This window comes from Sturnira hondurensis, unplaced genomic scaffold, assembly GCF_014824575.4.
Source record: "Sturnira hondurensis isolate 20B ecotype Veracruz unplaced genomic scaffold, ASM1482457v3 Scaffold0013063, whole genome shotgun sequence".
In the NCBI taxonomy this organism is placed as follows: domain Eukaryota; kingdom Metazoa; phylum Chordata; class Mammalia; order Chiroptera; family Phyllostomidae; genus Sturnira; species Sturnira hondurensis.
Window position 1 is genome coordinate 3195689 of NW_028085694.1, and position 252428 is coordinate 3448116.

General features: G+C 40.8%; 3 protein-coding genes, 1 long non-coding RNA gene and 1 pseudogene across 4 annotated transcripts; 4 read left to right on the top strand and 1 right to left on the bottom strand.

Annotated features, from left to right (window-relative positions):
- The first annotated feature begins 17724 nt into the window (after positions 1–17724).
- Positions 17725–160008, top strand: DDAH1 (dimethylarginine dimethylaminohydrolase 1). Its single transcript, XM_037060938.1, has 6 exons — positions 17725–18232; positions 118217–118316; positions 124558–124631; positions 124984–125103; positions 154173–154316; positions 156800–160008. The coding sequence occupies exons 1-6, from the start codon at positions 17930–17932 to the stop codon at positions 156914–156916; spliced, it is 858 nt and encodes a 285-aa protein (XP_036916833.1). The 5' UTR covers positions 17725–17929; the 3' UTR covers positions 156917–160008.
- On the bottom strand, positions 24430–24895 carry LOC118997352 (ubiquitin-40S ribosomal protein S27a-like; annotated as a pseudogene).
- LOC118997353 (uncharacterized) lies at positions 53124–56066 on the top strand. The gene is made up of 2 exons (XR_005068652.1): positions 53124–53984; positions 54194–56066. It is a non-coding gene; the product is annotated as an uncharacterized LOC118997353 (long non-coding RNA).
- A 38636-nt stretch (positions 160009–198644) lies between the features above and the next one.
- BCL10 (BCL10 immune signaling adaptor) lies at positions 198645–209028 on the top strand. Its single transcript, XM_037060939.1, has 3 exons — positions 198645–198993; positions 205516–205804; positions 207597–209028. The coding sequence occupies exons 1-3, from the start codon at positions 198937–198939 to the stop codon at positions 207944–207946; spliced, it is 696 nt and encodes a 231-aa protein (XP_036916834.1). The 5' UTR covers positions 198645–198936; the 3' UTR covers positions 207947–209028.
- A 10199-nt stretch (positions 209029–219227) lies between these two features.
- On the top strand, positions 219228–228683 carry CUNH1orf52 (chromosome unknown C1orf52 homolog). The gene is made up of 3 exons (XM_037060940.1): positions 219228–219533; positions 220165–220363; positions 225128–228683. Exons 1-3 carry the CDS (start codon positions 219258–219260, stop codon positions 225199–225201), a joined length of 549 nt encoding a protein of 182 aa, XP_036916835.1. The 5' UTR covers positions 219228–219257; the 3' UTR covers positions 225202–228683.
- The last annotated feature ends 23745 nt before the right edge of the window (positions 228684–252428 follow it).

Genomic DNA, 252428 nt, shown 5'->3' on the forward strand with positions numbered 1-252428 from the left:
CATAGCTATAGAAATCAGTCCGTGGAAGTCTGCCTTCAGCTAGAACCTCAGATCCACACTTGCTTGCCCCCTAGAGAGCCAGAGAGACAGCAGGGTGCTCTCTACCCCTCTGTGGTTAAATCTCTTTCTCATGTGTCTTTCCAAAACCTGTTCTTTTAAGATGAGAAATTTGCAGAAAAAATTATTAATATTTTCTACCTGAAAGAATTCACTTTCCAAATGAAAGGGGCTAATTTTGGAAGGTTTGGGCTGGGTCAATGAGGCACTAGTGAGACAGATTTTGTATTTAGGCCCATTATCTTTTGTTAATTCAGTTTACCCTGAACAAAGTAGATAAAATAAATGCTTGAACTCCAGCTATTCAGATGTGCTTACATAAATATGGCCTCATAATAATTTGTTTTCAGAATTCATTGGCTTTAATTGTCCTACCACTGCTGTTAAAATGTGTCCGTTGATATATCCAATGTGTTGATATTCATACTCCATAGTATCTTGAGATCTAATGTACAGCATAACGACTGTGCTTAAAAATACTATATTGTGTAATGGAAATTTGCTAAGAGAGAAGACTGCAGATATTCTCACCACAAAAATGAAATAGTACTGTGTTAGGAGATGCATATGTTAACTAGCTTGATTGTGGTAATCATTTCACTATGTACACAGATAGCAAAACATCATGTTTTACTCCTTAAAAATATACAATTGCCATTTCAAAAAAAAAAAAAAACCCCACCAAGATTTGCAATAGATTGAATGCAAAAGGAGATGTAAGAATCCAGCTGTCCTTCACTTTGCAAAAATGCAAAGCAATGCCACTAGATACATGGGTGGGTTTTTTGTGTGTGAGGCTATGGTTAGTTTTTCACAAAAACACAATATTTGTGTTCACCTTAATGAGCATTGTCACAAGCCTGTGTTTGACACATAACCCTGATACTTCTCTCAATATAAATTACACATTGCTCTTAGTGACATGTGGCTGAAAGCAAAATTTAAATCCAACAGAATTTGCTGAACTTCAGTTCTGGTGTCATTTCTTGCAAGGTTTAGAGAGGAAAAGTAATAGAAGTCCTGGAATATTTCTTCCAGCCCAGAACTTTATAGTTATTTTGTAGTCGCCAAATCTGTAAAATTTCTGAATATGCCCTCCTGCAGAAAAGTGTTTTAGTTAAATAATTAATTAAGCTCTTTAAAAAACCAGCAGTTCCCTGTGGGTTGCTTCTATAATTGCCTCTTCACTCATCAACTAAAGGTCTACCTAAGCTAACTGTCTTGTTTCGCAATGTGATGTTTTACTCAGTTAATTCTTGCAATTGTTTACTGAATAGCTCATGTGTCTCTGTTTTGTGTCAGAATCTGCTCAGAACTGTAAGGTCCCAGAAGACTAGACCAGAGTGTACTTAATTTATTTTCCATGGAGCCTACACTGTATCATATAATATTAAATAGGTGATTATTTTTAGTGTGATGATGATAAAGACATGAATCTGTAGCTGGCTGATAGGATGTGAATTTAACATGGGAAAAAAAGCAATGTATTGAAGCTCTGGTTGTTCAATCAGTTGCTAAGTAGAGCTTAGTATTATGTGAAGGCAGTGACAAAAATGTTCAAAATAGCCAACTCCCAATGACTTCTGAGGCACATGTCTATGTCCCCTAAGTCACCCGCCTGCTTCTGCCCTAGGGCCATGCTTCTGCCTCAGAGGAGCTGAAAAGGCATACAGGAGGCCAGATCAGCCAGTTTTCTAAATACCTATAGTTCTGGTAATAAGGGTACCCAAAGAGAAGCTGGCAATGATCACTAAATCATTATTTTGATGGCTTATTGTGGACTTTAAATCTTGATGGTCAATTTGCATTAACAAATCAACATTCACTGACTGCATGGTTTGGAGAACCACGGAGAAATTCCTTTTCCTCCCAAAAGCTCACTATGGTATGCCTGACTGCATCCACAAGAGAAAACGAAATAGTTCATTTTGATGGACTAGCAGGAGTTGGAGGAGGCAGCCTTAAAGATGAAGCAATTTCCTAGAACTGAAGACTTTAACTTTTGTTCTAGTCCCCCCTTCTTTCATTCCTGTCAGCAGGAAAACTGTCACGGTTGATTTCAAACGAATCATCCTGGGCTTTTCCCCCTCTAACGTCACTTACCTGTCACTTTGTGAAAATTGCTCCTGGTCCTCAGTGGTATGCAGTATTAGCTCAGACGTCACACACAATTCGTTGTATACCACAGAAGTTGAAATAAACATATTACATGGAATGTATATGATATTACATGGAATGTATATGATAAATAAATAAACAAAATTTCTCCTAAACTGGCTACGCATCAATAAACTGAGCAGTGTTATAGTTAAGGTTGAAAACACAGCCTTTGGTTACTTGGCTGCCAGTGCTCTTCCAAGAGAAACTAAGAAATGTTTGGCTTAGAGACAACCTTGAAAAAGTACTGAGAAATTCATTTTGCTAAGTCTATGAATATTACTTCTACTTATAAGACCCACATATTCCTTGACCTTTTAAAAATATTTGTAAATAATGTGATAACATTACTTTCTCCTCTAAAACCACCACAGATCCTTTAAGTACTCGTGTCTTCAGGATAGAGGTAGAGCGTGTCTACCCCTGGAGTGCTTGTCTGTGACCAGACACAGTCTAACATGAATCACAATCAGGGTTATGACTCCTACAGTCAGAGCAAACCCAGGAGCTGAGCGATAGGGAAGGACACCTTGCACAGGTGCTGGTACTGAGGCCCCACATTCCTTATCCAGGTGCATAATCCTTTACCTATAATTCAGAAATCCAGAGGGCTCTGGAAAGCAGAGCTTTTAGTAACAAATTTGGTGGCTTAAATTAATGAGAAGTTTGTAACCTTATTCTACTAGTCCCATCTCACTAAATGGGAATATTAATCTATGGGATTATGAGGTGCTGCCCCGGACCCCCATATTACCTTTCTAAAATCCAAAATCTAAGTCTCAAAACGCATATGGCACCAAAGGTTTAGATAGGGGATTGTGAATTGTGCCTTCCCTTTTAATACTGAAGACTTTTACAAAATTCCAGGAAGCAGTAGTGTATTGAACCTCCCATTACCTATATGGGGAAGTTAGTTGTTTTCATAACACCTGATCAAATTATATTATAATACTTATCATAAAATACTAATAGTTTTATTTAAACTAGTATCTTCTGGATTAGATGAATAACTCTCTCAGGGAAAAACTGTCTTTAGAAATAATGTTTATGCTCCTTGAAAAAAATTGGAAAGTATATAAAAGTTAGAAGAAAATAAAAATTATATCTAATCCCACTACTTAAAACTAACCAAAGTTACTATAATATTGTATTGTCTTTTTTCCTATGTATAATTTTATTTTTTAATAGATTTTATTTATTTATTTTTAGAGAAAGGGGAAGGGAGGGAGAAAGAGAGGGAGGGAAACATCAATGTGTGGTTGCCTCTCATGTGTCCCCTACTGGGGACCTGGCCTGCAACCCAGGCATGTGCCTTGACTGGGAATCAAACCTCTGACCCTTTGGTTTGCAGGCCAGAGCTCAGTCCACTGAGCCACACCAGCCAAGGTCCTATGTATAATTTTAAAATGCAACTGGTATCATAAATACTAAAGCACTATTGTCTTTTTCCCCAGTTTTATTGGCATAATTGACATATTGTACTGTATTAAGTTTAAGGTATATAACATAATAACTTTATATATATATATATATACCATGATATATTTAACTATTTTCTTATTGTAGGGCTGCCTACTTGTTCCCAATTAATTAAGTAGAAAAACTGTTTCTTAAGCAGATTATTAACTACAGTGCCAAGCATACTTAGTAAGCATTCACTCAATAAAAAAGAATGGAATTGATTAAAATTATTTTCATCAACTAAGACCCTAGCTCGAATTGGTTTATTATGTTTAATTGGACACTTAGGAGTAATCTGAAAGAATAAACTCCAGAGCAGTACATCTTGGCTGCGGAAGGGAGCAGGTTAAGCCGAGGCTGACAGGGCAATGCAGGAATGGGAGGTGCTGACCAGTGTGTAAGTTAGGAGGGACGTGAAGAACTAAGATGAGTTTCGACTATGTCACAGTGTGACCTGCTGATGGAAGTGTGGAGCTGTCTGCAACGGTTTCATTCTCCTACCCTTCTGAAGAAGTAGCTGTCAAGTCACATGTTCTGTTTTGTCTTTTAATTGTTCACAGTTGTTCCTATGAGAGCAGACATGTGCTCTTTGAATGTAATTGAATGTCTGCTTTAGAACAATGTGACAAAGAAATATTATCTTCTTAGATTCCAGTATGTGTTAAGATGAGTATACTCATTTCTGGAAATTCCCAACTCAGATCTATGTGAACTCTTCCAGGAAATGTGATTTGGCCAATCCAGCAACTCTCCCCCAAGCAGATGAAGCTGGAAACACCACTTCACCCTAAAGGTACTAAGACAAGACTCAGCAAACTGAATGAGCAATATTTAATTGTCTGGCGTTTTGCTGATGCTCACATGCCTCTATCGCCAGAATGCCTGTTTTGCTTTGGGGCCAAACCTACTCTACTTTCAAACTGTGTGAACATTGCCATAATTCTCAAAAAACAATTAGTGGTGCAAACACTGGTCATGGTAACATTAGTATTCAGCTAATTTAATTTAATTAAGCATTTAATTTCCTTCTGGTGTTTTTTTTAATAAAAGAGAAGCGAGAAGAAGGGAAAATAATCTCAGGTTTTTAACTATATTAAGCTTTTTACTTGCTACCTCTTGGACTATAGCAAACCATAAATCTTTTAAAAGCAAAATGCAAATTAAAGTAAAACAAAAATTATGTTTAAACTTTCAAAAGGCAATGAAACTCTAACTCCTTTAGCAAGGTGTATTAGCTTCCCTATATTCCTTAGAATAAATATTATAAAACAATATAAAATTATATAGACTACAGCCCTGGCTGGTGTGGCTCAGTGGACTGAGTGCCAGCCTGTGAACGAAGGTTCACTGGTTCCATTCCCAGTCAGGCCACAGGCCTGGGTTGCCAGCCACATTCTCAGTAAGGGGCGCTCAAGAGGCAAGCACACATTGACATTTCTCTCCATCTCTTTCTCCCTTCTTTCCCCTCTCTAAAAATAAATAAATAAATAAATAAATAAATAAATAAATAAAAGATTTTTTTCAAAGATTTTATGGAATGCAGTATTATAGAGTGATACAAGGTCCTGAGGACTATTCCCCAAAATGTTAACAGCCCATTCTTTATCAATTAACATCCATCAGTCTTTCCTGGAAATGCTCAGCTTCTTCCGCTGATGTCCTCCTTACCAGTCAGTGATAATTTCTGATGAGAATCAGAACAATATTGCAATAAAGCAGATATTACAATATTGTAAAGCTCAACAAATAATAACTAACTCATGAGAGTGGGGATAAAACTGAAAGGATACTCCCTAATTTTAATTAGTCTGTCAGAAAAAGTTCTTGGCCAAAAGCAAGTTGAAGTTGAAACCTCTTCCCTTTTTTGTTGAGATGCATTGTGTGGCCTTTTGTGGGAACTCATAGGTTTTCCATAACAGCAAAATTCTGATTTTTTTATATAGTAGTCTTTCTTTACATGTGAGGATATGTCTTAAAACCTTCAGTGGATGTGTGAAATTGTAGATAATAGTGAACCCTATATACACTCTTTTTTCCTATACATAGCACACCTATGAAAAAGCTCAATTTACAAATTAGGCACAGTAGGAGATTAACAACTGTAATAAAACCACAGCTCACATGGACTCTACCTCCAGCATGCCTGTTGGAGCCCATATTGTAACAATATACTGTAATAAAGTTATATGAATGTGGTCTCTCTCTCTCTTTGATGACTGATCTGATCATCAGGATGACTGCTCAGCAACTAAGGGGTGGGCAGCCTCCACACAGTGTGGCTATGCTGGGCAAAGGGATGACTCACATCGCGGGCAGGACATAGCTGGATTGTGCAAGATTTCACTACACTGTTCAGAGCAGCTCACAATTTAAAACTTATGATATTTTTTAATTTCTGGAATTTCCATTTAATTTTTTTGGATAGTTGTTAACCTCTAGTAACTCAAACTGCAGAAAGTGAAGCCACGGATATGGGCGTTGGGGTACTACTTGGTAATATGTGCGTCATCTTTCCCCCTAAACCAAAGGGATGTGTCTATCACAGCATTCCCCAGGAAAAAATTGTTTTCCAAGACAATCATCTTGGTTTTTTTTCTTTCTATATATATTTTTAAAGTCTTTTTTTAAAGGCCTTTAGTTTTTTCCACTTTCAAGTTGACAGATGGCATAGCTCATCAGTTTTTTCAATTATACTAAATACATTAAAAATAACTTAAGAACTAAGCAGAAAACCGAAGTCCTTATACTACTAGAGTATAAACGTATAAAACATTCCATACCAATAAATTATAGATAATCTGTGCCACATTTTATGTTAATGCATGCACTAATTTGATGAGGTGTTTGAATAAATTCTGGAAAATTTAGGAAGTAGCTATTTATGTGAGCTATATGAACACAAATTACCATTTTCCTCCACCTGTCACATAAAAGTTGAAATATATACAATGGAGATAGTAGTGTGAATCATATATCATTTTTAAAGAGCTAGAAAATCTTGGCATGAGTTAGTCTTGATTTACATTTAAACTACACTTTCATCTGTACTATGTATAATTCGTTATGTATATTTTCTGCAGATAATGTTTCCTTAGGGTGATTTCTGAATCTAGATGATTCTCACATAAGACATCATTAGGTTTGTAGCAGGCACTCTCCGAGTTGTAGAACACCCTGGAAGAGGCCAGAGGGCAGGTTGCTCATTAGTGAACTCCCCATCACTGGGGAAACATGGTTGGTGGAGCCCTTGCGCTGTATCAGGCTCTCAGCTGGGCACTGACCCTCAGTCTCCTCACTTTTAAAATGTAGTTAACCATGTCACCCACTTTCCAGCTGTAGCACGTGGATTTTTTCTTTTATTTCCTCAGACACATTAAGCTCCCTCTCACCATTTGCCTTGGCTCATATGTTCCCATAGTTTGGAATGTTCTCTCCAATTTTAGTTATACCTACTAATACTTTAATCTCAGCTATTTCTGTTATACATGCTCAGGGTACCCTGTTTTTTCCCTCTATAGCACTTAGTTTATAGGTATTTAATTATATGATTGTTTGCTTTATAGCTCTCTTCCCCACTAGGTCTAGCACTAGTCAATAAGTAGTGATAGTTGTGTAAATAAATATGTATGAATGGACCCCGATTTAACTCACAAAAGATTAGCAAAACCTCCGGAAGTGAGAGGCAGATTCTCTGGAAGAGTCCTGTAACTACTCTACTGGAATAACAGCAGAACTGGAAGAGTAAGAGTGTGGCTGGTTGATAATGGGCACTCCTCTCAAGAGGCGTTGGCTGCAGTGTGGCCATTACCAGAGGGAAGAGGGTGGGGGGTGAGGAGAGGGAGAGGAGGGCAGTGGCAGAAGGGGACTAGACTTGGGGTCGTGAGTACACAATACAATATACAGGTGACGTAGTATAGAATGATACCCCTGAAAGGTGTATAATTTTATTAACCAATGTCGCCCCAAGAAATTCAATTTTAATAAAAACAGTGTTCTCTGTTTCCTCTCTCTTTGGGTCTGGACAGGCCTGTGACTGCTTTTGCTGGTACAGAATGACAAGAGTGATGCGGGCTAGTTCCCTGCAGCCCTTAAACTGCCTGGCAGCATCCACATCTCATTTCTGAGACGCCAACCACCATTACAAAGTGAGACTACTCTGAGACTGCCTATGATGAGAAATTCAAGCCACACACAGAGGCCCTGGAGGAAGAGAATTAGGTGGAGAGAGAGAGACCAAGGGACACTGAGGCACAGGAGATGTGAGTGAGGAAGCCATCCTGGGAGCCAATCCTCCAGCTTCAGCTGCCCCAACCGATTTCTTGTGGGTCGGAGATTTCTAGACAAGCCCTTCCCAAATTCCCGGTCCACAAATCATCGGCAAAATAAAATGATTGTTTTAAACCATTAAGTTTCAGGGCAGTTTATTATACAATGATAGATAACTGGAACAAAGAGTGAGAATAGTAAATTCATAATGAAGAGGAGCTGAGGGAAGATAATTCAGAGGAAACAGGTGAAATAGGGAAATGTGTAAAAACCACCTCAGAGGTGAGAGTTCAGGTAATGAGGATAGCGCGGCTGTCTCCCCCAAACCACTAGAAACTTGTAAATTCCCTATTTATTCACTATGCAAGTCCTAACTTACAAGGCTCCTACTAATGGGTTGGCCAAAAAGTTCATTTGGGTTTTCCCATGAGATGGCTCTAGTACTGTTTAGTTAGCTTTAACTTTATTCAAAACAATTTTGTTAGATTGTATTGTGACAGCTGTCATATCAGCATGATTTTTTAAAAAACTTATCGAAATTGGTAAGTTTTTGTGTAGCCATTTTAATATTAAAGATGGAAGAAAATATGCAGCATTTTTCAGCATAATATGCTTTATTATTTCAGGAAAGGTGAAAATACAACTGAAACACAAAGAGTTGTGTGGTGTATGGAGAAGGTGCGGTGACAGATCAAATGTGTTGAAAGTGGTCTGCGAAGTTCTGTGCTGCAGATTTCTCACTGGACGATGCTCCACAGTCAGGCAGACCAGTTGAGGTTGCTGGCGATCAAATGGAGACCTTGAGAACAATCAGCGTTATACCTCATGGGAGATAGCCAACATACTCAAAATATCCAAGTCAATAAAGTTAAAGGGGGAAACAAAACATGTGTCTTTTATTTTATGGAAAAAATTAAACGGACTTTTTGGCCAACCCAATATAATTTTGTAGTGGTGCTGGCTGGATCCTCATATGTCGTTTAATTTCTATTTTACTTTATCCTCTTCACATCCATCTAAGATTGGGATTACTATATTCCCATTTTACACACGAAGGTCTGAGTCTCAGAAAGGTTAAGCAGAGTGTGCACGGTCACACAGCTGGTACAGCCAGGATTCAAACCCCGACCGTGAACTCTCTACAACCCCAGGGCAATTAACAGGCTTTTGGAGCAATAGAATCATAGACTCTTGGAACTGGAAGGGGACTTGGCATAATCCTCTTATTTTGCAAGAACTGAAACCCATTCTTATGAAGGTGGGCTGATGAACGTAGGGGGAAGTGAATGCCACTCATTGCTTTAAGCTATTCTCTAAATATCTGAATTGAGGATTCAGCAATAAAAAGATGTGCTCCTCAGACTAGCAAATCATACAGTACCGTGTGATGGAGGGCAATCAGGGACACGATGATATCACATTCACGCTGGGGGACCTGGGGAAGGCTTCTTGGAAGGAGTGATGCCTTCACTGTGTCTTAAGCGGGATTAGGAGTTACCAAAGCAGGGATGGCTCAACTGCATTCCAGACTACAGAACAGCCTGTGCGGAGGCCCATGTACGAGAATGGGGCAGGGACCAGACTGAGGATGGGGAAGGGAGTCTTGTGGGCCATGGTAACACATTTGGACTTCATTATGAGGGTACTGGGAAGCCACTGGAGGATTTCGCAAGAGAGTGGTGTGGTCGTACTTGCAGTTTAGGAAGGCCATTCTGGATAGGCAGGTTGTTGAAATAATCCAGGAGACCAATAATTATATTCCGGACCAGGTGGTGGCAGACTGGGTGAAGGGTCATGGAAAGATTTGAGTCATTTTAAAGAGAGTAATCTGTCAGAACATGACGACTGATTAAATGGATGCAAAAGAGAAACTGAAATGAAGGATAACACTCAGATTACTGGCTTGAGCAATTCTCTGTGTGAATAGAAGAGAGAATAGAAGGGGGGGGAGGAGCAATTCTGGGAAGAAAAGCGTAACTTCAGCTTTGCGCATGTTGACTTTGAAGTTCCTATGGGGCAGCCAAGCAGGGGTGTCTTCCAGGCTGCTCTGAATCTCGGAAAAGAGCATAGGGCCACAAACGAAGACTTAGGCACTGTTAGGATGGGTGTGGTATTTGAAGTCACAGGCTTAGATTAGTCCACCCGCAGGAGGGAGTACATCATGCTGCGGGAAGGGAAAATGAGAGAAAGCACAGAGAGCAGTACTGCTGATGCAAAGGAGGAAAGCAGGAGGCAGGGTGCCCAGGACATGTGTGTGCTGATGCTCTGTCAAAACAATTGTGGGTTGGTACCACGCGAACAAACCTGGCAATGCCCTGGTATTGCAAAACTCACGTTTCATTGTTTTTCATGAGCAAACAAAACAACTTTATTGCATAAGGAAATGAAGAGGGCTAATCAGAGCCCTGGAGGGATGCATGGACACACACGTGTATGTAATAATTGCAAATGTAAAGAACGTTTTTCTTTTCTTCATTTAGACTACTTAAACATTGAAAGAGCTTTTCCCTTCATCTATTTCCTCCCCCACAGACATACATTTGGGTAAGAAAAAAATCATTAAAAATACTTCTGGAAGGATAATGCTGCAAAAAGCTCTGAGAAACTGAAAAGAGTTATAGAAGTTCAGGGCTACATTAACCTCTGGATATCATCATAATCCTTCACAAACTTGTTGTTCAAACTCAGTACATTTACACAGAACTTCGTACTTCCCAGCATACTTGGATGATCTCGTTAGCCCCTAATGTGGTTGTAACGAAATAGACGGCTCCGGCATCCACGGGCTGTTCCACTGCTGAGAGAAAGTAATAGGCAGCATAAGAGAGGCAGGCAGGAAGTGTTACAGAAATTCAGAAACAAGAACTATTGCTTGTGTAGGAGGGTGTGCAAAGAAGAAAAGGCTGAGCTTTGAAGCGCTAAGAGCACTTACTGAGGGCTTTCAATGTGCACATTACTGAGGCAGACACTTTATGTGTTATGTCATTGGAAGGACTTGGGTGTGTTTTGAGTGATCGGAGTGGGCATTTTTACCGAGAGGGAGGTGGAAACTTTGGTATTCATCATAGTGGCTGGCACTAAACGTACAATAGCTATTAATATTAGGCTAACCACTAATATTAATTGAATACTTCCTGATGCCGGTGTATGCAATGACCTTTGGTATATGCTGCCGCTTTTCAGCCTCAAAACAACTCAGAGAACAAGGTATTGTAAGGCTTACTTACACACAAATCCAAGGGAGTCACCCAAGTAAAGCCCCTGGTAAAATAAAAATGGCATACCTACTAAGAATTTCAAAAACAATGTTTAATAAAGGATATAAGGGGGCCCCCCAAAAAGCTGGAGTTGTCTTTCAAAGAGGAGGCCCCTGTCACACAACCTTCCCCCACTAGGTGAGTGTTCTAGGAACCCACCTGTATCAGTGTACCAGCTGGTGGTGTTCTGAGAGGCTACACTCGGCTTCAGTGCATTTTTTAAAAAGACTCTTTCAGCACGTTTGCCCATTTCATGATGGGTGATTTATGAACACACCTGTCCACACTGCACTGAGTGTTCAGAAGTTTTTAACCAAAGTGGCATCACCCCCCATGCCCTACCCTCCCCATTTGCCCAATCTTGCCCCTGAAAGAATTTTTTGTTGCTGTTCCCCAGATGAAAAGAGTCCTCAAAGGGGAACATTTCACCAATGTGGAAGCAGTGAAACAAAAAACAGCAGAAGCACTAAAAGGCATAAAAATCGACAAGTTCAAAACCTGTTTTGAGCAGTGGGAAAAGTCGTGATAGGTGTATTGCATCAATCGGAGAGCACTTGAAAGATGAAAATTGTAAACGTGTAAGAATACAGATTTTTTAAATAAATAAATTCTGGGCTTTGGGGGTCCTCCCCCATATGTTTTTGGAGGTATAGACAATATAAATATGACCAACAAGGGATGCCGGGGCACCCAGGACCAGCAAAAACGGGGAGCCACTGCCACCCCCGGGTGTAGGCAATTCAAGGAGCATCACCAAACATTCAAGCTGAAGTGCAGTAAATTGGCCATTTCTTTCCAGATCATAGAAGCTAGGAATTCTAACTTCACTGCTTTCATCAACATCTTTACATCAAACACGGATGGGTGTTATGTCAGACCGGTTGATCGCCTCTGCAGCCACTCTGATCAACGTTTGGAACGGCAGCATTTGCAATCCAAGGAAACACTGTGAGGAGCTGGAGAGAGTGGATGGCCCCAGTACAGCCTCCTTGTGCACTAAATATTGCTGAATGCTCTTTCTGAAAACAGAGTTGCCTCTTTTTTTTGCATTTGTTAAAGAATATTCAGCCCTGCAATGGCTCAATGGTTTGAGCTTCAACCTGTGAACCAAAAGGCCACTGGTTTGATTCCCAGTCAGGGCACATGCCTGGTTTGTGGGCCAGGTACCCAGTAGGGGCCATGTGAGAGGCAACTGATGGGTGTTTTTCTCCCTTTCTTTCTCCCTCCCTTCTCTTCTCCCTAAAAATAAATAAATAAATTCTTTAAAAAAAGAATATTCATACTATCTTGTGCTAAAAGTGGGCTTGGAAATATGCGCTACTTATTTCCATCAGGTGGTTCCATCGGGTTGTTAGAACCCAGACCGGAACCACCAGACAGAAGCTGTGATTATAGGAGGATGTAGCTGTTGCTAGAACCACGAAAGAGCAGGAATGCAGTGAGAAGAATTAATATGTTGACCTTTCCCTCCTCTTGCCCTCTAGTTTCCTGTAAGTATCTCCCATTGGCCAAAGCCAACAATAATGGGATCCCAGGTGAGACTGCCCATGAAGGTCTGTCCTCCAGTGTTCAGAGCAAGACAGAAATGGTGGAGCATGAGTCCACCATGAGTCCATGGTGGAGCACAGCAAATTTACACAACTAGAATGAAGGAAGGCCAGGTGTCAAAGTCAGGTACACGAAGCCTTAGTCACTGCGTTTACGTATTCCTCTACCATACACATTGTAGGTACTTGGTAACTGTTTAATGAATGAATTCCCAGATGGGAGTTGAAGAAACCAAGGTTAGGAGGCTACATACCTGGACTTTAGAGATCAGAACACTGGGTACCATGAAAGCAGCCACCTCCTGGTCTGTAACCCAATGCTTGCCCATTCGACCAAACATCACTCACTCCTTGGATGTCAAAGGAATTTTGTACCAATGGGTTTCTGTCACAGTAAAGGTTTATGTGTCAAATTTAATGACTTTCATGTGGGGACGCTTAGGACTTAGTGTCAGATTGCAGACTTATGGTGCTTACTTGATTCAGTATTTCTAGCACTTGGGATGGATAAGTACAGCCTTGAGTCCTTGATCTGTTTCAGGATTCCCACCCTAAACACCCATCACCAATAAAAGTAAATCTTGTATTTACTAGAATGAATAAGAAAGCAATAAGGCACGAATGTCTCTATTGAATCCTGAAATAATTGTTATCTAAAATTGACTTCAAAGGCAGGTACCAGCAATATTATCAATGAATACGAAAAAATATGTATCGGTCAGTATTCAGCCAGGAAAAGAGAACAGCTCTAGTCATTTCAAATAGAAGGAATTTAAACAGGGAATTAATCACAAAGGTTTTGAAATGTGTGGAAGAGCAAAAGACGCAATTGACCAAAAGACCCACACTATCATTCAGAATTACATGCGGTGCCTAGCACAGTACCTTGCATGTAGTAACGGCTCAACAAATATGTATTAAACCTATGATTAAGTATATAGGTGAGATTTGGTCTGTCAGCCTAGGAAGACAAGGGGTTCTGTTGAAAGCATCAAGATGCCTGTATAACTCTGATTATTCAATAAATGTGGATATGTGGTTTGGCCTTTGGTAGAAAGTCCTGTTCAAAGCCTCCTGTTCTGTCAAAGAATGATACTCATCAAGTATCTACTAGGTGCTAGGTACTATCATAAGCACTTCTTAAAGCACTTTGAATTACTGATTTAGCCTTTATAATAACTCTATGATAATGTATTGTTTCCCATTTTACAGATGAAGATGAAACTAAGGCAAAAAGCTTTTAAGTAACATGTCTAAGATCATACAATAATAAAAATAGGAGAGCCAAGCTTCTAGCCACAAAGTCAGGCTCCAGAAGCTATGCTCATTCTCCATACCATGAGTTTCTCCATTGCTCAAGTGATAAAAGCTCAGTGCACCTATCTACCTTTACTTCCCGTTTCCCCATTGCACTCTGGGGGAGAAACCAGCTAGCTATTTCCCTGACCTCTTTCATCCTCCTTCTGGGCCCACGGAGGCTACATTTTCCAGACCTTCCCTGTGGCTATTATAGCTATGTCACTGAGTTCTAGCCAGAGAATGTGAGCAGGGGTGATGTGCATCGAGTGTCTCACACATAGCACTGCCTGTTCTTTCTCATTCTTTCAGCTTGAGGAAAGTGAGCATAGTGAACTTGATGCCAAATTTTGAAGAGCCAGAGCCGCCATTTGGAAGAAGGCTGGATCCCTAAGTGTTGGAGAAAAGTTGGGAACCAATTGGGAACATGTATGTCAGACTTCAAGAGAACAAGAGATACCCTGCTATCAACTTTGTGTCATGTACGTGTTTTGTTATAGCAGCTAGAGTTACCTTAACTGATATATGTATGAATTGACCTGATCTATTGTTCTCTGAGCATGTGTATGGCTTTAGCACCCGCTTTTCATTAGAATTCTTAATTATTAACATCCTAAAAATTATTCAATGCCTAAATAAAGTCCAATTGCCTTTAAGCAGCTTTCTTCCTATCCCATTAGCCACAGTGATACATCTTCCCCCCAACTGTCTGTAGCATTTTGCTGCTTCTCCCTGTTACATACCCTATCATATCTCCAATTTTGGATATCTTGTTTTTCCAGTGAGATTATGAGCTCTTGTTTTTATGCTTTTTGGTCAAGGATCATGTTTATATGCTTTTTGTGTAACTCAGAAGTGCATATTATGCCTTGGGGATTTTCAGTAAGTATTTGTGGGGGAAATGAATTTATAAGTATATTAGACTCAATAAAATCCATTTTCCTAAAAACAGTGCTTCATTGCTCAAGCAGGAAGGCATATAACTTATAATTTACTGCAGTTGGTGTTTTTATTATTCTCTTCACTGATATACACATTCTAACACTTTTTGACAACTGCTTGGAGGAGACAGAAGGCATACTTATCAAATTTCAGATGACACAAACTGAGAGGTAATAAATTATGCACAAGAGGACAGAATCAAAACTAGGCAAGTTGGGATGAACCAGATAACATTTAATAGGGATAAGGACAAATTAAGACTTTTAAAACCAGCAGCCCAATTTAAGATGGTCAACATCAATGTTTAGAGAAAAACTTGCATATTTTAATTGGCTGCAAGGCTGACATGAGCCGAAAGTGGTATACAGAACTCTGTTCATAGTTAGGCTCAGGGCACTGGATGTCAGGCAAAGCATTAAGGCTTGAAACAAGGTTCAGGCATGAATTAAGGTTGCCAGGTAGAGGCCAACTGGTAGAGGCTCCATCCAAGTGGAGGTGGATGGAGCCTCAGTTTGGAGTAGAGGTGTGAACAAAGTTCCGTATTTTAATCTGGGAAAGCTCAGCGCATGGCCAAGTTTCCCCGGTTGCACTGGTTGGAATGCACTGTCTGAGCACACCATTCAGTGATTTCTGACACTAAGGTGGTGCCAGTGGGGAAGCCTGGGTCCCCTTACGTTTTGCCTCAGAAGCAGAACCTAGTAAAAAGGTTTGTTATTTTCCTTTTGGTCCCATTCCCCAGTGTCAGGGTCAGAGCTGTCCTTCACTTAAGACCCTTAATTTTTTGTAGATTTTATTTATTTATTTTCACAGAGAGGGGAAGGGAGGGAGAAAGAGAGGAAGAGAAACATCAGTTTGTGTTGGCCTCTCCCACACCCCCTACTGGGGACCTGGCCCACAACCCAGGCATGTGCCCTGACTGGGAATTGAACCAGCAACCCTTTGGTTCGCAGGCTGACACTCAATCCACTCAGCCACACCAGCTAGAGCAAGACTTAATTGTTGAAGGCAAGAAATATCACATCGTCTGGGTAAATGTAAGTTTTACCCTTGGGAGAAGGGAGAGAAAGCAGATCACATCTCCTCTGGGCTCACTGGGCACAACTGTCCCAACAGCCTCAGATAGATCTGCTTCTAGAAACCCTTATTTCCCAAAATCTAGGATTAGGGTTCTGGTAAGAAGGCAGTGACCTGATCCTTGACACGAGACCACCAAAAAAGCAAATACAGTATTAGCCAATACTGTTAGAAGCCTAGCATCTGGAAGAAAGTTTCTGCTGTGGTCTGTGTGGTGTCAGACCACACAGGAAGAATTGTTTCTTTTCAGGATACCACAATTTAAAGGGATTGTTGGGTGTGTATCAAAAGGAAGATGACCAGAATGTTGAAGGGATTTAGAAACCAAATATCTTCTTACTTTTTGCTGGTTCCGGCTCAAGGCCTGGAAGGTGTCAGGATGGTGGGTGGGAAGAGAGTGTGGGCCAGGATATCCGAATGGTCTTCGGACATGTGAGCGGGCTCTGGTGAAGGAACACCAGCATGTTAGGTAACGTCAGGAGGCAGAATTTGAGCCAGTGGGATATAAGCGCCAAATGAAGTTTTTAACCATATTACTCTTCAAAAGTGGAATACACTTTGAAGCACGTGAGGTTTAAAATGTTTAAGTAAAGATCAATGACTGCCATGGATGTTTTCACTGTAATTCAAGGAGTAGGAAGTTAGATGAGAGGGTTCCCGGGGGTCCCATTCAAATCTAATGTTCTAGGATCCAATTGATCTTTAAATTAGAAATGTTCTACAGAATGTGAAGAAAAGAGGATCGCCTGAGATTATTTTGCAGTTTTAACCTGGTTTTTAAAGTGGATATCCTCCACCCCCGGCAAATAATCAGAACCCATGGGTTATTTAATCTGGGGTATGTACGATGGGGAGAAAGTTTAGTGCCAGGAAGAAGGGAAAGGCCCTCCCCGAGGGGTATGGTAAAAGAAACGTTCAACAGACACCACGGGAATTCCGCAGAGTTGTCCAGGCATGAGAGGAAGGTGGAGGAGGAAGTTAGAAACCCTCTCTCACTCAGTGACAAGGAATTGTGATGCTGCTACACCTCAGACCCCGCACAAGGCGAGCATGTCTACTGTGAGGAGAGCACGTTTAGTCTTTGCCTCCCTTCCTCTGTGGGCCCAGACAAACATGCCAGAGTCACATTGTTTGTGACACCTGATTGTCCTTGAAATACTGTTGAGTATCTATGCTTTTTTTTCTCTTTGTATGTGTTTCTCAAAGACAGGAATTCAATCTTTTCATAATCTCACATCTCACGTGGGGTAAGGGGCCATTTCAAAAGAAAGTCAAGGTAATGTGAACTTGGGTGAGAAGACAGTCTCACCTTAAGAACTGGGGGGTGGAGGGTTCCACGTGCTGGGCAACCTGAGAACAGGGGAGTAGGGAGAGAGGTCAAAGTACGTATCCACAAAAGAATAATTCCATCGTTTGCCGCCTGACCACCAAGAAGCCCTCCAGCTGCCATCTCCAAGTTCGCCTAGGAGCAGTGTAGCGTGCACCTGCGCCGGAATACCGGCAGCGTCAGGTCCGGGTTCCCCGACTGTTCGCCGAACAGGTTCCCGCACCTGCGCCCACCTCTCACACTTTCCGCCCCACAGTGGCCTCCCCCAGCCCCACACCCCGTGCGGTGCTCGCCACTTCCACTCCCCCACGGCTGCAGCAAATCCCCGGAGCGCCGAGTGGGCGCGCGGGTTGCGCGCGGGCCGGCGCCCGGGGCTCTGGGCATGCTCAGTCGCGCGGGCAGGGCTCCGGGCGCGAGCGGGCTGCTTTAGCACCGCGTTCGCCGGCTGCCAAGGGGAGCCGCCGGGCGCTCGCAGGCTCGGCGCGCGCTGCTCGCGGGAGGACCTGCCGCTGCCCCGAGCCGCCGCCTCGCCGCTGCCCGGAGCCATGGCATCTCTGGGCCATCCCGCCGCCTTCGGCCGAGCCACCCACGCCGTGGTTCGGGCGCTGCCCGAGTCCCTCTGCCAGCACGCGCTGAGGAGCGTCAAGGGCGACGAGGTGGATTTCGCCCGCGCGGAGCGGCAGCAACAGCTCTACGTGGGCGTGTTGGGCAGTAAACTGGGGCTGCAGGTGGTGACGCTGCCCGCCGACGAGAGCCTCCCGGACAGCGTGTTCGTGGAGGACGTGGCCGTGGTGTGCGAGGAGACGGCCCTCATCACCCGACCCGGGGCGCCGAGCCGGAGGAAGGAGGTAACTGCCCGCCGGGCGACGCGAGGGGCGCGGTCGGGGTCGTGCGCGGGGCCCTCCCCTGATGTTCGGGACGGAGTTGCCCCGGGAATCGCGGAACTGGCCCCCGGGCTAGTTCAGAACTTCCCAGCCGGGGGTGAGGTGTGTGTATACGCGAGGCAGAGAGAGAGAGAAGCTCCTTGTTCACGCCTCCCTGCTGCTGGCGCAGCATGGGTGCCTTGGAGAGGACCCGATTGAGTGTGGTTGTACAGACTCTGGCAGGTGGGTGGGGTGCGGAATCCATCTTACAAACATTTTTATTTGTAAAGATTACAAAGCAGCAAAGACAGTACAACCCAGAGTGTTTGCCAGGGAAGGGCGCTGCTCCAAGCAGGCGGGTGGAGGCTGGGCGAGGACTCCAGGGAGTCATGCCACCTGGTGACACTGAACCCCCCAAGTCCTGCCTAGAGCTGGGAGTAGGGCGAGTCAGATGAATCAACGGGGTGTCGGTGCCCACAGACGTAAGATGTCTCAAGTTACTTTTCAGTGGTTGAGAGTGAGTCCAAAGATAGGGACTGGCGAGTGAACGAATACGAGGAGAGTGATTTGCTGGTGAGCTGGGGTCAGATGTGAGCATGAAATAGGCTAAGTCCAAAAGCTGTACTAGGCTTTCAGTGTGTGCGCGCGCGTCTGTGTGTATTTAATTAGAAATGGTTGTTTTGCAAATTCCATAGTTTTCATCCTCAATATTTTTAAATTCATAACAATTAGATCTTTTTGTGTTCTCAAGGAATAGTGACTACTTTAAAATATTGCAGCTGTGAACATGGCGGGGATTGCTTTAAACACAAGGTAGGCTTGTGGGAAGAGACAAATAGAGTGAGATTGGATTTTAAAATGCCATATGGGCTGGGATTTCTCTCTTCGCCCTCTGAGAGCTCAGGCTCAAGACTCTGTGTTGCTATTGGCATGAAGTGGCACTGCAGAAAGCTGGTGGTTTCTTTCATATCTGGAGGGTTAGAGGTTCTTTTTCTCCTATTTTGCCTTTATCCAATTCATTTTGCAAATGCCTCATAGAGCATATTCTACACATGCTTCATTGCTTGGTTGGTAGAACCTTACATGTTCTGAGGGAATAAGCACATCCCGTTTATTTCTCAATGAGATAATCAGCATTTTTTTCACTGTACTTTAGCAGAAAATTAGAAGAGTAACAGGTCTGATTCTCCTAGTTCTTTTCTCTTCCTTGCCATGCCCCTCCATCTTTGTCTGTGAGATGACCCACTCTATTTTAAAGTGGTGAGCATACAACTCCATTTGAATACTTTCTAATGTGTCCTAGGCCATATAGCAGAGCTGTGGTTTGTGCTTAAAGGGGTAAAATAGATTTCAAAGCCCTTTCAAAATAGTACTCATTTAATGAGCATAATAGTTCAATTTCCTGTTAACAGACTGTCACATATTTAATCATCCATTTCATTTTATTCCTATAATAAAACCTTCCAAATTTTAGCCTTCCTGATACTAAAGTGGGCAATTCTTTCTCCCCTGTCATATTTTTGAGGCATATATTTTAAATTGAGTTTACTCTTACATCAGCCTGGTGATCCACTGCCAGAGGCCATGTAATATACTGGATAAGAACATCAGACTGTATCTAGTTCTGTGATGTTAGGGAGTATCTCCTGCCTCAGTTTTCTCATCTGTAAAGCGAACATATACCCGCATGATAGAGTTGTTGTAATGACTGTATTAATACACCTGAAATTTATAGGACAGAACCTTTTATGAACATTGGTTATTGTTCATTTAACCATGGGTCATGGACGATTTACTTTCTTGAACAGTAAGAAGTCTAATGTACACCAATGTAACTAACATAACATTCTCCCTTCCCAGGGTGAAGGGGAGTCATCTTCATGACTTAGGTTCCGTCCTAATCTATGTAGTGCTGCCTCCCAGTTCGAGTTTCCTACTGGTGTGAGGTCTTTCTGAAAAACACCTTTGCCATTGCGCATGATCGGGGTCACCAGAGTAGCAGACCTTCCGGCCAAGTCATTTGGGAATGGGTGCTTCTGGAAAGCAGGCCAGGCAGAGTAACCAGCTCTGTTTGAACTCTTTCAGAGCACCAGTTCTTATCCGCAGTGGTGCTAATGCATGCTTGTTGAGTGGCTGAATAAATGAGTGAATGAAATGCTAATTAGCTAATACCAACAAGCTGATAATAATTACTTTAAGGCCCTTGTTGGACTGTTTTTTTAGGTATATTTTTAATTTAACACCTGCCTCCCTAACTGTGAAATTCCACAGCCAAGCATTATTTTCAAATTATCATCACTGCTCCCCTTGCCTACTGTCTCCTCACCCTCCATTCCATTCTCCACACGTGGCCAAGCTGGGTTTTCTAAAACTCAAATCTGATCCTGTCCCACCTATGATTAAAAGTCTTGAGGGGCCTTTAATGACCTTGACAAACCCATTGAGCTTAGTTCTGTTTGCTTTTCCAGCTTCAGCTGTACCTCTGACCCTACCCCAGGTGCCTCAAGCTCACGGTGGTGCTGCTTTTCTGGGTATGCATTTGTCCTTTGCCTGGGATGCTCTTCTACCCTCCTCTCCTCCACTTTACCTAGTTGTACTCATGCTTCAGTTCTTCATTTGCTACTCCTATTAATATTATTAGCAAATCTTTATTGGGTGCTTGCCATTTACCAGACATTCTGCCAGATTTATGACATGAATTTCAATCATGCTCACATCAGCCCTTTAAGCTCAATGTAGCATTATTCCTACTTTAAAGTTAATGAAATTGAGACTTAGGTTAAATAAACTGGCCAAGGTTATAGATTAAAACCAGTGAAACCAAGATTCAAACTCAGGTTCGTAGACTCTAAAGCTGTAGTCCCAATCAGTGTGATATTAGATAGCACTTTCTCAAACATGAGATTCGTTCCCCTTTTAAGAGCACCTGTAACCAACTCTCTGTCCTCCCTTTTATGGTACTTATCACACCACGTGGTAATTGCCTGCTTGCCTTTCTGTATCTCCCACTATTAAGAAAATCGTGAGTGCAGGGGTCATGTCTGCCTTGTTCCGCATTTTATCCGAAAGGCCTTGCACACAATAACCATGCAACAAGTATGTTTTTGAGCAAATACGTCAGTGATTTTAGACCAACCTAGTTTTTCCTCATCGTGACATAGCTGGTGTTTTGTAAGCATTCCCGCACAGTAGAACCCCAAAGCTTTCATTACAAGTATAGATGTTCCTCTTTCTCTCCCTTTCCCTGTCTCTCCCTTTTGTTCTTGTTTTGTTTTAATAAAATTCCTGAGAATTTCCTTTTTAATCAAAGCATCATGTTATGTTTAATGACTTTTCTTCCTTGGAAAAAAGGATTGAGAACAGAACTTAAGAAAGTAATCCTTCTGGAAAAGCTCTGTGTTTGCCTCAATTGGGACTCCAGAGATTAATAGATCAGAGGTCCTGTCTGCAGGAAGCTTAAGTTTTAGTGAAGAAACCGTCTATACAGAAAGTCAGCAAAGGTTAATTGTCTAATAACTTTGTATCTCCAGGCATGTGAATATTTTAATGTGTTTAATACGTTGGAAATAAATACATTAGCCTTGGTAAATCAGTCACATTTTAATTGACTCCAACTTACTTTTTAGAGAGAAAGTCAATTTCTAAATGTCAGCGTCCTATAAACAAATATCTAAATACTGAAGTAAGATAAGTGACAGAGTGTGAGGATTTTTTTAACTAAAAATTAGGGATAGATTATACCTGCCTGAAGTACCAAATTTAAAAGGCACAAGAGGACATGCCTCTGGGAGACGTGCCTCACTCTCCATCCCCCACTCTCGTACCTGACGACTCAGTTCCTTTCTGCAGAGGCAACTACTAATGACATTTGCCTCACTTTCCTTCTAGAAGGTTTTTAGTGCCGAATACGTGACCATCTGACAGAGCTTACGCAGGCAGAATTGGGAAATGCATCCCATGCCCTTTCGCCCTTCTTTCCCAGCTCTTCTGTCCTTTCCCAGGTACCGAGTGTGAGTGTGTCAGATACTCCATCCAGGGGGAAGAACACACAAACTCGTCCTTACAGAATGATAAGGGCTTTAGTTACCCTTTCCCAGAGCATCTGCATCATTAGGGACCTCTTAGGAAGAAAGCAGTGTCTAGCACAAGGTAATACATTTCCAAAGTAGATTAGACATGGGGTGGGGCATAGGGGCATGAATGGGAGGGGTGAGCAATACGTATTTGGATAGAAGGTCCCCTTCTTTGGGGGCACTTAACTATTCAGCCCTATATATTTTGGTCCTGGAGCCTGAGCAAAAATCAACTTCCTAATAATATTTGTATTATTTGTTCTTTGGTCAGGAAAAAAGCATAATTATGCTGATCCTAGAGACAAGGTGAGCATCACAATCATGGCTAATGACTAGTTAACATGTGCCAAGGTGTGTGTGTGTGTGTGTGTGTGTGTGTGAATTCCAAAAGGTGGTACTTATTATTATTAACTCTATTTAAAAGACAACAAAACTGAGACTTAGGTAACAAAGGTTAAGTAACTTGTCCAGAATCACATAGCTAATAAGTGACAGATCTGAGGTCTTCATGAGAATGTGAAGGTCATTTTTGTTTGAGGTACTTATTCCCAGTTGTGGTTAATCATTACAGAACATTAAATCAATATACGAAAGTGGAATAACTAACTGAATCCCATTTCACACATTAACAATATAGGATCTAACTTGGATATTAACTAAGTGAATTATTTTACTTCCATTCTCCAGGTTGTTTCCATTTTAGTTAAAAATAATAATTCAGTCATTTACCTGAAACCCCCAAATTGCCTGGGCACAGTTGTGCATAGTTGTGTCTTACTTACCAGGAGACTGGATGACTGCTTTTTTAAATACACATACTTCCTTAAACTGCTGTGCAACTTCAGGTGAGAAAACTACCATAAACCACAGTTAGAAATTACTTTCTCACCAGGATGCAAAGGGAATCTGCTGGAGGCTCCTCACATGGCAGCAGATTAATGCTTCTTGAAAAATGGTCTCCTCCAGCCGGTGAGAACAACTGCTGCCTTTCGGCTTATTTTTCAGCTCCCCTACATGGCCTTAGCAATACGCATTTGCAAATTGATGTGTCTTGAAAACTGGGATGCATCCAGTAATGTAATCTATTCCCATGCAGTTGATCTTGAAAGCCTTGAAATAAAGAACATGATGAGTAGGGAGTAACTTCTATTAGATACTATTAGCGAAAATGAGCTTTCTGCAGAGATTCCTAGAATCATTAGAGAATCATTACAAGCCTAAGAAGGCAGGGATGGATCTCTTGTAATTCAGATGTGCTGGAAAATTACTTTTGCATGTTTTTTATTTCTTAATGGGCTTGGATTTTTTCAAAATTAATTTTATTATAGTAATGGTAGGTATCCATCTGTTAATAGAAACCACAACACACAAAAATCTACTTAAGATTTTTGAACAAATACATTTACTTTCCACTGTCTTTCATCATAAATTAATTATTCATGGCCTCTTATGAGCCTCAATATAAATTTGGAGATCCATGTTTAAAAAGTGAGTAGTGGTTATTATTTATTTTATGGCATTCATTACTAAAACCTGTAGCCACTTCAGAAAGCCCAGTTTTCTGACTGGAGATCTGGACGTATGTTACAGTTCATTCCCCCAGTGAAGACAATCGTAACTAAAGGTAAAATAACTGGAATCTAATGAGAGAGTGAAAAGCTTCATTTATATCTTCAACAGAACACAGTGTGTTCATTGTTCACCCCAAGTGCTCAATAAATATTTATTTATTGTAACAAAGTCCCTGATGTTTCATCAAAATGGTCCCCTGATCTTTGAGGCTGGCTTTCATTGCTTTCTCTAAACTGGCATTAGGTATTAAATCTGTCAGCATCCTTAGGCTCATTTCATAATCAGGCACTTTTCATTCAAACAGACTGGCAGATTTGTAATCCCAGACAGCAAACTCCATTAAAAAATGCGTGTATGTAATGCCATCCTAAGTTCACTGCGTCATTGTCAAATAATTTAATACTTGAAAATGTACAGTGTCTTCCTGAAGCTGAGTGCTGCAGAGGCAGTAGCATCACATGGGAAGGAATAAATCACCAGACTTTGCTTATTTATTTTTTAACTTTTAATTCATGTGTTTTGTTAACCTGTGCACAATTACTTGTCTTCGAGTTTGTCGAAGCAGTAGGCCAGACAACAGTTGCTACTGTAACGTCTGTCAAAGTGGCTGGCCAGAAAAACCCCAGCGCCACATTCATGTGAAGGGCATTCCCGATGAAGGCAACTCGTTTTGCCATTTTCATTCACTTTGTAGTATTTCGGAACAGCCAGCTTTCCCTTCTTTCTCTTATGCTTGTTCTTCTTCGGAGTGCTATAATATAAGACTTCTTCCTTTTCTTAGCACCATCACAAAGTTTCAACACGAGGTGAAGAATGGACTCCTTTTGAATGTTGTAGTCAGAGTACGTCCATCTTCCAGTTGCTCGCCAGCAAAGATCAGTCTTTGCTGCCCAGGAGTTCTTTCCTTATCCTAGACCTTGGCCTTTACATTTCCTATTGTATCTGAGGGTTCAGCTTCAGGAGTGATGGTCTTCCCCATAAGGGTTTTCATGAAAATATGCATCTTGGTGGCGATTCCACTGCAGATGGTGGATCAGAAAGGAAGGAAAATCACCAGACTTTAAACTCGTGTTTCTAAATGTCTAGATCATCCAGGCAGATATATCCAGAGAAATCAGCGCAGCAGAGTATGAAGAGAGAAGTACAAATTATTACAGGGTTGGTTTGATTTTTCCCAACAAATTCATGCAGGCAAATGTGACTTAGTTATATTAGCAAATTAAAGGAAATAACAACTTTTAAGCACACCCCTTTTTGCAGCTGGATGGCCGGTCATATAGTGGCAAGTTCTCACTCCAGTGAGGGTGAGAACACATCAATATTTTGCTTGATTTGAATATGTATAAATAAATAAATGTTTGCCTTATTTAAAAATTTGCCTTAATTCCTTTGTTCTTATTTTGTTTAAAAATATTACAGTTTTCTAATTTGCGTATGGCAGTAATTATGAGTGCCATGATTGCATTAAAATTACTGTGCTTTTTAAAGGTCAGGGAATAAGAGTTGTATCACTCATACATGTTTGTGCATTCAGCAACCGTCTACTACTTGCCAGACCCTATGTTTGGTGCTGGGGAGATGTAAATGAATTAGAGTTGACTGTTACCCACAGGACCTCACAGTCAGGGCGGTAGACTGGTGGCAGACGCTCACAGAGCAAGAGGACCGGTTTCACGACACAGCTCTGTCTGGTGCTATGGAAACTGCAGTAAGTGTGTCTGACCCATGCCAGGACTTCTCAGAAGAAGCAATTTTTGAGCTAGAAGTAACCAGGGGAAGGCAGAGAGGGGCCTCCTTCAGAGAGAGAGAGCATTATCAGATAGGAGGAGGGGAATAGTACAGTAAGGACTGATCTCATTAATGTTGGGAAGGATGCAGGACTGAAAAAAGCCCTCCTGTGCCCTCTCAGATCTCTGAGATTTTTGGATACCCAGGTCCAAGTTCACCAAGAGAACCTCATCTTTAACTGTATTTCCTGTTTTGGGCCCAGAGAGGTTGGGGGCCTAGCATACCTCATTTCCTAACTGTACTCCCATCTTTTCTCTCCTCGCCTACTCCGTTAGGGTCTGGCACCCCTTCCATGATTCTTCACTAGCACAGTCTGGAACAGTGTAACCAACCCTGAGGTGGACTCCAGGTTCGAGACTCATTTCCTGAGGTTGTGGAATGATGTCATTGGACTGGACAGTAGTATTTCCCCTTTGGTCACAATTTGCCACATTAGGGCATGTCAAGCAAGTCTGGCATCTGTAACTATATATTACAGATGGCATACAGTTGACCTTTAAGCAATGTGGGAGTTAGAGGGCCTGATCCCTGAGTGGCCGAAAATCCATTTATAACTTTGACTCCCCCAAAACTGAGTCATCTCTCAGTGTCTGCAGGGGATTGGGTCAAGATGCCCATGGATGTCAAAATCCACAGATGCTTCAGTCCCTTTTTTAAAATGGCATAGAATAATGCATATAGTCGGCTCTCTGCATCTGCAGATTCCCAACCATGGATAGAAAATACTGATCTGTGGTTGATTGGATTCACAGCTGCAAAACCTGGGGATACAGAGGGCCAACTGTATATTCATTGAAAAAAAATCCACATACGCGTAGAACCATACAGTTCAAAACCATGTTGTTCAAAGGTCAATGGCAGGTAAGGGAAACTATTTTCTGTTTGATATTGAAATGTATTCTATTCACAAATCTTCATCTTGTCAGTAGACATCACTGAATCGCACACTAATAAATCAAGTGCAGCCTAAATTAAGCATGGATCTGTAATTATGGGTTGCATTTTGTACTTGCTACAGAAGGCAGCATGGTAGGGATAAAACACTGTTCTAGGGGTTAAGGAACCATAGTTTGGATGTTTTTTTAGTGATATGATGTAATATTCATTCCAGCTGGGAGAGGCCGTGCTTTCCTTTTGGAAACACAGGGTGTGTTTGGGGTAGACATGGAAGGTGAGAAGGAAAAAAGGAGATGGGAGATGGGGGAAAGTGGAAGAAGAAATTATGATAATTTATGTTCACGATGTGGGATTATGGTTTGGCGAATAAAAAATATTGAATTTTATTCAGCCTAAGACATACTTGTTCTACTTAAGTAACCAGTTGTATAAACTCATGCCTTACTAATGATAATCCGTTGTGAAATGAAGTTGAATTTGCTAGCTCTGTTTCAAAAGCTCTGCCTACTCAACCCATTATAGCACATTTAATAAATAATTTTTCCTATAGAAAACTTTAAGTAAAAGCCATTGAAAGAGCATGAGTCGTAGACCCACAGAATTTCTACCATCACACATCACTTTTGTCAGTGTGTCCTGCTTGATGTTTCTGTGGGCAATTTAAATCAATGGCTCAAAGGAATGAAGAGCAAGTGGGAACAAGGTATGTGCTGTAAGTTGTGTTTTTCTGTTACAACTAAAAGTTTCAACTTACCCAAGGCAGTTCCTGCTTATAAACCCTCCACACATGTGCTGATTTCCATTCCTGGAGCTGAAATTGAGTTCCATTTTCAAAAGTCAAAAACTTTGATTTGGGTCTTCCAAAATGCATAGAGTTATGTTTCTGAGTGAACACAAAAAAGTAAAAGATAACTGTTTCAATGTTGGCTTTCTGTGGTAAGCTGTGCACAAGTTAAAGTTGTGAACACAAGTTTTGATGTAATTCTTTTAAACTTGCAGATAATGCTTGTGGTAAACATAGATAGACATTTTTAGCCTGAAATGATTAGGAAAACCTGGAGTTAATTAAATCATCTTGGTGCAAGTATAAGATAATAATAGAAAAAAGCATCCATTTTACTTGCTTAATCATTATTTTTTTAGTCATAAAGGAACTATCACTTTATGAAGAAAGAACAATATAACTGCAGTTTGATGTTGGGTCATATTTTAGGCCATTTGTGATATAAACATACTTTACAATTCAAGAGGTTTGTGTGAAGAAATTGAAACCTGGTGCTTTCTTTTGGGGTACTCACACCGTTTATCCCTTGCTTTGGTGCTCTTCTGACTTTTGGGATGCCGTCCGAGTCCCCCTCCAGGGCCCTCAACTTCCAGCTCCCCTTTCTCTGAGAAAATGGTGGTAAGGAGAGAGGCCCTAGTCCAAAAGGGGGCTGATCAGAGTTTACCTGCTTGTTTAACTCTGAATAGAGCACAGCTTCAAAACCAGGCTTTTTGTATGATTGAGTGTCCCCGTGTGTTTTCAGATTGCTGCTTTCCACCCACTATAGTGGGGTCACAAAATCAGTTTAGTGGATCAGAACCAGCTTGTTCATTTTTATTGCAATAGAATCAATAGAAAATGTCATGGTTGGCTCGGTACTGTTTTATAAAACTCTTTTCATTTGTATACAAATGTGTTTGTATGAGTACTGATTGGGTATGTAAAATATATTTGTTACTTTGGCTCATGGGTAAGAAAAAAACTGTGAAAATCCTTGCAAACACATTGTGCCACTTGGCTTCTCCATAGAAGTTCTAGAGGGCCCTGCCTGTTTCCCAGCATGCCAGCGTGTTCTGGGAATCGTGCTCGAAATTGCAAATGTTTCTTTTGCATATCAAGTCATGCTTGATTTCTGCTTGCCTAGGTTCACTCCTTACAGTGGTGATATCCTGGCCATTTGAACCCCTGCCCATCCAGCAAAAAAAAAAAAAGAAGAAGAAGAAGAAAAGAAAAAGGAGGAGGAAGATGGTGGTCTTTACCATGTGCTAGAAACTGACTTTAACTCTGCTTCTTTGGTGACATTCTAAACCAATTAAAGGAAGATTACATTGATTAAGACAAGAAAGCATAGTTTCCATCTGAACTTGCATCTTCTTTTTTTTTGAGGGTCAGTGCAAGGGAAGCAGCCCATCCTGAACCCCACACCCCCCTGCTTCAGGGGGTGTTGGGTTCTTACACTTTCCTACCAGCAGCCTGCGGGTCCAAGGTCAGGATTTGGTGGTGGGCACTCTTGGAATGAGGGTGGAAACTCAGAACATTTGTTGTTGTTGTTGTTGTTTAAAGAATCCCAGAATGTGTGAAAACACATAATGTGCTAAAACAATTATAGTGTTTATGTCCTTCTCAGACCACTGCCTTTAGGCCTAGGAAGGGACCTTGAAAAACACTGTTTTTATCATTTCTCTTTACACTTCTGCAATTTACAGAAGAATGCCCGAGGGAAATCTAATTTTCTTCCCCAGGCAACCTATTTCAGCCATATTTGCCGGTGATAGTGCTCATCAAGTATGAGACGTTCAGACTCACAGGTTGTGATTCATTCTCACAGTGTATTTGACTGGTTATAACGAGTGGGTCTGTGGCTGCAGGGAAACACAGCATCAGTTTTCAGTGTGACCCCCTTTTCACAGCTGAGCAGCCAGCACTGAGAATGGAGTGCGCTCCTGCACACATGCGCTTTTGGCCCCTGCAAAAGGGGTGGTTTGACGATTTTGACAAGAGAGTTTAATGACTGGCAAACAAGGTGGGGCTGTGACTGGAGAAAGTGTGAGTTTGTAGGGAAAGGGCTGGGGATTGTGTGTCTTGGAGCCATACTTGCCTGGGGAAAAATGGGTCGTGAGATTGTCATGTCCATGTCTGCATTTTTCTTTGTGAGCACTGAGCTGGATAACCGAACCCTCTGAGTGGTTTGCAAGAAAAATGAGGATTAATACTGTTCTGAACTGGACTTCAGAGAGAAGCTTCTTGGAGGGGGAGGAGTGACAGGGATTTAAGTTAGAATGTTTTCTTGAACTTCAGTGCAGAAAAACATGCAAGATCTAGCTCGCTGGCCTCGGCACGGCGGAGGGCTCCATTGCGATCTGGTACATGCTCCCTGAAGCACTTGCCTGCCCTGAGGTCAGCCTGAGGACTGGGAATTCTGCAGATGTGACAGCTACCATCTTTTGGCCTGTTTTGAAAATACACACACACACACACACACACACAGAATTCATACTCATTCTAAGTAAGGTTTGGATAAATTCGGTTTTCTCAGAATACCTTCCTTGTGAATGATGCCTGGTAGTAATGTGGGTCATCAAAAATGATTAGAGGGGTTCTTGAGTTACATAGTCTTGGTGGGTCGCTAGCCAGGAGAAAACTATTTTACATAAATTCCACTTTTTCATTTCAGTCTGTGGTCACCTCCATGTTGCCCTCCCTTCCTGTTCACCCTTTTCTGGAGCTGTCAGTGGAAGGGAAGGAGAGCAGGCAGTTCCTGGGCCTTCCCTGCCCTCCTCTGCTCACCTGTTCGTGGGTGTTCCTCTAACACCATGAATGTATCCTTCCATTCTGGGTCTGCATTGTGATTGTCAAATTACAACTTTCAACTCAAAAGTGGATCATGAAGTCCACCTAGTGGGTCACTCCAGTTTTTGTTTGTTTGTTTGTTTGTAGATGAACTAGAATCAAACTGAAAAAAATGCAACATCAGAGTTCATTCATTGCCTGTAAGGGTTTTGTGTATGTGTGTGTGTGTGTGTATGTGTATGTGTGTAACCTTTGTCCCTTTTATACACATACATGCACATACCTGTTCCCTTGGGTGTTGTGGATTCCAGTGCAAAGTCTATTTCTTACTGTGCGTCACTGTCATTGAAATCTGCTTATCTAAGAGACCAAGACAAAACTTACATAACTGCTAGCCTTAGCTTTTGTTAACAATCTTTGCCGGTTGCAGCCACGGTTGAATTTTGGTGTGTGTCAGTGTCTGAGACACTTGACTCTCATTGAGCAAACAGGCAGTTTGGTCTCAGACACTCCTTTTGTTACCCAGCAGGATGGTAAAGCCACCTGTCTCAATGCAGCAAAATACAGGAAACGGAGAGGAGGAGAAGAAAAGCGAAGAGTGGAAACACGGTGAAAAATAGGTGGGAAGTCTGGGCTCTCTTCAGTGAATAGACATTTTCAGATTTGAAGGATTCCCTCACATAAATGCAATGGAGTATCACTTAGAAGTGATATGTTCATTTGTAAACCAAATTATGATGTGTTATTACAGCCCAGGATGGTAGCTGTTCAGAGAGCACACCTCTTATTAAAAGGGCCATATTAGAACCCAGAACATTTTCATGTTTTGTTGACCCCAGCCTCATTTCCACTGATTCTGCGTACCTGTGCTCCCCATGATCTGCCCACTTGCATCTGACTCAGCTTGCTCCATTCCCCAAGTCCATGGTCACTTGAGGTGTCACATTATCCCAGGTACTTCAGTCATCACCATCGTCATCACCCCCAGCATGTGCACCTCTCTCACAGAGCCTGGTATCTAGAGACACACGCTCTGAACTGACTCCGGAGGCAGACTGACTCCTGTAGACACTCCCTGAGCTGTGCTTCTCCTTTCCTTGTGCGTACCCTGAGGAGTGGAAGAGGACGGCCGTGAATTCAAATCGTGGTTCCACTGCTTATTAGCTATGTGGTCTTGAGTAAGTTGAGCTTCAGTTCATCATCTGTAAAAAACTGACTTGGTTTTGACTGTCCTATAACTTAGGATGATTAGAAGCATTAAATATGTTAAAGTGCCTAGCAATATCATGCAAAAGTAGCTCTTCCATCCAAGGTCAGCCTTCTTCTTTCTGCTGTTATCTACTTTGTTGTTCTAGAGGGCAGTCATTCAAATCCCCAAGGATTGAGGCTGTGCTCTTTTCTTGCTACTTTCTCTCCCCGGAAACTGGAGATCTCTATCCCTTTGTCTGTGTGGCCTTGCTGCCTGTGGGCTGCCCAGACCTTGAGACTCTGCCCAGCAGTTGGGATTCGTGGCTCTTATATTTTGGACTCCTGTGCTGACTCTACCTGAAACATGCCGGGGGGGTTGGGAAGAACTTTAAAAGCATGTCCTTCAGCCTCAGCGGGCAGCCGGGCCAATTCCCCAGCCCCTGTGCTGCCCTAAAAGCAGATCTAATGTGGGCACCAGCCTTCTTTCCACCTCGCCTTTTTAGGAGTAAGTCATCACACTCCGCTGAATCACCCTCTCTATCATTTCTCTTCATACTTCCACTCTTCTCAGTGAATGAATACTTATAGAACGTTTGCCTTTACACTTATCATTTGATCTTGAACTGGTTGTTCACGGGTGCTTAGGTTTGAATTCACATTTCTAACTTTACCCATTTAATATGTTTTCCATTTTTAAGAACTTTAAAAGTTCTTCTTACATTGCAAGGTGCAATTCCGCCTGGACTTCAGTCTTGGTTCCACTTCTCAGTTACATCACCTTGGGCAATTTATAAGTTTCAGTTTCCAGTAAAATATCTTTCTGCTTACTTCCCAAGGATAGTGGACATCAAAGTGTTCTGAGTACTGTGATGCCCTATGTAAATGTGATTACACCAGTAACATTGTATGACAACTGCTAGATTGTACATAATGGCAGTAGTAACATTATTATTTATGGACTGGAGATGGCCAGCTTATTCTTGATGTTCCTGATTGACTAGATTTGACCAGTGTCCCTCTAGCTATTATTACTAAGCTCTGAAAACCCTTTGAGAGGGACCCTGATCATCATCTCTAAAGGCCAGGTCTTCCACTTATTAGCAAGGTGAACTTGGGCAGATTACCTTTGGGTATAGTTTTGTCATCTGTAAGAAAGGATGACATGACTTTTACTCATCCAACAAGGAATTATTGTTGAGTGCCTGCTATATGTAAAATTAATCAAGTGAACAAAAATGACACCTGCCCTAATGGAAACTACAATGTAATTGTAGAGAGAAACATAAAGTAAATAATCACAAATGTATGTGTACTTAAAAACAGCACTAAGTGCCATGAAGGAAGAAGATGACTTGCCTCAGAAGGTTGTAAAAAATTAATGAGACCTTAACTAGAAAGGTCCTTGAGTATTAGTTCTTAAATAAGACTTCTTATTAAAGAGTGAGCAATAAATTCTTGTTGATCACACATTAAACAACTGGCCTAATGTGGTGTTACCAGAGACCCTCTCTCTGACAGTGAAGAGGTAGGTTAGCCTTGAACAGGACCTGAACTACAAGTCTTAAAACTTCCATTTAAATGCGGTGTAGTTGAGGTTCTTGCTGTGGACTTCAGGATTCCCATCTGTAAACAGGATAATGCTGCTCCTATTCAGCCTCTGTTGTGCTGATGTTTAAATAAAGAAATGAATGTGAAAGCCCACTATAAGGATCATGGTTGTGGGTATTACGCAGTGGCTGCTTGGGATCACTAAGCTCAGCACCCATAGGAATTGGGCCACAGACCACCTGCCATGACAGCTAGAGATGGGTCCCTGGACCCATGGTCTTCTGCAGAAGCCTTCGAACAGACCCTTGACATCCCTCAGCCTGCCTCAGGTGGCTCTCAGGACTCAAACAGCAGAATCTACAGAAGTGGCACAGAGTGTGCTTGGCTTTTTTCCCATGTTAAGGGACTAGCTAGTTTATGGGACTCCTAGAAAAGAGGCCTGTTGCTGTGAGAGACTTGGAAGACTAATTGTATCAGAATGTGCACTGTATAAGTAGAGTTTGGGAGCGAGGTAGGCTCTGCAAACACACGTGACCACCACTTCATTGTGTGCTGTGTGTGCTGCTTTGTTTATCCTACTTCATCTGGCCCATACAATTGCCCCATTTTACAGATGGGGAAACAGATGAGGAGAGGTGACATGACCTGCCTAAAGTCAAAGAGTTACTAAGTAGTGAAGCTGAGATGGGGAGCCATGTCCTTCTGATGCCCAAGCCCAGGCATTCAACCAGCATACTGCAGAGACAGCACAAACCAGCAGGCCAATCACTAGAGAATTCGAGACCATACTGATACAAATACCACAGCCACAAGTTTGATGACGTCAACAGAAAGCTGTCCCATCTATTAGTGAGGGCACCAAGAAGATTGAGAGATTTCTTAACTGAAACCCAATCTTCCTTCTGAACACAGGGTTTCAGTTAAGCAACTGCTCATCCCTGTATCCCTCATCCATGAGGCTAGCCCAGAAATCTCCCCACCCAGGAGAACCATAGAGGGGCTGGCCAGTATCTCCAGCCATGCACTTAGTCTGGACTTGATATTTGGCGGCAGGGTCCCTTGCCAAATAATTAAACAACCCATGGAGAACCTTGACCTTAATTTGTATACACCAGAGGACATGCTGAGTAAGTCTGAACAGGAATCCTGGAAATGGTCCCAGCTCAAGGTGCTCCCTGGCTCTTTGGAGTGGAAGACAAGACTTAATCCTATCCATATATCTACACTTAAGTTTTTCTCAGTCTCCCCAGAGTGTACTCAGGTGAAAATTACATGAAAAATATACACAGATTGTTACTATTCTGAACATAGATGTTACCCTAGCTCTGTGTGTTTCTTAGTTGGTAACATAGACCCCCCAAGTCAAAAAGATAAACTATATACAAGCTACAATATCAGAAATAACACAAGCAAGCTGTACCTTGTCTGATTCCTGTCCACCTGTGTGTTAGTTGAGGGAGTGGGGATGCACAGACTATGCCTAGATGCTGTTCTCCCTGTATCTTAGAGCAGGGAAGGTAGGATGGCATGCCTGGCTTTGGGTCCCAGATCCCTTAGCCTCAGAACCAAGACACTTAACTTTTGTGATGACTTGGCTAAACACTTAGCTTCCTACCCTTCCTCTCTCTTCAGTCTTGCTGTGGGGACCAATGTTACCCATATTTAAAAGAAATCGGTGTAGTACCCATGTTGTTGCTCTTGTTTGTACAGCTCTTATTTTGCTCACATGAATATTCCCTCTCCCATCTGGAAAGGACTAGATTGCTGCCCCATGGGTTCCTGCCTCTGGATGACCTTGACTTCTGGAGCCCGCCACAGCTGCCTGGACTTCCCACCTACCCAGCATGTTGCTCTGCGTGCCTAGGTCTAATTTTGAGGTTCCCTTCAGGACCCCATGCAGTGCGTGAAGCACAATATATAACAGCAATAATAAGATCATTTATCATGTATTTATTGTGCTTCAGCACTTTAAATTTATCATTCTTACCAGTTGTCTTGTTCCTGTTACAAGCTCTTGGAGCACTCTGGCTATTAGCAGAGGAAATTAAAGGACCCCTTGATCATTAGGTCACTGGATAAAAGCCTGATCATTTCTGCTGTTGACCTTGCTCTGATACGACCCTTGTTCATTTCATATGCTGAAGTTGTGCCCAGGTCCCATTAACTGGTTTATATTTTGACCCCCTTTCCTGATATTTTTGCTGAGATCCCTCCACAAAAGACCTCAAGGGTGACCTCTAGTCCTTGTGTGAGAGAATCCCTGCAACTTACTGCCACGCCATCTGGGGCCATGTCATGCCAGCCTTCTCATATATCAGCTTGGGAAATTTATCAGCCTAAACACCAGCCTGCCTTATGCTGGGGTCAACTCATCAGTCTGGTTGTTTTTGCTGGGGCCTTCGATGCTGGTGTCATTCTGACTCTTCTTCCCTCTGCCCACACTTGGAACCATCCCTGGTCACTGGCCTTGCCCTGGGGGACCATTCTGCTGGCTGGAACTCGGACCCAGTACATGCTCATGTTTTTTAATATGTATTAGGTTCCACTTATTAGGAAGTTTGGGATACGGTGACTTGACTACATACCCTTAATTTTCCTTCTCCTTCCCTACCTCCTCTAATAATGAGCTATCAATTAACTGCTACTTTTCTGGCTCAGTTTAATAAATTTGTTCTTGAAATTTCTCAGTAAGTCAACTTTAGTACAGTTAAATAAATTGGCTTTTGCTGATAGAAAGGTCATCTTCCTGTGTTTAATTAGATAAATTAAAAAGTGGTTAACTCAATTGTCAAAATTGTTTGCATAGATTTCCTGTGTTTTGTGTTGTTTTTTGTAGAAGAAAAATCATTCACATTATTGTAATTCCATATAGTTCAAAACCAGAACAAAGGAAGTGATGCAGATCCCTTAGCAGAAAGGTCATCTGAGTCATTAGAGGGGACTTGCACCATGTGGAACTTAGAGCTGCCATTGATGCAGGGCACATTTCTTCAGATTATGACACCACTCACTTATGCAGATGTTTTTCCTGTGAATCTTTGCAGTCAAGGAGCACCATAGAGAGACATTCACTTATAAACAAAGGCCAGTGGTGTGAGAAGGAAATGAGTCCTTCGTAGAACTCTAAAAGAAACCAGACTCTCAGAACCTCTCACTCAATTCCTGCCATTCTTTGTCTTTTAGAACAGACATGATTGAGAGAATTAAAGGGCAAGATTGGCAATAATAAAAAAACATGAATTTTGATAGGTGTTTCAAGGATAACAACTTCAGACTAATAGACCTTGGTATTCTCACAAGAAAGGATGGTGAAGATTCTGGCTGCTGAGCATAATCGTTTGATATTTGCAGCTGAACACACAGCACTGTACGAGGTCTCCATGTCTTCCTCAGGCTGATTATAAGTGATGGACATAGGGGCACAGCCAGCTTGTTTTAATGACTGAATGTGAAGGAAGAAGGTGGTATTGCAGAGGAGAAATCTTCCAGTATTTCCATCGAAAATTAACCTGTTGATGAGGAACCTCGGAAAGCAAAGGCCAGTGTAACTTTTGGTTAACATTTTATGTAATTCAGACTGACTACACCTACAGTTCCTAGTCGTTCCATTTGAATCTTTGGCAAGCTTTGGGACTAGCTTGATCAAGAGTGATCAGATCTATGTCCAGGCTAAGACTAGCAATCATATTCTTGGGTCAGTGATTTTATATTCTAGTCAGTGTTTTTTAGGGTTGTAGCAATTCACAGAGACCGCTCCACATCTCCTGAAAGAAAAAGGAGGAAACATGCAAGGATATACTCAAATTGAAACCGCAAAATCGCTAGGAACATGGAGTGTCTCTTCTTCCTCATGCTCCCTCTCCTCGCTGTGGATCTGCTTCATTCTCTTCTGTTTTCTCGTAACCTCAGCTTCTTTGCGGTCCAGAATATACCTCATATCCCAATAACGTAGTTGCCATATCAAGCTGACTCAGACTTACGGTTCCTTAATTTCAGATTCCCAGATCGGGAGTCTCATGGGCCCATTCTGACTTCTTGAGCCAGACAGCCAAGTCGTGGGTAGCTGGCCAGCCTCAGAAAAAACTGGATTTGTGTCAGGAGCCCAGTATTCAGTCAGCTGTACTTCAGGATCGAGGACCAGAGTAAGTTTGCTTAGAGCAGCGGAGTCTGTGGGTGGAGCAGGTTCCTGCATATGAAGGGACAGGCAGTGGTTGCGTCTCCGGTGTAGCTAGCTTCCTCCTGCTAGGAAGTGAATCTGAACACTGAACCCTTGTGAAAGAAGAAATGCTCTGGGTACCACAGCCTTGTCTTTCTACCCTTTGAGTTTTGAAATTTGATGATGACGACCTTCTTTTTTTCCACTGTTGAAGGTGACCTGCCTGCCCTGTATCCCTTTAGTGAGAAGAACACTTCTCTCCTGCCCCCAGGTAAAAATTAAGACATAAGATAAAAGGCTGCAAGGAGAGTGGAGTCTGAGGAGAAAAAAAGGCAAATGAGAAGCAAGAAGGACAAAGGGGATGAACTGGCTTGGAAATGAGATCCTTAGTTTCCACCCAGAAATTTGGTATATCTCCATGATACTAAGCCATAAATTACATGATTGGGGTTGGTGATAGGAGCTTTGAGGGAAATGAAGGTGGGGAAGGTGGGGCCAAAACAAGTGGGGAAAGAACCTGAAGGAGAGGGTTTGGGATAGTGGGCCTCAGAAGGTGGGAATTCCCCCTTAATGCCTTTGAAGTAACACTGCCGGAGGATAGGACAAAAGGTGGGCTTGAGATGGAGATGAACAACTATGAGCTAATCTGGTTTTCAGCTTTCCCTCTTCCTGAAAGCACCGCTGTAGGCAAGTTCATGAACAATCTCTGGTGCAGTCCAGCTCAGCATGTCTTAACTTCTAACAAGCACCAATTAGAGATGCACCAGAAAACAAAGCATTTGGATATTCCAGACATCCGTACTGGGTGATAATGTTTCGGTTTGTCATTTTAACAAGTGATCAGAGTTGCAGATGACATTTAACTGTTGGGATAAGTTTATCTGGCTTTAAAACATAACATATTTTCATTGAGCAATACCCGTTAGGAAGAAGAGATGAATTGCTTTGTTCTTTTTTGTATCTTTCCTTGCTTCTAACATTACCCATTTCTTCTGATTTGATGTTCATGGTCCGGTCTGCAAAGCAACATATGTCAAGTTCCTAAATATTTGGCCTTGGGCACAGTGCTTATGTTGCACAGATCACCAATCTTTTACCCTTCTTTTCTGACAATTAAAACAGAGTCTGCTTGCTCACCCCCTGAATTCAACCTACTAAGTCTAGCTTAGACTACCCTCCTCCCTGAAGCTTTCACAGACTCCTCGGACTACTGTGTCCCTGTACTTTGGTGAGCACATACCACTCCGTATTGCAGTTATTTGCATGATGGTCTCCCTCGGTAATCTAGGAACTTCTTTCCTGCATCACCTGTGGCTTTTTCACTTCTGAGCCTCCAACACTGAGCACAGTGAGTGGTACACAGTCAGTAATTGATGAATGTGAGTTGAACTGAATGCACAATATCTGTTCAGTATGCTTTGACATTCACAATATTGTCAGGGCCTGTTGTCATAGGTGGCAACTTCGGTGTAGTGGGAAGAACACAGGAGTTGGAGTCAGAACACCTGTATTCCAGCCCTTGGCCTTGTTCCTCATGAATGTGTGTGTCTTTGGTCATAGTCTCCCTTAGCTTTAGTTTTCTCATATGTAAAATAGGGATAATGATTCCTGCTGCTCAGGGCTTTTGTGCAGATGAAATGAAAAAAATGTGAAAATTCTTTGTAATGTAAATGTATATATGGTATCATCAAAAAGCATCCTATTTGGAATTTCAGAAAATAATCCTCCTTAGATGTGTGATCCAAGACAGACCTTAACTCTTGCTGAATCCTACTCCATAGCAAAAATGTCGTAGAGTTGCCTGCTATGCTGTTGGGAGAACAATAAATACAAAATACTAGACCAGAGCCTGGCATATAGTAGGCACTCAGTGAGTGAGAGCTGCCATTGCTGTGATTGCTACCATTAGGATAATGTAGCATTTTCTCGGCTTGCTCCCAGGAAAGCAGTAGGGTGATCTGAAAAGAGTGGCAAATTTTCAGTCCTTATGTAGTTCTGTAACCCTCCATCCCCCCAAAAGGCAGCTGGTTTCTTGTCTCCTTTCTCCACTCTCTAATCTTCACTTTGTGTGCTGTGAGGATGACATGAGTGCACTGACAAGGAGCTGTAAGAATCAGGTGAGCGTTGCTATTTTCTTGAGAATGCACTTAGTTCTCTTATTTTCTGTGTCTGTCAGACAGTGGAGCCTCTACTGAGAATGGTGAGGCTATAAAAATGTCTGCATTACCTGCAAGGCCAATGAGCTACTTTATTTGGAAGTCGAGGGGAAGATGGAAACCTTGCAAATATTTGATGCCATTGAACCTTGTTAATTTGCAAAAGGGTTTTGTACTTGCCCTTTCTTTCTTTTTCTTTAAACCATTCTTAATTTTCCAATCCTGCTTTTTGTTGGCTTCAAATGTGCTCACCAGAGTCCTGCCAGCTTTAGTTGGAAGGAATATATTTCCGAGTTTAGCTGGACATGAGTTATTTTTGGGCTGTGCCCAGACTTTTGACAGAGAAGGTAGTGTAAAGGGAGTTGATGGTGTCTAGACAGTAAAATCAGAAACTGTGTAATTTATGTTGTATTACAGACATCCACTTCCCGGATTGGAAAACGGAAATAGGTTTTTATCTAAGGAAGTTACATTAAAAACAAAAACCCCTGGGTATTTCTGACCTATGAAAAGTTGGAGCTGGTGTAGTTTTACATAACATTCTCCAGCCCCTTCAAAGACAAAGGTTATTGAGAGTATTACTGTGTAGAGCTAGAGATGAGAAATAAACTTCCAAGTTTCAGGTACAATTCATAGAACTATATATAGTGTTCCTTCCTGGCTACTCATCACTGATTAGACCCCTATAAACTCACGATGCAATCTTGGTAATACAGATCACTTTCAGAGGAATATTGGAAAGTTGGAGAGGAGAGAGGCTAATAACCAAAAGAAATGGGGTTAGAGTTGTTTAGAACTGCAGAGAAGATTAAAGATTTGACTCATAAATGCAAGGATATATATACTCAAATTATACTCAAGGATATATATACAGGAATCCATAAATAAATAAATAAATAAACAAAGCCCTGGCCCAGTGGCTCAGCTGCATGGAGCATTGTCTTGTACTCCAAAAAGGTTGTGGGTTCAATCCCCAGTTGGAATAGCAGGCGGCTGATTGATGTTTCTCACATAGATGTTTCTCTCTCTCCCCCTCTCCCCCTCTCCCCCTCTCCCCCTCTCCCCCTCTCCCCCTCTTCCCCTCTCCCCCTTCCTCCCTTTCCCCTCCACCACCCTTCCTCTCTCTAACATCAGTAATGAAAAACATCCTCCCCTTGACCAGTGTGGCTCACTTGGTTGGGCCGGTGTCTTCCACAAAGTGAAAGGTCGCAGGTTGGTTTCCTGGGCAGGGCACATGCCTAGGTTGTGGGTTCCTCCCAGTCCGGGCGAGTACAAGAGGCAACCAGTCAATGTTTCTCTCTCACATTAGTGTTTCTCTCCTTCTCTTCCTTCTTCCCTTCCCCTCTCTCAAAAAATAAATAAATAAAGTTTAAAAAATACATATGCTGGGGTGAAGATTTAAAAAAATTTTTTTAAATCAGACTTTGACTTAAAAAAAATGCTCTCATTAGGAAAGAGTATAATGAACAATTTAATAAGCCTCAATTATACCACAATATTTTGTGGAGGTTTTTTGGTTATAATGCTTATAAACCTCAGAGACGCAATAGTCATTACTCTGGACTATAATAGAAAAACAAAAGTCTTCATAAGCTAGGCAATATTTATGTGGACCTAAAAGTTTTTAAAGCCCATGGTAGCTTTTGTTTTATTTTGACCTGGATAATTATCCAGTGTTCAATTAAAACTTGGTGTTTCTTCCAAAAAAGTATGAATTCCTCTACACAGAGCTATGAGAAATCATATCAAAGGCTGCTATCTGAACTGTTTGCTAGCATATGCACTTAAAATTCTCTGGTTGCCCTGGCTGGTATGGCTCAGTTGATAGGAGCATCTCCCTGTAATTGAAATATTGTGGGTTCTAATCCAGGGGGGATGTAAAATCCCTAGCGTGCGTGTGTCGGGAGGCAACTAATTGATGTTTCTCTCACACAGCTACATTTCTCTCTCTCACTTCCTTCCTCAGTCTTTAAAAAAGCAACGAAAAGAAATGCTCTTCAGTGAGGATAAAATAATAAATAAACAACTATGGAAATAAATAAATAAATGCCATGATCTTATTAGTATTATGAATTAAACTTTGCCTTTCTATTATTGTTAAAAATATCTTTTATTAACATAGAAAAATTAATGATCAAACTTTATTTATTAGCAAGGAATTGTCTTGTTATTCTTATCAGGTCCTAGGTTACTCTACTGAACTTATATGTCAGTTTAATTGTGTTTTTCTTTTTTAACTCTCACCCTAGGCCATTTTTTCATTGCTTTTAGAGAGAGAAGGAGAAACATTAATCAGCTGCTTTTTTGTAAGTGCCATGATCCCAGGCTTTGGGTTTGAGCCCTGAATGGGAATCAAACTCACAACATTTTGGTGTATACAACAAGGCTCCAACCAACTGAGCTACGCTGGCCTGGGCTCAGTTTAATAGTTTTCACTGAATTATACCTGAGTCTTAATAGGCATTTAAATGTTAATTGAACTATATGTTGAGTTCTTTCTAAATCTTACATAGAAAGCACTTTATTTATTTATTTTTTCTTTTAAGAAAGGCCCTAGGGGCTTAGGGGGAGTGTGGGATAGAGAGTGTACCCTCTGGAGAGCCTGGAGAAAGAAGTGGGTGGGGAGAGGTGTGGGCAGAGCGCAGGGAGAGAGAGCTGGAAAGTGCCTTTTAATGTGTAGTAGCTGGCCAATTAAAATTTATTTTAAAAACAAGATAGTTTCAGAAATATTGATATTAGATATTAATATTGGGTATTAGAAAATAGAGAAAAGTATAATGTATAGTGCACGGACTGCTAAACACTCATGTATAATATGCAGAACTCTCTGTGGTGGGCAGGGATTGTGGTGAAAGCCTTTTCCACAGTGCTGTGGCTCTCAGGCAACAAGACTTGGAGATTAGAATTGCATCGGACCCTTGCAAAGCTGAATTCACTTGGTCAACAAGTCACCTCAGTTTGGGATGTTTGCATTGCTGGCTTCCCAGGGTGACAGTCTACATTCTTCTGTTGTTTCTTCTATAGTTTTTTTCTATAGTTTCCGCAGTTTTAGCACCATGCGCAGAACATAGAGGATACAGTGGGGAAATTTTTGATTCATTAGTGAATTGTCTGCATAAAAGAATGCTTTCATAACTGGCATGAGCTGAAATACGAGTATTCCACCACTGCTAATTATGGTAGAATGCAACAATGGGAAACCTGGAAATAATGAACGTCATCATTACTTAATGGCAATACTATCAGCTCCCTTAGTCTTTCCAACAACTCTATGAATTTGATGTTATGATCACAGTTTTCTAGATATGCAAATTGAAGTTCATAAGAGTTAAGTAACTTGACTAAGATCGCAAACTTAGTAAAGACCGAAGTTATTTAGATTCAAACTGGTCTGTCTTGGGTTCAAAACCCATTCTCTTAATTATCGTCCTGTTATAGAACTTTTTACTCACCTTCTCCACTAGTTTCTCATAAGAAGTTATATTCTGGCCTACTCTAGTCTGCTCAACAGAGCTCTCCAGGTATTCATATATTGTATCTCCAAAGCTAAGGGCCCTTTGAAAGTAGATCTTCCCCCATCATCATCTTGATTCTTGTTCTGGTTATTTAATGCTGCATGACAAATTGTCATAAAACTAGTGACTTAAAACAGTGACAGAATTTAATTTGCTCATAAATCTGCAATTTGGGAAGGACTTGGTGGGAATAGATTGTTTCTGCTTTGCTCGCTGTCAACTGGGGTGGCTCCAAGGGGAATTGAATAATTATTTATATTTCTGGTAGTTGATACTAGAAAGACTCAAACAGCTGGAGGCTGGCACAGCTGAGACTCTGCCAGCCCCTCAGTCTCTGTGTGGACCTTCCACTGGTTTACTCCACACTGTCGTATCAGAGTTGCTGGGCTTCCTACACGTGGGTTCAGGACACCCAAGGGACAAAGTCGGAGGAGAGAGAAAGAAAGACAGGTGGACACTGTGTATTGCCTAGTCTCAGAAATCACTCACCATCACAGTTCTTTTTCATTAGAAGCAAGCTACAAAGGCCAACTCATGTTCAAGGGAAAGAAAATTAGTCTTTACATTTTGCTGGAAGAACGTCAAAGAACTTGTGAATTTGCTTTAAAACTACTATGGTACCATTAACCTTGCTTGAGTAGCTTCTCCTCTGTCTCAACTTTGGGTGACAGGGCCAGCTGTTGGCAGAAATATGGAAGAAGTATGTGTTGCCAAAAACATCCATCACTCCACAATGTGGCCTTCGCTTCCTTTCAGGATCTCTTCCCACTAGTATGGCCCTGTGTGGCCATAGAGCTTCACTGCTCTCCCAAGCTCAGAACTTTCCAGCTTGGTTAACCCACACCCCTTCTCATCTCCACCCAGGACACTGAAGCCCAGAGAGATGCTGGGCACCATTACCAATGCAATCGACAGAGCTCCTCCTGCAGCCTCAGCACCACCGGGTGCCTGAGCCTCCTCTGACCAGAGCTCACAGTGCACTATCTCCACAGCACACGATACATTTATTACCTTCTCTTCATTTGTATGAATGATATGCTGTAGCTTTCCAAGAATATTTCTACCAAAATCTTCATGGTCCAGTTTGGCACACTACATTCCTGTGCTTCCTGAAATATTAAATCAACATGATTGGCATTAGTAGAAGTTATTAGCTCTGGTCTGGCAAATACCTGTTCGATGGCAGAGAAAGGAGATGGGCTTGCCCTTCTAGGAAGAATACAGTGGTTGCAGGGACAGAGCAGAAATTTTCTTCTCTAGCTCTCCCAATGATTTCAATATGCTGGAAGATAAAATGCAGCACCTCAGTATTTTCAGAATTCTTGCTGCATATTTCTCTCAAGTTTGTGAAAATTCATTTTTAGAAAATAAAGTTTAAGTACTAAACCATATTAGAGCTTTGAGAAATAATAGGGAATACTGTTTCATGTGCTACTAAAGGAAATTATTTTATTATAATTTTGTTTATATTGTCTAGAATGTCCTCTGCTTTATTTCCCAAATATATTTTCATTGTGTTCTCAAAGCTGAAGACATCTGCAGGATTTGTGGTGTAGGGTCCAGTGACTCTCCACCTGGATTTTAATCATCTTATTAATTGTGAAGTGATCTATAAAGGCACCAGCCAAGTACATTTTCTGATTTTAACATATGGCACTTGGTATAGGCAGTGTAGACATGGCCCTTACTTCCTAATTGTTAATAATTTTATCATACATGAGCAGTGGGGTCTAATGCTACTTAATCTTACTTCCACAAGCAGCTATGTCCAAGCTCTGCTCTCCAGGAGAATGCAGTCACCTACACTAGGGGTCCTGGAGTGTTACCACAATGCCAGGTCAGGAGGTAGAGTGTAGCCACAACTGACTATGACCATCACTAGTGGCTACTTAGTGAGTGATTATTTGCCAGGGACTTGAAATATTTTATCTCATTTAATCTTCTGAGATAGGTGTTAATATCCATATTTTACAGGCAGCAAAACCAAGGCCTTGAGAGATTAAAGGATGTGCCCAAGATAGCCAGCTAGTTCATCATGAAAACTTGATTCTAAGCTAGGCTTTTTGACTCCCCACTCTTTGCTTTTAGCCAAATATTCTATTGTATAACAACCATGACTAATTACTAATTACTAATTCTTTGTCCTTTACCTCCCTCCCACTACTTTACTGTAATGCAAAAAAAGTGCTCCCTCTTTGCAGTGGTTTTGCTGTGAGATAAATTCTCTCTCTTGCACTGCGAGAGCACATGTATAGTAAGAGAACCCAAACAGAAGTCAGAGCTCTCCAAATAAGCCTCGGAGAGCTCAGTGACTTTGTGTGGCCATGTAATGAATGCTTCTATAATTGAACTGAACTCATGGGAAGCATTGGAATTGATAGTTAGCCCTGCATTGAGACTGTGGATGAAGGAGGAAGGACCCAGGCAGGCTGCTTCCCACTGCTTTGTGTTAATTGAACAATTTTATGAGCAAGCCTGTGGGAGACTTGTGCGTCGTTCAGTGAGATGATGAATTATGAGAAACTGAAAGAGAAACTCTAGTAAAAGGAATAACAGTGAACAAGAGATGCCTTTAAAAAATTAAAAGCCTAGAAGACAAAGGGGGCTTCTTCCATCTCTCCAAAAGTTCGCTAAGGAAAGAAAGGCGAGAGCAGAGACTCCCAGACTGGCACCCACGTAGAAGCAGTGTAGACAGGACTCAAAGCCTTGTCAGCTACCTAATGGCAGTGACAAGATGAGTTTGCCCCGCAAGAGTTCTGGTGGCAATTCCCTTTAGACATTGGCTGGTGGTGTCATCCAGCCAGCTCCTATGATAAAAGGCCTACATGAATTCAGTGTGCTGGGCACTAAACCATCGTTGACTGGGGTTGGGGGAGGGGGAGGAAGAAGAATAACCAGACAACTATAAAAGTTTCCTATAGATAATCTTTATTGAGTTGAAGAAGTTCTCCTCTGTTATTACATTACTTAGGTTTTTGAGTGTTTTTATCATAAATGGATGTTGAAGTTTTTTCAACACTTTTCTGCATCTATTGGTAGAAACATGATTTTTCTTCTTTAATCTGTTAATATGATAGATTATATTGATTTATTCTTGGAATATTGAAGCAGCCAACTTGGTTGTGATACATATTTCTTTTTTGTATATTTCTGGATTCTATTTGCTGATCTTTCATTATGGAGTTTTGTGTATATGTTTATGAGAGATATTGGTCTGTAGTGTGTGTGTGTCTGTGCTTTGTCTGGTTTTGTTATTAAAATAATACTAGCTTCATAAAACGAATTGGGAAATGTTCCACCTTTGATTTCCTGGAAGATATTGTATAAATTTGTTGTAAAATCTTTAAACATTTGGCAGAACTCCTCAGTGAAACCAGCTGGGCTGGAACAGTTCTTTTTTGAAGTTTTAAAATTATCAATTAAATTTCCCTAATAGTATACAACTATGGAAATGATTGATTAATCTTGAGTGAGATGTGACAGTTCATGTTTTTCAAGGATTAGTTTGGTTCATCTAAGTGGTGAATTTATGAGTGTGGAGTTCTTTGTAGTAGTCCCTTATTTTTCTATGTCTTCAGAATCTGTAGTAGTATCCCCTATTTCATTTTTTATTTAATCTTTATTGAATTTGTCAGGGTGATCTTGGTTAATAAAATTTTGTAGGTTTCAGATCTACAATTTATAATACGTATATTGTATATAACACTCACCACCCCAAGTCAAGTCTCCTTCCATCGCCACTTATCCCCCCTCTTCTATCTCTCCCCACCCCCTTTCCCTCTGGTAATGTTGATATTGGTAACTTGTATCTTCCCTCTTTTTTTATTTGTCAGTCTTGCTAGATGATTGTCAATTTTATTGAATTTTTCCAAAGAACCAGCTTTGTTTTTAAAGTGAAACATTTTTTTATTATTTATGCTATTGCAGTTGTCCCAATTTTTCCCCTTTTGTCCTTCTCCCCCCAGCCCACCCCCCATTTGAATAGTTAATCCCCACACCAGTTGTTCATGTCCACGGGTCATGCATATTAAGGAAACAGCTTTTTATAACAGCATTTTTCTCTCTTTTTTTGTTTTCAATGTCATTGACTTCTGTTCTTGTTTTATTGTTTTTCTCCTCATGCTTGCTTTGATCACAGAGGGTTTTTGCTACTCTTACTCTGTCGTCTTGAGGTGAAAACATAGATTATTGGTTTGGAACTTTTCCTCTTTTCCAGTCTAAGCCTTTAGTGCTATAATTTTCCTTCTTAGCATTGTTCTGGCTCTGTCCCACAAATTTTGGTATTTTGTTTTTTCATTGTTCCTCGTTTTGATGTATTTCTCAGTTTCCCCTAAGACTTCTTTTTTGACTCACATACTGTGTAGAAATGTGTTGTGTAGTTTCAAATATATGAAGCTTTTTCTGTTATCTTCTTGTTATTAATTTCAGGTTTGATTTCATTGTAGTTAGAGAGCACACCGTGTAATTTCAGTTCTTTTCAATTTGATGAGGTTAGTTTTGTAGCCCAGGATATACTAAGTTAAACATGTCTTGAAAAGAATGTGTATTCTGGTATTGTTGGGTGTCTTATAATGATCAGTTATAATTATATAATCAGTTATATACTGATTATATAACTGATTATATAATCAGTTATAATTATCTGGTTCTGTTGGTTGCTATTGTTAAGTTCTTCTGTATGCTTCCTGATTTTATGTCTAGTTGTTCTACTAATTGTTGAGACAGGGGTGGGGAAGTCTCCAACTATACTTGATAATTTGTCGATTTTTCTTTTCTGTTCTATTATTTTGCATCTCACATATTTTGCATCTCCATGGTTTGGTGGATAGCCATTTAGAATTGTTATGTCTTCCTGGTGGATTGGCCCTTCTAACATTTTATAATGTCTTTCTCTACTGCTGGTAGTTTTCTTTGCTCTGAAATCTACTTTATCTGACATTAATATAGCTACTCCTGTTATCTTTTTGACAAAAGTTTGCATGATGTAACTTTTTCTCATTCTTTTATTTTCTTTCTTTTTTTTAATTTTGATTTTTTATTTATTTAACTTTTGTTCAAGTACAGTTTTCTTTCTTGTATTCCCAGCCCTGCCCCCCAGTGCTCCCCACCCACCTCCCATCTCTGCCCCTCATCTTAGTTATTGTCCATGTGTCCTTCATTCGTATTCATGTGAGTCCATCCCCTTTTACTCTGTGCTTCTCTCCCCTCTCCCCTCTGGACCCTGTTAGCATGTTCTGTATTTCAGTGTCTTTGGTTACATTTTGCTTGCTTGTTTGTTTTGTTGTTTACATTCCTGTTAAAGGTGAGATCATATGGTATTTGTCTTTCACTGCCTGGCTTGTTCTTTTATTTTCAACCTTCCTATAGTATTATGTTTGAGGTGAGTTTTTGTTGACAGATAGTTGTTTAATCCACTTAGGTTTTTAATCCATTTTCTCAATCTCTGACTTTTAATTGGTACATTTAGAGCACTTGCAGTTAATGTAATTATTGATGTTTTAGAGCTAAGTCAGTCATTTTATTTTTTGGTGTTTTTTTTTTAATATCTATGCATTTTTACTGCCTTCCTTTTTATTTATAAGTGTTTCTGAGTAGGCCTGGCTGGTGTAGCTCAGTGGATTGAGCACGGGCCTGTGAAGCAAATAAGTGTTTCTGAGTGTATCTCTTTGTATAGCTTTTTTAGTGATCGCTCTAGGTAGTGTATTACATATACATAACTTACCACAGTCTACTGGTTTTGACATTTTATCAGTTCAAATGAAGTATTGAAACCTATCCCTCCTTTACTTTCCCTCATTTATAATATAATTAATTGTCTTGATCATTTCTTCTACATACATTTGGAATCACATCAGATGGTATAATTTTTTCTTCAAATGTCAAGTATTATTTAGGAAACTCAAGAGGAAAATTCTATTGAATTTACTCATATTTTTTTATTTTCTAATGCCATTTCTGCTTTCCTAATGTTCCAAGATTGCTTTCTTTATTATTTTCTTTCTGTTTAGAGAACTTTTTTTTAACCTCCTTTTTTTTAGGTTAGGCCTGCTGGTGATAAATTTTCTTAGTTTTAATTTATCTGAGAATGTCTTTCTTTTCCTTCATTGCTGAAGGACATTTCATATATATAGGATATTTGATTGACTACTTTTTTTAGTACTTTAAAAATGTGTCAATTGCTTCCAGCCTCCATCGTTTCTAATGAAAAATCCACTTTTATTTGAATTGTGTTTTCTCTACAGATAAGTTGTCATTACTCCCTTACTGCTTCCAAGGTTTTTTTTTTTATCTTTAGTTTTCAGAAGTTTGACTGTGATGTATGTGTCTTGGTGAAAATTTTGTTTTTAGTTCATCCTGGTTGGAATTTGTTCAGCTCTCTGAATCTGTAGGTTTGTGTCCTTTGCCAACTTTGGGAAGCTTTCAGCTGTTATAGCTTCGATAACCTTTTCAGCCTTGGTCTCTTTCACCTCTCCGTCTGGGATGCTGATGACATGAGTGTTGGAATTTTCGGGATAGCCCCACAAATTCATTTGGTTCTTCTTTATATCTTCTATTTCTTTGCTTCAGCTTCCTGGTTTTTTAAATATGTTTCAAGTGTGTGTGTAATTCCTCATTGAAGTGTTTTTTATGATGGCTGCTTTAAAATCTTTGTCGTATAATTCTGACATCTCTGTCATCTCACTGTTAGTATCTGTTGGGCTTTTTATTAAATTCAAATTATGGTTTTCCTTGTTCTTGAGTTGATGCATAATTCTCAAATGAAACCTGAACTTTTAGGTATTGTATTTTGAGATGCTGGACCTCGTTTTAAACCTTCTGTTTTAGCTGGCTTCCTCTGACACTGTCCTGGCAAAAAAAAAAAGATGAAGGCACAGCTTCATTCTGCCAGGTGAGGCTTTTTTGCATCTGGCTTCTTTATGTCAGAATAACCTTTGAAATTCCTTCAGGTCGTTGCCTGTATCAGTAAGGTGTTCATTTTTTATTTCTAAATAAAAACCCATTATATGCATAGTATTCCTAAGTACCCATGAAAAAGCTCGGCAATTTTTTTCATTTATATTTACCTATTATATTGAATCAGCAGATCAATTTTAAGAGAAATTACATCTTACCAACATTGAATCACACAAAGAAGACTCAAATATTTATTTAGGTTGTATTTACAGTGCCCTGCAATGTTTCGCTCTTTTGTAGTTTACTTATTTCATTGATATTTTTGGCACTATTATAAATTTTATTGTTTCTGAGAATTAATTTTTTTCCAGTTGTTTTTTGCTAGCTATAGAAATACAATTGATTAAATAGTATATAGTGCCCTGGCCAGTGTGGCTCAGTTGGTTGGAGTATCATCCCATAAACCGAGGGGTCTTGGATTCTATTCCCAGTTAGGGCATATGCCTAGGTTGCAGGTTCGACAGAACCAGTGGGGCATGTGCTAGAGGCAACCAGTTGATGGGTCTCTCTTACATTGATGTGTCTTTCCCTCTCTCTCTCCCTCCCTTTCCCTCTCTCTAAAATCAATAAGCATTTCCTCAGGTGAGGATTAAAACAAAACTAGAAAAACAAAATTGTGTATGTTGACCTTATATCTGCAACCTTGCTAAACGCACTTTAGTTTTAATATATTTTTAAGATTTTATTTATTTTTAGAGAGAGGAAGGAGAAAGAGAGGGAGAGAAACATCAATGTGTGGTTGCCTCTCATGTGCCCCCTGCTGGGGACCTGGCCCACAACCCAGGCATGTGCCCTAACTGGGAATCAAACAGGTGACACTTTGATTTGCAGGCCAGCACTCAATCCACTGAGCCAATTCTAATATGTTTTTGTTTGTGGACTTTGTAAGATTTTCTATGTACATGATCATGTCGTATGAAAAAAAATATTGATTTTACTTCTTCCTCTCTAAACAATATGCCTTCTCTCCTTTCTTTTTTCCTTCCTTTTATTTTTCCTTCCTTTATTCTCCTCTTCCTCTTCCTCCTCCTTTTTCTTCCTCTCTCTCTCTCTCTCTCTCTCTAACTTACTACTCTCTCTAGGACCTTGAATACAACATTGAAAGAAGTCACGAGAGTGAACATCCTAATGGATTTCCACTCTTAAGGGGAAAGCATTCAGTTTTTCACCATTAAATGTGAAGTTAGTTGTAAGTTTCTCACAAATGCTCTTTGTCAGATTGAGAAAGATTCCTTCTATTCCTAGTTTGTTGAGAGTTTTCATGATTTCACCAATTGGTATTAAATGTTTTCATATGGCTTTTCTACAGCCATTGAACTGTCACCTGGGTTTTTTTATTCTGTTAATATTGTGAACTGACATAATTTTTAAATGTGAAAAATAACTATTTAAATCAGTGATTAACATAAACCATGAAAGTATTCCTATTAACAATTATCACAAGTTAAGAAGACCTATTTGTACCTTTATTTAATATTGTTCTTAAGTTTCTAGCCAGTCCAATAAAATATAGAACACAAGTAAGAGGCCCAGCACAATCAGATGTGTCATTACTTCACTTACTTTGATGTCCTGTACTCACGCCCATCTGGTCCTGCCCAGAAGCACTCCCTCCTCAGGGTTCCTCACAACGTGTTCTGTCTGCCTTGGCCACTTCTCTCTCAGGTGGAGGTATGGCGCACTCCCTCTCATCAAGCTACTCAGGGAGGTCTGCTCAGACCACCTTATTTAAAATTGCAAAACCTTCCCTTTCTATATCCCTCACCCTGCCCTATTTTTCCAGAAAAAAAATCATCTTCTCACATACTATATTCATTTATTGTTTTATTTATTGTTTTTATCCCGCACTAGAATGCAAACCCCACTGGAGCAGGACTTTTTATATGCCTTACTCACACAGGTATTCCCATTGTCTAGTATTATGCCTAGTATAGTAGATGCTCAACAAATATGTATTGAATGAATAGATAATTATTAAAAAGGAAGAGACCAAAATCATGATTATTTACCTTGCTAAACTGTCTAAAAATCCCAAGGCAATCAGGTAGAAAACAATTAACACTCATAGGCAAATCACATGGAAAAATCATTTGTTATTCTCTCATATCATATCAATAATCTATTGGTAAATATTTTGAAATCTTCTGCAAATATCAAATGCCTGGGGAAAACTTTTGTTAAAAAATTATAGGATGCAAAAAAAAATTATAGGATGCACATAAGGAAAATTGTAAGACTTTACGTAAAGACATAAAATAAGAATAAGATAAAAGGGTATGTTTCTGGGTGATTACTAAATATCACTATATGTTGTGAGAATTTCTATTTTTCTAAATTAACTTATATAATTAATCTTTAATGTTTAGGTTATTTAATGGTATATATCTAATATTATTCCAGTCAAATCCCAACAGGATTTTTTTTTGCCTTCACAGATGAGTTAAAGTTTAAAGGTCTAAATTTAAGAATAAGTGGGTAGAAGAGCCAAGAACACTTCTAAAGAAGGGAGGATTCTGTTTGGTTAGAGAATTCCCCTATTATAAGGTATTAAGGAATAATGTTATACAGTGATTCTTAAAGTGATTCTGCTGCAAGAATAGACATAAAAATTAATGAAACAACAGATAGTCTAGGACCAGACTCAAGAGTAAATGAGAATTTAATAAATGTGATTGATAAGAGGCATCACAAATCAGTGGGCTAGGCAACTGATTAATCATTTTTTAAATTGGAGATCATGTGACACATCAAAATAAATTCTAGAAGGTTCAAAATGTTAAATGTCAACCTAAAAAGCAATCCCCAGAGGAAAAGAGAAACAAAGTATTTTTCCGTGCTGTCAGGGTAGGGAATGGAGAGAACAGCGTAAACATAAAACATGGAGAGGTATCACAATGGGAAAAACCAATCACTTTGATATACTTTTCACCCGAATAGCATCCTTTAAATTGATTTTTTATTAATAAAAATATGGTATACACAAATGTTGAATTGTTACATTTTAGCCGTACATTAGCTCTAAATAACTGAAATAGTTACCTGAAGTTTATGTGTGTTTCTTTTCTATAAAATCAAATTTCAGAAACATCTAACTTTATACATGGATTTTGAATTAAGTAAATCAGGAATAATGAAATATTTTATCCTCAGTTTAAAGTTTCCCTAGTATTTCCCTTCATAATTAACACAGCTTTGGCTACAAATAATGTAGTACTATATGGTTGTACTGCATGGTTGTTAGCTGGTTGACGTTTTTATGAAAGAACATGGATGGTTTAAATGATAGTCTTATTAAAGAATGATGTTAAATATGGAAGCATATTTAAAAAGGGAAGGGAAGCATATTTAAATAGAAAGGGAAGGTTTTGCAATTTTTAAAAACTAGCTGATTGTTTTTTCAGTTGAAGAATTCAGTACAAAAAAAGAATTTAGTACAAATTTTATGTGTATTATCTTTTTGCCTAGTTGTCAACTTACCAATAACATCTGTGAAATTCCTTGTAATTTTGTGTATTTATTAGCCTTCTCCAGAAAATTCCAGTGATGTTCTCAGACTGTGTGCTAGGTGTATATTATTGCACTTGTCATTGTTTAAAATTAAGAACAGGAATCTGTACAGATATCAACAAAATACTTGACGCATTTTCCGGAAATCACTGAGGGGAAGTAGATTTTGTAAGCAGGTGTGAAGAAGAAAACTCTTCCCAACCCACCAGCTGAACTCAAATCCGCGCTACTTTCCTCCTACTCCCTTCCTCTGGGTCTGCCAACCTGGGTCCCTTGCCAAGTCTTTGATGTTTTACCTCCTAATTACAACTCTTCTTGGTACCTCAGCCTTTCCCCAAACAATCACTAGGTGGCACGTACAGGGCCTTAAGCAAATGAATACTATGTGTGTGTACAGTCTTTCCCAAAACCAGTTTGTACATGGATTGGTATCACACAGTGTAAATATCAGTGTCATAAAGTGGATACCATGGTTTGGAGTCATCCTCTGTGAGCCAATAAATTTAAGCCAAAGCCAAATGGAGAATTACAAGGTCTGCAGTGTTGTCATGGTTTTTTGGTCTGGGTTTGTAAGAGTCACTGCAAGTTTTGATCAGCTCATGACCCCAGTTGGCTTTCACCACCCCATGCCTTCAAGATACTAAAGTACTAGATTTAAAAGGGAGAAATTTTGTTGGTTTTGTAGTGCCTTCAATACTAATCATTTGAATTCACTAATAGAAGGTGGAGTGGATAAACTATATCATGTAAACTGAAGTTCATTTGTACTTGTTTCTGGAGTGTATCATGTGACATTTTCCTGGGAAGAGTTACATTCTTAATTATGTTTGGTTTACAATAATATTTATTTCAGGGCTTTTTTTTGTTTTTTATTTTTTTTGAGATTTTATTTATTTTTAGAAGGGAAGGAGAGAGGGAGAGAAATATCAATGTATGGTTGCCTCTCATGGGTCCCCTGCTGGGAACTGGCTGGCAACCCAGGAATGTGCCGTGACTGGGAATCAAACCGCAATACTCTGGTTCGCCGGCCGGCGCTCAGGTTTACAATAATATTAAAGTAACCATATTTCCTGAGTACAATTCAATTGTGACATTAAGGGATGTGGTATTCTTTCATCATTCTGGGCAGGGTGGAACCCACTGGGAATAAAAATTGGCCATGAATAATCCACACAAAAATAAAATAAACTTGACTATATTTAGAAGCATCTGTAACAACAGAATTTGTGTTATCTCTGTGTCGTAATGTTGCTTAGACATCTCAGAATTAGAGCCTTGGGAGGGATGCTGAGGAATCTTCTCAGTGACTTAACATAGGTTAGCCGAGTGTCTCCTTTATACCATGTATTGTGTTAGCCCATTGGGAAAGGAAAATGGAAGATGGAGAGGCCATGTCCTCGGGGAGTCCCTGTTTGGTGGTTTTCAATGTAGCTCTCTTGAGCCTTTGCTCATTCACTCACATTCCAGGACTACCAAACAGAGTTGGTCAAGGAGAGGTTGCAAAGGACATGCCACTAAGCTGGGAGTCTAATTCTGCAAAGTCACCTCGCATTTCCTGAGGCTCTCTCAGAACCACCTTTGACTGTACTTGGAGATGAACGAAATATTGAACCATAATGCTGACAACGTTTGACTCACCACAGATAGTACTTACCAGGGATATTAGCACAAATTAAGTGCCTGAAATAGTGGGAAAGTAAATCATCCTCTGAGTGCCCTGCCTCCTCTTGTATTGATTCCAAAAGCAACCTCATGGGTGAGAAATGGAGGGGCACTCTGAGGCCATTCACCTCGCCTAATTTAACTTCCCTGCTCCTTCTATGAGGCTGTAAATGAATTACAAAGGGAAGACTGCTTATGCCTCCACACATCAGCTTTGTCAGGATGGAGGTATTGCTCACCCAGTAACAGATCAAGAGATGCCTGATAGGGTCATATGTATTACTCTACAAGGGAAGATGTAAGGAAGTGTTTTTAAACACTATCCTAGAACTTTGTGTAACAAAAGAAGGCAGGAGGGAGGAATGTTTTCCTGGTTAGTAGACATAGGAGGAGGATTCTAGCTTAAGGAGTAGCCTAGTCCAGTTCAGTCCCTGGAACTTGGTCTCCTCACTTTCATGCAAGGTGAGGCATTTGCCCAGGGCCCTGCTCTGCAGACCCATCCTGCCTATCCTTGGCAGAGTTCAGAAGCTTTCTGTCCCTGCAGCCCTCCCCAGCTTCCCAGCCTTCTAGTCCCTAGCTCTGGACTTCCGCGGTTGCCTTCTTTGCCTGCTTCACCTCTCCATGTTGCTCTCTCTTGCCATGTGGCCACCGATTCTCATCCTTTATCACACATACTCAAGAGGAGAAGCTTTCTCTAGAAAATTGCAGTCCAGCAGCGCCTTGGCCCTCTGGGTCTAAAATGCTCCATCATCCCGAATAAAGTGCTGCTTTCTTCACTGTCCAGGCAAGCAGAAGTAAACAGGCAGGCTCAGATATCTGTTCACTGACCTGGCAACAGTCTTACTCTTCTTGAGTAGCATTTGTCTCCAAGCAAACCTCCCCACATGCGATAAAACCCCTTTTCTGGGCCTTAATTCTAAGAAGCCTGGAAAGACAGATGGATAACTTGAAGGATCTTGGGTGACACAAATGACTCGGGTTCTTAATATGGACAGAGAACTTTGTGACAGTTCACTGGGACTCAGCTGGTTAACACCTGGCTGCCACAGAAGTCTTGAACTTTCTATAACCAGTTAAGACTGGGAAATGGGTTGGTGCCATGAATACAAGAGTTGGACCTCAGGTCATACTTTTCTTGTTCATGTTCAGACCTGAGTGTTGGAGGAGATGTTGGACACCTGAGGACCAGACTCTTTCCCATACCCTCCCTCCCTCCCTCACTGAGGATGTTTGGGGCACAGGGCATTAGGGAACATATCATGTGAAATGGGAAGATGCAAAAAGAAAAAAAATATGCTCAAATATCAGGGGCCCCCATTATGGCCTTTTCTGTCTCTTCCACTTTTTTCTCTTATTTCTGTCATAATATTTACACCATGTTTATTTGTCTGTTTTCCAAGAGCAGTTGACAACAGTCAATGTAAACACACCCAGTTTTAACGGTCATGTAAGAAGACAGATGGCTATTCCAGTCTGTCCGTTTGAGCTGGCCCCGCGCGGACTGGCAAGACACAAGCATTTTGCACATGCCATTTCTGTATACAGATCATACAGCTGTAAAAGCCTTGCTTGAATCCAAGTTACCATGTGAACCAGCTGGAATAAAAAAAACCCTAAACAAAGTTTTATAACTAGGTTGTTTCTTCTGAGTAGACTCCTTGACTGCTAGAAATCTGAAGCTTCACATTAATAAATTTCGAAAAATGGCTCTGGCCAGGTGAATCAGCTGGATGGAGCATCCTGCCATACACCAAAGGTTGTAGGTTCAATGTCCAGTCAGGGCACGCACCTGGGTTGCTGGTTCAATCCCCAGTCAGGGCACAACCAAGAGGCAACCACCTGATGTTTCTCTCTCTCTTCCTCTCTCTATAAAGTCAATAAATGTATCCTCAGGTGAGGATTCCAATTTTTTTTTCAGAAAATGAACAGATTTTCTGATATGCCATAATATGGACTGCTATCTTCTCTAGTTCCTTTTCCATGGTCTCTTCTACTTTTGGGGGGGGGACCCAGAACTATAAGAATAATCAGCTGTGTACAGCCTCGTAGGGTTTGAGTGATAATTGGAGAACTGTATTTTATTTTTTGTGTGAACATATCCAGTATGTACTTATCTTCAGTCAAATATAAAATAGAACCTGGCACTGAATAGCTGTGATCCTGAGGATATTACTTGGCCTCAGCTGTTTATAAGGAACTTGAACTGGAGCATCCAGAAGATAATAAGGAGGTTTAGAAGCTTTATCCCAAGTGGGTGTGCAAAGAAAATTTACATAATGTTGTTTCAACACCTTTAAGATCTCAGGTAATTTGAGAGCCAATATTAAATTAGCCCACCCCTGTGTATCACTTAATTTTCACACTAGCGCTGTGGAGTGGAAAGGGCAGATATTATCACCATTTCACAGATGGGGAAATTGAGACTCAGTTATGTACATGAACAGTAATTTCAATCCATTATTTCTGGGTTCCAAGGAGACAAGGAACGGGGAGAATCTGAAAGGAAAACTTTTTATGAAAATTAAATGTCCTCTGATGATGAAGAAGATGTTGATGATGATGGCAGCTAATATTTCATGAGTTCTCCCTGTGCGCCAGACACTGTTCTAAGTGTTTCATATGTATTAACTAATGTAATTCTCACAACAGTCGTGTGAGGGAGGTACTGAAATTATCCTAACTAGTGATGAAGGCCGTGTAAGCTCTGCTTACACAGTCTCATTCACTGCTGTGTCCCCAGCAGTTAGAATAGCACCTGACATGAAATGGGCACTCTATAAATATTTTTTGGTGAAGAAATCAGTCATAGAGAAACTAAGGTGCAGGATAATTAAGTTACCATCCTTGCCCAAAATCACTCAGCTGATAAAAGGTGAATGCAAGATTTGAACTTACACAGCTTAATCCAGAATTTTTCAAGACCATAAACTATCCTTGTATTAAAACAAAATAAGCCACCAACCAAACTAAGTGTGTGGTTTTATAGAACTCTTAAGCTACCTTGGAAAATCATGATAACTTTTTTTATTTTAGATTTAGGTTCTAGCAAAGAAACAGTTAATTGATGTAAAAATTCCAGACTTGATATATAATCCTTATGTATTGATAGACATCAGGCTTGGAAAACAATTGTTTAACAAAGTATTCTGGCATTTCTCCTGACAAATGTATGCTCTAATTAAGAATGTGATGTTTTATGTTTACATTGGTTGAGGTGCTCATTGCAAACTAGGAAAGTCTAGCTTTAATTTATCCATCACAACATAGATGTCTGAGAGATGGTGTGACCAGCTATAGAAGCTTGAGATGTGGATGGAGAGGAAGGAATGCAAATTCTGGTCACTCAAAATAAAGTACTTAAGAAAAACTGAGTCATCTGAAAGTTGCTAGTTTATAAAGATGAACCAATGAAAATCTAGAAAGAAAAATAAAACAAGAAAGGAAATGATGGATTGACTTTGAAAAGTACAAACCTAAAACATATCACTTCAAAGTGAGATTTTGGTTTCAACATAAAAGAATATTGTGAAATGTAGCACCTAACTTCAGCCAGTAGTTAATGTGACATGACAGCTCACCTGGAAATGAACTGTAAAGGAATGCTTAATTTAAAAATGATAGTGCAGATCTCAGTAGTTGAAACATTGAAGGCTTCTTAGCAAAGCGTAAGTAAATGCTTCAGTAAAAAAGTATGTTCTCTCTGACAAACAGCTAACAGCCTATGACAATAGACTATAGGCCTGTGATCATTTTCATTGTTGTTTATAATTACTTATGCAATTCTTACCTCTTTTCCATATGTTTATATTTCTTGTTTTACATTGGTAAACTGAAAAGGAAAGCCACAGATAGATTCCTCGTTATTTTTTTCTAATTATAAAACTACTAAACACATACTCATTAGAGACTATATGGAAAATACAGAAAAATGTAAAAAAAAAGATTAAATCTCAGAAGAGCTTAGAAATTTTCTTGGAGAGGTATGTTTCTGTTAAGTCCTTTAGGAATTAAAAAACAAACAATTGACTGCTATTTTGTAGTTATATGCCCATGTGGAAAATACTCAATAGGAGGGAGATAATGGTACCCATTTTTACATTTGAGAATATGAAGATGCTGGCTAAGGAAAGAAAAGATGGATTTTTTTAAAAGTCATGTTCACTGAAATCTTTTCTGATGTATATGTGTATTTATGTCTTGACAGATAACATCTTAGTTCATGTTTATGCGGAAAAACGTGTGTATGTCCAGTTGCATAATCTATACTATACCCTATTCTCACTAGTCTTATAGTCCCTTTACGAGCTTAGCCCCAATGTAATTAATAACCTTCAAAAGAAAAGAAAAGGCAAAGCACCAGGCCCAGTTGATTTTGTTGATGAATTCTCTCCAACATTTAAGGAAGAAATGACACCAGTTCTCCATAATCTCTTCCAGAAACTCATTCCTAACTTCCTAATTCATTCTATGAGGTCAGTATTACCCTGAAACTAAAACCAGATAAAGACACTACAAGTAAGGAAAATTAAAGGCCAATATCTCTCATGGGTGTAGATTCAGAGTTTCTTGAAAAAATATTAGCAAATTGAATTCAACAGTGTATAAAAAGAATTATAAACTATGATCAAGTGATATTTATTTCAGGTGTTCAAGACTGATTCATCATTTGAAAGTTACTCAGTGTCATCTACCACATGAACAGGCTAAAGAGGGAAAATCACATGATCACATCAATAGCTACAAATGAAAACATTTGACAAAATCCAACACTAATTGATGATTTTAAGAAAAACAGCTAAGCAAATTAGGAATACAGAGAAACTTTCTCAAACTGATAAAGAACATCTGCAAAATACCAACAGCTAACACTTACTTAATGGTGACAAACTAGATGTTTTGCCTACATTTTAGAGCAAGGCAAAGATGTTCTCTCTCACCACTATAATTCAATGTGTAGTGAAAGTTCTAGCTAGTGCAATAAGGCAAGAAGAGGAAATAAAGATATACACATTGGAAAGGAAAAAATAAAACTGTTCTTTGTTCACAGATGACATGATTGTCTACACAGGAAAATCCCAAAGAAATGATCAAACAAAAGACAAACAAAACAAAATAAAACTAATAAGGAAGTATAGCAAAGTCTCAGAGCACAATGTTAATACACAGAAGTTAATTGCTTGCCCTGACTGGTATGGCTTAGTTGAGCTTAGCATCATCCCACAAGGCTAAAAGATCATTAATTCAGTTCCCAGTAGGGCACATGGATGGGCTTCAGGCACTACTTTCTGGTTGAGGTGGTCCCTTATGTGGTGTATGCAAGAGGCAATTGATCGATGTTTCTCTCTCTCCTTCCTTTCCCTGCTCTATAAAAATAAATAAATAAAATATTTTTTATTGTTAATTGCTTGCCTATATACCAGTAATGAACAATTTGAACTTGAATTTTTCTTAAAAAATACTAGTTGTAATAAAGTCAAAAAAGGAAAATGAAATGAAAGAAGAAAGGAAGACAAACTTTGATATAAACCTAACAAAATATGTACAGGATTTACATGTCAAAAACTAAAAAATTCTTGTGAAAGAAATTTAAAAAGACCTAAATGAGAGATTCTTTCTTTGTGGATTGGAAGAGTCAATATTAAAAGATTAATTATCCTCTACTTAACCTATATATCTGATGCATTCCCAATCAAAATTTCAACAAGCTATTTTGTAGATATCAAAAAACTCATTCTATGGAATATATAGAAAGGCAAGAAACCTAGAATAGCCAACACAATACTGAATAAGAAACAAAAGTTGGAGGACTCACAACTCCTGATTTGAAAACTTACTATAAAGCTACAGTAATATATACACCATGGTTCACAGACCTAAATGTAAAATACAAAACTATATTTTCTTTATTATGCTATTATAGTTGTCCTGATTTTTCTCCTTTGCTCCCCACCACCCAGCACCCTCCACTCCCTTAGGCAATACCCATACCATTGCTAATGCCCGTGGGTCATGTGAATAAGTTCTTTGGCTGCTCCATTTCTTGTACTGTACTTTACATCCCCATGACTATTCTGTAACTACTTATTTGTACTTCTTTTTTATAAAGATTTTATTTATTTATCTTTAGAGGGAAAGGGAAGGAGAGAAGGAGAGAAATATCAATGTATGGTTGCCTCTTGTGAGTCCCCTGCCGGGAACTGGCCTGCAACCCAGGCATGTGCCCTGACTGGGAATTGAACCACAATCGTGTGGTTCGCAGGCCCGTGTTCAATCCACTGAGCTACACCAGCCAGGGCTCCTATTTGTACTTCTTAATCACCTCACCTCCTCACTCATCCCCCCAAACCCCATCCTATCTGGCAACCATCAAAATGCTCTCAATATCCATGATTCTGTCTCTGTTCTTGTTTGTTTTTTAGATTCAGTTGTTGATAGATTTCTATTTCTTGCCATTTGATTGTTCATAGTTTTGATTTTCTTCTTTTTCTGAAATAAGTCCCTTTAACATTTCATATAATAATGGTTTGGTGATGATGAGCTCCTTTGGTTTTCTTTTGTCTGGGAAGCTCTTTATCTGCCCTTCAATTCCAAATGACAGCTTTGCTGGGTAGAGCAATCTTAGCTGTAGGTCCCTACTTTTCATGACTTTAAATATGTCTTGTCAATTTCTTCTAGTCTACAAAGTTTATCTTGAGAAATCAGCTGACAGTCTTATGGGAACTCCCCTGTATGCAACTAACTTTTCCTTTTGCTGCTTTTAAGATGCTCTCTTTATCTTTAACCACTGACATTTTATTTATGATGTGTCTTGGAGTGGGCCTCTTTGCCTCATCTTGCTGGGGACTCTCTGTGCCTCCTGGACTTGCATGTCTATTTCCTTCACCAAATTAGGGAAGCTTTCTTTCATTATTTTTTTTATAGATTTCCAATTTCTTGCTCTTTCTCTTCTCCTTCTGGCACCCTTATGATGCAAATGTTAGATCTCTTGAAGTTGTACCAGAGGCTGCTTGATTTATCCTCATTTTTGGATTCTTTTTCTTCTTGTTGTTCTAATAGGTTGTTTTTTGCTTCCTTATGTTCCAAGTCATTGATGTGATTCTCGGCTTCATTCATTCCAGTGGATGAAGCAAATTTATTTCAATTAGTGTATCCTTCACTTCTGACTGGATCTTTTTTATGCTGTTAAGGCCCTCACTAAGTTCCTTGAGTATCCTTATAGCCAGTATTTTGAACTCTGCATCTAATAGATTGCTTATCTCCTTCTGTTTATTTATTTTTCTGGAGTTTTGATCTGTTCTTTCATTTGGGCCATGTTTCTTTGTCTTCACGTTTTGGCAGCCTCCCTGTGTTTTTTTCTATGTATTAGGTAGAACTGCTTTGACTCCTCACCTTGGTAGAATGGGCTAATATAGTAGGTGTCCTGAAGGGTCCAGTAGCACAGCCTCCCTTATCACCCAAGCTGGGTACTCAAGATGCAAACTTTTTGTGGGCTGAGTACACCCTGCTCTTGTCGTTGAGCCTTGGTTGCAGATGGCAGATCAGCAACCAAGGCCAGTCAGCTGCAAGGATTAACTGTGAGCACTTACCACCAATCTCCACCATCCATGGAGGATCAGCTGTGCAGGGGCAGGGTGGCAGTGCTTCAGTGTGGTCTGTAGCTGTCCACTGAGTGCATTGGCCCTGGGGTGTTTTGAGTGGTGCAGGCCAAGGTCAGCCCCCATCTGTATTTTCGCCAAGGCCACTGTTCCTGAGCTATAAAGCAATCTGAGATGGCTGCTACTTGTGTTGGGCTTGGAGAGTCCCAGGCAAAGCCAAGCTGTGAAATTTGGCTGACTGCTACTATTGCCAGGCCTGAGGCTCACTGAGGCCACATGTTGCTTGTTTGAGAGGATATAGAAAGTTTTGAAGTATGAGCCAAAGACCAGCTATTCCTATGGGAAAGCAACTTGGGTGGGCCTATAATTTGGGTGGGGCAGAGTCTCTGGGGATCTCCAAGGCAAATCAAACAGTGTTAGCCAGGTTGATGGAGTCTAAAATATGGTATCAGCTTGCTGGCTCTGTGGAAGCAGTGTTTAGAAAAGGGACAATGGCCTCTGCTCACCTTAATGCCAGACACTTCAGTCTCTTCCAGTATACCATCAATGCCTTTCAAGCTGCTACCCCAGTGCTGGAGCTCAGACAAATGAGTCTCAGTAGGTGAGTCCTTGTGTGGGTTCTTTAAGAGGAACTGCATGGGACTCTGGAAGTTTCTTTTACTGACTCAATCCTGCTGGTTTTTGCAGCCAGAATTTGTGGGGACTTTCCTTCCTGGCATTGGAACCCTGAGCTAGAGGGCCTGATGTGGGGCTGAGACTCCTCACTCCCAAGATATCCCTCCTGAGTTTTTATCCACTACACATGGGTTAGGGACATGCCCCTTCCTCATTTGCACCCCTCCTACCATTCTAGATGGATGTGGTTTCTTTAATTCCATAGTTGTCAGACGTCCATCCATTTTAATTTCTGACCATTCTCAGCGATGGTTGTTCTATATTTTAGTTATCATTTTGATATGGTTGTGCAAAAAGGTGAGCCATGTCTGCCTATGCTGCCATCTTGACTGAAAGTCTAAAATGTCTTGAAGAGAAACATAGGAGAAAATATAGGTGACCTCAGGGTTGGCAGCAAGTTTTTAGATATAACACTAAATGCATGATCCATGGGGAGAAAGTGATAAATGCACTTTATTAAAATTAAAACTCCTACTCTGTGAAAGAAACTGTTGAGAATGGAAGACAAGCACAGATGGGAGGAAATATTTGCAAAACACATATCTGATAAAGCAAGTTCAAAAATTCAAAGAGTTCTTAAAGCTCAACAATAAGAAAACATCCTAATTAAAAAACTGGCAAGAGGTCAGAACAGACTTTTCACCAGAGAACATGTGTAGTCAGCAAATAAATATACTATGTAAAGATGCTCAATATCATTGTTAACAAATTGCAGTTTAAAGTGAGATAACACTACCCATCTATTAGAATGGTGAAAAAATGATGGTGCAAGTCTCCAGCAAGGATACAGAACAACAGAAACTCTCGTTCGTTGCTAATACGAGTGAAAAATGCACAGCCATTTGGTCACTTCCTTTCAAAGCTAAACATAACAGTCTGGCAGCCATGCCCCAAAGGTATTTACCCAACTGACTTGAAAACTATACCACACAAAGCCCTGCATATGACTATGGCAGCTTTATTCATAATTACTAAACCTGGATGTTGTTCTATGGGTGAATGCACCTTTATGTGGTACATCCACATAATTAATCAGCAATAAGAAAAAATGAACTATAAAGCCCTGAAAAAGACATGGATGAATTTTAAATGCGTATTGGTAAATGAAAGAAGCCAGTCTGAAAAGCCTCCGTACTGTATTATTCCAATTGTATGACTTTCTGGAGAAAGCAAAACCCTAGGGATAGTGGGAGATTGTTGGCTGCCCAGGGTTGAGGGAGAGGAGTGTTGAATACGTGAAGCATGTGGGGTCTCGTGAGACAGTGAGACTATTCTGTGTGATACTGTAATTATAGATACATGACACCATGAATCTGTCAAACTCGTAGAAAATTACAAGACAGAAAGTGAACTTTAATGTATGTAAGTTTTTTTAAAAATCACTTTGGAGGTTGAGAGCCCAGAATTGAAAGCAGAATGTAGTGTAAGAAAAAAATCTAACTACTAACAAACAACCTCTCTGAAGGGGGTAGAGGAGAGAGCCACTGGCATAAGTGACTTTGGAAGTAATTGGAATCTGTAAGATTAAAAGCAAAAGAAAAAGTACATAAGCACTGTAGTTGACAAAATTGTTGTCTTTGGAGATACAGGTTAGCAATTCTGATACTGCAGTACGTATGTACTGGAACTGAAGAAAAGGATGGCAGATGGTGGGAGCTGGTAGAGTTAGAGTTTACAGATAAGAAAAGCTAAATGATTTCTATTGTAATAGATTACAGTCGGAGACATCAGTATGAGTTCATGTTTATACAGATGGTTTCATAGGGAAATATTCATAGATACATGGGTTAATATATGCAAATATATTTCTCTTTCTATCAGCTGACAGGACCCAGACTAACACCACCCCAGCAGCAATGATCACACCTATCCCCAGACCTTGATTTCGAATACCATTCTCCAATAAAGGGAACCAGGATTCCTTGGAGAAATAGCTGATTCTAGGACTTGATCAGGAAACATACAAGATGAACCTAGAGCATTGTCTAGTGCCCGAAAACTTGGAAGCACTTTTAAAAACACACACAACGATAGAGTATGTCAAAGGGACACAGGAGCCAACTGAGAGAGCTCCAATGGCTGCTGATGGAACCATCTGCGCAACAAAGTGAAAAAAGTCCTATTGGGTTATATCCCAGAGTATAAAGTAAATATACTCAAGTCCATACTGGTGTAAATAAGTGACTGAATAAATAAATACGTATGTGAGGAAAGACAAATCTCTCACGCACAGGGATGCCAAGTAATTTATGTAGATACTGTGCCTTCAAAGAGACGGAGCAAAAACTCCCCAGAGCTTGATTGTGATTGGGGTATAGTGACTTCCTCTCAAAGGTACAAAATAGAAAGAGGGAGAAAAGGTGGCCTTACAGAGCAGAAACCTGACAAACCCTGTCATAACCAGGTGATCAAGGTCAGTATTAATAATGATAAGTCATGTTGACAGTATGTGCTCTTGCTATAATGTGATGAAAATGGCACTTTACCTCTGTGGTCTTTGTCCCCCAAATCCACAGACTCAGTCTAATCATGAGAAAAACATCAGGCAAGTCCAAATTGAGGGACATTCTGCAAAATACCTGACCAGCAGTCCTCAAAACTATCAAAGTCATCAAAAACAAGGAAATTCTGAAAAATTGTCACAGTCAAGAGGAGCCTAGAAGACATGATGACTAAGTGCAATCTAGCATAGTGTCCTGGATGGGATCCTGAAACAGATAAAGGACATTAGGTTAAAACTTGGGCAATGTGAGTAAAGTATGCCCTTCAGTTAATAAAACTGCACCAGTTCATTTATAGTGCATTGATGTGTGGTAACAGATGTGCCATGCTAATGTGTGAAGTTAATTGAAAAGGAAATTGGTTACAGGGATATATGGGAAGTATGTACATGGGTAGCTTCATAATTTTTCTGGAAATCTAAAACTGACCTACAAAGAAAGTTTATTTTTTTAAACGTTACCCAGATTTTCCTGTGCTGCTGTCCAAAGGGTCGCTGCATTACACATCTCCAGGAAACATCATTTTTACACAGTTCACTGGGAGTGGTCTCTCCTGTGGTACTTCTCCAACTTTAGTGGCTTTTTCCTAACAATGATGATGTCCACCATGCATCAGTTTACATTTTCCCTGTGTAACTTCTCACAGATTGATTTAGATCCTACTGCACTGGTTTCCTCAGCAGGGGATGGTTGGGCTGGATGTGTGACTGGTGTTTTTCAGTAAGAGGCAGGAAGACCATCACTCGCCCTCTTGTTAAACAGGCATCCTCAGCCCAACCACATACGTGCAGAGGCTGAAGATGGAGCCAAGTCAGGGAGCTCTGACTGGCTTCTCCTGTCCTGGCCTGTGACCTGCACTCCAGACCCCTCCCCACCCCTGACCTCAGTTGTGGGCTGGGACCCACAGGATGGCACAAACTGCAGTACGGGTGCTCCAGACTTCTGAACCAGGAACCAATGCAGCTGGGCTAAGAAAGCCCTGGGAATATGGGAACTAGGGTGAAAATGTCAGCAGCAGCATCTCTGAACACTTTCCCAACATCTGAAGAAATGCTGAGTTCTCCAGCTAACTAGAGTGAGAATCTGAAAGAAAACCTTTTGTTGACTACTATAAAAATTTGGGGATATAACTGAAATGTTAAATGAAATACTAAATCCCCATGAAATGTGAGACCTTCTCCTGGTATTTGGTCCATAAATTGTGTTCCAGTAGATTTGAGACCATCAAGTTCCCCCCATTCCAGACCAAAGCAATGCTCTTTCACTTTTTGTTCCTATAAATTATAAACCCCAGATGTGTCAAGTTATGTAATGAAAACCATACAAAAAGAAATTTGATTTTAAGGAACTTCATAAATTTTTTGTTTTTCTGAGGTTTATTGGCTTTATTTTAATAGGACAGAAGAAAACTTGAACCTTTCATGTTTTTGCTTTTTTCAAGCTGGAGGAAGATCCTGAGTTGTTAGGGCTAAAAGGAAAAATGCTTTTCTCAGGCCAATTTTTTTTTTTCTAACAGAGTAGGTCCAGTTGCTAAGATAAGCCTCTTGCTGAATCAAATGTATGTTTTTGTATTTTGTCTCGGATCTTATCTGTCTGCAGCAGCAGCAAGCTTCATAACAAATGAAGTTCAAAGAGATGAAGCTGCGGTTGTAGTCTCTTACCCTGGTGTTTTCAAAGAGCCCTACACACATGGCCATTCTGCCCGTCCTCATCAAACTCTTTGAAAGCTTATCTGGTGCCACCATTTCCTACAGTGTTTCCGCAAAGCGCCCGTAATTTGTAAGCATTAGTGGTATGTGGTGTGTAAATATACTTGATAGTTACATTACTAAGACATCGTTAAAGGCCATCTTTTAAAGAATCTCAGCATGATGTGAGGTTTTTATTTTTAGTGTTTAAAATCAGAGTTTTCTGCAATTATTTTGCATACATTCCAGCTGACTTCCTCAATTTCCTCTTTCGTTCAGGAGCAATATGGCTTTTATAGTGCAAATCAGTTAAATAGATGCCATTTAGGGGTAGAGATGGTGGTAGAGATGGTTTTATTTCATGCGTGTAGGATAATGCTGCAGGAAGATGCTACAGATTATAGGGAGAGCTATGTATATGAAGGTTGATAAAAAGAAACATTTTTAAGGCTTTAAGATTTCCCCTGGAATGCATGGAATTCAGGCTAACCTTGGTTTTCCTCAAAGGACCCTTCCTGTTTGCTTAAATCCTCAGAAAATATGATTGGGCTTTTCAGTCAGCTAAGTTGTGAGAGTGGTCGGGTGCCCAACCCTGAAGAGGGGGTCTGTCAACCTTTGGGGGGTCTGGAGCAGTGATGCTGGGAATGAGACTGGCATGATGGGAGGGATGGAGACTAAAATTCCTAGAACGCAATCCTACTGAACCCACTTGCCTCTCTGTGAATGGGGCTCTTGACCACAGGCCTGGCTTCCCTCTCCTCCCCTCCCACTTACTCAGCAGAGGACTGACCCAGCCCCGCCAGGAGACAGCTGTCCTTGGCTAGAGCCAGCTCCTGGCTGCACGCTGTGCTCCCCACAGCCTTCCAGCCCAGCCAGCTTGGCTACAGGGGCCTCAGATTTCATCTCCAAGTGCTAACAGAGACCCTTCATTAAAATCAGATTTTTTTTCTGGTAATTTGATAATTTCTCAGTTGGTGGGGTTCACCCACAAAAATTGTCTTCTAGAAAATAAAATGTAATTCAATGTTATCTTGCATGGTGTTACATGTCAGAGTATTATGCGATGAAAGCTGCTGAGAGAACGGAGTTTGGTTAAAAACACCGGTTCAGTTGTCTGATCCACTCCACATCTTACCACACCAATCTAAACTCTTTCTCTTTTAGAAATTAGACCTAAGTTTTTAAGAGCAGTATTATTTGGGAATGTTACACGCTTCATGAGCATGATCACACTAATGAGACACTATCTGTAGAAGGAAACCAAAATCACAGTCATATGCAGACTGTGACAACATGAGTGACTTGCTTAAAGTAAAAAAAAAAAATCAAGAAAGATCTATTGTTTTTTCATACGTCGAGGTAAATTTTATGTAAATATACCCTAACATAAGCAAGCTCAAAACTCAAAAGTATAAATATCAACATAGATAAGTCAGAAAATTATTTTATCTTTTTACTAAGGCTTTTGTGATACAATTTTAGAAGTAGGTAATTCCTGTTGTAGGATTCATGGAGAACTTGATTTATTTAAAACTGCAGCCCACATATCATTTTTTAATTATTGAAATATGCTCAGTGAAATAAGTCAGAGCAAAAAAAAAATACCATATGATTTCACTTATATGTGGAATCTAAAGAACAAAATAAACAAAGAAAATAGAAACAGACTCCTAGACCGATGACTGCCAGAGAGGAGGGGTGTCAGGGGACTGGGTGAAAAAGGAGATAGGATTGAGAAGGACAGCATAGGAGATATATCCAATAATAGTATAATAAATACGTATGATGCCAGGTGGATACTGGAAATACCAGGGGCGATACTTTGTAAAGTGTATGATTGCCTAACCACTGTGCTGTGCACCTGAAACTAATACAAAGTACTGTAATATTGAAGGTTAACTATAATTGAAAGAAATTTTTAAATTAAAAAATGTGTTCTTGAATTAAAAAAAATACATTATACAGTCTGAAGAGTGTTATAATATAACTGAACAGCTGAAAGAAAAATAATAAATGAATGTGTGTATTTATTACACAGATTATGAAATCAAAACTTAGAAGACTCCCATATGCCTCTTGTCAGTCACAGTCCTCCCCACAGAGGGAACTGCTGATCTGAATTTGATGTGAGCCTAGTCCCTAGTTTTTCCTTGTAACTTGATCACCTAGGTATTTTTCCTCCCAAATATGATAGTTTTTAATTTGTTTGTTTTTGACCTTTGCATCAATAGAATCATACTTTATGTTTTCTCTTTGACTTCTTTTGCTTATCATTACTGTGTATTGTATTCCAGAGTATGAATATATATAATTTATTCATCCATTTTACGGCTGATTTACATTTGAGCTGTTTCCAGCTTCTTGCTATTACGAGCAGTCCTGCAGTTAATAGTCTTAAACAACTCTCCCTGGCCACATATGCAAGAAATTCTCTCAGTTTGATACCTAGGATTTGGGTTATAAGGTGTGTGTGTGTGTGTGTGTACACACACATATATATGTACACATATGCATATATATTTTTTCAGCTGTACTAAGTAATGACAAAATGGTTTCCGAAGTGATTGTTTTCATTTATGTTCCCACAAGCAGTGGATGAAAGTGCCCATTGCATCACACCCCCTCCAACATTGGATATTACTTGATTTTGGTGTTTTTCAGTGTAGTGACTATGAAATGGTATCCCACTGTGAGTTTTATTTCTCTGATTACTCGTGAGGTTGGATATCTTTTCACGTATTTACAGACCATTAGTGGTTTCATTCATTAGTCATTCATTCAACAGATACTGTTTGGGTACCTCCCATATGCCAGGGACTGTCCGGGTCTTTTCCACTTTAATCTGTACCTGTTGATTGCCTGTTTTTCTATTGGGTTGTTTTCCTTTTTCAAAAAAGTTCTTTATATGTTCTGGAAACATCTTTTGTTATATGTTTTGCCTTTTTATTCTGTGGTATTGTTTTGATGAACAGTAACGCTTAATTTTAATGTAGTCAGATCCTTTTTCTTATATTATCTTTTAAAAAGCCTTAGAATTCTGTCTTTCAAATTTAAGACCTTACTTCCATTTGAAGTGTATTCATATACATTATATGAAGAAGGGATCCACTTTCTTCCTTTTTTCCCCAAATGGAGAACCAACTTTTCCGGCATCATTACTGGATGCTCTGCCCTTTACCTGCTGATCTACGATGCTCTCTTTGCCATGAGTCACATCCCTATAGGTACGTGTGGGTCTGTTCCTGGGATCTCCCTTCTATTTCATTGTTCTGGTTGATTCTCTATGCCAGTTCCATGGCACCACACTGTATTAATTACTCATCATAAAAAGAAAAGGATAGTCATTGTTTTGGAAGTTAAATGCATAGTGCCTGACACATATTAAGCACACGGTAGATGTCATTTTTTATTACTTTACTACAGAACACATTTTAATATGTTGTTTTAAATAATATCTAGAACTCTGTAGAGAACTAGTGAATAGTCAGTGGAAATAACCACTTCTTTTAGTACTTGATCTGATCAGAGACTTAAGACATATACATGCATAGTCATTGCCTTTGCTTCTCCCGAAGCCTGTTGGACCAGGTGAACGATAGACTTGCAGCTTCTTCACTCATCCTCCATCTGCAGTCTCTTAGAAAGGCTAAATGAGGGAGGCTTGACTTTGGTAGTCTTTATTTTCGGAATTCAGTTTTGAAAGAGAAAATGATGTGAAAAATAAAGAAGCATATCCAGGAAAGACTTTCAGTGATAAGTATCTGGAACATCCAGTATTCTACACTGTGCTTCTGTTCTGTGTTTTACTTTTTATAAACCACCTCAGAGTCTTCATAAGTAAACCCATTTATTTGATGAAGGAGAGGGAAGTGCCACAGTTTAACTATTACTGAAAGCAATGTTCTTTGCTGTGTTGGTCTTGGACTTCCACAAACTACTTGATTCCAGATGTTAAACTGTTTTTTCAGAAGCTTTGTTAAAGTGCCAGAGCATTAGATTTTTTAAGGCATTTCCAAACCCCAGCTGATTATCGCAACACACAGGAATCCAAACTTTCAAAGCTCAGCTTTGGCTCTGAAGTGTATCAGCAGCTGCAAAAAATATGTGCGAAGGCACAGGTTCACAGGCCTGGGATCCAGTGTCCTTACGTGGTAAAACTGTAAGTTTCCTTCACTTTCTGAGTGTCAGAGACTTGGTTCAGTAGTTTAAAGAACTCTGAATTTTCTCAATGCCATCAAAACAAATTGCAGTTTGATGATGGTAATAGTCATGTCACAAGGTGATATGTGGGCTCTAAGTAATATTATAGGTTGTTTTAAAATTCTTTAACTTTATTAATTCTACCCATGTGTACACAGTGATGAATTTATTTTACATTTTACCCCAGCTGTGTATTTCAAAATACATGAACAAAATAACCTTTCCTCAAGTTATTTTGCATTGATACACATTTACCATGTGTATTTTTCTTGAGAGGCTTCATTGTTCCCCAGGGAACCAACTTTGTGCTTCCCAGGGATGGAGAGAGTGTCTTCTCCATCCACCCCACCTCCCTCCAGCGGATGGCAGAGGAATCGTCCGTGGTGCCTTCCACGTAATGGACGTGGGAAGAGGTGGGAGTAGGAGAGAAACAAGGGTAACTTTGAGCTGCATCTTAGCAACTGGTTGATAGTGAAGACGAGGGGAAGACTTTTTAAATAGGGGGATGACTAAGCAAACACAAAGAGGCAGCGATAACTAAGAGACTATAGCCATAGGAAGGCGGTTTCCCTAAGTAGAGGGGGCATTGTGGTTTACTAAGAGGGGAGACAATGGGCAGAAAATCCTAAAAGGTGAAATTCAGTGTTCCAACAGCAGGCTATTTTTGTGTCCATTTGGGTCATTTAACAAACTAGGACATCTAGCATGATATAGTAGACATCACATTCAATAAATTCTTGTTGTCAGATAGAGTTGAGTTATAATGAGAGTTTACAGTAAATGAGAGACTTTCCGGGCCTTAAACCAAAATGTTTTAAAATCAGTTTTTAAAAAGTTCTATTTCCTACCACTAATACTATGCCTGGAATCTGTTACATTAAGGAATTTTTTTTAAAAAAAACCATCCAATGCCTCTTTCTTCCCTAAATTCTCCAAGTACATTCTATATTGGCAGGATAATTTAGAAGGAAGTCCTGATGATATCAGTGCAGAAAATTCCTCCAGGCCTGAGTAAGGTAAAGATTCTGCTTTTGTCCTTCCCTAATTCCTTTTCCAGCTATAGATTGGCCTGTGCAATGCAGAGCAGAAGCCAGCATGGCCAGACTACTTCTAAGGATTCCTCAGCAGCAGTCTCCATGGGGAGCCTCAGGTGGTAGTGAAACACCACAGTTTACCCTCAAACGGCTCAGCAGTGGTCATCATGGCTGCTCTCTGGATGTCTTTCTCACAGTCATTACGTTTCGGGCCCACTAGAATTCATTTCTGCTGCCACGGCATCTGGATTTAGACAAATAGACACTGAGCAGTCATTTTGCGAAGGGCTGGGATCCAGAAATGAAAGACAGACACCGTGACAGCACAGAGGGAGAATCCACACAGCACCAGTCCCCTCATCAGGGTCAACACCGACTTTGTCAGTCAAAGGAGCATCCTGCTTAAAGGCAGGTCCCTTATCCTTCTAATTGGTTCTCCAGCTATTTGAAGTCTTTTCTTTGTCCTACTTGACCCGAATACGTGTAGTTGGTTTTAAAAATCTTCCTCAAAGCTACTTACTGCGATTGTTTCAGATATTTAATTTGTATTTCTTCCTTCTAGTACCTCTAACTGCTTTGCGAAGGTACCAGTGATTATTTTTAAAACCATGCAAAAACAACAACAACAAACCCTCAAGCCTACTTTCTTTAGGCGGTAATTCTCTCTGTTCTAAAAAGCTGTGTGAAAATTTAATTTGAGCAATTCATAACAATTTATTGCTATTTCTTGGACTCCTGCTTCTCTGTCAAACTGTTATTGATCTGCTTTATGGGTGACAGTGGCTGAATAGTTTCATAGGGCCCACACTGGGTTCTGCGATGCTGTGATTATTTGTGGGCTAGACCAAAACTGGCTGGTCTGGGTCCCTGCCAGGCACTCAACTGGAGGACCTCTGGTGAATATAGTTGGATAGAACTGGGTCCTGAGACATTATCTCAGCCCCATGGATGAGCAATACCATCTATAACAGCCCCGCCACCCTTTGATGACTGTGCTAATGCGGTGTCTCCCTGCACTGTTGGTCCATATTCCCCAAGGTTGTTACATCAGAAGTAAGTTTTTTTTTCTCTCACTACTTTATTTGCTTTGGCATTCCATCAGAGAAGCAAAGAATTGATTATTTATTAGATAAAGTTAAGTAAAATTGATAATCAAAATATTCCTGGGACTAGGTCATGCCTATCACTGCAGAATTATCTTTTAAAATGTAATCAAAGTACACATTCTAAACTAAATCACATTCAGTACCTAAACCTAAAAATATTCAATATTAATTTTATTTTTCATTTTTTTCAAAAGGAGACAAACATTAATTTGAAGGATTTTTTAGGTCTATCTTTTTATTCTCTCTGTTGTTATATACATAAGGGAATTTGTATGATTACAATAGGCTTTGAATCTGCCCAGTTAACTTTTAATCTAACATCTCAAGTATGGATAAAGGCTAGTGGAATGAGTCATGTCCTATAGTAAATTTTCATGAAAATTTTAGCATAGGACCCTCAAAATTGGTTTTAGCCCATAAGTAGCATTTTCTGTGCACAGTGTCGAAAGCTCATATACGCATTACAAATAGTGCTGAAATGACATGGAGTACCATCAAAGTGAATGCACACTACTTTGGGAGCACAGACGTGAATAGCTGCTGTGGGAATTCGATAACGCTTCACGCAAGAGGCAGTGTTTAAGCTGGGTCTAGGAGGATGAGTAGGAGTTCCAGACGGAGGAAGGTGGAGGATATTTTGGCAGTGTGTAGAGAGAAGCATAGAGGTGTGACAAAGAATCTCTGTAAGACAGTGGCTAGTTTGATTTGACCAGAACTGAGAGTAACAAGAGACTAATTAGAAGGTTAGACTATGATTGCCATGCTGAGATGGCTAAGCTTTGTTCTGTATGAGGGGGAGGGGGACCCCCCAAAAAAGCAGAATTATCTTCTGAAGGGTGGGGCCCCCTATAGTACAGGCTTCTCCTGCTAGGTGAGTGTTCTGGGAACCTATCTGTATCAGGGTACCAGCTGGTGTTGTTGTGAGAGGCTGTATTTGGCATCATTGAAATTTTTTTGAGGACTCGTTCAATGCATTTGCCCATTTCATGATGGGTGACGTACCACTGCACCTGCCCGCACTGTGCTGAGTGTTCAGCAGTTTTTTACCAAAAAGTGGTGTGACCGCCATGCTCCATCCTCTCTATTCACCCACTCTCCCAAGAGACCTTTTTCATTTCCTGTTTCCTCAGATGAAAAAAAAATCCTCAAAGGGAAATGTTCTGTTGATGTGGAAGAGGTGAAATTAAAAAAATGGCAGAAGCACTAAAAGGCATCACAATCAATGAGTTTTGAGCAGTAGAAAAAGGCATCTCGATAGGTGTATTGCATCAAATGGAGAGTACTTTGAAGGTGACTGATGTTTAAACATGTAAGAATAAATACAGCCCTAGTTGATGTGGTTCACTGGATTAAGTACTGGTCTGCAAACCAAACAGTCACCAGTTCAATTCCCAGTCAGGGCACATGCCTGGGTTGCAGGCCAGTTCCCAGCAGGGGGCCCATAAGAGGCAACCACACATTGATGTTTCTCTCCCTCTTTTTCTCCTTCCCCTCTCTCTAAAAATAAATAAATAAATAAAATATTTTTAAAAGAACAAATATACAATTTTTAATAAATCAGTTCTGGGTTTGGGGTCCCCCCTTGTATTTTAGTTTAAGGGGAAATAATGAAGGTGTTTTGTTAGTCCCACAGTGTGGTCATAAAATGATGTTTGGGGATATCTGTGCTGGATTAGAGTCAGGACAACCACTTAGGGGCTCCTACAGTAATTTATGCTAGAAATGCTGGGAGTCCCAACTAACAGTGACGCAGGGGAGGGAGAGGAAGACATGAAGACAAAGGGTATGTGCAGTTTGGCTATTAGCTCCATGATGGCAGGAACCATCATGGAGTCATACAGCTTTGCTCCAGAAAGCTCTCTACACCTGTTAAGATGCCCCGCTGGACACAGCCCCTTTCTTGCAAAATTCTCATCCTCTTACCTGGTGGGTCCAAATTGTCTGATGTAACAAGTCCATTCATTGATTCTATTGCTGTCAGGTGCATAGAGTTGTCATCAGTGAAGAAGGTAAAATATTAAATATCCTCAGTTATCTATACTTCGTCATACACTTCTGCTTCATTCTGTTTGTTCATCTAGCTTGTACTGAAAGAACAGCTACGTTTTTAGTGGATTATATAGTTTGCCCCATTGCAGAAAATAAGGTACATATTATGAAATACTTTGAGGCATTTTTAAATGAAGTAGATTTATATGTGCAAATATGAAAAGATTTCCAAGAAGTGTTTTTGTTTAAAAAAAAAACTCATTAGTAGATTGAATGTGGGGGGGACAGTGGGTCGGGCAGGGCAGAGGGTATTGATGGGGGAAGGATGGGGACTGCTATAATTGAACAACAATAAAAAAATTAAACTAATTTGTAGAATAATGTGACAATATAATAGAGAAAAACCAAATCAAAATTATGTATCTAAAAAAACATGTTTTTATATAATTATTTAAATGCCCAGAAAACAGTATGAAAGAGAATATTCCAAATTGATGCTATGGTTACCTCTGAGAGAAAAACCAGAAATGGAGAGAGGATCTTTTAATTAATCTTTATTGTTTGAATATTTTACAAAAAAAAAGCTAGAAAAAGAGAGTGGAAGGAGAGGAGGCTGAGGAAGAGGAAAAGGGGGAGAGGAGGAAAGAAGGAGAAGGAATGTCTGTTAAGAGCAAAACAAAGTATGTCTTTGTCCAACACTGAAAAAAAAGAACTTAGTTTCATTGATTATTTTTAATATTGCTGCTGAAGTTGTGATTGGTGAAGTAGTGCAATTGATCTAATCCCCAATGTTAAACTAGAAAATCTATGTTGTAAACTTGGACCTGCTTTTGAATAACTGTGAGCTCAAGCAATTTAAATTCCAAGTGCATCACCTTCCCACAGGAGAAATAATATTTACCCCTAAAAAGGGTGCTGGGAGAGACAACTGGCAAATGTAAGCAAGAGAACTGAACTCTTCTGAGTTTTATGTAAATATAAAATAGGATATTCTGGTATAAACCTCTACATATAAGCATAAACTAAGAGATACTCGGTATCTGTTACATAATATTTAACTATTTTAAATGTATAAATTGTTGTTTAGAGTAATCTCGCATAATGCTTGAGTCAATATTGTAAAAAAACTAACAATCAGTTCTTTCAGTTGCAGATTCCAAAAAGCCCCCTTTCAGATTTAAATTGAATGAGCAACCATTATTTTTGGTGCTTATAAACACAGTGGTGTTGTCCCCTCGAAATCTTCAATTAGTAGCATCTACTCTCTAATTAGGTGAAAATGATAATCTAAGAAGGTCTATCGGTTATTGTAAAAGCAGATATTATAATTCAAGTGTATTTCCAGATGCCGGTGAATTGCTGGAAAGCTGTAAGTTTGACTTTCCGCTCTGATAGAGTTTTAAAAGAGGTCAGGGTACATTTTACCATAGTGTCTAGCAATGTGAGTTTATTCAGACCTTTTGGCAGGCATTCCTGCACATTCAAGCTAAATCAATGAATCATCCATTGTTGGCCAGCTCCACGCTCTGTTGCTAAGAGATTTTTCAAGCATACTGAGGCTTTATTCTACATGGTCTGTGTAAAAGGGCAAAATGCATTAAATTTTAAAATGTCTCCTCTTTCCTAAATTAGTAATTAAAACTTTGCCACATCTTTAATATTGAGGCAATGGGAAAGTTGATGAGCAGCTAGAAGACTTTCCACTTGTGAAAATACAGGGGAAAACTACCTGTTTTTAACTCTTCAAAAATATGTGTGCAGTGGAAATGGAAACATTTAAAAAGTGGACACAGCCCTGCCTGGTGCGGCTGAGTGGATTGAGTGCCAGCCTGAGAACCAAAGGGTTGCTGGTTCAATTCCCAGTCAGTACACATGCCTGGGTTGCAGGCCAGGTCCCCAGCAGGGAGCACATGAGAGACAACCACACACTGATGTTTCTCTCCCTTTCTCTCACCCTTCCTCTATGTCTAAAAATAAATAAATAAAATCATTTAAAAAAAATTATTAAAAATAAAAAGTGGATACAGATACGAAAAACAAAAATTAAACTAGGAAGGATTAAACTCTTAAAGACATATGATGTGTGTTTGTTTTTATATGTTTCAAGTGAACATTTTCTTTCATTTTTATTAAATACATTCTAATTTTTATAATTTCTCTTTCAATCATAAATATATTCTTTGTAATTTAGGATTGTATTTTAAGCTTTGATATGGTTTTTTAAATGTAAAAATAAAAAACCACCATAAAAGAATGGAATGCAATTTTTTCAACTTATATTTGTGAATGTGTAAAGTATATTATGTTCTCTCTCATATATATGTATGAGAGAGAGAGATTGTTCCTGAATATATATACATTATTACTGAATATTTCAAGTTTTAAAATATATGAGTTGTTAAAAAATAAAACAAAATGTGTAATAGTTGTTTTATTTATGTTCCTTTTGGATTCATTGATAATTCTACATTATTGAGAATTTTATAGTTTATTATAAAGGTTAATCTTTTGTTTTGATGAGAGGAAAGGGATAGTTTTAACTAAAAATTTAAAGAAGAAAAAGCAAGTATGATATATCTTAACTAATATATTGGATTGGATTTGGGCGTTTTTCTGGATTTGGGTGTTTTTCATAGTTTACTTAACTGGATTTGGGTGTTTTTCATAGTCTACCAGGATAAAATTCTATTCCATGCATCTCTCATAAAGATGAAGCTTTTGAGACAGAATGCGGTCTTTGAAGTTCAACAGGCCTGCCTGAGTTAAGATCTGGCCATTCCATGTTCTAGATGGTGTAACCTCGAGCAAGTTCCTAACCTTCTTAGGGCCCAGCCTCCACACCTGTGACATAATGAGGCACACGACACCAGGTTGCTGCAGGGTTCGTATGAGGAGGCACGATAGCCCTGGTGTGCAGTGGGTCCCGGATAAATGTCAGTTCTCAGCTTCTCTGGAACTGTTGGAGGCTAATATCAATATGCTCTTAAATGCCTATGTTTAAACCCTTTCTGTTTTAAGTTGGCAACATCAGTGTTTTTGTTTTACTTCTAATGTCAGCAGAAATGCATTTGGGTGAGTGGGACAGATCATTCATCTCCTGTTGGACTTGGGATGAGAGCACATGGAAGAGTCTCACATCTTGGCCTTCTTTCTCAATGAAGTCTTGCCTTTCTCCTTGTGGGCCCAGCTTCTTTTGAGACTTCTAGTCCACATGGCATCTCCAGTTTACTATTTACTGCTATAAAGCAGGACTTCACCTTAATTTCAGCCAAGGAGCAAGTATTCCTCAGCCAACCGTGGAGCAGGGAATGAACCACACCTTAGTACCAGCCCTGTTCTGGCGATCCAGAACATTACTTTTTAAGACGTTAAAGCAAACTTACCAGAAATGAGTGACCCTGTTTATATACTTAAGCTTCCTGAAAACTGTGTTTGTTTAGAGGAAATATTTTTGTGTCTGTACTAACAATTTGATGATGTACTCCCATTATACAACCAAGTACATTATTTTTACAGTACAATTTCTAATGTCAGAGAAACACAAGAGCTTTTCCTCAGGTGTTTGACTATTTCCCTGTGTAATCTTAGATATAGTTTAAACCATGTTTCTTTTAGGTAATCTTTGTTATGCTAGATGGTAGACCAAATGGAACCAAACCCCATTTGGCCTGTCTACCGAATTAAACTGAAGAGACTTGCCAGAATCTCTGTTCATGGAAAAACGTGGAGTGGCAGCTGTATAAAACTGATAGAGAACCTAGTGGCCCCTGTACAAAAAAGAGAGGGGCTCGTGTAGCTTAACCGTGGTATCAGCAAAAGAGCCTGTCTGTCCTTGCCAAAAGAAGATAAAACAGTTGAAAATGACAGTGAGGGTGCAATATCAGGTTCTCCAAGACAAGACTGTAGGGCCAGTCACTCCCTGGAAAAACAAATACAAAATGAAAGAAATAGCAACCTAGGTGCCTGTCAGTAAATGAATGGGTAATAAAACTATGGTACATTTACACAATGGAATTCTATGCAGCAGAAAGAAAGAAGGAGCTCCTACCCTTTGCAACATCACGGATGGAACTGAAAAGCATTATGCTGAGTGAATAAGCCAGGCGGTGAAAGATAAACACCATATGATCTCACGTTTAACAGGAAGCTAAACAACAAAACAAACAAGCAAGCAAAATATAACCAAAGACACTGAAATAGAGAACAGGGGGACAATGACCAGAGGGGAGAAGGGAAGGAATTTCAGGGGAAATTGGGGAGGGGTGGCGTTTAGAGGAAAAAATATAAAGGATACATGGACAACTAAGAAGGGTGGAAATGGGAGGGAGTGGGGAGCATGGGGGGGTGAGATGGGATGGGAGTAATAGCAGAAAACTGTACTTGAAAAATAATTAAATTAATTTTGAAAAAAAGAAATATAGTCTTAATGCCTAAAGAAATGACTCTCCCCACAAATAAAGAAAACGGCCTAAACTGACTTAAATTACAGTGGTGGCATTCAATAAGAGCACTAAATGGCACAACTCTTGTGGCTTCCTATTAGAATTTCCCTTTGCAGCTATAATTTTTGTATGATTCAATTTGAGAGAGAGAGAGAAAGGAAGGGAGAAGGAGAGAGAACTTCCCTCACTTTCTAAATCATGGCTCAGTAGTGTGTTATAAAGCACCAAAAACGGAAAAGCCATTACGTGGAATATAAAATACTTGAGTCTACAGTATCATTGAACTCTTGGAGTCAGTTTCAGCAGACATGCTCTGTATTCCCACAGGAGTCTGGAAAATTAACTTCCATTTTTTTCTGTCTGGAGTTGCAGTTAGTGTTATTATTTGCTCCATGGCTCAATCCGGGTCAGACTGTTCTACAGTACCACAGGTGGATGTTGAAACAGGGAATCTGTTGGAAAGATTGCAGAGCGACTGCTTCCCTGAAGCAGGTTTGGATGGCAGTTTGATGGCAGTCAGCTATGGTAAGGACAAATGAAGCTTAGCAGTACCTTCTAGAATGTGGTCTTGCAGCGTTTGTCACCTGCTGTCCTCCAGGTAGAAGTTTCTTGTGTAACAGGTCTTGATGTCCCAGTGGCTTCCTCTGAGAAGGGGATCCTAGAAATGGAGATCATTGAATTCTTAATACTCGTGAATTGTAATGTTGCTCTGAATTTTTGATTAGCTTTATTTGTGAAATACAATATGCAATTCTTAAAGGAAAATTCCATAAAGCTTTACATTTCTCTGTGGGATTTAAAACATATTAGAAATTTACTGTTAAAACTAGTATAGAATGATTTTTTTATCTTATTAAAAGTAACAGGTGGGATATAGTTATGATTTAAGATACAGAAATTGTTTTTGTATTAACTTAATGTTCTATCATCAGCAATGACATTGTTAAAATGTGACATGTAACTTTTGTCAAGAGTACACTATGTATCCATTTATTAGCAATCACACAAAGGGAACTATGTTTTATGGTTCTACCCATTGAACTATTCTTCTAGTAAACAAGCTGAAAAAATAAACCAAAATTTTCATTTCTTAACAACTGTGTTAAATTGCAGATCAGTGGTCCAAAATAAAATTTGAACTGATTTAAATCATAAATCAACATTAGGAGGGAAATAGATGTTTTTCCAACTGAAGAGAGATACAACCTTTTTCTTTTGTGGATAACTTATTTTTCCCTTTACTAAGTTTAGGATTTGCCTGAACCACAGCCAGCCTTAAGAATCCCTTCTTTCAGAAATGTTCAATGTTCTGTTGACTAAGGAGCAACTTGGGGGTTGAAAAATAGATCAGTACTTCAGTTTCTGACTTTAGGCTATTTTTAAAGAAAAGTGCTGAGAGTTCCAACTGAAAAAATTGCAAGGGCTCCAGGACACTGTGCCTGGAAATAAGATTCCTGAACAGTGGAGCGTGGGGATGTTTAGGCTGCCCTTACAGAACTGAGCCTTTGAGTACATCTTAACTGTGGTGTGTCTCGCACGTTTTGAATGGTTCTTCTCAGATTTTCCTTGGATGTAACTTTCCTATTTCATTTTACTCCTGTTCTGTAATTCTGTTTCATTAACCTTGGAGTTTACGTGTCCAAGGGGAAAATTCCCTTGAACTGGCTATCGTCAGTCTCCAGATCAAACCCTCAGAAGCCCGAAGGGAAGGAGGGTCCCAGCCCACTGCCAACACACACAGACCCCTTATCACCTGCAGCAGGCACTTCTCCATGCGCACGTACACAGCTCTGTTAAGAAAGCAGGTATCTGTTGGTGTTAAACTAATATTTTTGGAGGAAAAACAGGAATTCTAAGATTTTTATTAATTGTTTTCTAGAAACAAAACTTTCGGTCACTGGTAGTTACCAGAAAATCTACAAAGCACTTGGTATTTGTTAATGAAATTATAGATTTCAGAGGAAATGATCAAATTAATCTGAATCTAAAATAGTGTGGGAAATTCATGTATATTGTCTTTTTTAAATAATTTGTCTATAAGAGAATTTGGGAAGTAGTCTCATTTGCTATGGGTGAAAGACTGATAAGGGCCATCAAGGTACATGTAAAAAGGACACACGGACAAAGCCAAATGGGTAGGTTTGAGGGTGGGAGGTGGGGATGGATGGGGCGGGGAGGTGTACTGGGGTGAAAATGGAGACGACTGTACTTGAATAACAATTAAAAAATCAAAATTAAAAAGAAAAAATAATAACTCGCAATGGGTAAACCTGAAAAAAAAAGAAAACTGATTAAGGAAAACATTTCAGAGTTAAACTCTGGAAGAGAGAAATATGAGGTGAACTTTTAAAATACTTGATTTTGAAGGCATTAAAAAAACAACTAAGTGCAGAATAATTTATGAAAATGTTTTCTTTCAAATAAGGTAATAATAATGCCTCTTTGTGAAAATTCATATATAGCCATATCTGATTATACAATTCAATCATAGAAATGTTAAAATAGCTCAAAAATTACTTCTCTTAAAATTCAAAGTAAAATTTTATTTTAGCCTCATCACATCATTATTTCCTTAAGATATGTATCAACCATGCTATTCTGTAAATGCTGTTACCTTTTGTATTTCTGGTTTATTTAATCGTTCCCAGAAAGTGAGTAAATCCGGGTAAAAAGGTGTCAATAATGGAAGATTTCAATTTTAATAAATTTTAAAGTTTTCATAGTGGTCTCCCTTCTCTCTTCGGCATTTCTAGGCTCTTGGAAAAAAGGAAACATTTCTGTCATGATTTTATTGTTAGACTGGGCCAACACAGTATATTGTCGTAGTTACTTTTAAGTACTCAAAGGCAGTTTGTACACAGCACCAAATTTTACCAGTGAAAGAGCGTGTTTGTCTAGTATACCCAGAAGTATTCACTTTTCAGCCCAAATAGTCTAGAAACCCGAGATAATTGCCTGCCACAACACTGAAGAATGTAATCACACATACATTTTTGTTTTTCATTTATGTATCATTATGCTGCACAGATATAAAACAGTTTAGAAGGATATGTAAAATGCAAAGCAGAATCAATCAAAATATAAGTAAAGGAGAAAATAAGAATAATTACCATCAGAAAGAGCTGGGAATGAAATTAATGTAATGCGTGATTTACACACTGCTACAGATGGGTCACAGATTTCGCTCTAAGCTTTCTGTTTGTATTAAGAGGTGAGCCTAGTAGGTGTTTCAGCCTTTGAAGACCCAAAGGTTAAAAAAAAGATGAGTTACTGAGGAGAAGTAAAAGTGTTCTTACTACTAAGCTCGGAGAGGAATTCCCTCTTGGGGACCCCTGTGGGCAGTGTGTGATGATATAAATAGCACCATCTATCACATTCCAGTTGTGGGTGCAACTCCCTGTGAATTATTAGAGTAGGCCAATTTTTTATTGAATTTATTGGGTAACATTGATTAATAAAATTATGTGTTTTGGGTGTACAGTTCTATGACACATCATCTGTATATTGTATTTTGTGTTCACCACCCCAAGTCAAGGCTCCTTCCATCACCATTTATCCCCCCTTTTCCCTCTTCTACTGCCTCCCCACGCCCTTTCCCCTCTGGTAATCACCATACTGTTGCCTATATCTAGGAAGGTTTTTTCTCTTTTTTTCTTTTCTTTTTTTTTTTTTTTTTTTGCTTAATCCCTTCACCCTTTTCACCCAGCCCCCCAAACCCCTCCCCTCTGGCAATTGGGAGTCTGTTCTCTGTATCCACAAGTCTGTTGCTTTTTGTTTGTTAGTTTATTTTGTTTATTAAATTCCACACATAAGTGAAATCATATGGTACTTGTCTTAGTTCAAATGTACTTTTCAGAACTTCTGGATGAGTAGACTGTGTGTTCTTCAGGCAGTCTTCCCTGATTGTTTTCAATAAATAATGACAATGAGCCCAAGATTTTATTATGAAAAAGTGGCCGGGATACAACAGAACAAGGCCAAGATTTCTCCAAAGAGGAAAAAAAATATTTGGGCCTTCTTCAGGCACATAGAAAAAAAGTGTGGGAAGGCTTTCATGACCCCATAGTCTGTTTCTTTAACAGGGCTGACATAGATGCAGTCTCAAAAAATTGTAAGGATCCATATCTGGAATCATCATGACCAAAATAAAATCTCAATAAAACACATATTGAAGATGGGCAATATTTTTTCCTTATGTTGTCTCTAAGACAAGCTGTTTCAGAATGCACTCCTAGGCAACTAAACAATTCCATTTCCCCCAGATTATTACTTATAAGGCAAATTAATGACAAAATGACTTTGGTTTTAGAATATTTGATTTATACTTCCTTATTTTGGTTATTACTTTATTATTAGTAAGTTTGTCTTAACAATCCAGTCCTAGTTAGGGGGTAAAATAAATCAGAATGCTTGGCTTTCTATCTGCAGCAGAAGAATGAGCATCTGTTTCATCGTAAAACAATATAGGATTCTCTCTCTCCTGAATAAAAGGTTGCATCTGGAGTGCAAGAGGCAGGGACCTTTATTTCTTTTTCTCATGTTTCCTTAAAGGAAACCATTTCAGTGAACTGTTCTGGTCCTTTGATCGATGCCAGAAAGTGGCTGATCCCCTTGATCAGCCACATTTTTAGTGGATTGGCAGGTCTTTTGCTTCAAAAGTGGGAAGCAGTTTCCACCATTTTCTTCTTGCTCAGCAGAGCATGTCCTGTGCCTCTGTTTCCTATTTCCTTGCGGAGTGGCTTAGGACAGGTGGGTGGAGTGAAGGAAGGTTCAAATGGGTTTTTACATCAGATTTGCCTTGCTAGAGAAGGCTGTACAGTTCTCACTGGAAAGTACAAGACCTTGCCAGTTATCCCATTTGGTCATTACCAGTGGACCCTGAGTTAAGCTGGTATCTGATCCCTATTTGTCCTGTCTTTTCCTAACTACCCCTAGGGTAGAAGAGAGGAAGTGAGTAGTGATTGACATCCCTAACCAAAGGCGAATAGGGCCACCAGGGCAGGATTGGGTGACCTAACATAGAAGACTGTGTGACAGTATATTGCTTTCTATCCTTTGACTTGAGGCATAAAATCAACTCAAGTTTCTTTTTTCTATGATAAGTAATAAAGATATTTCTGTGTTTTTTGTTAGAAATGTCAAAGTTCCGCAGTCTTTTGCCATTATTGCTGAACTATATTAGCATAACTGTAATACAATTTGGGGGTATTTTACTCATGGTGATCCCCCTGCATGAAATTCCCTCCTTATCTTCCCTGTTTCCATTTCCCTTTTGGGGGCCTAATTCCAACCTCAGCTAGAATATGTGTCCCCTGGGGTCAAGGAGGTCAACAAGATGGCGAACAAGATGTTGGGTGTTTTTGGAAGGCAGCTGTGCTCACCACTATACCACCAATGCTGCATAGATGTTGGGTGTTTTTGAATGGATAGATGAGTAAGGGATGAATGAATGACATCCCAGGGAACACATATTAGGCCTACCTTGTCTGGTAGGCACCATGCCAGGCCCATAGTGATGCAGCTGTCCACACGAGAGCCAAGGTACTGTGCTCACAGGGCTCACAGTCTCTGGTGAAGATCTCATGACAAGAGGATTTCAACAAAGTTGCTAAAGCATTGCGCACAGACCTGACACAGCATCAGCTACTCCGCACACATCCCTTCAGTGGATGAGTAAGTCAGTCACAATGGAAGTGGTACATAGTCAGTTCTCAGTTTTTCATGTGGATTTTCTGGCTTCCCAGACTAAAATTTAATAGATAGTAAGTAAGTGATATTTAATGAACGTTTGTTGTGGGTAAACACCATGATAAGTGCTTTATGTGTACCATTTTATTCATGACAACAACCCTGCCAGGTAAAAACAGCTTTTAACACCCACTTTACAGAAAAGGAAACTGAGCCTCAGTATAAGTAACTTGCCCAAACAATGAATAACTCTTAAGACAAGGATTTAAACCAAGGTGTTCAATTCCAAAGCTTGTGAGTTTAAGCACTTTGCTCTACAGCCTCTAGGAGTTGTCTATTTGGGTTCCTTTTAGTGAATACTGGGTCAGTGGGGCCTTAACAAAGAAACATCAGTCAGAAAAACAAATATTCTACATTGAAAGTAGAAAAGAAATCTTCGTCAGGAGCACAGTGAAAGTAACACTTTCTTCTTTTTGTCATTTAGAGAGTCATTGATTGTCCTAGAATGGTACTCTCTGCTAGGATTTTTTCTGGGTGTTACATCCAGGAAATGATTGTTGTGAAGTTATTTAATAAAAGTGTGTCTGTACAGGAAAAGATGCCTATGGATTTTTATAATGAACTTGTTATGAATTCTTAAGATAAAGTATAATTTTGTACTTTATTAAGGGACTTAGTGATTCTGGACAACACATTTATAAATGGAACAAGGGGTAGGGAGTAGGGGCAGAGAACTGAAGCAAATGTAATGTGTTACTTCCGATTTCATTTCTAAAGGAAAACAGTGAACATGGTTGAAATTATTTGTATATAATTACTTCTCATTCAACCACTCAGATTTTTTATATAATATCATAGTTTATAATATTCACCATCTATTTATGTAACTTGGATTTACAGAGCTTGTGTTCAGGAGACAGTTTTTTTTCCCTAACAATAGTAGTAATAGTAACAGTGCTAAAATTGAGTTTTCTGTGTGTCAGGCATTGGACTAGGGCTTTTACAAACATCATTTCATTTAATCATCACAGAAATCCTGTGAGACCATCACTATTATAATCTCCACTTCAAAAACAAGCACCCCCAAATTTGAAGAAGTTGAGTTCCAACCTAGGTCAAGGGACCAGAGGGGCCAGAGGTTGGAGTGGTAGACTCATATTGCAAGGTCACACCACTCACAAGTGTTTGCTCTTCTACTTAAAATTCAGTCTTATAACAAGGTACAGAGCAAACCTCCATAATCCTTGATAAGGGGGAAGGAAGAAGGATGGTCCTGTGTTTAAGACACATTGCATAACAGTGGCAAGTTAATAGCTGTGCCTTCCTAAAGGGCAGAGGGCTGCTACCCAGGACAAATTATGTACATGACTGTGAAAACATGAGGGAGTGAGGGTCACACTGCACCTGTTAAAGAGGCAGGGGGCAGATGCCCACCCTGGGTGCCCAAACACCCATCTGTCTGGAAACTTTTGCCCTGACTAAAGATGGAAGCCAAAAGAGGGTAAAAGACACTGGAAAACTGGCAAAAATGGTGGACACGAATACATCATAGGAAGGGCTGGATATGAAGTCACACAGGAAATTCTGGGCTGAGCATTTAAATGAGGGTGGGCTTGGATGATTTCTGGCCAAATGGAGGTGTAGGTAGACACACTGTGCCTCCTCACACAACCAAAATTAGGGACAACAAAGATTTAGAAACAAAAAAACAACCAGAACTGACAGAAAATTAAACTATCCATAAGTCTGACAACCATTCATCCAGACCAGTAAGAGGGGCAGAGTCAGCGGCCAGTGGAGAGAGGTCACAGCAGGAAAAAGTAGCACAGGCAGCGGTTGGCAGACCCTGGGATCAGGGAGGCAATGTGCAGACCCACTGAGGCACGCAAGGTGGCTGGCTGACCGAGGACACATATTCACACATAGATAAACCAGGCAAAAACAGGGAGCGAGGCAGACCACGCAACCCAGGGCCCCAGCGCAGGGAAATAAAGCCTCAAAACACCGATTGAAAACACCTGTGGGGGTTGAGGTGCCAGGAGATACTCCAAGCCTCACAGGAGAGTTTGTTGGAGAGACCCACAGGGTCCTAGAACGTATACAAGCCCACCCACCTGGGAACCAGCACCAGAAGGGCCCAATTTGCTTGTGGGAAACTGCAGAAGGGAGTGAAATCCAAGAGAGAGCAGAGTAAGTGCCAGTGTTCCCTCTCTGGCCCCACCCCCACATATAGCATCACAGCCCAGTGACTGGGTTGCCCTGCCCTGGTGAACACCTAAGGCTCCGCCCCTTATATATAACAGGTGCAACCAGACCAAAAAAAATGGCTCAACAGATCAAAAATGGAAGAATGGAAGAACAGATCAAAGCCCCCAAACCAATACTTTTAAGCAACTGAGAGATAGCCAACCTATCAGATGCACAGTTCAAAGCACTGGTGATCAGGTCGCTCACAGAATTGGTTGATTTGTGTCATAAATTAGATGAAAAAATGAAGGCTATGCTAAGTGAAATGAAGGAAAATGCACAGGGAACCAATAGTGACGAGAAGAAAACTGGGTCTCATATTAATGGAGTGGGCTAAAAGGAAGAAAGAAACAACCAAACAGAAAAGAATGAAGAAACAAGAATTCAGAAAAATGAGGAGAGGCTTAGGAACTTCCAGGACATCTTTAAATGTTCCAACATCCAAATTATAGGGGTACCAGAAGGGGAAGAGGAAGAGCAACAAGTGGAAAACTTATTTTAACAAATAATAAAGGAGAACTTCCCTAATCTGCCAAAGGAAATAGACTTCCAGAAAGTCCAGGAAGCTCTGAGAGTCTCAAAGAAGGTGGACCCAAGGAGGAACACACCAAGGCACATCATAATTACATTAGCCAAGGTTAAAATGAAGGAGAGAATCCTAGAAGCAGCAAGAGATAATGGGACAGTCACCTACAAAGGAGTTCCCATCAGACTGTCAGCTGATTTCTCAAAAGAGACCTTACAGGCAAGAAGGGGCTGGAAAGAAGTATTCCAAGTCATGAAAGGCAAGGATCTACATCCAAGATTGCTATATCCAGAAAAGCTTTCATTCAGAATGGAAGGGCAGATAAAATGCTTCTCAGATAAAGTGAAGTTAAAGGAGTTCATCATCACCAAGCACTTATTATATGAAATGTTAAAAGGACTTATCTAAGAAAAAGAAGATAAAAAATATGAACAGTGAAAGGACAGCAAGCTCACAGTTATTAGCAACCACACCTAAAACAAAAGCAAACTAAGCAAACAACTAGAACGGGAACAGAACCACAGAAATGGAGATCATATGGAGGGTTAGCAACAGGGGAGTGGGAGGAGGAGAGAGGGGGAAAAGGTACAGAGAATAAGTAGCATAGATGGCAGGTAGAAAATAGATGGGGGGGCAGCAAGAATAGTATGGGAAATGTAGAAGCTAAAGAACTTATGACACATGGACATGAACTAAAGCGGAGGAATGTGGGTGGGAGGGTGGAGAGGAATGAAAGGGGGAAATGGGACAATTGTAATAGCATAATCAATAAAATATATTTTAAAAAAAATAACTGAGGGTGGGCTTAGAAAGAAAGAGGGGGGGTCTTCCATGAGGTCTTGGAGTGAGAGAGGAGGTCTTCTGGGAGGTCTGACTCAAGAGGATGGCAGCAGAGCTAAAGGGGATACAGGACCTGCCTAGCCACCCAGACTTATGAGAGATGCTTGGAGCTGAACTGTGACCAGGAATGCTGAGTTGCAGACTTCTGCTTTTCTGAAAGATGTATGGTAAAGTCACTCTCTTAAGTGTGCCCCCCTGGAATCCTGCATGACCCCATGTAACATGACACATGTTTTCCTGAACCACTATATGGAGGCTAAGAACAGCGCACCCCAGATCCTGAAGGAGAGAGCTGCTATGAGAGGAAGGTTACTCTGGAACCCACAAGTGCAGATTCCAGAGAGGATGGGGATCAGTTTGTGGGACCAGATAATGGACAGATAAGGATATAGGGGACTTCTGAGTGTGGTTTCAGTTTGTGGCCTGTGGGGAGACAAGGGAGACTCTGGGTCTTGGAGGACAGGAGAGCTTTGAGCCAGAATGCTCTTGCCCCTCCTGAGGTTGGAACCCTATAAATAAAAACCTGTTTCCTTCAGCACGAATTGTTGGATCATATGTAAAGGCACCAGGTGGTCCATCCCTGGTTTCCTCAGTAACAGACTGGCTGATTCCAATGTCCATGAACTCAATTACTCTCTGAGGCAGCATCCATGCAGGGCTATCTAACTGACACTAAACTGCCCTTACGTAAGGCCTTGTGGTCTAACCATATAAGTTTCCTGGTGGCAAAATGATTTAAGAAAGAGACTGGTACATTTTTTTATTTGATATTTTTTTAAATGTGTTTTGAAATGAGATAGCTCCCCTAAAAGCAAATTACTAAAGAACTATTAATGACTAAAGAGTCACTAAGATAAAATTTAGTACCTGTTTTACTAATCCTTTATTCTCTTCTAAGCTGTTCCTGGTTTTCTTCACCAGGCCTAAATGGAATACTTTTTCCTCAGCAGTCTGCATTTGTTATTACTTCAAGTTGAAAGAGCTCCCTGGGTATTGCGAGAGTTCCATGTTTCCAGCTGCCCTGCTCCGTGCCAATGTCTTTGACTCCCTCGGCAAAGGTACTCTGGCCCACCAAGGCCGTCCTACACAGGATCGTAAACAGATACTGCAGAGGGCAAGAGGAAAAGAATCAGTAGCACTTACTAATTGTGCTCCTGGGTCTCTGTTAAGTTTAGTCCAATGGTTAAATTTGATTATTAATCACTTGCTACAGGTCCATCTCCCAAATACATTCCAGAAAAAAAGGCTGCTGTATAGATACAGATGGCCTCCTTAATTAATTCCCAGGCCCCATTAGTGTTGACAGTTAAGTTAGAGCAAAGCATTTTAAGTAACATTGAAATAAATACTAACAGAGTATCACACTTTCTGCCCACTCCCTCTCATGCCAATATCACCAATGTCATCAAGAATCACTATACAATTTATCAAAGCGAGGCACAAAGAAAGATCACATTTTCAGAACTGGCCTTAAAAGTAATTGTTGTGAAGTTGTTTAATAAAAGTGCGTCTGTATTTAATATTGCTTTAACTGTTTGGCTATTGGTAAAAAATTTAAGTACAGCCAGTGACCTGGATATCTGGTACAGATAATTTTCATTTACCTTGTAAAAAACACAAAGCAGCTAAATTGTGATTATTTCAGTGACACCACTGTAAAAAAAATCATACTTCTTTTAGTACCAGATATAATATAGAAGGTATAGCTAGTATAACTGGTGTTTCTGAAAAAAGATTTCCTGCTTTTGAACACTGAAACCATTGATTTGCTATAAATGATAAATTTGGGCTTAACTAAATAATGGTAATAATTGTCATTAATCCAGAAAATATTCAAATCTTTCAATACTTATGTTCCCAATATATTTAGTTTCAAGTAGGGTCTGTTTTGGGAAGACAGAAAGCCTACAAATTTCTTAATTGGAACATTATCTTTTTTTCCCTTTTTTTTAAAAATTTAATTCTTGTTCAAGTATAGTTTTCTGTCTTATATTCCCAATCCTGCCCACCCCCTACCCCATGCTCCCCGCCTCCCTCCCCTTTCCACCCCCCACCCTTAGTTATTGTCCATGTGTCCTTTATACTTGTTCATGTGAGTCCATCCCCTTTTACCCCTGTGATTCTCTCCCCTCTCCCCTCTGGACCCTGTCAGCCTGTTCCATATTTGAGTTATCTTATTATCTTTTGATTATTGGGTCAAATTGACCTAAGCTGGTTTGTTTAGTTAGTAAAATCTTTATAGGTATTCTAGGTCTCTTTTTTCTATTTGATCATAGTAACTTCTCCTGCTAAATAAATATCTCCTGAGAAAGGTTCGTAGTAGATCTAGAATCCTGGGCCAGGGTGGGGCACGTGTTGCAGAGCTGAGAGCCAATCTACTCTGCTGTTTGGTCTGACAATTGATGGGAAATTAAAATGAGGAATTTTTAAAAAGAATCACTCTACAAAGTAATTTCTAGATAAAGAAATAAGTCTATTTATTTGGTCTTCATTATTTTAGTGCAAAAGCCATTTGAGCTGTAAGAAATTATATAATGTTGGCGCAGAACTTGTCAAGGAAGTGATGGAACACTGTTTAAGTGTACAGAAGGGTATCTTCAACTTCTGTCCCCAAAACCTTTAGGAATTTCCTTTTTTCTGTAAATGATTAGGAAACTGGGCCAGTTGTGTGGAAAAATAGTTTTCAGACAGTGTACAAGAGGAAGGGCAGGACTGTCATCCCTGATGGAAGAAAACCAAGTGAAGTGAGATCTGCAGCCATCCCAGTTTACTGTCTGGACGCAGTTTCCAGCCACAGAGGGGGGAGGGCAGCAGAACAGAGCCTGATGGTGTTGCTGAATTGAGAGGACAAGGGTCACAGTTTGGAGAGACCAATATCATAGACTTTTCAGAACAGAGTACTAGAGATGAGGGAACTTCATAGAGAGAACATTTTAGAGACCTATAGAATTGTTCCTTCAGTCTTTGGCTAAGAATTAGTCTGTGCATACATAAGAGGAACTACCTAAGACTGGAGAAAGAACCATGAGAAAATAGGCCAAATAATATCCAGAACTCACACATAGATGGGAAGAGTGTATATTCCCACTGGCCAGAATGGAGCAATCTCAAAGTATACAGGCACCACATAGAGCCTCAGAAGAGTAATACCTATGTAGCAAGGGAAAAATCAATACCAGAATAAAGATTTATTTGAAGGTATTGTAAGAAAACCTAAAAGTAATTCTCAGAAGAATCAAACAGATATGAAAGTATTTAATTCTTTGTCAAAACAAAAGCTGACAACGTTTAAAGGAATACAGTAAAATCTAGTACCCAATAATATAAAAGTTTACAGTGTTCAGAATTTAATAAAAATGAACAGTTATGCAAAGAAGCGGGCAAATATTTTCTTCTCCCCATATTCAGGAGAAAAAAATCAATTTAATAGAAAGAAACTTGTAAATGATAGAGATGATGGAAGTAGTAAGCAAGAACCTAAAAACAGCTATCATAAAATCTCATAAATATGCTTAATGATGTAAAGAAAAATTCAGCAAGATATTAAAGATGTATTTTTAAAGACTCAGATGAAATTTCTAGAATCTGAAATGGAAAACTCACTAGATGGGATTAACAACAGATTAGACACTACAGAAGGAAAGATCTGTGAACTTAAAGATATCATAATAGAAACTTTCTAAAATGAAACAGAGTGAAAAAAAGTCTGAAGAAAGCAGTAGACAGCTGGAGGTGGGGATGGGACATCAAAAATACTTAAAGAAGTCATGTCTGACCATTTCTCAAAGAGGATGAACAATGTAAACCCACAGATAAAATGCTGAATGAATCTCAAGCAGAAGAAACATAAAGAAAGCCTACTAAGACACATTATAATCAAAGTGCTGAAAATCAGTGATGAAGACAAAACATTAAAATCAGAGAGAAAAAAAACCTATCACATATAGAAGAACAAAAATAAGAATGACAGCAGAATTCTCGTTTAAAACAATGCAGGCCACAAAATAATGTAATAATAATCTTTAAAGTATTAAAAAAGAAAAAATGTCAACCTAGAATTATCTATAGCCAGAGAAAATATCTTTCAGATCCACAATTCCTTCTTTGAAACCCCTAAAACCAGAATATGGGTGAAATAAATAAATCTATAAATACATTCATATCAGTTGAAGTCAGATTTTGCTACCAAATAAAAAATAAGACTCTTGGTTTAGAATATTAGTGTTTCAGAATTGTACTAAGAGTTTTTGTGCTAGTCACTTTTCTAGATATTGTACCTGTATTACCTCTAATCCTTATCAAACATATGTCACTATCCCAGTTTTACCCACGTGTAGACGGATTGAATAAGTGATCGAGTCACTCTCCAGTAATTACTGGATTTGACTGCATTTGCCTGGATTATTTTCTGTCTCTAGAAAATATGAAGTTTTAAGAAAATAAAGTTACAGTTTCATATACCAGAATTGTTTTTAAAATTATCTACTACATGTATGTAGTACTTAATGTCATGGGGCCTGGTTCATCACCTTTGAAACGGAAAATAATACCAACTTCAGACAATTGTATGAGATTTTAAGGAGTATTTTTTTAGGAATAAACTTTATGCACTTATGAGAAAGTTTCAAATGCAAATGTAAGGTAAGCTTAGGTTTCTAAACCAATGAGGTTTCTATTGTTTTAGAAAATTACTAAATTTCACTACTGAAATTACTAAATGTTGTCAGTAGATTTTATTATTACTCTGGCTACAGTATGTATAACGAATTGGAGAAGAGCAGGCATTAGGAGACCAGCTTCCATGAAGCTTCTGCATAGTTCCGGCAGTGGGGAATGAGGCCATGTTTAGGAAATGGCAGTGCACAGGGGTTCACGAGCCATTCCAGGGGAACGGTGAAGAGTTCAGGAGTCAGAGATGACTCCAAGGTTCCAAGCTTGGTGACTAAGAGAACAGCGATGACAGTAACTGAGTTGGAAATTAAGAATGTCAGCAGGTTTGCGGGAAAGATGAGTTCAGTTTAGAGCACACTGAATATAGAATACCAAAAAGAAAAAAAGAGGTCAACAGAAGTATAATAGTTTAGAGCAGAGGCGTTGCATAGCTCTAGAGGCAGATGCTTGCAAAAGTTACTTAGGCTCTCAGTGCCTCGGTTTCCTTTTCTGTAGAATGGTGGGGAAAAGAGCATATGCTTCATGGATTTTCATAGAGCTTGAACATAGAGTCCTCCAAGTGGAGCGCATAGAAGGGCACCATCCCTGCATATGGTGATCCAACCATTGGTGGTGCTGGGAGGACAGTGCAAGGGGCGTGATGGGGAGAGCACTGGTCACAGCTCTGGGCGGCAGAAGACACCGCTCTGAGCTGTAACAGCTGGTGACTTTGAACAAGAGATTCAGCTGGACTTCAGTTTGTTCACTGACCACCAGAGATTGGATAATTCTTTATGAGGCCCTTCCTAGCATGCATACTATGATTGTGTTGAGGCTAAAAGAAACCTTTGCTACAGATAAGCCATAATGGAAGTAATTTATTCACAGATAACAGAGAAATCAGTGGCATTTAACACATTTTTAGTATCTGTGGGTCCAGCCTAAGGCATATTTCTGCTTTTAAAGCACAGTAAGAAATTTAGACATGGTAAAGGTGAAAAAGACTGTTGACATTTGCCTCTGGAGATTTCTTTGAATTTATAATTTCAAATATATCCCATTCTAGTGGCCCTTTCTGTTTACCTGTCACTATAAATTTCCTGCAGGGGTCAGATCAGTGCAGGGAGATTTCTGTCACGCTTGGTTTAGTGGTGCCATAAACCATCTCTCTGGATGTTTACTTCCTTTGCAAAAATAGGGTCTTTCATTTGCCAGAATTGTTATAAAGAATTCCAGGTTCCAAAGACAAGATACTAATTTACTATTTTTGATAAGCTTTTGAGAGTAGACTTTAACCCTCTTCCCATTAGGTTTCTAGAAATGTTTATTAATAAGAACATGCTAAGCAGATAAAGGAAGCTTGTTTGCATTTGGCATGTTTGAGAAAAAGTTTATGAGGAAGCAGCCTTTAAGGAGAAGAAAACATACAAAAAGGGCTCCCTGATAGCTTACACCTACTCTATCACTTTGCCTCTAATAGGGGGGATTTCACTCTCATTGACCTCTTTTATCCCTTCTGGTTATCAAAATTTGAATATTAAAATCACCCACCCACATGGACTAAACAAAATTATTTTTCACTTTTGTCCTTTTTTAAGTTGCGGATATGCATAATATGGTTGAAATAACAAAATGGAACCCAGTGGGTCATTTATAAAAATCAGTCTGATTACTTTATTACCTCGTATTCATGCTGACAACAACTTTCATATGACATGTTTTATATTCACATTAGATATAGTTTCAAAATGTTCAGCTATCAGAAATTAGACACTGAATACAAAACCTGTGTCACCGTGTATATTTTCTGATTTTCCACGTGGGCAGGCTTCAAATATTAATGAAGAAGAGAGGTTGTCTATTTACTTGAGAAGCCAAGTCTTCAATTCTCAGATGACTCAAAAGTTTGACTGTGTGTGTGTGTGTGTGTGTGTGAGAGAGAGAGAGAGAGAGAGAGAGAGGGAAGGAAATGGTTTCTTTTTTTATGAAAAAAACTTTTAGGGATAATCTGGCACACATTATAAATAATTTGATTTTTAAAAATGTTATCACTTGAAAAACACTTGGACTGTTAACTCTGCATTGTGTAGAAACTAGAAGCACAGGTGTGGAAACGTGGAACAGACTGAAAATGAGCAGAGGGAAGCGGGGAGGGAGATAATGGTGGAAAGAAGGGGAAGGACTAAACAAAGAACACGTATGGATGACCCACGGACGTGGACAACAGTGTGGGGATTGACTGTGGGAGTGGAGGGGCGGGATGGGCGAAGGAGGGTGAAGGGGGGGAATAGTACCACTGCTATACGATAACAATAAAAATGATTTAATAAATATTAAAAATTAAAAAATAATTGGAATGTCACAGAGAAGACTATCCTCACTCTTGTCTTCCAGTGCCAAGCCACATTCATTCTGAAGTCTTTGGTTTTTGTCAGGTGGCAGAAGCTGCTTTATTTGATGCCATGAAAGGTGAAATCCCAGCCGATATGAAAACTTTAAGTGAAATCTGGTCATTTGTACTTCAGTCAACGAAGACGATTTAACTGTATATGTATATATTTAATAGTATATTCATTATTCTCAAGCTTTTTAAAATAGAAACAACTGTTTATTATTGGTCTTAATCATGACTTTTTGTGTGAAAAACGTTTCTACTGAGCCCGAAATTTTGTTACATTTTAAGTAAGTTCTAGTTCTGCTTCTGCCCCCCACGACTGGGGGAAAGTTACTTAAACCCGATGGGACTCGGGCTCCTGACCTGTATAACTACTGAGACTCTTCTGATCTTAATGTTCCGTGATTCTGTGGGTTACATATCCTGTGAAAGTTCTCTTTTTCATTTAATTCTTCAAGCTAGAAATTTACCACATATATATATATCTTCATCTACCTTTGACATCTATTAGGTGATCAATAAATATTTGTTAAAGTAATGGTGTGTTTTGCTGTTTCTGATGGATTGTGAAATTATCGTAATTTCTTAGCATTTTATGTTGGGCTATTACTCATTTTTATTTTTGTTGAATCACATTATTGTTGCTTTAACATTTACTTTTTCTCTACTCTGGCGTTGTGCGTGATTTAGAGTTGGTTTTTATGTGTTCTCACTAAGGTGTTTCAGAGAGGAAAATTCTTTCACTACACCTAATCTTGGTCACTCTAAAGAGATAGACACAAATATTTTTATAATCATAAAATAATCAAGAAAATGAATTTCACTTTTATTCAGCTTGTCTGTACTGGTGGGGAAAAGAGAAGCACTTTGAGGGCATTGGCAGATTATTGGGAACCAGCGGCTCTATGGAAAGAAATGCCACCCCAGCTGTACCCTGTGGAAGACGGTCTGGGTAGAGACAAATAGGGATGCCCTGAGCTCGTGGAGACCGATCCTTTCTTCAAAGGCTCTTCGATGGATGTACCAAATAGAAAAAAAAATGTAGGAAAATAATTGCTTTCTGTTTGATTAAAGAATTTTAAAATTAAACATTTCCCTTAATTTTAATATATAATTCCCATCATACATTTTCAATTAATCTTTGAACGAGGAATAGACTAATTAGTTATCAGATAGGCAATGTATGTAACATATTACTTGTTTTAAAAGTGCCCAATTCTGTAGTATAGATTTAATTTTATACATTTTCAGTATTTAATACTCTAATAATATAACAGTGGCTTAATATACCATTTATAATGGAGAGACAGTTGCACTAGTAAAAAGCAAGCTGTAAAGCATTTAATTCATTGTATGTTATTATTTGTTCTGAGAGACTAACTCAAGATTTATAATGTTCAATTTTGAACCCCAGAGTAAATAAAGGGAAAGGAAGCCAAAACTTCCCTAGTGTTGAGGAAAAACCCTCGCCTTCTAACTTCCTATGAATGGCAGTATTGTTCACCACCATTAGCACAGGGGAAATGGGACCTTGCCATTCCATACTTAAGCATGTTTTTATTTTTAAGGAATGTCGGAAAATTGTGGAAATTAATGTTTTTTTTCTTTTTTCCCCTTAATATCTCATGGATTCTGACCTTTTCCTTGAAACTGGTTTAATATGTGTTTCCTTTAAAATTGGTCATCAACCCAAAAATAAGTTTGATTTTCTTTTTCCATGATTTTCTCTAAAGAATTCTGTTAATAGCATACTAAATTGAATTACGAACTTACTGAATAAGTGCTTTGAATTCTGGGCAACTTTGGACTAAAGGGCACAGAAAGAGTATACTGTATAGAATGAATTTGAGCAAGTTGGTATAAAGGAAAGGAATGCAACTGTATGGCTGATGTGATCAACATCTCCTAGTAGGTCATTAGCAATTTAATGGAATATGGTTATTCAAGCACAATAATAGCTTCAGTTGAAATGTCTGCTCGACTCTTTTTTCCTGTAGACTTTGGAGTGAGTTGAATGTGACAGTTGAGCTTTCAACAAGCTTCATGAATTTTAAAGCCTTTTTAGTCATAAAATGGGGTGCATGGCATGCAGTCAGTGTGGACAAGGAGTTGTCAGCCTCACCGGGTGTAATAGGATATCAGGTGTATTCAAAATAACGAGGACCTGGATTGAGCAGATGCATTCTGGGTCTGCTCTGCATATCCACAAGAATAGAAGACCTCTCTCTGCCCACATTTGTTAAGCATTTTGCAGTNCTCGACTCTTTTTTCCTGTAGACTTTGGAGTGAGTTGAATGTGACAGTTGAGCTTTCAACAAGCTTCATGAATTTTAAAGCCTTTTTAGTCATAAAATGGGGTGCATGGCATGCAGTCAGTGTGGACAAGGAGTTGTCAGCCTCACCGGGTGTAATAGGATATCAGGTGTATTCAAAATAACGAGGACCTGGATTGAGCAGGTGCATTCTGGGTCTGCTCTGCATATCCACAAGAATAGAGGACCTCTCTCTGCCCACATTTGTTAATCATTTTGCAGTGGTAAGGTCACTTTCCCAGCGCTTGGTTCAATACTGAAACTTCATGTCGCAAAGGTCTTTACTGATGCCTCAGGGGGAAAAAGTATTTTTGATAACTAAATATTTATTTTTTGTTTCTCTTATCTGATTCATGAATATTCAAAGAAGAAAAGCTCTATGAATTCTGACATAGATTTGTAGACTCAAATTATGACATGTATCCCAGTTGATCCTAAAGTATTTCCTCAAATACTTAAGCATTTTAAAAAGTTGTTCCCATATTCTCTTACCACAGTAAAAATCTGGATTTTTGTTTAGAGTTAAGTCTTAAAGTATTCTGAAATTCAATACAAGGAACTTTACTTACTGTGTTTGGAATTACCTAACAACAAAAGACTATTTCAGAAGATAATTTTTCAGGAAGTCCACTTTAAAGCAATCTCAACTTGTAGGAATTTATTTTGTCATTACCTTATAATGTCCCATGTTTTATTAAATATGGAATATATGGACATATAGTATAACTTTATAATAGTATGAGAAAAATATTTTCATAAATGTGGGGGCAACTTTGCCCACAACGTCCTCCTGTCCACCATGGATGAAAGTGAAACTACCAAGACACAATCTGCTTGGGGAGGAGAGGTGGCCAGTCTCTCAGAAGAGAAAAGCCAAGAGCCCCTTCCTCAACAGCTTTTATTGGGTTGTAATACACAGGAATACAGGCAGCAAGGATCAAACAGTAGATAACATTTCAAAGAAATCTGAGGGCTTAGTCTAAATCAATGTCTGACAGGTAAGGGGGTTGCAGAAACTTAAGGAGACATACTCATTTTCTGCTCAGACCCTTATCATATAAATGAAAGCACTCTTAGCAAAGCAGGCTTCACAGGACTTTAGGAATTCTTTCTTTTGCCTGATCACCCCAGATCCCACTCTAGCTGGCAGAGGGCTGCACCACCCTCCCCATCATAGGTTTTCAGGCTTAAGTGGCCTAGAGCCAGGAAGTGCTTCTCCCAGATGGAAGTGGGGACTCAGGCTATGTCAGAATAGTGGGGGGGTGATGGTCCATCACTCCTTTGTTGCAGCACCCCCCACCGAGTCCTTTCATGATGGACTCCCAAGTGATCATGTCTGGCTTAGGTTGCCCTCCATCTGAGGCATCTTACCTGTCTCTGACTAACAAACCAAGCATTGGGGGCTGGGGAGGAAGCAGAAGCAGCGCTTGCTACCAGAGACAAGCTTTGTCTCCTTAGTGGCTCACATTCCAGAGGTTGTTCACTCAGCCTTAGCCATGGGGGGCAGTTACAACTCCTGAAACCAGGCAGAGGGGTTCCCAACACATAAACATAATAGAAAATTCTAGAGGTTTATGTGATGGTTTGTTAATCGTGGTAATTATGCATGGTGTTGGGATTACAAAGATTTTTAATGGCTTCATTTTTACTTATCTTTACTTTTGAATTTCTGCCTTGAGTGTGTGGGATGGGATGTCAGGAGAGAGTGGGCTTTAAAGAGACCACCTCAGAGAGTTGATATATATTTGCTGCAGTTGGAAAACACCATGAGCGGGAGTCTAGAAGGTATTGAGGGCAAGAAGCTGAGTGACTAAGTATTTAGATAGGGAGCCAAAAGGGTGCTACTGTGTTGGGCATAGCTGTGCTGCCAGAGTTTGTGGAAGTGTTTGCATGGACCAGAAATAGGTCATGCAGGAGCAAAAGCTGTGCTGGGTCTGTTTCAAGTGCAGTACAAGTGGATAGTCCAGGGAAGCAAGGGGGACTCCAATAACAAGAGCCTGGGTGGAGTGAAACATAGATGAACCAAGGGCTGATAGCCCAACCAAAGATTTGTTCAATCGAGCTATATGCAGTCTACGCTTCCTTGCACAGAGTCAGTTGAGTATTTGGATGTTTAGAGTAATAGAAAGCATGCGTTGACAAGCTGTGTCCTCTGTGCACAGATCTACCTTGGGAGCCAGAATGGGCAGTGTTACTGTTGTAGGTAGTAGATGTTTTATGGTTCAGGTATTTCTCAGCTGCTTCCAGTGACACAAGAAGCATCATCTTCCAACTGACTGTAGCTCCGTTTTCACACACTTCCTTTTAGTTTTTATTAACAGGCATAATTTTTTAATTGTTGTAATTTATTTATTTATTTATTTTTGCATAGTCTTACTGCTACTTTTATCCACATTCATCTTATTCTTAGAGATATCTCTTAGTTTTTCCTTGGTATTTATAAAGATACTCTTCAATTCACTGACCAAATACCAAATGACAAAAATCACTAAAGAAACAGTATGTTAAATTGTGCTCTGTAGACCTGAAAGAATTTATCTACTTTGCAAAGTTCCTGAGTTACTATCCGGGAAAAACTAAACCAACAAGAAAATCTAGCTACATATACAATGTCAATAAAAAACATGAGGGGAATGTATTTGCATAATACTAAAATTCTTTTAGTTTTGACAGCATACACATTAGTGTGCTTAATAGGGATATATTTTCAGATTTGAGTGTCAACTTTTGTCATGTTAAATTTAATTTAGATACACATTTGAAAACTTTCAAACTATACTTACTGTTAAACAAAGTGCATTTTTTTTGCCAACAGATCGTGTGCTTTTCCAGACTGTAAGTTTTGTACATTTTATAATAAGTACATTCCTGTTGTGACATGGAACTCATATCCAAAATAAATCTGGTTGAGAGACAATGGATCCCAGCCAGCTCAGCCCTGGTTCCAGGGAAAAGACAATAAACAGGGGCAGTGACATTTATGAAATCTAATGTCATCGTGCTGTGCCTCATAAGAAGAGAATCTAGATGCCATTGTTTATTTTACTTTGAGAATTACTCAAAACCAGATAGGAAGTCCCTTCTGTGTTATATCCTTGGTAGCTATTGCTCGAATGAATGTTTTTTATTTAAAAATTAGTTAATATTTAGTGATAATTGAAAGCAGAAATAAATTTTTCTTTTTTAAAGGAGGAAAAACCATAAGGGCAAGAAGGTCACCATCTTTTACTAAAGTAATTTGGGAAAGGCAAAACTCATTAGTGAGACGATAATTAGTTTCCTTGGTAAAACGTTGACTGGAACTTTTCTATTAGGAAAACAGGATCAAACTGTTTCAGTTTCAGTCCAGCCACGCATGCTCAGATTCAGTAACAGATGAGAAATTACTCACTGTTTTTGTTATGATCATGTCAGAATATGGACAAACTGCTTAAAAAGACAGTTCATTGACCCTAACCACTTTGTAAAACAATGGTTGGAAATAAGACTTTACTTCATATCCATAAACATACAAATATTCCACTGGTGGTTTTCATAACTTTTAAAAATAAGCTTAAAGAGAAGCAAATGTTTGAACATATGACAGAGAGTGTTTACTGAACTGCGTGCCCCAGTGTGGCCTGGCATCAGAAGGCAACTTCTCAGAATGAATGGCTATGTGCTCTGCTGGCCCTGATGGGACCTGTCACGTCCATCACTAATGAAGGCTTAACCACAACACACACACACACACACACACACACACACACACCCGGGACTAGGAAGGAAAAAATTAAAACCAACATTCCAATAATAATAATAATAATCATCATCATCATCATCCCAGCATTCTAAAAACCATCCTAAATATTGTGTTGAGGCACCGGGCAATGTGGTATAGTCAGAAAAGCACCAACTTGCATCTTGAAACATGCAGCAACTTGAAACATGAAAAAAGCATGTTTCAATGGTAAAAAAAATTAGTAAGTATAATATTTTTTAAAGAAACACAGCCTTATTCATATTTGGTACATATAGCAGGCATTGAGGATAGACTGATGAAGGGTGTCTGAGCCAAGGGCGTTAGGAGACCTACTTGAATAAGGAAATAAAAATGTGCTTTAATTAGCACAGTAAGCATTTATTCAGCCCTATGGTGCTGTAGTGTGAATGTATTTTTGAACTAACTGACCTGGAACATGTTTGTTGTTCTTCCTATAGCTCTACTTACTCTTATTTAATTTCTTAATGAGCTTCACCTTATCTCCTAGGCAAGTGATCACAATTTCAAAGTTGATGTTTCTGAGAGAATAAAACCTTCTACTACTGTTATGTTTTATAGCTTTCACAGAACTGAATTTAAAAAGAAAATATAAGGCAGTTGGCAGGGAGTACACAAACCTGTTAAATCAGGAAAGTTTATGACAACCCATTTATGTGTTCTCAGGTCTTTATCTTTGCAATTATAATGAATGCGCATTCAGTAGTTCTTTCCTGTCAAAGGGAAATTTTTCCACCCATTGCTGTAAACCACCACCATACCTTGCGATGGTAATGGACCAAAAACGTATCCTGGAGTGTCTTTCTTGGAGGACTGGTCTCAAGAGGGATTGTCAAGGCCAGATATTTCCCATCACTTCCTGCAGGCCACAGTTTGAGAGTCCTACGTTCTAATGTCCCTACGTTTTATATACTGTTCTTAAGTCATTGACTCCCAAATCTTACTTTCAGTTCTGAGTACTCTCCAGAAGTCTGGATTAATATATTCAAATATGATTCAAATATGACTTCTCCATTTGAATATCTAGAAGTCTTGTTTGTTTGTTTGGAAGGCATTTTAAACTCAATATGGCCAAAACAGAACTCCTGGATTTTCTCCCCAGACGTGCTTCTTCCCTTTGCCTTGTCTGTATTAGAGACTGGTCCACCACTCTAGAGACTGTCCAGAGTCTACCCAGTGGCTCAAGACAGAAATCTGAGTCATTCTTGATTCCTTTCTCTCCTTCATCCTCACATCGAATCCATCACCAAGTGCTGTCAACTCTTCTTCAAAGAACATCTCAAATTGAGACACTATTCTTGTCTCTGCTGTCACCACTCTTGTCCAAGACACCATTATCTTTCATTTGGAGTACTGCAGCTGCCACTTAGAACTAAGTTCTCTGCCTCCATGCTTGCCTCCCAATCTGTTTTCACAATGCAGCTAGCCAGAATGTCTTTGTAAATTAGATGATGCCACTCCCCTCCTTCAAACTTCCAGAGGCTTTGAAAACATTGACAGTTCCAGCCCTTTGTTCTGGTTACCTCATCCTGTCTGATTTGTCCTCTTCCTGAACCCCCAGCTTTATCAGGTGCCTTGCTGTGTTACTTTACTGGACCTGCCATGACAAAGTACCACAGACTGGTGGCTTGAGCAAGAGAAATTTTTTGTCCACGATTCAGGAGTAGAGGAGTCTGAGATCAAGGTGTTGGCAGGGTCGGTTCCCCTGAAACCCTGTCCTTGGTTTGTACATGACAGCCTTCTCCCTGTCTTCACATGGTCTTCCCTCTATATCTGTGTGTGTCTTAATCTCCTCTTGTTACAAGGACGCCGGTCATATTGGATTAGGGCCCATGCTAGCCACCTTATTTTTTTCATTAATGTCCCTCACCTGAGGATACATTCATTGATTTTTGAGAGAGAGAAAGGAACATCGATGTGTGAGAGAAGCATTGATTTGTTGCCTCCCATACACGCCCAACTGGGGATCAAACCCACTATTTAGGTGTGTGCCCTGACTGGAAATCAAACCTGCAACCATTTGGTATATGGGGTCACACTTCAACAGCTGAGCCCCCTGGCCAGGGCTAGGCACCTAATTTTAACCTAATTACCTCTCTATAGGCCCCATCTTCAAAGTCAGCCACATTCTGAGATAAAGGGGGTTAGGACTTCATCATATGAATTGGGGTAGAGGTAGAGGATTGTTCCAGCTCATAGCACTTGCCCTCTTTATTTGAGACTCACACTTCTGTTCCTTGAATAACTGTCTATCTGTTCCTTAAATAAGTTAAATTTATTCCCATCTTAGGACTTTTGGATTGGCTCTTGGAACCTTCAGTCGTTCAGGCTTCTACACAAATGTTGCATTTCAGAAAGGTTGCCCCTGACTTCCCACTCCACACTAGCCACTGACTCCTTTCATATCACATACCCTGAGTTAAATCTCAGTATGGTACCTACCACTGTCTAGTATATCTATTAATTTCTCTGTTTATTATTTCTTGTCTGTGTTGCCATGTCCCCACTAGGATACATACACACAGAATCTTCTCTCTTCCCTGAAGTATCCCATGGTGTAGAATAGTGCTAAATGTATTTAAAGGTTCTGAATAGTTACTTATTGGCTGACTAGGTAAGTGAATGAAAGTATTGGAGAAGGTAAAGAGAAGAATGGCAGTTAGTGATTATTGTGATCAATAGATCCAGGGTGGTTTTCTTACTTGGAGTTATTTAGAAATAAGAGACGAGTCTGCTCGCCTTTGAAACGCTGTAAGAGTTGTCCAGAGGAGGTCACCCCACGTGCTTACTATGCTTTGACTAAACAAAGTGGATCATTTTTCCTTATGCATAAGTTTATCATAACATTTCCAGAAATTATGTCTAACTTGCAGAGTTGTTCAGCTCTTCATTCAACACATGTAAAGAGAGCTACTGGGGCCAGAACTGTAATTAGTAGAATACCTGGGGGACCCAGGAGCACACAGAAGGTATATCTAACCCAGCCAGGGCCCGCAGCTGAAGTGGGCACAGGGGTATGTTGGAAGGTTTCTAGGGCAGCTTAATGCCTACAATGTATTAATTGTGTGCTGAACATACGAGGTAGTTCTCATACTTTAAGGCTGTTTGCCTTTATAAATGGCAGCATGCAACTTCTCCCAGTTCACGGAAATCATGAGCACTTCTAGCTGTATGGTGCTTACTTTGGACTACATGCCCAGCAAATTTTTATGCTTTTTGACTTTCAGGAAAATTAGTTTTAAAATTTGTCAGTTTCCTAGTTCTCTAACATACTAAATTTTTCAAGCCTTTTGACACTTATTTTTATGTAGTATTTGGTGAAAAATCATATTTTTATCTGTACTCTAGAGACAGAATTTCAGTTGATCTTAGATGCTCAATACACGTGTTGTATCATTAACATCAGCAAGGAGATGGACCACTTGAATTAGTACATTATGTGTCAAGAGTGACGAGACCAGCAGAGCCCCTGCCCGTCCTTCATTTTAAACACTGGATGTTGCTTCCGGCCTTCTTCTGGGGACCTGCCGTGCTGCCGCCTCAGTGTGGGGCGGCCTTTGAACATCCAGCACTTTGTTGTGTCCACTCCAGGCACCGAGAGGGATCTTTTCCAGCTTTCTTCGGAGCTGTTTTCATCCTCCTTTGCACTCTGGCCTCATTAGTTTTCCCTCTTCATTTCTGCCTTACCTTCCCCGTCACGGGTCCTCCAGGTCTGAGCGTGAGCTCAGAGAGGGGGGTGGCGACGTTGACTTCCAGCTCTGACACATAGAGCTGTAACACTTGCGTGTCGCCTACAGAACTGTGGTATGTATTACTACCTGGGGTACTTTCGGCTTACAAATTATTAGTTATAATCTGCTTTTTTCTGTGAGCAGGATTGTCTTAGTATCGTGTCCTTCGATCAACATTCTTATCAGCCAACATAGTAGGTATTATCGGTTAAAATCACATCTTAGATATTGTGTAATTTGTGGAATGGCAAGTCATGGTGTGTTCCTAAAGACAGAAAAACCCTCTGTGAAAAGTTGTGTCTACATCAGAATTTAATAAGTTTTAGTAATATGGCCTCTTATTACTCTTCAGTTATGGACTCTTCAGATACTGCTTGTCAATTCTGTTGTATAAGTAAATTAGTCGCTTTTAACTGTAACTAACAGAAAATTCAATTAAAAGTAGTTAAGGAAATAAAAATTTCATATGCAGGGTGGGGCAAAATGTTATTCATGTGGAAAATAGTACTATAACTAATCAATAATAATATAAGAATGAACTCTGTTTACCATACTCACAACTAGCAACCTCCTTTGCTCACCTTGTTTTAAGAACCTCAAGGCTCCAGGGTTGGTTGTTTTGGCAGCTCAACAATGACATCAAGGTCCCAGGTTCTTTCCGTCTCTCCACCCTGCCATCCTTGGTGGCTGTCTTCTCAGAGCAGCCCCAGTTCCAGGCACCATATTCGACAGGACAGTGTCCACACTAACGTCTGAGGCTTCAGGAACCTCTCAACAGACTCCCCCTCAGTGGCCAAAATTACATCATTTGCACAAGTCCCTGGCAATGACCGATTTAGCCTAGGAGGTACCTGAAGGTGTAATCCATGCAAAATCGTGCTTAATACTGAGCACAGTGCTTGGCACCTAGGAAGAGCTTAATACATTTTACCTAATACTAATGATGATAAGTTAAATCTGTGGCATTAAAATAATAAAAATGACCAGACTTGTGAGTTGTGAAGAGGCGGGTTCACAGACCTTGGGGATACTGATTCTGTGTTGAGGAGATAAAAAGCGATGACAGGGACCACTTGCACATAGTAGGCACCTGGAAAGCCCACCTACAGTGCTGGGTTGTAGGAACAACACTCAAATCCTTAGGGAGAGCATAGAGAAGCACCTTTCTCATAGGATGAGACTGGGATAAACTACTAGAATAGGACCCCAGTGAAAATAACCACAAGTGGTGCCCAGGAATATTATTAAAGCAGGACAAAGCCTAAAGAACAGTTTCGTGCTGAATCCCAGGGCATAAGCCTGGAGCTTATTAGCTCCTTTCTCAGGTCATGATTGATCCTGGGAACTGGGCATGGGTGAGCCCAAAGTTTATGAACCCTATTATACTGTATACAGATGTGAGGAAGTATGCAGAGGTTAGCAACAAAACAGGCCTGACATCTCTCTTCTCATGGATAGGCATTATGGATGCTCTGTATAGTATAATTATATGCACTATTGGCAGGTAATTAGAAGCACCTTGGATTGTTCAAGAAGCAATAAAATAAAACATAAGTACCGTCAGTTAGTGTTGACACCTCGTTTTCTAGATGTAGTTTTTCTTTACCGCAGCAGAGTCCCTCTCTGTTCACCTCTGAAGATTTTCATCCTTCTCCAGTTTTTTATCCACTTTTGGGTTTGTCGTGTCTTTGCCCCCTTCATATACCCAACTTCATTGCTTCTGATTGAATTTAGGTAAACACCAGAATACTTTACTTATGAATAATCACCTGGGACTTTTCAGTAAACTCCATGAGAGGGAGATAAAATTATAATTAGAGTCACATTTACAAATGCCAAAAATTGTTTTGGGACTACAACTCTCAGAAATCTAGAATTGGAAATGACCTCATTTTTTAAGCTCTGCCCCCTCATCTGACAAATATGAAAACCAAGATGCTAAATATCCTGGTTCATTTTTATTTTTATTTTTCATTTTTAGAACTTATCCCTAGAAACAAACCAGTAAGTTTCAAAATCCAAGAAGCCAGTGGGAAAAATGCAGTGGATGTTTTGTAGCCTGTGGGAAATGTTGCAGGAGATCATACTCATGTACTAACAACAGTTATTGTTATAAAAGTTCAGTAAGAGGAAAATGAGGTTGGTGACTATAAAAACTTTCATACATGTTAACTGTCCTATAAATATCATGAGTTCAAAGAATGATTACAGGATTGATGACATTTACTTGACTCTGATCATTTTTGAAGATTTAAATATGCTAAATAATTTCCTGTTCTATTGACCATTTTCCTAACAAAGAAGCCCTTCACTACATTTTCTGATAGACTACGGTGAGCCATTTATGATCTAAGTGTCATCCAGAAAGCCCCTCTTGTTCTAAGGAAGAATTTCAGGTGACCCACCAGTAGGAATAGGTAACTACTATTAGCATTTTGATTTCTTAGCTTAGATGTTACTTCCTCGGAGTGACCTTCTTTGACCCCCTGAAGCATGTACCCCCTTTATTTCCCGAAGCACACTATTGCTTTCCTTTAAAGCCCTTATTATAATGTATAACTATGTTTTGACTCATGTGAATCTTTCATGTCTGTCACCCTAAGGACTCTGTGTGGCTGGGGCCATGCCTATTTTTGCATGGTCATTGACCACTGTCTAGCATCATGTCTGTCTCTCAACAGACACCCAATATTTACTGAATGAACGAATGAGAATAAGAATAAGATTGGGATGGTTCAAGGCACATTTTCACTTTGTGTCACTACATAAACACTTTTGTCCTGTTAATTTTTGTGAGTATGTACTAGAATTGTAGCCAAAAAACAACGTTGCAACTTGTTTTCAGCATTTGAGAGGGTAACTGTACAGCATTTTAATAAATAACAGATTAAGGAAGTTGGGGGGTCTGGGACCCAAAGTCATTTAAAACATTGCATTTTTTGGTAATTTTTTAGGGAGATCTTAAGAATCGTCAAGCTGTATTTTGAACAACTTGCAAATCAATGTTTACTTCAACTTTTTTGCTCCTAACAACAGGCCTTTACAAATACATTTTTTAAAAATAGTTTGTATAAATTTGGGCTTTCTGTATTAATTTTCTGTTGCAATATCACCACTTAACCATAAGCATAGCAACTTAAAAAAACACCTATTTATGACTTTACGGTGTGAGTGGTTGCTACCTGGGCTGTGTTCTGATCTAGAGTTTAGACCCTTTTCCAAGTTCATTAAAGTTGTTGGCAGAATTCAGTTTTTTGTGATAGTAGGACTAAGGACACTGGGGTTTTTTGCTAACCATCAACTGGAAGTTACACTCTCAGTTCCTGGAGGCTGGCCTGTAGGCCCCCTACATAGACATTCCCAACATGGTTGTTTACTTCCTTCCATAGAATAGACGATCTCTTTGACTTCCTCCACCTCTGACCTTGAAACCCTCTTTGAAAGGCTCACCTGATTAGGCCTGGCCCACCCAGGATCATCTCCCTCTAGATTAACTCAAGTCAACAGACTAGAAACCGAAATTACATCTGCAAAATATCTTCCCTGTGCCATGAAATGTAACCTCATCGCAAGAGTTATGTCATATTTGCACTTTCTTCTTACACTCAAGGGGAGAGATTGGCACTCAACATGTACACTGGGGTGTGGCAGTCTGGCACCATCTCAGCATTCTGCCTGCCATACTTCCCAGTGTGGCAGCAGCCTGCCCCCTGTCTGTCTCTTTAGATAAATTGGCTTGGTTTGAAGTGTGTCTACATGTCCACATGCTTTTGTAATCCCACTGTAATTTAAATACATTGTTGACTGTTTCTTTTTTTTCATTTTTTAAAATTTATTGTTGTTCGAGTACAGTCTTCTGCTTTTTCCCCCTTTCCACTCCTCTCCAACTCCAGCCTTCCCCACCTCCCTCCCCTGATTCCACCCCCAACCCTTGGTTCTGTCCATGTGTCCTGTATAGTTGTTTCTGAAAACCCTTCACCCTTTCCCCCCTTTATCCCCTCCCATCTCTCCTCTGGTTACTGTCCATTTGCTCTTAATTTTAATGTCTCTGGTTATATTTTGCTTGCTTGTTTTGTTCATTAGGTTCCACTTAAAGATGAGATCATATGGTATTTGTCTTTCACCACCTGGCTTATTTCACTTAGCATAATGCTCTCCAGTTCCATCTATGCTATTGTAAAAGGTAGGAGCCTCTACTTTCTTTCTGCTGTGTAGTATCCCATTGTGTAAATGTGCCATAGTTTTTTTTATCCATTCATTTACTGATGGGCACTTCTATTCAACATAGTATTAAAAGTCCTAGTCACAGCAATCAGACAAGAAAAAAAATAAAAGGCATCCAAATTGGAAAAGAGGAAACAAAACTATCATTGTTTGCAGATGACATGATAGTGTATGTAGAATATCCTATCAACTCCACCAAAAAAATGTTCAACCTAATAAATGAATTTGGCAAAACAGTGAAATACAAAGTCAATATTCAGAAATCAAAGGCATTTTTGTATACCAACAGTGAAATATCAGAAGCAGAAATCAGGGGGAAAATCCCATTTGATATAGCAACAAGAAAAATAAAGTACCTAGGAATAAACCTAGCCAAGGAGATAAAAGACCTATACTCAGAAAACTATACAACACTGAAGAAAGAAATTAAGGAAGACACAAACAAATGGAAGCATATACCATGTTCATGGATTGGAAGAATTAACATCATCAAAATGTCCATACTACCCAAAGCAATTTATAGATTCAACACAATCCCTATTAAAGTACCAATGACATATTTCATAGATACAGAACAAACATTTCAAAATTTTACATGGAACCATAAGTAACTGCAAATAGCTGCAACAATTTTGAGAAAGAAGAACAATGTAGGAGGGATCACAATACCTGATATCAAACTGTATTACAAGGCTACTGTAATCAAAACAGCCTGGTACTGGCATAAAAACAGACACATGGACCAATGGAATAGGACAGAGAGCCCAGAAATGAACCCAAGTCTCTCTGGTCAATTAATATTTGACAAAGGAGACAGTGGCATAAAATGTAGTAAAAATAGCCTCTTCATTGTTGATTGTTTAAAGATTTTTCCACAAATAACTCCTTCTCATAAACTGATCTAGATGTTGGAAAGATGAAGTATTGGCCCCAAAAATTCATTAACCTTAGTTTGTATACTCTTGGGAAAACAAAATTCAGTTCAAATTGCTGCAATTTGTAGTCTCTGTCCTTCATTCCCCCAGAATGTCTGAGTCTACATTTTGTTCAAATAAATTAAGAGGTATTGTAGATCCTCATAGTCATTTTCAACCTTTATTTTCATTTGACTGCATAGTGGATATTTCTGATAGTGACAAATTGTATAGAAAAGATGAATACAAACTTCAGAGCACAGCTGTCTAGGTTCCTATCTCAGCTCCGCTGCTTGAAGACCTTGGGTAAGTTAACTGCTCTGCCTCAGTGTTCCCATCCACAAAAGAGAAATAATATTTGTACTTATTTCATCAGCTTGAGGGTTAGATACGTTAAATATGAGGTCTTAGTTGAGTGGCATATAGAAAAGTATCTTAGTTTTTGCTGTAATATATTGCTAATGAAATTCCTCCTAACAGCTTTGTCCTAAAATTAGAGTTTAGAAGAGGGTTCCAGTATGTTTTTACTTAGGAATTTTTACGACTGAGTCATTTAGTATGTGAAACCTCTTTTGGATCCTTTTTTTATTTTGTGGGTAGTGTTGGTTAGTTTTAGTAATTTGATCAGCACATGAGGAGAAGTTCAGGAATGAACCACTGAACATTCCTTGAAGATGAACCTAAAGCATCGCCCCAGATGAAGTGTGGTAATTCATATGCAGACCATCCTGGGTGACCATTCCCAGTGTGGTTTGTACATTCTGTTCGTATTACTTAGCACTTTAATCACACTGTACCTTAGTATCCTAAGACCCTCATTTACAGAAATGTCATTCTTCTTTGATATGAATATATCATGGAAGCCACAGTTACCTTGGCATAGGGTCTTGTAATACCCCGGGGACTTAAATGTATGGAGATGGGAAACAAAAGGCAGGAGCTGCGATCCTGACTCAGGGCTCTGTGATGGGGCCCCAGGGGCGTCCTCATTGCACAGTGCAGTGAAAGTGCATGTGGGCATGGGCTCGAGAGCCCAATCGGCAAGCCAGTCTACCTCCCTTAGCTGCAGTTCACCCCTGTAAAACAGGTATACTAACGCCTACCTTTCCTACCCCATGGAGTTATCGTGAGCATCACAACTATGTCATTTTATCGTCACTATGTAGTGATAATGTGTATCTGCCCCACTTGATTGTTAACTTCTGAAATGTCGTTCAGGTGAGGAAATAGACATGAAGGCATGCTATGGGCAGTAGGTATCACTATAAAATCAGCTAAATGTACTAGTCTCTGTGGCCACAGGAGCAAAGATGTGCTGGTTAACAAAGAACATGAGGGCGGCATGACAAGTGAAACGTGGCCTTTTGAGTGTGACAGGGACAGTGTAACTCTGATGCACCAGCAAGTTCCAAGCCAGCTGTCCCTTGACATTCAAGAGACATCAATCACCTCACCTTCTTGAGTGGCTTCCTCAGCATTATCTGCCTTGTCACACTTAGCACTAAAGGCAAAACAAAATCAGTAACAAGTGGAGAAAAATGGAACCACCTCACCACCAACAAAGCTATGTTGCTGCTGTTCATCTTTTTAGAATTAGAAAAGAACATAAATAGCATGAGTGTGGTTTTAAAGCTCTTTTAACAGGAAGGGTTAAAAGGGATTCAGAACATTTAAAGGGCATTGGAAACCTAGTGGTGCTGGTGGTAGCACAGCCCCCCCTGCGGGGCAGACCTGCAGCAGCTGACACACAGCAGCTGCAGGCAGGCCAGTGCCGAGGGCCTCATTTGTGGTCACAGCATCTGGCAGCTCAGTGAGCAAAAGCAGCTCAAGGAAGGCAGGTTGGCAAACAGAGGTTGGTGCGGATTCTTAATGGAAGCTCAGCACAGACTGTGCCATAGGCCTCGTGAGAACATTCACGGCCTTCAAAGGGAGGCTGTGAAACGTTCAAAGTGGACATTGTTTAAAGTGTGTGGCAAAGGCAACTTTGGATAAGGTCAGTGAGATGACATTGGCACCTAAATAAAGCATTAAACTAATTATGGTGCTATTACAAGCTATTTTGTACATAGCTTCTCAATTAAAAATATATAGGGTTTTGTATTTGTTTTGGTATATTGTTTTGGGGGAAAATTGCAAGAACAGAAAAATTGGGAATAAAAGATGTTTTATTTAACACAGCATATGGGTATGTTTTTATCTTTTATTTCCTTTTGAAAGTAATCCAAACCAAGCACTGAGTTAATGTAGGACAAAATAATAATGATCTCAACCACTACTGGTTTGTTTAATTGCTTGTTTTTAGCAGCTACTGGTTTTGATCCCCATGTACCAGGTACTGAACTAGATGCTTTTCATTTGTTAGCTTATTTGCTACCCACATGATCCCTGTTAGAGAGAAAATATTACCTCATTTTTGGATTAGGAAACCAAGGCCCTAGGAGGTTAACTCATCCCGAGTCACAAAGCTAATAAGTAACAGAAGCTGTATTCAAACCCCCGGTTCTTTCTATTTACCATGAGGACCTAAAAGGAGTGAAGTAAAAAGTCAGTACAATGATGTGAACACTACAGGACAAATAAGGAACAAAACTGAGGGCCATAAAGAGGTGAGAAGAGAGAGCAGAAGAGGTGAAAAAGGGAGACCAGGCTTTATGAAAAAGGGAAAATTCCTTAGACCAAGTCCTGTAAAGTGGCAATACCGTTAGAGACCATAGTCATTCTATATCATCTTGATTGACACTCCTTTGAGGCCTGCGGGACATCTTACCGGACAGACCCATTTGCCGCCGGATGTAGTACCTCCAGGGACTATTTCAAAGCAGAGAAATACAAGAAATAGCCTGACAGCTTCCAGGAGCAGAAAGGAAATCAAATTGGAATGCTTTAAATTTAAATGTGTCCTCCATGCTTGGGCTCTAACAGTACATCAGCTTTGCAGAAAAGACTAATTTTAGTTTACCGGAGAGCACATGGGCTCTGTCACAGGACGGCACAACTCAAGAAACTTGTCCAAAGGTAAAGACAAAAAGAAACCGTTTTCTCCCGTGGGTCAGTTTCATAGAACGAGTATTTGTCACTGGGCACACACAAGCCAGTATTCATCCAAATAAGAGAAATAGCCAGTGTTTACTGAGTGACTACTATGTACTAAATGCTTTACATAATAGTATTTAATGGTCAGGAGGAGCCTAGGAAGTTTGTACCATTATGGTTTACCACCCACTTTAACAACGAGAAAACTGAAGTTCTAAAAGTCCGACAACCTGAAGTCACTTGGCTAGAAAGCAGCAGAGGCCCTTCCTCTGAACACCACACTGTACAAGCGTTTTCAGTGGTGGGATGTTGAGTGTGTAACTGGTAACTGCATTTTTTGACATTAGTGCTACAGAAGAAAAAAGAGGGAAGGAAGAACAGAGAAAAGTAATTACCTCAGAACTAGTACCAGCTCTTGGAAAGAAAGCTGTATGAGTTGGGTGAATAGAATTAGCAGAGGTCATCTGAAGCCGCTGTGGCCGAAAAGGAATCTGCAGCAAAGGGTAAGGAGGAGAAAAGACGGGACAAGAAGAAATACAAGTATAAAGTGAAAAGATGAAAAAAAGCATGTAAAGCGAAAAAGGAAGGGAGAAAGGTCTTGTTTACAATGGAGTATGAAAATTTCATGGCTAATTTTTTAAATTAATTAAGGTCATTTCTGTAATTTACTCTTTTTATTTCTAATTTCATGGGCTAAACTGACCCATTCAACTCAGCCTTGGGAGTTAATACTGTTTGTCCTGACAGGTTTCCCCACTCTGAGTAATGCTAAATTCCACTCTGTAAGGTGTCTCCGTGAAAGATGGGTGTGTCGCTTGGTCTCTTTTTTTCCTCTCCTGGAAGTTAATTAAGTCAACATTAGCCATGGCTATGTAACCACAGAGTGGGCAGTTCTAAGGCTCATGGTTTGGATCCTCTCCTGCAAAAATTCCCACGTCCATAGTTATATTTAGCGTTTTAACTGCCCCAGTAGCTGGCTTCTGACGGGTCCTGTGTCAGGGCAACACTGGGCCTTGTTTACAGCCGAGTTTGTCGGCTTTGCGGAGCCGCTGTGCCAAGAGAATGCAGTGCTCCGTGGGCAGCTGCCGGTCCAGGCTCCCTTGTTTCTTCTCCAGAAACCTCCCGGTGGTTAGCAGGGCTGATCTGATGCCATGTGGCCCTGCAGTTCTCAAAACTGTTCACTTGACCTTTCTTTTTTTTTTTTACTTGTCCATACCCTTAACTCTGAAGGTAATACAGTATCTTCAGTGTTTGTGCTGCGGACCCATCCTGATGACTTTGTTTATATAGATGTGAAGGAATATTTTTTAAAAAGTACTGCCCTTGCACAAAAGCCAGTTTTTTTAATGTCAGTGCAGCTGTTTTAACTTTTAAGAAACCGCAAGCATTTTATCCTCTAAAACTTTAATTTGAAAGACATAGGACTTTTAAAGAAATACAGTGTTTGTTAAACTGGTATGTACATTGGCCTCCTTCTGTTCTCTTTAAACTCTTAAGAGTTGAATAAAGTTCCTGAGTTGAGATATTATATTAAACTTTTCACACCAAAATGTGCTACTGCTGAATTCCTAGTAGTCTTTGAAATGTTAGTTATAACAGAAACAATTGCAGCCTTAATAGAAACAAAAGGTATCAGTAGCTCAGTTCTCATGATCTGTTGAAGCTGAATGAATTTTCCATAGACACACGGGCAGAAGTCAGAAGGAAATAGTCATGTGTTTTCCTGGGTTCTCTGCAGCCCAGCGAGCCATAGTAAATGTTGCTTCCCTTCTTTTCTATGCTATGGCAATGATTTCCACTTCCTGATTCATAGTAAAACCTATTCCGCCGTTAAAAGAAGTCACTAGGTGTATTTATTACAACATTAAGGCTATTTCATCTATGGAAATAATTTTTATTATTCTGAGTCACTCTGGTTTGTGGAATTTTTATGTGAGTTCCAGGACAAGGATGAAATGATGTATTTATTTTATTTTCTATCCTTCTCATTGTTTTAACTGCATGAGTGTCAGGGTTGTTGTCAAAGTATTTCCACATTTTTATTACTTTAGAGGTTACTCTGCTATATTTATGTCTCCTAAACTCTTCATCGAGTCCCCTAAACTCTTCATCGACAATGCACTAGGTGACCTGGGCATGTATTTCAGTAGAACTGCGTACTTTTCTCAACGTGATCTCTTGTTTTTCCCATAGCCTTATTCATGTCTTCTCCATGGATGTCTTTACCGTGTTAAAGATTATACAGACCTCCAGAAATATGTAAATTCTTTTTACATATGGGGGTGTTTTTTGAGCTGCTGGAAGGATTTGAATTAAATTTGAATTAAATTGTGAATTTCAAAGGGCATTTGTTATGTATTCAGTTGTTTTCTTGCATTAAACTAGACCTCACTGAAAGTATTCCCTAGTTTAGCCCAGAATATTTCTGTGTTTCAGACTACAGCTTGGAATTACAGACCCTAAAACTCATTTTCAAGTATTCTTTGGTTTGATTGCAATTATTGTATTTGTTAACCACCTCTTGAGACTTGGGTTAAATTTAAATAACAGTTCAGATTTACAGAGAAGCTTTAGATGTTCTGACATTTTAAAAAATATTTGAATACAAAAATAATGACTGTTCCATATGCTAAGATTGCAAGGAAATGGTTGTTGACATTGATATTCCTTCCACATATTGCTCTGTGTGTGTACAATTCTTACAGGGTTACTTACTGTTTAAAATTAAATCTTGTACTTTCTGGCAAGGGCAGGAGGACTGGCTGTTCTGCCTCCCACCTTTCTTAACTCATGTGCCCTAACTAGTTGCTATTCCAACAACGTCCTAACTAGTTACCCTCCCAACAGACAAAGGGACTATAATATTGACTTGAGTTTAAACTAGAACAGGACAAAGTGGACCATTTCTAACAGACAATTTCTACTCTTGTAAATGGCTGCGGTGGTTCAAGCTATGAGGTCTGTCTGGAAAAACCCTAGCCATTGTTAATATAATGAGAATGGTTTGCACGACTTCGATGTAACCTGGCAGCCAAGGAGAGTGGACTGGAATGTGCACATATGTGAACAATGATGACTTCACTGTACTAGTCAGTGGGGGTGGTAGGCACTGTTGAGTGAGCATGTGTCCTGTGTGGACATGACATTCAAAATGACTGAGCAAGTAGAGCAACAAATCTGCATCAAATTTTGTGTTAAGCTTGAACATTCCTCCATGGAAACCATTCAGATGATTCAGAAGGCTTTCAGGGATGATGCAGTGAGTGCAGCACAAATAAAAATGTGGCACAAACACTTCCAAGATGGTCAAGAATCTGTTGAAAGTGATCCACATTCTGGAAGGCCTGCAACAAGCAGAACACCCGAGAATGTTGAACGTGTATGGGCTGCAGTCAACAAAGGTCAGCAACTGACAGTGCGAGAACTAGGAGCTGATCGGGAGGTTCCAAACACTACTGTGTCGAGATTTTGGCTCAGGATCTTGACATGAAACATGTCATGGCAAAATTCATTCTGTGGCTTCTGCTACCACAGTAGAAGGATCATTGTGGTGCAGTTGGGAGAACTGTGTGAGGTCCCAAGGTGCCTACTTCGAAGGGGACTGAGGCATCATTGTCCTATACACGATGTTTCTTGTATGTTCTGTCTTCTTCAATAAATGTCTCTATTTTTCATAGTGTATGACTGGATACTTTCTGGACACACCTCACCATTTACTGTATATATTCATGTATCACAAGGAGGGGGGTGTGTTTTGCACATGGGAGCATGATTCGGTGTTCAGAAGTTTTAGATGATTGATTTTCTTTTTAGAAAATGGTAAGATATTAATCTGAATCATTTTCAACAGGTTGACATGATGAAAGAAGCATTAGAAAAACTTCAGCTCAATATAATAGAGATGAAAGATGAAAATGCAACCTTAGATGGTGGAGACGTCTTATTCACAGGTATAATTGTATTTACTTTTACCTATCCAGAAATATATCTAATACCTGGCTAATATTCATTTGTTTAATTATAGTTTTTTTTTAATTACCAAAGTAAAAAATGCTAAATTCAAAAAAATTGGAAAATATACAAAAGCACAAAAGAAAAAAAACAAAAATGAACTTTAATTCAAAGATAAACATTTCAATATTTGGGTATATGTCCTTTTAGTACTTTTGTATGCATGTATTTGCATATTTTTACAGGAATGTTATCAGCATGTACATATTGTTTTGTAAGTTTCATCTACTGTGTTCTGCAGTGTGAGTTTATGGGTTGCATGGTTTTGCATTGTGTGACAATATACCTACTTTGTGTTTAAAAGATTCTTAATTCAAGATGTGTCACTTACAAATAATTTTCTTCCCAGTTAGCAAGATGAATTTAAATAATTATCAGTGCACATTTACTTGGCTTACTGCCAAATGAATAATAGTAGAGCTTAACAAAATATAAATACCTAATATTATTACTGATCTAACTGGAATCAGTTTTTACAGTAGGTTTAGTGTATATACTAAAGAGTAATTTTAGCATTTAACTTTTCCAACTCTAGATAATTACATGGTTTTGTAAACCCATGGGCCAATCTCTGGATGCTCAGATTCATCCTGGTTCTATTAATAAGCATGACAATCAATAATAATTTTTAATTTACAGCAATATTCTCCGTATGTCAGTGAATACATACATGTTTCACAGACGCAGCCTGAACAACAGAGGCTGATCCCCAGGGATCTGGGAATGTCACCCCAAGTGGCCCACTGAAAGCATGAAGCTTCTTGGAAGTCTAATATTTTAGCTGATGTGAGTCTTATATTGAATACCATGTATATAGACAACATATAGCCATCTTCATTTTGATAGAAAAGTTTCTTGGCCCTGGCCAGTGTGGCTCAGTTGGTTGGAGTGTTGTCCCATACACCAAAAGGTAGGGGGGGTGGTTATTTCCCAGTCAGCACACACCAAGGTTGTGGGTTCGATCCCCCATCCAGGTGCATATGGGAGGAAAACAAACCAATCGATGTTTCCCTCTAACATCAGTTTTTCTCCCCCCTTCATCTTTCTCTAAACTCAATAAACATATTTTAATTTATTTTAAATAAATCTGGTAATACTTACATTTTGATATAATTAACATTCCCGGAGGAGACTTCTCCTCTGACACGTGGATAATTCCTTGCTGGGTATCACATCCCCGGGGGTGGGACCACTGTGTTGCTGAGCTCCAGGAGGCATCATTCGCATCATAGGTTTGTGAGCAATACCCCTGGGGTTATGCACTGCACAGCCTGTGTGGCCACTGCCGTGGGCAGTGCCCTGCCCCTGGGGTGTGGTGTGCATCCCCACGAGCCATAGGCACACAGAGCGAGGAGCCAAGGACACCTGCCCTGCATTGGCGTTTCTGGATGTGGCCATGCAGACCCGGGCGTTCTTTGAACCTGGGTAGTAAGTCCCCTTAGCATATTCTTTGTGTCTCCTGTTGGTGGCGCTATCCTTCCTTTTGGCAGCATAGAACAACGGCCTGTTTCTCTTAGAAGACAGGCTCTTGTGGAAAGATAGGTGTGTAAATCACACCTCCTCACAATAAAGCTCGTTTTTTTTTTTACCAAAACATAGCCATGTAATAAATAATTTGTAAGCAGGTACTGATATTATTTGAAGCGGGTTTAAAATTAGCTGTGTTCACAGCTATTTAGTTACCCTAACAGCTCATCAGTGTTGTATGGCATGACTTGTCCCAGAAACCTCTCCCAGTGGTCAAAGGTCTTCCCACAGCCCCTCAAGCCCAATGCTTTTGCCCCAATTTCTGATTAGGTACCAAGCACTGAGGCTCACCTTTGACACTATCTGTACACATTTGTGTAATATTCAATACTTAAATTAATGTCTTTAAAGCTCTTTTATTCAAAACCGAGGTTGAGTTAGGATGTTGAATTAGTCTATCTGCTCGGCACCTCATTCATACCCAATACCTGGTCCTACCTTCTATTTCCTACTTCTCATTTTTTTCCCTTTTAAAAACTGTGGTAAAATATGTATCACATAAAATTTGCAATTTTAACCATTTTAAACGTACACTTCAAGTGGCATTAATTACTTTCACAACATCGTGCAACTGTCACCACTGAAATTTTGAATCAGACAGAGGTGGGTAAGAAACAAAATCTGCAGTGAGTCCCTGTGCTCCACATCCTCTTCCTTCTGTAACTCAGAGCTTCCTTAATGATCAAGCAGGAGACGCAGGTGGAAGGCAGCTCCAGCCACGGTCCCGCTGGGAGATCTGTCACCGGTGCACTGCTGCTGGCAGAAATTGTCTCAGTCCCACTTCCCTTCAATAGACAATGTCAGCTTACCTCTCTTTTCACGTATTTGTTTTTGTGAAGCAAGGAGCAGATAAAAAGAGTTATAAAATGTTTATGTACAGTTTAAAGACCAATAACAAAATGAACACCTGGGTGCCTACCACCTTGCTGCAGACAGACAGCATTGCCTGACCCAGGGCCCCAGGCCCAGCCTCCCTCTCCTCCCTGCCTGAGGTAACCACTGGCCCGAGTGGCTCGTAAGCACCAGCTGTCTCTCTTGGAGTCTCACCTCAGTGCATGCATTCCTAAATTATATGTGTGATTTTTCTGCTTTCGAGCTAATTTGAGGCATGTAGTTCATTTTTACTGTTGTATGGTATTTTGTGGTAAGAATAGATTGTGATGGGTATGTTCATTGACTACTGATGTCCACTTGATTTTTTTTCCAGTTTTTGTCCATTATCTTCAATGCTGCTGTGTACATTCTTGTGTTTGTCTCCTGGAGACATGCATAAGAGTTTCTCTAAACAGCTAGAAATAAAATTCCCGGTGAAACCTTTTTTTTTTTGCTGCAGTGTGATTATATATATGATTTTCTTCTTTGATCTACTGATGTGGTTAATTACATTAATTGATTTTCTGATGTTTGCCCAAGCTTGCATCCCTGAGATGGACACAAACTTGGTCATGATATATTCTCTTTTTACTGCAGTATTAGTTTGCTAATATTTTAAGACTTTTGTTTCTGAGATCTATCATTTTTCTTTCTTATTAAAAGAGCTGTGTTAACTTCATAAAATGTATTAGAGAATACTTCCTATGATTCTCTTCGGTAAAGTCAGTACGACTTGAATTGTGCATTCTTGGAATTGTGATATAACTTACCAATAAAAACGCCCTGTGGGATGGTGCTTTCTTTGTGGGGGGCTTTTAAAATCATAATGTTTCTTTAATGGTTGTATGATTAAGGTTTTTCTGAGTACGTTTTGGTGAACTCTGTTTTCTAAGATTTTACATTTTATCTGATTTTTCAAATGTTGGGCATAGTTATTCATATCTCCTACATATCCATCTTAAGCTTCACAATAATTGTAGAAATGTCTCCTTTTAATTTCACGATGTTTATTTGTGCCGTCCCTTTTTTCTTTCCAGAAATCTGTCGATTTTTTTAATCTTTTCAAAGATCCAACTTTTTGTTTTGTTGAACCCTCTCTCATATATATTTCTCTCCATCATTTTTCTACCTTTATTTCCTTCCTTAAATTTTGTTTTTATTTCATCCTTTTTTTTCTTACATTTCAAGTTGGAATTATGTCTCTTTAATTTTGAACCTTTTCTTATCTTAGGGTAAACATGTAAAGCTATGCCACTTTCCCTCCAAGTGCTGCTTTAGCTAAATCTTTCATGTTTTGAGAGTAATATTTTTGTTATCATTACTTCTAAGTATTTTTTTTAATTTCCATTGTGACTTATTCTTTGACTCATTAACGGATAAAAATATTTTTTTAAAAAACATATTGGTCATTACTTTAGATTGCTGGAACAAAGACTCGGGCATGTAGCCTATCTTTCCTTCAGAAATTCAATTTCAAGTAGACCAAAAACTTGATTGAGGAAAGTTTTTCTTTACAATTCTATCCAGTAAATGTAGATCCCTAATAAATTAATGGCTCTGTCCCGTGATTAGCAGAGGATGTTAAAACCTTTCTGTGAAAGCTTCATGGGGAATTCGTGATGGAGCGAGCAGGCTGACACCCCCTGAACGCCCTGATCAGTCCAGTGCCACTGTGAACGTGAGCCAGCTGAGTGCTTCAGGGCAAGATGCAACAGCAACACAGCCCCGCCTCTGAAGTGGTCTGATCCCCCCCAAAATTGTACAAGAATCTAGTTGAGTATCTCCATAAAACTTTTTGTTCACCAAAAATACCAAGCATAAAGGAAGAACTTAATGGTAGATAGTCCACACGCACAGAAGCAATCGGCCAAATCTGGAGTGTAGGGCAGTCAGGAGGACCAGCCACCTGGTTTCGCCTGCAAAAGAAAGATGTGAGGGAGGAAAAAGCGAACGAGGGTGAATTGGTAGAAGAAAATGACATAAGAAACATACAACCAAAACAATTTCTTAAATATTTCCATTTCAGCTCTTTTTATCAGTTCATTTTACCAAAAAGGCCATTTGGGGGATCTAGTCCACTGACTAGAAACAGAAGGGTTAGCCAAAGAACATATATGCATAACCTACAGACACAGATAACAGTGTGCCGATGGCCAGAGGGAAGGGGAGTCGGGGCTGGGTGGAGGGAGGTAAATGGGGGGGGGGGAACGGGAAAATCTGGAATAGTGTCAACAATAAAAATAGAGGAAAAAAGCAAACAGAAGTCTACCTTACTTTTCAGAAGTAAACAATGTGCTTCTCTTTGTACTTCTCTGTCTTTCCTCGCTTCATCTTTGAAAATAGAAATAGTGTGTAAGCCCTATTGTAAATGCGTTTGAACTTGCTTAATGCATTAAGTGTTTTTCTTTATTAATTAAGTACAATTTATAAATCTATCTGTACCTTAATTAAGGAAATTTAATGTTTTTCATTGCAGCTAACTTATTAATAAACTGAAGCATACTTTTGTCAAGTAAAAGGCCTTTGCTGTACTTAAGTTTTCATTCGTAGGTAGCGAATTTTCTCAAGGGACAACACAATCACACTATTACCCCCAAAATGTCAATCTGCCACCAAAGATTCCTGTGTCTGCCCACAGCACAAGTCTTTGAAATTTATCATAACATCATTTGACCTATGTTATTTAGCCCTTTTATAAGGACATCATGAAAATTAAAGTAAGAGCATTTATAAAATCTATCAAGCAGTTTTTTCTACATGGCTATTCTTCTTATACTTTACCCTACTCTTCTGGGGCAAAAAAATATGTACTGAGTTCTATTTGAATATTTGTTTCTCCTTTCATGTAGAATTCTTTTTTCAAAGAATTAAGGGAAGATAAAAATCCCCACACTTATGTATTACCTAAGTCTATCTACTATAATTGTTTGTTTGCCTATAACTAGGAGACCATTTTCTTTAGTGTTTTGTTTCCAGAGAAGAAAAATTGTGGAATTTCAGAAAACCAAAAAAAAAAGAAAGCTTTATTTTTCTGAACTTTAGTATTTGTAGATAGGCACCTTTGATGTTTTTGTTTGAAATAAATGGATGTGTATAGTTTTTTTAAGACAGTTCTTAGAGTCAGACCTGAAAACCAGTGGACACTAAACTCACTTCATGCCCAGATGGTTTCTTCAGCCTTTATTTCATTGCCACAAGAAGAGGACTCCAACTTCATTAAGAATGTCTAGAATTGTGCTTTTAGGAAAAGAAAGAGGAAGGACTGCTAACTTGCCATTGTTACTACTTAATTTCGGATTACAGATCCTAAATGAATGTCTTTAATTCTATGGTTTCCTAAATAAAAACTTCATTCTCTTGATGTGGTAAACTACAGTTAACATCAGATCTACCATTTAACTATTTTTCAGTGCCCGGCCCAGAGGCACTAACCCCACTCACGTGGCTGTGCCAAGGTCACCGTCCGTCACTAGCCCGTGTCCCTGCCCCCAGCTGAAACTTCACCCCCACTGGACACTGACTCCCCCAGTGGCTCTCCCCCAACTCCCTGGCAAGCACTGTTCTACTTTCCATCTCTATGAATTTGAAAAAAACTCTTTCTAAGAGTAATGGTTTGATAGCAGATTTGTGTAAAAAGAGCTGAGGTCAGAGTAGAAGCACACCTGCCCTCTGGGGTAGGAAAGAGCTGTGTGGTGCTTTAAGGTCATTATTTATAGATAAACAAATAATGTGCTGTCACTGGTGCCACCTACTCACTATGTCCCATGACATTTATTGTAGGCAGAGAATTTTTTGTGGGTCTTTCCAAAAGGACAAATCAACGGGGTGCTGAAATCTTGGCTGATACCTTTAAGGTAAGTGAAATATAATGTATGCCTGGCACAGAATAATTAATAAATATTCATAGACCCACTGGGTCCTTACGTCATGAGTAATGGTATTTACATGTCACCAGCTTTGCAAACTAATTCCAAACATTTGTGTGTTTGTTAGATGTTTTAGAAGCTATCACATTCAGGTTCCTCAATAAGTAGGCTTTATTGGGCTCCCACAGCTGCAAGAAAGTTATCACTGACGTCTGTTTTCTCCCAGCATATAACCATACAACCACAAATAATCAGGGCACAATCAGTGACAAAAAAATTTGGAGACTCAATTGACTTTGAGTCTCAAACAAACAACTGCTTGTTTCTATTGTTTGCATAGGACTATGCAGTCTCCACAGTCCCAGTGACTGACGCTTTGCACTTGAAGAGTTTCTGCAGCATGGCTGGGCCTAACCTAATTGCCATTGGATCCAGTGAATCTGCGCAGAAGGCCCTCAAGGTAAATGCAAAAACTAGGTACCTTCTAAGTGCAGTGGGTGATGTCTGCCACATGGTTTTCCTGATTCTGTCTGCTGGGTGGGCAGGGAGAGAACAGGCTGGCACTTGAGCTTTCTCTGACAGGCACTGTCAGGACTCCTCTTTCATCCGGCACCAGGAACACCTAAGTGATGAACCATTCCTACAGAAAACAACAGGCTTCCTAGAAAGGCCATGATTCGGAAAAATAAACATCAAACTCATCACAGTTGTTTCCCGTGGGGAAAAGAGGTTGCCTTCAGTGGATCTCCTTGTAATGTTCCTCTTATGTCAAGTAGTTGGTATAAAGGGGGTCTTATCCTTTTCTGTTCCATAGCAGTTCTTTTAGAGCCATGATTCAGAAATACCTAAAAACTTGAACTTCTTCCTACGCATTTGGAATACTTGTGTTTTAGGGCAGGAACTTTTCTCATTTCATGGATGACAACAGGAAAGCCCAGGAAAAATATGACTTGCCCAGGTCACAGAGCTAGAGCATGAGTGGAAGCCTTTGATAATGAAGACCCCCCATGTTACGGTGTTGTACAGTCCAAAGACACTTCCCTTCTTCTCTGTAACTAACAACCCCGTAAGATGATCTGGAACCCCCATAAGGGCTAAGACCATGTCTATTTTGCTTTCCATTTGTGTCCTTTGTGCTCAGCCCATAGCGGGACCTTAGTAAACATCTGGTAAATAGATGAAGAAATGGACAAATGAATAAGAGAGGGAGTGCGATCTCCATTTCGCACAGGAGAACTAGATGGAGTGACTCCCCAGATAACAAGGCTAATACTAAATGGTGGGTTGCGACTACCGCCCCCCTTCCTCTCAGGTGGTCCTTCACAACAATAAACATGACTTACCAAAGGACCAGAGACAGAAACTCCTTTTGGGCAAAGAGAGGAAATCTGTGTACCCCAAGGCGCACAGTTTATTTCTTTGCCCTTTCAGGCCGTTACTCTTCTACCTCGGTGCTACACTTGCTGCAGTTAGTGTGGGAAGCAATCGCCGCCTCCCAGTTGCTGCTTGCCCTCTGCTCTGCGTTGTCGACAATTTCTTCAGCCAGCTCACCTGGCCTTTCTGTTGCCCTGTTCTCAAACTGGGTATCTGACTGTATTTCTGGGACTTTTCACAAGTGTTGCTGAACCACCTGACTCAGAAATCGAGTTTGGTGGCTTTTTCTTTGCTATCTTGTGTTCTGCTGTATCTGGAAGGCTTTGTCCACTTTTAGCATATAAAAAAAAGGAGGGTGTCTTGAAAGAGAGAATTTGATGAGTGGTGTCACTCATGGGGTTCTAGGGAGATTATTTCCCACCGCCCCCCAGGGGACTGTCTGTGGTATCCGCCCATGGCAGCTGGGTTGGTCTGCGTGTATCTAACATTGATTACCAGGGAAGGAGAGGGCTGGAGCTGGCTTATCCTGTGCCTTCATGTGCATTAGCAGAGAGAACCTCTTCTGATAGACATATTGGAAAAAGTAGCCCCATCTGCCATTCTGGGTAAACCTTATCCCTAACTCTGATAGTCTGGAGACACTAACACATACAAACGAAGAGATAATCCAGTACGGTTAATCAGTACTATATTACATAACATAGCCCTGTTATTCAGAGGAGAGAAGGGAGCTCCTGGAGGTCTGGGTATTCAGAGAAAGCTTCACAGAGAAAAACGGGGCTAGCTGTGGGTCGTAAAGTTCTGACAGGGTGGGATTCAATGAGAGAATGTTTCTGGTGGGCACGTAGTATAAACAAAGACTGAGCAAAGGACATACATGAGATGTAAACAAACAAGTCCAACGAATAAAGGGTTTTCCAGTGGGTGCCTGGAAGCACAGCTGGATGGGGTAGGTGACTGCTGAAGAGGCAGGGACTTAGAAGTCTGGAAGAGGATGAATTTACATCTATGAAACAGCAGTCTGGGTACCCACAAGGCTCTGAAAAGCAGGGTCTGTATTGCTTCAGAAATGTTGGACCATGATTTCTTTTGAAAGAAAAAAAACCCAGAGGGGTAAGACCCTGCAGTCAGAAAGAAGAACCAATGATGACCTAAAAAAGGCCAAGACTTTATAGTTCTGTTTCCTGTAGAGCTCATTTGAGTTAGTGTTAGTAGGGATGTTCGCTCTATACTTGAAACCTTCTGTGTCAGAGCTATAAATAATCCTCCCTGACTACGAAGGCGTTCTTTGGAGATCGTATTTTCTATCAGTGAATGTGCTCCCTAAACCAGGGGCCCATGGAGCTGGCAGATGCCCACCTGTCATATTTCTAGCATCTCTTACCTTGTAATGAGAGCAGGAGGACAAACAGAACCAACATCTAATGAGATCTGTGTGAAGACCTGTTCTCAGGTTAGAACTAGGTGGGCTGGTGAAAGTCAGATTTAGTGAACAGCACTTCTTACTTATTTGGGAATAGCTTGGGCTCCCTTATAAGAATTATCAAGGAAATTGATAGTGTGGTAAGTCTTACTACTAATTTGGAGAGATAAAATCTGATGTAGGTAGGCGAGAAAAATGCATAGAGACAGATACATCACTTGCAAGTATTGAAAGCACCCTGGTTTTACTTTTTCCATTTTACAAGTGAAAATACTGAGATCTGATTAAATAAAGCATTTTGAATAGGAACTTACGGCTTCAGAATCAAATTTTTTGGACCCTGATTCCCCTCCCTCCAACTGTCCACCCGTTCTTTTTCTATTCAAAGCTTTTCCTATTATTTTCCCATGGATTTGTTCTAGATAATCTTCCCCTTTCCCCTGCCTTCTCTCCAACTATTCCCCTCATCTCACCACCCCATTTGGGGTTTGTTTTTTTTTTTGCGGGGGGCGGGGCTTGTATCCAGGCTTTGGCCTGTCTCAGTGAAGATGTTAGTTTGTTACCAGATATCTGTTTTCCCCTTGCAAATCCTGGTGTTTCAATCCTACCTCTGTGGAGAAGCCTCCAGGCACCTGGGCATCTCTTTGAAGGGCGAGGCATTTAAACAGAGGTGAATTGTGCCTTCCTGCACCACATACTGAAAGCTTGATTACTTCCCACATCTGTCACTGCTTGCAGAGTGCCTGCTTCCTTCAGAGTCTGAAAACCACATCTTACGTATTTATGCAAAGCTGAGAGCCCAAGGGCTTCTTATTGCCTTTAAAATACTTTGTAATGGCTTGCCGTCTACTCTTGGCTAATGAAGTGGGTTCTTATGGAGATATCATCATACCTGTCTCAGGTTGTAGGAGACTTAGTAATGTGTGCATCAGATGTTTCCATGAAATCATCCATCCAGGAAGACTTCAGCAACTCGGTGCTAAAAAGCCCAGAACACATTTAATACAGGGTACATCTAATACACAGTTAACACTGACTGTGTTTAATATAGGGAAGGAAGAAAGGAGGACATATTGTTACTGCATTTTACTATTGATATAGCCCAGGTCCTAGGGGTTAGATTTGTGAGTTAGACCCACAAATTCCTAAAGATATTTGACATCAAGTCTTATCTTAGAAATACTATTATCTAAGCAAAATTAGTCTTCCAAGCGATAAGCTCTCTCTACAGTTTCCCCCCCCAGATTCTCCATGATTCTCTTCACGGCCTTGGGCAACTGCCACCTTCAGCCTCGCTCTGCAGCTATAAAAGAAAATAGCATACGATTGATGCATGCACAGGCGTACGTGTGTCTTGCAGAAGAAATGTTTGCCTTCTCAAGACATGAGAAAACTCCAGTTGCTGCACAGCTGGAACACTGCTCACAAACATAATTTGAGCAAAAGAAGTCAATCTCAAAAAAACCCCCACATATTCTAATATTTCATTTATTTAAACAAGAGACAAACTATTCTGTGCTGTTAGCCGTCAGAATAGTGGTTACTTTAAGAAAGAAGAGAGAGTTGTGGTCCGAACGGCCACTTTGTATGTTCTACTTTAATTTTTAAAGTTTAGGGGAGAAAAATATGTGTTTTAGACCATTGGAAATGGGCTCTGATTAACTTACAGAAATAATTTTCCAGTAACTAAGGTCTGTCTCTCAAACCTCTGCTTCCCCATCTACCTAATGCCTGTCTTCCAGACTAGGCTGTTTTTATTAAGGTAAAAAAGACTGGAACTTTGTACCCCTTGTCTAGCATCTTCCCATTCCTCTCCCCCAGTCCGCGTCTACCTTAAATACACACAATCTGTAATTGTTAGTGATACCTCAGTAAAGTCGGGAGGGAAAAATGACACAGTAAAAGGTAGACTTGCCCCACATGCCACCCATTCTTTTTCTAGATGCATCCCCAAATGGACTTTGTTTCCAGGAACCTGGATTAATTACACGCTCTCTGTCACAGGAGGATGGGTTGTGATTCCTGCCCTTGGGAGAGGCTCACAGTAATGATTTTTAATTCAATCTCCTTGAAAACATTCATCCCTCCAGTAAATTAAAGGCAGGGGTGCGGGTGCGGGTAGAGAAGAAAGGAAGGAAGGACAAAGGGAGGGAGGCAAAGAAGTAAAAAGGGAGGGACTCCTAGCAAAACTTTCCTGAAACTAATCAGATGAAGAAGCTGCTGACCTACCTGGGCTCCGAGGTGGACTTGGAGGGGTGGTGGTACTGACAGGTTGGGGGGCTGTGTCATCTGCTGGCCAGGCCGTGCGAGGAGCATTCTCACTGGCCGAACCCCATGCTGGAGAAACCGGTTTTTTTCTCCTTTTGGCCTTGGCAGTTTAATTTAGTGGCCTTTCTTTTATTAATAATTCTATTCTTTTGTATCATAAGCAGTGATTCCTTTTAGATATTTTTCGTAGAAGTACTAAAAGGACATGGTAAGAAAAGAATTATGGGATCACCACTCCATTTTTTGTCTCTTGGTCAGTAAGTAAAATTCTAACACTTATAATTTTTCATTAAAATGCTCATAATGCATCTTCATGGAAATGTCTTATAGGCTTCTTATCTACTTCCTGAAATAACTAACTGGCATTTGTAAGATTCTTTAAATGAGAACATGGGCTGCTTTGCAACTAATTTAAGTTGCACAGTACGCGGTGTGTTTTTCTTTTAAATGACTACATAGTAGAGGTCACTCAGACAGTGTTTCCTCTCACTTTGACTCAGCTTCAGCATTGGTTTTATGTCCAAAAATGTCCATGTCATTTTATAGGTGGCCATATAAAAAATGAGAATGGAAAAACCCTCAGTGTGCTTTGGTTTTGTATGTTATTTCATTGCCTGGAATTTCCTTTAATGACAACTGGAATGGCAGTAGCCAAAACCAAAAGATGGAATGCGAGTTAACTGGGATCGACGGGGTGAATGAAATAGAAAAATAAAGACTGAATTTTCAGCCCTCGTCACAGGGGATCGTGCTGTGCAGCCACGCGCTTTCCCGCCTTTGGTCTCCACTGCGAACGGCACACGGCCAATCCTATTGTGGGTTTAATTCAGTCTCATTATCTGGTTGTCTGTTCCAGTTGTAGTCACCAGCTCCACAAAACAATGATTAAAAAAGGAAACTACCATGTCTGAATTTAAAAATTAACATAAAACTAAATAGCATTGGAGTTTGTAACAAGTGTTTATGCTCCTTTTCCTGGCAGCCCTTGCCTTATCTGACACTATTCCCAGAGCTGTCTGCCAGCACGACTGGGGGGGGGGGGGGAGGTCGGAAAGCAAAACCCATTGGCATAATAGAGCCATAAATAACCTGAAGCTGTGAGACCAAAACAGCCATGCTGAACTTCAGCCCTAGCCTCAAGGCAGGAAGAAGGCAAAACTGGCCAAGTGGGAGAAAGGGAACAATAACGTTATTTTTTCCCTTGAGCTTACAAGAAAAATGTCAGAGGGAAGAAAAGGGATGGAATTATTTTGTTGTAAAGTGCCATTTATTTTGTCTGTGATGTGATGGGACACCAGAAAGTATTCAACAGACTCTGGGATGTTGTAGGAGGAACTCCAGCATCTGTTGGGTGGTTGAGCAAATGGCCTTTAAGGGGCCTTTTGATCTCAGACTCTTGCTTATGAAAGGGGAAGTCTCTAAGCGACCTTAAATGAGTGGTTCCTGAGGAGAGGTGCAGTTTAAAATCACCCAGGGAACCTCTGAAAACACCCTGCCCTGAGGCTCTGTCAGAAAATCCTGATGTCCTGGGTCTAGGGCGGATTCCCAACAGCCTCATTTTTTAAAAGCTCCACCAGTGATTCTGGTGTGCAGTCTAAGTTGAGAGCTACTGCCTTCCAGGACGCCTGCAACTTCCAAAGGCATCTGGCCCGGAATCCCGACTAGTGTACCCCAAAGAAGCCGACCACCGTGCACTGTGGGTGTCTCAAAAGAAACACCCTAACCTGTAGAGAATTTTTATGAGTTTATTTCAGCCATACTGACAATTGCCAGGAAACAAAATCTCAATGGATTGTGAAAATGCTCCAGAGAATGGCAGTTTTGTGTCTTATTTTATATATTAGAAGCAAAGTAGGTGATGTAAGGGGAGTTATGTGAAGCCCATTGGTGGTAGATTAGGGGGCGGGAGAAAGCGCAGTGGGGAAATCTCTAGGGTTGGATAAAAAGTAAAACAAAGAAACACACGTACTTCTTTTACATTGGCAAGTCCAGGATAGTTAGTAAGTAACGTTTCCAGTACATAGAGCTGGGATGGGGGGAGGGCAAGATAACAACCAGGGGTTCCATGCTGTCTTGCTCTGGTGTGGTAGGTGTGTCCTGAGTCTGGGAAAGAAGATGACATTTCAAAGGTATGTTATCTTAAAGAAGACAATAGACAGGCTCAATTAAGGTAGAGAGTGACCTTTGTCAAGGAAGATAGAGGTCTAGTTAGGAGTTTTGTGTTCAGATCATCCTGTGTGGTTACTTTCAGTCTTAAGTTTGTCAGGCCACTGTTCAGGCCTCCCCAACTTCTCAGGCTTAGGATTGGGCCTTTTGTCATCACAGGTACTAAATAACATATTCCAAGCAGCAGTAAAAGTAATGAAAGGATCCAAATTAAAGCCATAAAAAGCTAGACACTCCTCACCTTTTTGCAGCTTAGAGTTCAACATTGCATAAACTTAAAATATAATATCTAACTGAGTAATAACTTGGATGCCATCATTCAGTAATTTGGCATGCTAATATTTCTTATTAAAATATTCCTAGTTACCAAAAATTGCTAATGTTATCATTTTCTGAGAACAGGATATTTGCATTTGACTCAGGTTTCCATATCCCCTTCCCCAACACAGAGAAGAGAGAGAGAGAAATCTACCATGACATGATCTTAATGTGCAAAGATCTGTGCCAGAGGAAAAACATGGTTACACGGCATGCTATTACTGATACTAGAGAAGAACTTATTTTTTTAAATAATCACATGCTGATTCTACTAAAGAAGCACAATTGTCTGGAGGGCCAAACTGGCTAAGAGGGCAAAGCAGAGAATTTAGGATCCAAATTCATGGGCTGTCTTTCTGGCTCTGCCTCCAGCTCTCCCTGTGTGACCCCTGCCTCCTGTACTCAGTCTCGTCCTGGAAAAACAAAGTTGGATCAGCCTCACTAGGGAATGAGAGCTTCATTCCTGTCCCTTGGAAATTTCATGGCATGCAGTCAAGGTGAAAAGACTGTCTTGAGCACGAGAGTGAACAAGCGCTTGGCAAAGGGTAGCAGCCGTTTAATTATAATACAAAGCACCAGTGATGAGGATAGTTCCAAAGTGGGTTCACTGTAGACTCTTGACCACCGTGATATCATCCTCTCAGGGCTGAGGGTGGTGGAAGATGTGTTTACTGAACATCACCATGCCTGTCTGAAGGCAGAAAGCTACAGATGACTCCAACCTAGCGGGTTCCATTTGTCTCTGAGGAGGCTTCAGTGACATATGTAACTATTAAATTGGTTATCTAACAGATTACATCATTTTCTAATTCCCACATAAAATTCTTTTTTTTTTCTAGACTTTATTTATTTCTCATTAGAGGGGAAAGGAAGGAGAGAGAGAGAGAGAAACATCAATGAATGGTTGCCTCTGGTGTGTCCCCTGCCAGGAACTGGCCCGCAACCCAGGCATGTGCCCTGACTGGGAATCGAACCACGATCGTGTGGTTCGCAGGCCCGTGCTCAATCCACTGAGCTACGCCAGCCAGGGCGAATTCCCACATAAAATTCTGATAGGAAAAAGAGGTAAGGTTTCCGAAACCCTTTATTACTGTCTCTTCAGCAAGAAGACTTTTTAAAAGCAATTGAAAAGAGATCACAGTTGAGCTTGAAGCTTGGGCTTTTTGAGCACAATACATTCATCTTTACTGAGCAGCGACTCCATGAAAGATCTGTCCTAAGAAACCATCTCTGTCCTCAGTGCCCCTTCAGCTTAGCTGGATAAACAGGGTGGGACATTGAAAGATAAATAATGTTACTTATCTCAATGATAAATAACTGCTAAGTGACTGCTGTTATGTCATTGACTGCTAAACAGTACAGCATCCTAGTAGAGAATAGGAGTCCTGAGGAGGGAGTGATCACAGAGGCAGGAAGCAAAGTCTGAGTGGACCTGAATGAACAGCAAGCCATAGACGGGCACAGAGGAGGAGAGATCACTACAAACAAGACAACCAGGAGAACAGCTATTCTCTAAGCAAAACACAGCAGCTAGCCCTGGCCAGTGTGGCTCAGTGGGCTGGACCATCATCCCACACACGAAAAGGCTATGATTCGATCCCCGGTTGGGGCACATACCTAAAATGTGGGCTCGATCCCTGGTTGGGGCAACAGGAGGCAACAGATCAATGTTTCTCTCTCTGTCCCCATCCCCTTCCTCTCTCTAAAAAATTAATAAACATATCCTCAGGTGGGTGTTAAAAAAACACCATGGCTAGACAAGGGGTGTATGTGGGGAAAGAAAGAGATTTAAGGTCTGGATAAGTTGATCCTGAGATGATAAGTGCCAGAGATGAAGACATCGGCATTTTCTTATCTGCAGGCTGTGGGAAGCCACTCAGCATTTCAGCAGAGATGTAAAGCTGCAGATCCTTCAGAAAGATCTGTTTGGCCTAATGCCTATAATGATTTAACAGGAGAAGGATTAGGAGTGATAAAACTAGTCAGATACAATCATGCAGTCCATAAATACAGGCAAGAAGGATTTGGACTAGGAAAGTAGCCGTGACCATGGAAAGGGCCGTGCAAGGTGAGGACCACTTGGACAAGTAATGAAACATTGTGACTAATGGCCTTGAGTGGACAAGGGAGAAGAAGGGAGCAGAGCCACACTTTGACAGGTATTTGTAGAACTCATGCTGTGCACCAGGCACTGTACTAGGCCCTGGGGGAAAATGATGAACAAAATGACTTCAGAAATCACTACCACACAGGGTGCCTTTGGTGGAATGTTTGGGGAAGAATTCAAACTCTCCCTTTTACCTCATCTCCACAGGAACAAATGGTAGGAAATCAGTGGGCAGAAGGGTTTCGCTGACCTAGGCTCGTATTTTGGGAATTGACCTATGCTCAGACACATCCAGCTGAGAGCAGCTCTGGGAGACTTCTGAGGGCTAAGCCGTGCAGCCCCAATGGGCCTGGCTCCCACTGCAGTTTCCACTGGCAGTAGTCAGTGGTGTGTCTGAATTCGGAGTCTCTGTCCTTTACCCTTTCCCACGTATTTGTTGTTACCTTAATCTGCTCACTCTCAGGGCACACCAAAAAGAAAAAATCGCTTCAACATTTGCGTGCACTGCATCTCCATCAGTGTCCCATTGTTTCTTGGCTAAATTGGGTTGGCAAAAGAGCACCAAAAAAGAAAAAATCCAGGATAATTTCTGCCTCGTGGGCTGAAATTGCACATCGCAGGACGGCCGGTGTGACACTCTGTGCCCTGCCAATACCAGCGCCCAGGATGTTGAAGGGATTAGGAAATGTGTCAGTTGAGCTGGAGGAAGGATGGTTGAGTTTTGGGTTACTGTTTTGCTGCAGAAATCACATGTATTAAATACCCTAACTGTTGATGAGTATCCCATTGCCTGGCTGAAGGTTAATAAAGGATATGGTAAAATGTAGACACTAAAGTAGAAGTGGTATTTTGATTCTGAATTATTCTCCAGCCTCTCGGTAAAACATCCACACTACTCGATATAATACTGGGATTTGGACCATGCATAGAAATACTGGCATTCGAGAGAAACAAAGTGGATTTGCCACTACTTCTCTGCAAAACCCTTCCATGAGTATCGTCATCCTCTTAATAAGCACTTGTTTTCATCTTTCAAAATGCTATATGGATCCAGTAACCTTTAAGAATCTTTGCAAACCTATTTTTTATGTGTGGTCACTGAACACTGCGGTTGGGGCCCAGTGGTACTCAAACACTATCTGTCTAAAGTGTGAAAGTCAGCTTTGGAGACAGGTCGTGAGAGCCATCCCCTTTTACCTCCTTCCCAAGTGAGGCCAAGTTCGAAGCTGTGACCACTTATCCAGAGATGACTCATGGCTCAGAGTTCAAAATAAAATTTAGAAGTTAGATTTAAGGTGTTAAATCTGTTACATTTTGTGCATTTTCTAGTCAACCATTTCTTTTTCATCCATACCTGGGCAAGTGATAAGAGCTTGATATAGGTGAGTTATTAGGAGTTGTAATGTCAGTAGCAGAAATAATACCTGTGATGTGTGAAAATCATGTTTATTTAACCAGAAAAGTCTAAGTTAGTGGTTTCAAACTTCAGTGTACCCAAGAATGACATAAGGTACGTGTTTGAAATGCACATCACATTCCCAGGGTTCACCAGGAGACTTTCTGTGCCGGCAGGGCTGGGACAGAGCCCAGAGCGCTGCGTGGTTTGGAAGCAGGTGATGCTCCACAGACCGCGCTGTGAGACACACCAGCTCGGTCCCTATGCTAACATTTGAAGGCAGGGGAATGAAATTCATTCCCCAAAGTAAATTACGTCCTTGAACAGAAAAGGCCACCTAATATCATTCAGAATTATACTGTATTTAGTGAAATAACTGGCACTTCAAAGAAATAGCTCTCATGTGAAAGAAAACCATGCAGGATTCTACTAGATTATTGAAATACAAATACTACTGAAGAGCTAATTATTCTTTAAAATGCTGTGTCTTGTTAGGGAAATGCTTACAGAATAAAAGTTATTTGTCATGTGTTCCATCTGGTGCCTTTCTGTCTGTTGATAATAACTGTATCTTAAAATGCAGTTTCTGTGCAGTGAGTACTTACTGCTCTAATTCTCATTAGGCACAGAGGTCCTCAGACTTGAATAGAAAAATGTGAGTTTCTGCCCTGGCTGGGCGGCTCAGTTGGTTGGAACGTCAACCCGTTCGCCAAAAGGTTGTGGGTTTGATTCCTGGTCAGGACACAAATCTAGGTTGCGGGTTTGGTCCCCAGTCAGAGAGCATACAGGAGGCGGCCAATTGATGTTTCTCTCTCAAATCAATGTTTTCTCTCTGTCTCTCTCTCTCCTTTCCTCTGGCTGTCTAAAAAAAAATCAATAAAAGCATACCCACAGGTGAGGATTTTTCTTACAAAGTCAGCATTCCTTCCTAACTTTGAAGTCCTGTGGCTTGAAAACAAACATGATACTAAATTCTTCAAGCAGGATGAATAGTGGAAGGAGGAAGGAAACCCAGATCTCTTTTTCTATCAGAAGTTTGCCTGGTCCCACCCCTGGGCTTGTTACAGAGGATTTGAGAAGGGCCTTTTGAGAGCAGCCAGAGCTGACAAAAGTCCACCGTGGAGGGACCAGTACTGATGGTGCAGAGGAAACAGCACAGGTGCTGGTTGACGGCTCTTCTCTGAAGGGCGAGCTCTGAGTAAGTGTGTGTTCTAGGAAATCGTATCAGGAGATTTTAGGAGGATGTTAGGAGTTAATGAAACACTGAAATGCACTGCTAAGAGATCAGTCATTCATTTAACGTTCAAGCAGCATGATTCAGGAAGGGGAGAAGGCACAACTGCCTTTCAAATCCAGGCTTCCTGCGCTTCATACCCAGGGCTTCAGGTGGGTATTGAGCACCGCCCCCATGCCAAGCACCGCTGCACAGCACTGCACAAAGGGCCGGCGGTGGGACTCAGCCTCCCTGGAAGCTTTCCTCTAATCATCTGTCCTTCTGGAGTGACTTGGATACCTTGACTGAACTGAGTTCAAACAGTATGACAGTTGCCTAAAGGAGCAAAGGTGAAAATACGTATCATATTTTTCAGACTATAAGATGCATTTTTTCCCCCAAATTTGGGAGGAAAGGGGGTACATCTTATACTCTGAATGTAGCTTACCTGGCTCACTGTGGGATGAGGGGGGCCGTGGTGGTTCAGGATCTCGGGTTATTAAATATTTTACCACATTTTTTGCTTCCAAAATTTTTTTTCCTATTTTCCTCCTCTAAAACCTAGGTGCATCTTATAGTCCTAAAAATACAGTACTGTAGTGGTGATATAAAAAATGTGTATACATTACTCTCTGAATCAATTGATGACAGGCAGCTACGTGCCTTCTCCAACTTCCGTTCCCTCTTCCCTTCATTTTGAATTGAACTTTGAGTTTCAGAGGAGCACACTGGCACTTGGAATAAGGCCCGCATCTCTCAGCTTCCTCTGTTTTAGGTATGAGAGTGAGAGCAAGTATATTGCTCACTGAGGTGAAAGTCTCAGGACTGGGTGTGAAACCCAGGAAGCCTGGAATGAAAGGGAGTTGTGCCTTCTCCCCTTCCTGAATCACACTGCTCGAAAAAAGGACGTGATGGGCGGAGCACCAATAGCTAGTTCATATCATGAGGACAAGGGCTGTGTCCCGGTACGGCAGAGCAAAAAGCTAGAAGGACCCAGGACTCCTGATGCCTGTCAAGTCACTACACTACACTGTGACCTCAAAACTCCTTTCACATGAGAGAAAAACAAAGTTTTTAAAGTCTCTTTGGGGGGCAGGTAGTTTCCGTAACAGCCAAATGTAGTCTTAATTGATAAAGGCTGTTTGTCTTCACTAGCCATTAACAGGAAACCCAAGTCAAGCTGACCGAAACAATGAAGGAGATTTATCGGTCCACGTACTTCTAAAGTAATGCAGACTTTAGGTTTGATCTGTCTGCTCAGTGATGTCATCAAAGAACCAGATCCATTTATCTCCTTTCACAGATGAGCTTCATTATAAAGCTGGCTCCCGTTCAGGGGAGTACAATGACTGCCAGAAGCTTCTGGCTACATTCTCCCTCACCCACATTTAGGGAGGGGGGCAACAGTCCTTCAGAAAAGTAAGGAAGCTTCCTTCAGATCTCATCCATTCTTATTAGTCAGAATCTGTCATCTGCCTGTTCCCGAACCACTGACTCCAAGCCGAGGGTGGACTCCACGGGAGCAACAGCCCCCTGACCTCCCGAGGCCCGCGGGGCCCCACAGCAAACTCCTAGGCCACGATGGCGTGTTTTAAGTGTTCAGAAAGAAAGGATGTGTGGACCTAACTGCTTAATAAATAAAAGTGTTAGATTGTAGGGGGTTGGGGTGGCTTAGTTTATTTGTTTGGGTTGGTTTTATTGTTGTTGTTACTGTTGTTGTTGTTTGTTTTGGGCCATGACTGTATTACTGAGACACCACGGGTACTGTGAATCAAGGAAGGAACTTCTGGCCTAGAGCCTCAGTCCTGGAGTCAGGGGTAGAATTAGCTCCTCCCCAATTGTGTGGGCTGCACAGAGAGGTGTGGGTATACAGATGAAAATTGGGGTGGTTACTGAGAAAGTGGGGAGCTGTTTTGGAGGAAGCAGCCACAACGTCCACTAGACCCTTGGAAGAGCTAAATCCTCAACCCCTCTTAGGCAGAGAATTGTCTTTGTTTAAGAAAACACAGGTCCTTTGGGGTGAAGGTGAGACCCTTGAGGGCTTGGGGTCAGTGGGAGACAGTGCAGCAGAAGAGAAAGCAGACATGCCCTCTGTCGGCAGCAATAGAAATGTGGGGATTGGAAAAGAGGAGAGAAAGGGGAGTAGGGACGGGTCTGAACCACAAAGCAGAGTTGTCAAATCTTTGACCACAGCAGTGTTTCATATTCTGTGTTTCTGTAGCTGCAGTACTCCAACTGCCAAACTTGAGAGAAGTCCATTATCCTATGTGAATAGGGGTTTTGGTGGGGCTGGACAATCGAGGAATGACTGAGGTTTCTGGGTATGTTGGCATGGTTTAAAAGAAGGGTAGCACCCGAAACATCATTGTCTCTACATGAACCTAATGCAGTGGGAGCGAGGGCCAGAGATAACACGAGAATAGACACTATGTCCTCTCCTCCTCCTACCTTCCACCCCCGAGACGGGTAGAAATTGTGGAGAGGGCACAGGGTGGTGGTTCTCAACCTTGTCTACACATTAGAGTCTCCTGGGTGAGGAGAGAGTTTAAAAAGAAATACCGGTGTTTTCCCCCACTCTGGGCCAAGTAAATAAAAAAAAAAAAATCTCTGTAATTGGAGCTCAGAAATGTGTAGTTTTCTTTTGAAAGCTCCTCAGATTATTTCAATTTATAGCCAGGGCTAAGAGCCCTGGCCTGGGACATTCAAGGAATAGAGGTGCAAGACAGTATATTTGATCTTGGGGAGAAGAGGGACCCCTTAGCTTGGGAGTGGAAGAGGGGGTGTAGGGAAGAGCTGACGCTGTTCCTCCGTGTTTCTCTTAAATTCTCTCCACCAAACCGAGACCCATAGAAAAGGTCTGAACTGGGTCAGGCGGGATTAGTCCTCACTACACGGTTCACTGCCTTTTCGTGATTTTAGATAAATCACTTAATTTTTCATCTCTCTAAGCTTCTGTAAAAGAGAAGTGGCTGTGATCATTTCCAAATCCCTGCCTAATTCTCAGACATATAATTTTTAGTTTTCTATAAAATGACATCACTTTCCAGGTGTTCAGAGTACTTGATCAACATTCCCTGAATGACACTAACAAAGGCCGTATCCAGTTGGAAACCAAGACTTCGCTTCCCCATTTCAGAAATGTAAAACTTGAAACGCAGGGAGCCCTGGTAACTCCGCACGTGAGAGTAGGCGAGGTGGGGGTGGCTGTTCATTAGCCGTGGTTTTAGTTGCAGTCACAGGGGGGGTTGGTTTCTTGTAAGAAGTACGTGGGGACAAGAGCTGTTTCTTAAACACCAGTCCATTTCTCTTCAGGGATCCCATTAATTCAGAGGAAGTATAGAAGAGTAAACAGTATCTTTATTGGGAAGCTTGATTTCTTTCTCTTTCTTTTTCTGTTCCCCTCCCCCCCCCCATTTCCCATAGGTATCTACTCTTCTCCTAAAATACAGATACGTTTTGTGGCTTTCTTCTAAAGACAGTGGTTCTTAACTAGAGGCAACTTTGTCCCCCAGGGGCATTTGGCAAGTCCAGAAATACTTCTGTCACAGCATAGGAGATGGGGCAGGGCGGGGATAGAGGCTACTGGTGTGTGGTAGTCAGAGACCAGGGATGCTGCTAAGTATTCTGCAAAGCACAGGATAGCCCCAAAACAAAGGCTTATGCAGCCCAAAATATCAATAGTGCTGAGCATAAGAAACCCCGTCCTAAAATATGAAGGAAATCTGTTGACCCTGTTTCACAGAAATTTCCATTTCTGAGCACATCCAAGTAAGATGCTCTCCCTGAGGCTTTTAGGGGCAGCAGGAACTGTGGAGAATCCCAGAGCCCCTGCCAGCAAGAGTGCTTTTCAATAGCAGGGAATTGTATAGCTATATACAGTCCCAGTACGTATCGGATCTTTGTGTCACATATTATTTTCAGGCATTGGAACTATTTAGTATACACGAGCAAAAATCTCATGAATGTGGAGTAGTCACAGAGATTGAGTAACAAAGCCACACAGAACTGCCTCTGTGGATGTAGAGCCTCCAGAGGCTTTTGTGACCAGCCTGTGAGAGAAGCAGAGTTTGGGGACTCTGATCGGGAGAGATGCTGCTGTTCAGGCTGCTTTACTACCACACTCAGTGGAGGGGTAGACAAGTTTAGTTTTGAGTGTGTACCTGTAGCAAAAAAGATGTGAAAGGCCTTTTTCCCTAGAGTTACCCTCGGGGAAAGAGAGAAGAGATCAAAGAAATATGGGACAGAGTAGGGAAGAAAGAGGGCTTCCACTTTTTAAATTAGTTTTATTGAAATATAATTTGTAGGCAATGCAATTTACAAATTTTAAAGGTACAATTCAGTGAATTTTGACAAAGGTACTCAGCTGCGTTAACTCCAGCAAGAACTTGAACTTTTTGTATCTGAATCTTTTACATGAAGCTTATAATTTTGTTTATAATTTGTGTTCTTGTTTTTAGTTTAAAAACATGTTTTTAGAAGAACTGTCTGAAATTATATAGTGAAGTTATACAATTTCGTTATATGAAATTTTGTATTTCCTCACTTCATTGTGTAACTGTGGCTTACAAAAAATCATGAAGGATAGCTAACAACAACCAGAAAGGAAGGAAAAGATGCTGTAGGGGGGAAGCAATGATTTGAGTTGCTCATTTCCTTGTTTACCCACAAGACCATCATACTCAAGTTTCCAGTCAGTCCGTGTCGAGAGGGATCCCAGTCGTCTTCTCTTACATGTTTGAGGACTGACTAATTTAGGCACCTGTTTAGCAAATCCAGTTGCCATCATTCCTTCCCAGGAATGATAGCTCATACCATCAGTGTATTTCATAAACTCGTTGAAGGTTAATCTTCAAACATTGTCTGCCTATAAGGAAGCAAAGGTTACAAGAGCCAAATTTTAAAGCTAGCATTCTCCACGGCGTTAACGGAGTGTGGAGGGCGACTTAAAGTAATTTCCTATGTCAGGCCAACTTACACTGAACTCCAGGAACCAAGTACTGTAAAACCACAAAATCTGTGTACTTCAGTGGCTTACTGAAGCCAGCTTCTGCCAGCTTATAAAAACCAATTGCCAAATTTTCAGGAATTTTGCCAGCTCGTTGTTAAATATAGCCATTATTAAAGATTAAATTATGTGAACTTACAGTTAAATAAATTATACAAAAAAGGCTACAGATATTTAAAACTCATTATTTCCTAAGTATGTTATATTTCACCATTAGCTGCGCTCTTAAGGTTATTCCTATTGGTTGCATATGTGTGATGGTAACAGTATGTAATGGCGTACCGTTGCACATCTCTTCCCAACTCCATATTCAAGAATGTCATGTTGGTAACTTGAATTTGGCCATGGTGGGAATATTTCATCACAGAAATCAGCAAATGCTATAGGACTAGATTTATCATTTTATTGATTGTCTAAACATAATAAAGTAATGGAGAAATTTTCTTTTATTTTTTTAATTTTTAATTTATTTTAATTGTTGTTCAAGTAGTTTTCTGTCTTTTACTCCCATCTCAGCCCACCCCCCCCCCCAGTGCTCCCCACCTCCCTCACATTTCCACCCCCCACCTTAGTTGTTGTCCATGTGTCCTTTATACTTGTTCCTGTAAACCCTTCCCCTTTTCCCCTGAAATTCCCTCCCCTCTCCCCTCTGGTCACTGTCTGCCTGTTCTCTATTTCAATGTCTTTGGTTATATTTTGCTTGCTTGTTTGTTTTGTTGTTTAGGTTACTGCTAAAGGTGAGATCATGTGGTATTTGTCTTTCACCGCCTGGCTTATTTCGCTCAGTATAATGCTTTTCAGTTCCTTCCATGCTGTTGCAAAGGGTAATAATAGCTCCTGCTTTCTTTCTGCTGCATAGAATTCCATTGTGTAAATGTACCATAGTGTTTTGATCCATTCATTTACTGATGGACATCTAGGTTGCTTCCAACACTTGGCTATTGTAAATTGTGTTGCTATGAACATTGGGTTGCATAGGTTCTTTTGGATTGCTGTTTCAGGGTTCTTAGGTATACTCCTAATAGTGGAATTGCTGGGTCAAAGGCAGAGATCCACTTTTAGTTTTGTTAGAAAATTCCACACTGTTTTTCATAGTGGTTGTACCCAGTCTGCAATCCCACCAACAGTGCACTCAGGTTCTGTTTTCTCCACAACCTCTCTAACACTTGTTGTTTGTTGCTTTGTTTATGATGGCCATTCTGACCAGTGTGAAGTAATATTTCACTGTGGTTTTAATTTGCATCTCTCTGATAGCTAGCAGTATTGAGCATCTTTTCATGTGTCTCTGGATCCTCTGTATGTCCTTCTTGGAGAAGCGTCTATTCAAGTCCTTTGCCCATTTTTTAATTGGGTTGCTTGTCTTGTTACAGTGGAGTCGTATAAGTTCTTTGTATATTTTGGAGATTAAACCCTTGTCTGAGGTATCATTGGCAAATATGTTTTCCGATATAGTTTGTTCTCTTTACTTTAATACTGTTTTCTTTAGCCGCTACTGGCATAAAAACAGGCACATGGACCAATGGAACAGAACAGAGAGCCCAGAAATAAACCCAAGTCTCTATGGTCAATTAATATTTGACAAAAGGGGCAGCAACATAAAATGGAATAAAAATAGCCTCTTCAACAAATGATGTTGAGAGAACTGGACAGCTATGTGCAAAAAAATGAAACTTGAGCACCAACGTACACCGTACACAAAAATAAATTCAAGGTAGATAAAAGATTTAAATATAAGCTGGATGGAAAAAATTTTAAACCTGCAGATTAAACTTAAAAGTGAGAAATGTGTATAGCCATTACATGAAGGAAAAAATAAGGAAATAGTTTTCCAATATTTAAAAACTATTATGTTTTCAAGCAGCCACATCATTGTCAAACAAGCAAAGTTCGAATGTATGTCTTCATGGTGTCACTTATCTCATTAGTGTAAAAAATGTTAGTCAACAGCAATGTTGAAACTACCCTGGTTTGTCCGTTGCCACAACAGGTTGGCTTCAGATACATGAGCTCTGAAAATGGACATAAAAAAGCTTCCTGTGAGAATCAGCTGGGAATATAAAACTTATAGTCAAGAGTATTAAACACTATATTATCATTTATAAGTTGTATGCTACCCACTGTTTCTATTAGTAAGATTTATATTAAACTTATGTGGGTATATCTTGCTTATATTTTCCCCCACATTTACTAGCCTGGAACTGAGAATCTCAGGGCACTGCACATGTGCTGAATACGTTTCTCTTACCCACCTAGGCCAAGAGAGCAGTTAGGTTGAGCGATGTAACTGGAGGCCTCTATGATGATTTTCTTCATCCTGTTCCAGAAAAAAAACAAAAAAGAATGGCCTTCATGTGGGTACAGACTGTTCCCTAATCCTTTCACAAATGGCAACACAGACCAAGAGGAGGATTTTGAATGACTCAATACAAAGCAATCACAATTATTGCAAAAAAAAAGTTAATGCATGCCCTACTGATGAGATAGCCAAGGAATCACTTGTTCACACAGAGAACAAGCATTCATCCATCAGCAGCAGCTCAGAGTGAACAGGGCTGGTCCTGGACATCACTGTGAGGGTGTTTCGCCATTTCTCCTCCTTCACCTTGGAGCCTGCCCCTCTGCTGCTCAAGAAACAATAATGCATTGTCACCCACTGTCTTTCGATTCCCATGCATTTGCTCTTCTTTCATCTCCTTAAAGGACATAATAGCTAGCTTTGAGGAAACCAGCCCATGTAGTCCTGCAGCAAATTCAGGTGGCTTCAGGGGCCAGGTCTTCTCTAAAATTAAATGCAAACTCTAGGCCCTGGCCAGGTAGCGCAGTTGGTTAGAGCATTCTCCCAACACACCAAGGTAGAGGGTTTAATCTCCATTCAGGGCACATACAAGAATCAGGTAATGAAAACATAAATAAGCTGAATGACAGATCTCTCTCTCTCTCACTCACTCCTTCTCTCTGTCGCTCATTAATTAATTAAATGCAAACTTTTAAAAAATATGTGCATGTTAAATAAATTGTATGTATAGGGAAAATTAGCCCATAGGCTGCTAGTTCGTGAGCCCAGAGTCTAGTCTCTCAAGGGATATTAGCAACATGATAGTTTGGGGTGAGAAGAGAAGGTGGGCATTTGGAGGCTGATGTACCTAGACATCAAATTCTGGATTTACTGCCTTAATATGTGACCTTGAACAAATAAATGAATTTCTCTGGACTCTGGGTTTTCTCATCTGTAAAAATAGATTGTTTTGAGAAATGAATGAAGAATAGGTGAACCATCAATAAATAAAAAATTGCTCAGTAAGTGCTGCAGGTGTTTCTTGTCATTAAATGCCCCCAGGAGACCTGAAAGATCACCAAGCCCCCAATATCCAGAATTCATGTTTGATGATGACATCTAGTGTTGTAAGTTTAGGATGCAGTTGTCTGGAGAAGCATAACCAGGACTAGGCTTCTATAGACAAGTCAGGAGCTGTGTACTGTACCAAACATAAGAATAAGGCTGTGGGTGATTTGCTTCTGCTGCAGTGCTAGTCTTAGAGAACACGTGGGCAGGAGTTTGAAGGGAGGGTAGGATCCCAGATTTTACATTTTGGAAGGGTCGCTTTGGCCTGAATTTCTTTCTTCTCCTCCCCTGAAAGTGGAAACTTGGAGCTATGGCTTTCTCACCCAGAGAGCTCCCTCCCTCCTTTTCCTCCTGCCCATGCCCTCTCCCCAGGATGCTCAGAGTGGTTCTCTAACAGCGTGGGAGGTTCTCCAAGCCTTGCACAGAGACCATCATATTTGAGGGCCCCTTCCAGAAAGGGTTCGTGTGAACTCTGGTTGTAGTTTCAGTGACAGAAATCTTTCCTCCACGTGTTCAGTGGGTTGTGTATCTGAGCGAAAGCAGCAGTTCCCAATATGAGAAAGAATTTGTGGAGATGACTGCTAGCTTTGAAGGGAATATCTGCCATTGAAAGTATGCCCAGATTTAACCAAAAAGAACCAAATAATGTCATTTTTAAAATCTGTACAGCCTATCAGGTTAGACAGATGTTTAAAAGACAACCTCTCTCAAATTCTGCTCATTTTGACCTGATTTGCAGGACTAGGAAAAATGAAAACCTGATATCAATTCTAAAATTTCATATATAGCTACATTGACTCAGCCTTAAAAGGACTTGTTGCCTACTCTGTTGTCCGGCTCTCAATAAACCCCTGATAGATGAATAAATAAATGCACGAGTAATTTTAGATATTCAATAGCAATAAAAAATGTGCTCAAGAATCATATATATCTCAATACCATCTATAATCTGTTACTTTTACTATTGGCTCAGTTTTGATATGTTGAGATGGGTGCATATGTATATTTCATAGAAAGGTCAATCACGAGCAAGCCAAAAATGTGCTCTGGATTTCTCCGAAGACCTTCTATACACCTTCACTTCAGCATTTGACCTAACTTGGTCTGCAAAACAACATAGTCCAAGATTTTTTAAAAATAATCTATGTAATACAAAGAAACCATGAGTAACAAACAAGTGGGAGAATGGAGCTGCCTTCCAGTCCTCTGGATGAGAAAATTCCCAGAAATGTTGGGAACTGCCGGAAATGCCTGGTTGTGAATGCAACCGGCTATGTAAATTCTCTCGGGCGGAAAGCCAGACGTTTCCCACTCTGCTGTGTGACAGCTCCACTCTGGGGAGCAAGTCCGGTTCCTCCAAACCGCCAGCTGTGCAACAGACCACATCGTGGCCAAGACGATACTCACAGCCACTTCCTCTCTATTGCGTGCCTGCTTTGTTAAGGAAGCGCCTATGACAGAAGTGAGGTTCCCTTTCTTCTTCCTACTAGCATACCCTTCACATGCTCGTCCTGCCTTGAAGTACAGACTGTCTCCTGAAGGCAGAGCCTGTGATTATCTTACCTTTCCCACCTTCCACCACCCTGGGTCCTATCCCAAAGCGGAACCTCCATAAAGAACTGTCCAACTGAACCAAATAATAATTATATCTAATTCCAATAGTAATTACTCTACATGGAATAATTTCTTGAGGGAAATGGTGAAAGTCAGAAAAGTCATTTAAAGCAGCATCTAGCCCTGGCTGGGTAGCTCAACTGATTGGAACATCGTCCTAGTCCACCAGGGCTGCAGGTTCAATCCCCAATCAGGGCACATGGAAGAGTCAGCCAATGAATACATGAATGGGTGGAGCAAGAAATCAACACTCCTCTTCGCTTCTCAGACCCTCCCCAAAGCCCTGTAAGTCTCCTATGGATTGTCCGCAGTCTGAGGCCTTGGGGGGGGGGGGTTGTGGTGCTGTGGAAGTTTGGGGGCTTTCTCCTTTTGGTTCTGTCCTGGGGCACAGTGTGAAGCCCGAAGCACAGTCCCTGTATTAGAAGAACCCTTTACGTGGATGTCTGAGGCAATATGCCTCCTTCACCATTTTTTAGGAAAAAGTGTTGAAACACGGAACTGAACAGCCCAACAGCACATTCTTGGGATATTTGAAATGATGCTCGTCTTTTAACAAAGGCTTCTGTGCATCCACAAAGCAGAAACGAAGCCATTCCTCCACCTTGCCTGGGTTTTTGGGAGCCTGAGCTCTTTGAGGTGACGCCCAAGCGGGCATGTGAGGGCGTCCTGCCAGTGTCCGCGTAAACAGAACAGGGGAGGAGCGTTGGAGATGTTGTACAGCCTCAGGAATCTTTTTCTGTGCCTTTGTTCCCCAACAAATGGCCAGGGCTCTGCGTTGTGCATATAAATGTATCTTTTGAACCCAGCTATAAATAAGTGGCAAGCTGTTTTATTCAGACAGGAACATATAAGAGAAAGGAAAATAATCGTTCTGACAGGAACAAAGAAACCTGTTCTTTGTCCCAAGAGATAGAAACTCTTTGTGTTTAAAACAAACACATGTAAGTGGTGACAGGGGAGACTTGGCTTGGGGCAGTCAACACACAGTACCACACACAGATGATGTGTTATTGAACTGCACACCGGAAACCTGTATGATTTTATCAACCAATGTCACTCCAACAAATTCAGTAAGAAGGTAAAAATAAATAAATAAAATAAACACTCTTAGCTTTTTCACGAAAAACAGGATTTTTTTTTATTATCTATCATGACCACTTCCTAAATCTTTTTCACATAGAAAGGCTATGCCTGACAGAGCTTTTGTGTTTTTTATTTCCACAGTCAAGCAAAACCACTCACTGTTCCAAATGGGGCCTGTTCTATTATTAAAAGTCATTTATTTTGCCACATTTTCTAACCTGTCTTAAAATGATAACCCTGGGGCCTTGATAAATTAATTGAAAAACTTCTAAGGTGGCTTTAGTGGTTTTCTTAAGGCATTTATTTTAAGAGTAACTCTCAGTAGAATTTATCAGTGAATTACTTTATGTATTCCCAGCACTAAATTATTAAAATTCTTCACAAGAATGAAAAAAATTAAATTATCCTGAAACAATGCCAGGTTGAGTGTGTGTTCTGTGCAGTCCAGTCCTGGCAGCCCCATGAATGAATGAACAAATGAATGAATGAATGAATGAATGGTGCCCACAATGGCCTGTCCTCAGTACTCCTGCTCAGAAGCCTGTGGCTTCTTTAATGGAATCAGATCATCTCTTCTTTATTCTTTCTCTTTTCCTGCTGCCTTCTATTTTTCCCAGCGTTACTGTGTTTTCCAAGAAACACTGCCTTTTCATGATGTGCCTGAATTAGGACAGATTCCATTTCGTCATTTTTGCTTCAGCAAAGTCTTGGGCTTAATTTGCCCCAGGACCCACTTGTTCATCGTTCTGGTGGTCCAGGGTATCTGTAAAGCTTTCCTCCAACGCCATAGTTTGAAAGATTCCTGGCCCTTATGTCAGTAATTCTAGGAATGCTCCCACTAGAAGCTATAAATTCTATCTTTACGGCTCAGAAAATAGAGAAACACTAAAGAGTGATGAAAAATAGCAATTATAATGTCAAATAAATGCCCTTAACTGAAGAACAGAGCCAACACAAAGGAACTGGGGAGAGGGGTGGGATTGTTCCCTCAAGGAAGTGAGGGTGGCCCTGGCCCGGTGGCTCTGTTAATTGGAGCATCATCCAATAAACCAAAAGGTTGAGGGTTCCACCCCCAGTGAAGGCACACACCTATGTTGCGTGCTCCGTCCCTTGGTGGGGTGCGTATGGGAAGCAACTGATTGATGTTTCCTTCTCACATCTATGTCTTTGTTCTCTCCCTCTCCCTCTCTCCTTTCCTCCCCCTTCTCTCCCCTTCTCGATCTAAATCAATAAAAAACATATCCTCAGGGGAGTATTAAAAAATAAGTGGAGGTGAGGGTAAGAGAAGGGAGGGAGCATGGAGAGAGCTAGAGCCCTAGTAAGTAAAGCACACCAGGGAAAGGAAACACACAGTTTCCGTTACTCAAAAAAAAAACCTAGGCACTTTCTGAGGTGGGCACAACCTTGGAATTTTAGTTAGTTCCCTCGCTGATAAACAAGATTTCAGCACCGATAAGGATCCTTGGTAACACTTCCTCTGGAATGTACAACATTCCATGTTTCTGCTTCATAGTCCCCACCGGACATGCCTGAGTCAGATGAAGAGGTGGGAAATTTGCCCAGGCTGCTTATGGGGCCATTGAAGGTATAGTCAGTCTGTGAGCTGTGGTCTCACCATACTCCTTTCTCTTTCAGTTCATCCTGTACATAAGTGATTTCTTTATCTATGAGAAAAGAGTGCAGTGAATCACCTACTGACCACGAGTTAACCTGGAAAAACAACTGGCAATTATCTAGTGCTTATGAACAACGGGAGTGACTAGCCTGAATGGGATAGGCCAAAATATGCTACCCACAATTTTCTCAATTGCTTAGAAAATTAAGTCAATGGAGATAGGAGATTTTCTGGGCTTTGTTTTATTCGTGTCTACACTTGACCAGGTAATGGCTATATATACCATGTTTCAAGGATCTTTGTGAGGCCCTTGGATCACTGGGGTTCAACTTAGTAGGCGTCTAACCCAGGGGACTGTCTCCTTCGCGGTCTGGAAGAAATCTGGAACTCCTGGGTAAATTAGGGCCGATCCCTGCGAGAGATGACAGTCTGGTCTGACTGCAGACGTGAGCAGACTGACCGTCTTGGCCCACCTCCAACAGGACACAATAAGCAGAGATGCAGACGTACTGCAGTCCCACTCCCTGCACCAGGCAAGAAGCATGCTGGCCAGACAGACCCAGAGTAATTGCTGAAGTCACACAAATCCTAACTTGTGTCTTGGATTTAGAAAGAGCCTCATTTATACCCTGAAAAAAACAATCTGTTCTTTGGGTTCCTATACCATTTTACTAAATTAGGGGTTGCAAACTGACACAGGCATATGTATTTCGTTTGCTAGCCACAAAGTTTTTTTCTTTCCTTCCTTTGGCTTAATGCTTTAGGTGCTGTGCACTCACCCCAGGTCCACCATTATTGTCTTACATCCAAAGTCCTTTGGGTTGGGACCTTTCTGTACAGTGTAAAGAAAAAGACAAAGCTTGGCCTCATCCAATTTAGCCTGGTTTACTTTAAGTAACGAATCATATTTATGTTTCTGGATGTAGACCATACCTTGTTTTCCTGGGGGAGTACAGCTGCTCACATGTGTAACTGACCGCATAGTCCATCCCAGTGAGTTTCTGAAGTGCCCTAGATCCTCTGAAAGGAATGAAGAGATTAATCAATTAGTTGTAAACTTATTTCAGTCACCTGCTACATGCCAGGCAACTTGCAAGAAACAAAGATAGAAGAATGCTTAACATTTATTACATGCTTCATGTGTGCTAGAAACTTGTTTAAGCACTTTATGTACGTGATCTGCTTTGCTTTGTTCTGTTTTAAAAAATAATCTTCAGTGTTGCCCTATTTTAAAGATAAGGGAATGGAGGCTCAGAAAGCTTAAGCAACTTGCTCAAGGTCACAGAGTTAGTGCTTTGCAGAGCAAGGCTGCAGACCCAGACCTGTCCGACTCCAGAGCCTGCGCTGTGCTCATTGCTTTAGGTTTGTGCCTAAACCTGCATTCAAGGAGTTAGCAGTCCATTTGAAATGAAAGAGAAACTTTATAAAAAAAACTCTCATAATAAAATTTGTCCCAGTTTTGAAAAGTTTGGGAACTTTCTAGAAATTATCTCTAGGGGATCCAGGCAGAAGGGATGCTAACCCTGCAAGACCATTGAATTACCTCTTAAATAATGTTTAAGAGCAGCCTTAGGAAGGAGGATGCTAAAGAAATCACCATAGGAATATGACAGATACAGTGTTATGTGGCTTTAAGTATAAAGATAGACCTCCAAAACAAGCTATTTTAAGATTGAAGTTAAAAGTTAAACCTTGCCAGAAGAGTAGATTGCAGACTGGAAACTTGAACTTTGTCTACTCATGCGGTCATAAAATACTAGTGGCTTATTAAGGGCTTGTTACTGTGCCTTATTATATACATTATCTCCACTTAACTGTCACAGTGAGTATAAAAGACTATTATTATCCCAGTTTTATAGGTGAGGAAACCAAGAAATCAAGAAAAGCTTAAATTCACATAGCTCATAAAGGTTAGAGCTGAGACTAAAATCCAGGTCTTTCTCCAGAGTTGATGGCCTTAATATGCCCCCCACCACACAGTAATAAATGGAAACTACTATTACTGTGTTTTGAAAGCAGCCAAAAAGGAAGTCTGCATTAAATAGTAATTCATAATAGAAGAGGGGTCTTTGGGTTTGGATTTTTTTCTCTTATATCAGCCTCTTCATACTATTTTTGAGCATATCCATTTTATAAAAAGGGCTACATTGAGTATGTTGTTTATTTGCTTAGAATAGTTCATCTCAAGGAGTGTCATTAAATTCTTAATTGTGCACACGTTCAAACAGGTCTAAGACTTCTCTCTCGGGACTCTACAGGAGCCACACTGCCGCTGATCTACTCTGTGGACCTGCCCTTTCGGAGAACAACTTAAATTAGAAAGTGCAAGAGAGATCTTCAGTCAAATCCTGGAGCTACACCAAACTGTACCATATCCTAATAGGATTACAAATGAAAAAAGAATTCATGGTACCACCAGAGAATAGATAAAATAACAAGTACTAAACAAAATTTTAGAAGTACTGCTAATGGTAGTTTAGAGAGAGCGGGCCACTGCGGCTCTGGAGGTCAGGAGAGAGAGCAAAGTGAGAGGACTAATAAAGAAGGTTCCGAGTTGCAGAGATCTGGGCTTGAGTTCACCTGTATGGCCTCGAGCAAGTTATTTGACCTTTCTAAACCCAGTTTTTTCATCTATAAAATAGAAATTTTGAGATTTGATAATAAATGTAAAATATTTAGCATGGTGCCCTGCTTGTTCTCATTGTAATGTGATCTCTATTTGTCAGTCTCCTCCATTAGACTATGGCCTCTCTGAAAACTCTATCTAGACCCCGACCCAGTACCTCAGTTGATTAGAGTGTTGTCCCAAGGCCCAAAGGTTGCAGGTTTCATCCCCAGTCAGGGAACCTACAAGAAGAACCAGTGAATGCATAAATAAGTTGAACAACAAATCTTTCTCTCTATCTCTCTCTCTATCTCTCAAATCAATTTTTAAAACACTGGATCTATGTCCCTCTCATCTTCTCAGTCTTTGATGTAGTGCATAAGCTCATCCCATTCCTGATGTTTCCTTCCTGATGTTCTCTGTGAAGGATCACAATACTTCTAGCCTCTCTCTGCTCTTGACATATTTCACTGGGAGAAATGAACAGTTTGCCTCATTGGTGAGTCAGGAAGGGCTTACTCCATGCCTCTCTTCACATTCTCTTGGGAGCATGAAATCTCTTCCACGCTTCCATCCTGTAAATCTTACCGTCCAATGCCACCATGACCAAGTGGGCAAGTCTGCCTAATTCTGGGGTCTCATAATGTGAATCACATTTTCACACAAACATTGAAGGGTAAAGGAACACATGTCTGGAAGGGAATATTAGAACCACCTTGTGGAAAAGGTCTTCTTAATACCTTCATTACGTGACTTTTAGATAGATTCCTTAAAACAAATGTGTGTTGCCCTGGCTGGTGTGGCTCAGTGGATTGAGCACTGGCCTGTGAACCAAAAAGTTTGCCTTTTCTATTCTTAGTCAGGGCACATGCCTGGGTTGCAGGCCAAGTCCCAAGATGGGGGCGTGGGAGAGGCAACCAATCAATGTATCTCCCACACGTCAGTGTTTCTCTCCCTCTCTTTCTCCCTTCCTTCCCCTCTCTCTAAAAATAAATAAATAAAATATTTTAAAAAGCACATATGGGTATTGATAAAAAATGAAAAATGTGAATGACTAAGCCCAAAGTACTACTTGCTTTGCTTCAATATTTGGACATTTTTGGTGTGTGCGTGGTTTGGGGAGGGGGTTATTTTGGGGTGTTTCATCTTGATTGTGTTGAGGAAGTGAGGAGGAGGTGTCAGTATTTTAAATTTTGTGCAGAAATCACTTTGTGTTATTTTTAAAGTTATTTATACTAAAACACTAATAAACCTGTCATTTGACAAATAGTCCTGCTAGATCAGTTTTTAGCCAAGTGTAGTCCAGGAGTCTGCATCAGAATTACCTGGAGGCCTTTCAGAGTGCAAATTTCTACACCTCACCCCAAATCTTCAAACCACAGTCAGGCGGTGGGAAGGTGGGAGAAGATGAAGCCTAGGAATATGAGTTTCATATTCTCCCCGGGTGATTTTTATGCTAATTGTACTAAGAGCATACCTGCTAACAGAGAGGTATATTCAATGTAAATGTTCATAGAAGAGGAAAGTGTCTGTGTGTGTGTATGCATGTGTGGTTACTGCGAAGTCAGATTTCTGACCATTCTGATTACTGCTCCAGTCTTTTTTTCCTACAGACCTCATCAGCTCTCCTTCCTCAGTCAAGCATATCAAAATGCTGGCTGGGCCTTTTATATATGTGGCTATTTTGTGTCTTACTGATAGGTCTTATGAACAAAAACTAGAAAAATTATGGACAGTTTTTAAACTTGTTAAAAGTTAGAGACCAAACACTTTTAAAAGATCAACAACAACAAGAACCCTTACAATTGTGCCAAAGAGTCACAGCGCCATCGAGCTTTCCTCTTCTGGCTCTAAGTGACTGAAGGTCGTAGGTGAGAGCTTCAGCACAGAACAACACTCCTAGGCATTGGCTGCCGGCTCCCATCCCACAACATGGCCTTGCTTGTGTAGAAAGTGTGGGGGGACTCTAGGCTTAACCCCGTCATGTTTCTCTTTATAGATCATGCAACAGATGAGTGACCACCGCTATGACAAACTCACTGTGCCTGATGACATAGCTGCAAACTGTATATATCTAAATATCCCCAGCAAAGGCCATGTCTTGCTGCACCTAACCCCAGAGGAGTACCCAGAAAGTGCAAAGGTAAGAAACCATCCTTTGTGGCCACTGTAGCCAGGTAAGCTTCCTTGATAATTTTCCTGTTGGGATGCATGGGTACAGTTCATGGTGGAATAACAAATAGGAAGGGTTTCTCTCTCCTCTATACACATCAAATTATTAGGAAAGCAGAAGGGATAATACAAGTGAGGGCACAAGGAACGTGCGTGGAACTCACCCTTCTCATTCATGTCATTGGTCACTAACGCATGCACAGCGATTGAGACGACCATGCCTGGTATTCAGAGCTTTTCAGATAAGTCCTCGCACTCCAGCTCTGATTCCATGTGCTTCCCCACGCCCACAGACTCACTAAGCACAGAGACCTACAATTAGATGGTCGGCTGTGGCATTGCTTTCTGACAGCTCTGGCTGCCCCTTATCAGAAGGTCGTGTGTTGCTCAAGGCAGAGGCATATGAATGACCCACAGAGGTGGGTGCTCATCCTCAGGGCTGCAGAGAGAGAGAAGGGGCTGCACGTCCTAGGTAGCATAACAAGCATTAAAATACTCTTTGTCAAAAACGTAGAGCAGGAAGAAACACAGTACACAGGAATCAACCAACTGGTCCCTCTAAAAGTCTGCATTTGTGTTCCAACAAGGGAATTGTGCCGACATACGGAATTCTTTCCTGGTCTAACCACATCTTCTTTGTCTTTAGGGCACTCTGCCAGTCTCATCTGTATACTTTAGTATTTCAGTTTAACCCTACCAAGCATACAAAACTACTCATCCGTAGATGTTTCAAGTATCTCTAGTTTTTAGGCATTCGGCATCCCGTCTCTGCCCAGAAGAACCAGCTGTTTATACTAAACATTGCAGAAGAGCCTGAAGTGACCATTTGTCTTATTTTTTTCCACCTTAAACTTTAAAATGTTTAGTTTTTTATGCCACCTTTTAAATATGTAATACTGTTTCATTTCTAGGCTTATCTTCATAATCTGCCTCCTCCTTAACATGTAGAAAGAGAAGGGCAGGGCATCCGGAGGCAGTTTTCCTCTGTTTCTATGGCTGAGAGTGTGAACCTGAGAAAAACATACGACTCCTGGTCCCAGACTGGGCTTCACCTGCTCCGGATGAGTAGTGGGCCTCATGCTTTAATGCGCATCAGGGTTGTTGAAACTACAGGTGCCTAGACCTCCACCCTAGAATCTGTGTAACGGCAAACACTCGTATCACGGAAGTCACTTGGAGCTTCACAGCTCTGGATCCTTCATGCCTTTTCAGCCACATTGATCAGCTGACAACCAGATGTCATTAGCTGTTTCTGAATGTAGCCTTCGTCATCACTGGAAAGGCTAAGGTCCGTATCTGGGGAGGCCTCCCTGTGTCAGGCATTGTGCCTAGCACGCTACATGCATTAGCGTGCATCGCCCTGTGAGGGCGCTATTCTTACCCCAGCCTTTCAGAGAAGTAATCCAAGGCTCAGAGAGGGTGTCACCCNCTAGAATCTGTGTAACGGCAAACACTCGTATCACGGAAGTCACTTGGAGCTTCACAGCTCTGGATCCTTCATGCCTTTTCAGCCACATTGATCAGCTGACAACCAGATGTCATTAGCTGTTTCTGAATGTAGCCTTCGTCATCACTGGAAAGGCTAAGGTCCGTATCTGGGGAGGCCTCCCTGTGTCAGGCATTGTGCCCAGCACGCTACATGCATTAGCGTACATCGCCCTGTGAGGGCGCTATTCTTACCCCAGCCTTTCAGAGAAGTAATCCAAGGCTCGGAGAGGGTGTCACCCGACTGAAGTCACACTTCAGGTAGTCAGTTGACAGAACCGTGTTTGGAACCCAACTCTATCCAGCTCCAGCCCTTGCTTAACCACAGAGTGAATTTTAAGAAGGAAAGTGCTTCCTAAAGAAGCATGGTAGATTGTTTTTAGGTGGTGCGTTTTCAAGTGATTTTTTTAATGTGCTTTGTTTGATCATCAGACAAAAATGTATGGACTGTTAATTTGAAGTTTTGACACATGCTTTCTGAGTGTCAAAAAACGCTATAAAATTCTCACCTGTAATTAAAAGGCAATTTGACCTAAAATGCTTCACTTAAATTATATTTTCTCCAGTGGTTTTTCTGAGTGGTGTTGATAAGGAAAGAAGCATTAAAATATAGCTGAAGGTTTTAAAAGTGTGAAGAGAGAGTAACTCAGACTGAAAACGTGGCCACCGCCTTTCACATGTCACTGAGTCTAGCAATGACAGCATCTCCAGTTCCAACCACATTCTGACACATCTCTGGCTTTGAGGTTAAAAGCACGGGGCTAGTGGTTAACCAATGTGCCTAGCACTATGGGTATGGCTGTGGGCATGTGTGGATTCTAGACCACATGTGCATCTTGGGGCTAAATAGGTGAAAAGCCTAAAGTCACAATCAGATTACCAGTAATTCTCTACACCAGGTGGGGAGCAGGTGGTAAGACAGAGGCAGGAACATAAGTCTTCTCTCTTCTTCCTTGATTCCTGCTGTAGGTTTATGAAAAACTGAAGGACCACATGCTGATCCCCGTGAGCCTGTCTGAACTGGAAAAGGTGGATGGGCTGCTCACCTGCTGCTCAGTTTTAATTAACAAGAAGGTGGACTCCTGAGTGGCACTGCCTGCCTACAGCCAGCGATACCGCACTCACCAGGCCGACAACTGTCCCCACTCCCGTCGTTTTCATTGACAATCTACTGTGCCACTGTGCTACTAACTCTGATGTTCAAAAGTTTAACTTTAAGTTTAATTAGTTCATTCTGCACCTTCCCCTCCCTCCCCTCATGGTGGTAATCTAAACTGTGGATTTGCTAAATGAATTAAGTAACCTAGAAAATATTGAGCAAATGGATTATTGAAAGGTGATTAATGATCGTAAGGCAACACACAGTGTTTGCACTGTCAGTGAGAAAATCATTTAGTTGCCAATAAATGCTGAAGAATGTCTTGATCAGTCAGATAAGCTGAGTTTTTTCTTTGTTATTATTCATCGTTGCTTCCTGTGAAATGCACTGGTCCATGGATTCTTCCTCTTTTTTTTCTTCCAAACTCTGAAAACTTTTTTCCATTCATTTTCTTCTACTTTTCTCACCTCTAACACAGTCAGCTTGACCTCAGGTCAAGTCAGGGGTCTTGCCTTCTAGATGTCTTCTTGCAAGTTCACCCTGTCTGCCATGGGTCTCCTCTGCCTCATGACTACATCTCCCAGCACCCCCCACTCTCCCTCAGAAGGGCACCTGGATTCCTCAACAGAACTGTGATCAAACCCAGAGCAGCTGTTTGGAGGAGAGTTAACCTACAGAGGCACATCCGACACGGTTTCCCAGAGATCTAAATTCTAGAAGCAGGGCACCACGCCTAGGAAGGTAAACTCAGCACCGGATGGTTGCTCTGGAATCATAGATCAAGAAGCTTGGAAACATCCCATGGGCACAACTCTTAGAAAGTCTTTAAGTCACATTCCACAAATTTTTGCTTCATTACCAGCCATATACAGACCTTGAGGAAGAGTCATTTTTTTCTTCAGCTCATTCCCATTTCCCCCCATTGTGACTCACATTATTGCCAGCCTTCTTCCTTTGGCAATTATCCCAGCCAAGCAAAGTTATTTCTTTCAAAAGAGATCTCACATCTAAAAGTGGTTATTGCCCCTGGCGGGGTAGCTCGATTGGTTCAAGCATCATCCCAATATGCACAAGGTCACGGGCTTGATCTCAGGCGAGGGAGGGCACGAACAAGAACTAACCGATGACTGCATCGACAAGCAGGCAACAAACAAATGGATATTTCTCTCTCCTGCTTCCCTCCCGCCCCCTTCCTCTCTCTCTCAAAATCAATACATTGTAAAATTTTTATGATTATTCGTGGTCTAGTGTGATCCTGATGAAGCATGCTCAGGAAGTGATAGGCTGGGTGCTTGGAACCAGCTGCTGACAATGGACAATTCTTTGAAATACCCATGAGTACTTACTGTGGAATCCAGTGAAAACTTCTTTCCTCTCTAGCCCTTAAGTTACACAACCTTACACTGGCACAGAGCTCGTTCGTAAAACAATGCCACAGCCAAGGGAGAGATCATTGTCTTTCACTTAAGTCTGAAAGAATTGGCCTTTTAGCAGGCCAGGGAAAGGGTACTTTCCAAGGAATGGTGGCTGATCCAGGCATGTTATTGAATTTTCTAGTCATCTCCACCTTTCCTACATTGCCTGTGGCTTGTCTTTCAAAAATAAGAATCAGCGAGATTAAGAAATACTACTTCAAGCCTTGTTCTGCTCACCTACATGTTCATAATCAAACATTCCTTATGTCTGATGATCAAGAGAGAATTACCTTCGGACATTTCATCTCCCCATTGGTAAATGAGACATCCTTAGTCACTCTTTGTCTTTTTTATTAATCTGATGATTTTTTGCCAGAATTGGAAGAAATTCCTTCGCCTTCTTCTCATCCTTGTTGCTTAACTTCAAAATTTATTTCACATGCAAATATCTAATTATATACATTCTATGAACAAACGGTCAATGTCATGTTCCCACCTGCCTTGTCATTGGTGAACAATATGTTTTTACCAGAGAGAGCATGAACATTGCCCGCATGCCCAAGTTAATAAAGAATTGTTCTCAGCACTTATGGTTGCCCTTGGGGGTTCAATGTGACCTTCGGCTGGCAAAAGCAGAAATCCCCTTGTGAAAGTTCAACATCTCAAAAACAACCATGGAAAAATTAACCCAATCAGCTGGTTTAGGCACATCATTTTCAATGTCTTTATTTCTGTCATCCCAAATTAAGGAACTATTCTCTATTATGTTTCATGAACTGCAAACGAATAGATTTTTCCCTTGAACAGTTGGTCCTACAGAGGCTGTTTTTGCTTTTCCTCTCCTTTGCTTCTTTCCGCCTTTCCTTCACTCTGTCCCAAGAAACCACGTGCAATCTGTGTGCCTCTTCTACAGAACCTCATTCCACACAGCTGAGCACCGACTAGGCTGGCGGCGTTGGACTCCCTGCGTGATGTGATGATGTGCCCTGTAGTAATGGTACTTCTTTCACCTTCTCATCAGCATAATGTTATCCTGGCAGCAGAAAAATAACCTGTGGCGTAGGTCCGCCTCTCGTCCGTTGTGATTTATAGGGGTAAACTAACAAAAACTGCTTTGTGACATGATAAAGACATTAGTAGTTGTATTTAGGTAGGTAAAAGTCGAATTACTTGGTCATTCAGATTCAATTTAATGAGGACAATATAGAGAAAGCACATTATTTAGCATTATTTCTTCAACTGTGATGGATTGCTATAGAAATCAACAGGCAGATCTCGCTAATGTGTACTGATTGCTCCTTTAAACTACTGTGAACAGATAGATTACTGAGGCTGTCTCCTCGTCTCCGAGGGGAGAAAATAGTCTGTAGGTGAATACTGTGACTTATCTAGAGCTGCATGTTAGTCCTTGTAATTATTTACTCTTAACATTCTACAGAGCTCAGATATGATTTCCACATGGTGTTAGGCTTGTGCATTTTCTTTCACTGACCATCTTGTTCCAGCCGATGTACGGTCACCCACTCCGTGTGCCAAAACCAGTAATGCCTTTCACAGCCCTTTCGTCCGGAGAAGTTCTGCACTGAGTTAGTCCCTTGCTGCCCTGATCCTACAAGTATACGAATCACAATGGAATAAAGTGTCAGTTGTACTGTGACCAACCACATATGTCTCTCTCTTTATTTTTTAACAGAAACTGCAATGGTGAATGAAGTCGTCATTTCTTTGCTATCAGAGATGGAGAGTTTTCTCTCTTCTCTTATAAGCTAAGGAATTAGAAATACTGGGTCTGTGAATCACCTGCCATCAGAGGCTTCGATGGACGTGATAGTTGAAAAGATACTTGATACTTCAGGCACTTAAACAGGGTGCGCATCCCGTGCTGGGACGGGGGCTTGATTTCACACGTGCTCCTCCTCAAAAAGGCTTCCCTTGTTCGCGTCGCTCCTAACTGGGGTGGATACATCGTGTAGCTCAGCTGTGGAAGCAGTTAAACAATTGTTTTCTTTTCTCATACAAGAGTCTGAGAGGGTTGTTTTTGTTTGATTTACAAGAAGCATCTTGTAGGAAATGTGAAGACTTTTCTCATTTAAATTTTATTTTTCAATTACAGTTTACATTCAACATGATTTTGGATTAGTTTTGGCCCTACAGCCTGGTGGTTAGGCGATCATGCCCTCTACGAAGTGTTTCCCCTGGTATTTGCAGGACCCAGCTGGCACCACACACAGTTAGTACAATATTTCAACTACATTCCCTGTGCCGTACTCTACATCTCCCTGTAACTACCAACCTGTGCTTCTTAATCGCTTCACCTTTTTCACGCAGTCCCCCAGACCCTCTCCCATCTGGCAGCCAGCAGTCTGTCCTCTGTATCTAGGAGTCTGTTTCTGTTGTGTTTGTTCACTTATTTTGTTCTTTAGATTCCACATATGAGTGAGATCAGATGGTATGACAAAGGAAGCAAGAACATACAATCGGATAAAAACAGTCTATTCAATAAATGGGCTTGGGAAAATTGGACAGATACATGCAAAAAATAAAACTAGAAGGCCTTCTTACACCACATATGAGAATAAACTCAAACTGGATTAAAGACTTAAATGTGAGATTCAAAACCATAGAACTCCTAGAAGAAAATATAGGCAGTAAAATCTGACATTTTTCTTAGCAAAATTTGTTCTGCTATCCCTCCTCAGACAAGAGAAACCAAAGAAAATAAATGAGACTACATCAAAAGGAAATATGAAGGCTTTTTAATAAGGCTTTTTTGTTTCCAACAGTTTTTTTCTAGGTAAAAGTAGCTTTGTTTTCTTTTTCTGGTCGTAGCTGCCCACCACAAAAACAGCTGCCCACTACAAAAATAAAATTCAAACAATACAAAGAAACTATAAAAACAAAAGGAAAGAAAAAGTTACCCAAAATAACTTCTGGGTTATTACAGCTTTTTCATCACCTAGAAAGAGCTACTGTTAACACTTTGGAGACTATCCACACATCCATGAACAGGTATAGATATAAATGTGAGATAATTTTACATAATTATGCTGTTTATAGCCTGCTGCCTTCACTCGCCGATACATTGCGCGCATCTTCCCTTGTCAGTAAATGCAGATCCACAGCATCCATTTTAACAGCCCTGAATATTCCATGATATGGTTGTTGAAGCAGCTCTTTCTATCTTCCATGGAGTCTTACAACACAGATGTTCAGTATGTCTGTGTTGCCAGTAGCTGGGGGAGCAGGGAGGTGATCTTTAAGCTGCCAAAAAAATGTGTTGCTTCTAAGGTTTCACATATACGCAGAGTTAGTTCAATCTGGTATCTTCTGTTCGTAACTGAGCGGTGCCTGCAAGGGCTCCCCATTGGTTAGCACAGACCAGTACTAACATTCCTTGCAGAGGTCACTGATTTACTCACATCTCCTCAGTTGAGGTTGCACTGATTAGTTCTCCCATATTTAGGTTGGTAATGAATGATATGGACAACAAAACGAAAAAATGCCAACAGCTCCCCCTGCAAACTTGCTCTGGGCCCCAAGGGGAAATGCAACCCTCCCCCCACACACCACAGTGCTCCTCAAAGCGAAGGGAGAGACTTGGTGAAGGAAACCCTTTGTGGCAGGGTTTCCCTGGCTGACCTTCCTCCCAGCCTTCCAGTTGAATGGAGGAAGATAAGCATGAGAAAAATTTCCTTTTGTGATGAGCTGCAGACTCTGGAAATGGGAATTTTTCTGAATGAAGAAGGCTGGCCAGCGATAGTTTTCCACAAGTGAAAACATGTTCAGCCCTGGCTGGTGTAACTCAGTGGATTGAGCGCAGGCCTGCAAACCAGACGATTGCGGTTCGATTCCCAGTCAGGGCACATGCCTGGGTTGCAGGCCAGTTCCCAGCAGGGGCCAGTTCCCAGCAGGGGATGCAGGAGAAGCAACCATACATTGATGTTTCTCTTCCTCTCTCCTTCCCTTCCCCTCTAAAGATAAATAAATAAAATTTAAAAAGTTAAATTAAATTAAATTTTAAAAAAATATGTTCAACACGCTCACACTGTACCCGGCTCTGGGTACAGCTCCTGTCTTCCCAGAGCTGACAGTTTGGGCGGGGCAGGGAAGGAAGACTACACACGGGCACAAGTGAATAGGAGACAGTGGAGGTGAGGTAAAAACCAGAAAGGACGGTGCTGTGGTAGCTCCCAAGGAGGAGTCGGGTTTGATCTGATCTTGATGGACAACTCTGGCTTCAACAGGCGGAGATGGGAGTGCAGGCACTGGAAGCTGGGGGAAAAACACAAGCAAAGACATGGCTGTGGGTATGCACTTCAGAAGCACCTAGTGTGCGCCAGTTAAGTCTGCTAGGCCCTGGGAACACAATGGTGACAGCCCCTGCTTTCCTGGATTTTACATGCAAATAGAAAGATAAACATGAAACAAATTAATTTCAAGTGTATTGAACATTATGAAAGTAGAACAGGGTGCTCAGAGCAGGTGGTCAGGAAAAGCAAGTGGATTGGTTTGGCCAAAACATGGAGACATATAAGAGCATAATGAGATCATGCAGGTTGAAGTGTCCTGGGCCGTGCCTGCCAAGGTAGACTGAATTCAGCAGTCTGTGAGGAGCCCCTGAAGACTTTTGAGCCAAGGAAGGATATTACTGGGAGCTCAGTAGGGCAGCATTGTATTGGATGAATGGGAATTGAGACTGGTGTTTCTCCTGATTAATTTCTCCACGCTCAAGGTGTCGTTTAAGCATCTCTTCTCACTAAAATGGAACCTGAAAGCTGGGCAATTAACTCTATATTTTCTCTCCTGAAAAACAGATTAATAATACCTTTCCCTCCTCCAAAGGGACATTTTTCAAGGCAAATGAGATAAAAGAACTGAGAGGTTCTTCGGAAGAAAAGTGTAATGTAAATATCATTACCATCATCATTATCCTCATTAACTCCTATCCCATCGAGCCTGGATTCCATCAAACTGTCATCTTCTTTGTGAAACATCAATCACCTGCTCCAGAAATAGCTCAGGATTTTCATCACTGATGCCTCTAAGCTGACCTGACAGCTTCTGTGGAGAACTCCCAGGTTTCTGTGGTAGCCCTCAGGGCTGCTCCAAAGACACACTTCCATTAGGAAACCGGGGGCAAATTGGAATGTTCCGGTCTCCCTGCCCCCCCACACACACACACTCGTTTCTAACTCAGTGAAAACTGGGCCACTTACAGCATGAGATAACTGGGGTTATCAGGCTTGCAGGAGAATGTGTAAGCACCAAATATGTTACTGTCACTATAAATAAATAAAAGATTCAAGTCAGTATGCCAGCGAACCACTTGGTAAAAATATAGTCTGAGCTAACTTGTGACATGGTGGGTCCCTAGGTCTTGGGAAGCCCCCTCTATTTATAGACAGAAGGTTAGTCATTTGGCTGAGAATACAAAAGACAAGCTTCGGAGAATTAACACAACCTTAGAAGGCAGTTTGCTTTTTCCTCTGCTTAAACTTTTTTTAAAATAATACTTTAAGCTCTTGTTCAGGAAAAAGGAAACATATTGATTAGCTCAGATTTGGGGACAGAATTCAGAGGAAAACTGATCCAAATTAAACAAGGATGCCATGCTCTCTGTGATGAAATTTTCCACCATTCCATGATGGTACAAAGACTCTGCATATTTCACACTGAGGCAGGGAAAACAAGACCTGACTCCAAGCAAAAGTATTAGCTCTTCTACCTCCAGAAGAAGCATGTGGAATAAACAGACTCGTGCATCCAAAAGAGGCTTGAAATTCCAGGGTGGGGTATGTACAGAGTCATCTGTCTTGTTTACCTGGGACCCGGATGGGCCTATGAGGTCCCTGGAGTTAGTGCTTGGACAACGACACCAGGCTTGCTTTCCCTGTTGGAGGAGATGGAAGGAACATCGTTACCATGGCAAGATGGTGACAAGGAATCTGTCAGATAGAAAATGGAATCCCCCTGCTCCACTTGAATTTAATAGAGACTTCAGTGAAGGTCTATTTCAAAGGTATGGGTGTCAAAGTACAAACTAAGAGATGGTGAGACACCCAGAAACCAGCTGCCAGCAGCACTCCTAGGCCCAGCAAGACAAGGACAGGAAATTGTGCTGCTAGATTGGGGACAGGGTAGGAGCTACAGCTCCAGCCAGAGGTCAGGTTGCAGAGCCAGGAAGCAGTAACTCAGCTTCTGTCTTCTTACTCTCTGATTTGCTGGTGCCTCCCATAGACTGGCCCCAACTGCAAGCTTGTGCCCCAGCTGGATTCAGCCTTCTGGGACCAAGAGCTGGCAGAGGGGGGCAGAGGAGGGATCTGGAATGGTGGAGGCTCATCAGCACAATGCCACCACAAAAACAAGCTCTTAGCCCATCAGAGAGCGGCCGTCACCAACTCTGTCTCTCAAGGTTGGCATCTGAATTATATTTCTTGGCAAACCTCTCAGGCACATGCTAGTTCCATGGTCTGGTTCCCCCCTCTCAATATCAGAAAATGATGGAAGCAGGATGAACAGCAGGACAGGAGCCCGAGGGTGAAAGCACATCACATTCCAGACCCATGAGTCCTGGACCTCTTTAGTAAGCACCATGTTAACTCTAAAATTAGAGCCGTCTCTCTGGCACCTGGTGTCCGAGAACAGCTAGCTGCCTTTTCACAGTGTGCCCAGGACCTGCTGGTGACACGAGGTTGTTTAGGATTCCAGAGAACCTGTTTTCTCTGGCTCCCCTTTTGTTCGTACTTGCAGCAGACCTTGCCAGGCACCTGCTTGTTTTGGTTTCACATAGTTATGTTGCTCATGGGGATCACATTTAGTCTGAACTAATGGTACTGAGTTCCCCATTCCTGGGGGTGTTCAGGTGGAGACTGAGGGACCACATCTAAGGGTGAGTGTGGAGAGGCCGCTCTGTCCAATAAAATCCGGTACAGATAACATCGAACATCCCTCTCCACCCTGAAATCCCATGATCGGCAACTGTACTCTTCTGATCCTGAGCGACTTTCCTTCCCCCGTGCCACCGCCAGGCTCCCAGATAGAGGAATGTTGTTCCCGTCTATTAAACAACAGTGGTAAGGGTTCCATGACAGCCTGAGGAGATCTGTGACCTGGGTCCCCAACAAAACACATGAAGACTACTTTGAAAAAACTTTCAAATCGCTGGAAACTTGTCTTCAGAATTGAAAATGTTTATCCTTCAAAGGGAACTTTTCAAAAACTTAATAGACAACCAACCAAATGGGAGAAAACATTAGTAAATCCTGTATTCGATAAGGTGTTATATACGGAATATATAAAGAACTCTTATGGCTCAATAATAAAAAAGACAACCAATTTTAAAGTGGACAAACGATCTGAAGAGACATTTCTCCCTATTTCCAAAGAAGATATTCACATGGTCAATAAACATATGAATCGATGTTTGACCTGGACAAAGTGCAACTCAAAATCACAATGAGATGCCATTGCACACCCATTAGAATGGGTAGAATGAAAACGTCTCGTAATAACAAGCATTGGCAAGGAGTGGAGAAGTCAGAACCCTCCTCTGCTGCTGAGGGAAATGTAAAATGCAGCCCCTTTGGGGAAGAGTCGGGAGCACCTCAAACACGGAGTCGCCACAAGACCTAGCAACTCCACCCCTAGGTGCATGCGCGGGAGAAATGAAAGCACGTGTCAACACCCACACGCAGAACTTGAACGGGAATGCCTATAGACACATTATGCAAAATAAACAGAAGGTGGAAACAACCTAGATGGATACCAACTGACGAGTGTGCAAGCTCCATGCCTGGACTATTAGCCATAAGAAGCGAAGGAGCCCTGACACAGGCTACAACGTGATCGAACCTTGAAACCATGTGGCTAAGTGAAGGAAGCCAGCCACAAAAGACCACATATCATATGAGCACAGTTGTATGAAATGTCCAGAGGCAGCAAATCTATGGAGACAGAAAGGAGATTAGTGGCTGCTTGGGGCCAGGAGGAGGGGGAGAAGGGTATAGGAGCAGACAGAGGGAGTGGCAGCTAACGGGGTTTCTCTTTGAGGTGACAAAAATGTTCTGCAACTAATTGTGGCGATGGTTGCGTATATCTGCACATGTGCTTAAAAGCTTGGACTCGTATGCTTTAAATGGTGTGTTGTTTGGTATGTGAATTATATTTCAATAAAGCTGTTTTCTTAATGAAGGGAATAATCCTTTGTCCTCTTGGTATGGCAGAGGGTGGTTGGGAACATTGAGTGAGAGAGTTTCTATGAAAGTACTTGGTACCCTATGCAGTGCTAAACAAACGCACCCCATTATACTCTTGAATGGGATCAATCAGCTTTTCACCAGCACCTGTCAGCACAAAACTCCTCAGCTGCCATGCCTGCAACCACCTCACCCCCCATCAGATTTCCTTTTCTTTAGTGGTTGAAACGCATCAACAGAGCCCAGCCCCAAAATAGTGCCTCGGAACGATTGCTGACAGGATGCTTCTTGCCATCACAGACTTTTTAAGAGAGGAAATAATGTTTCTTTTATATGGTTTTCTAAAACTCAACTCAAGTGCGCATCATTACCACACATACCAAGTTCCTGGGTATACCAACCCTGCAGTCCACATGGCTGTATAATAATTTGCTAACTGATCATTGTTCCTTTCCTCTTACGTTCCCAAACCCGCATTATATTGTGGTCATCACTTTGCCCTTCTGGCTGGGTGAACAGCTCTCTGAATAAGCAAAAGGGGGTGAGAGGTAAAGTCACTCAAGGTGGCAAGGTTGAGAGCAGTACTGAAAGAAGCTGGGTCTTGGCCAGGCAAGCCTACAAATGCAGCACTGATGCAGAATGCTATGCAGGAGAAGGAGGAAGAAATACCCTTGCTGGTGGCATTTTCTTTGCTTGGCCTGGCCTGGCTGATCCCTCTGTCTACAAAACCCCTTTCATTTTCGTCTGGTTGTACAGCTTTGAACCCCAGATCTACCTCCACTTGCTTGGCAGGCAGCTGTTACCTTCTTGGTCTCTCTTTTTATTTTGGTGAATAGAATTTAATGATAATAGAGTTGGGTTCTTTTTTAGCTCTGTGCCCCTGGCAGGATGCCAGGAAGTGATCTGTGCCTCTTTCCCCTAACCTTCACCAGTGCCCTTTGAAGCAGATGACAAAGCTGAAGCCCAAAGACCAGCCGCTGGACAAGCCACCCAGCCGGCAGGTGTGCCACTGGGGCCCACACTCGGACTTCACCGGGCAGCAGGGCCAGCGCTCTCCAGCATCACTCCATGCTGCCCAATGAAGCAGGTGCCCGATTAAAATTTCAAAATCATCACACATCAAGGTATTTCCAGAATATATATTTTTCTACCTCTATTTTTCCATTTCGGTGAGTATCTGGGAACCATGTATTGCCCCTCTTTCCCAGGGGCATCCTTTGGTTGAGCCCCCCAAACAAAGGAAATCTTAGACATCCTCGTTAGCTGACTGCAGTTTGTACAGAAAAATTGTGGAGTAACAGCGCCCTCAGCTGGCCATTTATGTTTTGTCCATGAACCTTTTTGGAGGGGTACAGGGGAGAAGGAGATAAGAACGCTGTGGCGGCTGACTTGGTGATGGTTATGGTACGTGTGCCTCTTGGGTAAACTGAGCCTTCCTAGGATCTGGCTGTGGACCTGACCTGAGCAGATCCTGTGGCCCGACCTCTCCCTCTTCGGCTGAAACCAGAAATGGAGTCAAGTATCTGCCAGGGCATTTAAGATCCATACATGCTGCGAGCTGGAAGCTCTGATGGCTCCACAGCCAGGAAACTAGCCCCCAGCCACCCACCCCTTGGCCCACATCTGCATTTTCTCCCATGGAGCATCAGCTCTTTAGCTAAGGATTTGTTTCCTTGCTGAAAAAAAGAATCACCAATCCTAGGGTAGGGGGTAGCAACGCTTTAATTCTTACTGATTATTCACGTCTTTGTGTGAAATATTTCCATCTGGCCCTAACCCGTAACCTGTGTTTTAAGGGAAAGACAAGAATCTAAGGATAAAGACAGCCAGACGTGGGGAGGCAAGAAACAGAGAAAGGGACAGGAATCGAAGTCAGGAGAGAAGAGGAAGAGAGAGGTGGAGGCAGGGGGGCAGGGGAGGTCAAAGAAGAGAGGAGAGGGGAAAGAACAGGGGAAGGGGAGGCAGCAGAGGAGCCTGGCCCAGATGGTTCTGCGGTCTGAGTCAGTCCTCAATGCCCCAGCTTCCCAAAGCCTGAAAAACCTGCAAGGGCACCTAGTTCAATACACCAGACATTTCAAGGGCTCCCGTAATTGGGTGGTGTATAATCATGGTTTGTCGGAGAAACAGAATTAATTAGACAAGTAGGTAAGTAGATAGATAGATAGAAAGATAGATAGATAGATAGATAGATAGATAGATAGACAGACAGACTACAGGGAGTTGGCTCACACAATCATGGAGGTGGAGAAGTCCAAGACCTACAGTCGGCAAGCTCGAGGGAGACCCAGGAAAGGCAACAGTGAGTTCCAGTCTGACTCCAAGTGTAAAGCCAGGAGAAGACCAATGTCTCAGCTCAGACCACCAGGCAGAGGGAGAGTTCTTCCATACTCAGCCTTTCATCTTCTATTCAGGTGCCCAAAGGATTGGGTGAGGCCAACCACTTTGGTGAGGGCAACTTGCTTAATTCAGCCTACCGGTCTAATGTTAATCTCTCCCAGAAGCACTCTAACAGACACACTCGGAAATACTCCTCAACCGAATATCTGGGCACCCTGCAGCCCATTCAAGTTGACCATGAAATGAACCATTGCACTCGGCAACACCACCTGGCAGCACCCGGCTTTTTGGTTGTTTTTGCCCAGGCTATTCTCGCCCCAGACAGTAGAGGCTGAGGGCAGAAACAGCCTTCTTGATGTGAACCGGCACCTAGCTCAGCAAGTGCTCAGGAGGCATGAAAAGTGCAAATGCAGATAGATGAACAAACTCCCAGACTTGGGCCCAATGCAAAGAAAATACAACACTTGTCTCATTGCACAACTGTGTCCCCTACAGAGGACAGTGAGCCTTGAGTTAGGAACTATGCAAGCCACCACATTTCCAGCTTAGGTGCTGTTTGACACAAAGTAGGTGCTCTGTAAATACTAGTGGCTGAGGAATGAATGGATCCGTCAATGAGAGAGGCTGGAGCCAGCCATCTGTCGCCCTCAGGGCAGGACCGGCTTTGTCTTTCACTCAGAGCTCATCACCAACCACTCTTAGCTCTGATCAGAATCTGACCAGGCTTTTACACACTGGTGTCTTTGATATTCCCTTCAGATTTGCAAAGCCTTCAGTTTTGTAAAGCCCCAGCCTTGCCTGTGGTTAGCCAGAAACTGTCCAACACTATAGAACCCCGAGGGGGAGGCCAGGAAGGCTGGACAATTACTGCCTCCAGGAGATGAGAGCACCTTGCTCCCTTCCAGAGGAGAATGGAAATTCTGATTACGCAGAGACTGCTACAGCCAGGAAGTTTCCTGTGCGGACAGCAGATTTGACCTAATGGTGAGAGACAGGTTTCCAGAACCATTAGGAGATGGTGAAGAGATTCAGTCCAGGTTCATTTTATGCGCTAGGAGTGTAAGAAATTCACAAAAGAAGAACCAGGCCGGAGCAGGCCAGGTCCAGGAGTCCACAGAGACAAACACAGGTTTAGGGAACATGGGAATGAGGTTTGAAGGTTGACAATGTAAGGATTCAAGAACAATCTGGCAGTGAGGAAAGGACTAAAGGAGGGTGATAGAGCCTGGGAGTCATCCAGCTGTACCCATTCTCCCCTCCTACTTTCCCTAACAGGCCCTGGAAATTTGACCTGGCACACAGTCACTCTGGGGAAGACTATAGTTCCCAGCCTCTCTTACAGCTCATTATAGCCATGGGAGTTGAGTTCTGGCCAATGGGACGTGAATGGAAATAATGTGGACAATTTACAGGTCATATGCTTTCTTTCCTCTTTCTTTGCTACCTTCCTGTGGCCTAAAACCCAGACCTGGTCCAGGCGAGGCAACTTCAGCCATGACGACAAAGGCAAGCCCTGGAAATGGTGACGCAACAAGATAGAAGGAACCCAGCTTCCTAGGTGACCTCACCCTGGGCCACTCACTCATCTATGGATTTTTCCTTGAGAGCTCTAGAAACTTCTGATTATCGGGTTGGTTCTCTGGTTACAGGATCACAGCTCATACCCATTTGTCCACTGTCCAAAATGAACCCAAGACCCAGATCCAAGAATGGGATTACTCCAGCCTGAATCCTAGCCATCAGGCCCCCAATCTGAAGAAATCTTGATCGCTGCTCTAGGCCTTCTCTGAGGGACTGGTCTTCAGGGCCTCAAAGGAAAGAGTATTAGTTTCTGAGGCTCAGGGGAAGTAAACTGCTTTCATCAGAGGAAGCAGAGAGGGCCCCTCCCCAGACATCTGGGACCAGGGGCAAGCTGATACTGATGGTGTTTCCCAACAATCACAGAACAGCTATGATGTGTAGGATAGCTCATTCCTGGGGAAAATCAGGACCTGTCTTTTCCCACCATTGCACCCCCAGTTCCTGGCTTGGCACACAGAAGGAGTTCAATAAGAATTGGTGTGAATATTGATTGAATGAGTAGTGGAGCTTGTAAAGGTTGAGCTCTCCAAGAGAGGAACGGTTCTGGCAGCAAAGACCAAGAATTGTACACCCACAGGAAAGCAACGGTTGGTGCTGTTCAGCCAGCTTCTTCACAGAATGGTGCTCTGGAAACCAAGGGACTGCAAAGGCTCTTTGAAGAACGAGCTTCTCTTTGGGCCAAAGAGCAGCCCTGGGCCACTTCCCAAACTTTAGGAAGCGGGGAGTTGGAGGACTCAGAAAGCCTTCTGTTTCAGGAAACCTGACTTGGGGAGATGGACACTGGGCTGCTGAAGGTCCAGGCTGAAAAAGTTGCTGAGGAGATGGCATAGAATGGAACACCTTCCTTCATCATTCATTCCTTCTTTCAACTGAGTTTCACTGAGGTTCTCCTAGGTGCCAGCACTCAACCAAGTTCTGGCTTTAGAAAGATTACAGATTACAACGCTGTCCCTGTCCTCAGTGACTTTACATGGTGTCCCACACCCGTCTCATACTCACAACCTCTAAAACCCCCAGACCCACTTCAAAGAAAGAGCAGACTGACTGTGAGGAGCACAGCCACCCTGCTTAGGAAAGATTCGAGGATGGAAGCAGAGAATCAGCAATACTACCATCCAGAGGGAGAATGGAAGTGCCAGAACTGTCCTCATCTAGGAGACAGCCCTGCCCTTTGGACCTCATTCCCTTCCCTCCCACCTGCTGAAAGACAGGTGAGGCTGCCCTTCTTACACGGTCATACCACTCAGAGTCCAGCCCACTGGGAACTCCTGCTCAGGTTGCTTGCAGGGAGTAGGTACAGAAATCACATCACAAGGCTCTTCTTGTCAGAGCCCAGAAATGACCATTTACACAGCCCACTGCCGTTGGAAGTGTGGTGGTTGTCATCTCCCAAAGCCTCCTTGACCTTGACCGGATTGGAAGTAGGGAGTAGCCTGGTTCACTTGAAAGGGGAAAAACTGGAGGCACAGCCCCAGGCCTGGGGGTTAGGGGCAGAGAGGGAAAGCTGGTAAGAGTGGGAAGCAGAGCACACAGGAAACCATTAGAGAAGAGGTCTCTAACAGGAAAGACCTATGTGGGTGCCAGTGATGATGGTGACTATGAGCCGGATGTGGAGCAGGACATGGTGCCCAGAGAGGTGACCATGATCTGTGCTGCCCACACATCTGGACAGCCAGCATCAAAAAAAGAAAAAAAACTGACATCCTGGCTGGTTGTTTAAATAAGATCCTGGCTTGCCTCAGCCTGTAGGAGCTGTTGAACATTTATGGATGATTTCATAGTTGCAGAAACCAACACATACATTAAAAGAGTATGTCAGACTTCTTTTCTTAACTTTTTATTTTCACATAGTTTTAGATTTGGAGAAAAGTGGCAAAAATAGTGCAAAAAATTCTTATATCTCTTCTCTCTTTTCCCTTACATGATCACAGAATAATTATCAAAAATGGGAAATTAACATAATAGGTACCATATTTTTATGAACTAAACTATAGACCTTACTCAAATTTCACCATTTTTTCCATTAACGTTTTTTCGGGTTCCGGAATCCCACCCAGAACCCCACACTGCATTTCGCTGGCGTGTCTTCTCATCTCCTGCATCTGTACCAGTTTCTCAGTCTTTCAGGAACTTGACACTTTCTGAGAGTTCTGGTCAGTTATGTTATAAAATTTGGGCTTGCCCAATGTTTCTGGAATCACATTATGTATTTTCTGATATTGTGCTCTTCTCATCATATCCAACGGTTCCTAATGGTGATCTGTCTTATTATTGGCATGATTTTATTTTTATATATATATATATTTTATTGATTATACCATTACAGTTGTTCTATTCCCCCCCTTCATTCCCCTCCACCCGCACACTCCCTCCCCCACCATTCTCCCCCCCTTAGTTTATAACCACGTGTCTCAAGTTCTTTGGATTCTATATTTCCCCCACTATTCTCGCCCTCCCCCCTATCTATTTTCTACCTACCATCTATGCTATTTTCTGTGCCTTCTCCCCCCTTCTCCCCCTCCCACCCCCCTGTTTCTAACCCTCCATGTGTTCTTCATTTCTATGGTTCCACTCCTGATCTAGCTGTCCTCTTGGTTTGCTTTTGTTTTAGGTGTGGTTGTTAATAACTGTGTGTTTGCTGTCCTTTCACTGTTCATATTTTTCATCTTCTTTTTCTTATATAAGTCCCTTTAGCATTTCATATAATAAGGGCTTGGTGATGATGAACTCCTTGAACTTGACCTTATCTGAGAAGCACTTTATCTGTCCTTCCATTCTAAATGAAAGTTTTGCTGGATAAAGCAATCTTGGCTGTAGGTCTTTGGATTTCATGACTTGGAATACTTCTTTCCAGCCCCTTCTTGCCTGTAAGGTCTCTTTTGAGAAATCCGCTGACAGTCTGATGGGTACTCCTTTGTAGGTGACTGTCCCCTTATCCCTTGCTGCTTCTAGGATTCTCTCCTTCATTTTGGTCTTGGCTAATGTAATTATGATGTGCCTTGGTGTGTTCCTTCTTGGGTCCAACTTCTTTGGCACTCTCTGAGCTTCCTGGATTTCCTGGAAGTCTATTTCCTTTGCCAGACTGGGGAAGTTCTCCTTTATTATTTGTTCAAATACGTTTTCCACTCGTGGCTGTTTCTTTCCCCCTTCTGGTACCCCTATAATTCGGATGTTGGAACGTTTAAAGATGTCCTGGAGGTTCCTAAGCCTCTCCTCATTTTTTTGAATTCTCATTTCTTCATTCCTTTCTGGTGGGATGTTTTGTTCTTCCTTCTGGTCCATTCCATTGATTTGAGTCCCCGTTTCCTTTCCATCACTATTGGTTTCCTGTGCATCTCCCTTCATTTCAATTAGTTTAGCCTTCATATGTTCCTCTAATTTGTGACTTTGTTCCTCTAATTTGTGACTATAATCTACCAGTTCTGTGAGCATCCTGATAAATAGTGTCCTGAATTGTGCTTCTGAGAGGCTGGCAATTTCTTGGTCCCTTAGAGTTATTGGCTCTGGGACTTTGAGTTCTTCTCGCGCCATCTTTCGGGTTGTTCGTGCCTGTTCCATAGCAGGATCAGAGCCCTAAAGTGTTCACTAGAACAGGGCAACTAAGTCGCTGGGTTGTGACATTGTAGGTGGGGGCGGGGTCAAAGAGGGACAGTGGCTCTCACTGGTATTGCAGGGCAACTAAGTCGCTGGGTTGTGACGCTGTATGTGGGGGCGGGTCAAAGAGGGACTATGGCATCCTGTCCGCCGCTTGCCGCCATGGCTCTCACCGGTGCCGCAGTTGCTGCCATCACCGGGCCCACGCGTTTCGTCCCACTGCACGCGAGTGTGCCACCGCCGTCAGCCCTCGCCCCCTGGGGCCTGCGTGGTCTGTCTCACTGTGCGCGAATATGCGCCTGCAGTCTGCCCCGCACCCCGACTGGTTCCCGTCTGCCTGCGCACCTGGGTCGGGGGCCCTGTCCTGCCCAACCCTGCTCGCTGCTGGCTCCGCCCCTCTTACCGTCCCCGTTGAACAGTTAGATGTAGTCGGACTTCTGTATAATTCAATTTTCTGTCCTTTGGTTGTGTCTTTGTTTCTCCAAATCTTTGTTGTATTCAAACTTGGTTGTGGGAGAAGGCACAGTGTTTCCACCTATGCCTCCATCTTGGCGGAAGTCCTGGCATGATTTTATTGCCCCCTCTGTCAAGTCTGCCAAGTTTCTCCACTGTAATGATACCTCTCCGTTTGTAGTAGATGTGTAGATTAGGTACAATACTTTGACTTTTTCTCAAAATCTATCACTTTAAATTAATTGCAACTCTTAAGCTCTTCGCACGTTCGATATCCTAGCATGGTATTGTGGTTAGCTTGGTGATAGCACCCTGACCCTAAACATTGGTTTTAGAGGCGTTCAGAAAGTGCTCAGCAGATATGGGTGAGGAACTCCACAATGAGACATGACGACCAAATGCAATGTGTGGGCTTTTTCTGCTCTCAACTCAAACTAATCAATTAGGAAAAAAAGATTTTTATAAGACAATTCAGCAAATGTCCATGTAGGTTGCATATTGACTAATATTAAGAAGTTAAGAATGAAGCCCTGGCTGGTGTAGCTCAGTGGATTGAGCACGGGCCTGCGACCAGAGGATCGCGGTTCGATTCCCAGTTGGGGCACATGCCTGGGTTGCAGGCCAGTTCCCTGCAGGCCAAATCCCAGCAGGGGACGCACAAAAGGCAACCATACATTGATGTTTCTCTCCCTCTCTCCTTCCCCTCTAAAGATAGATAAATAAATAAATAGATAGATAGATAAATAAACAAAAGAGGTATTAATAAAAAAGAATGACATTAAGAAACTATTGTTAGTTTTGTTAAGTATGATACTAGCACTGCAATTGAATTGAAATGCCTTTTTCTCATAGAAATGCACACTGAAGTGTTCACAGGTGCAGTAGCATGATGACAGAGACTCATCTGAAACACTCCAGGAAAAACTGATGGCCAGTCTGAGGACGCCAGAGTGGCGAATGTTGGTCATCCCTGAAGCAGGGATGGGCACAAGGTTTCCATGATACTTTTCTAATTCTCTCTATTTTTTATTCCCAAAATAAAAAGCAAAACTTATTCTTTAAAAACTACTCCGTTACCTCCGTTACTCTGCCTCGAAAAACACTCCACTCCCGTACTACTCTAATTTCATTCTGCGTTCTATGGAAACTGGTGATTCCCCACATTATGACACCCAGAGCAACACTTTATTCCCTCCTCTGCGCCTGGGTGGCTGCTGCCTTTGGGCTCCTCATCTGTAGGGGACTCACCTCTCAGGGCTTTTCTCGGGAACACTTCCCTCCTGAGCAGCTTTCTTCTCAGGCAGACGCTTCACTCAATTGCTGCAAACTCGGTCAGTCCTTGGCAAGTACTCACATGGCTTTGTCCCTGGTATTTCAAAGTACAGCATCATATTTCATGTGCCTGCACCTTTCTCTCTACCTATTCTACCTCTGCCTTCAGCAAGCACTCTCCTTTTGCTAACTCCTTTCATTAACTTGAATGTTTGCCCAGTTCCTTCAAGACATTTCAGAAGCCATTTAAGGCTCAAAATAGATTGGGTTAGTTAGGTAGCTCTATGAGTCTCAAATGCTCCATTTACAGGGGTGGGCAAAAGACAGGCAGGGGATGATTATAGTAACAATACAAGAATAAACGCTGTGTTTCGGGTACTCAAAACTGTAAAGCTACTTTTGCCCACTCATATAAAATAGCATGTTCCTACCACATAGATCATTAAGAGTATTTCAGAAGGTAACGTACGTGTTTCTGTTCTGTTGGAGGTGCCCAATGAATGAAACTTTTCTTCCTCCCTGCCCAGACTGCCCCAGGAAGTTCCATATGGACATGTATGGGGAAAATCTCCTTCTGGTGTGCAAGCCCAGATAAGGAGAGAAGCCCCAGTACTGTCTCCCCAAGACCTTCAGCGCCCTGTGCATGAAAGCTGGGCGATGTAATTCTCTGAGTGGCAGAATCATTGCTTCACTTGGCAGTGTAACTTATTTCTAGAATCCACTGTAGTTAGAGATACGAAAGACAAAAACATCACAAGTCGGTGATCTTTATAATCTGGCTATGTCTCTAAGAGCACCCTACATGAACGTGTAGCACGCAGCCAACCACAACCGCAAGTTGTGGTCCCAGGCACACCCCCCATGATCTGGTCTAATTTCCTGCCTTCCTCTCTCTAGCCCCACTCTGTTCTTTTCCATTTTTCTTCCTCTTTTCATCCTTTCATGCAAATGGAGATAGCTGTAATACTATCCTCCAAGGTTAAGCAGCGCAAAGATTGTGTCTGAAGTGCTTTATGAACTGTGAAGTCTATACAGAACTCACCTTTTGTTGTTTCTCAGCACAGGACCTAGCCTCCTATGTATGTGTCACACACCATCAGTTAAAGTGTTGGCTTTGTTTATTTGGGTTTTTTTTTGTTTTGCTTTGGGATGAGTTTGGGGGTTTGTTTTTGTTATTGCTGTTCTTGTTTCTGTGCCATTCCAGGACATACGGGCATTAGTGGTGTTTTAAAAACCTAGCTGGATAGATTACACAATGGAATTCTATGCAGCAGAAAGAAAGGACAAGCTCCTACCCCTTGCGAAAGCATGGATGGAACTGGAAAGCATTATGCTGGGTGAAATAAGCCAGGCAGTGAAAGCCAAATACCATATGATCTCACCTTTAACAGGAACCTAAACAACAAAATCAACAAGCAAGCAAAATATAACCAAAGACACTGAAATACAGAACAGACTGACAGGGACCAGAGGGGAGAGAGGAGAGAATTTCAGGGGAAAAGGGGAAGGATTCACAGGAACAAGTATAAAGGACACATGGACAAAAAGGGGGGTAGAAATGGGAGGGAGGTGGGGTGCACTGGGGGAGTGGGCTGGGATGGGAGTAAAAAACAGAAAACTGTACTTGAACAATAATTAAATTAAAAATGCTTTAAAAAAAAAAAGAACTCCCAGGGTGGAGGGGAATGAAGGGGGGAGAATGGGACAACAGTAATGGCATAATCAATAAAATATATATATTTTTTAAATCTTCCTGGCTGGTGTAGCTCAGTGGATTGAGCACAGGCCTGTGAAGCAAAGGGTCACTGGTTTGATTCCCAGTCAGGGCACATACCTGGGTTGCCGGCCAGGTCCCGAGTAGGGGACACATGAGAGGCAACCACACATTGATGTTTCTCTCCCACTCTTTCTCCTTCCCTTCCCCTCTCTCTAAAAATAAATAAATAAAATATTTTTAAAAAAACTAGCTGGCCTCCCAGCAGGGCTGACTCTCCTGAGCCCCCTGAGAGCTCGTTCTCACCCTGCAGCATGCTACCTAGACTTACTCAGGTGACAAGTGCTTCAACGACCATTTGACACCTGGCTATCAGAGTGTCTCTCCTTTCGACTGCAGAATAGTATCAGAAACCACAGAGCGTTTCGTTTGTTCTAACAGGTAAGACTTGTCCCTGAAGAAGGGCAGGCACATGGGCCTCTGGCTGAATCTCAAACACAGCAGCTCTGGAGGACTCTCTGAGGTTCCTCTCCGGGACTCTTTTGGGGTCTCAGTAATGATATTTTTGCTTCCCAGCCTGAGTTCTGAACCTACTGAGAAATAAGACAAAAGACTAAGTAGTTAGAGGCCAAAATATTGCATTTATTACTGGTAAAGTTTAGGAGGATGTAAATTGTGTCTACTGCTGAACCACAGCAAGCCTTCAGCTGCAGGGACACAGCCTGCCCCTGGGGAGCCCGGCAGAGCTGTGCTCACAGCACATCAGCCTGTGTCCAAGAGGGGAAAACGCAGCACTGAGCCAAGCTCCCAGGTTTTCTTAACAAATTGACCAAGTAGCAGGAACGCTGCCATAATGCAGACCTAGCCAAGTCTTTTCCCTTAAGGTCTTCTTGAGGCAAATGTTTATAGAATGACTATTTCCTTTAAGAGGGACATCTGGCTACCCTATAATCAATCCTGTTCTGACATAGTAATTAAAGCGCCTCTATTCCATGCTCTTTCTGGTGTTTACCGCAAACCCAGTTGTGTTCTGACATTCACACCTCCTGCCACCAGTCACTCCTTCCGTTTACCTAACACCCAACACCTACTCACCACCAGCTGGAGTCTGAGGACACGCAGAATAGTGGCCTGAGTTAGCATTTCCTCTGACACTATTAAAATGTTACAATCTGTCCTTCTTTTGTCCTTACAGAGACACATTCTGTTGGCGGTTCCCATACTTTTGGACTTCAATGTCATAGAGTATCATATGAACCCACAACACCAATAAATGGAAAACCTAATCGTTGTGGGGTTTTTTTTTTAATCTGTTCCATTTAAATGAGTCATACCATTAAATAAATACATAGTTTCCTTTAAACCTTTAATCAGTTACATAACTACCAAAGAGTTCACTCTGACCCTGTGCTATGTTAAGGTTTTTTCCTTGTTCTGCAGAACTTTTGTTCTTGGATTACGCATTGTCAGGGATGATCGCCAAATCCTCCCTTTGCCCGCAGTCCTCCTGAGTGGGGGGTGTGTGTGTGTGTGTGTGTGTGTGTGTGTGTATTTTAAACGTCAGCATCCTAGTCTTGCAAATAAATGCCGCCTTTCCTGTTTTCCCAGCAGCTTAAATCAATTCCAATTGTCTACTGAGCTTCCCTGTTAGTGTGCAGTACGGTGTGCTTTGTTGGCTTGTTCCAATGAGCTTCCCACTCTTTTTCGAAGGCAGCTAAGGTAAAGAGCATTACACCAGAACTAAATGACTTTCTGGTCCTTTAGAAGCTCAGCCTTCTCCTTCTGGGATCCGGCTGCTGGCAGGTGCTTAGGGAAACTCGCAGGAAGTTTAGGCCTCCTGTGTGTTCCCATTGTCTTTCCAACAACACTTTATACTTCCTTCTGCCCTGGACACAACTCCTGTATTTTAATGGCTTGCTTCTCTTTCTCCTTATCTACTCTGTGAATTCCTCCCAGGTAAAATGCTGTCCTATTCTTCTTTTGATCTGTTCCAGGTGGCTCCTGACTCCTAGTGGGAACTCATTTAATGTTCGAGGAAAGGAAGAAAGTGAGGGAGTTCAGAGGGGAGGGACAGGGTCCCAGCACTCTTAAAGTACTGGTTCCCCTCTCTAGCAAGCTGTTCTCACACACGTTTCCATGACCAGTTCCTTCTGTCTCTGCTAGTCCCACGTCCATCAAATGTCACACCCTCAAAGCACCCTTTCCTGACTTCCCTCCTAACAGAGCCACCACACTGGCACACATGCACGCACACACAATCACTGTCTACTTCCCCTGTTTTATCTACTTCCCCTGTTTTATCTACTTCATGGCTCTTCACTATCCGAAATTAATTTAGCTGTATGTTTATTTACTGCCCGTCTCCCTCCACTATGATGCAGGAGGTCCTATAGCGTCTTCAATAGTGCCTGCATGTAAGTGCCCCAGATTTCAAATGATTTAGTAAATGGAAAAAGAGAGGCAGGAAGAATGTGTTTCCCCTCGCCCCTTTTGCCCAATTTAATCAACTTTAAGATGTAGAGCGGAGGGAAGCTGTCCTGCTCTTTGCTGCCCCCTGGTGCTTCCATGTGGACTGCAGGGTCCAGAAGACAGAGTTAGTGGGAGAACCCGTGAGGGAAGTGAGAAATGTCTCAAGCTAACTGCCCTTCAAGATATAAAGGAAGAACGCTATAAGGAATGTGGCAATCCAGAGATGCGGAGGCTTCCTAGTGATGTTTCCAGCCACGTCACTTATGAGCAGTAAGAACAGGCCGAGCTTGTTAGAATAATGGGACACGGTTTGCACAGACACTCACAAGCATTTAAGTCAAGGGGAGGGTTTATTTTAGATACATCATGGCACCATGAACACTCAGGAGGGCCTGGAGCCAGACCGGGAAAGCCAGGGCTCCTTGGGCCACACTGTCTTCGTCTCTCCTTGGACCCCTGCATCTCCTCCATTCACTCTCACAGCAGACCTGTGCACAGGAGCCAAATGTGGCTGCTCAAGAAACTCAGAGGTTCCATTTTTCAATTCCCCGGGGCTGGAATCTGAGGGGTCCTGCTTGGGTCAAGTGTCCATGCCCATTCCAATCAGCTATGGGGGTGGGGTCACACTGTATGGGTGTGGAAGCTGGTACTGAGAAGCAGGTATGTTCATGGGGTCAGCCCCTGAAAAACATTTGCCTATATTACCTTCATCAGCAGATGGTGCACTTCTGTGATAATACCTGATAAGCAGTTTATGCTCATTTCCTTGCAAATATCCAACTATTTTCCATTTGTCTTCTCTGTCATTAACTCACAATAACCTAGCACTGAAATATATTTAAAAGACTGGCCTCTGAAATATTTGCTGGGTCACTAGGGCATTAAACACTTGTTTCCAGTGTCAGTGGGTGGAAAGCAGCAATCACGAGTCAGTGACAGAGGAAAGTGCACTGCCCCAAATCAGCCTACGGACGTCAAATGTTGCAGAGGTCCTGGGGGTGACTTCCCACCTTCTTCTTTCACCAGTTTTGAGGGGTGAAAAAACAACTCCCAGAATGTACCCACTGAGTCCAACCACCTCAACAAAACAAGTCACTGCATCCTGAATCCACCCGAAACACATCTCTCCATGCATAATCGTAAGGCCAGCTCACACAGCCCTCTGCCCCTCCCTGACTGTTTCTGACTCATCCAGCAGTTTTCCAGCCATGTGGTCCAGGTGCAGGTGATACGAGATGATACTAGGTGAGCTCATACCTCAGGGTTTTTGAATACTTCGTATTTTTCAGTTGATTTGCCTTTGAGCAAACTTCTCCTCTGCTGTGGGAAGCCTGTTTAACAGACTGCGGTGGGACAGAGAATGAGGGTTAAATGAGGGGTCTTCAAGGAGAAGAGCTGCTCTGAGCGTTAATGTAGGATTTGTCTTAACTGTGCACAGAGACATGGTTCCAAGGAGGACACATTCCCTTCATGGAAATATTCCTGCTCTCAGAAGTGTTACACAGTTTGTGTCCACCACTGTCCTGGCTTGCTGAGAGGTTTAGGGTCAGTTCTGTTTGGTTGTATTTGCCCAGGTACTACTTTATGAAGACCCTCTAGGTGACCAACATTTTGATGTAGAGGCTTTTAAGTGCCTTAGGTTAGTGGAAGAGAGCTGAACGAAATTCTGGGACACAGGCAGTTGTCTTCAGACCTAACCAATCAACATGAGCAATCCTCACCCTTGGTGAACAGGATGCCTAATGTAGGTCTTCCGGACAGGTGGACATATCCAGGGCTCTGAGCTGATGGGCCACATTCCAGTGGCGTACAGCTATCTCTCTGTCCTTGAGGTTCTTTCTCTCTCCCCTCCCCCCAGCCTGTGGAGTCTGGAGTCTGGAGAGCAGAGCACACTTTGCAACTATGCACTTGTGTGTCTGGCTCTTTCTCCTGCACCAGTGACTTTTGAACTTAAACACTATAAACCTGCCTTCTTTACTCTCTAGTTCAAGAGTGACATCCTTCCCCTAGAGCAGGAGGTGAGTCATATCCAGTTTTCCCGGCCAGGAGGAAGAAGATCCCAGGGTATGACTGCAGGGAATCAGAAAGCACAGAGTTGGTGAGGTTGTATAGATTGGTGGGTGAGGGAGAACATAGAAATAATTACTTAAAATATTATCCCACTCCATATGGGTTAGGCAATTGTGCCCATAATATAAGACTTGTTATTGTGGAGTTGTGCATTCTTGGTCACATGGTTTCTTGCAGGGCTGCAGGACAGACGTGGGGACCTGACATGGAGGAGAAAGCAGGAAAAGTAGCTGGACTTGGGTTGGTCCAGCACAGTTTGGGCTGAGCTGTGATGTCCTGCTGCAGCATTCACTGAGGAACCTAGATCTTGGGAAATGTACTGACACCAGGCCTTGCATTTTTTTGTCCTTTGTCTTTTGAAGATCACCATGCCAGACCTCACCATCAGAATAAAGTTATGTTTCTCTCTTGAAGGGATGTTCCTGTTGAGCATTTCTTAATCAAGCTGCCCTAGAGCTGAGTGAAGGGGAAAAGATAAGCAAATACCTTCTCATACTCCCTGGGATTAGTCAGGCCTAGATTCCGAGGATAAACATGAGTGAAGCCCTCATGTTTGGGGAGGCAGGGTCTCTTTATTAGGATGGCCTTCGCTACGGGAGATAGGAATGAGAGAGTGTACCAGGCACCATCTCTGCCCCCGCCCCCAAGCGCCTTGACACCCACTGCTTCTTACTGACTCTCTGCCTAGGGCTCTCTGCAACTCCAAAGCACACTCTGCCTTTGCCCATGGCTGACAGAAATGCCAGGGAGTTAACACTCCCAGAGAACAGTGTTTGTCAGTGATGGTTTGGAGCAAGTGGATAAATCCAACCAGTTTCTTCAGTTCTCTGTTAAGGTGGCTCGTAGGCATGTTCTATACCAGAGCTGTCCAACAGAAATATGATGTGGGTCACCCAGGTAATTTTACATTGTCTAGTAATCATGTTATAAAAAGTGAAATGAAACAAGTGAAATGAATTTTAATAACAGATTTCATTTAAATATTTTATTTTTATTTTTTTATTTTATATTTTTTGAACCAAGTGTTAGAAATCCAGTGCATACCTTGCATTTAGAGGACATCTCATTTCTGAGTAGCCGAATTTAAATGCTCAGCAGCCACTTGCAGCTAATGGTCACCATATTGGCCAGGGCGGTTCTATATTGCATCAAGATGGTCCCCAGTGGGATTGATCCCCAGGTGCCCACAGTGGCATTCTTATTTGTGCGTGCTGTCTAGACTTCCTTTCTGAATGACCTCTCCACTCTCTTACCAATGCTTTCTGGGATTCTCTGCCTAATGAACCACTCGCTTATGCTCCTGAGTCAGCCTAGGGAGACACAACCTAAGACATAATGGATCTAAGCCTGTAAGCTCTTAAGGGTAGTCACCTCTATTAGTTATTCTCAATTTTGAACTTTCCTTCTGTTATTTTTACATTGAGTAAATACATGCTAAAACTTCCAGCAAGGTATGTTCTAGGCCATGACAACCTAAGGGAAGTGTCTGTCCATTCTCAAGCCCAAATAGCAGAGGACAGAGCAGTGGGAGTCCCCTCCCCTAAGACCACAATGGTGGTAGCAGTAGCAGTGCCTCTGGAGACAGCTGTGCTTAGCAGATGAGACAATGTCATGAGGGTCACCAGCAGCCGTGTGGACTGAATGACAAAGAGGCTGAGGGAGAAGAGCACAAGAGACAGCCCCAGGGACCCTCAGACCAGCCAGATGACTTTTTCCAGCCACCAAACCAAAAGGAGGGTATGCAAGCTACCACAATTGTATATTTAAAAGAAAATTTAAATTTATAGGCGTGGGTGGTAAAGTCCACCTGGACAGCATGCAAAGCAAGTCTCAATCTGCTGTTTCAGCCAGGATGACTTCAGTGAATCCTCCAGGTGGGCTTCTGAGAGCAACTAAGAAAAACAATGGCTGATTTATTTATTTTATTTTATTTTATTTTTAATTTTCTAGAGAGAAGGGAAAGGAGGGGGAGAAACATCAACATGAGAGAGAAACATTCATCAGTTGCCTCTTGCAAGAAACAGTTGCCTCTTGCACCCACCCTGACCAGGATCAAACCAGCCACCCAGGCTTGTGTCCTGACCTGGAATTAAACTGGTGACCTTTCACTTTGCAGAACTATGCCCAACCAACCGAGCCATGTTGGTCAGGGCTGGCCAGTTTAGATGCAGACTGACTTTGGCACTTTTCATAAATTCCACCAGAAGAGCTGCGCATGCTTCTGGGAGTTGGAGCATGACTTACAATGATGTCAAACAACACTCACTGCATAAAACAGCTCTATCAAGGTATGGATCGAAAATGAGAGAGCAATTTTGTATGAGTGAGCACTAAAATATCTCTTGAAAAAAGCTGACTCCCAAATATCTACATAAAATGTTTTGTTGTGTACTTACTTAATTAAAACTGGAAATTCCTTTGTGTTTATGTGTACTCTGTCTTCAATTTCCTTAGGCAAAGTGGAATAGTCCTTTGATAGAGAACCTAGCTGTACATTTCCAGACACAGCTTTTTTTCAAGTCCTCACCCCCTCCAAATAAAGGTTAGTATATTTCGACTTCCATGAGCCACACATAATAAATGAGCAAAATATCAGCCCTGACTGGTGTGGTTCAGTGGATCGAGCACCCACCTGCAAACTGAAAGGTCAATGTTTCGTTTCCCAGTCAGGGCCCAAGCCTTGGGTTGCAGGCCCGATCCCCAGTAGGGGGTGTGCAAGAGGCAACCAATCGATTCACCTCTCCTCTTCCTCCCCTCCCCTCTCTCTAAAAATAAATAAAAAATCTTTTTTAAAAAAAAATCATGGAGAAGACTACTTTAACCTTGCAGGTTTATTTTCTTACCTCACAAAACCATGTGCCTCCATTACCTTTTACAAAAATCATTTGTTAAATAACATTTTATTTTGCCTTCCACAACACACTCTACTAAAAAATACTCTCGCTATGGGCAGGGGTGTCAAACTCATTTTCACTGGGGGCCATATCAGCCTCGTGCTTGCCTTCAAAGAGCCAAAATAATTTTAGGACTGTATAAATGTAACTATGTTTTAACTGTTAAGGAGTTGAAATTACATTCGGCCCTTTGAAGGCAACCGCAAGGCTAATGTAGCCCCCGGTGAAGGTGAGTTTGACACACCTGCTCTACTCTCACCAATAACCTACTCGCCTAAAACCAGGGGCACTCTCTGTTCTCACTCGATTTGAATTTTATGTGGCATTCAACATATTGAACAAGCTTTGCTTTGCTCATTCTATTTATTAGAATGAGCTATAAACTGAGCACTATTACAAGTACCTTGGATACATCAGAAAACAAAAAGACCTCTGCCTTGCCCTGACCCATGTGCCTCAGTTGTTTTGGTGTCTTCCTGCAAAGCGAAAGGTCACTGGTTTGATTCCTAGTCATGACACATGCCTGGGTGGGTACCACAGGAAATCAATGGATGTTTCTCTTTCCGATCAATGTTTCTCTCCCTTTCTACTCCACCTCCCTTATCTCTAAAAATAAATAAATAAAATCTTTAAGGGGAAAACCCTCTGTTTTTATAGAGCTTACATTATACCAATGGAGACACCTTAAACCATAAGCCTCAGTACATGTATGTTGGGAACTGCTCTGCCTAGTTTCAGGAGTTGTAACTGCTCCCCATGGCTAAGACTGAATGAGTGACCTCTGGAATGTGAGCCACTAAGGAGACAAGGCTTGTCTCTGCTTCCTCCCCTACCCCCAATGCTTGGTCAATTAGTCTATGACAGGTACGAACCCTGAGGGGGGAAACCTAAGCCAGACATGATCACTTGGGAGGCCATTATGGAAGGACTCGGGGGACTACAACAAAGAGGGAGTGATGGACCCTCACCCCCTGGCTATTCTGACAAAGCCCAAGTCCCCATGACCTCTGGGAGAAGCAGCTCTAATCCCCTTAAGCCTGAATACCTGATGGGGAGGGGTGCAGCTCTCCTTGCCTTGCCAGAGCGTGTCCAGGAAGGAAAAATCTGGCATCACAAAGAATTCCTGAAAAACCTGTGAAATCTGCTCTGCTAAGAGTGCCTTCATTCATATGATAAGGGTCCAAGCAGGAAATGAGTATGTCTCCCAAAGTTTCTGTAAATCCCTTTCCTGACAGACTCTGACTCAGACTAAGCCCTCAGATTTCTCTGAAATGTTATCTACTGTTTGATCCTTGCTGCCTGTATTCCTGTGTATTACAACCCAATAAAAGCCGTTAAGGAAGGGGCTCTTGGCCTTTCTCCTCCGAGAGACTGGCCACCTCTCTCCTCCAAGCAGATCATGTCTTGGTAGTGTTACTTTCATCCGTGGCAGATGGGGGCACTTGCTGGCAAAGTCACCCCCACACATGTATAGAGCTTATTAGAAGTTGAAGACTGAATCACTTTCTGAGCAACAAGGAAAGGACTTGGACTTTGGAGGCGAGAGAGTGTGAGTCAGAGGCTTGAAGACAACAGCTGTCAAGGAACAAAGTCTCTTCAGTCAGTAAATTCCTAAGGATCACAAGATGTCAAGTGTAATTGGATTTCTTCTGGAAAGCCAATTTGGGCTGTTGCCTCATATTTGGGTCTGGCAAGTTTTATTGGTTCTGTCCAGCCCTAACTTGCTGTTTCTCACCACTGCCACCACTTCATGAGTTCAGGGTCTCGGACTTTGAGCTGCCCTTCCTCCTGGGCCCCAGTCCTATTCTTCTCTACCCCACCCTACCCCCAAATTACTGCCAGAGAGATGTTCCCCTAAGATAAAAATCAAATCCTCTCGCTGCCTTTTAAAGTCCTAAAATAGAGCTCCTGAAATTGGTAACATGCTTACAAAAGATCTCCTGATAATATACACATCCAGAGACACCAGTTCATTTCTCAGTAGAATCCTACCTAGAAAAAGCACAATAGGATCATTTTTTCCTTTGCAACAAGGGCAAAATTTCTATTCCAGTTTTGAAAAGCTTAAGGCACTTCCACTGCTGTTGTAACTAAGCGCAATTGAAATAAACAGCAAAGATTCTACAAAACTGCTGGTGGCTGATAGAGCTAAACTGAATTTGACCACAACCCACATCATCAAAAGTAGTTGGTTTTTGGTTTTTAGAGCTGGCACCGAGCATGTGAAGCTCAATTAAGCGCACAGTGCCCAAGCCAAAACACAGCATCAACTACTGAAACAGAGATCTGATCAGATCACCAGGAAGGAATAGAGAGCCAGGAGAAGCCCTGGGAAGAGGTTGCCTGAGGCAATGGTAAACAGTCTAGGACTGCATTGGCTGAGATGTGGACCACCTCCAGGGCACATGGAATTATGGGCCAGAAGATATAAAATGAAAGAAGGGCTCTCTCTTCTTCCTCCAGGATGCCTGGAAGATCATGCTGTAGCTGCCAGCATTTCCCAGAAGATGGTGTTTTGGATGGGAAGGAGCTCTGGGTACAGCCTAGGATCGGGCTGGCCTGGCAGAGGGTGGCAGGGTTATTCTCTGGGTGTTCTAGAGGGAACAGGCTCTGAGACAGAAGCCTGCCATTCTTCCAAAATTGGGTAGTTTCTGTATATTGTTTTAGTTTGTCAAGTAACCCTATAGAATTAAGATAATTCAAAATTAATGGGGGAAATGATAGGAGAACTCAAGTGTTTAAAAGTTTAGCCTTAATTGATAAGCTTAAGTGATTAATGCAGGCGGAAAGCTGTTATTCCAAAATTGTGTAATTTTGATAAAGACCCCTTTCCTTTATCACCAAAGCTTGCCTCCAGAATTTTACCTAGAGGGTGGCGGCAGCCAGCAGGACCCCCCTCACTGCTCCGTAACACCACTACTCCTTAGCAACAGAGTTCTCTCTATGCTCTGAACACAAGTGCACAGGGTGTGGGTACTGCCTAGAGGGAACCAGAATCTCGAGAGGCTGCCTGGGGCTCTTTCCTCAAGGCAGCATAGTGGAGGGGAGAAAATTCACTGTGGCCAAGGAAAATCAAGGTCATCATTGAGAAGAAGGTGTTGACAAGCATCAGCTCTGAAGGATAAGTTACTAAAGACAATAAGCCTCAAGAATAATAAAAGTGGCCATTGCTAACAAATACTGCCTGCATGGCAGGTGCAAGAAACTAAGCTCTTCACATGCTGTTCAACTGATCTATGAGATAAGATGCTGCCATTTCTGATCCTTTATATAGTAGTATTTCCCAACATGCTTACTCCTCTTCACAGATTTAAAACTTTTTTTCTTGAGTGAATAAGAAACCTGAGGCACAGAGCAGTTAGAAAACTTGCCTGAACTTGAACACGCAAGGACTAATTCAAGTCCAAGTGAAGTAAGACTAAAAACCAGAGAACGAGATGTGAGTCAGAAACCACGAAGATGGAGGTCAGGTTGGAGGATGGGCAGGGGATGGGTTGCAGCAAGTGGGTTAGAGCTGAGGCCAGGAAGAGTAACAGAACACTGTGCCCTGGTGTGTCACAAAAGCAAGAATGGCTGCTGAGAGAAACTATGAAGGACTGCATGGGGGTAATGGAAATAGTGTGCTGACACAAAGAAGTTAAAAATGATATTTTATTCTACTGCGGTAAGAACACTTCACATGAGCTCTACCTTCCTAATAAAGATCTAGGTATACAATGCAGCAATGTTAACTATGGCACGGTGTTGCTCAGCAGATCTCTAGAACACACACATCTTGCTTAGCTGAAACTTTGTACCCACCCAATAGCTTTTATTGAGTTGGTCAGTCATTCAACATGTATTTATTGTACCCTACTATCATAGTCCACTTAGGCTTCCCTAACAAATTACCACAGACTGGGTGGCTTGCAAAAACAGAATTTTATTTCTCACTTATGCAGCTCTAGAAGCTGCCTAAGTCTAAGATCAGGGTGCCAGCCTAGTCTGGTTCTGCCGAGGGCCGTCGCCTGGGCAGCAGACTGCTGACTCATCATATAAACACATCTTCCCGTGGTAAAAAAAGGAAGAGAGCTCTCTGGAGCCCCTTTTATAAGGGCACTCAGCTCATTCAGAAGGGCTTTGTCCTCTCCACTTGATCACCGGTCGAAGGTCTCACCTCCTAAAGCCATTACATGGAGGGTTAGAATTCCATCAATATGAATCGTGAGGGGATACAAACATTCCTTAATCGCACCTACTATATGCAAAGTACTCTCCTAGACACACCACTGAAAAAAGCAGAAAAAATGCTGGCCTTGTGACAGTTACAATCTAGTTGAAAAATAATAGATTAAATATTAAACAATAAAAATAGTAGGTCTGAGGTGCCTTGTGATCATTGCCAGCTTTTTTCAAGGCAAAACCCCAGTGGAGCTGGATTAGGAAAACTAGGAAAAAGATAAAGAAGAAAAACGACTTCCTATCCTGCAGGCCAAGCACCACCCCATCTAGCAGAGACCCTCTTGATACAGACAGCTCTGGCTATATGGCCACGGTCTTCCAAGGGCTTAAGGCTGTGACCACCGTCAAAATCACGAGGCCAGCTACCTCGTTTTCTGGCTTTTGAATCCTTTCCTGTGACTTCTTTATAGAAAAGTTGTCTGGGGTATGCTTGAATACCTTGCAGGAAAAAAAGAAAACATTTCACTTCTCAATGCAACCCACTCTGGAGAACTTCAGTCTGGGTTTTGTTTACCTTGCACTGGTTATCTTTGCACTGGTTATCTTTGAGAGAGTTCATCTTGACCCTGAGTCTGTCACTAAAAGCATTTTATGTTCTCAGTTTTGGGTTATCTACAAACCAATTTTTAAAATGTGCCCAGGATTACAGGTTGTCAAACAGCTCCCTGTAAAGCCCTGGGATTGGTGAGGAAAAGCTCAGAGCAGCGGGCGGCGCAGGGGGAGGTGGGCTGCATGAGGAGCGTCTAAAGGCCCAGCAGTCAGGGCCTTGAGAACCAGCCCTCTTCTCGGTAGTCTCTGGAGCAGCTCCTCCCAATCGGTTTTATCTTTCAAGCTTCCACAGAGGATTTCACTGGAAGAAAGGATAGCATAGTTACAAAAAGATTAAAAATTCTTGTTCCAGATATTCATCCCATAAGTCATTGGTATAACTGAATGAAATAGGATTAAGAGCAGGGCACTAAGGCACACTTCCCTGCATGCTGACGGCGATCGCTAGCATCTTGGGTGCAGCTGGAAAACCTTCTATGAGCCCGCCTCACTGTTCCACAGGGATCCCCCAGGGTTATGAAATGTCTCCCATGAAGCTGTCAGAGCATGTTCCTCTGTGTTTCACCATTTTTTTAGTGTCAATAGTTCGGATTCTAATGATCTCATTGGAATGAACTAGGATGTTTCACCTCAAAAGGTTAAACATAGAGTTACCATGTCACCCAGCAATTCCACTCCTAGATATATCCCCAGAAGAAATGAAAACACATGTCCACAAAATAACTTGCACACAAATGTTCGTAATAACAGCATTATTCTTAGTAGCTAAAAAGTGAAAATAATTCAAATGTTCAGTTTATGAATTCACAGTTTTGTATGTATGTATACAAAATGTAGGATATCCATACAATGGGATATTATTCCACCACAAAAAGGAATAAAGTACTGATTCTTGCTACAAAATATATGAACCTTCAAAACATTATGCTAGTGAATGAAGTCAGGAACAAAAGGTCATATATCATTCCATTTACATTAAATGTCCAGAGCTGGCAAATCTATCGAGACAGAAAGTGACTGAATGGCTACCTAGGGTTATGAGAGATGGGAGGTGTGAGGGTGAAGGCTGAATGGTACAGTTTTGTTTTAGGAACGATGAAATAGGGGACAATTCTGTGTATTTTTCACTTTAGATAGGTGAATTGTATGGCATGTGAATCATATCTCAGTGAGACTGTTAGAAAAAAACCTACAAACGCTCAGGCCTTCAAAAGATTTTTTTAACTTGTTCTGCAATGGGACTTGGACATCAGCACCCAGGTGATTCCACTAAAGAATTCAGACTGAGAACCACTGATTCTAACCACGGCTAATAGGAAGGGAAATGACTGATTTTGAGGAAGGCCACGCTGTCTCTCAGTGATCAGCCTACCTTTCTAGAGAGGCACTCATAATTCTGGGATATTCCTTCCCAGATATTCCTTCCCAGAATTAAGCCTTTGATGGAACCCAACCTGAAATTTGCAGGTACCACCTTTTCCCTCCTTAACCATTCCTGGTTTTCAGCCCCCCCTCACTATTGTCCACAGTGCTTCGTGGATCTTCAGCAGGAGCAGTCACTCTCATTTGCAGGGTCCTTTCTGTATCCCGGGGTTCCATCTGACAGAACCTCGAACCTCTGAATTCATGGGAAGCTGCTTTGTTAACCACTTCTTCATTCACCAAAGGAGAATCCATTTGCAAAACCTCACTATAGACTAAAGTCCTTTTACTGGGTTCCAGAGCTTCAGCTTCAGCTTAATTATGTTGATGTTACTTTTTTGGAATCCTGCTCCATCCCTTGCAACTTTAGGCCTGGGACAGGGAGTCCATGCCTTGGCCTCCTCCATCTTGGCAGATGCTCTTCTTACAAAGCTGCAGTTCAGGGTCCATCAAGAGCCTCAGAGCTCCCTTTCCTGCAGTCTTGGGGGATTCTCCTCCACATTTAGGGAGCTGGGAAGTCCCATGATGTTTCCTGACTTTGTTTTTACCTACTTCAGGGACAGAGAACAAACCTGAATGCATTATACCTCTTGCCTTGCCCCAGGGAATGTTCGAGTAAACTCCTCTTGTTAGAGGAAATTGGCAGTTATTTTAAAGCATAGCACAGCACCCAAGGAATGACTTGTTTATGGCTTGTTTTTTCCTTTATCTCTTGCTTGCCCCTGTGAGCCAGAGATAACGATGGCCCCAGTGTGCTAGAGATAACGTTTCACTTCCTGGTTCTGTAAGCTGCTCTTGCTTTCACGCCAGAAGTAACAGTCTAAGTGACAGACTGCCCCTCACCCTATATAAGCAATTGTTCCTTGCTGATCGGGGCCCAGAATTTGGAGACTGCCTCCTCTGGGTCTGCATGTGTAATAAAGATTCCACTTCGCTTCCTCCAGTGTTTGGTCTGAGTCTTTCCCGCAACACTCTGAATTACTATTCCCTGACTGGGTTAGCTTGATCTACGGCTAGTCATTAAGAACACTGGCCTTGTTATCAAACAGAGGTGAGTTGGAGTCCCGATTCTGCTACTTGGCAGGAGAATGGCTTTGGGCAAATCGTATTTTCTAAATCCCATATTTTTCATTTGTGAAGTGAGGATAATAAAGCCCACCTGGAAGGAGTGTTATAGGGATTAAATTACAACAGCAGATGCAATGTGCTTGGCTCAGAGTGGGTATAAAATAAATTGCTAGTGACTATTTCCCCCAGGCAGTTGTAAGACTGGGAGATCTAGCCCCTCCCTCAAGATTTCCCTCCTGATATACAGATCTTGCCCCCCCTCAATTATATTCAAAGTGTCTTATCCAATAAACATGCAAGCCTCTAATACCAAATTTCTGTCCATAATCTCCAAACCAACAGTCTCCTAGAGGAAACGGAGAGAGAATGATTCCTTCCCTCAAGGTCCCTCATCAGCTCCAACAATGTCCTAGTCTTAAGGTACACTTGCAAATGTCCTCAGAGCATTTGCTAAGGTCGCCGCTCACCTCCCCACACCCTCCTGGGAGTCAGTCCTGGGGGCTGGACCACCTCGAGTCTTCACAAAGTCCCTGAGCTGAAATGTCTGAATTCCACCACATACTGCCTTGCCACTAAAATCCAGGAACGTCTGTTCAGTACTGACCACTCCCCAACCCTGAACCCCCAACTATTTACAGGAAATTTATAACTCACAATCACGTGGAATAGAATTCACTGCAATACAGCACCTGGTGTCTGGCAGGAAGTTTTGGAATAAATCATTGACCAATAGTTAAAGCTCCACCTATTAAAGTCTTCTGGCCTGCTTTAAACATACCTCTTCCACATTGTCCTATCAGTCAGAACTGGTTTCCTCTTCCCTTATTCTGCATTCTTATAATAGCTATCTTTATTGAAAGCTTATGTGTTGTTCCTAGGTCATGCAGTCAATAATTGGCAAATCTAGACTTCAACTATACTACGTTAAACAGTGTCCTCCCAAAATTCACGTCTACTGAACCTTGGAATGTTGACCTTACTTGGTCAACCTTATTTGACCAAACTAAGACAAAGTCATACTGGATTAGAGTGGGCCCTAAATCCAATGATTAGTGTCCTTACGAGAAGAAATTTGGAAGCAGAGACATAGGAGGAAAACAGGAAAGAAGGCCACATAAACATGGGGGCAGAGACTGGAGGCAGAGATTGGAGTTAAGCTGCCACAACAACAGAATAATACCAAGGGTTGCTGGCAACCACCACACGCAAGCAAGAGATAAGAAGATTCTTCCCTAGAGCCTTCTCAGGGAGCATGGCCCTGCTGATATTGGCCTTCCAGCCTCCAGAACTGTGAAAGGATACATTTTGGTTGTTTTAAGCCTACCCACTTTGTGGTAATTTATTACAGCAATCCTAGAAAGCTATTATTTTACCAGCCTAGGTCTGTCCAGTGCCAAACATCCTCAGTCTTAGCCACTGTGATAGCCACTTAGCCACTTAGCCTTATGTGTGCAGCACCTAAACTGTCCTTCACTGTATATTAATCAAGGGCCTCGTATTTCACAGTAAGAGGCAGATGGTACATTTAGAAGTTGCAGAGGGGTAGGGTGGAGGGGATGGGGCGGAGGTAGAATTGTGGTAAGGTAGAGAATGGGAAGGACTATTTTCTTGAAAATATGCCCAACCTTCATTATAGTCTGAACGTGTGATTTAGAAGAGAAGGGGAAATGGTTTTGCTTACGAAGGAAGTATGATACACTAGAAGAAAAGAAGGAACTACAATGCTGACCATGAACTAGTTCTGTGATAGGTACATGCCATTCAGGCATAGCTGCTTCAGCACTATTTGACTTGAGAACATTGAGACATAGCCTCAAAAACAAACTATTAAACTTTCAGCTGTTAAAAATACCTAAGCTCCTTACTCAGCTGCGCCTCATTCATAACTCCCTTTATGACACAGAGCAAACACAACTTTTTAGTTGAATAAATGAATAAGGAAATGAATACTGAAGATGGAAGAAAGTTAGAGGTGTCAGAAATGACATGGTGGTCAACAACCAGGAAAATCAGATGTAATGTAAGCATCATGAAAGAAGGCTGAAGAACCAGAGATGTCTGCTACTGACATTTGGTAGTCAAAAGGCACAAGAGAAGCAAATGTAGCAAGATATCAATATTTGTTAAATCTTAGTAATGAACATAGGGTGTTTGTAATATTATTCTTTATAGTTTGGTGTGTTTTTATCATTTCATTTAAAAAAGAACAGCAATTGATCAGCAACATCACAATTGCTGGACCAAAATGGGTCTGTCAAATTGACATTGTTGAAATCATTCTACCTTGGTGGGTTCTGAATCCCCTAATTCATCAGCAGAGCTGGTATTGTTATCACAAAACACAGTTCATTGCTACACATGAATGGGCCGATACTTTGGGTGGAACCTATGGAAATATGTTTATGAAAGGACAAAAAAATAGTCATTACTTTGGGGGTCTATACACCGACTCCTGGAAGTTTATGCAAAGAAAATGATAAAAGAAAAAAAAGATGGGGAATATGAAGGTGAAAATGTGAAGTGTTTTTATAACACTTCATTTTATAAAATGTTTTCTAAAATATGAAATGTTTTATAACAGTGAAAAATTGGGGGACTTCCGCCAAGATGGAGGCATAGATGGAAACACTGTGCCTTCTCTCACAACCAAGTTTGAATACAACAAAGGTTTGGAGAACAAAGACACAGCCAACGAACAGAAAATTGAATTATACGGAAGTCCGACAACAACGAACCGTTCAACCAGGACCAGTAAGAGGGGCGGAGCCAGCAGCGATGCAGGGTCGGGCAGGAAAGCTCCCCCGACCCAGGCGCGCAGGCAGCACGGACCCACTCGGGGTGCGAGGCAGACTGACTGCGGTCGCACATTCACGCACAGTGAGACGGACCGCGCAGGCCCCAGCGGGTGAACCCAAGGGTGGAGGGCTGACCACGGTGGCACATTCGCGTGCAGTGGGACGAAACCCGTGGGCCCCGGTGACGGTGGCAGCTGCGGCGCAGTGGCGGGAGGTGGCAGACAGCAGGGACAGCCATTGCTCCTCTTTGACCCCACCCCCACGTACAGCGTCACAACCCAGAGACTGAGTTGCCCTGCTCTGGTGAACACCTAGGGCTCCGATCCTAATAGTAACAGGCACAAACAGTCCAAAAGATGGCTCAAGAAGAACTCAAAGCCCCAGAGCTGATAACTCTAAGCAAAAAAGAAATAGCCAGCCTCTCAGATGCACAGTTCAAAATACTGGTCATTAGGATGCTCACAGAACTGGTTGATTATAGTCATAAATTAGAGGAACATATGAAGGCTAAACTAATTGAAATGAAGGGAAATGCACAGGAAACCAATAGTGATGGAAAGGAAACCGGGACTCAAATCAATGGAATGGACCAGAAGGAAGAACAAAACATCCCACCAGAAAAGAATGAAGAAATGAGAATTCAAAAAAATGAGGAGAGGCTTAGGAGCCTCCAGGACATCTTTAAATGTTCCAACATCCGGATTATAGGGGTACCAGAAGGGGGAAAGAAACAGCCACGAGTGGAAAACTTATTTGAACAAATAATAAAGGAGAACTTCCCCAGTCTGGCTAAGGAAATAGACTTCCAGGAAATCCAGAAAGCTCAGAGAGTCCCAAAGAAGTTGGACCCAAGAAGGAACACACCAAGGCACATCATAATTACATTAGCCAAGACTAAAATGAAGGAGAGAATCCTAGAAGCAGCAAGAGAGAAGGGGACAGTCACCTATAAAGGAGTACCCATCAGACTGTCAGCAGATTTCTCAAAAGAGACCTTACAGGCAAGAAGGGGCTGGAAAGAAGTATTCCAAGTCATGAAATCCAAAGACCTACAGCCAAGATTGCTTTATCCAGCAAAGCTTTCATTTAGAATGGAAGGACAGATAAAGTGCTTCTCAGATAAGGTCAAGTTCAAGGAGTTCATCATCACCAAGCCCTTATTATATGAAATGCTAAAGGGACTTATCTAAGAAAAAGAAGATGAAAAATGTGAACAGTGAAAGGACAGCAAACTCACAGTTATTAACAACCACACCTAAAACAAAAGCAAACCAAGAGGACAGCTAGATCAGGAGAGGAACCATAGAAATGAAGAACACATGGAGGGTTAGCAACAGTGGAGTGGGAGGAGGAGAAGGGGGGAGAAGGTACAGAAAATAGCATAGACAGTAGGTAGAAAATAGATAGGGGGGAGGGCAAGAATAGTAGGGGAAATATAGAATCCAAAGAACTTGAGACACATGATTATAAACTAAGGGGGGAGAATGGTGGGGGAGGGGGTATGCCGGGTGGAGGGGAATGAAGGGGGGGAATAGAACAACTGTAATGGTATAATCAATAATATATATATATATATTAAAATGTTAAAAAACAATGAAAAATTGGGAATTACAAGGTAACCGTGGAGAACTGTTCACCACTGCTCCCACTCTAATCAGCACACTTAGCTTTGCCTGGCTCACTGTGGTAGCCTCCCGCTGGTCTCTCCATTCTGCCCTTACACCTACAATCTACTCTCTACTTAGCAGCCAGTGATCTTTTTGAAAGGAAATGAAATCACTTCCCCACTTCTCACCACCCTCACAGCTACCAACCCAGTTCTGAGGCATCAAGTCCTAGGGCCTGAATTATGGAAATAGCTCCCTAACTGATCTTCCCTGTTCCAACCTCCTTCCTTCAAGGCAAGTGTAAGTTCTCCTTTTCAAATCATAAATCGGATCCTGTCACTCTTCTGCTCAGAATCTTCCGGTGGCTTCCTGCCTGACTCAGAGTGAGCTCATATGACTCAGAATAATGTCAGAGTAAACTTTTATGTTGGCACAAGCACCTCCTACCCTTCCCAGTCACACTGAACCCTTTTCATTGACTTCTCTCTCTACTCATGTATTCTTTCTCCGTATGTCCACATGGCTCATTCCCTCACTTCTTTCAAGTACTAACACAAATCTCCCCTTTTCACAGAGGTCTTCATTAACCACTGTATTTTATTTTATTTTAACTTTTGATTACACGTAAATAACATTTATAATCTTATACCTATTTTCTTATTCAATATTTTTCAACATACAGAATTTATAATTCATAACCACTGCATTTTAAATTTTACCACATCATAAAGCCTCATCCTACTTCCCTGTTTTATACTTTATGTGCTTATCATCTTCTAACACAATAAATCATTTACGCAACATTAAATGTCTGTCTGCCCTGCCCCAAACACACATACACTAGAATTTAAACTCCAGAAGGAAAGGAAAATACATTTTGCTCACAGCTGTTTTCTCAAGTACCTAAAACAATGTCTGGCACTTAGTTGACACTAAATAAATATGCATATTTGTGAAATGAAAGAACAAATAGTTAAGTAAGTTGGGTAAAACCAAGATGATGGAAGATTAAGCAATCAGAAGAAATACAGTGTATGAATGTGGAAAAAGACATGTGGCATTACGTTAAAGTTAAAAACAGAATCCCTGTGTTGTGATCAAAACTACCTTGGTGTGTCTTTGGCAGCATTTTTCTTTTCTGGTTCTTTTGCTTTCTCTTTCCTTAAATGTTGGGGTTCTGAAGTTTGTCTTTAGTTTTCTTGTTATTTTTATCTACTCTTCCAGCTTCAAATACCCTCTAGTCCATTTCTAGTTTAGTTAGCATATTGTCCAAACAATGGTTGGACCCAGGACTATTTTGAGACCCACCCATATTACTCACGTTACTTTGTTTACACACTATTAGAATAACATTCTGAGACTAGCTGTCTATTCCTCAGTATCCCACAGTAAAATGCAGGATAAGATGCCTAGTACATACTAGCAATAAATGTTTAATACAAGATAATAAATAATAAATTAGATACCGACTGTTTGCTAAGGACCTCTAAGAAACTTAACATTTATCTTATTTAATTTACACCGCAGGCCTACTAAGGTAGACTTAATAGCTTCATTTACAGGTGGAAAAGGAAATGTGTTAATAATGAACAGTAACCAAAAGATATGCAGACGTTAAATTAGGTGCTAAAGTGGCGGGGTTGTAGGTAGTTTTTCTTTCAAAAATGTCTTTAGTATTGTGGTTAGGCTGTGTGTATACCTTTGCGCGCATATCAGCGTGTGGCCAAATAATTTAAAATCTTTAGTTAGAAAACACAGCAGGGAATTGTAGGGCAGGGTCTGGGATAAGGGAGGAACCCAAAGGCTACAGTCAGCCAAGACCAGACTCCACCAGTGAGCAGTCTGCGAGGGCGGGGAGTGCCCACGTTCTTTGTAGCTACTGGTTCCACCCACGGAAACGATTCCTTTCCGGGAGGCCTACCCAGCCACATGCAAAAGACCTGAGGCAGTGGGCGGAGCCTCTCCTGAAAGGCTTCAGCTGCGGGGGGGAGGGACAGGATTGGCCCGTGGGCTGGCACCGATTGGCTGCCCCAGAGAAGGGGCGGGTTCTGCCTGTGGCCCTGCCTCACCGAGGGAAGACACCCGCACCGGAGCCTGTAGGATAGGGAAGGAGTGTGGGTTCCGAGGGCCGTCCGGACACGTAAGTTTGCATGGTTGTTGCCCTACAGGCACGGCCGGAAGCGCTGCAGTTTGACGCCCGCACCCCTCTGTTTTCAAAGGGGTAACGCTCTTCCTCCCGACCTGCGCCGCCTCAGCCCCTCGCCCCTCCCCCTGAGGCCGAAGCCCCCAGCTTAGGTGGGGCGGCGCAGCCGGAGCTCCCGGACCCGGAAGAAGCGCCATCCCCCGCCTCCATGGAGCCCACCGCGCTGTCCCTCACCGAGGAGGACCTGACTGAAGTAAAGAAGGACGTGAGTAGCACTTCCTCGCCTAGGCGCCCCGCGGGTTGGGGGCGGGCAAGGAACGCGGAAGCTGGGGGTCCGAATCGGGATCGGAGGTGGTGCCTGCGAGTGGGAGGAGCGGACACGGGTCTTGGTGAGCCCAGCGTCCGAGGGTTCTTAGTGTAAGTAATCCCCTGGCGACTTGTTAATCCGCGTTTTAAATCGCTAAAAGCAGGACTTGGGTGTCTGAAACCTTCTTGGGTGGGGCGTCTCTTCGCAGTCTGCTTCTTGCTCACTCTTCACCTACCCCCTGGTGATTAAAGCCCCTCCCCCTGCGCTCTGGACCCGCGATGTTAGGGACGGACGGCTCGCGTTCTCCCTTCAGTTTGACTCCCCGGGCTGGTTTTGCCGGGAGCAAAAGCTGGACCAGATAAACTGTCCCAAACAGTGGAGTAAATATGTGAAACTTTTACCGAGGGGGTTGGGGGAAGCTCAGCAGCTGAAAGCACAACCTGGAATTCCCCGAATAAGCTAACGCCCACATATTTAAATTGAGGGGAGGGGGGTGAATACCTGTAGCCGAGAATACTTTACAAGCAAACGTTGAAAAGATTCAGTAGTTAAATTTTGTTCTTCTGCTTGGGTGCTGCAGAAAATTTTAACACTTATAAACGGTGGCTTTGTTGAGATAGGACTTGTTTCTCTTTCTCTTATGCCTTTAGTTGTTTTGCTGTTTGAGACCTGTATGAGTGCCTGCCACTAAAAGAGTTTGTATCAGTTCAAATTAAAAACACAAACTCAACATGAAGTGCGCTCTGGCTTAACAACACAAGACTTACAAAGTCATCCTTGGAAACTGGACAGGACAACAGCTTTTTAAATGTTCGTCTACTTCAAATTTCCTCTTTTTCTCTCCCCTGTAACGTTTATTACATTATACTCATGATTACGGTTGGAATTCCTTAGCAGAAAGAAATTGGACATAGATTGGGACTTGTGCCTTAGTTTCCTCATTCAGCAGATATGTAAGGGACACTTACTGTATGGAAAGTACTGTCGTGGATCAGACACACGCAAAAAATAACAATCAGGCCCCTGCTTTATAGTCTAGTTTAGAAAAGGCTGGAACGTTGATAATTAATATGTAATAAATGAGTGCTGTCTTATTCAAGATGTGTGTCAGTAAAACCATGAACTTGAAGCGCTAGTCTTGCTATGTTTCAGATGCTGTCACACAATTTACAATGTTCCCATTTCATCTTTACAAAAAACTTCGAGATCATTGTCGTTCCCATTTCATAGCTGGTAAAATAGGCAATGCGAGCTTACAAGTGGGAGGATATAAAGCCTGTACACAAACACAGATGTGAAGAGTGGCGTCCAGGCCTTATTTTTTCCCATGAGTTCATTGATGCTATTCATCTCCATGATTTCATTTTATAGCCATATCAGAAATTCATAACCTTGGGAATCACGGATGGGTTTCAGGAAGTCTATGAAAAAAAAGTATGTGCACATATTTTTCTTAGAAATTTTTGTCATATTTTCAAAATGGGTTATGACCTTAGAAGGTTTTTAAATTATCTCCCATGTACATGAACTTCCTTCTCTCTCAACTATAGGCACTTATTTCCAAATATCTGCTGGAAATCCACTTTTATGTCCTGAAGATTCCTCCCCTTGTCTGAAATGAACTTTTTATCATTCTTCCCCCCAAGGCCCCTTGCTATTCCTGCTGTGTTTTCTGTCTTGAATAGTATACCACCACCCATCCTCCTTCACTGTACTCCTCCCTCCCCTCTGCACCATCTAGTTGTTTACTTTATCTTTTTTGTTGAATTTAGTTCATTTTTATTAATTTGGATTACATGCTGCTGTGAGGCTGATAACTGCAGTTGACTCTCACAGTTCCAAAATCTAAAATTAAGGCACAATCCTAGTTTGAAAAAAAACTTGATTTTTTAGGAAGAGGGAGATAGACCTAAAATGATAATATCAAGTTGTAAAATACATTCATCCAAAAGACTGTGTACTTAGCATTCTGCTAAGTTCAGGATACACAGTCGAATGAAACATACCTGGTTCTTGCCTACTTCAAACATGTAGATCGTTAGGTTTGAAAACAAATAAATGTGTAATTACTAATTACGGTAAATACTATTAAGGAGACAAACAGATATTGGGGGCATCTACTTGAGATAGGATGGTCAGGGAAGGTTGCATTTAAAGTGGTTCCAGCCTGGCCAGGTGCCTCAAGTTAGTTGGAGCATCGTTCCATACATCAAAAGGTCATGGATCCAGTCCAGTCAGGGCACATACCTAGGTTGAGGTTTGATCCCCAGTCAGGGTGTATATGGAAGGCAACCAGTTAATGTTTCTCTCTCATACAGGTGTTTTTCTCTACCTCCTTCCCTCCCTCCCTATTCCCCTGTCTCTAAAAATAAACATATCCTCAGGTGAGGATTTTTTAAAAGGTAAAAAAAAAAATAATAATGTGGTTCCTGAAGGATGTGACAGGACTAGGGGAAGAGCATTTTAGGCAGAATAGAATTTGCAAAGAACCTGAGCAGGCAAGACTTGGGTGACTTGGGGAAACTGGAAGAAGGCAGAGGGTGCCCTGAAGTGAAGTTAAGAAGGTGGGCTAGAAGCAGATTACAAAGGGTCTTATAAATTGTAGTAAAGTGTTTGGATTTTTTTTCCCCCAAGTGTAGTAGGGACCTATACACTTGGGAAAACTAATGACATTTTTAAAAGATCCCTCTGCTTATTGTATAGACTGAGGAGAGCAAAGTGAAAAGAGGGAAACCAGTGAAGAGACTCTTAGAATATATATATAGGTGAAAGATGATGTCATTTGGATCAGGGCGAAGGCAGTGGAAATGGCTGGAGCAAGAGAATTCCACATTCATTTTGAAGTAGAACTGATAAGCCGTGGTGATAGATTGATAAGAGTTGAAGAAGAGAGTAGAATGAGATTAGTAAGTGGAAGTGTCAAATCAGCAATTTGACCTACAAGTCTGAAGATCAGAAGACAGATCTGACAGCTGGGGACGTAGGGGAGCGGGGAGCTTAGGGGGTGGAGGGGTCAGGGGAAAAAGGACTCATGGGCATGGACAACTGTGGTGATTGCAGTGGGAAGTGAGTATAAGGGACACAAATAGAAATTGGGGAAAAACATAAGTAAATTATTAAAAGGAAGAAGAGAGATCTGAGCTGGAAATACAAGTGTACAATTAAATGAGTTCATCTAGGAAGTTGGGAGCTAGAAGGGAAGAGGGAGATCATAGAAGAGTTTTGAAAAGTGAGAAGTTATAGCCACAGAAATGAGAAGCCAGGAGATGCATGTAAGACAAGAAAAGAGTATTTCCAGGAAGTAGTGGTCAACTGTGTCCATTATGCTGAGAAGTAAGATGACTGAAAATTATCAGATCTGGCGTGAAGAAGGTCATTGGTGACACTGAGAAGAATGGTGGGACATAATTGAAATGCCTGAGAATGAACTGGGAGATGAAAAGTGGAGTCCTGCTGTATTGAAAAATGGAATGTATACACAGGGTACTGCACAGATAGAGGGGAGGGTGCCTAACTTATTCTGGGGAGTTTAGGTAAAGCTTCCTGAAGGAGACGACCACTGTCCTGAATCTTAAAGGATGAATAGCAACTTGGAGTATAGAGAAGAGAAAATAAGACAAAAGTAACAACGGAAAGAAATAATAAGAGTGATGAACAGCAGTTTGAGGTACAGCACAAAGTACCAGGGCCAGTAGAGGTGGTGATAGATTACAGAGATAGATAACTGCAGAGGTAGGTAGGATCCATATTATGAAGCGCCCTGCCCACTATTACCAAATATTATTCATTGAGCACTTACTGTGATTCAGACTATGTCAGGCCTTTACATGCACTGTCCCACTTAGTTCTCCTAGAAGTCCTCCAAAGTATTATTATTATTTTATCAATAAGGAGCAGGAAGTATAGAGATAAGTAATGTACCCCAGCTCTTGCAGAAGTACATGGCAGATTCAAGGTTTGAACTGAGGTGGTTCTGAGACCAGAGCCATGCTCTTGATTTCTCTACTCTTCTGCTCTTGTTTGATTGAGGAAATGTATCCTTTTAAGTCAAGGTGGAACTGTGTTTTAAATTTTGGAAAAAAAAAACTGAGGGCATTTCATTATTAGACTTTTTATAACACTCCAGATTTCCATTTTCTCTTGAAAAATGGGAAGATCTGATAGATGTGTAAAGGAGAAATTTGAGGGGGAGGAGAGAAGTAGGAAGCTCATTGTGAATAGTCCATGCACCATATCATAAGGACCTGAACTGGAGTAATACTGATGATAGAGATGAAGTGAAGGGGCAGGTTAGGTAAATATAAGGGGTAGAGTGGCATGTCTTGATGGATAGGTTATTGGAGGTGGAATGTGAGTAAAAGAGAGAGTCAAGGATCACTTATGGATTTATAGCATTATTGGATGGCGGTACTCCCAAATGAGTTGAGAACATCAAAGGAAAAGAAGAAGAGAAATAAATTTGGTTTTGGACATGTTGAATTTGAAGTACCTTTGGGATATCTAGGTGGAAAAAGTCTTGATCACACACACAAATTTGGGAATCATTAGCATATAGATGGTGGAAATGACAACAGATTAGGTTTTTCAAGTTCAAAGTTCATCTTGTAGCTTGTCTCTCAATCCTCACAGTTTAAATTTATATGCTCAACATATCTTATGTAAGATTTTGCTGCAATCTTCTCATTGGTTTCTTTTCACCCTAGTTTTTGCTCCCCCCCATTCTCTACAAAAGTTTTCTTAATTGCTTCTTATTTGTAAACCTTGGATAATTTTTTTGGTTACAGGGAGATGTGTGTTCCTCAGCATGTTATAAAAATTCTCCTGTGATTCCACCCCAATGTTCCTTCCCAGCCACATTCCTCACCACCCTGTCATATGCAGCCTGTGTTCCAGCTGCCCCAGAATGCTCAGCATTTCCCCACGTGCCCCATCATGTCTCTAGTGCAAAAGTGTAGCCTCTGTGAATTTCCCAGGCCTTGGAAGTAGTCAGTTGCTCACTCTGTGCTTCCCCAATACTTGGCCAATAGTCTTTTTTTTCTGGGTAATATCATATTATCTTACAGTTATTGGTTTGTATGTGATATGTACTCTCCACCTATACCATGTGCCCTTTGCATGAAGGATTCAGGTCTTACTGATCTTTGCGTGCTCTGCTCTTATTATATTAGGTATTTAGATATTTGAAATGTTGGTTGTGTGAATATATAAATAAATGATTGTGGGGGTTCAGTGGACTGTGAACTATAAGAACCCTTCACCTTCACGGAGCCTGCTTTCCTGCCAACATATACTAAGGTATTTCTAAGATCTGCCATTGCCTTTTGCTCATAATGATAAATGTGAGTCAAATTATTTATCACTGTGATTGTCACTAACATTTATTGATCACTTACTGTGTGCCAGATACTTTTCTAAGAACTTTACATGAGTTTATTCCTCATAACACTTAGATGAGGAAACTAAGGCATATAGGAGTTAAGTCACTTACCCATGATGACGTGTAGTAAATGAAGGAATTGGAATACAGTCATTGGTGTCAGACTATTAATGCCATTTATTGGGACCCATGTCATTATTCTGCTATACAAGTCCCCTTAGCTACTTCTCAGATCTAGGCCTGTTTTCTGTGATTTGCTGTTCTTTGTTTCTTCAATATCTTTCAACATTTCACCATACCTTTAAGTTTCTTTCCCCCACATTTTTCTACCTTCCTTCTACTAACTGACTGAGTTACAGTCTTTCCAGCTGACTCCAAAGATAGATACATTATGGGCCCTTGTAGTTTAGTGGGGGGAGGGGGGTTCTAATGGTTTTACTCTAGGAGGATGGATAATTAACAAACATGAAAGTTATAAGCTAAGAGACCTCTTACTTACTACATTATCGTCTGCGATCCTTACTAATCCTGGATGCCATTTTAAATAGTAACTAAAATGAATGGAAGCCTCTGCTCTCATCTATACCCCCAAAGGTGTCCCCCTGTAGAGCTTCCTGTTTCCACAGAAGTAGAATGGCCCCTCCTCACAATAGCCTGGTGTTTGTTTATAGGTGTGAAAATGAGATCAGAGCAGGACAGAAGATGTGAGGGATGTCTAATCTAGGACTTTTTTAAAAAAATCCTCACTCAAGGACATGCTTATTGATCTTAGTAAGAGGGGAAGGGATGGAGAGAGAGGGAGACAAACATCACATGACAGAGAAAAATTGATTCGTTGCCTTTCCTATGTGCTCTGACCAAACCCACAGCCTTTGAGTTTATAGGACAATGCTCCAACCAACTGGGCTACATGGGCCAGGGCTAATCTAGGATCTGCCTTTGTCTACTTGGACCTTTATCTTAATAGCATGCGTTTTTAGGAGCCTGAGCCTCTTGACTTCAGGATGTTTTTTCCCACCAGTTAAGATTCCTAATCAGTCACCTGCATAATTTCCTGAGGTGTTAAAAAAAGGTAACATTGAAGCATATTTTATGTTTTTCAGGCTTTAGAAAATTTGCGTGTGTATCTGTGTGAAAAAATCATAGCTGAGAGACATTTTGATCATCTACGTGCAAAAAAAATACTCAGTAGGGAAGACACTGAAGAAATTTCTTGCCGAACGTCAAGTAGAAAAAGGGCTGGAAAATTATTAGATTACTTACAAGAAAACCCCAAAGGACTAGATACCCTTGTTGAGTCTATTCGACGAGAAAAAACGCAGAACTTTCTGATACAGAAGATTACAGATGAAGTGCTGAAACTTCGAAATATAAAACTAGAACATCTAAAAGGTAAGTATGTTAGGTATATGAGAGTGCATTTAAATGTAACAGTGCTTTTAAAAAGTAAAATTAAAAGAACAGTAAAACCCCAAAATGATCATTTTGTATTTATTCAAAAATTTAAGCTTCAAATTTGCATTCATTTGCATTTTTAACCTTATAGGGTGTCCTTACATTGGAAAAGTGGAATATCACTTAATGTTCTGTATTTATATTCATTTAACAATATCATTTCTAGAAAATTTAACTATAGTAAAGTCCCAGGCTACTCAGTGGTTTCTTTCTGACATCAGCAGAATGTCAGGTAAATCTATTCAAAAGTAACCCCTGAAAATGTACTTAACACATAAAGAATAGTATGTAAGCAAAGTATTTTAGTAAGTCCAACTCTGATAGATGGTTTTTCTCCTACCAGTTGATCTAAGATGAAGTAGTTGGCTGTGTTGATAAGAATTATGTTATATAAATTTTAATGTAACTTTTAATGCTAGAATTAAACTCAGTCTGGCAAAATGAGAGAGGGATAAGGACTGAGACTGATGAAGGGAATAGCAGATTCACGTCTCCTGTTTCATTCTCACCCTAGAGCACACACACTCGCTGGTAGGAGTGCTGTGTAGACTTGCCTGTACCATTTAAATCCCCCGCCCCCACTTCCTGCAAACTCCTATTTCACTGTCTGTCTCTCTCTCTTCAGAGCACTTAAATTTAATGTGAATATGACATGGCTCTGTTCCAACTGTTCTAGGCCCTGGGGATACAGAAATGAGTAATGTAGGGCTCTGCCCTTAAGTACATCACAGTCTCTAAGTCCATGCTAGAACACATTGGAAGTGTTCCTTTTTGAGCCATATTTAAGAAAATAGTTTCTATAGCATAGAACAGAAATGGTGAATGTATTGTGAAGTGAAAAACTAGTGGGAAAAAATGACATAAATGTACTTCATAGACTTTGCAGGTTTTACATAAAATTTCTCGACTCTGAAGGTTCTGTTCATATCGATAGTTATGGGTGGAATATTTTCTAAGCATAACAGAAAGAAATTGTGTTCGTGTTCATTCTTTCTATACTGCAGTTAATTATAGCTACATTCTTTAGATATGGTAAAAATCCTTACACCAGAACAACCACCGTCATTTAAGTATATCGTTTGGTTGAAAACCAGGACATTATTTAGTGGGAAGAGGAGGCCTGGAATCTTGTTCCCCCGTTCCATGAATTAGTCCTGGAAGAGTGGGCATGACTTAACTGTTCTGGGCCTCTGTTTTCTCATCCCTGATAGTGAGAGACTATCCCAGATGACCTCCTAAATTCCTTCCACTTCTAACATCCTGTGATTCAAGATTCAGTAATTGGCATTGATTAACTCATAGATTTTATTTTAGCTAGCATATGCTCTGTTTACATTTTGTTTTTATTGAGTATTATTTGTGTGTGTGTGTGCCAGTATGCTAAAGAATGTTAGTTGTGAAAGCCATTTCTTATTTTATGAAAGATTTTAGGCTATTTTATTTTTCCCAAGTCCTTTAATGGTTAAGTATATAAGTATGCAAATTAAGTTCATAGCATGTCATTTAGCTGACTTGAGACTATTTCCTTATCTAGAAAATGTAAATAATAGTATACATTTCATAGTTGTTGGGAAAAGCAAATGAAATGTGAAATAGGTTATGACAATTTATAAATTGCTATTTGAATTTTGTTTGTGTGGTAGCTTTTAATCTTTAAAAAGTGACAAGATGGCATGCACTCAGTTTTTTTTGTTACTTTTTCGTTGACATCTATATAATTTCATTGTAGGACTAAAATGTAGCAACTGTGAGCCTTTTCCAGATGGAGCCACAAACAGCATCTCTCGATCAAATTCAGATGAGAGTAATTTCTCTGAAAAACGGAGAGCATCCACTATCATGTACCATCCAGAAGGCGAATCCAGCACAGCCCCCTTTTTTTCTACTGATTCATCTCTGAATTTGCCTGTTCTAGAAGTAGGCAAAGCTGAAAATCCCACCTTCTCTTCAACTACACTTCCCAGACCCGGGGACCCTGGGGCTCCTCCTCTGCCCCCAGACCTGCAGTTAGAAGGAACTTGTGGAAACTCTAGTGAGATGTTCCTCCCCCTAAGATCACGTGCTCTTTCACGGCAATGACAGTTCACAGCCTTTTAATGTTTTTAGTAATGACTAATATTTGAAAATATATGAATCTTTTTATAAAACTGCTGTAATGACTTATTAACACCAGTACATGTCTTTTAAAATGCAAGGTAAGCGCACTTTGTATATAGACTCTTCTGGGGAAGAAAGAAGCATATTTTTAGATAGCTAAAGTAAATCATGTGGATCATGTACTTTTCAGAATTTTGTATTTTTTTAATAGTTTATTTTTTATTATATTTTCCCATTACCATTTATCCACCTAATACCTTCTTTGAGGTATTCAGTGTTTTCACATTTTTTATGTTTTGAGACCAATTTTAATAAGGAACATTTCTCTATTTGATAATGGAGTCTTAGGATGGGAGTGATGTTGTTTCTCAGTGCATTTGTGCTAGAAATTTTCACAGTCTAACAGTCCTTTCCATCCATCCAACAGTAAATTTTCAGTATTAAGCTGTTTGTAATTGCTAATAAAGCCGATCACTAATGGGGAAAAAATACCAGTGTACCAAAAAAAAAATCTCTTTCCTGCTCAGTTTGGCTTACAGACACTTACAAAGTCCCCTTCTGATGTGGAGGAACATGTGACCAGTTTGAGCCACCTAGGGTCTCGATTAGCCAAAATACGTTTATTAACCTTACTGACTCATGCTACTTTCTTGAGATTTTCACATTCTTTTCGTTAGCATTTTCATTCCAAAAGAAAAATCTTTACAAAAACCCATTACTACCTGTAATTTGGTGAAATTCTTAAAAATACTTTTTCTGTACTTTTTACACTTTTTTACTGAGGACCACTGTACAAGTTTAAATAACTAGCACAAGATGTTCTTTTCTATGTGGGTCTATGACAGTCTGTTTTATATACAATTTGGAACAAACGGGGCCGTTAGTTTGATTTGACTTTTTGTTACATCACAAAGTTTGACTAAATTTATGCATTTATCAATTAGGTGCTCATTGTGTTCATTTAAAGTATGATTCTATCTATTTCCTGATATCCCTCAAAAATATTCCCATTACTTAAAGCAGAGATGGAAACATGCTATTAACAATAAAAATTTTTGAATTGTGCTATGTTTTGGAAGTTTCAAACTTTTTAATAGGAAGTAAATGTCTAGAATACTTATTTTATATGTACTAATTTTTGTAGAAGATATTTCAAGTGTGAGATCAAGTTGTGTTTCTCAATAAACCAGTGAGGTAATCAATCCTGAAGAAGATTGGCATATTGGGTTTAAAGACTGGGTAATTTAAAAAAAAAGACTGGGTAATCTTTGTAGTGTAAACATCTTCTAAGGATTATGGAGAAACATGTTTCACATCCAGTGTAGCATAAGAAAATAATGGCATTACATTTAAAGACCTTAATTATATTTAGAGATAGGTGTTAGGTGTAGGGAGGCAGAAAGAGAGGGAGTGAAACATCAATCAGTTGCCTCTCTCGTGCGCCCCAACCAGGACTCCGGCCACAGCCCAGGCTTATGCCCTGACTTCTCAGTTTGCGAGATGATGTTCAACCAACTGAGCGTGCGTGGCATTACATTTAAAGAAATCTTTTTTAAAAGCAAAAGCAGGTTTTTCATTAATTAAAACAATTTAATATGCAGTTATTTTTTTAAATAGGATCTACTCAGAATCAGACCATAATGTTAGGTTGTAGAACCTATATTTATAGTTTATAACACTGCATTTTCTTTCAGATTGTTGAATGCCTATATAGACAATAAAATTAAGATTTGAACAAATTTAGGCTTTTGAGTTTTCTGAATCCTATAAAGTTTTTTTTTTTAATCTGAAAAGCAGCCATTGCCAACAAACATTTAACTTTGAATGACCGACATGATACAGTGCAACTGGTGACTAGGCTAATGAATGCAGTGGTAAAAAAGTTACTTTTCACAGATACCATATTAATTAATCCAAAACATCTTTGAGCTCAGGTTTGTATTGCTTCTTTCAAAAACTAATAGACTTTATTTTTTAGAGTAATTTTAGGTTTATAGAAAACTTAACCAGAAAGGACAGATTTCCTGTTTCCTCCTCCTGTTTCCCACATTAACATCTCTAATTAGTATGATACATTTATTAGAATTGATGGACCAGTCTTGATACATTATTATGACTAAAGTTAATAGTCTTTGTTACAGCTCATTCAGTGTTGTACAATTCTGCAAGTTTTGACAAATGCATGTGTCAAGTTTTAACTATTATGAAAACCATACAGAACAATCTCACTGCTCTAAAAATCCCATATTCCACTTATTCATTCCTTTTTTCCTCCCCTTCCTATTTGGTAACCACCGATTTTTTAAAATTGTCTTTCTAGTTTTATTGTTTCCAGCATGCCATATAGTTGGAATCATACAGTATATATTCTTTTCAAATTGGATTCTTTTACTTAACAATATGCATTTAAGATTTGTCCATGTCTTTTCATGGTGAACTCACTTTTTCAAGAGGTAATTCCATCTTTGTCAACATGTTACTCTTAATGTAGTGACATGCATAGCTACTGTCTTTTTACCTAAGCAACGTAAAAGGGAGCAGGAAGTTTTCGGCTATGGCCTTATCTTGTCATTAGATAAATATATACCCTATTGACTGAAAAAAAGCACACCAAAAAGCAAATCAATCCATAGTTAAATGTAATCTGAGGAGGGCTTTCTGGAAGAAGAGCTGAATTTAAGCACAAAAATATGTAAGATAACTTGAGTGCTCCTCCTAAACTCCTTAGCTTGAATTTGCCATACTATTTATTAGACAGTTGTTCTTTGTTACAGTGGTTCCTAAACTTTGCTGCACAGTTTAGAATCACCTGGAGGGCTTTCAAAGATCCTGATGCCCAGGATGTATCCCATACCAATTACATCAGAATATCTGAGTGTGGAAGCCAGATATAAGAAGTTTGTAAAGATTTCTGGGTGATTCCAGTGTGCAACAATATGTGGAAACCACAGCCATATTATGTGCCAAATAACTGCTCAGTGTTTCCACATGTGTGATCTTGTTTATACTTTAAATAACATTTCTGCATGGTAGGTTTTATTTTCAGCTTTTTTAACAGGTGAGAAACAAGCAGAATAAAGCAAATGACTCAATCACATAGCTCTTTAGCATTAAAATTCAGGGCTGTATAACTCTTCAGATCAATGTTCTTTCCAGGACTCTGCTTTCTTTGTTAGCATTTCTTAAATAGCAGAAGGGTGAGTGGAGATTTTATATATATCATAGTTATTTATTCAATACCTTTTATTCTAGGTGTTGGAGATACAATGATAATGTCTATGTTCTTGTGGAACTCACATTATATAAATAAACCAGGAAAGCCAGATCATTCTAGTTACACAAAATAGTGCATGTCTGAGCTAAAAAGTAACTTGGAAAGGGTATTAATAACATTGGGAAGGAAGTCCTCTCAGGACAGGTAACATTTGAGCTGAGACCTAAATAATAAGAAAGAAGGAGCCAGTTACATGAAGTTCTAGGGCTTCAGGCAGAAGTAACATCCCTGAAGCAGGAATGAGTTACTGAGGGTCACAGGTCTGTGTGGCTGGAACAGAAGTATGAGGGGTAACTGCAGGGAATTTAAGAGCCTGGTTTGACATGAGGTTTCATAAATAGCAAGGACCAAATATGGAAGGGCTTATAGGCACTTGTAAAAAGTTTGGAGTTTCTTCCAAGGTGGGAAACAATTGGAGGGGTTCAAACAAGGGAGTGATACAATTTGATTTGCATTTTAATAGTTCAGTGTGACTCTGGTAAGGCTCAATTGGTTGGGTGTCATCCCACCAACTGAAAGGTCATGAGTTTGATGCCCAATCAGGGCACATACCTGGACTGCAGGTTCAGTCCCCAGTGGGGACAGGTATGGAAGGCAACCAATCAATGTTCCTCTCTCACATTGATGTTTCTCTCTCTCCCTCCCTTCTCCTGTCTATTACAAAAAAAAGTGACTGATTTACGAAGAGTGGATTGGAGAAGGATAGGTTGGAAGGAGAGAGAACATCAATTTTATCTGTTTTTCTTTCCCTTCCTCTAACCTTTCCTTTCATTCCCTTCTCTGTAATTCAACAACTCAATCCATAAGCCATCATCTGGGGCCAAACAAATTAAGTATTTGCACCAGTAGATCTTAGGGGAAGTAGGAGGAGTCCATACTGGAGTGTAGGATGCTGAACAGGATCTGGATGGCATGGGGATGAATATAGAGCAGCGGTTTTTAACCTTTTTCATCTCATTGCACACAAACTAATTACTAAAATTCTGTGGCACACCAAAAAATACATTTTTTTTGCCAATCTGACCAAATAGGTATCAGTTTGATTCATTCACACCAGACAACTGTTTTTGTGTTGGCTGTTGTTACTTTTTTATTTCACATTCTAAGAGTTGAATGCCTCTGACTAAATAGGTATGGCATGTTTTAAAAAGTCTTGTAGCACACTGCTTGAAAATCATATAGAATATTGGGACTCAAGTGGAATGAGAGCATCAATACAGGTGAGTAGTCTGGTGTGAGCTCTCAGGGCCTGAGAGAGGTAAGAGTGGTGTAGACATGCCCAGCAGGGTGTCACGGCCCAGAGTAAGGTGTCCACTCAAAGGTGTCAGGGCCTGAGCTGGTGAAGAAGGTACCTGTAGGGATGTCCAACATCAGTCTCTGAAGTAGAAGGTAGGACCAGGGTGAGAAGGGCATCTGTAAAAAGGCAATCTAAAGCAGTATGTTGGATCCAAAGTAGGGCAAGCAGGGCATTCACGTGAGGGAAGGGCCAGCAATGATGGAAGGCCAGCTGCATACAAGGAATTGATCAAATAAAAACATTTAGACTAATGGGAACCAGATACCTCATTGTTGGAAAATGGAGATACATATATGGAAAGAGAAAATGAAAAGTAATCCTGGATTAAAACTAGAGGTATCAGTGTGAACTTCAGCTTTTCAATAAATCTAGAAATAAATATATTCTCTCCACCAAGTTAGGGAAATTTTCTGTCATTTTTTCAAAAAGGTTTTCATCCTACTTCCAGCACCCCCATGATGCAAATGCTGGTGCACTTGAAGTTGCCCCACAGTCTGACACTATCCTCCTTTTTTGGATTCTTGTTCCTTGCTGTTCTGATTGTGTGTTGTTTGCTTCCTTATATTCCAAATCACTGATTTGAATCTCAGCTTCATCCACTCCACTGTTGATTCCCTGTAAGTTGTTCTTCATTTCAATTAGTGTATCCTTCATTTCTGACTGGTTCTTTTTTTATGGTTTCCATGTCTTTTTTATGATGTTGAAGTTCTCTCTGAGTTCACCTGCTCTTCCCCTAAGTTCATTGAGCATACTTATGACCAGTGTTTTGAATTCTCTGTGTAGTGGATTGCTTGTCTCCACTTTTTAAGTTCTTTTTCTGGAGTGTTGTTCTGTTCTTTCATTTGGACCATGTTTCTTTGTCTCCCCATTTTGGCAGCCTCCCTGTGTTTGTTTCTGTGTATTGGGTAGACTTTGTGGAAGGAAGCACAGAGAATTCCAAACAAGATGGACACAAAGAGGTACACAAGACATATCATAATTAAAATGCCAAAGGTTAAAGACAGAGGGAGAATCTTAAAAGCAGCAAGAAAAAAGCAGTTAGTTACCTACAAGGGACTCCCAAAAGACTGCCATCCGATTTCTCAAAAGAAACTTTTCAGGCCAGAAGTGATTGGCAAGAAATATTCAAAGTGATGAAAAGCAAGACCCTCCAACTAAGATTACCCAGTAAGGCAATCATTTACAATTGAAGAAGAAAGATCTTCCTAGATAAGAAAAAGCTGAAGGAGTTCATTACCATGAAACTAGTATTGCAACAAATGTTAAAGAGACTTCTTTAACAAGACCAAAAATATGAACGATAATATGGCAATAAATACATATGTGTCAGTAATTGAATATTAAAAAACAAAAGAACAGCCCTGGCTGGTGTAGCTCAGTGGATTGAGCGCAGGCCTGCAAACCAAAGGATCGAGGTTCAATTCCCAGTCAGGGCACATGCCTGGGTTGCAGGCCAGTTCCCAGCAGGGCATGCACAAGAGGTAACCACACATTGATATTTCTCTCCCTCTCTACTTCCCTTCCCTTCCAAAGATAAATAAATAAAATCTTAAAAGAACAATCAGGACAGAAATACAATCATAAATACAGAGAACCCATTGATGGTTGCCAGATGGGAGGGGGCTCAGGGTGATGGGTGAGAAAAGTGAAGGGATTAAGAAGTACAAATTGATGTTACACATTAATCATGAGGATATCTAGAACAGCTTACAGAATATAGTGGTCAAAGAATATACACATGACCCATGGATATGGTCAACAGTGTGGGGATTGCCTGAGGGAGTGGGGAGGGTCTGAGTGTAGGGGGGGGCAAAGGAGGGAAAATTGGGACAACTGTAATAGCATATACAATAAAATATAATTTAAAAACTAAAAATATACATTCTCTAATGTTGTCTACTGACAAAACCTGGAATAATAACACCACATTAGCAATGAACACACCAAGCACCTAAATCTACATTGTGGCTTCTACAAGAGAGGGACCCCCTAAAAAATAGAATTTATATACAACAAATGTGTATTTATTCTTACATGTTCAAACTTCAGTCACCTTCCAGGTGCTCTCCATTTGATGCAATACATCTATCAAGATGTTTTTTCAACTGCTCAAAACAGTTTTTGAACTTGTCAGTTTTGATGTCTTCTAGTGCTTTTGCCATTTTTTGTTTCACCTCTTGCACATTGGCAAAATGTTTCCCTTTAAGGACTTTTTTCATCTGGGGGAAATACAGACACACAAAAAGTAGCTCAGGGTGAGATTGAGTGAATAAGGAGGGTGGGGCATGGAGGTCATGCTATTTTTGGTCAAAAACTGCTGAACGCTCAGCACAGTGTTTGCAGATGCACTTGTAAATCACCCACTGTGAAATGGACAAATGCATTGACATAGAGTCTTCAAAAAAAATTTACTGAAGTTGATAGCAGCCCCTCCCAACAAAACTAGCTGGTACACTGATACAGATGGGTACCTAGAACACTCACCTAGTAGGGCTAGCCTGTACTACCAAGGTCCCGCCCTCTAGAAGATGACTCTAGCCCTGGCTGGTGTGACTCAGTGGATCGAGTGCTAGCCTGCAAACCAAATGGTCACCGGTTCAATTTCCAGTCTAGGACACGTGCCCAGGTTGTGGGCCTGGTCCCCTGTGCAGGGCACGTGAGAGACAACCATACACTGATGTTTCTCTCCCTCCCTCTTTCTAAAAATAAATAAAATCTTTTTAAAAAAGAAGAAGCTAACTCCACTAAATGGAATCAGAATTCTTTGGCAAAATGTCTACTCTAGGGCAAAGTATAAAATAAGTGTGGAAATCTTGTGCCACAATGCCGTCAAGTGTTCAAAGAATGGTGGGGCATGCCCAAAGGGCACAGATGCCAGCTTGACGGAGCTCCCATGGGCCAAGTCTGGGACAATTTCAACATCAAAATGATAATAGCAGATTGCGATTCATTGGATAAAACAGGAAACAATGAGTCAGTTGTAATATAAATGCATGAACAAGTAATTTGATGAAGAATGTGATATTGACAGTCTCAAAGTACCTCCCTACAAAATACTAATAAATTACAAAGAAGGAAAAAATAACTTCATAGCAAAGAAACCTAACAGATCCCACCTTAAACAAACAAAAAATCAAAGTTAAATTTATCAGTTCCAGAGCAAATTGAAATTCAATGCATCCTGATGGAATACAATGAAAACGAATACAACATCACTTTCATGATATACCGGCCAAAGATTTATAACCTGAATCTAATCACTAGGAAACACCAGACAGATGCAAATTGAAGAATCTTCTATAAAATAATAGGCCTAAAATCTTCCAACTATCGAGGTTGTGAAAGTTAAAGACTGAGAATTTATTCTAGGATGAAGGAGACTAAGAAATAAGTCTACTAAATGTAATGTGTGAATCTTAAAGATTATTAAATGCTTTTTTAAAGTTAGCAATAAAGAAAGAAGACTATAGTAGTTGTTCAGGCAAAAGAAAAGCGTAGTACAGGTAGAATTGGTAAAGTGTTTGGATTTGGAATATATTTTAAACTTAAAATGACAAGATTTTCTGTTTTTCATCCTGGGCACCTAAATTATAATGGTGCAACTTAGATAGGGAAGACTATGGAAAGTGTGGAACATTGAAAGTAGGGAATAGAGTTCTGTTTTAGACATACTTTTCAGTTATTTATTGCTGCATAGCACGCCACCCCAAATTTTAGTGGCTTAAGATAACAATAGTTTATTTGTTCATGATTCTGCAAATGGGGCTGGATTTGGCTTCATGGTTTGTGAATGGTCCATCCTAGGGTCATTCTGGAAACATCTTCAGCTTCAGCTGGGGCTGGATAGCTGCACTCACGGGTTTGGTGCCTTCCCTAGCATGAGTGTACTAACCGAGAACTGGCCAGGGCTCTATCTCTTCATGGTATCTCCAGGAGGGCAGCTGGACCTCTTTACATGGCGGTTCTGGGTTCCCACGGGAGCAAAAGTGGAAGAAGCATCCTGTTCATCAAAGCAAGTGGCAAAGTCAGCCCAGCTTCCAAGACAGAGGAAATATTCTCCACGTCAAGGAGTGGCATACGTGCACAGGGTACATAATCTTTGTAGATAATCTACCACAAACATGTTAAATTTGAGTGACGTGTTGGACAGCAAAGGTGGAAATTGGATGCAGGAGTTTGCTGGTCAGGGAAGACTTCTGGACGGGTTATATAAAGGTGGGAGTTATTGGTAAAAAAATATTTAAAATCATGGGACCTCATAAAATCACGTTGAAACGAAGGACTGATAGAAAAGAGAGGCAAGTCCAGGGCGGAGGCTGAGGTGCTGTCACATTTAGATGTAAGACAAGAAGGCAACAGAGGAAACTGAAAGGACCCTGTGAAATTGGAAAACTAAAGTGTGTGATCTAGTGAAAGGCAAGGGGGGAAAAGTGTTCCAAGATGGAGGTCTTTCTTGTTAAAAGGTCAAGTAAGAAGTGGCTCTCGGGCCCTGACCAGCGTGGTTAATTTGGATAAGTATCATTCCTTGAAAAGCAAAGGTCAGCACTTTGATTTCTGGTCAGGACACATGCCTGGGTTGCAGGTTTAGTCCCCAGTCAGGGCACGAATGAGAGGCAACCAATTTATGTCTTTCTCCTCTTTCTTCCTCACTTCCCCTCTCTCTAAAAATAAATAAATGTTTTTTAAAGAGGCTTTTGAACTTGGTTACCTGAAGGCTGCTGGTGACTGATAACAGGGACTTATGTTACTCAAACTGAATAACCAACCCCAGAGGCACTCAACAGTGGGCCAGTTTGAAAAGCCATAGGATAAAGGTGGTCTACTACAATAAAAGAACTGCACCAGGGACTAATATATAACATTTGCATACATTTTCAAGATACTATATTCCCAAAAAGTGCTATGTTCATGGGATTTTGGATCACACTGTATCAGCACCACCTCTGGAAGGACTGGAGAATGAGTTCAGCCACATGGGAATCAATTATGTGTACATAACCTCTCCCCATTAAAATCTCTGGATATCAAGGCTCAGATGTACCTCCCTCGTTGGAAATGCTCCACGCATACAGTCACATATGTTTGCCACACGAAGTTAGTACTGTGTGCAGTCCCACTGGGAGATGCCAACTGGTTGCTCTGCATGTGGAAGTCTCTGGGACTCTGCCCCATGTACCTCTTCCCTTGACCAATTTTAATCTGTATTCTTTTACTAAAATAAACTGTAGACATGAGTAAAAACAACTTTCAGTGAATTCTGTGAGTCCTACCAAACTATCAAATCTGAGATTGGTTTGAGGGACCACAAACTTGCAATCAGTAAGGATACAGAAGTAAGGACGGCCCCCAAACTTTGCACTTTGGGACCATCATTTTTCTCTATCAGCATACATACTTGGATGAAAACATCTGAGAAACCTTCATCTATACCTACACGCTCATAAATTATAACCTGCAATATTTATTGATCATCTACTCAGTTGGCAGGCACTGAGCCGAGTACTAGGGATATACAAGTGAACAACACATAACCCGTTTCCTCCTCCAAAGGAGCTCAGACACTGCTACAGGACTGCAGAAGAGACGTGAATGAGACCAGTTCTCTGCCCCATGGAGAGGAGTGTGTGGTGTAAATGCGCAGGCATCCTTTAGTGGGCTCTGTAAATGTTTACACTGATGCCAACTTTGTCACTTTCGCTTGGGTATCATTTCCTCTTGGTTCACGAGGAGTAGTTAAAGATTTTTAGTGTCCCCGGTGAGTAGGGACATGGTTATGCCATTTACTAAGATGAAATACAAATGCAGAAGCCAGTTATATGGAAAGACAAGTTACTCATCCTATAAGTGGATGTTTGAGACCCCGGCAGGATGTCCATATGTCAAGTTTCAGAGGCCAGTGAAGGTTCTGTCCAGAGCTTGGAAGGGAAAGATTGGGGCTGTAGGCCCGATTTAGGAGATAAAAGTGTAAGGTAGTTAATGCCATAAAAAGGAATGGGCTGACTTGCAACTCTGCCCCCTGTAGAGAAATGTAAGTATTGCTGAAAGACGGTATACTATGTAGTGAAACACCAACATTTAAGGGCCATACAGAGCAAAGCAGGCATGAAAGGAAGCTGGCAATGAGAAGCCAGAGATTTTGGATGACCCCAGGGTGGTGGGATGTAATCCAGTAAGAGGTTCATCAAAGAGAGGTTGCTCGGAGTGCGCTGGAATGAGGTCAACTAGGAAAGGACTCAGTCTGTGCTGTGAGGAGTCCACCACTTACAGATGTCTTCCAAGACGACTGAGGAAAGCACACTGTTTTTTTGTTTGTTTTCTATTTTGAAAATGAAATGCAGCAGGATCAGGAAGAAATACTGGTTTTCTCTGGGCAAGGGCTAAAGTGAGGTGGCAGTGAAAAGACAACGTTCTTAGCTTTCCTGTGCCTTTAATAATTTCTTATTTGAATGCTAAAGTTTGCTTGGGACCCCTGACTGAGGACCTGTCTCCTCAGTGCACCTCAGACAGGAATGAGCAAAAGAAGCCCTTGCTTCAAAATGCGCAGCTTCTTCAGCCTCAGACCTTCTGCCCGGGCAGGGGCGGGGGGCAGTAGCGCAGCAGAGCCGCCAGGGGACGCAGTCCCCCAGATTATCTGCGAGTCGCGGGGCGGGGCCAACCGCGGGGCCGGACCTGAAACAGCTTCCGGTTTCCGGTGTAGCCCTAGGTCTTCGTGCATCGCCGTCATGGCCGCAGAGGAGAAGGATCCCCTGAGCTACTTCGCAGCTTACGGGAGCAGCAGCTCAGGCTCCTCGGACGAGGAGGATAACAGCGAGCCGGAGGAAACGAGTCGCAGAGCACCGGATCCGGCGAAGTCGGCGGGCGTATGTGGGAAAAAGACGGAAAAGCGGCTGCCCGGACCCGACGAACTGTTCCGGAGCGTGACTCGTCCAGCCTTTCTCTACAATCCTCTCAACAAACAGATAGACTGGGAGAGACACGTCGTCAAGGCGCCTGAGGAGGTGAGGTCCCCGACCCCGGTTCTCAATCTCGGTCCCGGCCTCCGCCCCCTCCCACCTGAGTCGCATCCTGGGGACCGGAAGTCCGTTCCCATACACGCAGTCACCCCCTGCGGGAAGCTGCACCCACCCCTTCCACATCCAGCCCTGGGAAGCCCGGCCCTCCTCCCCCAGCTTGGTGGGTGTCAGATCGGACCCGCAGCCCCCGCCCACTCGTGAGGAGACCCAAACCTCCGCGCTCGGTGCCCCGACCTGCGTGGCCAGGACTAACGGTGGTGACTCCCCCCGCCCCCCCCCGCTGCAGCTTCTCCCCGAGACCCCTTCCCTTTGACGCCGAAGTGCCTGCGGTGCTGCCTCCAAGACAGTGTCTGCTGCAGCCTCCTGAAGGGGTCAGCCTTGGCGTAGTATCTCTGAGACTGGATTCTTCTTTGGTAACTAAAAGTTATGAGCTTTATTCGTATAGGGAACCCTTTGGCTTTTCACTTAACAGTATTGTGATTTTGATGGAAAAAATGTATCTTTAAACTTAAAAGTCATCCTGAACAATAATCGAACGGCAGGGAGGTGCATGTGCCCCTACCGATGATAGGAACCTCGGTTCGTCACAGTGCTTCTTAATGTGTTTGCTTAACAGCCGCCAAAGGAATTCAAAGTCTGGAAGTCAAACTATGTTCCACCTCCAGAGACGTACGCCACTGAGAAGAAACCTCCTCCTCCAGAACTCGATATGGCAATAAAATGGTCTAACATATATGAGGACAATGGTGATGATGCCCCACAGAACGTTAAGAAAGCTAGACTTCTCCCAGAAGGGGAGGAGACGGTGGAATCAGGTAAGAAGAGTCAGACCTTTGGGTCTCTGTGATGAGTTTAAGAAGATCGTGATGATTAATGAGTGAAACTTAAATCTAGCAAGTTAGCAGATTGATTATGATGGTCTTGGAATACTTTTTACTGTGTTTTTGAAAAAGATACTATATAGTCAGCTTTAAAACTCATGTCTCAACCAGTAGTAGTTGCTGTGTTTTAGAGAAAGATCATAAATTATTCAGGCTTCAAAGTGAAACCTCTGATATTTCAACCAGTAGTATATGTGATTTATGAATAGTATGAATTAATTTATGGATTCTTGTGACCACAGCTGTGGAGGCTTTATTTTATAGGAAAGCAGTTGTGTTTTAGAGTCAAAAGTAGTGTGACAAAATGAATTTAACTTAGTATTACTATATGATAATTAAAAATAGTAATAGAAAAAGGTAATGATTTAGTTGTCTTGCCTTTGTTTGGAATATAATTTTATCTCTTACTTGGACTATAAGTAGTCACAGCAATTTCTGCTTCTGCAGTTTTATCCCCCAGTTCCATCCTTCACGCTGCGGCTAATGTTCACTTTCTAAAAATCATGCATGATTATGTAACCCACCTGCTTTAACATCTTTCATGAACAGCATAGAGGCAAAGCCTTCTATGACAGGTTCTGCCTTTCTCCCCACCCTCATTTCACATGGCCTTCTTTCTAGCACTTTAAAATCTTAAAATTCAAAACTGAATAGACCATGCTATTTTATAGTTGCATGCCTTTAGTATATCTTGCACCTTAGTGTGGAATATTCTTCCCTTCCTCTTTGGCTGGTAAACTCACTTATCCTTCAAAATCCAACTCAAAGAGGAAAATCTCAGATCTACCTCCTTCTAATTATTTCCTTCTCTGTACCATTTTTGTTAAACAGATTCTGATCTTTTCCCCATAATACAAGGGCAACCTACTTAGCTGCTTTTGCAACCACGCAGTTTTATTTGTTTAGAGAAAGGGTAACTAACTGGTAGTTCTTACTCCAAATGGCTTTTTCATTTCTTTCATTTATTTCCCAAGGTGGATTAGAAATCACCAATTCAGGCACATCTTCAGTAAATGGCATCTTTTTGAAGGTGCCAAACAAAGGGGGCATTTGAAATACCTCATATTATATGGTACTTTCTATAATTAATTTTTAAAAAACCCACTTTCACATAACTACTCTTTAAGCCTTGCAACACCTTGTGAAAAACAGGGAAATTTGTTCCTCTGTGGAAAACAGACCTTTGTTCCTCTGTGGAAAAGGTGAGGATTATATATCCAGGACAGACAGGTGGAAAGAATTATCCCCCGCCCCCCCGCCCCCCAAGGCTTGCCTATTGAGTTCACATAGAAGGAATTCCAAATATGTGGCAAACAGTACTGCTATTGCCATAGATGATTTCTGACCTTTTGATCACAGGGCAGTCCTCCATCAGAAGGTGAATGTTGGCGATATTAAAAAAACAAAAGGACCAGTTTAAAGCTGGATTACAAGGTTAAAAGATAATCCTGAAATCTTAAATTTTGACTTTAATGTTGGTTATTGAATATAATTATCTTCTTTCTGTGATACATATCTTCCTTTAAAAAATTTTTTTTTGCTATCTCAGACTCCTGTGCCACTGGTTTATTTGAGCTGTATGCTATATTACTTAAAATATATTAACTAATATATAGTTAATATATATTAGAGCATGTATTTTCATGTACACATAACATCCTACTGATTAAAACGTTGGTTTGTAAATTCCTGGGATGATTTTCCTGACATAATTTTTTACCTTTTTAAAAAATTCATAAATTATCTTGTATTAGAAACTCCAAACTCTTTTAAGTTATCTAAGTTTTTAAATTATCAAATTACTTCCCCCCCCCCCCCATTTTTCTGCATTTTTGTCCTTTTTTGCCAGTTAACTTCTTTCAGATATTTTAAAAGAGGAGCTGGGAAAGATTCAAAACTGATCATTGAGTCTTGCTACTTGTTAGCACCTATTGTTTAGTGGTTGTAAAATGTAGACCAGTGGGCCCTGGCTGGTGTGGCACAGTGGGTTCAGCACCAGGCTGCAAACTGGTTTGATTCCCAGTGGGGGCACATGCCTGGGTTGTGGGCCAGGTCCCCCTGGTGGGGAGCGAGTGAGAGGCAACCGCACATTGATATTCCTCTCTTTCTACCTCCCTTTCTCTCTCTCTAAAAATAAGTAAATAAAATCTTTAAAAGCAAATGTAGATCAGTGAGCCTGACTTTAATTGTAGCTTTACTAATAACGTAATTATTCATGAAAGCTTAGCTAAAGTAGTGAATACTCTTTTTTATTTTAGAAGATTCATAATTTTAACTTATGTATGTCTAGTGACATGGATTTCATAATAGAAGGATTATTTTCTTGCTGGTGTATCTGTAGTATATGGCACAGAGCAGTAAAGTGGGGAGCGAATATTTCAGGGTTTTGGAGGGGGGTTGTTTTCTGTTCTGGTGCTCAAGGCAATGCCTTGTAGTGCCACTAGATGGCATTAGCTCTTCAGTTCAAATCACTTGATAAGAATCTGTTTTTCCAACCTCAGTAATTTGGGGGTTTTTTTGTTGTTGTTCAGTAAATATACTTGTAACAAGTGGTAAATTGAAAGCAGACGTGTCTTAAGATTATCTTTTTAATAGACATTAACAGTAGATTTTCTAGAAGAGTTAGAAAGTAATATTTTTATTTTTTCACTTAATCTTCGTTATATTTTTCCCATTATCATTTAGACCCCTTATACTCCCTCCCCCAAGCAATCATCACACTGTTGTCCATGTCCATGAGTCCTTTCTCCTTTTTTCTCAATTCCTCCACCCCTTACCTTCCAGGGCTGTCAGCCTACTCTCTATCTTCATTTTCCTTGTTAGTTCAGTTTGTTCATTAAAATCCACATATGAGTGAAATTATATGGTAGTTGTCTTTCTCTGACTAGCTCATTTCAACTTAGCACAATGTTCTCCAGGTCCATCTGTACCGTTGCAAAGGGTAAGACTTTTTCTTTTCTTACGGTCCTAGTAGAATTCCATTGTGTAAATGTCCCATAGTCATTTTGTCCACTCATCTACTGATGGACGCTTGGGCTGCTTCCATATCTTAGTGATTGTAAATAATGCTGCAGTGAACAGAGGGATGTTTATGTTCCTTTGAATTGGTGTTTTGGGTTCCTTCGGATATATTCCTAGAAGTGGAATTGCTGGGTCAAAAGGCAGTTCCATTTTTAATTTTTTGAGGTATCTCCATATTGCCTTCCACATGGCTACACCAGTCTGCATTAAAAGTAATTTTAATCTTTATATGTCTGAAAATAATCTCCAAACTCAAACTGGATGATATTAAACTCCAATTAGAAAGCAAAGCCCTTGGTTTATTTGAGCTGTATACTGTATTAGTTATAGAGCATGTATTTTCATGTATACAAAACAAACTACTGATTAAAACATTGGTTTGAAAATTCCTGGGATGATTTGTTGATATGAATTGTATTTTATCGTGCTATCTACATCAATACATAGTGCTTTATGAAATGCAGGAATAACATCTCCGTGATGTGTTGGAAGATGAATGAAGATGAATCACCTGTTCTTGATACAGTTAGCAGAAGGAAATTGAAGGCTTATGGTTTTAAATATATTTCCTCTGTAGTTTATGATCGTATATCAGTGGCTTCCCACATTTTTTAATATGAAGGATTCTTTCAACATCAGAATACTTTGTTTATAGATCACCACATGATAGTTGAACTAGGAGTATCTATGGATTGAGAAAATAAAGTCAGAAATACAGTGAATTCAGTAACGTGCTTAAAATAATTTTTTATTTTGTAAGTCATGACATCTTCTACATGTTATTTATTACATGTATATGGAATTCTAAAAATAAAGCCACATATTTGTTCCCAGAAATTGAAAATTAGCAGCTGGTCTATAGTATCCCATGTTTTATTAAAACATGTACTTGGATATTTTAAATTGAATAAAAGGGTCTACCTTTTCATTTTTGACAATATTTATTTTGGACATTTTCTGTGGCTACAGACAGTAATAATAGTTTTGAAAAGTTTTAAAGGGCATGGTTTTAATATAAAGGGTTCTTCTCCATCTTCCCTTTTCAAAATTCTTCTCAATCTGATAGAGGGAAGGTGCCTGCTTTTCTGTTACCAGTGGAATATTCTCACCCTCCCCGGAATGGGAGAGGGAGGGACGGGAAGTAGAACTAACTATATAGGACAAAACTGAAAATACAGTTCTGTAAAACATCTACTTGTGAGTGATTTATTTTTTTACTGCAGATGTGAGGAGTCAAAGGATAAGATAAAGAGGGTAGTTGTTTGGCTGGGAGAGAAAGCAGATTGGAAGGGGAAGAATAGCTGACAGCCACTTAAGTAACGTAGTTAAATGGATATCTTCTTTTGTTGTTGAAAAATAGACAGTGTGTTCCATTTGTAGAAAGTGTAGGTTATATATTTAAGTATATATAATGTGTACACTATAGAGTACTTGGGAATAGCTTTTTCAGAACCAATTTGATTTTATTTTAAGCTACCTCAATATAGCACTAAAAGGATCTGTGAATTTTGTATTACACAACTGGAAAAAAAATGCCTTATTTTTACTTGCACTTTAAAATCAGTTCTAAAAATTTAATTTTTGTTTTTTACTGGGAAACATTGAAAGAAACATTAGTATTTTATTGCCCTACTTTTTGAAAATTACTGATTGAAACTCTTCTTTTTCTGTTTAAAGATGAAGAAAAAGATGAGCATGCTTCTAAAAAGCGCAGAGTAGAACCAGGAGAACCAACGAAGAAGAAAAAATAGAAAACAACGAATAACAAGAAATTTCGGACTGCAAATCTTACCAGAATGGTTTTTTGGCAGTTAAGTTGATACTGTAAATCACTATGAAACATCATCTTTATGAAAGTACATGGATAAACTAATAAGTAGTGCTGCAGGAACTTTCCACTGTAGAATTCACTTTTTATTTAAAATTTGTATGTATTTAAAACTCAAATGGTGACTTGTGATTGTGAAGTTGACAACACTTGGAAGCAGCGTTCTTGTCACAGAATTGGTGACATGCTTCCAGAGTTCTGTCACACGTTGACATGCCAGTGTTCCAGGAACCTTTTATAAAGGAATGTATTTTTAAAGTTAAATATATTGTATCATACTGTGAACTTGTAGGGTGCTTTTCAACAGTGTTTGTACAGTGTAAATAGATCATGGAAATAAAAGTACTTCAATATTACTGTTACTGCATAACATTAACATTTGAGTGTCTGAGACAGACACCCCATTTGCCTTGTGATGTTATAGTAGCTGTTACCATTTAGGGTGTGCTTCCTGTGTTCCGGGTGTTTCGTGTATACTTATCTGTGACCCGCAAGCAGCCTAGTAAAGTATGTATTAGTAGCCTCATTTTATAATGAAGAGTGATTGATTTATGCAAGGTTACACAGCTAGTGAGCAATGAATTTGGGATTCAACTCATGATACTTGAACTCTAAAATCATTACACTAAACCACCTGTCCACCAATCAAAACGTAGGAACTGCAGTTGGCAGCTCTTCCAGGTGCTCTTGTGGTAGTTATGGCGATCCCCTCCTCCCGTGGCTGTGTTACTGCACTTACCATACACATACACCTTATATTATGAAAATTGGCAGTTTCCCTATTAAATAGTAAGTTTGCTGAAGATAAGAATCTTCTACAAAGAGTTGCCAGATGTCTCAAATAAAAATACAGGACATGCAGTTAAATTTGAATTTTAGATAAACATCAAATAATGTTTTAGTATAGGTAATATTTAGGACTTATTTATACTAAAAACTTGTTTATCAGAAATTCAAATCTAACTGGGCATCTGGTATTTTTGTCTGCCAAGCCTACTTCTATGTGTTTGCTACCCACCTCCAATTTTAATGCTTTGCATATAGTAATAATCAAGAAAATCAACAGGGTTGTAGTCAGGAAGACAATCTTCGATTTGACATTTACAGTCCAAAATGCAGTGCTGGCGTTTGTGACATTTCGAACAATAAAAAGAAATACACTGCATCAGTCTTTCGTGATCATTATGCCTTGAAGAAGAAACAAGTGTTAATTACAAGACCCTGTACATTTAGTGTATGAGAAAAAGACTTTAGTTTTTGAGTTTTAAAAATTCCCCAGTCCAGTTGTGTCCCCCATACTGGAAGCCAGCATTTGAAAAACTATACAGTTTGTTTAGCTGGGAACATGATCAAGATTAGAAATTTTAAGTCATTAAAAATAGGCCAGCAGTGATGTTTTGTGGGATAAGGAATGCAACAATATGATGGTTGCTAGTATGTTTCAAAATTACAAAAGCTAGTTTTACAGCTGCTTAGCCTCTAGGTTTACAAATGTATGAATCCCCAGGCTGAAGAAATTAATAAGACAAGAAACTTTGTTTAAGGTTGAAGTCTTCATACGTGAATAATTTTGAGGGCTATCCCATCGTGTACTGAGGAGTGTCATCAACTGATAACTCATAACCCCAGTGCGACACCAAATTAAATTAGCAGTAATTATGAGGCAAAATCTATAGTCTGGATGCATGTATTGGTGGAGCAGATATCTCAGAATGTGCTGAAATATTACAAGATGAAAACAGCATAAAAGCAAACCATAACCCCACAAGAAAAAAAAGGCCCAGCAAGCCACTGTCTGGAAATCTTTTTAACCTCTTTTCAACTCCCAATTTATACCCATTAGTTTAAGACAGAGAACCAAAGGTCACTACATCAGTCCCCGATGGTGCTTAGAGCCTCCTTTCTAGAAGGTAACAATAGAGGGGAAACACTCTTTGGGAGGGGTTGCATGTCCTGATATTCTACTCAGGACAGGTAGTGGCTACACTTGTGAGACTATTAAGCAACTGTTGGGAGTTGTGCACCAATGAAATACAAGTCAAGTCAGTTCTAATTTGGGAGGGAGAACTGAGGGTTTAAGGAAGGAGGCTAAATATTTTGGAGCAGTCTCAGCCATTTGTACCTTAAGTTTCTTTTCAAAATATGGCCAGTGAGTGAAAGAAGAAATTAATTTGCTTATGGATTGCTTCACCTTGCACGGAAACATCTCTGAAAAGTGGACTATGTCACTTTCTACATGTGTCACCAGAGAATGGATTCTTTCCCCCTTCACAGGTGTCTTGGGAACATGTTTCTTTAGGTGTCCACATGGGTACTGAGGTAGGGGGCTGTTTGGTTCAGCTGGTAGAAATCCAGTGAAGAATCTTACAAAAACCCATATAGATGAAGAAAATCCTCTTATCCAATTGCATGTTAGCGAATCAGATCACTTAGTATTTCTGATTGTTTTCTCATCCCTACAATGAGGAAGTTGCGTCAGTCATGAAGGACTTTCATGTAAGGATAAAATTTGAGAAAATCATTTAAAGTGTAAATAGTCTCACAGAGTTTTATGGAAAACATTCTATGTGGACTCAAAGAGCATTATTGAGAAAATTGAGACTGCTTTTTAGCCATTAAAATACTAATACCAACTTATTTGCAAACTTGAAACTTACTGATCTTAATGCTGTATGGTGCTTTTGAGTTCACAGAGTTCAGTCTCATAGTATTTTTCAAAAACCGAATGGGGTAAGTTTTAATCATTTCCAAATGAGAGAATGGGTTAACTTAAATATGAATGACTAGTGCAGGTTTGGACATGACCTACATATAAGAAAACATGTTGCCACATGATTTAGATACAAAGCCCTACCAGACATACTTGGAAAATGTGGTTCTTTTTATAGGTATCTGAGTGGCCTTAGCAACTCAATTCAATAAATCAAAACTGACCAATTTAAATCCACAGTTGGACTTACAGGTGTAATGGTGGTGGTGTTTTGGATTTTAGAGTCTTGTATCCGTACAGAACTCCCATTTTAACCCTCCATGATCACTTAGTCCAGAAGGTCCAAACAGTCCTACGAAGAGGTGTTAAGTTCCCAGCGAATGTTTTGAACTCCATTAAATTCCAGTTTTCTCTCTCAATCTCTTTCTACTTAGCTTTTCCAATTTGAAGCATTGTATTTGCATTTTAGTGTGGGGAGAGGAGCTACCAAGAAACATTCGTATGTATGGCCCCCGGAGGTGGGGCTTTTTGCCTGCTTTGTGCATTGACAAGAACAAAGCCTGGCACCTAGTAGGCACTCGAAATGACTGCTGCGTTCGTAGTAAGCTGAATTCCTCACCTCAGGCTTAGGGGTGATCCAGGAGAGGTTTGTGTTTTCTGTTACATGGGCCAATAAACCTTGACAGTTTAAACCAGTTTGAGTTAAGTTTTCATCATTTTTGGTCAAAAACATCCTAACTGATTGGAAACTTTTTCAGAAGTTTGGTTTCTTCCAGGACCCCATGCTATTCTGGTTCACTTCTCTATTTTCTCTGGCTCCTTCTCTTGCAACTGTACTTGAACGCCAGTGTAGCTTATGTTGTTGCCTATAATTCTCCACACTGGTACGTTTATATTTTTGTATTTTTGTTTTAAGAGAGAGAGAAACATCAGCCCTGGCTGGTGTGGATCAGAGGATTGAGTGCCAGCCTGTGAACTAAAGGGTTGCCGGTTTGATTCCCGGTTGGGGCACATGCTGGGGTCTCGAGTGAGAGGCAATCACACATTGATGTTTCCCTCTCTTTCTCACTCCCTTTCCCCTCTAAAAATAAATAAACATAATCTTTTAAAAGGAGAGAGAGCGAAACATTGATTTGTTGTTCCACTTATGCATCTATTGGTTGATTCCTATATGTTGAGGATAGAACCTGCAACCTGTATTGGGACAATGTTCTAATTCACTCAGCCACCCAAGCGAAGGCCACACTGGTTCTTGATTCCAGCCAAGTTTCAGCCCTAGATTTGCATGTCCAATTGTATATTTTCCCTTGGGTCTCAAAGGCCCCTCAACATTCTAGATGTCCAAGACCAAACACATTGTGTCAAAACTGCTATCACCTCCATTCTTCATTTCCAGTTAACGGCATCACCACCGACCTAGAAATCTGCCCTCCATCTCACTTCCCATCACATAGGTTTGATCCATAAGCCCTGAAGCATCTCCCTTATTCTCTCGTACCTCTTAATCCAGCTCTAATGAATTGTTTACAATTCCACAGACATGCTATTAGTGTCATAGTCCTGTGCCTTCTCGTACAATTTGTTCAGCCCAGCCCTTCACTTGACTTAGTGATTCCCCCTTTTATCCTCTGAGAAGCAGTTCAGACTTTGCCTCCTTTATGTACTTTGTTCTGTTATCTCTGGACTTGGACCTTTCTTTTTGCCACACTCAGTACTAAACAGCCAACATTTACTGAGTACTTACCATGTGCCAGGCTTATTCTTGGCGTTGTACATGTATTAACTCGTTTAATTAAATGAGGTACGTGCTATTAGTAGCCTTACTTCTCAGGGAAGCAAACTAAGACGCAGAGAAGGTAAGTGATTTGCTCAAGGTGCTAGAGCCGGGAAGGGCAGGCTCTCTGGCTCCAGGCCCCAGGGGTGTCCTCCCTGCACTGGAGGGGAGGAGGAAGCGCCAAATGAGCCGGTAGACCGATTTATTAATTCTTGTGTTTCGTTCAAAGGATGACTTACCCCTAGAAGGTGCTCAGAATACAAATATTTGGATCATTAGTAAATCCAAAACCAGTTCACCAGAGGTGCAGAATTTGTTGAACACACCAGAAACATCTTTCAGATAGATTAGGTTGGTATGAAAAGAAAGTCAGTAAGTAAATGTTTTCGGAGGATTTAATGCACATTTCAATAACTTAGTTGCTTATTTATCACATATTGAGAGTATTTCTATTTGAAAGTCTTAAAGCAACAGGGCTGAAAATATATCCCTGTCCTTCCAAATATATATTTTAGCTTTTCAATTATATTTTTAAGTCTACCTTTTTAAAGCCAATAATGAGATAGCTTTAAGCCACAAATTTTGCTCAAATTTCATTGGCTTTTCTCTAACATTTCAAATTATGGCTTGGGTTTAAAATCACAGCACCAGGGCATGGGAAGTCCTCCAGAGGTCCCCGGGTATGGCCTTCCAGTAATGTAAGAATGTCGTCTTCTCTGTGATCTTTGCCTCTCTTTTCTAGGCTCACAGACAAGCCCGTGAAATGACGGGTCTATGGGCTGGATTTGAAAAGTCATTTCCTGTATGTCTGTAACATTTTGGTACCCAGGGTCTGGGATTCCTGTTTCTTTCCCTGTGTTTACCATTTTCTGAAAAAGAGGAAACAGGATTTGGTGTATATCATTGAAGTAAAGTGCAGCTCTGGTCCTGGTATAATTGCCCGTCTTTGTTTCTAAATGGGACCAAATTCTAGCAGCCTTCCAAGAACACTGGGAAGTCTGCATTAACGTTTTAAATTTAGAATTCCTGAGAGAAACTGCGAGGAAAAACAATTACTTCCAACTAAGGAGGTGACTTGTCTGCCAGCAAAGCTGTAGGCAAGTCAACTCAGACACAACTCCTCTGAGGATCTCACACCAGGGGGACTTGAAGACCCTGGTGCTGGTTTTTGCTGTCTCTCGGTTTGGAGAGAGAGAGAGACAGAGAGAGAGAGAGACAGAGAGAGAGAGAGAGACACACACACACACACACACACCCCACCCCCACCCCCCGAGGCTTTAGTAGTCAGTAGAAACCTCCTCTCCTTTTACCATGTTCTGCCTCCAGGCCTTCCCCTCCAGCCCTCTCCTTAATTACAAAAAGCGGCCAGAAAGCCTTAACAGTAAAATGTCTCCCAAAACATATGGAAACCATATGTCAAATCTGTAAGGCATGAACTCTTGATTTCTTTTTCTTTTAATTGAGGCCTAATAACTTGAGCTCTGAGTATCCGCTTCCGCTGCCTCCCTCCATACCAAACTAATCAGGGTAATTACCTGAGCCGTCCACAGCTACAGGTCTGTTAAAGCCTGTTATTGACGTTAACAAATGAGAGGGTTAATTTCTCTAGAATGCTCCATAGTTGGGGAAGAAAGACAATAAACCCTTACAAAGTAGGTTGCTTATGAGTTTTCAAGCTTTTGTCTACACCAAGCTGCCACCCTGGAGAAGGGCTTACTTTGGGATTCCAGACTCTCTGCAACCCTGAGGTAAGTGACTCAATTCTGAACTGAAGCCCTGGAATTCACTATCACTCATAAAAGAGGCTCCTACAGTCTTGCTGCTTCAACTGTGTAAAAAAGATTTTCATGCTTTTTTTTTTTTTAAGAAATAGTATTGCCAGGTAGTATAGCCTCTGGCACCAAACTTGGAGATGTTGACATAAAACCTTAAGACAGTAAGTGGCACTTTCTAGATAATTTGGCCAAGGCCCTGTGTATTTTTAACTTATTTACAAGTTGCTGAATTCGTCCAGTCACTTTGTCTAATTATAAACTGCTTAGGTTTTTCTATTCTTTTCCACTTTTGTTTCCACTGTAACAGTAGCAAGGCTATCCTGTGTCAGTCTCGCTGGGCAGCTAAAGCAGAGTTCCTAATTTAATCTTTTGCCCCTGAGGGCTTTTTTTCACATCACACGGCCCAGTGTTGATTTTTTTTTAAGTCCCAGGGAATTAGTTGAAGGGAAGATTAAATTTTCTTAGCATTACAATAATTTCAACTAATTTTTCCAACAGGGGTTTGTGAAAATGTGAAAAGCAGTGATGGAGAACAGGTTTTCAATGACCTCACAGAAGAACTAAAAGTAAGGGAAAGAATCTTTATGTCACAGAAGTGCAGAGAACAAAAACATAAATGCTTTCTTTACTACAAATATATTTAGCCTTTTCAAGGATAGGAATAATTGTTTACACCAAAAATACAATAATCATTATATTTAATTCACATAGTTTCCATTAATTCTCATAAAATGATGTTAGGCATAAATTCTTTTTCAATTATATTTTATTGATTATGCTATTACAGTTCTGAATTTTTTTTGTTCCCCTCCACCCATCACCCCTCCGGCCACCGCTCCACCATTGTTCATGTCCATCGGTCATAAATTCTTTATCATAGCAATGTTCATTTAAAATTTTTTCTGATTATGAAAATGATACATGCTCACTGTAGAAATTCTGAAAGAAAAAAAAAACAAAACAAAACAGAAATAACTTTTGCCCTGGCTGGTGTGACTCAGTGGATTGAGTGCTGGCCAGCAAACCAAAGGGTTGCTGGTTTGATTCCCAGTCAGGGCACATGCCTGGGTTGCAGGTCAGGTCCCCAGTTGGGGGTGTGCAAGAGGCAACCCACTGATGTATCTCTCACACATCAATGTTTCTCTCCCTCTCTTCTTCCCTCCCTTCACTTCTCTGTAAAAATAAATAAAATATTTTTAAAAATCACTTTTAGTGGTAAAATCTAGTGTTACCATTTTAATGCACAATTCTTTTTTTGAGTGTTTTTTCTATGCATATATGTACATATTCTAAACAAGCATTATCAATTCCATTAAGGGTTCTTCAGAAGCCTAATTTTTATTTTGTTTATCTATTGGACATTAAAATTATCTCCATTTTTCAGCACTATAAATAATACTGAGATAAACATCTTTATAATTAACTATTAGGTCGTCATATTTGATTATAGAGCTACTTTTTGTGAGTAAGAATTCAAGATGAAGTCATCTATGTAAAGTTCATCCAGTTTGCTTGATTTATTTCTCCTAAGCCTTCTTGAAACCTGTGGTTCTTGAAACCACATTTAAACAAATACTTTAAAAATTTTAAATTATCTCCTTGAAGTCCTAAATATTAAGTCTCTTGCCAGAATCCAGCCCTTTACAACAGCGATTAGGCATTTCCAAAATAGGTCCTCTTTTTACCTGCTCTGAAAAACCATACTTCTTTTTCGACTGCCCCCAAAGGCTACTCCGGTTCCAAAATGCTGCATCCTAGTGCTCACATTCAGAGCCTGGCTATTCTGCCCACAGCAAAAGGAATCTGGCTACTAGGAACTAGACCCAAAATTGGAGGGGAAAAGAGGTCTGGGGGAAAACAATAATAAAGTAGATGGCGTTTTTCTCTCCGGCTTCTGCATAATTAATCATTTTATTGCACTTAGCAGACAAAAACCTTAGGTGGAGCCAAAGGCTGCTGAAGAAATACCCTGTGCAGTCCAGTCCGGTCTGTCTGGTAGGCGTGGCCTCTTGGATTCCCCATTATGGCTGGCTGGCCCCACTGTGGGAGGCACCCAGAGCTAGCCTGGGTGAGGGAGAGGGCCTGGGAACGAACCCTCCAAAAAAAGAGGAAAGAAAGAAAATGCCTCCTTATCGGGCTCCTGGAATTGGGGAAATTCCACAAGAGCTCCCAGCGAAGCTTTACCTGAGGGTTGAAACAGACTCCCAAGAGAGGAGCTCCCAGGGAGAAGTAACATTATCCTAACGTTCGTCTTGTCACTTAATCTCCTACATTGTTCCCTCCCTGCAGGGCATGTATCTCCTTGTGGGACAAACTCAGGGATCTAGCACAAAGCCATGGAACTAGAAATTGTTCAATAAGTAATTGAGTAAATGTACCAACCCTTAGCATTTTACAGCAAGTGAGTTTTCAGGTCTTCTCCCAGCCTTTTTTTCAATGGGGACTGAGCAAAGCAGCCAAGGGGAAAGAGGACTAGTAAAGAGCCGTTTACCAATGTCCTTATTTCCCTGGACTAGTCCTGAAGGAAGAGAACCAAGTCGGATTCTGACCCAATACCTCAGTGAATCCAACTATTAATAATCTTCAATTAACTGAGATCCTTACTCTCCACCCATATCAATATTTAGAAAAAAATTTAAGAAAATAAGGATTTTTATTTTGAAAAAGAAAAAGAACAACTAACTAAAATCACATTTCACAGGGTTGGCCCTTAACTCGGTGTAAATCCAACCCAACCTCCTCAAGCTTCACTATAAATGTCTCAGGAAGTGGGTCCCAAGAAAAGTGCTCTGAGGAACAGGCTTCATTGACAAAGTCTGGGATTCCTCCCTGCTAGAAATTCACAATGAACATGAGAGGCTCTGAGGTACCATTCACACAAGACACCTCTTTACCCCTTTTGCCCATGTATCAAATTTATTTGAGCACAGAACTCCTGAGGAACAGCTGGTAACATCTGGGAATGACCTGGGAGACTCGTGCTGCTCTCGACCTGGAAGACTCACGGGTTTCCACAGGTGAGGGGGTGGGAGGGGATGCAGATCATTGGTTATTCAAGAAGGCAGAATCTTCCGTAGTCTATTTTCTAAGGATTTTTCAAAATAGTTGTTAAATCAAATGGATAATTTTAAGAGAAATGCCAATTAATACTACTATGAAATATTATTTCTTTCTGACTGGATTGGAACAATTCCCCTTGACAACACATCCTGCCAAGGCTACAGGAATACAACATGCTCACAAAATTTGGGTCGGAGGGCAAAATGATCAAGCCCTATGAAGCAATTTAGCAAAATCTTCAGAAGTCACAAATATATTTACCTATTGACCTAGCAGTCTCTCCTTTGGGAATTTATCCTGTAGATATACTGGTACATGTAAAACACGCTATATGTGCGATGTTATTTATTGATATATTGTAACAGCGAAATATTGGAAGTAATGTAGTATCATAGGGGACTGGTAAAATAACTACGATTTGTCCACACAATAGAATAGTATGTAGTGGGAAAAAATAAGAAAAAGAAGCTCTCTGAATGGATATGGAAAGGTTTCTGGGATATAGCATTATAAAATGGAAAAAAAAAAAAGAAGGTTGTAGAAGCTTGGCTAAGCAGGGCCAGGCCTGGTTAGCACTTGGATGGAAGAGCAGGGGTAAATAGTGACACCGTTGAACTTTACCTGAGCCCTGAGACCCAGGAAAATAGTGAAGGTTTAGAAGACCCCAGACCCAGAGGCTTTGTGTTCTAGGAAAGAACAAAGGGCCCCCTGCTGTCTGAAATAAGACCCATCTTCATTCTTCCTGGAGACTCCCGTTAGACTGGCTTGGATGACTCCCTTGTTTACCTGCCCCCTTTCTCCTCTTTGCAGCACACCTCATTCATCAACACTCCTGCTATTATCGTAGCCAGGATAAATCATCTCTTTAATTGTCTAGTGCATTTTCCCAACGGGTATGGTGGGGCAGGTGGGGTGGGGGGAGATTTTTCTGAGTAAACCTCTTTATATCATTTTTACTTTTGAACCTTGTGTGACTGCATTGCCTACTTTAAAAACTAATTGAGCCCTGGATGGTGTGGCTCAGTGGATTGAGCACAGGCCTGTGAATCAGAGGGTCACTGGTTCAATTCCCTGGGCTGTGGGCCAGGTCCCCTCCCCGCTGTGGGGGACTTATGACGGGCAACCACACATTGATGTTTCTCTCCCTCTCTGTCTCTCTTCCTTCCCCTCTCTAAAAATAAATAAATAAAATCTTTTAAACTTTTTAATTGAATTTAAAATATAAAACAAGTCACCCTGGCTGGTGTAGCTCAGGCCTGCAAACCAAAGGACTGCGGTTCGATTCCCAGTCAGGACACATGCCTGGGTTGCAGGCCAGTTCCCAGCAGGGGAGGCATGAGAGACAACCATACATTGATATTCTCTCCCTCTCTCCTTCCCTTCCCCTCTAAAGATAAATAAATAAAATTAAAAAAAAACAAGCAAAAGATATTTCCGATTAAATACTGGCTAAATCGAAATTTCCATGAACCAGAATATCTCAAAGCCGGCATCCCAGTTAATTATTTCAGGATAGAACTGCATCTTATACTTTGGTCTTTTTTCTATGGATTGATTGGTTGCTTGCTCACCAGACTTCTCCTTCCTCATAAGCACACTTGTAATGAGAGAAAATAGTCACAAAGGAAAAAGAGGGAAAAGGCAGGAAGTAGTTCTGTCCTCTGATGTCTGTTTTGTTAGCCTATGGCTGATAAGGCTCTTTCCTTTGAGCACATAATCTCTTCTCCCATTGCAAAAACAAGAGGTTGTCATTTTCTGTTTCTTTCCTCCACATATTCTTGCCTTTGGATCTTCCTCCTTCTCCCTTCATTGTTCATTAATGTTTTGGAGGCTGAGCTTACATGTACCTCATGCAAGGTCTCTTCCCCAGTTGCTGGCTAGAACTTGGATGTGGTGGCCTCGCTTTGATGACAAGCCCTAGGAAAGGGCACAGCAATTCCCTGGAAGGAAACTGGATCCCCGAGTGACCACAAAGAGCAAGGCTATCCTGAAAACCTGGATGATTTGCCCTGAGACTATTACATGAGAGAAAAAGAAACTCCTTTTTTAAGCCACTGGATGGTGTAACTTTATCCTGATGAAGAGTTTCTCTTCAAGAAAATCAAAAAGGTTGTACTGGGTAATCTCTAAGAAGCTCCCCAGTGCCAATTTACATGATTCAAAGCCTAATTTTGCCACTTAAAAGAGCTATAGAGGCTTTGAAGCATAACTGTATTTATAGAACGTATCATTGGGCACAGCTGCAGTCTATTTGCTACTCTGCAGCCTAATGGATAAGACCCGGACTTTGGAGTCAGCCCTCATAAATCCAGTTCCTGGTCCTGCTCCTTACTACCTGTGACTTGGGTGAATTGCTTAAACTGTCTGAGCCTCACTTCCTTATCTATAAAATTCAAATAGTACTAGAAACTATTTTACAATCTGAGATAATTTAAAGAGAAATTATTGACTAATAATAAATGTTCAGTGTATTGTAGCTCTTTTTATCATTGTTGTTAATGTTATTGTTGGTGTGACTTTAGCAAGAATATAAACCACAACTATGCTACTTTTTGTATAGACAAATTTTATCTAAACTGGAATTACCTCCTTTTTATCATATGAAAGAATTAATTGAAAAAAAGCATTGAAAACACTTCAGAGAGTGAGGTGAATAGATGTGATAGAGACGTTACTGTCTGCTTCTGAGTCGTTCTCTTCTCCTTCCTGAGAATACATGAGACTATACTGCCCAGCCCCATTGCAATTAAGCAAGGCCTCATCAAGGGGCAGTGAGTCAAAGCAATGTATATGACATCTGGTGCAAGGTACTTTACAGGGGATATAAGTTCTCTCTGGTCTCTCTTCCCCTAAGGCCACTGGTTGAGTGGGTAGCATCACAAAATGATGGAGTTCCCATTGACCTGGTGCCATGAGCGACTATGTGAAGCAGGCCCACTTTCCCACTCGACCTCCCACCAGCTCACATGGGATGTGTGGAATGAGAAATACACCTTGATGTATTGACATTAAATATCCTATCACATTACCTATCCTTTTCTAATGTAATGGGTTGCCACCAATATCCACAATACTTAAGCATTTGAATTGAATTGAATTGAATTGAAAAGTCAAAGCACTCACCACCTGCTGACTGTGATAGACTTTTGCTGGAAGTTTCCATGACCAATATCCTTCAAGGTGATTTAAAATGTAGAAAGTTTTATTATTTAATCAATAAAAGCATAGAGTCAGAAATGATTAATATAGATTTCCTATGAATAGAGCCCCTAGTAATTTAAAGAAAACTCATTATAGCTTTTTATTGAGTGTATTGAGATGATTTTTAAAAAGATTTTATTTATTTATTTTTTAGAGAGAGGGGGCGGGAGGGAGAAAGAAACATTGATGTGTGAGAGATACATTGACCAGTTGCCTTTCACGTGCCCCCAACTGCGGACTTGGTCCACAACCCAGACATTCACGCTGACAGGGAATTGAACCAGTGACCTTTTGGTTCGCAAGCTGGCACTCAATCCATTGAGCCACACCAGCCAGGGTGAGATGATTTTTTCACGCATATTTATTGCACAGTGGTTAAGAATACTCTGACTCTAAAGTCAGACTACGTAGGTTGGAATACTGACTTCATCTCTTATTTTTGGCAATTTCCTTCATTGCTGTGGCGCTCAGTTTCCTGATTTACAAAATGGTTTTGTACACCTCATTTATAGGGTTGTTATAAGGATTAGATGAGTATATAAATACTTAGAACGTTTATGACCCAAGAATTAGCTATTTTTATGATGATGATGATTTCTGATAATTCTAATGATTTCTGAAATTAGAAATTATGCCATATGACCCTGGCATAGGCATACACCAATACATCATCGAAACAGAGCAGAGAACCAAGGGGTAGATTCAAGGCAGGATTGCCAACCAGTCCTAGGTTTGCATGGTGCCCCTGTAGCACTGATTTACCATCAGCATCTGCCCTGCTGGTCTGTGCCCACACCGTTTTCATTGTTGATATTTTACATATACCCCTTGTCCCAGGACATATGGAAATTTAGTACATGCGAACTATGGTACTTTAAGTCATTGGTTAAGGATGATTTATTTCACATATATTACTGACAGACACCTTGCTATTCATGTGGTAGAATAAAAGTGAGACCATAACCTTACACTCTGTAAGCACAATCTCATATGGATTTGAGATTTAATTGTAAAAAATGTAACAATGGAAACAGCCTGAAACATTGGAGAGGCTTTTAGCAGGATACCACCAAGTTGTAAAAGTAAAAAGAGTAAAAAAAAAAAGGACCATGAACAAAGGTAGTAGACAAATGATACACCAGGAAAATTTTTTTCAATGCACTTGAAAAATGAAAGGTAAGATTCTTTATTATAAGTTTTAATCCTTGTACTAAAAAAAGGCTTTTAAAAAAGTAATCTAGTAGAAAAAGGGTAAGGATATAAAAAGGCAATTTATAGAAGAGCAAGCCCAACATGGCCATTAAATACAGAAAAAGATGCCAAGACTACTCCCTCATGAGGAGTCAGGGAATTACAAATTAAAGTAACGACCATCCGATATCCCTGTAGAGATATCAGATTGACAAAAATAAAAAGGAGAAAGCAGCTACTGCTTTTGGGAATATGTGAAAAGGGACACTCTCATACATTGATAGTGGAAATGTGACTTGTCACTTTTGAAAAGTAAAATTAAAATAAAAAATATACATACCCTCTTCCTAGTAATCCACTCACAGAAAAAAATTTTCCAGTTAAATAAGAAACCAGCATGAACGAATATATATACAGGACATTTATTGCATCCTTGTTTGTCACTGGAAAATAATTTTAAAATTAGGAATTAGGTAGGAAAATAATGAAATAATGGTTCATTCATATAATGAAACATTATGCAGTCATTAAAAAGAATGAGTTTAGCCCTGGCTGGTGTGGTGCAGTGGATGGATTGCCTGCCTGCGAACCACAAGGTCGCCGGTTCGATTCCCAGTCAAGGCACATGCTTGGATTGTGGGCCAGGTCCCTAGTGGGTCCATGTGAGAGGCAACCACACATTGATGTTTCCATCCTTCTCTCTCTCTCACCCTTCTCCCCTCTCTACAAATAAATAAATAAATAAGAATGAGTTTAGAACTATACACATTTTCATGAGGGACCTTCATGATGTAGTTTATACGAAACATATAAAATTCAGAGAAGTGCCTATTACACACACACACACACACACACACACACACACGCACACCACAGAGCATAAATGTATCTAATTAAAAACAGCCAACCCTTCCAGTCAAGATATAGAGTCAAGATGGAAGCATAGGTAAATGTGGCTCACCTCCTCACACAACCACAGCAATATATTGCAGGTAAACTACAGAATAGTATCATTCAGAACCATCAGAAATCAAGCTTTATAGAAGTCCAAGAACTAAGGAATTAAAACACATTCATCCGGATGGGTAGGAGGGGTGGAGGGGGTAAAGACATGGCATGGGCTGGTTGCAAACCCATATGTGGTAGGTATAAAACAGAAGGAGAGAGGGATCTTAGCCCCACACCAGCCTACCCAGTCAGGGTTCTAGTGACAGTAAGATAAGTCTCCAGTGGCATATGGTGAGGAACTGAAGTGTCTGGCATCAGGGAGAGAGCTGAGGGATACCATCCTCTCAGAAAGAACTGCAGACAGCAGCCATTGTACCTTTTCTGATTCCCTCCCCCACTCCCCCACCCACAGAGCCACAGTGCAGCAGCAGAGTGTCCATCAACCTGGTCCATTCAGTAAGCCCTGCCCTGATGATTACCTAAGGGTCTGCCCCATCCAATTTACAGGCCCACCTAAGCTGGTAACAGTGCAGTGGCTTTTCCATTTGAAGGGCAGAACTAGGAATAGACTTCAGACCTTCCTAAATCTGGTCAAGCAAACAACAGCTGAGCCCGGCCCCAGTACCTCTCACTGAGTGGCCCCAGGCCAGGCACTAGCAGCAGCCATCTACAGATAGAAATGGGCTTCCAAAGTGCCCCAGGCAGAACGCATGTAGAGGCTGACCTTGGCCTGCACCAAATGGGAAATCGCACAGCCTGCACACCCAGTGCACAGTTACAGAAGATGTCAGAGCACCACCCAACCACCTCTACAAGCCACAGAGGGAGGTGGTTGCTGGCCAGGGGTCATAGCTAGTTCTAGCAGCTGTCTGGACTGGGCAAATCCATCCCATTGACCTGCTGACAGAAACAAAGACTCATGTACAGGAAGAGGGTATACTCAGCCCACACAGAGGGCACATCTCAAGTACCCAGCTAGGGGAATAGGGACAGCTGTACCCTGGACCCTCCAGGACATCTACTACATTAGGCCACATTACCAAAACAGGGAGTCATAGCAGCTCTACCTAATACATAGAAACAAACACAGGGAGCTTGCCAAAATGAAGAGACAAAGAAACATGGCCCAAATGAAAGAATAGATCAAAACTCCAAAACAGAACTAAAAAAAATGGAGATAAGGACTCTATCAGATGTAAAATTCAAAACACCGATTATAAGGATGCTCAACAGAAACAGACTCATAGGTGGAGAACAGATGACAGTTAGCTGGGCAGGGGGTGAAAGGATTAAGCAAAAAGGAAAAAGAACTCATGGCCATGGACAGCAGTATGGTGATTACTGGGGGGAGTGGGATATAGGGGACTAAATGCTAATAGAAAAAATATATATATAATAAAGATCATATAATTTTTTAAAAAAGGATGCTCAAGGAACTTACTAGGACCTCAACAACATAAAAAAAGATTCAGACAGAAACAAAGGGTCCACTAATTGAAATAAAGACAATTTACAAGGAATCAACAGCAGAGTGGATGAAATTAACAGTCAAATCAATGATTTAGAATATAAACAAGAAAAAGACATCTAATCAGTACAGCAAAAGACAAAAGAATCCAAAAAATTGAGGATAGTGTAAGGAGCCTCTGGGATAAGGTCAAGAGATCCAACATTTGCATCATAGGGGTGCCAGAAGGAGAGGTGAAAGAGCAAGAAATTTGAAACATATTTGAAAAAATAATAAAAGACAACTTCCCTAATTTGGTGAAGGAAGTAGACATGCAAGTCTGGAAAGTACAGAAAGTCCCAAATAAGTTGGACCCAAAGAGGACCACACCAAGACACATCATAATTACAATGCCAAAGGTTTAAGATAAAGAGAGAATCTTAAAAGCAGTTAGTTACCTACAGAGGAGTTCCCATAAGACTGTCAGCTGACTTCTTAAAAGAAACTTTGAAGGCTAAAGAGCATTGGTAAGAAGTATCCAAAGTGATGAAAAGCAAGAACCTACAACCTAAGTTTTCTATCTGGCAAAACTATCATTTAGAATCAAAGAACAGATAAAGTGCTTCCCAGACAAGGTAAAACTAAAGGAGTTCATTTTCACTAACCATTATTATATAAAATGTTAAAGGGATTTGTATAGGAAAATGAATAAGATCAAAACTATGAACATTAAAATGCTATAAATACATAACTGTCAACAACTGAATGTAAAAAACAAACTAAGCAAATAAGCAAAACAGAAACAGAATCATAGATGTGGACATCGCTGGGCTGGAGGCCAGTAGGGAGAGGGGTATGGGAGAATGGGGGAAATGGGGATGGGATTAAGAAGTACAAGCTGGTAGTTACAGAATAGGCAGGGGATGTTAAGAGCATTTCCTAATGGAGAAGCCAAAGAACTTACATGCAAGACCCATGGACATGAAAAAAGAGCAGGGTTCACCAGGCGGAGTGGGCAGTGCTGGGTGGAGGGGAACGAAGGGGGAAAATTTGGGACAACTGTAAAAGCATAAGCAATTAAAAAATGTATAATGAATAAAAAATACAAAAATACAAATAAAAACAGCCAACCCCAAGCAATATAGCAATTTAAAAAAAATTATAAGTGCCACTATAAAAATAGTGCATATGTATTTATTTATTTACATAAATATGTACTAGATGTATAAGACAAATTAAAAATGGGCACCCAAATGTTAACAGTTGTTATCTCAGGTAGAATTATGGGATTTCATGTCATTGTTACTTCTTTTATATGTTTATATATTGTTTTAAGTTTCTTATAACTCATACAATCAGGAAAACATAAAACTAATTTCATTATGGGGGAAATAAATGAATAAAAATTCCTCGACAGTTTAGGGAAAAATTTGAAATGCCACCCCAAAAATACTTAAGTAATATTGAATAATCTAATTTATTTAAATTTGACTTAAAACAAAGATATTTAAGTAACTTTTAAAGATTCTTTTTTCTTGAAGATAATCAGTTATCAAAAATGTTTATTTTCATTTGGCCTGAATTTTTCTCATTGAGAGAAATTTCTCACTGTGATTCAAAAGAGCAATATTTGTTAAAGGATCTATTTTCTTTTCACACTTTTCATGAAATTCTTTAGTTTTCTATCTTCAATGGCCCACATTTTTATATGCTGGAGTTCTCTTCCAGGACCTGTTATTTAATGGTTTTATTCTCCTAACCTGCTTCCTTAAATTTGATTGTACTTTGTGGTAATCAAATTACTGTAAGAAACTTAGGGTGCTTTGTCTCACTGTGGCCTCAACACAAAGAATTTATAGTGTTTTCAGTTACTATCTTGTGAGCCCATTCATATGTATATGTCACTGCTTTTAAACAGGTGAAAGCGGTTTAGAAAAGAAAATCTAAATCATAATCCTGAGAGAAGCCGAAGGCCTTCACTAAAAAGTGGTATTATAGTGGTATTACAGTTAGCAGAGAAAGCGCTATAAGAGTAAACCCATGAGCGATGATTAGACACAGTGAGACAGGGCACTGTTTTAAACAGCTTCACTAGAAACATGCACCACATTTTTGTCTTTTCTGGCTCCCTTGGGCTTCTGCATCCCAGCCCTCTTACCGTTATCTACCCACTCAGTCTTTTTCCTTTTTCTTTGAGACATCTTCATGGTTTTCTTGAGTATTATGTTCCAGTAAGTTTTTTCTTTCACAATGAGAGGGTGATTGGTATCTGGTTTTAATAAACATGGTCTCTCTTTAGTGACTAGGGTTTTGAAAAGCAGAAAGTAGAGACTCAGCAGAATTTCTGGAGATTCTCTGGTCCCTGAGAGGGACCTGTTAGTGTGGAGCCGTGGGTCAGCTCAGTGCAAGACGGCTCCCTTCCTCCTCAGGGTAGGGTGGTGTGTGGGTAGGACACTGCTTTGCTCCCTGACCTAGGCCCATTCTGCCTTTCTAGAAGTAAAACTCATGCTAGTGTTAAAAGTGCAGTCTGCAATACCTGTCCAGTAGGGAGGTTGTATAACATTTTCCACCCCATTGCTGAAAGAGCAGTGGAAACCCAGTGTTAGTCTTGTTGCTATGGCCAGCGTGACTCATTTTGCTTCAGTGATGCAACAGGGAAACAAACAATTGTTGTTTACAATCAAGGTATATTTGAGATTTGCACATGACTTAAAGAAACAACTGTCACCTACCTTTTCTTAACAAAAATCTTATTCCAAGGGCTCTCCATACTCACAGGGTATCAATACTTTTTCAAATCAGAGAATGTGTTTTGATGCTTTGGAAAATTCCAGTTGCTCTCTTCAGTTTCCTTATTGCCAGGACTATCAGGCTTTCCAAGAGGGTCTTATCTGCAAGCTGCAGCCGTGACTGAGTGAGCTGCCAAACAGGTTCAGTGGGATTACACAGCTGCCTGGGAGTGGAGGGCACGCTGGGTGAGCTCCCTGCTTTCTCCTTTCAAGGCCTGCAGGCTTTGACCTGTAAATAGGTGCCTAAACAAGGTCTGATCTGTCACACAAATATGCCTTAGTAAAAGTGGGAATGCCCCTTATTACCTGGCTTAGCAACAATCCCAAGACATATATTTAGAGGTACTTGTATAAATTGCTATACTTTAAACTATGCCTGGTATTTCTCTCAACTTTCCTTAAGAGATGATACAATGAGTCAAATTTTATTTATAGCAGCCAATGGGAACAAATTGCTTAAACCCCTGCTCCCAAGAGCGGGCCTGAAAACGACTAACCAGCACGTGCCCTTGATGTACGCCCTTCAGGCTGAGCTCACGTGTTCTGTTCTTGGGGATTGTGTTTTGCTCATTTGAGATGACTTTTAGATGACTTAATTCATAGTCTTAATGCTTGCGTTAAAAAAGATTTCAATTTTTAGTGTTTTTTGGTGGTTCTGAGAAGCAGTTTTTCAATTTGGGGAAAAATGTCTCTAAAATTGGAATTTAATTTCTAACTGCTATTCACAATTAGAAATTAAATTCCTAGCTAAAATTTGCTCTAAAATGGAAACAGATTAAGTAATAAATTGGAAGTGTTATGAAAATGTAAGTTATTATTATGGAGGCTATTGGCAGGTTATTTGTGGGAAAGAATAATTAGAAAAGAGATTAGGACTTCCATTCAACAGATAATATAGTTTTAGTATCTCCAGCAGTTAACACTTTCTATTAATAAAAGTCCTGATCAGAGAGCTTTCTTCATTCTAACTGGGGAGAATAACAACTAGGTCATTCTGTTCTGTGGACTCAGTTTATCATCATGAGCAATATTCAAACTATTAAAACATTATCTTCCTTAATGTGTCTTTTCACTGATTATTTATTAATGGTAATTTTCTATAAAGCAAGACAGAAGTTATATTAACAGGTTGTTTTAAAAAATACTTAACACTTAATACATATAGCAAAGCATCCTCTTCTTAAAAGATATACGTTAGTCATGACCTGTGTGGCTCAGTTGGGTGTCGCCCCACAGAGCGTAAGTTCACTGGTTAGATTCCTGGTTGGGGCCATGCTGCCTGGGTTAAGGGTCCAGTCCCTGGTCTAGGTTGGGGTGAGGGGAATGCATACGGGAAGTGACTGATCAATGTTTCTCTCTCATATAGATGTTTCTTTCCCTCTCTTTTTCTCTCTCTTCATTTCTCTCTAAAAATAAATAAATAAATAAATAAATAAATAAATAATATAAATAAATAGGCTGGTGTAGCTTAGTGGATTGAGCATGGGTTGCGAACCAGAGGGTCGCCCGTTCAATTCCCAGTAAGGGCCCATGCCTGGGTTGCGAGCCAGGTCCAAGTATGGGGATGTTGAGGAGCAACCACACATTGATGTTTCTCTCCTCCCCTTTCTCCTTCTCATCCCCTCTTTCTAAAAATAAATAAATAAAATCTTAAAAAAAATAAAGGCTTTTACAACAGTGCTGCATTCTACTACACTCTAGTTCATTAAAAATAATAATAATAAAATAAGTAAATAAATAGAATCTTTTTTTAAAGATAAACTTTAATAGAACTGGCTCCCTTATGGTACAATAGTTAATTTTTTAATGTTAACCAATGATTATTTACCCCCTTCTTTTTTATTTTTTTAAATTTTTTAAAAAGTATTTTATTCATTTATCTTTAGAGGGGAAGGGAAGGAGAGAGGAAGAGAAACATCAATGTATGGTTGCTTCTTGTGCATCCCCTGCTGGGAACTGGCCCCTGCTGGTAACAGGCCTGCAACCCAGGCATGTGCCCTGACTGGGAATCGAACCGTGATTGTCTGGTTCACAGGCCCTTGCTCAATCCATTGAGCTACACCAGCCAGGGCTCTACCCCCTCCTTTTTTTAAAAGACAGTCTTTTTGAAGGTATTATTATATAGAGACATTGATTCAAGTTGGAAGAACTTGGCAATCATTCATTCCCATCATTAGCTCTGTGATGGAGGGAGGTGGCAAATATTGCCAAGTTTTCAGATTTTAAATGTTGCTAAAAGTTTAATATTAAGTGAACAACTTTGAAACAACTTATTTTGTAACAACCTAAACCAATAGGTGCCCTGTCTACTAGGTATCCTACTTATAAACAACACCATAAAATTGACACCATGGATTCCTTGCAGTGTTGTCACAATTTCAGAATTCCTGTTTTTCTCTCGGTCTCAGTCTGATTTATGTTTCTATGTTAAGACCACTGCCTTTTGCCACACTCCTACGCCAACTTTCCCTTCCTTCATTCATTCACCAACTTCTGACCATGTGCCATGCTCTGTGGATAGAATAATATTCGAGCTGAAACTTGAAGAGTAATTTGGGTTCTCCCTGTACGTGGTCCTTGCTGTCATGGAGCTTACATCCTCTTTGGGGAGATAGACAGTAAACAAGTCAAATATATAAATTAAGAAGATAATTACAGTTTATGGTATCTGTTAGGACCAGAGATGCAACAGAGACTCCTTGTTACAGTGACATTTGAGCTGAGACCTACAGAATGAGCAGGAGCCAGGCATGCGTTCTCTGCAAGGAGGAATTCCGGTGCCAAGCTCCTGAGCAGGAAATGGTTTGCAGAGCCGAGAAACAGAAGGGTGGCCAGCACAGCTGGAGGGTGCTGGGGAGAGTGGTATGAGGTGAGGGTGGAGAGGCACCAAGAAACCACATCATGCGCGGCCTTGTAGCCTGACAAAGGCAGTTTGGAATGTATCATTGAGCAACAAGACCCAGAGGGCTTAAGCAGGGAAGAGTCAGGTGGATGTGTAGGAGCAGGTATTCAGGGTCAAGGGTCACACATAAAGATGTGAAGATATGAAAAAGTGTGCTAAAATTGTTAAAATTCAGGAAAGAGTCCACATGTTAAATCTTGTGTGGTAGTGGATATGATTAAACCAAGCAGCTTTCTACACCAAAATTCTCTCACTATTTAAAAATTAAATGGCAGCCCCTTAAGTCTTTGGGACACTGCACTTATGCCAGTGGAACCAAACCCACCTATTTTTTAATTGAAATTTTTTTCAATTAAAGTTGGCATTATTTAAAAAAAGATCTTATTTATTTTTAAACACAGAAGGGAGAAAGAGAGGGAGAGAAACATCAACGTGCAGTAGATACAATCCATAGTTTGTCTCTCGCATGCCCCAGCTGGGGACCTGGCCCACAGCCCAGGCATGTGCCCTGACTGGGAATCAAACTGGCAAACTTTTGGTTCACAGGCCAACAGTCTACTGGGCCACACCAGCCAGGGTGACATTCAATATTAATTCTATGTGTACAGCACAGTAGTTGTATATGCAAATGGCTTATGAAGTGATTGATCCCCTCAATAAGCCTAGTACCCACCTGGCACCATACATACTTATTATATATTATTAACTATATTCCCTATACCAGTGATTTTTAACTGTGTGCTGCAAGAATTTTTAAAATATGCAATACTTGACTATTTAGTCAGGGTCACTGACCTTTTTCCCCTTAGACTATCAAATTAAAAAATAACAACGACCAACACAACAACAGCTATCCAGTGTGAATGAAGCAAAATCATACCCATTTCTTTTGTTGGATCAGCAAAAGATAGACTTTTTGCTCTGCTGCAAAATTATAGTAATTAGTTTGTGTGACATGAAATGAAAAAGGTTGAAAATTGCTGCTCTATACTGTACTTTACATCACTGAGACCAAACCCCTGTTTTTAAAATCAATTTATTGAGGTCAGATGACACATGAAATGAACCAAGTGAGCACCTTTGATCCATTGCTTGTCTCAGGACACAAAACAATATTATCATTCCCTTCCTTTTCTCTGACCACAGGTCATCAGCAATCATTAGTGATCTTCCTTATTTTTATTGGTTCAGAACTGTCTGCCTCTTAAAGGGTGCAGGAGATAATTTATGATGAAAATATCCATTTCTATGTGTCAAAATTGTATTACCAGATTGAAATTTTAAATTTCTCGGATGTTTAAGTATTCAGCAAGAAATATTGTTTTTCTAAAAATCTTTCACTAAGTTGTGAGTCCAATTTCAGCCTTTGCACTTGCTTCAAATGATCTTCCTGATGTCGACGAAGACCTGCTCCACGCCTTCCCGAAGGGAGGTTTCTGGTGGGCGCAACAACGATTGCCACTTTAGTTACAACTTGTTGTCCGAATTCCCCTTTGCCTTCCTGTCTTGACTGGTCATTGAGCTCATTCACCATTTTCTTGGGTTCTTTAGTGTACCGGGTTCCCAGTGTTTCCCCCAGAGGAGTTCTGGAATATTTACACAGAGCACTAGTTTATAGTTTGGCTCCTTCTTCTGTTAACATAGCTCTAGGGGACGAAATCTTTGCTTCCCCTCAACCTTGACAGGTCTTGGCATTAACTGCTACTTACTCTGTTATCATTTTCATTTGGGGGGAAATCCCTCACTTCTCTTTTCCTACACAGCCTGCCCTCAGAAGCTCCTCTTGATAGCATGTTAAACCTCTTTTCTTTTCGGCCAGCAGCGAACCCCATTTTTTATCAAAGCAGACCCTTTGGTAATCCCAAGCGTATTCTGTACTTCTGTGCCTTTGCTCACTCTGCTACGCTAGTGGGATGGCAAATTAGATTCTCAGCAGTTGGTAAGCAGTTCAGCCCTGATGAGGGGAAAATACTGACTTTATTTTACCAGGTAGTTTCACGGAAGATAAAGGAGGAGCAACAGAAATAGTATATATCCAGACAAATACAATAAACTATTGTTTCCTCTAAAATTCTTCAAAATATATTTGATGGTTGAAAGCAAAAATTATAACATTATCTTATGGAGTTTCAATATATAACACGATTATAATATAAAAGGAGAGTGTACAACGACCTCTATGTTGGTAGGTTTCTATATTCCACTTGAAGTGGAAAAATACTGATTTTAAGTGACTGTGAAAAGTTAAGTATACATATTATATCCCTAGAGAAATCAACTTAAAAAAAACTATAGAGTGTCAAAATCATCATAGATAAGTTAAAATGGAATTCAAAAGAGGGTTCAAAAACCTAAAAAAAGGGGGGGGGAGAAAAAGGAAAACAGAAAGGGCACACAGAAAACAAGTAATAAAATGGTAAAACTATATTCAAATGTATGCATAATTGAATTAAATGTAAATGGAATAAATAATCTTTCCAACAGTGAAGTTTTTTTCTTGGTATCATTTCTGTTTGAAGAATTTTCTTTAAGATTTTTTTAGAGCCGGCTCACTGGCAATGAATTATCTTAAATTTTCCTTCATCCGAGAATGTTTTTATTTCACCTTTATTCCTAGAATACATAGGTAGGAATATGATTCTGAGTTAACAGTTCATCCAACATCTAAAAAAATTGTGCTACTTTTCTCCTCACTTCCATCGCCCTGATGAGAAATCTGCAGTCACTTGAATCAATGGCTGACAATAGGTAATGCATAATTTTCCTCCAGCTGCTTTTAAGGTGGTTTTTTTTTTTTGTAGTTTCAGTAGGTTGTTTACAATGTCTGGTGAAGGATTTCTTTGGCTTTATCTTGTTTGCACTTAGCTAAATTTCTTAAATTTCTATGTTTAGGCCTTTTGTCATACTTGAGAAGTTTTCAGTCATTACATCTGCAAATATTTTTTCAGTCATGTTCTCCTCTTTCTGGGACTCTGATGACATGAATGTTAGTTATTAACCCACAAACCTCTGAGGCTCTTTTCATTCATCTCAAGTTTGTTTTCTCTGTTGTAGAGACCGGAAAATTCCTATTGTTATGTCTTCAAGTACACTGATTCTTGCTCTCATTTCCATTCTTTGGAAGCCTATCCAATGAAGTTATTTATTTACTTACTGTTTGGTCATTCTGCATTTTTAAAATTTCCTTTGGTTCTATTTTTTGCTGAAACTTTCTATTTCTCTATTTTAAAAGTACCCACATTTAAGCATTTCTATAATAGCTCTTTCAAAGTCTTTGTCAGATCATTCTAACATCTGCATCATCAAGTCATTGGTATCTGTTGGGTTTTTTTCCCATTCAGGTTAAGATTTTCCCAGTTCTTTGTACACTGAATAATTTGGGATTGTATCCTGGACACATCAAATATTATATTCCAAAACTCTTGATCTTGTTTAAGCTCTATAGAGAATGTTGATTGATTATTTTTTTTAACAATTCGACTAGTTTAAGCCTGCAATTTTCAACCCACCTCCTATTGGCTGTAGTTCCAATATCAGCTCAGCTCCTCAAGCCTTTGCAGCCCTTTTCAGGTTTGTTCCACATGTGGGTCATCTGCTGGTCAGTTGGGATGGGTTAGTTCAGGTCTCAAGGTCATTGGTATACTGACCAAGTTCAGATGCACATATACAAAACTCAGTGGCAAACCCAGGAATTCATATATAATCTATCTCAGCCCATTTGAGCCTCTATAACAAGAACACCATAGTCTAGGTGGCTTAAACAAGTTTATTTATCAAAATTCTGGAGGCTGGGAAGTCCAAGATCAAGGCACTGGCAGATCTGGTGTCTGATGAGGGCTCACTTGCTGGTTCATGAATGGCTGTTTTCTGTGTACCCTCACCTGGCGGAAGGGAAGGGGTAAGGAAACTCTTCAGGGACTCTTTCGTGGACATTAATCCCATTCATGAGGGATCCACCCATGTGACTTAACCACCTCCCAAAGCCTCTACCTCCTAATACTATCACAGTGGGGGTTATGTTTCAACAGAGGAATTTTGGAGGGACATAAACATTCAGTCTGTAATGGTGAAAATTGCCACAGTGGGAAATTCTAACCCACCCACCATTCTTTTGACATTGTTTCTGTAAATTCTGACTCTCACCAATAAGTAGCTTATAGATGAATGGCATATTTATATAAGGATCCTTTCAACTAACTTCAAAAAAATAGACTCCAACCGTCAAGAATCCCAGCTCCAAGAGATTTGCTGACCTTCAACTGTGGAGCCAGAAGGACGTAAAGTCAGGATGATGTGACTCCAGGATGACTAAACCAGGATGATGCACACTGGACCATCATTTGCCTTCATGGAATGGACTGTGCTGATCCGCATGTAGAGAACTTTTCAACCTTCTCCCCTGATCTCTTTGTTCTGTTCCCCTCTCTCTCCTTTTAAAAACCTCTGCCTCCACTGAGAGATGGAGATGGACCCTGGGACAAGAGTCCCCCATCTTTCCAGGAGATAGGCTTTGAGACTTGAGTCTCCCAGGTTGGAAAACTGCAGGGATTTCTGCACTTTTTCTGAGTTTGGAAGTTCCCTTCCACTTTCATGAGAGAGACTGGAGGGCTTCTCCTAGAGCTCTACCTTTGGGGCGGCCCAGGGCCCAGTTCCAGGTGTGAGGCTGCACTGCATTCAGGTCAAGGGCTACTGCAGAAAAAGGTAAACTCACCACCAGTTCGTGGTCCTATGAACTCTGGTCTTCCCCAACCCACCTGCTACTATCTGCTTTTCAGAGCCCTCAAATTGGTGATGCATGTATTCTGTGCAGGTTTTATAATTAAGAAATGGAATATGCATTTTACCCCAAATACTAGTTGCCTTTTTGCTTTGCAGATATTTTATTGTTCTTGTCCTGACTGCATTCTAAGAGAAACTATCTGGACCTGCATGTGTTGCATTTTCATTAATAAGTTTCACCTGAGCAAGACTTCTCTTATTTCTCCCTGCCTGTAATATGTGATCCAAATATAACTGTGATTCCTATATTAAATGTGCACTTATTTAATTTACTCCTGAGGTAAACAGAGACATAAAACTTCTTGTACCTCCAGGCAGGGATGACCTATGCATTAAACTTTGTTCAGGAGCTTTGTTCTCTTTTTATTTGGACAATCTTTGGGTTGTAATTATGTCATTGCTGACTGGTACTCATAGTAAGAAAAGAAAGAAAACTTTTTCGGATCAGTGACCTTCTTCTACATGTAAAGAAAAACTTTTTTCAGAGTAATTTCATGGAGATTCTGGTAGAAATGACACTCCCTATTGGGTCATTTGAAATTCTTGTTATAAAATAAGTTTTTACTTCCCCCCA

Coding starts and splice junctions, on each gene's coding strand:
- DDAH1 (XM_037060938.1), top strand. CDS start 17,930: ATGGCATCTCTGGGCCATCCCGCCGCCTTCGGCCGAGCCACCCACGCC. Junction 125,104..154,172: donor CTGCGCAGAAGGCCCTCAAG/GTAAATGCAAAA, acceptor TTCTCTTTATAG/ATCATGCAACAGATGAGTGA. Junction 154,317..156,799: donor AGTACCCAGAAAGTGCAAAG/GTAAGAAACCAT, acceptor TTCCTGCTGTAG/GTTTATGAAAAACTGAAGGA.
- BCL10 (XM_037060939.1), top strand. CDS start 198,937: ATGGAGCCCACCGCGCTGTCCCTCACCGAGGAGGACCTGACTGAAGTA. Junction 198,994..205,515: donor TGACTGAAGTAAAGAAGGAC/GTGAGTAGCACT, acceptor TATGTTTTTCAG/GCTTTAGAAAATTTGCGTGT. Junction 205,805..207,596: donor AAAACTAGAACATCTAAAAG/GTAAGTATGTTA, acceptor ATTTCATTGTAG/GACTAAAATGTAGCAACTGT.
- CUNH1orf52 (XM_037060940.1), top strand. CDS start 219,258: ATGGCCGCAGAGGAGAAGGATCCCCTGAGCTACTTCGCAGCTTACGGG. Junction 219,534..220,164: donor TCGTCAAGGCGCCTGAGGAG/GTGAGGTCCCCG, acceptor TTTGCTTAACAG/CCGCCAAAGGAATTCAAAGT. Junction 220,364..225,127: donor GGAGGAGACGGTGGAATCAG/GTAAGAAGAGTC, acceptor TTCTGTTTAAAG/ATGAAGAAAAAGATGAGCAT.